This window comes from Ornithodoros turicata, unplaced genomic scaffold (genome assembly GCF_037126465.1).
Source record: "Ornithodoros turicata isolate Travis unplaced genomic scaffold, ASM3712646v1 Chromosome15, whole genome shotgun sequence".
Lineage (NCBI taxonomy): Eukaryota > Metazoa > Arthropoda > Arachnida > Ixodida > Argasidae > Ornithodoros > Ornithodoros turicata.
In genome coordinates this window covers 572,153-860,510 of record NW_026999318.1, presented here as the reverse complement: position 1 = coordinate 860,510, position 288,358 = coordinate 572,153, and the positions used below count along the sequence as shown (strand labels likewise).

General features: G+C 46.1%; 3 protein-coding genes across 6 annotated transcripts; 2 read left to right on the top strand and 1 right to left on the bottom strand.

Annotated features, from left to right (window-relative positions):
• Window positions 1-76,878: 76,878 nt before the first annotated feature.
• Window positions 76,879-149,574, top strand: LOC135372509 (putative ankyrin repeat protein RF_0381). 2 transcript variants are annotated; one of them, XM_064606111.1, is made up of 8 exons: window positions 76,879-78,434; window positions 113,930-114,133; window positions 115,357-115,474; window positions 116,468-116,663; window positions 119,567-119,706; window positions 125,722-125,784; window positions 135,193-135,408; window positions 142,393-149,574. In XM_064606111.1, exons 1-8 carry the CDS (start codon window positions 77,326-77,328, stop codon window positions 142,417-142,419), a joined length of 2,073 nt encoding a protein of 690 aa, XP_064462181.1. In that variant the 5' UTR covers window positions 76,879-77,325; the 3' UTR covers window positions 142,420-149,574. The 2 variants fall into 2 exon arrangements, with proteins under 2 accessions (XP_064462181.1, XP_064462182.1); XM_064606112.1 differs by lacking the exon at window positions 76,879-78,434 and adding an exon at window positions 104,851-105,224.
• A 943-nt stretch (window positions 149,575-150,517) lies between these two features.
• Window positions 150,518-253,579, top strand: LOC135372421 (serine/threonine-protein kinase SIK2-like). Its single transcript, XM_064606036.1, has 10 exons — window positions 150,518-150,770; window positions 195,720-195,836; window positions 230,362-230,425; window positions 233,288-233,407; window positions 234,860-234,901; window positions 235,257-235,381; window positions 240,500-240,623; window positions 241,394-241,620; window positions 242,173-242,373; window positions 246,235-253,579. Exons 1-10 carry the CDS (start codon window positions 150,648-150,650, stop codon window positions 247,615-247,617), a joined length of 2,526 nt encoding a protein of 841 aa, XP_064462106.1. The 5' UTR covers window positions 150,518-150,647; the 3' UTR covers window positions 247,618-253,579.
• Window positions 253,580-256,460: 2,881 nt separating this feature from the next.
• On the bottom strand, window positions 256,461-288,024 carry LOC135372506 (oligoribonuclease, mitochondrial-like). Of its 3 annotated transcripts, none has more exons than XM_064606105.1 (7): window positions 287,926-288,024; window positions 287,325-287,447; window positions 287,182-287,265; window positions 287,040-287,117; window positions 275,272-275,492; window positions 270,152-270,208; window positions 256,461-256,581 (listed from the first exon to the last, which is right to left on the bottom strand). In XM_064606105.1, the coding sequence occupies exons 1-7, from the start codon at window positions 288,016-288,018 to the stop codon at window positions 256,515-256,517; spliced, it is 723 nt and encodes a 240-aa protein (XP_064462175.1). In that variant the 5' UTR covers window positions 288,019-288,024; the 3' UTR covers window positions 256,461-256,514. The 3 variants fall into 3 exon arrangements, with proteins under 3 accessions (XP_064462175.1, XP_064462176.1, XP_064462178.1); XM_064606106.1 differs by having other exon boundaries at window positions 287,336-287,447; window positions 287,926-288,013; XM_064606108.1 differs by lacking the exon at window positions 287,926-288,024 and adding an exon at window positions 287,852-287,890 and having other exon boundaries at window positions 287,336-287,447.
• Window positions 288,025-288,358: the final 334 nt, after the last annotated feature.

Here is a 288,358-nt window from a genome sequence, read left to right as displayed (position 1 = left end):
GAGGAGCGCCGCAAACTCGACGCGCATCGTCTCCACCATGCTCCGGGTGTTCTCTTCCAGAACCGTCCGCAGTTCCTCTCGAGTGACAAGACCAGAGACATTACGCGGGGCGTCTTCCGGGCTAGAAGCCGACCTCCTCCTTCGGCGTCCGGGCATCGTACAATTCGAAATCCCACTTCTGACACCAAATGTTACAAAATCGTAGTCTGTGTCCAGATGCGTTCTCCTTGCCCCAAGTTCGTTCGGACAATGCCCACGCGACGGTTCGAAACCGCCCGTCTTTTTCGTCTTCGCAACAATACTTATAAAAATATCTGCACATCAACGTCGGAAGGGCCATTGGGATTGATGGCGGAGTTTTTGAGCTTTGCCAACGAAGAATTGAAATACACTAGACCAGATGTAATTGTAATCATTGCAGTGGGCATTGCCTACATCAAGAAAGCAGTCGGATCAAATTATCATATACAAGCGGTCTATATCGCACGATTCATTACGGATTTGTTGAAATTACACATATCTGAGATGGAAAGTACATAAAAACTTATCACGTGATCTATTCCACTACCACGGCAACGCAATTATTTTCTTCTACCAGTCTCTGCAACGATGTCGAATCAACAGAAGTTGATTCATTCAGGAATTCATTCTGCTTTCCTGAATCCACCGAATGCGAGTCGATGTGGCCTTTACCGCTCAGTGGCGTTGCCGCTTGAGACAAGTTGACTCTCCCACCTGCTGCCACTGTCGTGCTCTTGAGGATCTGGAGCACATTCTTCTTCATTGCCCCCACTACCAACCTTCCCGAACCGCACTCTCCGAGTCCCTTAGTCAGCTGGACTCTCGCCCCTTCTTCCTATCGAAATTGCTTGGTCCCTCGCCTAATCCAGCCCAGCAACGATATGCGCTCAAAGCTCTTCTGACATTTCTGGACACCATCGAACTTCGATCGTTATTGTGAATGGGCTCATTATTTTATTCTCCACGTCCCCACCAGCAATGGGGTAGAGTATCGCCTCTGGCGATGAACCTCTCCACTCTCCATCTCAAAGTAAAGTTGCTGTTGTAACTTTCACATTTTTTTTCGACTATTTCTGTTGCGATACTGTGCATAGTTTTTGTTAGGTCTGTGGTTATCCATGGAAGACTTCATATTTCTGTAAAAAAAGTGCGGTTCACTTTGCAATTTTCAAAGCTGAATTGAAAAAATAAATTTCTCTCAATTAGAAATTGTCCAAAGCCTTCCTAAACGGCGACAAAAATTTCTAGAAGGTAATTGCCGAAAGTCCCACAATCCTCCGACGAGTACGTCGCCAGTTAGAATTTTTTATCACCTTAGGTGAAACACACTGTACACAGGTTGTCTCAGAAAACGAGGCATTGAATTATAATAAAGAAACTACGACACTTAGAATCATGCAGTCAACGACATTTGTTCTCACTAGGTTTCTGCCAGCTCCTGATGTGAACATCATGTATCGCAAGTATAATTATGTAAATATTTGCGAACTGGACTCGGAAATTTTCCAAGTGAAGGTCACTTTTGTACCCCACCAATATGAAGAGCGGATGCAGAGATCCAGTCTCTCGATCAGCTCCATCCACATTTTCCTTAGACGATCAGTTTTGGTGCTCCACCATGCAGGGTGGTGAGCGATAATATCACCGACCACTGGATAAGGAGACTCTATATTGTCCAACACAGCCGTCAGATCGGTCTTGAACACCTTAGCTGACGGCGGCACGCATAAGTTCACCACAGTGACGACAGTTTTACCCAAGCGAATTTTACACCGGCTACAGTCTAGACAAGCCACTTTCGGGCGGCCGCATTGAAATTACGCTGAACAAGCAGAATCGTCCTTGAGATATCTGCGTCCTCGTGCATGACAAAACTATAACCGCTGAGTCTGAAGTCCTTCTTAACATAAGCTTCACTAATAGCCAACATGGGAATTCGATGCCGAAGCAGAAATTCTTTAAGATCTGGCAGTTGGTTGCGCAGTCTGCGCGCGTTCCACTGCATCAAGACAGCATTGCTATCTATTTGCTCCATGGCCGAGGAAAACGCTGTCAATCTCTAGAAGAGCCTTGACTTCGGGCAACCGCGCAGACACAGTGCAACAAGCAACAATGGCCTTCGTAGCAGCAAGAACTAAAGGAATGATGACACAGAAGTCATTTGAAGACTGGGGGATTGCCACTGCGACCGTCGAGGAGCTGCTGGCAAGGACTCTTCGGTCTTCCTTGGACCTCGCACTGTGGCCGCGAAAATTGCACGGAGCGGGTGCGGGTGCTACATCAAAGGAAGCTGTTCACGCTACATACAGATTGCTGTACAAAGATCGCACTTGTATCTCGATTACTTTTGCACGGAGCTGTCGGACCTTATAGTGTTCGGTTTGGATATGAACCCTGCTTCATTAATGTTTCGTGGCCATTGTCTGTAGTTCGAGATCTCGCAGTACTCTGGGATCCAGCATGGATTATGATGTTGTGACCTATTGTTGTATGACTTAGAGTTGTATCCTGCGGTAACACTTTAGACGACCGGCGCAAGTCAGGGTTTCGTCCAACCTTGCATTGCTTTCAGGACAGATTTTGAGTCGGAGAAAATAACCCATGAAGTCGGGGTTTCGTTTGACGCTATGTGTAGGAGAGCTTCCTCGATGGCGTAGGGCTTTGCAGCTGTTGACGGCTTCCTGTGAGACAGACGGATCGCATGGTGCTCTCCCGAGGACGGAACGACGAATGCGCATGTCGATGACTCTTGTGATGTGGACGTATCTGCAAATATCTGCTGGTGTTCGGAGTACTGAGCAACCACATCCCGTGCCAGCTGCATTAAAACAGGCTCTGGAGTGTCCTTCTTTGACTTGAGGCCCGGAGGCGCTTTCGACACAGCAGGTAGGTTCAGCGTCCAGTAGGGAATGAGAGCTGGAGGCAGTGGCTTGAACCGATATGTTTCGTGGAAGTAGGGCGGCAGAGCTTGGTGAATGCTCGACCTTGACTGTGTACGAAGCCAGCGGTCCAACAGGTGTTTGACATGTCGAGGCACCAAACATGCACAATGCCTGGGGTACTCAGGTAACACTTTTCGCTAGTGCACGCTGTAGGGCAGTCTCCGAAGCTGGATATACGCCATGAGGACGGGTACGTGGCAGTGCAAGCATTTGCCGCACCAGAGAGGAATGAAGACCAAACATGGAGTGGCATGTCGTGACCCATCGGCGCCCGGTACATGAGTCGACCCGTTCTTTAAGCTGCGTCACTTCGGGGTTCCAGGACAGAGAACGAGTACAACCCCCAGAAAGCGGTGGTGGGAAACTCCAGCTAAGGCCTCCCTGTTTACGTTCAGAATCAAACGGGGCAGAAGCTTACGGGTGAAATGTAGGGAGACAGTCTTTTCTCTGGAGGCGTCCATACCTCGTTGCGTTAGGTACTTGAAAAGCTTTTCGATAGCACCCTGCAGTCTTCGATGGAGTGCTGGCCGCTGCTTACCGGAGGAGCAAATGCAAATATTGTCTGCGTATATGCTCGATCGTACTGCCCTCGGTAAAATGGCAGGGAGACCAACCATTACAACGTTGAAAAAGAGAGGACTAAGAACACCTCCCTGGAGGACACCGGTTGTTAAACCGTGACAGTCTGTGTCACCGCTAGATGTTCATATGAAAAGTATCCTGTTCTGCATGAACTCAGAGAGCCAACGCAAGCATCGCCGCGAATTTCGATTACACACAAGTCATGCAACATACACCTGTGGCATACACTCTTAGAAATGAACTTCACCGCATAGCACGCTCCTAGCCAACCATCATCTCGAATGATATCGTTATCTGCCCTGATTTGCTGAAAACGGGAGGCGTACGCCATTTTTGTGACAATTATGAACAGCATAAGTGTCACAAAAAAGGCGTACGCCTACCGTTTTGAACAAATCAGGGCACACAGCGATATCATTCGAGTAGTTGGTTGGCTAGGAGCGTGCTTTGCGGTGAAGTTCATTTTTAAGAGTGTACGGTATCATAGGCCCGCTTTATGTCCAGAAATACGGCACACACACACACACATCCATATATGTATGCACATCAAGGTGATTAAATATATGTGTAAACATGCACAGCCGACAAACAGACAACCATGTATGGCATGGCAGCTGTGCATAGCAATGAAGCATGGCAGCTGTATATAGCTTTTCGTGAAATTGTAGACCTTCTCATGAGCAGGTACCTCCCCCATATGCATGTTCATTACTTAGAACGTTGCATTTATTCGTTTCTTCAAGGCTTTGCAGTGTTGTACCACAAATATCTAACCCCTGTAAAATGCATTACATTGTTCATTATCCGCGACTCATCAGGGTGTTTGGTCCTCTCCTGGCTGTATGGTGTATGCGTTTCGAAGGGAAACACTAGCATTTTAAAGATGTTACTAGAAAAACTCGAAATTTTAAGAACATAACCCTTTCATTAGCAAGAAGACATGAATTTTATCAAATGTATGTGTGGTCGCAGCCCTTCATCAGAAATGCCACATCTACTGATGGTTCCGAGGAGATACTACTTCAACATGCCCCAGAAGCAATTCAGAGTTACATTCATAACCGTGACATTCACGCAGAATCTATAGTCTATGTGAAAAGTGCAGTTGATAATGATCACACATTTGCTGTTGGCTGTGTTGTTGCCAAAGAATCATCCTAGGAGGACTTACCCGTGTTCGTTGAGATTGCAGGCATATATGTTATTAACTCTGATACCATTTTTCTCATACAAACATTAACTGCAGTTTAGTATGATGAGCACTGTCATGTATTTGTTCTGTCTTGCAATGAGGAGCAACGTGTTTTAAGAAATTTAAGCACTATCTCAACAAATCTTCTAAATATGCATACATTACCAGATGGTAGACGTGTTGTAAATCCACGCCATGCACTTTTGTAATGTAACTTCCCGTTCCCTGTTGTTGCATATATTTACTTTTGTTCATGTGAGCGAAAATAAACATACTCCCTTTATGCACCCAGGCGACACACCTATCACCATAGTTCACCTGAGGGTGTAGTACACCATTGTTACACCCTCAGGAACTTCCGAAACAAAGTTGTAGGGTGTGAAAGGGGTGTGATCTTTGTTAATACACCTATTTTACACCTTTAAAGGTGTGAAACGATTTAGAGTGTACCGTGACACCGAGGAAACGATAAAAAGATGCACACCTCAGCTGTACACCAGCAACTGAAAGAGGGAAGGGGTGAATGTTCCTTCTCGTAAACGGGAGTACCAAGGACTTTTCTGTTGAGATGCCATACCGGCCATCGTGAGGGAGGCGCCGCTGGATGGTCGGACGGGATTTACCGCTGGTCCAAATGCAGATGTCATCCGCGTAGATCGCAATTGACAGTTTCTTTCCAATGGAGCCCCGAAGACCCACCATGGCCGTGTTAAACAGAATTGGGCTCAACACGCTCCTCTGTAGTACTGTATGAGTGATCGAGACATGCTCCCTATCCCCCTGACGGGTGCGAACAAATAGTTGCATGCCATGGAATAAGTTCTTAATCCATGAGAGTGCTCTGGAGGGTAGGCATGCTTGGGTGAGGGGATGCAGAACGGAGGCGTGGTTCACGGTGTGGTAAGCGCGTTTAACATCAAGGAATGCAGCCACCACTGCCTTCTTACACGCCTTTGTTTTTTCCACCAAGGTAATGATGTCAAGAACAGAGTCCAAGCTGGAACGCGAGCTGGTTGAAGCATACCCTAGTCTGTGTCTGAACTGCGGGGTGAAAGTCACATTGAGGCGAAGTTGACGCAGAAGGGAGGACAGACAGCGGGGCAAACGGCCTGGGAGGAAAAAACGACAAAGTTGGATTTACGGCGTGCAACAAGGATTTGTCTGTGTCCGACGATGACCCGACGATATTGTTGCGCCCCCATTCGTTGTACCGTCGCCGACAAGACTGCCCTCCTGTCACCACAGGCCAACATATTCGGTATGAGAGCCTGGCATTTTCTGTCAGCAGCAGCCACTCTGTCTTCTACATTTTCGCTTAGTCCCCAGTGAGCTGGGGTCCACTGAAAAGTGATGGAGTGACCTACGACGCACAGACGCTGAATGTCGCTGAGGATGTCCGTGACAATTGGAGCTAATGTACCTCGCGCACCCATGCTCTCCATGCACTGCAGGGCTGCCATGGAGTCCGTGCATACCATCCACATTCGCGGAGCTTCGCGCAGAGCAGCAACGACAAGATGCGGTAAAGCTCTGTGGACGTAGAGGAAGTGCAGTGTGCCAGGCGATACCCGTGAGACACCTGGACTAATGCAATAACCAACTCGGCCGCTCAACTTACAGGTGTAGAGGACCCATCAGTGTAGACGGCAGTGTGCTCAGCGTATACGCTTAACATCATGACCACTGACATCTGGCGAAAGACTGGTGCTGGCACTTGCTTGTTGTTTTTTAACGCTGAGTCCCGGAATGCTGGGGGAGATCGAGGGCAGTGAGAGAGACCACGGGGAAACGAATGCACTGTTGGCTTTACTACAAACGAGAAAAACTTATGCTTTGCTTCCGCAATGATTTTGTAGAGGTTGCTCTGCTTGCGCCAATGAAGTTTTGCTACCAATTGGTGTCGGCGGTGTTGAGCTGTAAGCCTTAAATAGTGACGTACAGTCTCCCTCGTCGTGAGGACTTCAATTGGTATTTCATGAGCTTAGACTATGACCAGCCGCGTTTCTGCAGCTCTGGGGACGCCACGACAGATCCTCAGACTGCGTGCAAGGAAGCACCGAAGCCACTGAAGTTATGTTTCAGAAATGCCGTGGAGAATAGGAAGGCTAAACACAAGTGCACCACGAAGAACAGCCTTATGAACAGCCAGAAGTTATCGCTCATCCATACCCCACTTGGCGCCAACAAAATAACGAAGGACGGAGGTCCACCGTTGGACCTTTTTGTCAAGGTGGTCAATGTGTTTTTCCAGGACAAGTTGCAGTCGAGGAATACACCCAGAGACCTGTAATGTCTCACCTGCTTGATCGGCGGGCCGGCATGGGCCGTCCTAAGGGCCGTCCTCGTCTTCAATCTCGTACGCCACTGGTGACAACCGGGAGACGACTCTAAATGGCCCGCTGAACGTCTTTGGAACCTTGATGCCGATCGGTGGCGACTTCAGAAGCACAAGCTGTCCCTTCTCGAAGCAGATGTCCCTGCGTTCCCTGTCGAAGCAGAACTTCTGCTTCTCTTGGGCCACTCTGATATTCTCAGCTGCCAACTGCCGTGCACGGCTCAGTCGTTCATGAACCAGAGTGGTGCACGTGGACGAGTCTTGAAGTTCTTCGAGTTCCTGGCGATTGAACACCACGTCAAGAGGCAAGACGGGATCACGGCCATATACGAGGAAGAACGGTGTCCGCTGCACCGACTCTTGGTAGCCGGTATTGAAGACGAAAACAACGTATGGCAGAACATCGGCCCACTTCTCCCCTTCGGCGATCATCATGTTCATCATTTGTTTGATGGTCTTGTTCGCTCGCTCGCATTGTCCGTTCGCCGTTGGGTGGTAGACTGTTGTAGGCGAGGGCTTAATCCCGCAATGCTGAAGGAAGAGTTGTGTGAACTTTGACATCATTTGCGTACCACGGTCCGTAATGAGCACTGCCGGACACCCATGCTTCAGAATGAGGCCTCTCTCAATGAAATTCTGGTCGGTGACAGCCTCGATATTTCTCACCGGCTTGGCTACAACGAATTTCGTCAAATAGTCGATTGCGACAATGATGTACTTGTGGCGTCTCGACGTCTTGAAAGGCCCAATAATGTCCAACCCTACCGTGTGGAACGGAGAATGCACCGGTATGCGTTGTAATAGACCAGATGAAAACGAAGAGTGCTTATACCTCTGGCACAAGTCGCAATGCTTGACGTATCTGTTGACGTCGCTCAACATCCTGGGCCAGTAGTATTTTGTCCGAGTTGCTTCATAGGTTCAGCGAACTCCCATGTGGGCGCCGTACTTCCCCCTGTGGAGTTCGTGGAGTACGTGATCAACCTTCACCCGTGGCATCAGGAAACGATGGTGGACAGGGCCTTGTACAGGACGGAACGGTGAATGACAAACTTGCGTTGAGTTCTTCGCTGCCGTTTGCGTGTGGCACGGACTCCATTCAGTAGACCAATTATATGCTGGCAGAAGGTGTCGCTTTGCTGCTCAGTTGACATTACATCATCCGGCATAGAGGAATGCGTGATGGCATGGTACTGGGCATGATGTATCAATCAGCGGAACTCTAAAAAGGCAGTCGGGGGCATAATGTAGGCGCCCCGTCTGGTATATGACGTCAAAGTCAAACTCTTGTATGGAGAGAGACCAGCGCAAGGGAAGTTGGTTGCCTTCTTTGTACTTCAGCAGCCAGCATTATGCATAATGGTCCGTCACGATTTGGAATTTCCAGCCGAGGGAGTATGGGCGGGGCTGTTCGAGTGATCATTTTACCGCCAGAGCCTCCAGTTGCGTAGAGCTATAGTTAGCTTCGGCGCTTTCAGAGCACGGCTTAGGTACACAACGGGACGGAAGTGCCGGCTGGAACGTCCGGCTGGCTTGATGGTTCGGAGACCTGTGGGCTTAATTGGGCATCCGGTGGGGCATCGAGGGAGACCTTTATAGCTGTAAGCTGGTCCTGCAGCTCCTTGACCTGCTGGCTCAGGCCGTCCACCTCAGTTAGTGCACAGCGGAACGCTTCCTCTTTGGCAGAGTCATCCATCGTTGCGAAGGCACTGATGGAACATTCGGCCATGTTGGGGAGAGTCCGACGCCGACGTCCAGGCGAGAACAGGTCACAGTAATGCAGGTGCCTGGGAATGCCGCCCGTGCATCCACCTTCTGTAGAAGAAAATCGTTCGAGTTGTTCGGGCGCCAAGTTGTAACGTTATTGCGTAACTCGATGCAAAAAGCGACTCAACACTTCAGCTGTGTTGTCAGAAAAAAGCCCCGACGATTGCACGCCGTCTTCTTTTATTCCCTCAGACGCACGTGAACGTCGTCTGCGTCACAACCTGCATGATCGTCGAGCCAGCAAGAAAAAGCTGATGTGCTTCCTTGTGAAGGTGAGAGCTGCAGATTTGTCCCCCGATATATCCATGCAGACTTTGGTGAAGGACTGCATAATTTTGTCGAGTGGACTCTGCAGACGACGCCGAATTGCAGGTCTTTATTTTCCAACTGTTCAGATGCAAAAATCATCAGCGTAGATCGAGACCTTGACCTTGGAGGTTATACTGGACTTCAGACCCATCATGTCGAGGTTAAATAATATAGGGCTTAACAGGCTACCTTGTGGTACCCCGTGCGTTACCAGGACTTCCGATGTGGCTCCATCACGTGTGCGTACCGATACAAATCTCTGCTGTAGGAACTCAGCAAGCCACCGGAAAAGTTTAGTGGGAACACTAGCTTATAATAGTTAACGCAGCGCAACAGAATGACTGATGGTGTCGTACGCTCTCTTTACGCGAAAAAAAAAAAAGACGTCATTACGATTTTCTTATAGAACTTTGCTTGTTCGACACTAGTGACAAGGTCAAGGACGGAGTCCGTCGAGCTCTGGTGCCGATGAAAGCCAGGCATCTTGTTCGGAGATACACGATGCCGTTCCAGCCTTCATTCTAGTCGATGAAGCACCATGCGCTCCAGCACTTTGTCGAGGCAACTTATCAGGCTGACAGGGCGAAACGATGCAATGTCTGAGGGATGCTCCCCTGGCTTTAGCAAAGGAACAACCAAGGCTTCTTTCCAGTCCCTGGGCACCACGCTGTTGTTCCACGACGCATTATACACATGAAGAAGGCAAGACATAGGAACAGCACTATGGTTGCGGATGACTCTATAAGTGATACTATCATGGCATGGTGATGATCGGGCTTGAGATGAACATAGTGCAGCTTTGAGCTCAGCCAAAGAAATATCCAGGTCCATTTCTCGGTGGGTGGCCAGGTCCGCCTGTGCAATTGCCATCAGAAGACGAGAGGGATGTGTTTGATAGTCCTCACTACCGGCAGCCCGAGCACTGGCTGTGGTGACTGCTCAAAACTAGGAAGCAACATCATGCTCAGACTTATTTAGCGAAAGGGCCAGCACACGCACATGGAATTCTTTGGGGTGGAGGCCCCTTCAGACAGCGAGCCACACTCCAAACTCTCGTGGCAGAGTGAAAGAGCGAGAGGGTTCAGCAAAGACGACGCCATCGCTGACGATCTGCTGCCTTAAGTGCCCTCTATACAGATCTGGCGATACGCCGTGCTGCTGCAATGTCTTCGAGCAATCCCGACCGTCTTGCCTTCCGTTCAGCCCTTCTCCTACGTGCTCGAAGTTGTTCAATACGAGGATTTGTACCCATGTGACCTGGTGTGACCTTCACATGTCGAGAGGATGACCGAAGAGAAGATGCCAGTAGTTAACTGGTCTGCTGACATGCCCTGGTGCACATGACTGATGACCGCCGCACGAAATGTGTTCCAGTTAGTCAATCTAGCCGTTTTGCATCGAGGTTGTGAGACAGATCTATTACACGAGATATAGATAGGTAGGTGATCACTGCCTCGTCGATCAACGTCAGTAGCCCATGATAAAAACCTAGAAATGTCCTTGGAACAAACTGAAACGTCTAGGGCATCTGTCGTGAAGTCCCTGCGCAAGAAAGTGAGTGGACCATCGTTGAGGAGACACCGATTCAGACCTTCGATGGCATCACTCCAGATTCTTCCTATTCTGTCTGTCGCTCCACTTCCCCACACCGGATTGGGGGCGTTGATGTCGCCAACAACCAAAAAAAGGTGATTCGAGCCCCATAAATGTATTTAAACGTCATGCGGCGACAGGGTTGAAGATGGTGGGACATACAAACTGACGACTGAAAGCGATAGATTAACCAAACGAATTTTACACCTTACAAGGTCGATGGTCGAAGCAATCTGGGGGTCCTGCAAAAGGGCAGCCGTCAAATCTGCCCTTACATGCACATAATATAGTCCTCTATGGCACACTTGAGTTCCCGGACGTAAAAATATTATAGCCCCTAAGTCTGAAATCATCCTTGACGTACGCTTCGCTGAAAGCCAGAATCGGAATGGGATTCTTAAGCTAAAAACAGCTTGAGTTCAGGGAGCTTGCTGCGCAGACCTCTTGCATTCCACTGCATCACTGTATCCCTCTTATAGGGGCTGTCCATGATGGAACGATGCGAGCAGGCCACCCACAGCGAAAGGCTGCTGAACCTGAGGTAACAATGCGGCTGCAGGAAACGCAGAAACTATCTCTTTGAGAACAGCAATCAAAAGAGGAAGCAGCGCAGGCATTACAGCGCCAGCGCTCGATGCTGGGTTACAGGACCGCTTCAAAAGACTCGAGGTCACTGGTCGGTGAGCTGATGCTCGGTGTACCGTTTACTGCAGCAGCATAGGTGACCGGTGCCTTGGAGACACATGTTACAGACTTGCTAGATTGCCGCGAGGGCAGAGAACTCTGTCTGCTTGCAACTGTCAGATACTTACCTGGTTCTCCAGGACGTATTACATACCTCGAGTAGGCACTTTTGACACCGCTCATCCAGGTTACGCATAGACCGATAGGTGATATTGTCCGTTCCTTGAGAGGAACACGTGACAGGAGGAATGCGTTCTTTAACTCGGAGGGCGAAAGGTCACTATACATGTCCAGGTCAGTGATGGCTGGACTAACTTCAATTTCTTCCGTCAAATAGGCTAGCTCGATAGGAGGATAGCTCGCAGGGCAGCAAACAGTAGAGGTACAACGCAGGTCAACGACGTCGTTGCGTGATCAGTAAGGGAGATGCTACGGTACGAGTATGTTTCCGCTTCGGTTGCGATTCAGCTCCTAGTTTAGGGTTCCGCTTGGACTTCTCTGCGTTTACGACATCGCTATTCTTACGACTAGTAAGTATACTTGCATATAATGTATACTTGCAGGCAAGTATACTTGCACATCAACCCTGTTTGCTGTTAGGGTGTTGTTCCAACGAAGAACGGCGACACCCCATTGTTCTACAAACATTTGTCCCCCAAGCTGTACATAGTCACTTACAGGGTGTCGAGTAAAGCCTAAGGCTACTGTTGTCCCCTCTTGAAGGTAGGGACAACGCTCGATTTGACTATGGGCCTCGATGACCCATCTTCTTCTCTGGAGAACGCTACAACATTTTGACATCTGCCTGCCCCCTCTGCCCGTAAGTAATCGAGAAGATCTGCTTCAGAATGTCTCCTGCGAACGTCGAAGATCTTACCCATAGTCGTAAGATAAGAGTCTGGGATAAACTTCTGCACTGCTATTCAGGCTATAGACTTCACAGCAAGTAGGTCTCTCGCCGATTTAATCGGTAGCCGCATTGATTGCAAGTGACCCGTCTCGTGTTATGGGATCCAATAGCTCCTTCTCTTGGATTACAGTGACGATGTCTTTAGCTGTACAGTGTTAAGATTTACTTTTCAGAAGGAGGCCTCCGAATCCATCGGATTGAACACTATGGGTATGCCAGATTTCTTATGTTTCTTGTATGATACAATCGTAAAATCGCCGTCATTTTCTACCATCTGCAGCGGAAGCTCCTCTGTCTTCTTGTTGTATGCATCTTGAGAAATTTAAGCGCTGATTGAAAGTACTTCTATGCTGTCATCCGGCTCCTGTCTCTTGAGCGGGAGGGAGCCAGAAGCCTGGCTGGATGCTGAACAGGACTGCGGCGAGTCCATCCGAGCCGTCGGTGGCTGGATTTTCATTGATTCAGTCTCCCGCGCCCTGTAGTGTAACTGAATTAGCTGGGTTAACGAGGTGATAAGATTAAAGTGATAAGATGGTAGCGAAGAATTTCCGGGAAGTGTCTTCTGTTCTGTCGGTGCAAGGACGATAAGAAGGATGGACAGGTAGGACAAGGAAGCAGCTCGTGCAGAGCCATTCGGTTCCGGGCATTAGTCCAGGACAGTTGTTTCTGATGTCAATAAAGGCATAACAGTTTGGCGCAATCGACAGAAGTCTGTCTTTGCCGCCCGTGATCGAGTTACAGTTTCTTGGACATTCTTGATCGCCTGATGGGTTGAGTCCGCTTCAGGACACATTGGAAGCCATTTGTGACGCGCCACCCCTGCTGGACGTTGCATCCTTGCGATCATTCCTTGGCCTTCCTTCGTGCCACCTCAAGTTCGTCCCGCGCTTCGCCACAATGGTTGAACCGCTTCGGCGACTGCTTCGGACGCGAGTAGACGCGATTTCTATGGGCGGAAGAGCAACCAACTGCCTTCAGCAGAGTCAAATCACTTATGAAAGAGTGTGTACCTGTGGCTCTTTTTGACGCTTTTGCTTTCTACAATTGTCACAGCGGATGCATCAGATTTCGGTCTTGGAGCTGTAGTGCAGCAGGACAATCCCGACGGTCTCCGTACTGTTTGCTTCGCCTCGAGAGCTGTGACGGCGACGGGATACCGATACTCAACTGGGGAGAAGGAAGCTCTGGTGTGTTTGTGGGCGTGCGGGAAGTGTCGCTATTGCTTTTTGGGCGCAAACATACGCTTTGCACGGGCCCCCAAGCCTTGGTCACGCTCTTGTCCACCCAAGGTACGGGATGTCAACCAATGCGCATTGCAAGATGGGCTACGCGTCTTCTGCAGTACAATTACACCATCGAATCCAAGAAAGGAGAACATAACAGAATCGCGTAACTGCAGGCTAGCTGGTGGATAAATTCCATGATAGACACGTAAACAAACACGAAGACACGTAAACAAACACAAACACGAAGGCTCAAGCCTTTGAGCCTTCGTGTTTGTGTCAGCGTGTCATGCCCATCGCTCAGGCTTGCCTATCAAGGAGAACATAACTTCTTCGCTGACGCTCTATCACGACTTCCTCTACCTTACACAGTGGATGCTTCAACCGGGGGTACAGATGAGGACGAGTTAGTGTGCTATGTTCAGCAGGCACTATCCTGCATCACTATACAAGAGCTGCTGCAAGCCATGGACGATGATGTCATACATCGTCAAGTTTTAAGTAGCCTGGAGCCTGACCCTCAACTTGACAAACTGCAGCAGGGACAACTTTCGCCATATCTCAAACTTCGCGACGAGATCGCTTCGGTAGGAGGTATCCTGCTCAGTGTGTCATGGATAATCCCTCCCTCTTCGCTGAGGAAGCGAACTGTGGACATCGCTCATCACGTCAGTCATATTAGGGGATCGTCCGGACGAAGCAACGTACACGCGAGCGTTATTGGCGGCCTCCTATGAACGTTGAAATTGAGACGCATGTACGACACTGTCATATACGTCTTGAAGCGGATAAGACGGCAGCACACACACGGCACCTCTACAACCAGTACCTTACCCTTGCGATCCATGGAAGCAGTTGGGGATAGATATCGTCGGTCCATTCCTGCACGCTGCCGTTTTTCCATCACAGCTGTGGATTACTTCAGCAAGTTGCCTGAGAGCTTTTTTTTTCTTTTTTTTTTGCGTGTCACTACTGACGTTATTCTGGAGTTTTAGATGGACATTTTCGTTCGTGAGGGATATCCTGAAATTGTGGTTTCGGACGACGGGCCTCAGTTCGAAGCTCTTCACTTCAAGGATTTCCTTGCCGGGTAAGGTGTACTTAACCGACAGTCGGTAATATACCATAAGTGATGATATCATCAGTGCCTCGCAGAAGCTCGAAATTCCACGTTTTATCGCATACTGGGAACGTTTTCGAATGTTCGACAGTTTCGTGCTTATTATTCTCCGAGCTTGATTACCGTCGCCGGGAACACTTTGGATTACAACCGCATCGACACCATCCTGCCATCAATACCAGTGCTACCAGTACCTTTAAATGCTTGTGGATTCTGCAAAGTCGTCACTGGAGAGGCCTGTGCCACCAACATGCTGCTCTCTAACCGCTTCGTATTATTCACGCAGGTGAGGAATAACTGTTCTCTGTACACGCGTAGAACGAGTAGTCGTTGTCTGTTGGTGGTACACTCTAAACCCGCTGGCGGATAAATAAGCGCTATTTTTTTGCAAATTTATAGCGCTTACTCTGAGGCCGGATATATCCGCCACAGGGGTTAACCGTCACGGCTTCTATGCGCCTCCACTTTACACGCCGCGTGCTCTATGCGCCGCGGCTCCTATACACGCCTCCGCTGTTATGCGTTGCGCGTTTTATTCGCTTCAACCGGTATGCACTACTTCAACTATATGATATGTTTCCAATCACCACACTTCACACACCTGTGTGGAAAACGAATTCAATCTTTATTGGCACACAACACACAAAGACCATGTACAGCACCACTACTTCGGTATCTATCAGGCGTGCGGGTGTATTTCTAACAAGACAGTTGTTTTAAGCTACTGGATTTTCAGAAAAAGAGCTATATTAGAGCAATGCGAGCGTGATCCTGTTGAAAACATGTGCAATGCAGAAGAACATTACTCTTTTTTTATTATTGCTTCAATCAAAATGCATTGCCCACATGGCGAATTAGATACGACACCAACAGAAATTTAGCTGAACAATTTCGTTCCTCAACATGCTGTTCCCTTGCTAATACAACAAATCAGTTTTAGAGCAGGTTCTGTACCAGGAGCACGAATGTCTGATGAACTTGAAGGGAATACTGTAAGGGTCGTCGTCGGTTATATGATCGAGGAAGGACGGATGAAGTGTAGTGGATGAAGTATACTTCAACACATAAGGACTTCTTCAATTGAGGTTGAGGGACCAGGGTCACTATGATAAATGTAATCTGAGTATGATGTCTGTCCATTCTCACTTCGGTAGGATGCGTTGAATATGATATCTCTGAGTAGATTATAATCAACAGAACTAAAATAAGAGTGCAGTTATGAACGCTGCTATACACACTTAGGATGGTAAGGGATTAAGTAGGCGCCCATGAAGTCAGGCAAGGCAAAACTGTTTGTCCTGCATTACAATGCAAGTCCGCAGGTGAATCCACATTAATCGCGATCCCAATAAGACGCATGTTTACTCTGCATAGGAGTGTCTCTGCACCCAGGTTTGTAAAAAAAGAAAAGAAAAAAGAAGAGTGCAGACATTTAAGCGTTTCTACAATTAACCGAATAATTTGTGACACATATTCACATGCTCACACTCTTCTACATTCAAGTATAGTGTTTGTTCTCATCGTGTTCATATGCCTCTCTTTCCAATTTATTATCGAGAATTAAATAGTGCGGCATAGACAAGAGTTGATAAGGGCTTACCTTTAACCTATCTAGTAAACGAACACCAGCTGTTACGAATAATTCGAAATGTATTTACCCGAAATGTTCAGATCACAGTGTTCCCCCCAGTGTAGGATGGAGGACGGAGTGTCACCAGTTAAGTCTGAAAGGAAGAAGAGTTTCACAGGGAGGAAAACTAAACGCAAGTGCAACAGGACGTAGAAACGTAATCACGGAAAAGTGAATCACCGGTATAGACGCGCAGAACATCATTTTCTTCGTCTGCGGCAACTACGAGAGGTGGTTGGGCTGCAAATACGGACAATATTTCGTAAACGTGCTCGAAAAGGTACACAATGCGCAGGCTGTTGCTTACCGGCATTTTCATGGCTGACCGGCGGACACCAACTGTGCACGGAGGCACGGCTGACAAAGTTGTACTGACAAAGTTGTTGTTTCTTGCGAAAGTTCTACGATGTCAACGATGCGTTCGTGCTGTCCATCAGTATAGACACTGGCTTTCTACAACGCCAGCGATGTCACAATGTATCACCGCCAAGGAGACGCACCGACAAACTGCTTGGAAAATAAGCGGCGTCCGCCTAACCAACCACCACCAAGACGCCGACCGTTGCACAACATGATGCAACCTGCAGCAATGACACAGCTGCGAATTTGGGAACATTGATAACCGCCACGATTCTATCCGACACACAGTTTCGCGAGGCGGTCAACAAACAAAACAAGGAAATGCGTCCACTTTTCTTTCAGTGAACACGTGCGGGAAGCTTGTTTTCTTTGTCTTGTTATTACGTTCTTTTTGTTGCTGTTAACGTTTCGTTGGTGTGGTGTGGTGTGGCAGACAATTAACAACAGCAACAAAATATGCGCCTCTTATCCGTCCTTTATCCGCGACCGGTCTTAGAGTGTACCCTGACCAGGGACACTGGTCTGCATTGCTTACGATTGTGTACATGTTACTACCCAGCTGTTGTCACGGTCCGGCGACGTTGAGTCTAACCCAGGTCCGCGTACGCGCAACGACGATGACCTATCATCTGTCAAACGACTCTTCAATAAAATTGAGGCTAGTATCGCTGCTATGCACGAAGAGCTGCTTTGTGAAATCAAAGCCATTCACTCGAAGCTGGCTGAAACCAAATCCAGACTGCATAACCTTACAACCAAATCTGGTAATGTTGTCAAAGATGTACCTTCTCTACCCGGTTTGCAGTCTGATGTTACAAACCTTCAGGAAAATGTCCAGAAAACTGACAGTACCGTAGCCAATTTCACTCGTCGTCTAGGCGACCTCGAAAACAGATCGAGGCGCGAGAACCTCTTCTTCTATGGTCTTGAGGACGATGCCAACGAATCTTGGTCCCAGGCAGAAAGTAAAGTCATCAACTTCTGTTCCACCACCATTGGCGTCACAGTTACTGCCAATGAGATTGAACGGGCACACCGAGTGGGACACTTCCACGATGCAAGGAAACGACCGATTATAGTTAAATTTGTCAGTTTTAAGACGAAACAGAGCATATTATCGTGCGGGAACAAACTAAAATCAACGCCGTTCTCTGTGAGTGAAGATTTCTGTCTCAACGTCCGTACCGCCCATAAACACTTACTGTCATTTGCCAAGACATTGTCACGTCCTTTCAAACTAAAATACGATAAATTACTTGCCGATGGAAAGTGTTGTCGTTATGACAGTGATCGCTGTGTAGTCGTCGAACATCAACAATGACATCCTCGTGCCCTCTGTCACTCCTATTTACAAACATTTGAAGTGTACTGCCCAAATCCGATGCGCTGTGCGACTTCGTCATAACGGGGAACTTCGATGTTACTGTCCTTACCGAAACCTGGTTACACGAAGGTATTACCAATGCTGAAATCTTTCCTAGTCTTGCATATTTTGACACATTTCGTTCCGACAGAGCTGATCGTCGTGGTGGTGGCGTACTCGTCGCGTCAAGATGTAGCCTCAGTTTTTTTTAGTATATCCATCGACACTCATCTAGAACTGTGTGCTGTTGCGACATATCAGGTGCCAAGCTTATTCTCATCTTCTGTTGTCGTCCCCCCGACCTGAAAGGATTTGTGCCTCTACTTCACGATGTTCTTGCAACCGTTTTCCACCGGTTCCCGAACTGTACCTTTGCTTTGTTGGGCGATTTCAACTTTCCGCATATCGACTGGTCACAGCCCATCGCTAACTCGACCTCTGCGTCCGAGACATTCCATGAGCTATGTAACACTTTCAACTTAGGCCAAATTGTCTCGCATCCAACCCGAGTAGCGTCTGGAGCGTCTCATTTCTTGGACCTTGTCTTGGTGAACAATCCGAATACTTTCTCACAACCAGTTACTTGCGATGGACTAGAGTGATCACAAATTCATCTCCCTAAACAATGTTATATAAGCCTTCCTAATCGTAAAGTAATTAAGCTCTACAACAGGGCCAATTTTGAAGCCATTAATAGGGAGCTGGAGACATTTTATCCTAATTTTGTAGCAGCCTTTCATTCCCGGTCTACAGAGAAAAACTGGTTAATTTTCAAGAATAAGCTACTGTCCTTGATGGACCAATTTATACCAACCGTTCGGCTCAAGGTGAACGAATGTGCTACCTGGTTTAACAATAGACTAGAAATCCTTCTGAACAAAAAGAAGAAACTCTTCAGAAGGGCCAGGCTCACAAACAATCCTAACGATTGGAAAACTTATGACACACATGCCAGTCTTTACAAAAAAAAAAAAAAGCTGTACAATCTCGTAAAGCTGATTTTTTTTTTTTTTCTGCCGACCTTCCTGCTGCTCTTACCTGTAATCCAAGCAAGTTCTGGCGCCTCATTAAGCCAACTCAACGTGAACAAATAATGCTTAACGACGGTGATAATTTACCCACCCACGAGTGCTGCGACTTATTTAAAATCGCTTTTTGCGGTGTGCACTTGGACGTCGAGCCTCCCAATATTTCCCACCTAACTCCCCTTGGGTACGCCGACATGCCTCAGTTCTCTGTTTCGCCTAGTGGCATATGTCACCTCATTGATTCCCTCAAGCTCTCCTCCTCTTCTGGATTTGACGACATCAACTCTAAAGTCTTCAAGAGCACCAAGCACGCTTCTAGCCACTTCCTAACTGACATTTTCAACCAATCACTCTCCACTGGCAATGTACCTAGCGACTGGCAGATAGGTAAAGTCATACCAATACACAAAGGCGGCTCGATGTTACGCCCTCTTAACTATCGCCCCATAACTCTCGTTAGCACCCCATGCAAACTACTTGAACACGTCATATTCTCAAATCTAATGGACTTCCTCGAAGCTCGTTCATTCTTCTTTCCGCTTCAACATGGATTTCGTCGCGGTCTCTCCTGTACTACCCAACTAACGATTGGCATACCTCACCTTCATCGGGTCCAAGTTGGAATTTGCAAGCTGTATTTGGGACCTTCATCAAATCTTTCCTTTCAAATGCCATCCAATAAGTACAAAATCGCGCTAGTAGTTTCATCTTATCCGATTATTCTCGCACCACTAGCGTCAGCGCTCTAAAGTCAGTTCTCGACCTTGAGCCATTAGATCACCGCAGTAAACTCCAAACACTCCATCTGTTTCATAAACATTTGCACTCGTCGCCCCTTACTCTTCACTCTAAAAACAGAACTTCACTGCAAAGCACGCTGTGCACCGACCATTGCCTCGTCGTCGGACAGTCGTCAGCGGACCCTGCCCCTTCATATCTTGAGTCAACAAGGTGTCCCTCTCCTGGGCCGTAACTGGGTTCGTGAGCTGCGACTAGATTGGGCCGGACTGAACACCATGTCGCTCGACGTCAACGCAATTACTGGACAGTTGACCGAGAAGTACAAGCCTCTTTTCACCGAAGAACTCGTAAAGATTAAGGGTGAGCAAGCATGTCTCAGGTTAAAGGAAGGCAGTACGCCACGTTTCTTGAAAGCTCGAAGCTTACCGTTTTCTCTGAGAAATGCTGTGGAGAATGAGATAAATAAATTGGAGAAGATGGGAGTAATATCGCCAATAAGCTGCAGGGCATATGGCACGCCAGTAGTTCCGGTCGTCAAGAAGGACGGCTCCGTCCGATTATGTGGTGACTACCGAACAACGTTAAACCAAGTCCTGGAGGTCGAAAAGTATCCCCTTCCGAGGTTGGATGAGATTTTTGCGGCGCTTGCTGGTGGAAAGTATTTTTCGAAAATAGATCTTAATCGTGAATATCTTCAAGTAGAAGTCGACGAGCAATCAAGTCAGTATTTAACGCTGAATACCCGCAAAGGACTGTATAAGGTAAACCGTCTTGCCTTTGGTATTACTTCAGCCCCTGCAATATTCCAGAAAATCATGGATAATATGCTGAAAGACCTGGATGGTGTCATCGTCTACTTGGACGATATTCTTGTTATGAGGAGGTCAGAACAAGAGCATATTCGGAATCTGGAAAGGGTTTTGCAGCGCCTAATGGAACGGGCGGTCCGAATAAAAAGGGAAAAATGCGAGTTTTCGAAGACGGACATGTCATTAACGCTGAAGGCGTGAAGCCGTCGCAAGAGAAAGTTGAAGCGGTACTGCGTGCCCCCTCGCCGACAAACAAGCAACAGCTTCGCTCGCTGCTGGGAGTAATCAATTTTTACGGGAAATTCCTGCCAGACCTATCAAGTGTCCTGTATCCCCTGCACAGGCTTTTGAGACTAAACGTGACATGGTCGTGGAACCAGCAGTGTCAGATGGCCTTCAATAGGGTAAAGGAATTACTCGCATCACAGCCGGTCTTGGTGAACTACGACCCGGACGCCCCGTTGCAGGTTGAATGCCACGCCTCGGCTTTTGGAGTAGGTGCGGCGCACAGAAGACGGAAGTGTGAAACCCATAGCCTACGCGTCACGAACACTAAGTACAGCGTAGCAAATTATAGTCACTTGGAGAGAAAAGCACTTGCCTTAATATTTGGCGTTAAAAAGTTTCATACCTTCTTGTATGGACGAGGATTTGTGCCACTGACTGACCACAAGCCACTTCAGACCATATTCGGTGAAAAGTCAAGCACACCTACTATTGCTGCTGCACGTCTGCAGAGGTGGTCCCTTATTCTAGCAGCATATCGCTAAGAGCTTCGCTACAGGGCCGAAAAGGCCAACGTCGTCGCGGATTGTTTTTCTCGTCTGCCGTTGCAAAGGATTCACGAGGACAATGACGACGAAGTCAGTGCGATCTACTCTTTGGGACTGGGAAGTTTCCCTGTGAACTGTGCAGAAATAGCTAAAGAAACTGCTCGCGATCGAGTACTCAGTGTGATAGCGGAAGTTATTGCCAAGGGGTGGCCTGCAACTATAAATGATGAGGCACTGAAACCTTATTTCTCTCACCGGACAGAGCTAACAATGCACCAAGGATGCATCCTGTGGGGAATGAGGGTCCTGATGCCTTCAAAGCTGCGCATGAGGGTTCTCGACGAACACCACCGCGGACATCCAGGAATCGTCAGGATGAAAGAAATTGCAAGAAGTTACACATGGTGGCCACGAATCGATGACGAGCTGGAACAGATGGTAAAAAGATGCGACGACTGCCAGGAACAACGCCCTCAACCACCGAAGGCTCCGCTGCATCCTTGGTCCTGGCCGTCTCGACCATGGGACGGTGTGCACCTGGATTTCGCGGGTCCCTTCTTGAGTAAGAACTTTTTAGTCGCGGTAGACGCGCACTCCAAGTGGCCGGAGATGTTTGTGCTCCAGTCAACGACCGCAGCAGCTACTGTACAGTGTGTGCGTGAGCTGTTTACGCGATGGGGTATCGCGGGTAAAATTGTCACAGACAATGGACCTCAGTTTTGTGCGGAGTCTTTTCAGATGTTTCTCAAGCAAAATGGCGTGAAACATATAACATCGGCGCCCTACCACCCATCAAGTAACGGGTTGGCAGAGAGGTTCATCCGGACGTTGAAAGAAGGCCTGAAGAAAGATCAAAGTCACGCTCTGGAGGTGAGACTTGCTAACCTGCTTTTAGTTTACAGAAACACTCCACATGCCACAACGGCACAGTCACTCGCATCGCTCATGTTGGGACGACCATTAAGAACCAGACTGGATCTCATGAAGCCGTCCCTCGACCTCACCGTCCGACAGAAACAAGTAATACAATCCTTTACCCGGAGTCCCAGAGGCCGCGTTTTTCAAGTGGGAGATCCTGAGCGCGTCAGAAACTACCGTGGTGGTGAGAAATGGGTAAGGGGAAATGTTGTTGAGAGAACGGGACCACACTCTTAAAAATGAACTTCACCGCATAGCACGCTCCTAGCCAACCATCATCTCGAATGATATCGTTATCTGCCCTGATTTGTTGAAAACGGGAGGCGTACGCCTTTTCTGTGAGAATTATGAACAGCATAAGTGTAACAGAAAAGGCGTACGCCTCCCGTTTTCAACAAATCAGGGCAGATAACGATATCATTCGAGATGATGGCTGGCTAGGAGTGTGCTATGCGGTGAAGTTCATTTTTAAGAGTGGGGTGTCATACAGGGTCAAGGTGACTTGCCAGAATGGTACACTTGTCTGGAGGAGGCACGCTGACCAAATGATAACAGCTGACGTTCCTGCCAAGAAGACAGCCCAAGAAGAATCGTCAGACCTTTTCCCGTCGGTTCCAAGTGGATCAGCTACCGTTACCGAGAACGCCACCCTACAGTGGAAACACCACCGTCACCACAGATGGAACGAAGATACCCTTCTCGTGTACGCAAACCTCCTGACCGCTATCAGGCTACTTGAATGGTTCCATGTACAAGCTGCACATGAGAATACGCAATGAAAAATTTTGCATGACAATTAGTATTGTACAAATATTGTTTTAGCCTCGGATGGGCGAAGATGTGATATCTGTATCGTTTACGCGATAGCGTGTTGACGGTTCAAGGCCTTCCGCCGTCTCAGCGTTCCTGATAAAAGGGCGCAGCTTTCTTGTGTACCGTCTTTTTACGTCTGCGACACCAACCTGTCAGTATGCAGCCAGTGGTGCTGCCTGTCGTTTTCGAGCAATAAACATTGCTGTTAAGTACCCAAGCAGCACAATGTACTGAAAGTCGAGTGCAATAGGGGTGGACGGCTAGGTGGAAGACCTTGAACGAACTGGTGAAACTAAATAACATTGATAAGACACATACCATCCACCCCTATTGCACTCGACTTTCGGTACATTGCGCTGCTTGGGTACGCTTTTGCTGGCCCTCTGCGAATAGAAAGACGCTACACGAATGATAGGGTTATCGCTTCTGATTCGAGGAAAGTGGTGGGCGTACGCCTTTTTGTGGCAATTCTGATATATGATAATTGCCACAAAAAGGCGTACGCCCTCCTCTCTCCTCGAATTAGAAGCGATATCCCTATCATTCTTGGCAACGGTTGGCGCACAGCGTGCTATGCGGTGAAGTTCTGTTTTTAGAGTGTTCCTTACATCCGACCAGCGCATTCCACAAGCCAACGCTTGGACAACGCTCAGAAATGCGAAGCGTTCTTCTCCCATAGCTACTCTTTTTTTTTTCCTTCTTTCCTCGTACCATTAGGCTATGAAATTGTTTACGCTCATCCACCACCTCAGTTGTAAATCATACATCATTCACAACCGCTCTCCGCTCCTTTTTCCCTTTGTAGTATTACTAATCAATGCTATTGTTGTTACGCAACTAGTTGTTAGTGACATTGTATTTCTTTTCTAGTGTTATAGTTATTCCATTCCCTGTATTTTTATTTTTTTGTTACTGTTCTGTAATCATTGCTGTTATGCATTCTCCATGTAATGCCGAAAGGCCCTTGGAGCACCACAATAAATAAATACCACCCTGAAGCAAATGTACAGGTGGAACGCCACAGCAGAATCCTGAAGAGTTTCTTCCAAACTGGGACGATTGTTTCTCAAGACGTGAACGCGTTCCTGGGGATCTACAGGGCTAAGCCTCACGCAGCAACGGGGTTATCGCTTTCAGAACTGCTACATCAGAGGCGCATGAAATCCAAACTCGACGTAGTCGGGTTCCCGAACCTGACAAAGATACTGAGACGGAAATGACCTCAGTACGTGAGCGTATCAAGATGTACCAGGCGCAGTCAATAGCTTATTTCGACGAACGCGATCGTGTGAGGACTCCCATGTTCCAGGCCATCCGTGTCCGTTTATCCGGTCACTGTCCTAAAGGATGCCGGGTGTATGGACGGCCCATGGTCATCCAAGTGAAAGTGGGACCCAGCACGTTCGTCTTGGCGGATGGGGCAGTGCGAAATGCGTCCAGGCTAGCTGCCTCCGCGGTTGGACAACAGCCATGCATGCCACTTCAGCGCAATATATACCTACCCAAACAAACGTCACCCATAGGCGTTCGGAAAGAACACGGAGGACACCTGATAGTTTCCAACCATGATGCCCCTTTTCAGAAGGGGAGTGTTGTGTCGATGCAAGGACGAGAAGGAAGACGGACAGGTGGGACAAGGAAGTAACTCGAGCAGAGCGGATCGGAATATTCTGATAGTTCGGTTTGCGGTATTTGTTGTTTATGATGTCAATAAAGTCATAACATCCTCCACGGTAGCACAGTGTGTACTGTTCGCTGAATCAGCCTTGCCAATTTCATGGAGGAAAACAACAACAACTTTATTTCAGGAGAATGGGTGGGGAGTTTCATCGCCGGGGGCGATACTCTGCCCCATTGCTGGAGATGAAGCGGGGAAGGAAGTAATGGGTCCCGTTACAATGAGGACCGAAGTCCTGTGGCGTCCAAAAAGGCGAAGAGAGCCTTGAGGGCAGAGCGTTGGTGAGCTGGATGCGGCCAGGGGACAAGCAATTTTGTGAGGGAGAGAGGGCGGGAGTCTAGCTCGTTGAGGGAGGCGGAGAGTACTGAGCGGGAAGGGTGGTAGTGTGGGCAATGAAGAAGAATGTGCTCGAGATCTTCAACAGCACCGCAGTGACTGCAGTGGGGAGAGTTAACTTGTCTCAAGCGGTAGCGCCACTGTGCTGTGAAGGCCACGTCGAGGCGCATTCGATGAACTAATGCGGCGTCTTGACGAGAGATATGTGCTGGCATGCGGAAAGCGAGCGCTGGGTCAAGTCTGCTCAGCATGGCGGGGGGTAGTATGTCAGCGGTCCGTTGGCGGGTAGCTAGAGGAGTCACACGGCTTCGAAGTATGGACCGCCGATCGCTTCTCACCAGTGCAATACGCGTCGGTGTCCGAGACGAGAGAGCTGCTTCGGCGGTGCTGTCCGCCAGTTCATTGCCTTCGACACCGCAATGGCGGGAACCCATTGGAGAGCGAGCCTATGACCTGCTTCGTACACAAGTTTGTAAGCGGTTGACTCTATGGAGGAATTGGCGCCCGCACGGGACGTTCAAACGGAACCTGTGCAAGAACATCTGAACAGATCTTGGTAACGTGGACGGAACACTGAATTATTGCATAGCACATACATCCTCTCTGCAGATATACATGCAATCTTACAATTCCTCAGAAATGTTCTATCCACTCATCGCTGTAGCTGGTTGGTATACTGCGATTCTAAAGTTTACCTGCAATGTATCGCACATATTTATTTGTTTCGCATGCTGCTGGCGCTTCTTGGAGTCTCTCCAGGAGCGAGAATAACATACACGTATCGTAGTCAATTTACCTGAACACAATAGCACTCACAAACCTTACGCAAACTGATATATAATGTACGTCACACTGTAACATAGGCACTGCTCAAAAGGCCACATAGGTATATACGTAGATGCATGGTGCGTATGCAAAGAAAATTAGGGTACGTCCCGTTTAAGGGCATCTGGGTTTTCGTGTTTAGCGGTGTAAGAATTGAGTTTCTTTAGAAAATGTGGATATGACCCTGAATTGCAGATTATTTTAGATAAATCGTTCCAAGATTACATTGTTTTTGGTAGAAAAGAGTTTTATAAGTATCCGTTTTACAATAAAGGCTGTTTATTTCCATCCTTCCCAGATTTTTTGTAAAAAGCTATTAGAGCAACACAGATGTCATTTTTGCAATTGAATTATACGGCCAGGGGGCATTCCCTCGAAGGAAGTATGTAAGTGCAAGATGAGTAATTCTAAAATTTGTTAATCAGCTCCTTAATTAGGGGATTTTGGGCAAAAGCGAGATAGCAGAATGAGGGTCTATCCTTGTTGAAAGCCATTCCACGTTTAACAAATCCTGAAACACGCACGTGCGTTAAAATATCCACCCCCAATTTTGATACTCAAATAAGCCGAAACCGCGGCGAGCGGGAACGCAGAGAGCACGGCGACCATTTCACGTCCGAGGGCCACGTGATTTGGAGAGACGGAGATGATTGGAGTAGGTACCGATCTGCTAGCCAGATAATCCGCTTTCCGGCCCACCGGCCTAGATAAGCATCCGTTGGCGTAGGTGATGCGTTCTTGAGGCGCTCTTTTTCGGTTTCGGCTCATTTGCATTCCGAAATTCAGCGACGCATATTTCACGGCACGCGCTCTCTTGTGGACTTTTAAAAGATGGAATGGTTTTCAACGAAGACTGTCTCCCGTTCTGCTATTTTGCTTTTACCCAAAATTCCTTAATTCAAGAGTAAATTAATCAATTTTAGGTAATTAGTCATCTTGTAGTTACATACTTTCTCCCAGATGATGTTCGCCTGGCCGTAGAACTCAACTGCAAAAACGAGAATAGAATAGAATAGAAATAGAAAGAAAAAATGGAAACGTAGGTCGCACTGCAAAAACGACATCTGTGCTGCTCTCATAGCTTCTTATACAAAAAATCTGCAAATGATAAAAATAAACGCCCTGTATATTTCTTTTATTGACAAGGCACGCCGATCACGTATTGGTAAGTGCTTCTTAAAGTGAATAACTTGGCTGAAACTACCATTCGTCTATGCAGTACTAAGTAGAAAAATTGTCGTGGATCTCTGGGTCCAGTTAGTTACATATATCCTCTAGGAAATGAGCCGTCTACGGGTGAGTAGTGGTCACAAAGTATCCTTAAAGTGCATTCCTGGACATCGTGGCATCCACGGCAATGCAGAAGGACCAGGGCTGTGGCAGCTGTTCCCGATCAACAAATTTCAATTATCGTCTCTAAAAAGGATAGAAGAAGCTGCCCTGCCGATATTGGTAAAGCCTGAAGCCTGTCCCATTTATATTGATGGCATGGTGTCCAGTCGGGGACCCCCATGAGAGAATTCTATCGCAATTTATCCTTCGACTTGCCCAATCGGATGCATCGCAACTTTTCGTTCGTTATACACAGGCTTTGCCGCACCCACAGTCCTCACAGGTCTCCGTCTTCGCCAGTCGCATATTGTACCTTCTTCCTTCCACACACATCATGTTCCTGTACACGCTGTATTTTTCTCTCTCTCTCTCTCTTCAGAGTTTATGTCATTTGTTCAATAAATCTTCCCTATTTTATCTTTATTTAATATCACAGCGCACTTTGGAGTTAGCTTTAGGGAAAAAAAGAACAGCTCTAGCCGTTGTTGCGCCCTTTACTGAGAAGTCGCTGCAGGGCTACTTTGCACCTCCACAACGTAACTTAGCCCATCCCTGAAGCAACTTTTCCTTTGATGTGCTATTTGGGTAGTCATGAACAACGTTTGTGAGAAATATAAACGATGTCACGAGTGGGAATGAGAGGCACGCTGTTGAACTTACCCATTTTCGGTAGACCCCTCCTCAAAAAACGGCCGTTTGACTATAGTTGCCCCAAATCAGAAAACGACGTGCCTGCTGCGAGAAGAAAGGGCATTTCGAGGTGAACACAATGATATAAATGGTATCACAATTGGAAGAAAGATCAGTGAGGTGTCCAAAAATTGCCAAATGAGGAAACTTTGCGATTTTTTAACTGTACAAAGGCATACGTTAAAACCTTCAGAACCTAGGATGCAATGTGACCCACCACTAGCAGTACATGAAAATAAATTCAGCTGAATATTTTGAATAGTTAGGAAAATACGTGGCGTCAAACTTCATAGAAAGCGCTTTAGTCGAAACGTGCTCATCTGAACGATAAAAGGTTCCTGGTTCTCGGTGCTTAATTTTTCGGACATTCGGTGGGAGAACTTCGGTGGGAGAAGACGGCTTTCGGAGGTAATATTTTGAAATGTGAAGACACCCGGTGGAAACCAGCTAGAAACGATACAGGAGTTCCCCATGCACTTCAACCAACACTTTATTTCCATTTGTTTTTCATTAAAACGACACCGGAACTCGCTAGAAAAACTGTGAGGCACATGTTAAGCGATGCAGGTGACAAGCACACCGGTCTTTTCGCTGTAGGAACCTTAAAGTAGCACAGAAGTAATTTTAACAGGCGGTTTTGTTCCTAAAAAACTGTTAAGTAGGCCAGTAAGATGCACCGTGCGAAGTAATTTACACCACAGAGTCATAATTATCGCAGAAATTGAATTTAAAATACCCCGCAAAAAGCGACCGTGCGCAACGGTGGCAAAGAGCAGTACCAGCCTTTGATCTGTCTGGAACCTCGCGCTGACGCTATAAGGAGAATGCTCGCAGATTGGCCTAGAGAAATGTTGTCACCAGCTCCGGTGGCGCACGGTAACGCGTGCGCTTGGAGACTGGGAGGTCCGCGGTTCGAATCCGCGGGCCGGCTGTGCCGTCTGGGGTTTTTCCTGGGTTTCCCTCAGATGTGTAATAGGCGTATGCCGGCACAGTTCCCCTGAAGTCAGCCCATGGACGCAGCTATCCTCCCCCCGAGCGGATTCCGCTCGGTCTTCCACTTCACCCTTTCCTCTCCTCCTCTCCAGCACCCTTCCCTTCCCGAGAAACATGCCGCCTAATCAGGCAGGCAGACCTCTCGGTTCCTCCCAACGACACTCCTCCTCCTCCTCCTCCAGAAATGTTGTCTGCCCGCTACTCCGCTGTCGTCTGCTACTCGGCTGTTCGGGGTTCTGAAAAAGGCTTTCTCCTGGCACGGTAATGCTTCGGCCGCTCCTTCTATCTCCATTTCTCCGGGAGAACTGGCAAAACTGGTTTGCTGCGGCAAAGGGACAAGGCGCTGACCCCCACTGACCAGCGAACCAGAACGAGTTCTCCTTATAGCGTCATCGGTGACGTGCCATCATACCTCGTTATAGCTGGAGTGGCGAGTTCAGGGTGAACGTTAAGAGTGAACGTTGGTGGTAGCCAAGGTCCTGATGAAGACTTGGGAGGTGGTGGGTTCGAATCCTTCCACCGGCTGTGCTGTCCGAAGTCTTCCTTGGGTTTTCCGAAGACTTTCCAGACGAATGTCGGCACAGTTCCCCTTGAAGTCTGCCCAGGACGCATAGTAACCCCCCTGTCCCCCTTTCCTTCCTGCTGTCCTCTCTTCATCTGTCAACATCTGAACGCCGCTCACAGCCACAGTTGCTTCGCTGTGCTAACACAGAATCTTAAAAAAAATCACCCTGCATACCAGCATGGTTTACACCGCGTATGTCGGAATACGAAGTCTAGACCCCGTCCGAGATGCAGGATGCATATGTCGGAATTGTTTTTACTGGGTTTTCCTCACACGCTTTCAGACATATGTCGGCTCGGTTCCCTTAGAAGTCGGCCCAGGACGCACATTCCCCAGGGCTTCAGTCGTGACGTTGCCCATCTCTGTAAGGCCGACAACGGCGAGCCCTATCACCATCACCACCACCCCGTATGTCGGAATATGTGCGGAAAAATAGAGGGAGGAGAGCGAGGTTAGTTTCAGAGGTATACAGGGTGTTTGCTCTAACGTGTCCAGAAATTATATTTAAAGCGAGCGATAAAAGAAAAGCAAGTGACACTTTTCATCTACTTGGCTAAGAAACAGGTGGTACTAGTGAAGCCGTACCTGTTTCTTACTCAAGTAGCAGAAAAGTGTCACTTGCTTTTCTTTTATCGCTCGCTTTAAATATAATTTCTGGACACGTTAGAGCAAACGTCCTGTATAGGTTAGCGAGCCTCATATTAAAAAATGCCATCAATGAGAAAATTCCCATCTGTTACGTCTCATAGCGAAAATCGTTTTTGAGAATCACGTTTTTAGCTAAATATAGATGGCTTTTTTGTGTGTGTGTCAGTGGCTACTTTCAGTTGATAATGCTTTGCAGCAGTTTGGAAGCACGTTACAAAAGCACTTTTACGGTGAAGGAAGTTGTCAAATCGAGGTTCAGCCACGTGGTGTCTGCCGCTTCATAAGAATAGCTCTTTTTTCGATGAGAATACGCACTAACGAAAACCAAGTGTCACTATGGAAGCTTCTCTCCATCCTGGCAAATTCTGGCGCATGTTGTCCAAGATGATTGATTGATCGATTGATTGAAATATAAAAAATATGGAGATGTGGGGCCCGACAAAGTCGAGTTATGCAAATCCAGAACTCGTGAATGGAAAGCAAAGTACGTATGGAGAAACCAACCTCAAGATGATCAAGAAGCATTTGAAAGGAAGAAGAAAGACCACGAAAACAAACAGACAGACAAAACAAGCATTGTCGACCTGAGGAATGAGCTGATCCATGATAACCAGTTACATTGGCTTATAATATACAGGGTGTTTCCTTTTATCTGCAACAAATTTTCATACAAAGGGGAGTTAATTACCTTAGGACGCTCTTACTTTTACTCGACGGGGCTGCTACTAGGAAGCCGTATTTATTCTCAATTAGGGGACTAATGAACAGAGATATTTTCATCAACTTTTTAATTATTGACTTTCGGGAGCACATTGCAATTGCAATATTAAGGCCTGATCACAAAATGATCCCCTCGAACCACTGATGAAGCAGCGCGTAATCTCAGCGCGTTCTATAGGCCTAAGTATTTCACCTCGGCCGTCCGCTGGAAACAGAAAGTAAGAAATGATGGTACCGTGGTGTTACATTTAAGTGTTTGTCTGCGCAGTGTGGCGACGTGTTGCACGTGCCGTAGGGTAGGACTGCGGAAATTTGGACCAGTGCGCCGGAAATCTGCGGCACACGATACTGGCAGCAATGTTTACCTCCCCCACATTGCTACCGCCCTCGGCCAGGATCGAACCCACGATCTTGAGCTTAGTAAGCCAGCACGTTACCGACAGAGCTACCGAGGAGATCACAGAATGTGATCGCCAAAGGAGCGACGGTGACGTCGATATTTCCGCCCTCACTTAACGTCAGAAAAAAAAAAAAAAAGGCATACGCAATGTTGGCAAACCTTTATCGCGACATGTTTCACGATCTTCGTTTTGTTTTTCTTTTTCCTTCCTTTCGCTCCTTCATGTGTTCGCAAGCCGCTTGCCGTATCAGTCATCCTGCCGGACACAGCTCTTGCCGCTCCCCTGTATGATAAGCGCTGATGTATATAATGGTGATGCGCAAAGCTCTTTCCAAGCAAAAAAGAGAAACAGCACAAAACGAAGATCGTGAAACATTACGTTTTTCTGTGACGCTAAGTGAGGGCGGAGATATTGACGCCACTGTCGCTCTTTTGCCGACGACTTCAGGGGCGCCAGACGGCAGAGCTGCAATAATTAGGTCTGTGACGCGCGCTGCGGTTACTTTCGTGCTTCGTCAGTCGTTCGAGTGCATCGTGTGAAGATCAGGCTTTCATGTTCTAATTGCAATGTACTCCCCAGAGCCAATAACTAAAAACTTGATGAAAATATATCTGCTAAGTAGTCGCCTAATTGAGAATAAATACGGTTTCCTAGTAGAGCCCCGTCGAATAGTCCAATGGCGGAAGTAAAAGCGTCCTAAGGCAGCTACCCTTTTTATTAAAATTTGTTGCAGATAAAAGGAAAGTCCCTGTATATTACACCTATGTATGTGCAACTGCTCATACCGCGCCTTCGAGTACATATACTTTATCATTTTATATCCAAATAGACAATTACACTCACTGTGTAAATTCCGTCTTTCTTGTAATTGCAACATCAGTATCCCTGTTATCTGCATTTGCCAACGTTTTTGAAATCACTTTGTGTAACCGACCAAACGGAAAATCGTACCACAGCAGCATGGTTTTATGAGAGGCGGGTCCTCTGAATCTAGCTTGGTTTCCTTTTTGAATTATGTATGTCCTGTATTTGAAGAAGGAGGTCAGGTTGACTGTGCCTATTTCGATTGTTCAAGGGCTTTCAATCTAGTTTTGCACCATGCCCTTGTGTCAGCCATTATCCCGAAACAATGCCGTGAACACGGAAGGGTAGGGGAAAAATCTCATTTGCGCGGCAGAAAAGGCCGAGAGAAGAGCCGTTTAATGAGGGCATGCGTGTGGTTGCAACTCGCGCTAAGGTGCAGTGATGATCATGGCGTTAATTCTGCCTCACATCTTCCCCGTGGCGAAGGGGAAGCCGTCCTGGCTTCACACTGTTCTGAGAGATGACGTTCCTTGTAGGGTTTTAGGCGGCAAACGTGCGCGTTCTCGCGGGAACGACAGCGGCGGTCAGAAGGTGGTTGAAGAGGCTCGATGGCATAGTTGGCGGCAGAGTTCCTAGCTAGGACACGGTAGGACCCGACGTATCAGCAAATCAGCTTCTCGCAGAGGCCAGGTTTGCGAATTGGGACCAACAGCCAAACCAGGTCGCCCACTTCGTAATGTACTTGCTTGTGGTGTTCGTCATAACGGTGCTTTGCCGTGGCCTGCTGCCCGATTGTGCGACACCGGCCAAGTTGGCGGCATTCCTCGGTTCGGGATGTTGTATCGCCCAAAGTGAAATTGTGGTCGGTGGAACTCGACCGTAGACCAGACGAAACGGGGGGAACTGAGTTGTGGACTGAATGGCGGTATTATAGGCGAATGTGAGGTAGGGCAACAGGGTGTCCCAGTTTGTTTGGTCGGACGACACATAAAGGGACAGCATGTCACCGAGTGTATGATTGAACCGCTCAGTAAGACCGTTCGTTTGCGGATGGTATGCGGAGGCTAGATGATGGACGACGGAACATGCCTCGAGAATATCTTGAAGGAGGCGAGCAAGAAATGGACGGCCACGATCACTGAGGAGGACTCGGGGAGCGCCGTGGCGGACCAGGAGACAGTGTATGAAGAAGGTGGTAATCTCATCGGAGGAACCTGTTTGAAGCGGAGCGGTCTCGACGTAGCGTGTGAGGTGGTCGATGGCTACGACAACCCACGTGTAGCCAGATGGCGTGGTATAGGAAGGGGGCCGAGCAAGTCGATGCCGACGCGATCGAAGGGCGCATGGGAGGGGTTGGAGAGGCTGCAGGAGACCGGCTTAGGGGGATGGATGCGGCTTCCGGCGTTGGCAGAGAAGACAGGAAGAAACGTATTTGTAGACGCTGGAGTACATCCTGGGCCAGAAATAGCGCTTTCGAACACGGTCGTAGGTTTTATAGAATCCCACGTGACCAGCGGTAGGGTCGTCGTGCAAGCTGTTCAGGATTTGTTGACGGAGCTGCCGCACAGCTAGTAAGAGTCGTTGATCTTCAGGATCGTAGTTACGCTTGTACAAAGTGGCATCCAGCAGCGTGAAGTTCTTACATTTACACTGCAATTTGCGGTCGGAGGAAGGGGCTGTGCCGTCGAGGTGGCGAATGATCTGTGTGAAGTCGGGATCGTGACGTTGGTATTCCCGGAGGAGGGGAGGGTCGACAAGTTGCAAAGACAGAGCATTGATTGTTGCGTCACTTTCTTTTGCGGAAGGAGTCAAGGCTGGCACGAAGTCCTGCCTGGGCGTTACTGAGACCACGCAGAGCGCGGCGGACACTTCCTGTTGCACAAGCGCATGTAGACTATCAGGAGAGGGTGAAGACACTTGGCACGTTGAGCTCAGCCGGGCTAGTTCTTCCCTTACAATCTGTGGAACAAGTGCCCGTACAGCTTCATTATCCGATGTGTCTAAAGTAATGGCTGAAGCAAACGGCATGCGACTGGGAAGGAATTCTCAAATTTTTTGCATCGTGAAGTAGCTGGCATGCAGCAACAACATCCTGAACAGTTGAGGGTGACCTTAGTACAAGCAGATGAAATGCATCCGGCGCGATCCCTTTCAGAATGTGCTTGATCTTGGCCTCTTCTGACATCGTCGGCAGTGGCGTAGCCAGACCTACAAGGTAGGGGGGCTCGATACGAATACCAGCCCCAGTTCCGACCCCCCTCCCCCGCTGATACTGGGTGCGCCACCACACACATACTTGGGCATACCGCAAGATAGGAGATGCAACTCTAGCATAATTGATTTGAACGTTCACAATGCGATTACGTTTAGGCTGTCATGAGGCCGTGTCACCAGATTCCAGAATGGAAGTATTTTGAAAGGCTCATACTTTGAAAATCATTTAAAAATGTAGATAGACGCCAGGAACTGCAAGAACTTTCGCGATCGTCACACTGGTCCCCCCCCCCCCCCCCCGCCCGTATAGCATTTTCCCATCGGATTTGCACGGTTTGCGTGGGTCGGCCCGTGGCAAGTAAGGGGGCTCGAGCTCCCCCTAGCCCCCCCCCCCCCCCCGTGGCGACGCCACTGATAGTCGGATCTGCACGGTTGCACAGGGACAGGATGTCTTCAATGTAAGAAGCAAAGGTCTCGTCGGCCAATTGTGTCCTCTGGGTCAGCCTGTGTTCAGCGTCGGTTTTTCGGAGTGCAGCAGGTCGCCCAAAAAAATCAACAGCACGCGAGCGAAATACTGACCAGGAGTTGATTTCCGTTTCATGATTGATGAACCAAGTTTTCGCAAGGTCCGTCAGGTAAAACGCCACATTGTTGAGCTTGCAGCTGTCATCCCAGGCATTGAATTTGCTTACCCTTCCGTAGTCAGCCAACCAGTCGTCAATATCGAACGTACCGATGCCGGAAAATATGGGCGGGTCTTGTTGGCGTGCTGCTGGAGGTTGAGGCAGTCTCACAGGCGCCGTTTCGGCGTCGCCGGTTGCTACGTTGGCGGAGCCGTAGACGAAAGGGAACGTCCGGAGCGCAGCTCCAGCGTACAGGTAGAAAAAGGCAATGGGAATTGGGGAATGCGTAGTCAGGAGAGGCGGGATCTCCAAGTTGCACCTCCACCAAATGTGGGATAGCGAAAAGGCCGAGAGAAGGTCCGTTTAATGAGGGCAGGAAGAATGAATGCGGGTTGTTGCAACTCGCGCTAAGGTGCAGTGATGATCATGGCGATGATTCTGCCTCACAATACTCCGGCTTTTCCACTGATCTCTATGTATAAATCGAGATCAGTGAAATCGAGATAAATAATAAATAAATAGTAAATAAATAAATAAATAATAAATCGAAATAAATAAATCGAGATCAGAAACCTTTTACGATCGAGATCAGTGGGCTTTGCCGAACTGAAGCGCGAGACGTCTATTCCCTTGTAATTTTGTTTTGTTATTTGCTGGTTACTTCTACTTCTTCTACTACGGGTGCCTCAGTGGGCTCACATCAATATCTTGCTCTGATATGCTCCTGTTCACAGTCTGCACAATTTCGGTGGGGTCACTGAAGTCAGCGTCGTCAGGGCTTGAAGCCGGTAGATCTTGTTCACCTGAAGGCCCTGCCTCAGCGACCTGCAGTCGAAACGTGTTGTAGCAGTTCACACATATTTCGTCGGTGTCGTGGACATGGATTGCCTCCGAGGTGCTAAAGATGGTCTTCAAAAGCCCTGATCCTATCAACGACACCGGCCTGAAGTTCTTGTTCCAGGGTATTTTTTAGTGTGTCGTTGACTGTAGTCCGGGCAGTATAGTCGACTTCTGGTACGGCTACGGCTGGCCATGGGGAGCGCAGAAGTACACGCTACGCCGACGACAAAACGAAATCCATACGTAACATCGATGAAAGCAAGACCCTTGTCTTAAAATGTGGACAGCGGCGGGAACCCCGTAGACGCCAAAAGACCGTCTTTTCCCACGCAGCGCCCCCACTTACTCACCCATTGGAAGGCTAACTCCTTCAAATAATATTTCTAAAAGGAGTTCACCTTGAAGAAATAAGGGACCGGACATGTCCTATCATTCCCAGGAAGACCAGGCGACCAGTCCTTGGGCGATCTGTTGGCATCGTGGCACGTCACCTGAGTGTTTCAAATTCCGTATTTGTTCACAAGTAGAAGAAACCAGCAAATAACAAAACAAAATTACAAGAGAATAGACGTCTCCCGCTTCGGTTCGGCAAAGCCGGAGTATTTTAACTTTGGAATTTTGAAACTTGACTCGGTCCAAAATAAGGCAGTACGTTTTATATTATCGCGTTACGATACATGGCTTTCACCAACAGCACTTCGTGATCTTGACATTACTCCACTAAAGGTTCGACGGCGTGCTCTTCGCCTTAGAACATTTCATTCTATTATTAATGGTAAAGAAAGAATTCCTTTTAGCAAATATTTATCATACGCTGGAACATCCTCACTCAGAAGCTCTCATCAGCTAAATATTGTCCCATTTGTACCCCTGTCGACGTTTTTAAGTATAGCTTTTTTCCTCGTTGCTTTGAAGACTGGAACGTTCTGGATGGTTCTGTCCGCAAATTCTCCTGTGAATGCTTCTTTGATGCACTCCTGCAATAACCCCTTAAAGGGGTTGCAGTACGTTTAAATAAATAAATCAATTTACAAATACCATGTTCCCACGTCCGATTTCCTTCAAGCACGTAACCTTGAAGGGATTAACCGAGTGGGCAAGCCTAAGCAACGAACTTTTGCTTGTCCGCGCATGACGGTACCCTCACCAAAAGCAAAAAAAAAAAAAGAAGACAGGGGGTGGGATAGAAATCCACTCTTTGTACGTGTGTTTGACCCCTGCAAGCGCTGCCCAATAGGGGTGCGAAAAAAAATTGCGCGCTGTGTGGGACCAAAATAAGCAAACATTTTATTGCATATACTGAAAGAGTTATGTCTCAGCTATGTTAGTACAAAATATCAGAAAATTTGAAGATGTCCATTTTCGGTAAAAACTGCCGCGAAAATGAGAATTTTCCCCTACCCTTCCGTGTTGACGGCATTGTTACAGGATAATGGTTGAAAATAAAACAATGTATTAAAGTCAAATGAAAGAGCAAATAATGATCTTTCTGCTCATGGGAAGAACATCACAGTCGGAGATCCAGGGCCTCGGCCATGACCTTCCAAACGTGCGGTAAAAAGGTTCTCTGTTGCGTTTTCGGGATTTTTCTTTTTCGTATACTTTTCTCTTGACCATATAAATTTAATAGCCCACGGTGGAACGTGCACCATCCACTCTGTCAGAAAAAAAATCGTTCAAGTGGGACATTTCGTTCAAGAGATACAAGGTCACAAAGTTGGAAAAAATTTAAGCCGCGAAATCACGCCGGTTGCTTCGAAGCGCCGTGGACGGAGAAGAAACTATCGCAGAGACCTGCGGTCAGGCACCTTTTGCATCTCTTTGTGGGTGGGATAACATATTTTTTTCGAGAGAAATAAAAAATGTCACCGGCGTCTAGCCGCGCCGTCTTTTTCTTTCTTCTTTGCAGTTTCTCCGGCGTCGCGGCGCCGGCAAGCCGACCGAGCAGGAAGCGTTGTTGTTCATCGGAGATCGTGGAAAGGACAGGTTGTGAACTGAACACTCTTTAGGCGACACGTCTGCTCTTCTTGACGAAACGTTTTATAGAGTTGGAGCCTAAGCTCCGCCAGCTTCGATTTCGCCACACGAATGTACCGGAGGCTGGTAAGTGATACTGCTAAGTGTGAACGAACATTCGGATTGAAATATAGTGCTTCTTTTTGGTTACAAATGCATAGTCATGAGGACGCGGCGCAGTGACCAGTGTTTTCACTTGAAGAGGTCGTCGATCATCATGACTTCTCCGTGTTGTGGTCAACACTACGGGCTCTGAACCGCATGGACACTGGCATCTCTGAGGCGAAAGAGCGGACCGATGAATGCATAGCTGTGTAACATTGCGCTTACCATATCTTACTGATACCAGGAACGCAACGTCTCCACAAGCACAACAACATGGATACCAAAATAATTGAAGGAACGAATAACCGAGAGACACGGGACACGAAGACAAGCACAAGAGTTCTCAGACACAGTAATGATTTAATAACACACACACCTCCTAAATACCTAACAACTCCCGGAGGGGAGGGAGAGGGATAAAGGATGGCATATTTGCACTGTTCCCACGTTGCGTTATCGCCAATGTCTCTTTCAAAAGTCTTTTCCACCAAAATAAAGTCAGCAGAGTTCATCTGCTAGTGATCTGTGGGAAACCCCCAAACACATGGCCAAATAAGCATTTTCTTTTTTGAATGGTCATGCGCAGCATACAACAATGGCACATGGAATAAATCTCCAACTGACAGGAATGTATTTAGTCGTATCATATACAGGGTGTCTCAGAAAACGTGTCATTGAATTATAATAAAAAAACTACACCACCTAGAGTCATGCGGTCAATGGCATTTGTTCTTACTGGGTTTTTGCTACCTCCTCATGTGAATGTCGTGTAACGTAAGTTTAATTATGTAAATTTTTGCGAGCTTAAGTCGGAAATTTGCCTAGTAAAGGTCACTTTTTTAACCCACCAATGTGAAGAGCGAGTCTAATTTACTCAAACTAATGATAATTGACAGGGATATTCAGGAGCTATCCCATCAGAAAAAATAGCCGAACATCATGCTCTATGGAGGTCGCACAGAATAGTGCACGATGAATTTTTCAGCGCAATCTTTGTCGACTAGTCCGACGAAAGGAGGTTTGAAACCCAGCCCTCCCCGACATCGCATAAAGAGATAAAACACGCACGGCTTATCACGTCCGACTTTCGCTGGGATAACGCTTTCCCTCTCCCAATTTTAGGAACTGTTACTTTTTCTAATAATCACTCTGTGGGCTGGCTTCGGAACCTCCTTTCGTCGCACTGAGAGCGATTGCGCTCAAAAAGTCATCGAGCGCTATGGTGCTCCGAAAAGCATGATATTCGACTATTTTTTTCCGATGGGATAGCTCGTGAATATCACCGTGAATTATCATGAATTTGAGTGAATTCGGCACGCTCTTCATATTGGTAGGGTAAAAACGGACCTTTACTTGGCAAATTTCCGAGTTCAGTTCGCAAATATTTACATAATTAAACTTGGAGTACATGACATTCACATTAGGAGGTGGCAAAAACCTAATAAGAACAAATGCTGTTGACCGCATGATTCTAGGTGGCGTAGTTTTTTTTAAATTATAATTCAATGACACGTTTTCTGGGACACCGTGTATATGCTGCACACACAAGTACAATACTGTTCACTAATTAACGACACCTCAGCACAATCGGAACAGAAACCACAACCGCGTACGATTCACCTCAACACGGGCCGTCACGGCAACACAGAGGCCAAGCCACACCTTTTACGCTGCCCGCAGTCTTGTTTTATGCAAAACGTACGAGACAAATCATGTAAGAACGCAAGTGAATGTCAAACGCAAATAAACAGCAACAACCCCCCCGTCTCAGTCGGTAAGTCGCCACGATTCCGGAGCTAGCAGACGATTCTGGTGGGGAGCGGACGCTTCCGGCAGCCAATGAGTGGTCGGCCGCCTGACGTCACCACACGCCAGTCTCGGCTTGGGGGAGAGTGTCGCCGCGGAACGCATTCTTGCAAACTAATTTTCTCAGGAAATTGGCGCTTTTCGAAGGAAATATTTTGCGTGACAGTTTATGAAAGTAGTATGTTCATATCAAGCGGTGAAAAAATATATGTTCCAAATGATTTCCATGCTCCTTTAAAGGAGCAGTCTAAGACCGAGGAAAAAAATAGTTTTTGATCGTGATGGAATGTCCGACCACTAAATAACGTTTTCGCGCAAGAAATATGAGCGTAGTAGAAAAATATCGCGCGCAGCAGTCGATTGATTCTCACGAGTGCGGAGAGCTCTCTCCTACTCTTGTGGAAGACACGTGAGAAACGACGGGCACCTCCGTCACGATGTGACGTTGTACGTTGCGTCCACTCCTAGGGCTCGCAAGTGACCTCGGCTGCGATCTGACACCGACAATTGTCAAGGTGACGGCGGGCTCCTTTCGCGCGCGTTGTTCGGCCGAGAGACGCATGCGCATCAGAAACGGCTGCCTTTCTTTTTTCTTTCCTTTTTTTTTTCTTTTTTACAGAACATGGCGTCGGAAACATTGGTCGTCTGATCAGTCTGCCGCCAGTGAACTTTCTTCGATACTTTTCGGTTGTACAGCGAAGACATGCAGTGCAACGAAATCGGGAACCCGCGTGTGGATTGAGGTCAGCACTCCTCCAAAAGGGAATGGGGACGTGCAGGTGCAGTGCGAGTGGAAGTTGCGATCGTTGAACTAGTTCAATAAGTTGCAAACAGAAAGAACGCACGTTGTTTGTCTTGTTTTCCAGGAACGAATACGAAGTGAGCCGCGTTACGTTGCATCGCTTCGCGAACAGCACGAACCGCCACCCTGCGTATTGCCTCATGTGAGACGCTGGCACTTTTCGTTAGTTGGAGACGTATATAATAAACAAAAACAATGACTATAAGACACAAGATCGCGTTACCATTATGAGGGTAATGTTTTATTGTTCGTCTGCACCTCTGTTTTATGCCTCAAACCGACAGAACATAATGAACCGCTGTCAACAAGGAGCATGCCGTGTCCGAAGCAGACGAATTTTCGGTAGCGAATGAGAGCACTTTTAACGTTTGACGTCACAGTCAATGGGGAGTGGCTTGTGGCTGGAGCGCGCGAGCCTCCCGCCACGGAAGCGATTTTATAATTCGAATTGCGCTGTAACAAAACATTGTTCAGCCGAAATATTTTACGACAACGATTTTTACACACTGCTTGACAAATTAAAAACGGTTTTCAGCCATTCAAATTTCCTTTCCATGCTCCTGTAAGAGGACATACCAGCTCTCCGTCCCAATGTATTTCCTATGGCACATGTCTCATGCCTTTTCTCGGTAACCACCGCGCAGATTTTAACGCGGGTGGTTTCACTATAAAGAGGAAGACGAGATGAATTAAACGGGACAAAATTCTGGAACATGTCGCATGTATTTTACGGCGACGTCACAAATGTGAAAAATACACATTTTTCTCGTCCCTTTTTGAACAGGTTTTCCTTAAACCTCTATAGCCGTTTCCAAAAAAAACCTTCTGATTTAATTTCACTCGAAATATTTCAGGAATCGATAGAGACCAAATTTATATGTCTACCACTTTTCATTTTTATAAAAACGCATGAAATATGAGTACACATACACGCCGACTGAAAGCCCAGTGAACCATGCCACTCTGTGTCGCCATCTGCTGGCGCACAGGAAAAACCGCACGGACCTTATCCATCTGCCGAGCAAGCGATGCGCATGCGCAGCATAGTGCTGGCTCGTATGGGTGATGTGGGGGTGAGGATGACATCATGCTGGTTCCTGCATCCTCTTTCTCTCTCTCATTACTTTCATGGCCCACTGACTTAGGGCATGGCCTTGGAGACCGGTACAAAAGGTTGCTTAGCTGCTCGTAAAGGGATTATCCTCTGAGCCTGCATAGTCGTGGCCCTTTCTTTTCGCTAAGAGTGCTTCCGTGTCACCTCATCCACCGTGAAAGGTCGTTCACCATGCCAACTGATACACTGGTGGATGAGATGGCACGTTGGATGACACAGCTCTGTGGGTGAGATAGAACGGTAGATGAGGATACTGTCGCGACCCACTTTAACTCTCCAGCTGACCCCGTAAGCGACCGCTCTCAAGGTATTCTGTCGAGTATGGTGTACGCACATCTCCCCACTTTCCACGGTTCGATAAGTAGAAATGTGAAATGTTTTTTTAATTGGCAATATATTCCTGTGTTATTCCGCGCTCAAAGCTATTTTGACCTTTCTGGACACAATCGGACTTGGATCGTTATTGTGAAGGGGCTCATTATTTCATTCCCCACGTCACCACTAGCAATGGGGTAGAGTATCGCCTCTGGCGATGAAACTCCCCGTTTATCGTCTTAAAGTAAAGTTGCTGTCTTGTTTGTGAAAAGGACTTGATTGGCAGATGTTTTTGTGCGGGAAAGGGGGGGGGGACAAAGCATTAAAAGCATAACCACAGCGCTCATTTCGAACTCGTTCTAGCTCTCGAGAACAAAGGGCCGTGACACGAATGACGAGATTTTCGTTACGTACACAAATGTGCATGTGTTGTGAGTTAGTGTTGTCCGTGTCCGTTTAACACTACACTGAATTCGTGCAGCGAGGCTTTTTTTACCATCCTGTCAGGGATCTCTTTCTACCAGAGTGAAAATATGTGACAAATTTTCATAACTACAGAACAAACTCAACACTGCAATTGTAATGTTTGCGATAGAAATGTTTCGACATGTGGCCGCTGATCGAATAATTGAACATAAAAGCTCCTCTGCAGCGGTGGGGTCAGGCAAATTTGAACGGAAGACAGCAAAAATTGTATTGTAGCTGAATTGGGTAAATTTAAATTTGGTGAAAAGTAAAATTGCCAGCAGTGTTTGGATAGCTAAGGATGATAGGGTGCACAGTGTTGAACCAGACATTTATGAGGACGTAGATGAAACACCCTGCTCCACCTGGAGGATCGCCAACAGCACTTCGACTGCTTCCGTTCGTTGGCACTGGGTCCTCAGGACGTCATCACCAGACCGCGGATTTATATGCAGAAATTGTTTTTATGTTAATGTGCAGATTGCGAATTTGCATGTTTTGCATATTTCGTTCCTGGATATGTACGGCCTCATTCACTAACACTAACATCCGAAATACGCATTTTCACGCACTATAAAGCTCACACTACCCTGTTCATACAGTCCCACAACGTGCACAAGCACTTCATTTCAGGCCGTGCGTATCCGGGAACGAAATATGCAAAACATGCAAATCCGCTTTCTGGTCGTCACCTTTTGGAAATATAGTAGAAAAATGCAAAGGAAGAGGCACACGTCCCCTAAGCAATAACATACACTGAAATTTGGCTTATGTTGTTGACAATAAAAATCATTTATTGCTCCATTTATTGCTCCACATCTGTGCATGGATACGCAAACAGCGAACCAACATAGGACAAAGGCAGACCCCGACCATTTGAACCCTGTCAATATAATTTGTGATGTCCTGAAAATTAACAGCATTGTAGGTATAATGGGCGCACTGACTAGGTCACGAGCGTAGTGGAGCCTGATTCATCTGGCACGAACAAAAGCTTCCGTAGCCGTGAGAACCACAACAATCATGTATCCTCTAAGCGATGAGTAAAATCTTGCAGCCAAAGAGAGGACGAAGACACAACGGTAGAAACACACAACAGCGGAACTGCAGACTCTCAACTAAAGGATTTATTGACAATACGTCATTTAAAAGGCGCAAGAAAGTAGGACACAACCAACCCCAAATTTGGGGTACCAACTACCCCAAATTTCTACCTTGGTGTCCTCTAAGCGGTGGTTTATTAGATAATTTTTTTTTTACTTTCGTGTTAGCGCCGTGAAGCAACTGTGGCTATGAGCGGCGTACAGATGAGGGCAGATGGAGAGAGGACAACAGGAAGGAGTGGGGGACAGGGGGTTAGTATGCATCCTGGGCCGACTTCAAGGGGAACTGTGCCGACATTCGTCTGGAAAGCTTTCGGAAAACCCAGGGAAAACCTCAGACAGCACAGCCGGTGGTAGGATTCGAACCCACCACCTCCCAGGCAGCATGACACCAACGAGCGAGACGCCTTAACCCACGCGGCCATACGGCTGGTTTAGATACAATTTCAGATGGATTAAAAAAATGATGAATCGCCGTGTTCAATGCTATATTTTTAATGTAAAGTGCTTGTTTGCTAGATAAGACGATTTATTGCTGACATGTCTTATATCCTCTCACTCCAATCGCGAGCTCGGGCATTTAAAATTTCGGATGGATTAAAAATGATGACGACAGCACAAACGCCGCCAGGCGCCGGTCGACTGGCCATCGCTTACGGAGATCGCGGATCCGATAGCCATGAATGAGGACGACAATGAAGCCAATCCCTTTACTCTGATAACCTACAAGGAGGACCGCTCAGATGGCATACCGGTTGTCTTCACTCCCAAGCTGCCGGGGGTTTCCTTCTGGCGTATCAATGCAAATGCCGTAGTGTCAGCACGGCGGCAAGTCCGGCATGTTTCCAGAGAAGACGGTCAGAATGTGTCTATCCCACTCAAATCCGTTATCGTGACCTTCAAGTCCAACGTAAAGCTCCCGGACACTGTGTCGTTGGGTTTTTCGCAGTATACGGTGCGAGAATACCTTGGGGCTCCCGTTCAGTGCTTTAACTGTCAACGTTTTGGACACATCGCCCGCAACTGCCGAGGCTCAACAAGATATGCGCCGGTCCACACACGGCAGTGGAGTGCACCGTCACGCGGCGGCCTCGATGCGCGAACTGCGGGGGTCCTCATGCGGCCTCTGATTCGCGCTGTATCCAAAAGAAGGTGGCCACTCAACGGCATCAAGCAGCGGTCCCGCCCAGTGTCCATGGCTCGGACAGGAATGCCCACGGGAGAGACCGGTGTGTGGCTACTACCCCTACCCCTGCTGTACGACGCAAGCAGCGGGCTAAGGAAGCATCCTCCTCTTCTGTAAAGCTCCCTTCTGTGGTGCCTCAGATATCTGACGGCTGCAATGCAGTACCACCAGTCACTAGCACCACGGTTCACCCCAGTACACCAGTCTCTGCCCCACCAAAGGTTTCTTACGCGGATGTCACTAGTCATCGGAGCAGGCTTCCTCATCGACAACCGACGGCGTTTAACCAGTTGCGATATACACACACTCCTGCTAAGGGCAGGGGTGATACGATCAGTGCACTCTTGCCGTTGATTTTTCTGGCACTGAAAGCTGTCGTCGCCGCCTTCCCGGGAGCGGCTCAACTGCCTGAAGTTAAAGTTCTTCTGGCGGCGGATGATCTTTTCTCTCCCAAGAATGGAGCGACTATATAAGTCGGCAACCATACTGCAGTGGAACGCAGGAGGTCTGCGGAACAAGATGCCTGATTTGAAGGCGTTTGTTCTACAGTTTCAGACACCTGTCTTATGCATCTGCGAAGCCTGCGTCCATCAAGATTTTCGCCTCAGCGGTTACAAAGCTTACACATTGTATAGCCTATCCCAGCCTCGAACTATTGTGTGCGTTAGGAGTGACTTAACGTCAGTGGTGACGTGCTCTTACCGTGATTCTTTCGACTACATAGAGTGCAAGGTATGGATGGGGCGAACAGCTCTGACCGTTGTGAGCTTGTACATTCCCCCGTTGGCTACAATTACGTCCCGCGGCGTCAGAGATGTGTTCGCCGGCCTCCCTGCTCCTTTTATGCTTGTCGGCGAGATAAATGCACACTATTCACTGTGGGGAAACAGAAAGATGAACAGTCGTGGGAAAATTTGGGCGAACGTCATAGAAGACATGGGGCTCCACCTTCTGAATGATGGTTAACCCCACCTTCATGGGTCAGTGCTTTCAGACCGACTGCTTGGACGTATCGTTATGCTCAAGCGACCTTTCCAGACACATCACATGGGCGGTGGGTTTGGACGGTAGGGGAAGCGATCATCTCCCGATCTTCATCACGTATAACAAGTTTTCACGTACACTTCGGCACAAAGTTGTGACCCTTACGAATTGGTCGGCCTTTTGCGCGCTATGCGCAGAAAGCACATGTCTGCAAATCAGATGACTGAATAAGGCATTGAGAAAGCGCTCCGTTCCTCTAGCAAGCTTGTGAAGGTGGTCCCTGGTCATCTTGGCTCAAACCTGCGGGTTAAGCTCCGCTCGCTTGACGCTTGAGCAATAATCGTGGAGCAGCTGCGAGCATGCCGTCGGCGAGCTGAGCGCATAGCGCGTCGCACTGGGCTGTTGGAGGATGTGGTGGAGGCTCGCTGTATGAACAAGTTGGTGACTAAGGAACTGGCATTCGTTGACCGAAAACGTTGGAGGCGGTTCTGCGAAATGCTGTCGCCTTTTCATACTCCTGCGAAATTATGGCGGATCGCTAGAAGTCTAAGAGAGCCGACACCTGACCGCAACCCGCTAGGTGCTCTAGCGTTGTTCTCTTCTAAGCCAGAAGGTGAAGTGGCTCTGGCTTTCTGCCAAACCATTGGCACTCATTCCGTGGCAGCGTGTTTACCGGCTTTCATGAGCCACATGACCTATTTGACAGAACAGATTGAAGCTAGTCCAGTCATCACCGATTCGGACATGGATAGTGACTTTTCGCTCTCGAAGTTAAAGAACGCACTCCTCCTGTCACATGTACGATCTTCCCCCGGCCCGGACAATATCACGTACCGAGCTATTTGTAATCTGGATGAGCGATGTCAGAAGTGCCTGCTCGAGGTATTTAACACGTTCTGGAGAACCGGGAAAGTACCTGACAGTTGGAAACAAGTGCGCGTTTTCCCAATACTGAAGCCGGGAAAATCGCCCTCTCAGCTCTCTTCTTTCAGGCCAGTGAGCTAGACTAGCTGCTTTGGCAAGTTGTTGGAGCGCATGATCCTCCACATAAATCGAGTGGTGGTTCGAGAGGCACTCCTTCTTCCCGCAAGAAATGTCAGGATTCCGCCAGCACAAGTCTTCCATGGACTCGGTTCTTGACTTCATTATGGCGGTGGAAGAAGAAAAGGCGCGTAAGCAGAAGCGTAACAGAATTGGGCTCAATACGCTCTCCTGTGGAACTCCATGGGTCATCGATACATGCTCGGTATCCCCTTGACGGGTGCGAACAAATACGTAGTTGCCTGCCATGGAGGAAGTCCTTAATCCATGAGTGAGCTCTGGAGGGTAGGCCAGCTTGGGTGAGGGGATGGAGAACGGAGGCGTGACTCACGGTGTCGTAAGCGCGTTTAACATCAAGAAACGCAGTCACCACTCTGCGTTTCTTGATGTTAAACGCGCTTACGACACCGTGAGTCACGCCTCCGTTCTCCATCCCCTCACCCAAGCTGGCCTACCCTCCAGAGCTCACTCATGGATTAAGGACTTCCTCCATGGCAGGCAACTATTTGTTCGCACCCGTCAAGGGGATACCGAGCATGTATCGATGACCAATGGAGTTCCACAGGGGAGCGTATTGAGCCCAATTCTGTTGTCTGTCGGGGCTGCATTAGAAAGAAACTGTCAATTTCGATCTAGGCGGATGACATCTGCATTTGGACCAGCGGTAAATCCCGTCCGGCCATCCAGCGGCGCCCGCAGCACGCTTTGAACACTATTGAGCACTACCTCACAACGGCCGGCATGGACATCTCGACTGAAAAGTCCGTGGTACTCCCGTTTACGAGAAGGACCATGCATCCCTTCCCTCTTTCAGTTGCTGGTGCACAGCTGAGGAGTGCATCTTTTCATCGCTTCCTAGGTGTTACAGTAGACGCCAGGCTGTCGTGGGTGAACCACATAGCGAGCTTGCAAGCCAAGGTCTACCGTTGGATTGCGGTGATCCGGCATCTGGCAGGCATGAAGTGAGGCAGTGCCATGGCGTCGCTTTTGGCCGTCCACCGAGCTTTGGTTCGCGGGTTACTTCAGCTTGCCTGTGTTGAATGGTCTTCCACTTTCCTCGGTTCATAAGCTTCAGTGCCACCTGGCGTGCAGTCTCCGAGTGTGCTTGGGAGTCACTCGGGCGGCAGAGACCCATATGGTCATTGCTGAGGCTAAGGAAGCTCCGCTTGAAGTGCTTCGCTACGGGGAGACCTGTCTGCAGTACCTCCGCCTTCTAGCTCACCATCGGCGGCATCCGCTAGTTAGGAAGCTGCGGAGACGCAAGCACAGCAGCGTACACCCATGTGTTTCTCAACTGAAGGCTAGCATATACCTGACCTTGTGGTCGCACCCACAGCTCCCAGCTCGTCTTTACATTGCTTACATTTCCGATGCCTTGCAGTTCTCTGTCGGTGCCAGGGCTAACAGGGAAGAAAGGCAGCGTCGCTGCATTCGTGACGAAGCAGCTCACTCTCGATATGATGAGCTCGTGTTATGAAACTTCCACCGCAGTTTTCACGGACGGCTCAACCACGAGGGGAAGTTCGTCGTCTGCCTTTGTCGTTCCCTCCGAGTCAATTTCAGTTGGCCATCATCTCTCATATAAAACAAAAGTCAACATGCGCTGAGCTTTATGCTATTCTTTTCGCATTGCGGAAAATTACTGACAGCCCCGTTCGCTCCTGGGTCGTTTTTACAGATTCCAGGGGTCGGATTCACAAACGCGATCGTAAGTTACGCTAAGATGCGCTAAGACGTCGTAGGCTGCGACGAGCGTTCGACGGCGTCGTAAGCGCGATTCACAAAGCTATCGTAGTGGAGAAGGTACCCCCCTTGACGAGGAAGAGGAAGTTGCTCGCTTCCTGTCACGTGCAGCTCGGAGAGAAACAGCCAAAGGGTGCGAGACTATATGTTTTCTCTATGGTAACGATGACGAAAATTTGTAATCGCACCAATAGGAGTCGTCCGTAGAAGAAGACGAAGCTGTTCGTCCCCAAATGTTTTGTTACTGCACGTGCTCTCGGTCTTTCGGTAGCCATAATGGATGCCATGCAATCACAGGCGAAACGCGTTCGATGACACAGCAAATATATTCCCAATATGTTCGTCTCGGGGAGGGGGTGGGTGAGGGTGTTTTGTAAACGGTGTGTGGCACTCAGTTTTGCAGCTTTTATGGCTTCTTTTGCCTTTCTTGCAGACAATTTGGAGGGGTGTTGGGGGTGTTTTAGCGGGGTGTACTGGATGCTTGAAAAATCCCTGCGACCCGATTTTACGGAGCACAAAGTTGAAGCATTTGTTGAAGGTTACCAAGCAAAAAAGTGCATCAATGTCTCTTCGGGGATGGTCTCGAAGGTTCTGTGGCAAAGTGCAATGCGTTCGCGCGTATTACGGAGTCTTTGTTTCCCGTCTCCAAGTCCACCGCTGCCAAATAACGCCGCCATCTTTCTTCGTAAGACTGCTCGGGAGCTCTCGCAAGATTCCGCCGTAAGCTGCGAAGATTTTGCGACGCGCGCCCTTCGTGAATCTACACTTCGTCGTAACTTTCCCGTACGACGGAGTTACGAAAGATTCCGTCGCACGAGTTGTTTGTGAATCCGGCCCCAGATCTGCACTGCATTGTGTGGCAACTATGGGACTTCGCGGCTTCCTCAGTCCTGTGCTCATTGAAATTTTATAAGTATACAAGGAAGCAAGCGCACAGGGCCACTCTATCGTCTTCCAGTGGATCCCGGGTCATGTGGGCATCAGCGGAAACGAGGACGCAGATCGAACAGCCGCAGGTGCGCACCAGTACACCCGGTGTGTCCCCATCATCTTGTCTCGGGGGGGATCGCCGTTAACTCGTCTCAAGCCTCACTGGCCCCATGATGCAGACTCAATGGCAACGTGACATCACCACCCACTCTCTGCACTCCGTTGACCCCAGCTTGTCCCTTACTCTTCCCCGCCGAATGCCGCGTTCCTTTACCACAGTCTTCCACCGCATGAGACTTAATGTGGCGTTTACACCTGTCTTCAAACAGCTCCTCGGTGTCGGCGCGTCCAGCCTCTGTTCCACGTGTGGTGTGCCTGGTGACCTCCATCATGTCCTCCTGGTCTGCGGAGAGTACGATCGCGAGCGCGCCCTCATGGAAACTGCTCTCCAACACGTCGATCAACGCCAGTTCGACGCCAAGCCAAGATTCTCGGGCCATGCAACAGGCCCCATGTCGGACCCCTCACATCTGATGCAAGGCGTACGAGCTGTTGCTGAGTTCTCTCCAGCACAGAACTAATGGACGAACTCTAACCGGACGCCTTTCCATCATCATCTCTTTCTCATCCCTTCCACAAGCGCAATGTGCGCAGTGTACCGCCATAACGGCGGAGAATGACCCACCACATCATCATCCCATCTATGTGTGTGTGTTTGTGGGATGCAGTTTGTGGGATGTGTTTGTGGGATGGTGAGGGGACCTTTTCTCCTATGCCCGCTTGGCTTGGTCTTCAGTGACGGAAAATCGAAACTGACGGCACAGTGTCTGGCGCAGACGAACACACGTAGGGTAAGGTGAGGCAAAATGTGACAGAAATTTGCACTTGAATATGAAATTTTTAATTTTTCGGTGTAATATCGACATACACCACGTCTTATCCAATGTGGATCATTAAGGGTGTAAAGTGGGGTGTTGAAACAGGTGTTTTCCGTCGAATTCACCTTTTTTACACCCATTTGAATTGGGAGTATGGTGTTAAAAATTGTGTTTTATTTCGTGAGAGAAAAATTATGCTGGTTTCACAGCTCCGCTCACCAAGCAGTCACATTATAGACGATAACCTGAGTTAAAAACACAGTATTTGACAGGGAGGGATGTTAGAAATCTAGCTTATACCTTTGACTCGTTGCAAACGTGGGTGTTAATTGCAAAAACACATTCCCGCCACCGTTACAAACGTTTCCCGCCCCACCACATGTAACGAACGTGCCCCAACAAATTTTATTTCAGTATATGATGCATCCGACACGCCAATATAGGCTACTGAGGGTGCCCCAGGTCTCTTTATGCCTCTGCAGTCTGCACTCACGTTGGTCCCACAGTGTTAACAAGCTAACGAGGCGTGCCTGCGACGCATTGCACACCGGCTTAGGTTCTACGATGGAACCACGGCTGGAAGTCTACCGCGTTCGCGGTGCTGCTTGCAATAGAAGCAAGAACGTCGAACTGTATGTCTCGGCCAGTGGTGTCGGTATGCTGCCGCGGAAGCTCCTATTACACTATTTTTGCGAGGGAATATTTGCTAGCAAATAATTCCATCATAAAAGGTGTTTTCAATAGAATACTCCCATTTTAAGGGTGTTTTTGTTTTTAAACACCCATTATAACAGTGTTTTATTAGGAATACACTTAACTAAAGGGTGCATTAGAAAACACCCATCATTTGAGTGTAAAGGCAACACCAAAAAGGTGTGCGCCATGGGACAAACCATTTACACCAAAAAAGTCTAAAAAAGTTTACTGTGTAGCCATAGGAATTCACAGGGATCTAGAGCTTCTAACCTATAAACGCAGAACGGATTTAGGCGGTCTAGAATAACAGAACAAGAAGTTAAAAAATGCAGGTTGTCTCACCTTGCCCAACCCTCGCGGCAAGACGTCACATCGAGTGGGGAAATATGAGACACGCCGTGGTAATTAACTATACAAATTAGTTTTTTGCAATCCAATAAGACAATGTAAAGCCCGTAGGCTCCTACGCAACCCCCTTGAGCCCATCGCTCACATAACGTGCAATAAAACCACACATAACCCGGTACTATTATGCTCCGCCGTTCTTTGCAAATACGGCACCGCCAGTCTGACATGTGACTGGTCGCTCGTTTGCGTGCGCTTCTGCTTTGCTCGAAACATCCTTGGAAACAGGAAAATTTGCTGCCAAATCCTAGGCAATATAAAAAAAAGAAGAAGAAATCTCTTAGGAACAAGCATAAGACCACCTAATAGTTGATTTACCAGTTTCTAAATTACATTAAATTTAAACTACATTAAATTTAAATTACATTAAACGAAAAGGGAAAGCATCAAACTTTATGGCAGGTTGCTTTCCCTTGACGGGAGCCCTGTTGTTGTGGCAGCTTACTACGCAGCAATAGCCGCCGTTCTTCCGTTTTCGCCCAGAACCCATTCACAAAACGTGAAGGTAAATGTCTCTCGAGCCGTCTGACTGTTGTTGTATCACGGTCTCGGTGTCGTAACCAGGTTTAGCTAACTTCAACCCTTCCGAACGGCGATCGAAATGGATGCGGTTGTACGGCACTGCGCGGCAGGTACCAGGACGTTACCCACATTTCGCCTAGTGGCGGCCGAAAACTTGAGCGTGCGGTCCCTTCTTTCCCGGGGAGCCAAACGGGTCGCGTAGTAAAAAAACAAAACGAAAAGAAAGACAGACAGAAAGGAAAACATTGTGCTGGATGACGCAACAGGTAATTTATGCTAGAATAAATTACTTGTTGTGTGACGCTTGTCTAGATGACTCTAAAACATCCAGCGCAATGTTTTTCGTCCTTCCTTTCTCGTTTTTTTCTTCTGCGTATGTTACCGCATTTTTTTCTGAGTATGTTACCGCATTTAAAGTGATGATTTTCGCCATTCATTGGAGTCCTGCATTCCGCGTCCGTCGATCTAAGGAAGCTATAAAAAAAAGTGCGTTATTTTGTTGTGTCTCAAGCGAGATTTTTTCGCCTTTCGTAGGCGTATAAAGCTAACACGTTTTTTTTTTCCTTGTGTGTGTGTGTGAGCACGTACATCCGATATTTGATTATCATTGTCATGGCCATACTAGCAGGCGTCGTCACATGTTCCAGGAAAACAGGACCAAAGAGGAAAAAGCCCAGGTGACGCCAAATATCTCTAAAAATCCTGAAAGTGCTATGTAGGCATGAGGGTTTCCTGTATACTGCATTTGCCGAAACAATCGAAAAAACACCTGCCGAATGTTTTTACAAAATCCGCATATTACGGAAAAATCCAGAACTGCGCCGCGAAGTGTCGCGGCGAATATATCAGTATCGTCGTATCCCAACATTTTCCACCGATAGTGCTATATGAGTTGAAAGTGTCGGGAAGTGCTTCCGCGTCCATACTGCACGCTAAAGTCTTTAAAAGCCTCAGTGCCGGGAACACGGAAGCGGTGGAATCTGTGCCAGCAGCTGTGGGGACGAGGAGATGTGAATTGTGAACACGTGAATAGAAATCTATTTCAAATTATAGGGGGAAAAGATTTCTGTGCTGGGCTTTCTATCCCATTCCGTTCATACAAGTCATAGGAAGTAGTATAGTTCATACAGTCAAGGAATACGGTAAACTGTTCGGTTGAATGCTGCGAGAACCATGCGCGCAGCAAGGAAGCTGGTATCACATCCCAACAGTAAATTCTGAGAAGACTATCTCACAGACGCTTGTTTACATACTTGTTGGCCACACACCAGACTTCGCTAGGGATCGCTTGATACGTCTTATCTGAGCCGTTGCGTGTCAAGTGTGTCAAAGCTCGTCTCCATCACTGCAGAGCGCTGTCACAAAGCCTTCACAAGAAATAAGTGCGACAAATGTTGACAAAACGTGTGCAATTCTTACAGTGAGCTAAACGCATGTGGAATATATGTATGTTACGCACGAGTGCAACTATAAACTGATAACTGAAATAATTTACCTGTTTATCGTACATAACCATTACAATATGTAAACGCGGTGCCCTGTAGCACGGGGTGTCTACTACTTTCTTCTGGAGAGTGCGAAGAAATGTACGCAAGGTCACAAGCACGAAAGCGGGGGTGAGTAAATTCGCACCCGCAACCTGCACCGCACCCCAATGCGCCAGGTGCGGAGATGTCCCACCCGCACCCGCAACCCACGACGTCTGCTGAGGCAGGTATTCCGGCACTATACGCCAGCGGATGACCCCGCTGGTGCATCCGCAATTCCCTGTATCCTGCAGCGGCACTGAATTTCTACTCGCAAATAATTAAACAGGAAAACAGATCAGAAAAGATGAAGGCATTTCCACGAACCTGTGCTGTTTTGCTGTGTTGCCTTTCTGCAGAACATCAGCTTCTTATTCCTTTTGTTAGTATGTCGTTTTGCAGGCAGTCACAGAATTTTGGATATTAACTCTGCTGTAAAAAATAAACGACAAAAATCTCCTAATATTATATAATAATAGACAAGAAATACCCTTAAAAAAACAACCTTGACAAACCCTGAACCACAACAGTGAGTCTGTTTGCCATACCAGTGTCACGTGTAAATGTATACAGCACGCATTATCGAGACTGCGTGCTGTGAAAGCTCGTGCTTTTCTTTTCTTTTCGATTTCTTTTATTCTTCTTTCATTTCCTTTTCTTTTTCTTTGTGGAATAGCAAGCCGACGTCCAGTTTGGCTGACCTTCTCCCCCCTTTTTTTCCCCTTTGGTCTAATAAATATATCCCCCCCTCCCCAGTGCTGACGTGTTCGGATGACAACGTGACGATGTATACGCCTGTGTACTACAACAAGTTCTAACAGCACAAAACTCTTGAGTTTCCGGACTCCACACTGTAAATAAGTTGCGTAACGTTCCCCTTCGTAACCCCAAAAAGGTGAACGCGTGACTTTTTAGACGTATCTAGTATTATTATTGTGTGTATGAAGTGCGTGTAACGGTACGATCTGAATTCTGGAACATCTTTTCTTTTCTAAATATTACTGCCGAAACTATCCAATTTTTTCAGACTGCCCACGAACACTCGCTGTGTTTCCGTAGAAATACAGATCTGTGTAAAGTGCCGTGGTTTGAGTGGCCACAAGTTTATCCGCATTTAATGTACCCGACAATAGTTACCGATTACTCCGACTGATTATGATTGAATCAACGATCTCGAACAACTTTCCCCTCCTTTGGCAGCTGCATCTCAGTTGTCTTTATAACTGAAAACATCTGGTCAGTGCTGATGCATTCCGAGGAAGTCCGCGCTTGTCTAGCGACAGCGCTTCGCTTTACAGCGCTAGAAAATAGCGCTTAAAATCTGGCGCTGTTTTTCCGGTTGCTGTTCTCACATACTACCGTGCGCAGAGCGCTATTTTGCTGCAGTCACGGGATATCTCGTTGCGACGTCATGCACCGGTACCACCGTGATTGTTTACTGTACGCGCCGGATGTCCGTATAGGATGAACGCGGATGACACCATCGATGCTGTGATCACGATACCGAGCTGTAGTAACCACTGATCTCGATTGTAAAAGGCTGGATCGCGGATTGGGAGCGCGAGCGTGAAGAAACCGGCCGCCATCTTACTGTACCCACAACAGTTGCCGCAGCGATCATGGCAACTTCTTGCAATTACGGTCGTACCAACCGTACTGGCAAGGTTACAGGGCCTAAATTTATACAGGTGAGTCACTCTTCATCAAGGAATAAATAGGCGTCCATTCTGTATATTTAGTTGACGATTGTGAAGTGTTTTTTTGCCCAAAACGAGCACTGGATGCAGGTTGCTTGATCGCTCTTCCGACGTTCAATCGAGCACACTTGCATTTTACCCGGCGGCAAATACAGTTTGAGTGCATAATATGCTTGAAAGAACATGTTACATTACACAGGTAGTGTTGTCATCAATATATGTGCAAGCACTCGAGCGCTTTTTTGCATGCATTGCTAGCATGGTACACGGTGTTCTCTGCGGAAGCAAGTGCCACATTCATTTCTTTGAATTACCTTCGCGCACAAGACCACGATTGTCACCTTTTTTCATGTATTGGTATTGTTTTGTGCCTTGGTTTGATTTGTGACAAAGAATCCTACGTAACGGTGGTGTGGCGCGACTTGAATAACGTTTGTGTGTGAGCTGTATCGTCAGCTTGTTACGATAGTAATAATTTGTAGCGTGTCGTGCTATTTGTAGCAGTTTTTAGGGCAAAAGTGGTCTCTCAATACAGGTTTCGTCATGAGGGCTACCCAGTGAATAATCTGTGCAGTGTGATACGGCTGGGTGTACAGGTAAGTATCACGTTCCTCATCCACTGGTTTCTACTTTACAGGAAGGAACAACCTCAGTGCACATACTGTGGTTAGCCTCTCTCAGTTTTGCATATTTTCTTACATGTTCACATCAGAAACACACCTTACACTTTAGGCTCCTTCACCCAGCAATATAATAATTAGATATTATAATTCTTTTTAGAAGAGTTCCCCATATTCTTTTTAGAATAGTTTTTCATCTTTTTAATTTTTAGAAGATACAGGGATTGTAAACCATGTTTTAAACTGATGTTTTAACATTTGTCCAATGCATTTATTAAACAACATATTCATTTTTAACTGGTTGCACCCAAACCAATGTTCTGATGTATTATTTCCTTTGTTGTCGATGCACCATAAAAATTGGAATAATCATCATCAATGCAGGATACTTCACAGCTGCCTCGACATACTCAAGGAATGGGTGCAGAACCTGCGTAATGCCCACAAACTTTGATTACCACAGCACCTCCAGAAAGTATGTGTCACATAGGGATTTTTAAATGTATTCACAGTATATAATACCTTGTATTAACTGTTGTAGATCTAAGCCGTCTCTACAGTACACTCTCAGAAATTAAAACCGTGAGAACCGTGATAATTGTTTCAGTTAATAGGCATGCACATATATGCTATAAGAAGAAAATTATTTCTTGAGAATGCACTTCTCTGGCTACTGGTGTTGTTTACATCTACTGTTCATCACATTCATTTATCACATATTATATTCCTATATATATTATTATATTAACACATATTTGATCAGATTAAATTCAAAATTCATCATATATAAGAAAATACCAGGAGGGAAGTTGCTATCCATTGCTCATTCTAACCTAAAATTGAGTGCTACAAATTTAGAGAGAGTACCTGTCCATTGTCATTCCTAAAATATATATTGTCATTGTAGCGAGGTCATAAAACAATAAATGTAGTCTTTTGTGACCTCCCTGCACGTTCATTGTATCCTGAAACGCATAAGTGCAAGAAATAACTTCAATAAACTTGATGTTGTATAAACTTGATATAAAATGTTGAATAATATAATGTATGATATAAAATGTTGAATAAACTTGAACTTGTATATTCTCTTTACTCACCATCAGTGACCTTCTTTACAAAAGCATATTGTGTTAGATTTTTTTTGTTTACGTTTCACAGACGGGGTACACGAGGGCCAAAATCACAACTGTTTCAAGCTCCAAATCGTCCTGCTGCAATTATCCTGTTGCAGACCATACGTGTGTAGTGCAAGAAGGCCCTTGCACATCAAAATGTAAGATGGGAGTCACAGTTAATGCAAAGTGGTTCCTATGAGAGACTTCGATGCTGAACAAAATTGTGCAAACTGCGGAAGGTGCCATAGAAGATATTCAGAAAGCGTGTCCGGTCTCACAACGGTGCTACGATGCTCTCTTTTAGATGACGATGATACTCATTGGAGTTTCAGATGTGCAGCGGCATTTTTTCGAACGTGCTCCACATAACAAGCATGACAAAGTCAGCACTGGATAGCAGGCCCCCGTTCCTAAGCAGCTTTGCTCACGCTGCAGTTGTATTCAGCAAAAGCATGTGAGTACTCGAGAAGGACATTCAGTTTGGCACAACCGCGCCTGCAAATAATCAGAACAAATGAAGGAAGAAACAAACAAACATAGAAGGGCTGTACTTCAAAAAGAGGTAAATCTTGTGTCTCAAGGAGGTGTTACCACTTTTAAGTAACTTAATTGATTAAGCTTACATCACTACCTGATTAACTGTCCTAACGAGCGTGTTCTAATTGCGTGAAGCAATGAAATCAAGCTCACAACGTATTTGGGCTGCTTCGGTGTGTCCATATTTGCGAGGCAAAGCACCGCAGTCGTTCACTAAAAGACACTTTCTGCGGCGGTGCTTGATATAAATCATACGAAACCGATACACGGCTAAAACAACGGCTGTGATTCTACAGAACGATCTCTTTCTGCCATGCGAGTATATCCTTTCCCGGACCGTTCTTTATGGAACAATTTTTGTCCAGAACGCAGCACGGGATATTACATACATGGTGGTTGTTAACCTCACATCGTTTCTTGTTGAAATATTGGCTGGGAAACGTACTGTAGTACAATCCCCAGCGCTGCACTGCTGTGACGGTCTAGTTTCGGAATGCAAAACATAACGTAATTAAGAATCGAACGGCAGGACACCTGTGAAACACTGTTAGGATACATCAGTATACTGGCACCTTACAAAATTGTGTGATGACAAGCAACGGTCAACGCCTGCAGCGCTATAAATACTCACAACCTCCGTTGCCTCCCATTGTTTTCTATGGGCGCACACTGCGCTTTAGGGCCTCCCAACATGGCGGCCCGAATGCACGCCTCTTCCCCGCGAGCCCATCTCCCATGCGCCATCCAGCCTTTATAGATAGAGATCAGTGGTAGTAACCAAACAGCCATGAATTGGAAGATGTATGGCGGGCTAGAAGATGCACGGGCAGATGAAACTCGTGGCCATTTTCACGTCGTCGTCGTTGTCGCGTACGTAAGGGATAGCGATGGTGGTTCTGCGCACCGCGCGAAGCTCTCTTTCTGTCATGGGCGTGCGCAGAACTCTCAACGCTATCCCTTGCGTACGCAAAGGCGATAGTGTACGATGGACTAAAACTCTCTATTGAAAAACCACATTACCGTACCTATTGCTATGGGAGCCAGAAGTTGCAGTCGTTAGCACAGGGGGGTATCGTCTATCTAAAGAAATAAAAAAAATAAGAAAGAGGGGCCGTTAGCACAGGTCGGGGAACAAAAGAGGATGATCCTTAATGCACTGTAACAATGTGCGAGTGCAGAGTGTCGCTACGGGGCCCACTGCACAGCAATACAATACACGTCCGGCACCTCTGACTGCAAAACCCGCAGAGGCAGCTGTTGGTCTGTCGGTTTTGAAGTGTGCGTGTGTCAATCACTGAATTGAGAAGCTGCTCGTAACCAGGGTTGCGTAGTTGCTCCTCCGGAGTTGGAATGATTCCGGAATCATTCCAGATTTAGCAGAGCCCGGGATGGAATTGGAATGGAATGGCGGAAACTGTCCTAGGAATGGGAATGGAATGGTCTTGGTGCCCCGGTGGCAGTTTTGGTTTCAACGTGCTGGATTTCTGCTCTCGCACCCTTTGCACCGCACCTGCACACGATCAAGAGTGAAATAACCTTGTCTTTGTGCTTCTTTCTGTGCTTGGTAATGTCAATCTCCTCTAGCACTGCTGGACTTGCCAGTATGGTTATCGGTCCTTTTCTTTTTTATTGAGGGAATTAACGGAATGGAATTGGGTTTCCAAGCCATTCCAGGAGTGGGAACTGACCATAGCTTTTCATCCTGAGGAATCTAAAGGAATGGAATTATCGCAAATCTCCATTCCTCGGAATGGAATTGGAACGGAATGGGAAACACCATTCCGCAACCCTGCTCGTAACTGACGAACGGCGTGATCGTCGCGACCAGTTACGTCTCTGTATCTCTAAAGGCTGATTCACACTGTTGCGTTTACGATTGCGCTTACGTGTTACGTCCGCTGGCAGCCAACCATTGCAACGGAACATCCTTCCGGATGCAACAAAGGTACGCGTAAGACGCTGTACACAGTCGTAAACGCAATAATGTGAATCAGCCTTTAGTGTCCTTTGCAACGGATCCGAAGAATAGGGATCATTTTCCTCTATTACTGCATCACTGCTGTCCAGAGGTGGGGAGTAATGCATTACAAAGTAATGCATTACCGGTAATGCATTACTTTTGAGTAATGAGTAATGGTAATGAATTACATTTTGCCAGCAAGTAATGAGTAATGGTAATGCATTACATTTTGACTGAGTAATGCAGGGTGGCATTACTCATTACTTTTGTCGAACGTTCATAGCGCCACGTGAAGGTTGGGAACATCGAGGTTTTCTTCAACCCGCCTTTAACAATGAGCACAGGACAACAAGGAAAGAGAAAGGCGCAGCCTGGGGAATTCTGCAAGAGTTCAACAGTCGGCGGTGTGTGTCACAAGTGTCTACATGATGATATCACCGATTTAGCTTGTGCGCATTTGGAGTAAAGGAAAATCAATGAAATAGAAACATAGCCTCTATGAGGGTAATACGTAACAATTGCTGTAGGGGTTCACTGTTTTGGTATGGTACCGTGTTAGCTTCTCTTGTGCTGTCAGAGGTAGTTTTTCTGCCAGGACAGAACTGTAGGCTGGGCCTCATCCGCCGGCTCCATAATGCCAGAAAAGGCATCATCTGCAATAAATCTTATCTATAGCTTTTGCCTATCAGACTCGCTCCTGCGGGGATTTAGTGGCACCGATTTGGAGATACTCGGGTGGCTATTGCCTATAGCAAAAAAAGCAAGGAAAAAACTTATGCATAGCACCTTTGAGGCTTATGCCCTAAAACGTAAATGTAATGCCAGAGTAATGCCATTACTTCGTTAAAGTAATTGCATTACTAATGCATTACTAATATCCAAAAAGTAATGAGTAATGTAATGCATTAGTTTGTTATACAAGTAATGAGTAATGGTAATGCATTACAAAATAAAAGTAATTTCCCCACCTCTGCTGCTGTCCTCTGGATAGCAACGGCAGTAAACTTCCGCTTTCGTCGGACATGTTGACATCCCAATGCCTTGCGGAGCTTGCAGGAGACGGCGGATCAAAGCATCCCGGTCCGGATTCTTGAGGCCGCGGCCAGATTGGCTCTTAGATAAATACGTTTTCACGCTTTTTCAGAGAGGAGTTTCCCGAATACTCTCAACATCCGGCGTCTGGTCTTGTCATGTACCCCATCGAATAACAGCCGAACAACGCCACTATTTCGTGTCGGGTCTTCGATGGCGTGTTCAACAGTCCATAAGGAATAAAATGACTCTCTAGTTTCGAAATCGCCCGAAACGGATGCGACTGTCATGAGGGAGACTTCGGAACCAAATTGATTTCAAGATTGCGGTATTCCCACAATTATTTACACGAACTGAACACAGTTGTGAAATATCTCGCTTGAAAACGAAGGTGGAATCATAAAAGCGACTTTCGAAATTTGAAAAAGTCTGGCTCCCACCGAACATCGATGCAAGTACTTCTTCCTTTCTCTGTTCGGCAAACGTCACCGTCATCGTCAACGTAAAGTCATGCCATTCCTACGCTGTTTTCTGACTCTCAGGGAAGCCGATGACCATTGTTTCTTTCCATCTGTGTCTGAGTGATCTGATCCCCAATCTTCGTCCATTATTTTGTTCCGGGGATGTAACGCAGCGGCTACGACCGGCGTAGCATACTACTTGTCCGCTCCATGCAGGGTGACGTAACGCGTTCGCCTTTGGAAGGGAAAGGTTTTGAGACTCCTCTCCACATTCCTGTTTCGGTTTGGTTGTTCGATTATTTGAGGTATAATTAGTCACACGAGAAAGAAACAAAGTTGATGGCAGGTATACTATGAATGTGCAGCAATTTTTTCACCGGTCATTCCGAAGTATCCCTTTAAGCGATCTGGTTTTGGTAGTAGTGTCTGTTGTAGTCTTTTGGGGTACTTTTTGGGTGTTCTACTTCCCTAGTTTCCAGCCTGCCCAGGACGCCATATTCGCCTCCTTGGGGGTTGGCAGTGCATCTATGACTGAGAGCTTATCAGAACCTCTCCCAGGAAAAGCCGGGTACTGCCACTGCAGACGTGGCAGGACGCATTGACGGTGCCTTTTCGACACCTCCCCTTCTTTCCAGTCGTGTCTTCCCACTTCGCCTATTCCCGTTTCGCCTAATGCTTTTTAGCAGATTATCTCGCAATCCCTTAGGAAGTTTACTAACTTCCAACTCAAGGGGGTCCCATTTGGCCTAATATATGCTGCAGACACTCCCACTTCGCCTATTGATCCGTGTCACGTGATGAAAGTCCCGGTTCGCCTAATGAGATTGCACTGTAGTCCGATTTCGCCTAACGCAAGTCACCCCACCCGTCTCTTCAATCCGATAATCCGGATCAGCCGAAATGGGAATAGGCAAAATGAGATGTAACCCCTTCCAGTACGGGTTCCCCTCTGGCGCACAGCAGTGAGGCAGAACTAGCTGTAAGGACGCAAATTCTGAACTCGCGTCCCACGTGCCAGTTGCTCGCTTACTTCGCTCGAGGCCTTCCCTTCCTGTGAGGGCTCGGAGCCTTCGCTTTTTTTCTTGGCGACTTGCTCGCAGTACTTGAGTGCCCGCCGGCGCCGTCATCATATAGCGGGAGTTGCGACCGATGACAGCGAATAGACGCGGCTGCATGCGCACTTGCAATTAACCAAGTGGTGATCTATGTGCCTTTTGCAAGGCGCGACTGTTTTAATCTTTTGTGTTCGCACGACAGTTTCTAACGCAGACAGGCGCGGATCTAGTGGGGGGGGGGGCTCAATTCCATGCTGGGACCAATCCCAGCATACACGTGGCACTTGTCCACAGCGCCCCCCCCCCCCCCCTCGAGAAAATCCTAGATCCGCCCCTGAACGCAGGCGTGTACTCTGATAGTCACCACGAAGGGCGGTGGAACAAGCCCCCAGTTGGCATCCCCCTCTCCCCCGCCCCAATGTCCCAACCCAGATGTACTGCGGTAGATTTGTTAGAGACACTACAGCTGACATACGTGATGTAGACACGCCGGCGAAGGTGCTCTCTTTGGTTCGCTTTTTCGAAGAACTGCGTAAATGCTTTTGACTGCAGCGCTCGCTCTTCTTCTGCCTTTCCTCAGCCGCTATCTGAGCCAGAAAGCTTGCGCTTTTTTTTTAACTCATCTTGCTGTTGTCACTCAGCTGTAATAACACTGCGGATTGCTCGCTCTGGGGCATACGCTACAGCATGCTATTTCTCCCACAGCAGCACGAACCGCCGTTTCTCTGATGCAAGACGCTGTGTCTATACGCGCCCAACTACCCGGTGCCACGCACTTCATGTGACGCGCGAATATGGACGCGCAGCTCCCTGTGCAGCTAGGAGCTAGCGTCACTTGATTCAGGAATCTGAAACGCAAAGAAAGGTGCGGCTATTGCACACGAATACTTTTTCAGTTTGACTACAGATTTCACAAGGTGCATGATCACAGGATTGTTTGCCCCTGGGATATTTTGAATTAGCCCACTTGAGCCCTTTTCCGCCTGGTGATAATGACGATTTTGCGCCCCTCCCCCCAGAAATATCAGGGGGGCAATGTACCCTTGCCCCCCCCCCGTTCCGCCGCCCCTGGTCAGCACTGACCCATCCTCCACCTGAGGTCGTGATATGCAGTATTCTTCCGAGCCAGCTTCAGGGGACGAAGCGGCTTACCGCCGTTTACTGTGCGGGCGTATGGCACTCGTCCTTGATCGAAACGGCCCAAGCAGCACAATGTACTGAAAGTCGAGTGCAATAGGGGTGGACGGGTAGGTGGAAGTCCTTGAACAGACTTGTGAAACTAAAGAACATTGATAAGACACATACCGGGCACCCCTATCGCACTCGACTCTCGGTACATTGTGCTGCCTTGGGGGGAGTTTTCCCCTCTTATCGGCGAGCGTATTGCAGACAGGAGCTCTCGCTTGTCTTATCGAGCGTGTCTACAGGTTGTCGCGGTAACCACGTGTTTTACCTTCAAGGCAGCATACCCTTTCCATCGCCACGCTGTTATGAGAAAGGGGGCTTTTTCCGGCTTGTCGGCTAGGCACACCGCCTAGCCGAACGAGGAGCCTTCCGGAACGGGGAATTCTTTTCGTATGTAATAAACTCTTGTTTGCATTTTATTTCTTGCGTTGCCCCTCTTTGGCCTCGAAACCGGCGATGGTCCTGATGAGTGGTTCTCGCCTTCCCTTGGAGTGCAGTAGGATTCCCACACCCCTATGCCACGGGAGCGGGTATAGAACTGATTCCCTAAGCGCGTGTAAGTGCAAATTCTATCGGCTCACATTAATGAGTCGGCTGTAAAGTAACAGATGTAACGTCGAAAACAGGTAACCGTCCTCACTGGTGGACGGAGCAAATGATGCAGGTGACATCAGGCCTGGAGTTGTCGGGCGGAGGAATCATTAAACCGTCTTTTCGCTCGGCTGTCTCCACTCTGGAACAGAGCTGGGTAGTTTCATTTTAAATCGAACAACGTGTGAAAGTCGTATTTTTTAATTCGACCAGGAAAAATATATGTTAGAGGAGAGTTCAAACGACGCAAATCGCGCCACGTGCGACGCTCGTGCGTGAAGTAGTTTCCGCGTAGGAGAGGGGGAAAGTCGGAGGCTGCTTGGACGCGCTTTCTTCTGGACCGACTTTGACGGGATCTAGCACCGCTGACGTTATGTCTTGGAACTGGAGGATTTTTGTGATTATAGGCTGCACCATAGACACTGTCCACAGCTACCCGCAGAACTCTGAGAGCCACAGATTTTCTGTTAAAAAATGCCAAACTTGGCGTAAACGTTCAAAAAGGCCAAACTTTGTTACCAATTTTCGTCATGACGGAACGTCTGAGAACATCGAGCTTAGTGCCATTCGATAGGACGTTGAAAGAGCTTTCGTGCTGTATAGAATTCATTTTTCTCAGCCCAGTTGTTTCTGTGTTATTAACTTGAGAATCACACATGGTAGACTAAAATTGCCAATGTTGCATTTCAATTTTCTCAAAAATGCCATCTTCGATTTCTTTGATTATTTTTCAAAAGGTGGCGTCATGTCTGTACTTTAGACGTCAAGTGAGACAATCTTTTATTTTTGGCTGAGAGACGCGCAGCGATTTGTTTTGTCAGGCAGGGTGCACGAGGCTGCGGCCTTGCGCGCCCCACCCACGACCACGCCAGACTTGTACGTATCTTGAGTACGTACTCAAAATACAGTATTTTAAATACTTTTTCCGGTATTTTGGTACTCTACTCAATACTTTTTGCGACAAGTATTTTTAATGTATTTGAAATACCTTTTTCGGTATTTGCTACTCAGTATTCAAAATACTTTCCTTCCTCGTCAAGCCATATCCAACACGCTCCCCGCCGTGCCGAGATTTTCAGCTCACTGGAATTTAACCCCATTTTTCTTTGTTTTCTTTTTTTCGGGAATTCGCGAATCTGTCATTTATCCTCTTGTACAATAGGCTGGTCCCAAGCCTGGCCTTGCTTCTCAATAGCCAGCTTCGTCAGAAAACCGTTCCTATTCATATTGCCAGGTGAATCACCAGGGGATTAGGTACAAGATAATCCCGGCATTTATTTCCTTGGTCATCAAAGCAATAAACACGTGTCAGATGTTGAAAGACCCGAACCGACATACAGGAGGGATTACGAAGTTTTGGGTCAGAACATATCAACAAAGTTTACTTGGGTTCACCAAAGTTCAAACATAACTTGACACCAAGACGTTGCAAATGAAAGATATGCATGGCTGATGAAGTTTATTCCTTTCATTTGTAAGGCCACGTTCAGAATACGCGTTTCACTTACTGCTAATACTAAAGTACTTTAAACAGTATCTTAAATACTTCTTAGGGTATTTAGTACTCTACTCAAATTACTTTCAGTTTTGAGTATTTTGTACTCTATTTTAAATACTTTTTCCGTAGAGTATTTAGTATCTTATTTTAAATACTTTTGCGCAGTATTTTGTACAAGTCTGGTCACCACGCGACCTTCAACCTCTTCTTTGCTATATGTGTCTCGTTGACGGAGAAATCAATGACCACACTGTGTGAGCTTGTTGTAGTGTCCCCGGAGCATCACTTTACGTTTACCCAATGGTCTCTCAGTTCCGTCAGGCTCATTCAAACCGTGGGAGAGTACATGAGTTGCCTGTTCGCCCTTGACAAGAAGCCCCAGTTCGACGAACATACCGACAAAGCAGTGAGAAGAAACGAAGCACTTCGTAGAGATCTTTATCCACTGGTAACATCTTAGCTTTTGTTTCAGGTTGCCACTCCCTCAGGCAGTGTGAAAGGCACATCCTTTTCATTGGTAAAAGAACGAAAACCGAAAGTTTCGAAAAACGTAAAATGTGCCCATTACGAGACCCCTGCAGGTGGTGGCTGCCACCATTGGATTAGCATCATCCGACAGCTTTAGACATGACCTTTCACATGATATAAAGTGACTGGTTTCAAGCACATTCTTTGTCCGCCTAGTATCGCAAAACCACGAGTGGTACGTTCTTCGTTCTTTTACCAATGAAAAGGATGTGACTTTCACACTTCCTGGGGGACTGGTGGCAACCTGAAACAAAAGCTAAGATGTTACCAGTGGATAAAGATCTCTACGAAGCGCTTCGTTTCTTCTCACTGCTTTGTCGGTATGTTCGTCGAACTGGGGCTTCTCGTCAAGGGCGCACAGGAAACTCATGTACTCTCCCACGGTTTGAATGAGCCTGACGGAACTGAGAGACCATTGGGTAAACGTAAAGTGATGCTCCGGGGACACTACAACAAGCTCACGCAGTGTGGTCATTGATTTCTCCGTCAACGGGACACATATAGCAAAGAAGAGGTTGAAGGTCGCGTGCTCGTGGGTGGGGCGCGCAAGGCCGCAGCCTCGTGCACCCTGCCTGACAAAAAAAATCGCTGCGCGTCTCTCAGGCAAAAATAAAAGATCCTCTCACTTGACGTCTAAAGTACAGACGTGACGCCACCTTTCGAAAAATAATCAAAGAAATCGAAGATGGCATTTTTGAGAATATTGAGATGCAACATTGGCAGTTTTCGCCTACCATGTGTGATTCTCAAATTAATAACACAGAAACAACTGGGCTGAGAAAAATGAATTCTATACAGCACGAAAGCTCTTTCAACGTCCTATCGAACGGCACTAAGCTCGATGTTCTCAGACGTTCCGTCATGAAGAAAATTGGTAACAAAGTTTGGCCTTTTTGAACGTTTACGCCAAGTTTGGCATTTTTTAACAGAAAATCTGTGGCTCTCAGAGTTCTGTGGGTATCTGTCGACAGTGTCTATGGTGCAGCCTATAATCATAAAAAACCTCCAGTTCCTAGACATAAAATTAGCGGTGCTAGATCCCGTCAAAGTCGGTCCAAAAGAAAGCGTGCTCAAGGAGCCTCAGGCTTTCCCCCTCTCCTACGCGGAAACTACTACACGCACGAGCGTCGCACGTGGCGCGATTTGCGTCGTTTGAACTGTCCTCTAACATATATTTTTTTCTGGGCGAATTAAAAAATACACGACTTTCACACGTTGTTCGATTTAAAATGAAACTACCCAGCTGTTTGTAAACGTTATAGCCGTAATAGGCCTTTTATAGCCCTCTTTAGAAGCACGGCGCGCTCAGTGTTGTGAACGTTACTCTTAAAAAGTATCTCACTTACAGTTACAGGAATAATTGAAAATTTTCTAAATATTCTTCACGCATCTCAGTGACGAATCATGGCAATCCTTTTATCGACCAAAGGATTATTACGTAAACAATTAACGGCTAAAATAGACAACGTCAGGAAAAACGCACTAGCTTACCTTCACGACATTTAGGCACCCATGAACTTCACCTGACACCACACCCAACCTCAATTGGTTAGTATAATAGGTCGGCTTCCAAACCATGTTAGTTTTGCTTACCATCAGTGTGCACAGCCTATGCGTATGACCTTCGCGCTCACCTGCCAGGTTGGTAATTCAGTTCATCCGATCTGTCATCGGAGGATACCGGCAACGCGGGTTGGTGACGACATGGTGGCATTTGGCTCGCGAGGGATTGTGCGTCCTGGGCCGGCTCCATAGGGCACTATGCCGACGTTTGGCTCAAAGAATATGATGGAAAGTGGAATTCTGAGACTGGAACATACAAAGGGACAAACACAACACAAGCCCCAAGTTGCCCGGAAACATGAACTGTTTAAATACGGCAGTCATCATCGGAAAAGCCAGACAGCGGTGGGATGTGTAGCACGCATAGATGCGCGGTTCAAATCCCGCTGCTGTGTGACTTTTTCGATGACGGCCATATTTCAACTGTTCAAAGAGTCCGAGGAGAATCCAGAAAAAACACCAAGACATAGAGAGGCGTTGCTGGGATTTGAACCCAGTTTACTTCACAGCGGCGATTTGTCCCGAATACCGTCCGTTTATCGAGCCTATAGTTTTAGAGACTTTCTAGAAAATGAAGACGCGCTGCACTTTAGAGAAGGTCGGTTTAGAGAATTTTTTGCGTTTTTAGCGAAGTGGCCTAAACTTCGCGATGGCATCGATTTCGTTTTTGCTTCTCTCCTCTGTTGAGATAAGCAAGAACGTATTCTCGTTGACGCGATCCTTAAAAGTCGTATGCAGAGCCTCTGAGGAAGCGAGGTCGTAGAAGCTGGTAGCGTCTAGAGTCATTAAATAAGCTTCGCTTCAGAGTATCGACACTGAGGTCCAAGGGAGAGCAGGAGCCCCATCTTGTTTCCGCACCACACCGGTATGCCATCCCCAGTTGAGGTCGTGATATGCGGTATTCTTCCGAGCTAGTTTCAGGTGACGAAGCCGCTTATCGCTGTTTTCTGTGCGGGCGTATGACACTCGTCCTTGGTATAGAAACGGGAGTTTTCCTATCGGCGAGCGTATTGCAGACAGGAGCTCTCGCTTGTCTTATCGAGCGTGTCTACAAGTTATCGCGGTTACGACGTGCTTTGATTTCAAGGCAATGTAGGGCAGTGTAGGCAGTGTAGTATAGGGTTTATTCACTGACGTCACCTCGCCGCCATACTGTAGGTCCCTCGAAGTTATGTTCCCGCATTCGTACGCTGTCCTTTTTGTATGACTATTAACGTCGAAAACATACAAATTACTTGGATATGCTACAAATGACACAGCACAATAATTTTGAAACGCCAAATATACGGTGACTGCGATATGGGTAATCACGATGGGACCTACAATATGGCGGCCAATGGCAGCACATCTGCTTGCTTGCGACAGTGGCGGTCTCCTACGGATGACGTCATGCGAATAAACCCTATACCTAGGCTTCCGACTTTTCGGATTTATCCGATATACTCCCTCCGAAGTTTTCTTGCAAGACATCGGATTTATCCGATAAACTCCGATTTTTTCAACGCCCACGTGGAGGCCTTTCCCGTTTCCTTCTTCATTTGTCCCCCTTCTTCCACCTAATTTTCGACTTCAAACTGATTCACCACAAAAAAAAAAAAAGGTCAGAAGTGGTAGGCTCCTTCAGGGTCGCTGGACGCATGAATGGCATAAAAGAAAGATACTACACACACTTGTCCCACCTGTTCTATGTATGCTCGACCCTAGTCACTCTACTTGACCTCGGGTACTGGGCTAGTTTGGCACCGAACAGTTCTGTGTTCGTCACAGCTGCTACTCATTTTGAGTCGGGGCACCATTCAGAATTTGTGCAAATACGCTCGTTTGTACTTCCATAGCTCTGGGTATTAAAACATCCGTGCGTTACATCGTGTGGTCCCGGTCACTTTTGCGCATCTTTCCTCGCATTGTCTCTGCGATGACTGCTCGGCAATGCTCCGAAATCGGCGCCGTTCATTTTTCAGACTTTTTAATCCTCCGAGAAACTCCGAATTTCCGAAAAGTTGAAAACTCCGATAAACCCTCCGAATTTTCCAAAACGAAAACTCGGTACCCTACACCCTTTCCGTCGCCACGCTGTTATGAGAAAGGGGGCTTTTTCCTGCTCGCCGACGAGGCGGTGCGGAACGGGGAATGGACCATTTCCCAGTGATGGCCACTAACTACTTCTATAGTAGTTTAACTATTACTACTAACTACATCGCAATGGAGTATTTTAACTTGTAGTTAGACTACTTTTCGGGGAAGTAATTAAAACTACATCTTCAACTACTGCAATGAATTTTAACTACATCTATAACTACTTAACTTTGTCCATCAACACCAATTCTTTGTAGTGTACTTGGACACCTAAATATGAATCACAAGCAACGATAAACTTTGGCTCAAGTCATTGCTACGATTGTCAAATACAAAGCTTGCGGCGGGATTCTTTCTGTACCTACGCGATAAACTAAGTTGCAGAATTACTTCACAGCAAATGAAGCTCCACTAGACAAGCATTAAAAGTGATGATTTAGTACACATGCACGACACAATTGCTCTGCACCTCCGTTCTCATCAAACAAGTAGCTCAAGGCGAAATTCGGAAGCACAATCGTCGTAATGCCGTAAAGCTTGCGGCAAAGTCAACAACAACTTTATTTCTGGCTTTGGACAGTGGGGAGGTTCATCGCCACAGGCGATACTCTACCCCATTGGCGGCAAAATCAGAAGTAGTTGGCGCCTGCGGTAACCTAACTAATGTAGTTAACTACTCAAAATAGTAGTTTAACTAGTAGTTGCCATTACATTTCTGCAAGTAGTTGATAACTACTTTTTACCTCCAATCAGGTAGCTTAACTACATGTAGTTCACTACTGGCTATCACTGCCATTTCCATATTCACGTCGCCCCTGGCAGCGGAATCTCGAACATCATGTCTTTCCCCCCAATACGCTGTGCAAGTGCGTCTCTGCTCATGAGAGGAGGCAGTGAGAGGGAAGAGGGAGGGTGCCGCCGTAGCCAATGGGGCTTCCCGAGTGGAGTAACCGGGAGAGGAGATATGCGCAGAACGCTCGGTTACTTGCAGAGCGTTATGCAACTGCGTTATGACAGAGCGTTATGACGCTTTTCGGACTGGCACGTTGCGTGGGAAAGTAGATTGGAAGAAGAATGCGGAAAGACTGAAAGCGCATTGTACTCATTACCAGTACAAAGGGCTGTCAAATGTAGACCTCGAACGTCCGCGTAACCTGGAAACCGATTATCTCCCCAATGAACATGACAGTCGCCCGCAGGTGGCTGCGCGTAGAGTCACTAACTGCGCGCTGGCTGGTGTTGTGAAAATTACTATTTGAGTATTTGAGTTACAGTTACAGGAATAACTGAAAAAAAATCTAAATATTCTTCACGCATATCAGTGACGAATTATGGCAATCCTTTTATCGACCAAAGGATTACTAGGTAAATAAATTAAGACTAAAATAAACAACGACAGAAACAACACACTAGCTTCCCTTCACATGACATTTAGGCACCCACGAACCTCAGCTGACACCACACACAACCTCAATGGACCATTTCTGACAATGCGTATGCGCATACCCAGCCCTTGCGTCCACCATCTTTGAGTGGAAACATCACTGTGGACACACCTGCGGGCGAGTGTCATGTCCATTGGGGGAAGATAATCGCTTTCAAGGTTACGCGGACATTTGAGGTCTACATTTGACAACCCTTTGTACTGGTAATGAGTACAATGCGCTTTCACTCTTTCCGTATTCTTCTTCCAAATCTACTCTTTCTACTTTCCCTTGCAACACGCCAGTCCAAAAGGCGTCACCATGTTTATTGGAGGGACACACACGACGTTCGACATTCCGCCGCCAGGGGCGACGCGAATATGAAAATGGTCCATTGGTTAGTATAATAGTTGGTCGGCTTCCAAACCATGTAATACCCCTGTCACATGGCAAACTGAATGTCATTCCCAGCGAATGATATTCGCACTGAATGACATTCGTTTCGTGTCACACGGTGAAATCAAATGGCAATACATGCGAATGATATTCGCACAGCGAATGTGTTCGGGGAACTCATTCGCTTTTCCCTCTCGCACCGACAACGTACCATTGCAGTAGAGTGGTATCAAAAACAACAACGATAAACCGTTCTAACAAATGAAAGACGAATGAAAAGTTGCACTCCAATATTTTATCACGAATTTGACAACTTTCGACGCGAAGGAAGGAAGGCTCAACACTGTTTTTCGGAGAACGACCCTCGTTCCCAGTCGCCACGTTGCCAAGTAGTAGGCTTCTTAGTTGTCTTTGCTTGTAGTACTTAGCCAATTAGGTGTCTTTGAAAATGCAACGATTCTGCGAAATAATTTAACGTTTCGCTAGTTTCGACCAAAACAAATGAAAATATAACTAATGTACCTGTATAATGCTTCAGATGTTAGGCCCCGGTGTCTTAATTATCGACACTGACATCATTTGCGAATGACATTCTGTTTCTTCGTGTAGCTCGATGTAAGACAAACGATTGACATTCGGTGCGATTGTCATTCGCTGGGAATGACATTCGGTTTGCCGTGTGACAGGGGTATTAGTTTTGCCTACCATCAGTGTGCACAGCCTACGTATGACCCTCGCACTCACCTGCCAGGTTGGTAATTCAGTTCATCCGATCTGTCATCGGAGGATACCGGCATTCGACTCGCGAGAGACCGTGCGTCCTGGGCCGGCTTCATAGGGCACTATCCCGACATTTGGCTCAAAGGATATGATGGAAAGTAATTCTGAGACTGGAACATAAAAAGTGACAAGCACAACACAAGCCCCAAGTTGCCCGGGAACATGAACTGTTTAAATACGGCAGTCATCATCGAAAAAACCAGACAGTGGTGGGATGTGTAGCACGCAAATCCCGCTGCTATGTAACTTTTTCGATGACTGCCATATTTCAACTGTTCAAAGAGTCCGAGGAGAATACAGAAAAAATACCACGACATAGAGAGGCGTTGCTGAGATTTGAACCCAGTTTACGTCACAGCGGCGATTTGTCCCGAAGACCGTCCGTTTATCCAGCCTTTCTTTTCATCCCGTTTATCGAGCCTTTCAGAGACGCGACTTTCTAGCTTTCTAGAGAGAGGGAGAGGCTTTCTAGAAAATGAAGACATGCTACACTTTAGCGAAGATCGGTTTAGATGATTTTTTTGCGTTTTTAGAAAAGTGTCCTAAACTTCGCGATGGCGTCGATTTCGTTTTTGCTTCTCCCCTCTGTTGAGATACGCGAGAACGTATTCTCGTTGACGCGATCCTTAAAAGTCGTATGCAGAGCCTCTGAGGAAGCGAGGTCGTAGAAGCTGGTAGCGTCTAGAGTCATTAAATAAGCTTCGCTTCAGAGTATTGACACCGAGGTCCAAGGGAGAGCAGGAGCCCCATCTTGTTTCCGCACCACACCGGTACCATCCCCAGTTGAGGATCAAAGACTGCTGACACAATGCTCGCAATGGGATAGAAAAGCGTGCATGATTGTTGTGAGATAATCCATGTATTGGCCACCAAAGCGTCCCGAGGATGTCAAGGTCTCTGGTCAAGGTGAGCTTAAGGCCGTCAACCTTGGTGAGCTGCTTGCAAGAGGAAGGAACATTTAACCTACGCACGATAGATGGCATTGTCCGCCGAAGTGTGCGTGCGCGTGGCTACCGTGGCGCGGAAACAAGATGGCGCATGCTCGCTCTTAGAACTCAGTGTCCATACTCTGAAGCGAAGCTTATTTAGTGACTCTAGTAGCGTCTCCTTAACAAAGGTGTGTCAAAGCTGTGTTAAAGGTGTGTTAAATATGTTAATGGCTTACACATGGGATTTGGAATTCCAAAGCAGAGGGGATCATGCATAGAGGTGAGCGTGCATAGAGCGTGCATAGAGCGTGCATGCATAGAGGTGAGCAACTCGTACGCGCAACCGCAACCAGCGGCCTGTGATGCCGGTATACTCGCGCTACCCGTGAATGGTGTGCGGGTACACTCACATTTCACCCACAGCCTGCAGCGTAACTGAATTTTTACTGGCAAGTAGGAGAACTGCGAAAGGAATAAGAAAAGAGAACGTTCTCTTTCGTTCTCACGCCCAGGGTGATTCCTCCTCGATATACGTAGACGCGATACATTTTCCCTCGCGCCACTAGTGTATCTGTATTCCGAGCTAGAGCACTGCACGGGCCGCATTGTTAGGCCCAGGCCCGGCCTTTCTTTGGTTTACTCTCCCGAGCCCAGCACAAGCCAAGATAATTTATAGCTTTATTCCCGGCCCAGGCAGCGTCCGATCCCGACGAATTTATTTGATACGAAGCCCGGCCCAATGTAGCGGGCTGTAAAAGTTGACCGTGGCTAAATCACAGTGGCTCAACGCAGGCTTGAGCCCTGCGTAGGCCCCGCAATGTACGGGCCCGGGCTCAGGCTTTCGGGTAAGCCCGAGCCCCTGTAGCACTCTATTCCGAGTTGAGGGGCCTACAATATGAGCCCAAAACTAAGCTTCCGGATGGAAGCCTTAGTCAGAAAGGCGAACCGCACAAGCAGAACCAAAAAAAGAAGAACAAGAGTGAGTAAAGTTGGGAAATTTTTCGCGCACTTTCTGAGAGGTTTGACATCATCAACCAAGTATGATGTCACAATACATGTCTGTTTTCATTAAAGGGGCCGTGAACAGGTATACAGGTGCGCATTTCCCTGCGTTATATAATTGCAACTTAGGTAGTGAAAGCTCTTTGCAATTACTAGCTATCAAAGCCATAAGGCGCTTTCATACCCATGAAATATTCACTGCACTCTTTCCCTTTATAGCTCAGCCCTGACAACACCACCTAGATAGCGAAAGCCTGCTTACTCGTCTACGTGATGTAACAACTAATAGTCAGCCCATCAGAATCGTGTTTTCAACAACGGTAGCCTATCACGAACGAGCTTTCAGCGGTCGTAGCCATGGAGACGAACCAGTGTCGTCTGCGAGCAGTGATGGAACGTCCCCGCGTATACTAAACGGGAAAACTTTACAATAAAGCTCAAAACGGTCCCATATCTTTCTCATGACTGCTTTCTGGAAAGCGTGTTGCACTTTTTGTCTACACATTCATATTTACAGGTTCCAAGCTCTTTTCTGAGTTCTTGTATTCGCAGAACGGCGAATCACAATAGCAGACGAATTCTGACTATGTCCACGTAGCGAAGGAGGAAGAGGAGGCAATAAGCAGGCCTGCTGTATCTAGATGGCGTTGGCCCTGCGCCCTAACTTTACATAATTTTGACGTGGCGCTTTCCTCGCCAATTACGATCAAGGGTTCCACTTATGATTCTATGTCGCTTGTGGAAATAGACTAGATGAATGTGAGTCTCATTCTATTCAAACTCGAAACAGTTACAACCTGAAACTGGAAAATAAATGCGTTCAATTTAGATATCACACGCGCACTACTTTTTCCGGGCAGTAGCACGCAGTACACCGCGAGCGCGAATGAATATCCGGCGTTACAGTTCCGGGATCTTTTAGGTATAGGTGCGCGATGGGTCATCTTCATCTACGACGAGTGGGCTGCCGTACTTGGCATCGCGTCACCAGCTCGCGTGGCACAGAGGTTAGAGTGCTGGTCATGTCACGTCGTGACTGGAAGGTACCTGGATTCGAATCGCGTCATATGATAGCAGCCCAATTGCTGACGTTTGCGCCAGCCGAAGATATGTTGGAGATGTCATGACGCTGAATTTCGGAACAACAAATTTCGGAATGGCGCAAAATCTAGTTCCACGCCAACAAACGGAGCACTCCGCCTCACAGCTGATAATGAAGCCTGTTTATTGACTAGTAATTTGAAACGTCATGTTCGGAGCTCGGCCCCCCGATTGGACGGCAAAAAAACTACATAGCCATGTGACGTATGCGTGGTGGAGAGATGAGGGTAGAAGCTGGGGACCGTGGTTTTCCTCAGACGCTTTCAGACATATGTTGCCACAGTTCCCTTAGAAATCGGCCCAGGACGCACATTTCCTCAGGGCGTCAGTTGTGGCGTCGCCCACTTACGTGAGGCCGACAACGGCGTGTCCTTTCACCAGCACCACCAACCACCAGTGGCGTATCTAGGGTGTGGCAGGTGTGGACAGGTGCCATGGGCGCCAGGTGAACAGGGGCGCTATTATGTGGTCGGGTGTGAATGTGCCTGATCGGGCACTCAACCTGGCACATTCATAAATGATCTAAAGCACCCGCCAGTAGAGAGGTTGTAGCGTGAAACCTAGTGCGGACCACACGAAAACGCATCCCCAAGTACAACCTGTTAACCATGTTGCCATGGGCGCAGGCAGCTCTAGATACGCCACTGCCAACCACCACCACCGAGAGAGGCGCGCTGGTTATTCATCTTTGAAAGCATTTTTATGTGCGCGACACGAGCGAAATGTATATTTGGGTACCATTATTTGTGAAACGTTTGGCGGCCTGTTTACGGCCCCTTTAATTAAGGAAAATAGAAGAAGCGCTACATCGTTTATTTAGTAATTGAAGCAAAATTAGTACGAGCGAGTATCCGCGCGCCGTTGCACACGATTTGAAATAAATGCTTTCGAAAGCAACTTGTCGCAAAATCTTTGGATTCTAACATAAAGCACGCATTCTGTACGAAATATCTGTACTCTTCTTCCAGGGATAATGAAATCAAAAACGCTAAAACTCCATTTAATTGCACATCCATCATACGTCTCATCAAGGCTTGATCATCGCCAGAAACTTGGTGTCCCATCCTGCACTACTAAAACGTGTTTTGACTCATTTTTACCTAAAACCTCACTGGAATGGAATCATCTCGCGGGTCACCTTACCTCCATCACTGACGGTAGACGGTTCAGAAAACTGCTTCACGACCACTTGAATGCAGCGTAAGGTTATTTGAGCTTTACATATACTAATCTGATTGTCCACCAGTGATACTATCTATGCTCGTGTTTTTGGTTCGTTGTGTTTTTATTATTATTATTTTTTTTTTTTTTGTATTCCACATTGTTCCTGCTTTGTTTCAAGCCCCTCCCCTCTTTAATGCTGTAGCCCTGAGGGTAAATAAATAAATAAAAGACAGTCGCTCAAACAGACTACTTGGTGGTTCGATCATTGAATGTTGAAACCGAAATCAAAACTTCATTCGGAGAACAGTGTTCTCCAAAGCGTAATTCGATAAAGCCAGCTTTCCTTTCGTTGAAACGTAATTCCCTCAAGTGTAACTTCTTCTCAAAGCCAGGCTCGCTAAAGTACAGGGAAACCGATCTATCCAACCTCCCCTCACCCTTCCCCAAAATTTTTTGCCACCCCCCCGCCCTCCTCAGAACGCGGTGTGCCCGGCCTCCATGGCATTCGTTCAGGTTGGTGTTAACCCTGCGTGTCACATGTATCTTAACAGCTCCAAAGCACAAAGGATACAAAGTGCAGGGAAAAGTTTCTGGTTACGGTTACATAATACACATACAAAAATGTATGTATCTAACATTTTCCTAAAAAAACACCAAAAATATCTGGTGTAATGCTTTTGTTCTTTGCGTCTCGGTTTTTCACACGGCACGAATCACGTCCGCCGTCCACGCCCTCCACTTGACGATTACGACGCGCAACGTACATGCAACCATACGTACGTTCATCCGGCCTCCTCGTTACGTGCCATTTCTGCCCTTTCATCGCGACGCGCAGGGCGCAGCAGCATACGGCAAATCTGACATGTGACCTGTGACATCATAATCGCTGGCAGTTGGAGTATGTAGATGGGAGCGGTGGTGGTTGCTGTTCTCGCTGTAGCTGTAGTTCGTATTTCTCAGTATTAACTTACGGCAATATTACGCAAGTGACCCTGCAGCGTTTTTCTGAGAGCTGCTTACATCCGTGAAGTATCTGTCAATTTACATCGTTCCACGGCGTCGGTAGCTGGTGAGTCACTATGCGCATGTTTGTTTACAAGGCCGTCAACATAAACAATTTGTCTGGCGTTCTCGTGTTCCAACTGTAGTGTTGTTTACCCCCGATCTGTTTGCGACGGGAACTGTGAAAGTCATGTCCGAAGACAGTGTGATTGAATGCCTGCGGTGCCTCTTCGAGAATGTTGCACTCGGACCGTCGGACGAGTCGGTTCATAAACCACGAGAGGGAGCCCGTTTATCGATAGACGATGGTTACGCATCATCGTCGTCGCAGGAGTTTGATAGCAACGACAGGAATGCGGGACTTTCGCCAGACGAGAAGAATGAGCCAAATATTGAACAAGTTGTTTGCCGTGGCCCAGTGCGTGTGAGAGACGAGAAAATTCGCGCATCTCCATACGGTGACGCTTTTCACCTGGGCTATGAATTTGACCAGGATGCTGTGCAAATTTTCGCCTTCGATAACACCTCTTACACTCGGGTGCCCCATGAGACCCCGGGACCGTCGCCTAATGCAACCTCCAGACCGAACACAACCAATTATCAAACACCGAGTCCAAGCTTCGACAGCACGAGTCCCTACGGTACGTCCGTCGACTCGCCGTTTTCGAACAGCTCCTCGGGATCTCCTCTCAATACCAATAACTTAAGTTACCCGCATTACGCCGAAACTCAAAGGAATGAGTTGGAAGCGAGGCTGGACACAGCATCCAGCGTGCTGCTGTCTCCGGAGCAGTCCAACACGTGTGACGGGCAGCTGGGAAAGGCTGATTCTGAGCTCGCTCATGCCTTACAGAACACAACCCAACTGACTTCTGATATACCTTGTCTGGATGCAGACGTTGATCTAAGTCAACTGTGTTACAGCGATGGCAGCAATTTACTTGCTTCGTATGGGCAAGACTTGCAAGATGCTCTCCTGCCCGAAGATTTGATGAACCCAGAATTTTTTACTCTCATTGATAACATAATGAAAAGTGATGCCGTCCAGGGCAGCACCGACCCTCTCACAAATGCGAGTGACGGCCAACGTAGCAGTTCTAGCCCAGGTTCAGTCCCGACTGTGCAGGACGCTCCCGACCTGTCGCTAGGGGCCGCAATCAACACATCCCTTCTTTCAGAAGTTAACCTTCCCTTGGATTCACCCACAGTGTTCCTTCCTGAGCCTATTCAAGAGCTGAATAATGCAAGTAGGCCCGTGCCCATTTTGCCTAAGCCGGCTGCTGTCACTGTGGCATCTAGGTAAGTTACCTGCCCACTGTTTTAGTCAAAATGATGAGCACACAAATATGCGAGAAAGGGGAATGTGTGTCGTCTCTGGGACTGAACAAGCCTGAACCATGATTGAACAAAGTCCCCACATAGCAAGCGACACACAGAACCTATTTTGTGCAGACTTCTCTAACGAACAGCATTCCTTGTGTTGATTTCAAAATAGGAAGCTCATAATCCTTATCAATAGGGAACATGCCGCATGCCACAAACACAATTGAATGATGGCAGTTTTATTTAATTTGATTTTATTGAAAATAGAGTTTGAACAATGCACATCACAGCTGGAACAACGAGGAACACCCATGGGTCCCGTGGATGTATTTATAAACGAGCAATGCAAGTTTTACCTTGAGGACGTCGAAAGCATTGAGAACCGATAGCAAGGTAAAGGGAAAGGTTGCAGCTGTCTGTGCACAAAAGATAGTAGTTATCTAAGTACTATTGTATCTAAGTGCGTAATGTATTTAGACATGTTCTACCTGTGAGGCCATAGACCTGAAAAGGCGTAGCTTATATGAGATTGGACTAAGGCATGATATACAAGCAAACCAGTTGAAGAAAGTGAGGCAGCTGGAAGTTGAGAAAATATATAACTGGTTGTTGTGAGGCTTATGTTGTGTTTGTCCTTCAATGTTGGATTGCCTCGTCTGCTATAACATTTGAAATGCACAATTTGTTCGCATAGCTGTAGCAGGACAATCAACATCACCGACTGCTCCATGCTCTTCACTGCAGTCATGCATGTCGCCACAGAAAAAAACACACACACACATACACACACAAAAAAAGGGAACATCGTCATTGGTCATTCACAAATACTGCACTGAAAGAAAATGACAGGTAATATTTAACAGTGTCTCTCTCTGCATGAGAAAGTAAGACAGGGCTTTCCGACGTTTCTGTGACCATAAGTAATGCTCTTGCTTTGAGGCAAAGCATTTCGGAAATTACTATAAGCAGTAAAAGCTGTACCAGTAATGATTAGGAATGCACAAATATTCAAAGTTTTGGAATCCAGAAGCAAGTAACCCCACGTTCGATTCAATTTTCGAATCGGACAGGGAATCCTATATTTGAATCGAATACTGTATAAATAGTCATTTTCGTGTGGAACTAATATTCGCGAAATTCACGAGCGCAGTTTTCTTTGCGAATTTCAAGCTCCACGAAATATTCAAGCCAGTGGCTGAAAAGTACGAGAAAGAAATATCCGAGGAATAAGGCCCAAGACACTTAGTTAGCTTACATATGGGGTTTATTGCACTGTTAGAGTGCATTGCCTCATAAAGTGTTCAGTCCTCCGTTGCAAATGGAGACAGTATGGTTCAGCGCTCAGCCCACAAAAATCCAGTGCAGATTTCCGCATCCTGTGATTCCGGTTCTTTGTAAGCCTGGACCATCCAGCCATCATATACGAGTTTGAGCACGCTGGCACGCAAATCAGCCTTTGCAGAAGTTAGATTCACTATCGTAATGCCAATCGTACCTGCTCCGCGCACCAGATACCAGACGAGTAAGGAGATCACAGCTGTCAGAGTCAGAAGGGCTCTAAAGTGCCCAGTTGTGGTATGTTTTTTTTTTACTTTGTTTCTTCCCAGAAGTTCCTGGTGGAAGGCTCTTGAGACTCCTGGTGCAGGGTCAAAAGTCGTGGTGCCGTGAATTTAAGGTTCAGCGAATTATTGCCCGATCCTGACCCCTCAGAAATCCGCGAATTATTGAGCCCGCGAATTTAACCACTTATACTAAACTGAATATATTCCACCACCTACGCCAGAATCCATTCAATGCGTGGCTTAAAACCATCACGTGATACGGCTGACCGAAATGTTGCTTGTGTTCGTTCTTGAGGCAAATACAGAACAGAAACTCAGTTCTACATCGCTCTTAATGAACAGAGTATCAAAAACCTGTATGTTCAGTACAAGTCATTTATTGTGTCTTAAGCACAGGGGGGGCAGTAATACTCATATTTTGTATTATAGCAGTAATACATAATACTTTGATTCTGAGGTATTATAATACCTAATACAAATACTTGTGTGTATTACACGAGTAATACTAGTAATACGTTGATGCGAAACTTGGTGAGGAAATGAAAAGCAGAAATATATACAATTTGGGCATTACTTATCAAGACATGCAGTCATTCTCCACTCTTGTTTTATTTCAGGTGCTTTCATTTTTAGCATCTTGTCAAGGGTTGTGTCCTTGTTCGTGTCCGAATGCTTATGCAACCCCAAAAACTACTGATAAAATGCACCAGTGACACTCAGCATGACAGACTTATGACCCCTGAGAAAGTATTACACCTTTAAAAGTATTACAATAAATGTAATGCCTCGATTTTGTGTATTATAATGCAGATACAAATACATTTCAAAAATGAGTATTATAATACATAATACAAATATTCAAAAGTATTACAGTAATAGTATCATAATACGAGGTATTACTACTACTGCCCACCCCTGCTTAGGCACAATGGAGCCCGTCCCTAACCCTAGACTGGCTCGTGCGTGCCATGTCACCCTCAGTCAAGAACAATGGCGCTGCAGATAAAGGTCACTATCTATCCAGTGTCCTTTTTATTGTGTGATGTCAACCCCCCTCGTAATTCCCTAAGAGATTGCCGCATTGGAACCCGTTATGATTATGGCTGTGATTGTTGGGTTCACAGGTCGCGTGTGGGGTTCACAGGTTCTGCAGTGTATTACAGCCGCGCAATCATATTTACACGAACCGCCGGGGAAAACAGCTGCCCTCGTGTGATGTTAGGGATCTTCCAGTGCCATTTTTATTGTTTGTTTCTTCTCAGCTCACGCGGCGCTTAAACCTGCTCGAGCTGTGCCCCCCTACGTCACGAGTCGCATGCCCGGGGACCACGTTGCAGCGCGACTTTCCCTATGGCTCCAATGTGCTCATTTCACGAGGAGAGGATTTTTTGAAGGTGTGCGGAACAGAGGCCTCGTGCACGCTCTATAGGTCACTTGTACTCGTCGTTCTTTCGCAGGAAATAGTGTTATTTGTTGCAGAATATGCTGCGGCAAAAAAACAAAGTTTGGGGGGGGGTTACCTCAGTGCTCCTTTAAGATAACCATTGAGAGAGATACGATTTTTGACAACTTATTATGCAACAGTGTGGCATCTCGGTTGTCCAGAAGATGCTACGAAGGAGGCGTAAAAAAGTAGAGAATGCAGCAAACTGATGAGGAAATGAATTAATATAGAAGGGAGTCGCTGAAGAGGTTAGCCAGCTGTAGGACCCTAACCCACATCTTCTGGATTGCCGGTCCAGAGCTCTACCAGTTGAGCTAAGCTAACATGCCTTTCCAAGGACTTCCAAGGTCGTGTCAGTCCGGCAATCCAGAATATATGGGTTCGAGTCCTGCAGCTGGACCTTTTCAATGACTTCCTTATTTCGTCATTCATTGTTCTAAGGCACTTGAGGCTTGGTGTGTTTGTCGTTTCTTCTGTGTTCCAACATCAGAACTTAGGTGAGGAAATGTGAGGAAGGAAGGTGAGGAAATGTTAAGGGAAGGGCCTCGGGACAAGGGACGCCGATATTTTGAACAGACTGTTAGACCAACTAGTCTCTCTTGGAAAAGCTTGAGACGGAAGTTCCTGTTTTCTAAAAAGTCCTAAGCATATTAGGTAGAAACATAGAAAATCTATCGAATCCAGGAAACGTGAAGGGAAGTGCCTCAGGATGAGAGCTGCTGATACTTCGAACTGGGACACGTCCTCCTTCTGAACAAAACATTGGTGGCTCTAGCCCAGAGGCACTTCGCTTCACGTAAGCGTAGTAGGGGCTGTTGTTTTCTTCGTTGGTAGGAGGAATAATGTGTCATTCGGTGTTAAATTATCAGGTTATGCTTAATTTAGTTATGGAAATTTAATGGAATAATGCATCATGGAACTTCATGGCATCATGAACTGGCTCTTCGATGATGTATTTGCTCCAAGGCTGATTACTATCAATTTTGGTTGATCTTTGTTAGTGGCATCATGCGACTTGTGAAAGCTCTGGAGATGGCATCGGTTTCCGGCAAAATTCAAGCGTGTGTAAATGTGATGCGAGAATAGTAAAGAGGTTTTCTAAATTTTTTGGGAGTTCACCACGATGTATGTTTCTCAACAGCCAAGAACACACAGTTGCCGTTGGCAGATGTGCAGTATGTGGATAGGTATGTAGGAGGATACCTTTCTCTCATTAAGATATGAGCAACGTAAGAAGATAGCTTGGAGGGTGGGAAGTGAGTCCGTGCATTTGATCAATATCTCTATAACACTTCAATATGCGGTGTCCAAATTTTTGCTCGGACCTCTCCCTTTGGTAGTCACAAAATGGGATATCAAAATATTGCAAATGTGTTTGTTCATCATGTGTAATAGTTCCCTATTAACTGTAACTCGTACGAACATTTCATCCTGCTGAGTTGTGGCAGAACATACTTGTTGGTGTTGTGGCAGTTGTGTAGGTTACGTCTCTTGTTTTACAGTGAGCTATAATCACAGCTTGTTCAGCCATTTTCAGTGACGCAGTAAAATAATTTTTGTGTATCTGCATAAGTGTTGTATTATCAGTATCTACTGTCTACTCTAGTCCACCAGTGGTATACTGTCTGTGCTGCCTGTACCAGGGGCCTCAAACTCAAATCAAGTTGTGGGTTGCATTGACCTTAGACCACGTCTTTGAAGGCCACACAGAAGCAAAATGACCGTAATTGCAAAAAATATCGTGAAAAAACACAGAATAAAAATATACTTATAAGTGCAATTCATTGCTGACACTTGACACAAACAGAGGAATAAATAAGCTGACTTTCCAGATGGGATATATTGAAATATGAAAAACGATTTGAGAAAAAGACATAGCTCTTCACAAACGATTATGTATGACAGTGTTCCTGGGCACTGAAGTTATATCCCGTTTACTGTATTGATGCCTTTTGCTTAAAGATTGAACTAGGAAAACGAACTAGAAAAATTGGAAAAACAGCAAGCTGACTTTGTTGGCACTGGGTGATTTCAGGTTTACTACTGTAATTTACCTCCTAAAAATTAGACTACACACTGGCATTTACTTTTTTTTTCTACCTCTTTATGTTCCTTTCTAATTTTCTGTGGGTGACATCTGGAGAGGCTGCTGCTAGACTTAGTGACAGGATTAACATGAGCTGATTTTAATCCTCACAATAGTTACAGTGGTAGTTTACAAACTTGCGCATGTATGCATTAGAAATCGTCCAGGTAGGAAGCCACATCGGGAAAAAGAACATGCAATTGCATGAAAATCCACACTCTATTCATGATCCACAAGAAATGCATACATGTGTGCTGGTTGGACAGGGGCAGGCCAATGTCATGCTAGGATAAAAGCAGTGCCTGAAAATCTAGTTCCATTCCTAATTCTTCATTGATTGACTTTTTTTTTTTTTTGTATGAGGGCAGCATTCTTCTGTTTGCTGGTCAAGGGCCCTTGGGCCACAGAATAGTCCATGCAGCTCGCAGGCTGTGTGTTTGACGTATAGACACATGATTGTTTGCAGGAGCATGGGGGGGGGGGGCGCATCAAACATATATATGTGACAAAGGAGACAACAGAGTCACTGGGAGAATACGTGTTTATTCTCTCGCACTCAGGAAGCAACTGCTCTTCCCATCCATTCTTAGGATCCCCGAACTTCAGTTTATGACCCTGTCCCCCTTCGGGGTTAGACGGGGTGCAGGAGGGGCCATCCAGTCAGCCAGCACATCTGGACGGGAGCCTCAGGCATTATATATATATATATATATATATATATATCTTGAAAAGTTGGAGTTGGATCGGACGGCTACGTAATTATAGTTGAAATAAATGGGAGACAGAAGACGAAAGTAGGGGAAGTAACAAAAAAGGGGTTTATTAAAACTTAAAAATCATAAAAGTTAGGGAGGATGTCTACGTTACGGCGGAAGCTCCGCCTTCATCGGGACAAAAGAGCTAAATGTGGCCACGAGGCTGATGAGGGGCTTGAGAATGACGTGGTCGGTTGGGGGAAATTCCCGCCACCTGGCGGTTGTCAATTGGGGAAATTCCAGAGCGTTTTTGTATCAGGTCCAGGAGTGGGGTCATCGTCCTTGTGGGTCAGTGGGGATTTTGATCTGGCTGAAACGAGAAAAGGCAACAAGGTCTTATCTAGGTTGTTAGACTTCTTATGGTTGACAGCATGCCAGGGTCCTCGTTGATGGCCGATCGGAATTTGTAAATTAGGTAAGATTCCCGTTGTTCCCGGGAGCGGTCGGAGGTAAAGTTCGACTGGAGAATTAAAACTGAGGCTTTGTTGATTGAATGTTCTGGTTGTTTGAAATGGCGTGAGACTGGAAGATTAGGTTTCTTGGTAACATCCGATCGGTGATTGTTGAATCTAATTCGGAAAGAAGTTTTTGTCTGACCCACGTATTGGGCCCGGCATGTGTTGCATTGGATTAGATAGATAACGTTGCATGAGTTACAGTCTACGTCTGCGTTGATCTTGACGGTAAAGTTGGAATTCGTACTTCTGACCGTTTGTGCGGTCTGACCTGATACAAAAACGCTCTGGAATTTCCCCCCCGACAACCGCCACCGCAATTGACAACCGCCAGGTGGCGGGAATTTCCCCCAACCGACCACGTCATTCTCAAGCCCCTTATCAGCCTCGTGGCCACATTTAGCTCTTTTGTCCCGAAGAAGGCGGAGCTTCCGCCGTAACGTAGACATCCTCCCTAACTTTTATGATTTTTAAGTTTTAATAAACCCCTTTTTTGTTACTTCCCCTACTTTCGTCTTCTGTCTCCCATTTATTTCAACTATATATATATATATAGGTACTAACAAAATATGAGGCAGACAACGAAGATGTAGGAAGTAGAAAAAGGGGGAGTTATTTATTTACTAGTGGAAAGTTAAGGGGGAAGTCAACGTTGCGGCGGAAGCTCCGCCTTTGTCAGGACGCAGGCGTCCTGACGAAGGCGGAGCTTCCGCCGCAACGTTGACTTCCCCCTTAACTTTCCACTAGTAAATAAATAACTCCCCCTTTTTCTACTTCCTACATCTTCGTTGTCTGCCTCATATTTTGTTAGTACCTATTTAATTTCGCGGTCGCCCGAACCCCTTTCTTCCAGTATATATATATATATATATATATTTCTTTAATGGCTTTTTTTCCTGCCTTATATATATATATATATATATATATATATATATATATATATATATATACACTATATAGATTAGAAGCTTCGGAGGGCGGTTGACCACGAGAATGAAATAAGCAGGAAAAATCAGAAGACGACAAAGAGCTTACAGGAAAACACAAAGGGGAGTTTATTAACACATATGGGGATAGGGGACGACGTTTCGGCAGTCAGCGCTGCCTTCGACGGGACTGGCAGCGTCGAAGGCAGCGCTGACTGCCGAAACGTCGTCCCCTATCCCCATATGTGTTAATAAACTCCCCTTTGTGTTTTCCTGTAAGCTCTTTGTCGTCTTCTGATTTTTCCTGCTTATATATATATATATATATATATATATTGCGACTTACAAACATATACATATATATATATATATATACATAGGTCGAGGGAAGTACAAAAAATCAAACGTCCATGAAGTTTTACAGTTGTGGAAGGAAAAAGACGCTGACACCAGATTTTAGAGGAGTTAGAAACACTAGTTCATTTAATGGGCAGAAATTAAAAGTTAAATGAAAAAAAGGGTTGACATCCTGACGAAGACAGTGCCACTGTCGAAACATCAACCCTTTTTTCATTTAACTTCTAATTTCTGCCCATTAAATGAACTAGTGTTTCTAGCTTCCCTAAAATCTGTTGTCCGTGTCTTTTTCCTTCCATATATAGGGTGACTGAGCACTCCTCAATGCCACAGTGCAAGCCAGTGAATTATAATGAAGGATAAACAGCCATTAAAGAAACAAGTACATGACACCAGACATGCTTGAAACACGTCTGGTGTCATGTACTTGTTTCTTTCCTTTGGGAAACACGCATTTCCTGTGAAAAACAGTCTATAAGAGTGTGTGCAGTGACGACGAACTCTCCTAGCTCTTTCAGGTGTGTCGTGATGTCAGATCAGCTGGACACCTTTAGCGGCTATACATGAATCTGTTGCTATGTCGCGAGAGTAAAGGCCAACCTCCATGATGCAGATTTTTTGCAACCAAGTTCGTGCAGCAGACTGCCACGCATGTTCCGCCACCAGTTGATCACCAGCACCAGTTCCATGGGACGTAAAAGTAGCAGACAGCGTCGGAAAGTCTTGCTCTGGTGTCACTGTTGCCAGAGTACAAAGTGAAAGCTTAGTGAAATCAGTTGCTCGAAAAATGTACTTATTATCAGTGATGGCCACTAACTACTTCTACAGTAGTTTAACTATAACTACGAACTACTTTGCAATTGAGTAGTTTAACTAGTAGTTCAGCTACTTTTCAGGGGAATAGTTAAAACTACTTCTTTAACTACTGCAATGTAGTTTAACTACGTCAATAACTACTTAACGCTGCCCATCAACACCAATCACTTGTAGTGTTCTTGGACACCTAAATATGAATCATAAGCAATGATAAACTTTGGCTCAAGCCATTGCTACGATCGTCAAATACAAAGCTTGTAGCGGGATTCTTTCTGTGCCTACGTGATAAACTCAGTTGCAGAATTATTTCACAGCAAAATTAGGCTTCATTAGACAAGCATTAAAAGTAAAGATTTTAGTACACATGCACGACACAATTGCTCTGCATCTCCGTTCTCATCAAACAAGTAGCACGAGGCAAAAGTTGGAAGCACAATCGTGCCGTAAAGCTTGCGGCAAAATCGGAAGTAGTTGGCGTCTTCCAGTAACCTAACTACTGTAGTGAACTACTTAAAATAGTAGTTCAACTAGCAGTTGCCACTACATTTCTGCAAGTAGTTGATAACTACTTTTTAACTACAATCAGGTAGTTTAACTAGCAGTTTAACTACATGTAGTTAACTACTGGCCATCACTGCTTATTGTCACAAATTTTGCAAGTAAATCGAACAACTGTGTAAAAAAGTGTGTCCAGTAATGTATCGAAAGGTATATTCAGTACTGAGAAAGGAAAACATGTTTCTTGGCAGAGAATGCTTGGTGTTCTAACGGTGCAGTAGGCGAGACAGCGAGCAGACAACAGCACCCCGCAGTAAGAAGACGACGAGGACAACCACTCACGAGAGCAGACGACCACATGCAGATGACAAAGCAGTGTAACGGGTCCTGGACAAAGACGAAGGTGACCACGCACCTGGAGCACCGACCTCAGTTCCACCGGCGTGACCATGGAGATAGGCCACCGTCGTCGCCTCTCCATGGCATACCATCATCGCCGCTCTTGACGCACGTCTCGACGCTCATCCGCTGCCGGCCGTGACCCCAGAGTAACGTGGTCGCCTGCCAGTTTCAGCAGTCGCGGTAGCCGACGCCACGGCACGTTTTCAGCCAGCTTCTTGGCAGCCAACACAGCTGATGCAGCCTCGGTGTTTCTGGGATTGACCCCACGAGCTCTCACTCCCGTGCTGGTTGCGCCACCCCATGCCACGGCTCCAACGTCTGACAACTTCACCCATCATCCCCAGCAAGCCTCATCTCTTCAGCTTCCTCCCCGCTCATGAACCGTTTCACGCAATGTGTGATATCTGTGGCCATGGACATGTCCAGCAGTGCGCATCATCCGATCGCTCTTGCTCTCGTTGCTCCGCGTCTGTGGGGGAGCACTGTAGCGAGCCGTGGAAGATGGCCACGTGCCTGGAGCACCGGCCTCAGTTCCACCGTAGCAGCAATGGAGATAGGCCACCATTATCACCGGTCGGAGCTCATGTAAAGGAACAACACCTCCTCTGTATCAGTGTAGCTGGCGCAGACTCGTAGTGGAAGAGCGCTTTGATTGTTCAACCTTATGTTCATCTGCAGTTGACTCTTCAGGAATCACATACGTTGGGTGAAAATATCTGGCATGGGCAGATCACCGGTGGGTGTTCACATATTTGACGCTGAGCAAAGTTTGCAGCTTTTTCGCTGTACATGGCTTCATGGTGGTTGGCCTGAGGGCGACGAGCCGACTTCTGCTTAGGAAGAGGAACGGGCAGCACCACAACTTGCCCTCACCGCCCCAAAACAAGGTGTGCTCCACACTGTTGGGCAGATTGTGCAAGGGAAGGAGCTTTTCTCACCCACAAGGGTGACAGCTGTCTTGTGCACCAGGATTGTACGCTGCACTCTTGCTTTTTTGCTGTTACGAGGCGTGTTCAGGTGAAACCGGGACTTTCTGTATCCTGAGTGAACAAATGGCTTGCGCTACTTCTTTTGCGCCGTTTTCACACGCGACAGGCCTCCGCGTTCACCACGTGGTGGTCCAAAGTTTGTGCAAAACAGAAGACACGTGCTGGACAAGATGGCTGACATCGAGGTGAGCGCGCACATGGAACAGCGAATTGTCATGCAGTTTCTTGTGAATGAAGGCGTAAAGTCATCTGAAATTCGCAGAATACTTCAGGCTCAGTATGGCCACGATACACTTAGCCGCAGCAAATAAGTTTGAGTGGTGCAAACGGTTCCGAGACGGCCATACATCGGTGCAGGACGATCCCGGCCGGGGCGGCTCAGGGCCCAGTCTCAGAGTTCCTGAGAACATCCAACTTGTGGAGCGCCTGATCCTCAAAGACCGACGGGAAACATGTCTCGAACTGGCTCGAAAGACTGACCTTTCTGTGGGAACATTGAACACTATCATTCATGAACGCCTCCAGTTTCGGAAAGGCAGGCCTCCTTACCAAAGGAGTCCTCCTCCTACAGGACAATGCACGCACGCATACCGCGCATCTCACGACACACACCTTACAGGAACATGGCCGTGAATTGCTGTCACATCCTCCTTACAGTCCAGACCTCGCCCCCAGCGATTTCCGCTTCTTCCGGCCACTGAAGGCGTTCCTTGGGGGCCGCCACTTCAGCTGCGACGACGAAGTCAAGAATGCGGTCCGATCATGGCTGCTACGCGCCGGTAAGGATTTCTACGCTGCTGTCATCCAAGCTCTCGTTAAATGCTGGGACATGTACATTAGTGCAGCTGGAGATTACGTTGGAAAAATAAAACTAATTTCTCGCCTCTAAGTTCATTTTACTTTTGCGAAAAATGAAGAGTCCCGGTTTGACTTGAACGCCCCTCGTAAAATATGTAGCCCGGGGCTTGTATCCTGATTGCCTGATGATTTTTTGTTTTGTTTTTCAGCCCTTCCATGCTCCTTACACCTAGAGCAGCATGCCGTTCATTAAATTGTAAGGTTGAGTGTTACCCGACAAGCACCATGAACTCCCTGGTCACCTTGGCAGACCAGATCTAGCGCTCTGCTAACCAGAAACATTTACAGACTATGCAAAATATGGTAGTCACGTGTAAGCACATTGGCTAGCCCTAGCTAAAGTAGCCTGCATTGCTCAACCTGCAGTCTAAAAGACTTCGCAGTTATAAAAATTTCAACAATTTGTTCATGTTGAGTCCAGATATCACTTTCTGAATCGAAACATTTCAATCTCAATCAATCAAATCATTTGCATGCAGCATTTGCTGTGATGATCTGTTTTCCTCCTGCTTTCTAACACAAAAGGGAAATATCTGTTTTGAAACATGATCAGGCAACCCCTTAGCGACAAGGACAGAGGACATATACGGACAGCGTTACACTAGCTACAGTCCCTAGTGTAACGCTGTCTGTGTATGTCCCTGTCTGCGTCGCATTGCCTGATCATGTTTCAATGTACAAACCAACACGCTTTGCACCTTCTCCCCTTCAACTTACCATGCTTAATACCGAGCCAGCCACCACATTAACAACCTTTGCATTCCAGCGGGCTCAGATACCCAGATGCATGTATTTCTAGCCTTCATTTTGTCAGCTCTGCAAACATTTACATCGATCAGAGCCGTCGTTAGAGCAGTCGTATGTGTCGGCGGTTTTCCATAATGTGTATCACATAAAGGCAACTACGAGCAGGTCTCCCAAGTGTGGCCAATGTCAGTGATGAACTGTGCTTTAGAACAAAAATGGAGAAGGTCCCAAGTGGAGAAGATGCGTATGTTCCCTGTGCTTTCTGCCAAAGAATAGCTACGTGTAGAATTTTTAGAAGATAACAGGTCCTTGCTGGACTTACAAATGTATCTTTGCCGCACAAGATTCTTTTTTCTTTGGACTTTGCACATGCATTTCTTCTTTTTTACACCATATAACTGACAGTTAGGCTGACAAGTCCTCATGCAAGCACCCTTTCATCACCAGGTGACAGAAATTGGCAGGATAATTCCTGTCTGCCCTGATGCAGTCAAGACATAAAAAGATCACCATCAGAGGCTCTGACATGCAAGATCATATTGATATTCTTATCGATATTACCAATATTTTATGCCTGTGATGTTATCAATACTTTTAAAATAGCGATATTTAGCTATAAAAATATCAGTGTTCACATCAGTACTAATATTTCATCGATACAGATATCGATATGCACGCTGACAGAAATAACAGTAATTCGGCAGCTACTGCGCACAGACAAGTATATGGAAAACGGAGTGGATCAACGAGTTTATTAGCCAAACTCGATGGCTTGTTTCGCCATCTCCCTCTTGATTTGGTTTTGCGACACGATGCCGATATTTCCTGTAAAGATGTGATGTGCATTGGGGGAAAATTATGTTAGTTCCTAAAGTTAGTGGATCGTCCAGGGCTGCATTTCATGTCGAACTAGGCATTGGAATCTGCAGAACGAGTTCACCAAGCTCGCAACGCACACAGCAGACGAAACTGATGATTTTGTATTGCTGGCGTGTCCCCGTATGCGCAAACATATACTCCTCGAGGAAGAAAGAGGAGGAGGCAGGCAAGATGGTGCAGATCAGAAGAGGGTGGCATCCTCTGCACACACCTAAATTCTTGCACTAATTATTCCTGAATCTTTCTGATGCAATAATCGAGGACTTATTGGTCCTCGTAATGCACTCTGTTCGTCGGTGTCTTGATCACGTGCCTCAGCGGTAATACGCATACAAGATAATAAAACAGGGGCAACATTTTTTCAGTTGTTCAAGTAAGGAGGGGGGCGGGGGGGGGGAATATACATTTATTAAAACTAATGGCATGCTGGCTTTTCGAATATCGAGATGTCCATATTTCTTTTTAAAATACCGATATATGGATAGATATATGAATATTAAAATATGTGCATATATATTCTAATCGATTTTATAGATTATTTTTTCACAACTTTGATATTTATTGATATTGAAAATTTCGATATTTTTGCATCACTATCTCCTGGCCCAGATTTCTCAGGCGACGATGCTGCAAACAGTGTTTCTTCGTAAACAACAAAGAGAGTGATGAAAGTACGAATAATCGAGAGACACGGGACATGCAGACAAACACTTTTTCGTGTTTTTTTGCGTGTCCTGTGTCTCTCTGTCATTCGTTATTTCATCATCATGCACAAGTTTGTTTGCACCCTTTCCCTTTTGTCAAACAAAGGGAGTAGCTGATTGTGCGTCCCCCTTGTACTTGAGGCACTCAAAATAACTCAGGGAGTGTGTGTGTGTGTGTGGGGGGGGGGGGGGGGGGGAGTCCTGCTGTGGTGGTGTAACTGTAGCATCCCTGATGGGAAATCAGGAAGGTCCAGGTTAGTTTCCCGGCATCAGCACCCTTTTCCTGAGTTATTTCATTTCATTGATTTCAGTGTTTCTTCTTTCACTCCTCCAAATTTCCAGGCAATGAGTCTCCACTTGGATGAGCTTGACAATGATACAGTTTTAATTTAAGACAAATGTCCATCGGAAGTTTTACATACTTTGCTTATTAAAGCAAGCATTTACTCATTTATTTGTGAACATAACTGCAAATATTTGCACAATTATATTAAAGGGTGCCTCGAGACCTACCGGAAGGCATTTGTGATTAGCCTTTGTGGCATTATAGTCGAACCTGTTGCTATGATTCCTGCAATTTTTCTTTTGAGTACGCTGACATGTAACACTTCACATGGCCATCAACATTGCATTTTGCAGGAGGTAAATAACCACCTGCCTTAATTATATGCTGTCCCCTTTCATTATCAAGCAATGATATGCATTCCTCTTGTGCAGTGTTACCAAAAACAGCATTCACGATGCCACACCAGCAGCTATGTAGTTGTAAAAGTGTTGTTAGGGGCATTGTGCAACATGTGCCTGCTCATATCAGCCCAGTCAATATGCTGGATGTACACAAAAAAATATGCTGCATGCAGTTCTCATTACATGAGGAATCTGCTTGGTTCCTTTTCTACTATTTTCCTCTTTGGAGACGACTCACAAGTAAGGATCGCTGGTGGCCTCACATGTGTATCAGTGATTGATGCATATGGCGAAAGTTTACAAAATCAAGACTCGCAAAAGTCCAAAGTTTGCTCTCAAAGCTCCTTCATTCTGGACAAAAGTTAAAGGAGCACTGAGGTGACCCCCCCATTTTTCTTTTTCATTTTTTTTTTTCGGTGGAGAGTGTTCTCCAACGAATAAATTGAGTTCCTGCAAAAGAACGACGAGCGCAGGTGACCTACAGAGCGAGCGTGAGGGCTCTGTTTCGCACACGTTTGAAAAATTCTTCTCGTGAAAAGAGCACATCGCAGAACGAGAGGACGTCTTGACGTATACTACTTCTGTCACGTGACGAGTGACTTACAGTGGCACAGCTCGAGCGTGCATGAGCAGCGCGTGAGCAGCTAAGAAAAAGCAAAGAAACAGGGCAAAGTGTCTCCAATACATCACGCGAGAATCGTGACGTATTGGAGTGAATCTGAGAGATTCACAGTGAGAGAATGGAGAACAGTGAATCTGACATTCACTTCGTGTCGGCCGTCCGCGGCTGCTTTCTCAGACTGGTTTTTTGTAAATTCCATTGCACAGCCATAACGCACCGGAGAGTGAAAATAGTTTGCATGGTGACTCCTGGTGGACAGCTTGACAGATGAGGCAGGATCTTGAGCGACGTTAAGTGTCACCTCGTTGCTCCCTTAAGGGTTCCTTAACTTCATGACTCATGGAAATGATGGAAATGACACTTTGTTTGCATGATACGCTTCATTTGTGAGATAACATCCTTACGTATAAAGGGTACTGCTGTACATGGCAGCACAGACTACTACCGTGCAAATGTGCGACCTTTATTCAATATGGCAGTGGGAAATGAACACTTAAGGACTACGTAAACAATGACAAATTTGCCAAGGCAGGCTACAAACATGGACCACGCAAACACGTAAGCCTCAGTGCCCAGAATGGATTCAGTCAAGGACTGTTTGTTTTATAGCTTGTTAGCATGCATTATGAGCCTAACCAATGTGAATATTAAGGGGGCGCAACATCCTTTCAACTCTATAGGATTCCCTCGTGCCAAGGCCCTCCCTAGCACAGGGTAAATATGAAACCTCTGTTCATGTTCTCGTCCCTCTATGGTCCTCAAACTCAAGGAGATCCATCACTTAAAAAAAAAACCTTTTGGGGACAAAAAACGACTGCACCGGCAAGGTCTCAATCTGTACCACCAGCTCACTTGCTACCTCTCTATCCTCTCCAGGGGATGTTGCCTTCTTCATGAAACTTCCCCTGCAGAAGCATTACGTAAGAAAGATTGCACGACAATAGCCAGAACAAGGCTTTAGGAGTAGAATTTACATGTTTACTCTTCCTGTTCAGCTACACATATATGGTCAGGGTGCCTATCAATCTGGAAAACCAGGAATTGTTGGGGAATTTTGCTGCGACTGGAAAAGCCAGAAAATTGTCAGGGAATTTGCAAGAAAGCAGCTAATGTCAGGGCATATCGCGAGCAAGTGCAGTGGCGATGCACGGTGAATCGCGAATCATGACCTGTGGTTCAGAGGCCGCCCCCACAGCAACGTTGCCACGATTGTAGCAATTCACCAATGGACAAGCTCGGAGGCAGAAAAATAGGGCAGCCTCATTATACTCAGTATAGCAAAGCAAAGTATTATATATATAGCATGTATAGTTTCAGTTTCAGTTTATTTATTTAGCAGTGCACAATACACATTTGAGGTTGACCCTGTAATGCAGTCCCGTTTACAAACACTTGTTCTAGCACAGTAACAATGGTCATGTGGAGCATGCACAGTCAAGGACACATGGATAATATTTCTTAAACAACAAAGAACAATTAACTTTTGCGTCACAACGGAAGAGATAAGGTAACAGCTACACGCCATTTACACGCACACCTTTTACAAACACTTGTCCCAGCACAGTAACATTGGTCGTGCACAGTCAAGGACGCATGGATAATATTTCTTAAACAACAAAGAACAATTAACTTTAAGTTACAACAGAATTGATAAGGAAGCGGCTATACGAATGAGGTGTAAAAGCAGCATGCCGACTGTATCGCGATATGCAAAGTAACAAAATAATGTAATCGGTGCCTATGATAAGGCGCACAAGTGTGCTTTCAGACGTTTACTAAATTAACTTAAATTTGTGGAAGCCCGTATGTCGTAAGGAATTCCATACTTTTGGCCCCTGGCAAGCAATAGAGTACAACAAATAGTTTGTTCTTGGAGTGGGAATAGTAAGGGTATATGGATCTTTTCGCAATAAATAGGGTGAGGTATATAAAGAAACCTGCACGTGCTGAATGTTCATGCCATGAAATATCTTAAATATCAAAATGCACAATCTTTGCTCTGCCAACTTATATGCATCAAACAAAGACAATGCATTGAACGCGAATGTGACGCTGTCATTAAAATGTAAGGAAAGAATTACACGTAATGCACGTTTTTGCAGAATGTAGATTGGCCGCAATATAGTCTTATACGCAAGTCCATAAACTTCTATTGCATATCTGATATGAGATTCAATTAATGATTTATATGTTAACAGCAAAAGTTGAACATGAAAAAAGAGACCTTAGCATCGATAAGGCATAGATCCCTGATGCAATTTTTTGTCTCACGTGGGAGACACGATCCCGCCAAGATAGGTGCTGATGGAGTACAACTCCAAGGAACTTTATCGAAGTAATGCAGGGTACGATGTGGTTTGATAGCTTGAGACAGTGGTACTGTGTGTCAATGGGTTTTGACGTTGCAGAAAAGAGAATGTAATTTGTTTTATATATTGGGAACAAGTTTATTTGAAGATAACCACTGTACACATCTTTCAAGTGTTGTATTAGCTTCGATAAAGAGGGCATTTATTGACTTACCTTCAACAGATATATTGGTGTCGTCTGCGTAGAGTATTGATGTCGACGTACCGGCTAAATAATCGGGGAGATCATTTATAAATAAAAGAAAAAGGAAAGAGCCCAGAACTGAACCCTGGGGGACACCAAGTGAAATCGAGGACATGTATGAGTGGTTGCTGTCCAGGCTAACGTATTGGAGTCGGTTACTTGAAATAACTTTCTATAAGCTGCAAGGGGGTACCACGTACGCCATACCGGTCAAGTTTTCTGAGTAAGAGCTGATGGTTAATTAAATCAAACGCCTTACTGAGATATACAAATATTCCCATCGTATATATCTTCGAGTCAATATTCATCCTAGTTTTTTCTGTAATAGTAGCGAGTGCAGTGGTAGTGGATCTCCCTCTTCGAAATCCGTATTGGATGCAGGAGAAGTCTGTTGGCGATGAAGCTTCTAGTCTATTTAGTGTGATCCTTTCCATAACCTTGCTTAAAGCAGGGAGGACCGCGATCGGTCTGTAATTATTAGCCATTTGTCGATTACCTTTCTTGTAGACAGGTACAACTTTCGCGATTTTCAGCTCGTGCGGGAATATTCCTTCTTGAAACAGGCCGTTCATTACTTCCGCCAATGGCGTTGATATCCAATAAGAAATGCGCTTTAGTAGTGAGATTGGAATATTATCGTGTCCGATTGATTCTGTTTGTTCAGGCTTCTAATAACAGTGTCCACTTCTGTGGGATCTGTCGGAGTCAGAAAGAAGGTCACGGGATTGCGACAAGGAAACTGGGGGCTGTTATGATCACGTGGTAGAAATGATATCTTATCAGTGATGTGTGTAAAATGTTGATTAGAAGCATCTGGCCGGGATCCGTAGCCAAGTCGCCTTTCTCGTCAATTAGGGAGTTGATCTGAGTTCCTGCATGCCCTCTGTGTAAGGCAAGGTGGATTGCACTCAAAATTTTTTTGCCATCATTTCCTGCATCTTGCAAAGTTCTTTCAAAGTACCTTTCCTTAGCTTCCTTTAAAAGTTTCTTTAAAATGTTGCTACACACTGCGTGTCTATGTCGCAAGGATGAGTTCAGTGGGTAGCAACGACATTTTTTGTAAAGGTTACTTTTATGTTTAATACTTCTCAACAGTGCACACGAGATCCATGGATGTCGAGTAGAGTTGCTTTTCGAGCTAACGGCATTTCTCAAGGAGCTAGTTATAATGCCCTGTAACGTATTGTAAAAATATGTGAATTTCTGAGAGCCCCTCTCCCACTCCGAGAATGACCACTGAAAACGAGATAATTTCTCCTCAACTAGTTTATAGTTGATATGAGGCTTGGTGACGGTTGGGGCATAAGTCAGGCATGGACAGTTGTTATTGCTTGTTAAAAAAATAATCTCATGATCAGATATATCACACGCTACAATGCCGCTAGATATTGGATTTTCTGCCAAGTTAGTTAAAATATGGTCCAACGCATGTGCCGTTCACGAAGTTTCCAAATCGCGTGTATGACGTTATGAGCTGTTTGTACCCATATGCACTGTAAATCTCATTGTATCTTTGTGTAATCGTATCACTTTTCAAGATGTCAATATTCAGGTCGCCAATAACAAGTACATTCCTTTTGGTTTGCCAACACTGATACAGGAATCTATCAAGCTCGTCTAGGAATTGTGACAAGGAACCTGACGAGGAACGATAAAATACGCCGATAAGAAGTGGCGTGTTACGGTGTAAACAAGCAGGCATGAATGCATGGGAAGTCTCAACAAAAAGCGTGTCACAAAGCGGAATGGAAAACATAATGTCCTGCCTCACAGTATATTGGATACCTTCTCGAATATAAAGTGCGACACACCTCCATGTTGTCCTATTTTCCTGTGAGAACTTTCGAAGTTAAAGCCGGGCATAGAATACTAATAGGAGTGGTTTGCATCATGTAACCACGTTTCAGAAAGAGCAAAAAATGACATTCCAGGATTTAGCGCGTTAATAACAGACTGTAGCTCGACGTAGTGCTTCGGAAGACTGCGAATATTTAAATGCATGATAGAGTGGGATGATTTTGTTAGAACATGTTGAAACTCATCTAATGCTATGTATACCATCCTAAACCTTAAGAAGGAAAAAAGGAAGAAAGGACAATATAGTAGAAAGTGACACGACCGCTATGGGGACTGCATCACAGCCCGTTGAGGTCAGATTTATTCGAGATCCGCTTTGCTTTAGAGCCCTCTTTTTCCCTTACATATGTGTGGCCATTTCTGACCCAAACATAAGAGTAATTTGTTTTCCTTTGCAAACTGTCTAGTTTCCCAGAGCAGTGCTTTGTTGGAGGCAGTTAGGTTTTCGCGAATAAAGGGACGGTTGCAGTCGGCGTTCTCACTATCGGGCTCTCTCTGTTTTAGTTTTGATCGATTTTCCAGCCACGTATCTCTGATCTGCCTATCTTTAAATCCTATAAGAATAGGTGCTGAACGACCCTCCTTTGCTGGTAGTCGGTGCGCAGCCTCTATATCCTGTTTTGGTAGCGGGGGTACCTGTAGTATGGAAGCGACACTGTCTATGATGAGAAGAATGTCTTCATTTTGTTTCTCTGGGAGGTCACGAATTTCTAGATTTAGACGGCACTCATACTGTTCGAGATCTGCCACAGTTCTTCTTAGCGTAGATATTTCACCGTTGGCCTTATCAAGCTCTTGTCGTAGTGTTCCTATGTTTTCCTCCGGGGTGGTAAGCGCAGTACTATTGCAGTTTACGCGGCTTTCTAGCTCATGATGACTAGCAGAGAGAGCCTCAAATTTAGACTCGAGCGTCACCATGTTCTCTAGTACTTCTGATGTCTTATTCCCGTTACGTTTGATTTCGATCAGAATGTCGGACAAAGACGGCTCGCTGGACTGCTTGGATAGCGTCTTCGTATGAATAGTGCATGTCGGGCATATCCATAGCTCGCGCTCTTTTGCCGAGAGAGATTTCGAGGAAGTCTTGGTCAAGTTCGAACATTTCCCCACATGGTAATAGTTCAAGCAACTTGAACACTGGATACTATTAGTGTCCGGAACAACGGCTTGCATACACGATAAACAAGTAACTTGATCATGAGTATTCATGTCTAAGCACTTCAAGAACGGTCTTGTGGGTGAAATAACGGCATGAACAAGACGTAGGCTTATTGTTTGGGCTCACCTAAAAAGTGCGAACAGGAATTTCGTCAGGACCACAAGACCGTCTTGATCGTTAAGCCTGCCTACAGTTCCTTGACCTACGCTATCTCCCTATCATGCATGCTGGACATACTGTCCCAGGTCTAAAAAGGCAGTTCTGCCCTTCGACTCCTGCCACTCAAAAGTTGTAAAAAGGGCCATCGCCTCAGCGTCCCTTGGGGCTGCTTTGGACAGGTCATGCGAACCCCATGTAGATGGCAGTTTTGCAGCACAAGTGATGGAGCTATGCGAAGGGGGTTACCCAGTAGGAATGCTGTATGAGATTTCTGAAACACTCTTGGCTAAGGTAAAAGCTGTGGCCAAGAAGGAGCACGATAGGTTACCTGGTCGACCGGTGTCCATACCGTACGTACACAGTATGTCACACAACTTGAATAAAGTGGGAGAGAGACATAGCGTACCTGTGGCCCTCTCAGCGCCAGTTAAGTTAATAACTCTTTGTGGTAAGGTGAATGGTTCTCCTACAAAAAGGGGCTGCCAGATTTCGCACAAGAATGCCTCGGTTGAATGCAGGCAGAATGTGGTATATCGCATTCCGTTAACATGAGGGAGGGTTTACATAGGCCAGACTGCGCGCTGCATTAACAGTAGACTGAATGAACATAGGGCGTTGGTCCGGAGCACCACTCCATCAGGACACGTGGCTCTTCACTGCAAGACCTGTGGGTGCTCCCCGCTATTGAATAATACCACAATAGATCCGTATATCATTATGTACAGTTACCAACTACCCCGCATTTCTACGCTCGTTCAGTATACTAGGTAATTTCTTTTATTGCACCCAGAAAACCAGAGACATTGGTGAAATGTGCAACAGAAAATTTTGGTTTTAAAGTCTCGAGAGAAAAATTTTCTCGACTCTTACTATTGCCTTTTCCTGTAAGCTTCTGGGACCTGTTGCCCAGCGGCCAGCGCGACTGCCTTTCTCGCCTCCAGCAGTACAGGAATGTATTGCAATGTACTGTAATGTACTGCTATGAGATATGCGCAGTGGGGACACTGCATTACGTTAGCCAGTAGATATGGTTCTAGCTCCTTGAAACCTTTGAATGCCCTGGTATTTGAAAATGCCATTTTGCAGTGTCTGGAAAACCCTGGAATTTTTCACAGTCCTTGAAAATTCATGATTTTGCATCCTCTTCTTGTTCTGGTGGTGCTGTTCCGCTTGTCCGCAGTCAGAACTGTAGTCTCAAATCCACACGAGTTAGCGCTGTTTGCAGCTGGAGTCAGCAGCAACCAGTTAACGGTGCCTTTTGTTATATTAATCAGTTTAATCTGCTTTATCTGTAATATTAATCTGTCCTACGATCTTTGATTCGGGAGTCGTGGTCATGTTTATGAACAGAAAACTACTGTACAGTCCCCCATGTATTCCCCCGTGTGATACTCGTAGCTTATTAGTATTTTTTGTGAATTAATGAAGCCTATGTATATAAAGTGTGTTCTACATCCCAAAGAAAATGCTGGCTCATCCTTCAAAGTTCCTTGAAAGACACCGGAATTTTTGTTTTAAAATTCAGTGGGAACCATGAATAGAGCTGAAGAGAGCCATTTACTGCTGTGTGTTTCATTTCTAAAGATAACTCTCCTGTTAGAACAATGTCACTACAACATAAAAAATGGTCATGCACGGGGATATATAAAAGTACACATCAAAAGTCCAAAGTACTGGAATACTCTTCCGCAAATTTAATCGCTTCAGAAGAACAGCACATACTTAGCACATCCTGGGTGTTCCACCTAACATGTCACAAAAATATGTTTAAAAATCTGCTCGCCTGAAAAATTGTGAGGCCAGCGGTGTTTATCTTCCGCAAACTTTTGCCATGACAGAAAAGCGCATGCACTTTTCACCCGCGAGAAATTGAATTTTCTGGATTCAACTCTGAAATCTGCCAAGCTAATGCCATGTTTTTTTTTTTGCTGGAAACAGAAAGTGCATATCCGATTTGCCCCCTTCTATCATAAAATAGACTATGTACTAAAGTGGTAATACCTGAGAAAACACCTGCAAAAACCATCATTTAGAGAGGTGCAGATTGTCAGGCCATTCTCGATTCTCCGTCAAGTTAATGCAACAAAGAGACGGCGGAAGAAAAAAAGAAAGAATGTGACCCTCCCCTTCCTGTTTCCTTCTCACTGTTTTTTCAGATAACCATTGTGTTTCGACGTTGTTGCCGTTATTAGCAAATGCATGGAAGAGGAAACTGAAGTGTCGCGGTAACGGAACTGAGTGTGGCCGAAAAAATGGCGTCTCTCGAAATGATGGCTTTCGGATTTCCTTTGCTTTTTTTTTTTTTTCTTCTCCTCATTTACCATCATTGTAAAAGGGAACTTAGTTTGTGATGGAATGGGGTAAATCCGACATGCACTTTCTATTTCTGGCACAAAAACTTGGCATTGGCTTGGCAAATTTCGGGGTTGAATTTAGAAAATTCAGTTTCCACGAGACTGAAGACCGATCAAAGTGCAGTTGCGTCATGACAAAAGTTTGTGGAAGACAAACACCATCCACCTCATACTTTCATTTCGGACGAGTGGATTTTTAAATATGTTTTTGTTCCACGTACGGTGAAACACCCTGTAGGATGTTCGTAACAAAAAACAAACTAAGTGTCCGGTTGGACATCCAAAGTAACTCATCACGTACCTTGTAGAGCAAATATTGCTCCTGTGATGCATAGTATTGCATATAGATAGTGCAACCACCGATACACTCATGTCTAGTGCTGTCAATGGCTTTCTAGAATGGCGCGGTGGGATAATCAGTAGGAAGATAACGAATGTCTCTGTTTGATCTGTGGAGCCGACAATACTGAGCGTAAAATGCGAGTGAGCAAAAGCAAAATGCTGGTAAAATACAAGTTTAACTGCAGGTTTAAAATGCAGACCGAACTATGTCCACATGTCCCTCGACTAAAATTTGGCAAAGTGCAAAATACCTGTATAGGCCTGGAATATTAAGGGGACTGTAAAGTGAAATACAGCCGGGTGATTTCATTTCGGTTCAGGCAAGGTGGTCCCCTTCTGTTGTTAAGGTTCTTGTGATTATTTGTTACGTGAAAGCACCAGTGACCACCCCTGTGATGAGCAATAGCACGGGCCTCGGACTTCCGAAAGCAGCGGTTGTTGAGGAAAAAAATTTAACGTGCACTGCGTGAGCGTCAGCGATTAGCCGAGCTGCGCTGCTGTTTCACAGTCCTAGCACATTCAGGGCGCCTCATTCGCTCTACGTAGAAGTGAGAGATGTGAGGCTCTTTTTGTGCACTGTACTCATACAGGACTGAAACATTATTGCTAAAATGATTGTGTGCTCTGTGCCACAATATTTGTATAAAAAAAAATATGGCATAGTGCAATTTTGCTCAAGCGTCCCTGCCTTGAGAGAACTGATGTTCTGAGGCTGGAACAAGGCGTGGAACTCGCTGAGGAGGCGTGTTAGCTTAGCTCAATTGGTAGAGCCCTGGACCGGCAATCCAGAAGATGTGGGTTCGAGTCCTACACCCGGCTAACCTTTTCAGTGACTTTCATCTTTCGTCGTCCCTGCCTTGTTGCAAGAAAATACACATCTGAAGTTAATAAGTTTTACATTGAACGAAACACCAGCTCCTGTGGCATAGTGGTTAAGATGGTCACTTCCCACGCCGAGAATGGGAGGTGACACGGGTTCGAATCCTGTCACTGGCTGTGCTGTATGAGGTTTTCTCTGGGTTTTCTGAAAACTTTCCAGACGAATGTCGGCACAATTCCCCCTGAAGTCGGCCCAGGAAGCATACTAACCTCCCCCTGTCCCCCACTCCTTCCTGCTGTCCTCTCTTCATCTGTCCACGTCTGTACGCTGCTCATAGCCACGATTGCTTTGCGGCGCTAACACAGAATCAAAAACAAAAAAACATGGAACGAAAGCATATTAATAACACTTTCAAATGATACATTTAGTGGACAGATATCTTGTGATATTGAAGTACTATGTAACGCATTTGAAACAGGCTACTAATTACTATTAAACCTGTTTTGAAGGACACCAGAAATCATGGAGAAGTTTGGTTTAAGCTGCTCTAATGGTTGTAACCTGTGAGAAATATCTCTGTGATGCGCGCCATCTGTTGGCCTTTCTCTCTCTCCACATCTTTGAGGCATCCGCGCCTCCGCCATTACCCACAGTCCCGTGGGACCTGCGGCAGTATAGTGACTAGAAGATGAAAGCTATGAAAGCGCCCTTAATACTTGAAAACTGTGTACAAAACCTCACGTCCGTGCAATTTCTACGGGTGTCTGATTAATGTTCTAATGTTCTGGGATGTACCAACCGTTCGCCTTTGACGACGAAAGGCACACTGCTTCCTGCCGACCACCACAACCTACGAGACGACTAACCCAGTTGCTCGTGTTTTCAATAGATGGCGCGCGAGTCGCCCCAGGGTCGGCGCGTCTTGAAGCGCTGCGAGTTTTGATGAAAGAACGGATAACCGAGAGGCACGGGACACGCAGACAAACACGAAAAGTTCTCAAACACAGTAAATGGTTTAATAACAAGAAGCCTCCTAAATACCCAACAACTCACGGAGGGGAAGGAGAGGGAGAAAGGACGGCCTATTTACACAGTTCCCGCGCTGTGTTATCTCCACTGTCTCTTTCAAAAGTCTTTTCCACTTATCCCTTTCCTTGGACAAAACCACAGCTAAGTGTTACGGTTACGTCGAGTATCTCGCAGCATGTCAACAGACTTGTTCAAGCAGGGTATGACGTGCAGTTCATTGCCTCCAGGGCTCTTATTCTCTTACGCAAGCTTGATGTACGGCTGGACAGCAGCCATGAGAACGTCGAGACAACATAGTTGTCATACAGTATTATCATTCCATCTCCCACAACATTTTATCTGTTGCGAGGGATTTCGGCTTGAAAGTGTTTTTTTTCTAATGTCTTCAAGTTGAGTAGATTGACTCCATTCACTGTCGTACCAAAAGGATGCACTGTAGATTGTACTTCTGTAATGGTATCATGCATGTGTGCTATGGCTTATTCTATTCCTTTAAGTTGTGGTTTTTGTTATGCGAGGCAGACTGGACATTGCTTGACCAGCTGAACTTACAAAAAAGCCATGTAGTCTCTAGTGAGCTCATTGAGCATCTTCGGCAATGCAACCACTGTGAGCCTATTTTCAACGTACCAGTGGCTTTGTCAAAGGAAAAGGATAAATGGAAAAGTCTTTTGAAAGAGACGGTGGAGATAACGCAACGCGGGAGCTGGATAAATAGGCCATCCTTTCTCCCTCTCCTTCCTCTCTGGGAGTTGTTGGATATTTAAGAGGCTTCTTGTTATTAAACCATTTACTGTGTTTGAGAACTTTTCATGTTTGTCTGCGTGTCCCGTGTCTCTCGGTTATCCGTTCTGACATCACTATGCACCAGTTAGTCTGTGCCCTCTCCCATTTGTTGGCCTGCAAGTTTTGCCTGGCTCAGCAATCTTTGAAATTTGATTGCTCAAAGAATGCTCGATGCCCAAGTTATGAGCTTTCAGAAAAGCGCACGGTTTCAACACATTTGCTATTCACTTTCCAGTCACTTTAACGTGGATGACTGGGGGAATGTTTAAGAAAAAAACAAACAAAAAAAACTCAGTGTTTTTTTTGTTTTTTTTTGCCTTCCCTGTCTATGCCAGCATTATAGGAAAGCGTTTTGTGACTTGAAATTCATATTACACCACAAAGCAGCAAGGGTGAACGAGATAACTGTGGAAAGGAACAAAACGTGAAGCTCACAGCAGATGCCGTATCGTATATCCGTGTACCTTCGCAACACACCACGTCCCCCTTATCTGCGGCCAGAACATTTGAGTGCCTTATCTAGTGCGATTTCGCTTAGGAAAGGCCAGATGTGTAAAGAGGGGGGAAGTCTTCTCAATGCTGTCTGCTGGGTCGGGTAGTTGCCACAAAAGAATTGCTTCTTCGATGTAGGAAATGAGTTCAACTTTGTGTCCGGGCTGGGCTCCTCTTTACGGTGTCGTCACTGAAGGCCTGCATTGTTGCTGAAGCTGTCGTGGTGCCATCTGTGTTGCAAGAGGAAGCCAGTAGGATTTTGACAGCATGTCTAAACGGTACATGAAGAACAGACTGCTGTTTGAACGCCGTATCAAGCAGGAAATCGATGGTGGCTATGGTGATATGCAAACGGAATGTGGGGCACAGTATGTGTGTCGTGGTCCTCAGCCGAGTAAAGCGAATGAGAGTGTTGACGTGAAACGGAGGTGAGTTGAATGAAGCATTGTGTAGGCGTCTTCTCTTTGATATATTCAATGCATCTTACGGGGGCTGACATCATTGAATGACAATGTTGTAATGTTCCAACTAGATAGAGACATGCTCTACACATATAATGTTTCCTGGTGAAGTTTTACTGCGTGTATATATGGAGCTGTATGTGTTTCTGGGTTTCACACAAGATCACTGGCAACAGTTCCTGTCTTGCTTAGAAATGCCACATTTTATTTCAGCTACATTATTTATGAAAAATTTTGCTTTCACAATCTCTGTCCACTGCACGTAAAGCCATTCTAACAGAAGAGTCCCCAGTAGCATCTCTTGGGGTACTAGGTCGGTAATTGCTCTCAGATGGGGGAAGCCTTTACTTTCGGTATATCATTAGTAAGCCATAAAGCATGTAAGCCGTTGCTCAATAACTCACTGTCTCCCTTGCTTCTGCTTGCACTTTCAAGAAGGGTATAATAAAGAAAATAAAAGTAGGGGAAATAAAATGAAGGAAACAAAATAAAATAACACGACAAAAAGGACAAAGTTGAGGCTGTGCAGGGCACTAAATAACTTCATGCTTGGCGGATAAAGAAGTGTGTGTGTGTGTGTGGGGGGGGGGGGGGGGGGGGTAAGATCACAAGACAAAGAAATTGTCATGTACAGGATCACTTGAGCAAAATTTATATAAGTATACAAAATGATGGAGGATTCTGCAATGCAGTCCTAGGTGTAAAATTTAGATGGCTTAATGAATATGAGGAACTTATCCTTGTTTCTGCAGAAAAATGTTCTCTTATCTCACATTGCACTTTTCTTCAAACATATTTTGTGCAACATTCCTTCTGTGCAGGGCCCTATTAAAATAAAATTACTTGCTTCCATTGTCACGCTCACGTTCTTTTCCAAATCATTCTTCTGCTGCACTGCGCTGGACTGATCTGTCTTTGCGATTAACTTCACCAGAATAACAAACCCTCATGATTTTCATTGTAGCATCTCTATTTTGTAATTGTTTCATATCTCTGTTTATATTCTTCTAACGTGTACTTAGATACACCTCGTCATTCATGTCAAGACCTTTTGTCATGACACATTTTGTTATGTTACTTTGATATATAACATGTTTTGATTCTTCTTGCTAGTTGTACCCCCCCCCCCCTCCCCCTCATCTAAATAGCCTTGTACCCTTGGAGGTATATTGAAATAAGTAAATAAATAAATTTACTTGAGCACTCCCTAGATACTGGAGGTTAGAAAGGGATTAGTTGGGGGCTAGACAGGGTTTATATTCCTCTGGGTCCTCCATCTCATATGTATATTGATGTTCGTTATCTTAATCTCAACATAAACTTCAACTGCAATGACCAGAATTTATGAAGTTCTCCTCTAGTCTCAGCACGCACACAGTTTGTACGATTTTCTCCTTTCTGACTGTTATGTTTATTCTGGTTGCCTTGTATATGTGCACTGCTTACAAATGATGCTCGAGGTATGATGATATGTTGCTATGAATCATACAATTAACATTTTTTGGTAAAACTTGTTAATTGAGGAAAGGAACACTCTGCATTCAGGGAATTTCTCTGAGGATCTAATTTAGGCAGTTTTCTATGTTGTCGTTTCCAGTGAATTATTGCTAACAGTGTATTGCTAACAGAATAAAAAAGTATGGATTTTAGAATTTGCAATGTTTTCAAGAATTTCAAATAAATTTGTTTGACAGAGTCAGTGTGGCCTAATAGAGAAACAATTACTTGTAGTAAGTAGAAAAAGTTCTTGAAATATGAGTACGATCAGCCCTAAGTTTCTTTTCTTGTTTTTTCATGATAGCTTTTCAAAAGGATCGTTCAGCATATTACATTAAACATCACGTATATAAGGTATTTAGTGTGAGACTTTTTTAGATTATATGCCCTTCACAAACTCAGAAGTTAAAAGATGCAGTATATGTTGTCATCACTCCCTATGCATAAAATTGGATGCTGCACATCTCTTCAGTTGCTAGAAGACAAAACAGAAAATGAAAAGTAGTTACTAAACCAACATTCCTCTTGACTGTGCCTATGTGACGCTTATGTGGGAAAATATGCCTAGGTGCTAAATTCGGATTCAATTTTAGAACAGGCCAGTAGTTTGATTTGTTTTAAATACAGTCAAACGAATTTATAACAAACAGGAGACTGCAGAAAATCTTCGTTTTAAAGGTAACTGTGTTAAAAAGGATGTTTCGAAGAAAAGAATGCCTTAAATGGTAGCAATGTTGTTGATTGGTAGAACTTCATTGCTGTGATCAAGATGCATATATGATCCACTTGCTCTATGTAGTGTCTTCTTTAACCATTCATATGATTACCCTAGATTGTGCTTGGACCTCCCAAACATCACATACACATCCACCGGTGCATCAAACAAGATTTTCTTATCCTTTTTTCATACAGAGGGCACCTCCGCCCTTACTACTTGACTGCACGCACAACAGGTGGCACCTTGCCACAACAATACACTACATTTCCTTCCTATTTTCCTTAAAATAGGATTACAACAACATATATTCAAAAAATCGCAATGCCCATATACCATATGTCACACCTCGTTAACTAACTAGTGCTTGAACACCCAAACCAAACTAAACAAACCAAAATAATCCCTTTAACTGTCCCTGGACCCACATTAGTTCACAAAATAAAGTTCATAATCTTCAAATCTTCTCAGCATGCGACTCTGTCGCCTCGGCTTCTGCTCTCGCTCTTCTGGTTGTTGGACTTCCTGCTATATTGGTTGCTCCACTGGAATACTGTGTGTGTTGCCATTTCTTGACGTTCTTTCCACATCATACGGACAAAATACATCGTGTTCTTTGTCCTCTCCTTTTGCATTGACTGCCTCTTCTTTCTCCAAGAACCTCTTCAAGTGAGCTATATTCCGCTTCTTCACAACTCCCTCATTGTTCTGAACCATCACCAATGTCCCTCATTTTTCTATCACTTTCCATTTTTCTGGCAGGTAATCTGTGCTCAGCTTGTGGGGCTTTATCATTCTTCGTATCAGCTCAGAGTCTCCCACTTCCACCACTTTATCTTGCTCTCCTTCTTTGATTTGCATACTTCGCTTCATATTCTTTTCTCTTCTTGTCCTTTTTTGTCACCACGTTGTTGATGGTTACATTACTTGTCATTTGAGGAAGCTACGTCTTTATTGATCTTCCAAAAAGAAGTTCGGTTGCTGCTTTCCCTGTGATGCAGTGTGGTGTGCTTCGATATGCTTGAAGAAAAGTCACGAGCACATCTTCAAGACTCCGATGTTCCAGTCGACTAATTTTCAAGGCCTTCGTGATTGATCTGTTCAATCGTTCCACTTCTCCATTGGCTTGAGGCCAATATGGCGTGATCTTGACATGCTTGATACCACAGCACCTCATGTAGTCTCGAAACTCTTCTGAAATGAACTGAGGTCCATTATCAGTTTTCAGACTTCGTGGGTACCCAAATCTAGCAAAAGTACTTTTTAGCCATTTGACGATAGTCTGGGTCGTCGTCTTTCTTAGAATGGAAGCTTTGGGCCACCTCGAATGATAGTCTACTAAGACTACAATATAGTCATTGGTGGGCAACGGGCCACATATGTCAAGTGCTAACTCTTCCCACACTGTTCTTGGCAATGGTGTCGAGATCACTGGAGGTGGTTGATAATCAACTGTCACAAGTTGGCATCCAGCACACCTTTTTATCATGTCTTCGACATGGCTTTCCATATTTGGCCACCATACTTTCATTCTCAATAGTTATTTCGTTCGAACCATTCCTTGATGAGCTTTATGCGCGATGTCTAGAATTCTTGTTTGTAGCCCCTTGCTACACAGCTTGCAGCACAGCTCGTGTTGTATACGCTTGTAAACATTGTCTTTGTGGCTTTCTTCCCACGCTCCAATCTTGAGGTTCTGGATAACTTGTTGTAGCATCTCGTCTTCCTTGGTAGCTCTGATTAATTCTTCTTTTGAGGCTGCTCTTGGAATGGCTTCCTTCAACACAAACTGGACATAATTTTCTGTTACGTTTCTTACTGTCACGCCGTGGTCCTCGATTAGTCTTGATAACGGGTCTGCGATGTTTTTCTTGCCTGGCTGGTACACCACTTTATACTTGAATGGCGTAAGTCGCAGCAGCCACCTTTCAATTCTTGCTGAAGGTTTTGACTTGAGGCCATAAATCACTTCTAATGCCTTATGGTCAGTTACGAAGTAGGAATGTAGATGAATGGATGATGATGATGATGATGAAGTTGTTCGTAGTGCTGTGATCCTACGATGGTGGGTGGATCCAGATGATGTCTGCACTAGTTCCGGACGGGTTCGGATGTGGACGTGGTCAGGCGAAGAGTCAGAGGTGGATCGATGAAGACAGCATGTCTCATAGAGACCAGAGTTCAAGTTGAGATCCAGAATCCTTTCACAAAGCCAAGTTTCTTCTTTTAAAGGGACCATGGCATCATGTCCCGCCCACATAGTGACATCACACTAATGACCAATAAACACATCATAAATTGGGGACAACTCACTTTCCCAAATTTAATATCAATCACATCGCCAGAAACTAACGTGTGAAGATTCCATCCAATCATGGGTTGTACAACTCCCGCAAACCACAAGCAAGTACAAAATTTCAGTGATGGTAGTGAAAGTGTTACGGTTCGCAGGAAAGCGGGGAGGATTAACAGACACGGAGGTTGGCCACGCTTTTCTTTGGCTGGGAAGTAGGCCGCTTGTTTCCTGCTTCGTGAGTCCAGTCCCTAATCCACCAGCTCCGTAACTGTACGGCAAAAGTGACTCCCTATTGACGTCCGCAACTCAATGGGTATTGTGTGTTAACTCTGGCTTTCTTACATTGGGTATTCGCGGAACCTGGCCTTGGCTAAGTGGTGGCATACAGCAACACGTGGAATCGTTTACATGTTCGGGGAAGTGACAAAATTAAAATAATCACAATGTGACATACCAGTTCAAAAGTAGTACCATACAAATATAGCCGGCACCTTTCCACAGCCCATACTACGGCTAATGCCTCCTTCTCTGTCTGAGAATACCTTTTCTCAACTTCTGTCAATGCTCTGCTTAGGTATAAAACAGGCTTGAACTCTCCTCTTTGCTTTGCTTGAAGTAACACTGCTCCCAATCCTACTCCACTTGCATCTGTGACCAACCTTGTTTGAGCATTCTTGTCATAGAATGTCAGAACTGTGTCACTGGTCAAACAGTTCTTTAGACCACGAAAATCTCTTTCGTGTTGTGATGTCTATTCCTACTTTGCTCCTTTCTTTGTGAGCTCTCTCAATCTTGCAGTCTGTGTCGCTAGTTGAGGTATGTACCTAGCACAGAAATTAAGCAATCCCAGAAAACTTCGTAGTTCCGTTGCACTTTTTGGAGTTGTGACTTCTTCAATTGCTTCGATTTCCTCTGCACTTGGTTCGATACCATCTCCTGAAATTGCATGGCCCATGCGTCGCCCATTTGTCGAGTCCAAAATTGCATTTGTTTCTATTTAGTGTCAAGTTATACTCCTTGAACCGTCGGAGTACTCTAGTGAGTCTTTCGTCATGCTCCTCTTGGGATCTGCCAAACACAATTGTGTTGTCCGAAATATTTCTAACACCCTCACAGCAGTTCACGTCTTTTATCAGCTTTTGAAAAAGTTCAGGGGCACATGAAATGCCGTATATCAATCTTTTAAAGCGAAAGTTTCCAACATCTGTTGAAAATGATGTGATATCTCGCGAGGCTTCATCCAACTCTATTTGGTGATAACCTTCCCGGTGGTCCAACCCCGAAAGTACCTTTGCTCCATCCATTTGCTCCAGAACTTCATCAACAGTAGGTATAACATACCTTTCACGTTTCACTGCCTCGGTGGGAATTCTCATGTCCACGCAAAGGTGTATCTCGCCATTTGCCTTTGGCACTACTACAATGGGTGATAGCCATGTAGTGGACCCATTGATCGGTTCATTGATATCTTCTTCCGACAGTCTTTGTAACTCCTCTTCAACTCTCTTCCTTAGTTAGACGGGGATTCGCCTGTACGGCTGCGCTACTGGGGCCACGGAGTGCCTTCTCATGACGTAGAAATCTGCCTCTACTTCTTTTTGTCCTCTCGACACTCGAGTTGCGAATCTTCCTAGTAGTGGAAGGGGCTGGTCAGAACCATACGGGTACACTTTGAGATGTGATTCTTCTAAATCAAACCCATAGTTATGAAGTTTTCTCCAGTCGTTTTCATGGATGACATTCAATGAAGCTCCAGTGTCTGGAACTGCCGAAATGTTGACATCACGAAGCTTGACTTTCACAGTGTCTTGACGATCCACATGCAGTTTAAAAATTTGTCGCTCCTCTTCGTCAGACGTGTCCTGTCGGATTCCATTTTCCTGTTGACTCAGACTATGGATATGCTTAAATTCTTGTGGCTTATGCAAACCTCTTGTTGCTGCAGACCACGGACAAATGACCTTTCAAACCGCATTTTGCACATGTTTTTCCTTTTGCTCGTTGACACCACTTTGCAAAATGTCCACTTTGTCCACAGCGTGAACATTGTGTAGATGACCTCTGGTTTAAAAATGTTGATCCCAGCTTGTGTTGCATAGTCTGGTACTGCCCAGTCTGTGTTCTCTTCTTTGTGACAGCCCGTACATCCTCCTGTCAATTTGTATGGTGTGCTTCCATCATGTTTGCTTGCTTGTTGCTTTGTTCCAGTATCTTAGCTAAATGTACGGCTCGTTCCAAGATCAAGTTTTCTTCTTGTTGAAGACGTCATCTCAAATTCTTGCTGTTGCACCCGTGAATTAACATATCCCTTATGGCGTTTTCTTTGTCCACGCTGAATTCACATTCTTGAGCTGCTACCTTCAGTCTCTGTACGAATTGATCAATCGTCTCGTCAGAGCCTTGTTGAATTTGATGAAACAGGTAGCGCTCATAAGGCACATTCTTTTTACCTTTGAAGTGGGCGTCCAGCGTTTGTATGGCAGTTGCAAGGGTGTTTCCCGCTGGGGCTTCTGCTCTCGGGGTCAAAATTATCTAGGAGTCCCAGAAATATTGGAGTTTCCAGACTTACTGGGTCCTCATTCTCGTCGCCAGATTGTAGTGTCTTCTTTAACCATTCATATGATTACCCTAGATTGTGCTTGGACCTCCCAGACAGCACATACACGTCCACCGGTGCATCAAACAAGATTTTCTTATCCTTTTTTCGTACAGAGGGCGCCTCCGCCCTTTACTACTTGACTGAAGGCACAACAGGTGTCGCATTGCCACTACAATACACTACACTCTATAAAAATACTGCACCCTTACTTCATGTTGTCATGAAGATTGCATCTGTACTACGAACTTCTTTAGTATAGAAAATGTAGTATGCTGCTGAGTTTAGTGGCGTTTTTTTTTGTGTGTGTGTGCGTATGTTGGGACTTGAGGAGGTTGTAGACTCCCATCAGGAATCATTACAACTTGCTAATGACTGTGATCAGCTGTCTTTATAAGGAAACAGCAGGGACGTCTCGATGTAATATTTTCAAGCTCAATAATATGTACATGATGCTAAAAAAATGCTGGTAAAATACAACATTACATGCGAAACCTTCACATTATACTAACATACAGATAGCTATTGGAGGTACTATAGTCCCACAAGTAAAGCATGCATGACATCCTTGTGACTGCATTTTGTGTTGTCATTCAATTTCACTTTCACACACAACAATTCAACAACACAACTATTTCGTGTAATGTTTCAGCATTATGGTTTGGTATAGGGCTCAATTAATTAAATCACAGCAATTAACTCAATTTAATGAATACAGAATTTTATTAAAACAATGCATTTAAAATGTTTCAATGATAAATTGACCACTAATAACTGATTATGAAAGACATGTTCATTACATGGCGATAAGCATACCACATTAAGTTCATTACATTGTTTTAATAAAATTGACAAATTTTGTTTTATTTATTAATAAAATGCTACAAATAAATAGAATGAAAGGTCATAAAAGTTCTATGGCCCAAACCCCGTGGACCTCTCCAACAAAGAGAGCTCCCCCTAAATGTCAGCTCTTTATCTTGAGCTTCGTCTTTGTCTTTTTTTCTTCGTGCTGAGATTGACCCACCCTCTTAGCAACCCTGCTGTTTATTGGCAGTCAACACCATACCCTCTGACCTTCTGTGCTTTATCGTACACATAAATGTGCGCATCTCTTGTGGCTGTTTGTGATACAGAGAATAGGGATGTTGTCTCGAATATTGGCGAGAGCAGATCCGTGATATTCCTGGGGCGTTGCCCGCTGTATGACAGTATGGTACATACATTACGAAAGGTGAATTGAAGCACTCAATGACGAGAGAAATTGAGTGAGAGATGCGCGTCCGGATCTCTTCCTGGCTTTCAATACAGTGTTGAAGAAGCCCAATCACAGAACCTCTCCTGAGTCTTGTTTCATCATTGGTTGTGTAGTACCGGTGAAGTGGGCTAAAACAGCTTTATTACCACTTCCAGGAGGATTTTTGAAAGTGTTCCTCCGAAGAAGCATCTGCCTCTCTGTACTTCCAAAGTGGTTTTGTTGTGTACAAATTTTTCATGCAGTCCTCTTGACTGGCACATGTTTGAAAGGAGTAAGTTACTGATTTCCCGCACATTTTTCTATTTTCCAGTCCAAGTACTTCTCCTGGGCCTTTGCCACCCCTTATCCCAGTCAGAAGAAGTACACACCTGAGTGGGGGTGCTAGGGTGCTGCCTCCTGAGGAACGTGCCCTACATGATTCCTGCCTCCTCGATGAGCTTAATAGGGCCCAGGCTTCCGTGGCTTATCTCGTGTCCAAGAAGAAGCTTCACACAAGAGACGACTTTGGCAAAACGTTAGTGATCTTTCATTCTCTGAGTGTCTCGAAATTGCTGCTCTGTCATCACTAGGGCTCCTAGCTCCCTGCGGTAAAAAATATCTGGATTCTGCGCAAAAAAAAAAAAAAACTGCAGGAAAAACAGCACATAATAATGGCCGCACACCAGAGCAGTCACGAGGCAAGTTTGCGCCCGAGACAGGGTAAACGTGAAGCGCCTCCTCCCCCTCCCTCTCACTCTCTCTCTCACTGCTGTCAGGAGCGCTGTAAGCAAAGAAAAGAAAACGCTCGTTCTCACTGCTGAGGTCGTAAATTCAAATTCTCTTCATTCCCGCTTAATACAGCACAAACAACCTGCCAGGCCTGCTGTTTGGCGGCCTCTCAGGCGAAGGCGCCTGGGGAGGTTCCCCCTGTCACCCCCCCCCCCCTTCCCATCGCTCTGCCGCAGAATATGGACTCTGAAATGTTTATTGGATGTCCGTTGCAAGAAAATCTGGTTCCAGCCTGGCTAGATCACATGTTTTCAGGCTTCCCATATCCTGTTACAGTTGCACCAGTGCCCCAAAGTGATGCACGTCGCTACGCAGCATAAAAATGTTGGGTGTGAAACTTTATTAATTTTCTTTTTTTTTTTATCTTCTACTTTTTTTTCTTTTCTGTAATGCAGCACTCTAAAAATAGTAAAGATAGTGCTTTAGCAATTTGGCAAGATTTTCCTCCTTGAGGCGCTGACATTAGGAGCAGACCAAAATTTTAAATTTGAGCCAAAAACTGAATTTTGGCGCCTGGGTATTCTGGCTTGAAAGTGTACCGGAGTTTGTTGAATGAGGACCCTGGAAAGAAAGCACAGGGTGGTTTGTTTTTGTAAAGGGCTCCTACGAGCAGTGATTCCACTCCTGCACCAAATATTCCAAGCTGTATTTTTTTGCACCATCCTGATAAAAATATCGAACTTTAAGCCAAAGTGCTCCAAACGGAGCGTGCCATTTTCTCTCACCTGGCCACGGGTGGCTGGAACACTGACTGGGGATAGGGTGAGATATCCCCTTTCAGCAAGACACCTTTCAGCATCCAAAGTGCATCCATCAATGCATGCATCCATCGTTGTAGTTCAGTTATGGGTAGTTCGGTCCTCGTTGAAGTGGGAGAGGCAAAGTTAGAGTGCCACATCAGCCCTATGGCGAGTATGTGTGTGTGCGTGTCAAGTGCTGATTACTGTCCTGTTTCTTCTGCACCTGCAGATATCTTCACAATGTAGTTGCAACGGGTGAACGGGCAGTAGTGTACTGGTTGGTGAAAAAATACCTGAAGAACCCTGAAAAATGGATCTCCATCAATGTGCAGGACAACCTGAAATCTGTAAGCACTGCTCTTCCATTGAATTGTAGCAGTTACGGCCCCTGGTTTATGGTGGTCACATATCTTGAAAGGTGGCGAAAGGAATACCCTTTCTCTTTGCGCTTTGAAAGGTATTGCTTTCTGTTTTGTTTATTTTCATTTTTCTCATCCATGTTTCGGGCATTGTCACTAGCCAACTTTCAAACTGCAGAGACTAGAGCAACACGTGTATACACATGTAGTTACTGTTTCATTACATTTTGGGGACAAATAATGCTCGGTGGACACTGTTACAGTTGCTCCTACATGAGCCACAGAAAGGTAGTCTGTATCTGCTTATTTTCTCGAAGGAACATTATTGAACGAAGATGTCACACATTTGAAAATTGAAGGAAGACACACACACTAATAACAGACGTAACCGTGCGGCGAAAGATAAAACAAAGGCTGCGTCTGTGTACCAATTTTGCTTAAATGGGGTAGTTTACGGGAATGCTTGTTGCACCTGCAAACTGGGAATTCTAACTTGGTGTAACTACAGTTGCGAAGAGTAAGTAAGTTGTGAACTACATGTGAAGCATAGCTTGATATTGTGATCCTGTAGCAATTTTTAGTTGCTGAATGTTGCGCACGTTGATACACATGGCGAAACGAAATAACAAAACAAAACGGCTGCAGAGGTGCGTATCAACGTTGTGAAAAGTGGATTGCTGTTAGCAATCATCCGCAATCAAATCTTGTCCACTTAGCGCTTGCAGATTTAATGAAAGTATGTGATTGAAATGAAGTAATTGAGCATGCACACATACTAAGTTCCACCTTTGTGCAAATATAGGCTTCTGCACACACGCTACATTGGCACAAGAGCCTCGCAATGTAAGGCTGAGACGTGCTTGTGTTCCATAACGTCGGTTGATAAACTAGGACTTCTAGCTGGCTCATTCTTGGTAGCTTTTCTGTTTTGGCAATTTGATTCTTGGCATCACATTCTGCTGTTCTGTTTGGACTTCCTAGACACCACTTCACTACGCATGCATGGTGGGGAACTCCTTGGTGGTGGGCTACCTCTGTGAGGCTGGAGCTGCTGTCAACATGGCCACTGAAGAGGGTAACACTCCTCTGCACTTGGCTGCCGAGAGGGGCTTCACGGAAGTCGTTGAGAAGTTGCTCAAGGTGCCCGGCATCGACATTAACTTGGGCGACAGAAAGCGTACGTCGTATTCTGTGTATGGCCTTGCATGTTGTCATCGGACAGGTGGTGTTGCATTCTATGGCCCGGTTTCACCAACGCCAATTAACACTTGAACCGAGATCAGCGGTCCCTTAACTTGAGTTTAACGCTTAACTGTGCTTCACAAAAGGGGGTTATTGTTACTGAAACATTCAGCACGTCACCAACTAACATTTACAAAAAGAAATTGAGCGTTAACTTCAAGTTTAAACAGCGCTTGATCTCGGTTCAAAGTTAACCAGTGTCGGTGAAACCGTGCCTAGGGGCTATGGTTATCTCGTTATTTGAGCCGAAATGGAGTCCCTAATTTTGAGGCATGCTTGGAATCATCCCAACAGGCTGCCGTTTTCATCAAGTTAAGTGAATTTGAAGGTTTCACTAAGCTATATAAGTTCAGTGTCTTTCACAGGCATAATATTCAGAAAAAGAAAAATAGACGTGGTCCAAAACATTAGACAAACCATATTTTGTAACAGCATGCACGACACTGTCATCAGGCACATTGCACCAAGCGTCTCAAATCCAGTGCGCTGGCACAATTCTTCATCTCTCTGTTTATTTAGCCATCTTGTAGGATTTGCTTCCGATACTTGAAACCGCCTTGCCACCGCTAAATTGTTGCTGTAATCACGAAAGTGTTCACTTTTCATCCAAACGCAGCAGACCAACGCCATGACAGTGAATGAATGCTGGGTGATTTCACGCCGGATCAGGCAGGGTGGTCCGGTCGACCTCTTCAATTTTTCTCTTTCAAACATATATTAAAGGGGTCGTAAACAGGCCACCAAACATTTCTGAAATAATGATACCCCATGAAAGAACGAAGATCATAATGCCCAAATATACATTTCGTTCGGCTCGTGCCAGCTCATTGACCCCATATAACTGCTTTCAAAGATGAGTAACCAGCGAGCCTCTCTCCACCATGCATACGTCACATGGCTACGTAGCGTTTTGCCGTCCAGTCGGGTGGGGGGGGCCAAGCTGCGCACATGACATTTCAAATTACCAACCAATAAACATACTTCGTTATCAGCTGTGAGTCGGAGCGCTGAGTTTGTTTGTGTGAAACGAGGTTTTGTGCTTCGTGGTTCCGAAATTCAACGTCATGACATCTTCAACATCTCCGGCTGGCGCAAACGTCAACAGTTGGGCTGCTATCACATAACGCGATTCGAACCCGAGTTCCTTCCAGTCATGACGTGACATGGCTAGCACGCTATCCACTGTACCATGCGAGCTGGTGACGCGATGCTCAAACCAAAGTACGGCAGCCCAATTGTGGGAACCATTCGAAGATGACGAAGATGTTCCATCGCGCACCTACCTAAGATTCTGGAACTGTAGTCCTGGATATTCATTCACACTCGTGGTGTGCTGCGTGCTACTGCCCAGAAAACGTAGTGCGCATATGATACCTAAGTTAAACGCATTTCTTTTTCAGTTTGAGGCTGTAACTGTTTAGATTTTGAATAGAAGAGGATTCACGTTCATCTAGTCCAATTCCGCATTTGAAATAAAATCATACGTGGAACACTCGATCGTAATTGGTGAGGAAAGCGCTACGTCAAAATGACGTAAAGTTAGAGCGCAGGGCGGAGCTAAAATGCGAAAGAGTGCAGTGGATATTTCATCCATATGCAAGCGCCTTTTGTTTTTGAGCGTTAGTAATTGCAAGGAGTTTTCACTGCATAAGTTTCAATAATATAACACAAGGAAACGTGCACCTTTTGTACCTGTTTATGGCCCCTTTAAAGGAGTACAGAGGGCCATCCAAGAAAATTTCAGATTAAGACATCTGATGAAAGTGTATGTGTCATTATACCAAATAGCGCAAAAGGTCTTGATGTGTGCAATTTGTTTCCCAGAAAAAAACTGACATAAACATAACTCCGCGCCTTCACCCTTAACTCGCCACTCCAGCTATAACGAGGATGAGGAGGTATGATGGCATGTCACCGATGACGGCATAAGGAGACTCGTTCTGGTTCGCCGGTCAGTGGGGGTCAGCGCCTTGTCCCTTTGCCGCCGTAAACCTGTTTTTCCCGTTTTTCCCGGAGAATTGGGGATAGAAGGAGCGGCCGAAGCATTACCGAGCAAGGAGAAATGCTTTATCAGAACCCCGAACAGCTGAGTAGCAGACGACAGCTGAGTAGCAGACAACATTTCTCTAGGCCAATCAGCGAGCGTTCTCCTTATAGCGTCAGCGCGAGGTTCCAGGCAGATCACAGGCTGGTACTGCTCTTTACCACTGTTGCGCACGGTCGCTTTTTGCGGCGTATTTTAAATTCAATTTCCGCGATAATTATGACTCTGTGGTGTAAATTACTTCGCATTGTGCATCTTACTGGCAAACTTAACAGTTTTATAGGAAGAAAACTGGGTGTTAAAAATGACTTCTGTGCTACTTTAACGCCTTCTCCCTCGGCGGCATATTGGAGCTGAAAGTAGTTGAAAATAATTGGTAAAAAATTGGTAATTGGCAAAATCTGGTACATAAACATGCGCTCGAAATTCATGCGGATTCGGGTAAAAAAAACTTCCAGCACGCTAAATTATGGGAGAAATCTGACTCAGTTACTCAAACTAACTGTACCAGTTTGGCACAAACTGTGATGTAATTGCATTTGCTGCCAAACAAGTTAATGCGCATTTGTATAGACATCTCAGTGAGGGCGATTTGGCGGGTAAAAATTGGGTTTCACCCTAACGAGACAACCTTCAATTCGGGCTGCACGTTCGGGAAAGAATCGGGTTAAACCCTGAAACTTCAGGCTCTAATAATGCGAAAGCTTTTTGTGTGCACGATAATTCTTGCACTATTTTCAGTGTTCATATTAATGTCCTACTCTGATAGTTTTGATGATTCAACCACTCCTCAGGACGCACTCCGTTACATGCTGCTGTCATGAGCCACAATAGGATTATGGTTAACCAAAGTGATCGCTCTAAGAAGACTCAGCTTGACTGCAGAGATGTCATCATAAAGCTGCTACATCATGAAGCCAGCATTTGTGAGCAGGTAGGAAACGTTCAGACATTCCTAAGGCCCCAGGTTTTCCGTTATTCCGCGAAAATATTGCAGAATCCTTCATTTGGCACAGAATTTCATGGAATCTCTTATTCTTAGGGGTGCGCGGATATTCGAGTAAAATGTCAATCACTCAAAGTATTTCATACACATATCAAATACCCAATATATCAGGGTGTCGAACCGCAAAAAATACAGGTTTGGTTCAGGTTCGGGTTCGCGCTGCTTTGATTTCGTTCCAGTTTAGTTCCGGTTCAGCATCGCCAAAAATCACACCGGTTTCCTAAACCAGTTCAACACTTCCATTTTATATGTTTCATAACACTGCTTTTATCAGGAAATGCGTGGCTAATAGCTTGCTGTTGTCTGCATTGTCATTTTTAGCGGTCAGATACTCCCTTTAGCGAGAGAAAGTCGAAATGGCTGAACACTTATTGCAAATAGATTCCATGCTGATGAAGCGGTGTAGTCCTGCTACTTTCTGTTCCCAAAATCTCTTATTTTCACACGCACGGTGCCAGCAAGATACACTTAAAGGAAGCCTAATAAGATGGACAGTGTTACATAGACGACAGTACTTGCCAGCACACTGCATTTGCAGCTTGAATCGATTTGAAACCGTACAGAAGCATGTCGAAAATAAGCCTGCCAGCCTTACACTGTCCGAGCTCACAGCAGTGTACTTAATCCACAACACTAAGGCAATGTGTCGTGACACAATTGCACTACCAATAAGCATCGTTTATTTGTGCATTTACAATGCTGTTTCCAAAGTTATATGCTAGCTGTGATGGTTCTGGATCCCCTGGAGCTCTGGATCCAGCAATTTTTGGTTAAATATCAGATTGAACATTGCATTTGCTGATTTGAATCGAGGGGAGGTGGGTGGGGTGTGGGAGGGGGGTAATGGTTGGGCATAACCGGGTATAACCCTAAAAAGTCAGGCCCTAAATATACGGTGCTTTTTTTATTCAACACCAATTTTGTTGCGGAACATTATTAGAGCTGCATAAATTTGTGGGTGGGTTACACAGCCATGTGGACATCATGTGGTACAGCGTATGCGACTACTGGACGTCTAATTAGCTAAACTTCATGAATTAACTTATTAATGAGATGTTTTTTGGGAGATGTGAGATAACAGAATTAGAGCAAGTCATCATTTAAATCCATCATCCTTATTAAAAGCCCTGTGCAGCAAACGTACCTTGAGATATAAATTCCTGAATTTTGCTACGCAAATGAGCCGAAACCACTACTATGCATTACTGGAGCACAGAAATAGTGAGAGACATTCCACATGAGAGGGCCACAGAGGGCAATGGAGCTGATTGAAGAAGACTCTATTCTGTTGGCCATATAGACCGCTCTCTCGCTAAGATAAGACCAAGGCCGTGTCGTTTCTGCCCTAGAGAGGTGCGTTGTTCTGGTTTCGGCTCATTTGCATAGCAAAATTTGGGGCTTTATATCACTGATTATCTATATCTGACACTATCTATGTCAATTATATATCAAAGGGTCCAACGTGCTGAAGTATCCCACGAGCAGAAGGATCCAACCGTGGATCCTTCTGCTCGTTGGATGCTGCAGTTCGTTGGAACCTTCCTCACGGTCGATTATATGTCGAAGTGAGTGCGTAACGTGCTGAAGCATCCAACGAGTCGAAGGATGCACGGCCGGACATTATTCACTGGATGGTCATGCATTAACCATTAACACCGCATCCGAAATGAGTAAGTGGATTAAATGCCCCCTGCGCATACTGTCCAGAAGTTTTTCTTGGCATTTTGGTGGCTGTTTGCCATCACGAGAGCCCCTATGTGTTATTATTAGGGGAATTACCGAACGAAGTCTTATTGTGGCGAACTTCTTAAGTGAGGATGTGTGTGTCGCGCCACGCGTTATTTCCTCTCATCCTCTCAATGTTCACCTGGTCACTAAGCTCAGTTTTTAGTGACCGCTCAGTTTTTTTAACTCGGTTTTTTAAAACTTGCCCTTTTTTCTTATGTGCATCTGTAGCGCCAGCGTAGTTCGGAGACAAAAGTCAGTGGAGCCATGTTCGTGGATTTTTTTATACAAAAAGAATAACATGAATACAGATTGCATTAAATATGGGACGCCAAAATTCCGATGTCGGCCACACTATCCAGATTTATTACAATGTTGCTGAATGTCGCTTGGTTGCTCTCCAGCCATGATTCAAACATCGCCATTTCCGGGGCCAGCTGCGTGTTCCTCCGCAGTACTTTCTGAGACTGTTGCCTTGCCACGGCCATGGGGTCATGAAGAAGACCCTGGATACAGTTCTGCGTGGCATGCTGCGACACCTGTAACCATTGGTTCAGTTCTGCAAGGGTTGGGTGGCGATTTGGCAGGTGACTGTGTAGGCTGTTGTGCCGCCCTTCTACGTAGTTGGTCGTTCTGGGCCCTGTATTTCCATACTGGCCCCAAGTATCACCAATGCTGGCATTTTCCAGCCAGTATGACTGGAAGTGCCTCGCGAAGCTGCTCAACTTGGCTTCTTCGAAGGGCGTCGAAAATGGTCTTGCTTCGAGGAGGTCTCTGGCAAAGGTCAAACGAAGGGAATAAAGGGCAAAGGGTAGATGTCGAATTCAGCGGAACCATTCGTTCACAGCATTGTTTTTTTAAATGACCTTCAGTCCCAATTGGTCTCGCTTTTGGTTGACGGCCTTTGCAAAGTGGAAGGCACATCCTCGAATCGCGAAATATGAGAAAACGTTATGATGTGGGGGCATAGCACACTTGTACTATTCGTTGGACCGAACTTGGCAATGGTGCCCACCTTCAGGGAACTGTGCTCGCTTCAAAACACAATGTTGGCGGCTTGAAATGCAGCGCATTCGAAATCGAACAGCCAAGTTGCCGTCTGGAGTCCGCCCGTACTTCCATACCTTTGCTCAAGAGCACGCTTCAATGTCGTAAACATCTTTTTGTACGCCACAGTGTTGCATGTTTGCATTAGAGCGTAGAGGACAGGATGGGCCTCACCCTTTACGAGGACAGGAATCGTGTGAAGCTGGCCAGGGTTGTGGAACTCGGGTGTGCTGTATTTAAAATTTCTGTCGCCGAGTACTAACTCCACGCGAAACACAGCTTCCGAGTCCTTCTCGGCGAAGAAAACTAGCATCTTTCTTCCGTCCACCTGATCCTCGGCTGCAAGAATACTTCACCGTCTGCAGTTAGCCACAGCTGGGGCAATAGAGCTTCCACAGAGTTTCCTCGGAAGTCGGTGAAGTGATGGTTGGATGACAGTGCTATCCGTTTTGAACCAAAACCGTAACCCGTTGTCATGGTGTCCTTGATGTCCTGCCGGACATTCGCATCCTAATTCGAAAATCTGCCGTCAGTGGTTGATAGTGCTTCGTCGAATGCCTGGCAGGGTCGCTTGCGGCTTCGTCGAATCTCTGTGCACACTTCATACATGTATCTTTTGCTCAGAACCTGCGAAGTTGTAGCGTCCTCTTGTGGCGTACAGCTCTGCAGAGTTCTGGAATGGTCGGGGTCCGTAACCAACACGCCGTTCTTAACAGTAACGTGCAACTGGGCAGCACTCACATTCATACATGGCAGACTTGCTGGCCTTGTAGCACGCAGTACACCGATAATAACTCCCCGAAGGGTCCCATGGGTGCTTGGACTTGAGGGAAAATTCGAACACTGCATTTGCCCACCTCCTGCTACAGTATTGGATGATGTCGTGAGTCCTGTTGTGGGAGGGTACGTAGATTGGAGTACCGTAGTTAGACTCCATCATCGGCCGGACACGTCCGCTGTGCTCTGTCATCACAGCCAAACTGTACAAAAGTACAGTCGAAGTGAGGAACTTAGTTAATGAATCATCTTTTGGAAGAAATGCGGTTTTCTTCTTTTGTATTCCCTTCCATTCTTTACCATGGACACGGGAATAAAAAGGGGGACGTCGCCCCCGCTGGAGAAGGAGGACATCGCCCTCCTAGACAAAATATATTATGTCATTCTTAAAACCATGTTGGATCCTCCGTCTCGCATTGGACCCTTCTTCACGTTGAATACTTTTTCATGCTGTCACGTGACCCTGTTGGATCCTCCTTCTCGTTGAACCCTCCAGCTTGCACGTGCATGGCGTGGCAGCTTGTCTTAGCTTGGTTTTTGCGGGTCGGGGCCACATTTTTCGGGTGGTTGACAGTTTCATCATCTGAAATAACTTAAAGGAGCAGGGATGTGACATTAACATGGCTCAGAACCCCTGTCTCATCTGTCAAGCTGTCCCTGTGTGCCACCAACAGTAGGTTTGGCAGTGCCCTGAATTCCCTTGGTACCATCAACGATAGCTTTTGCAGTGCTTTACACACAAGCAGCATTGAGGACTGTAGTGCTTGTCCGAAGCACGATTGAAGCTACTGAGGAACCTCGTCAATGTCTGTGTGAGCGGACCTGGAACTCCTTGAAATGCTAAAACTTAATAGCACCTATTACTCATTACACAATATAGTTAAGGTCTGATTTTTTCGGGTTTAATGCCTTTTCCAAATTCAGGAGGGAAATACCGGGTGTTATTTTTAAATCAATAACTCGAGGTGAAATCGGGTGCTACTGGTACATTTGGGAGTTACTGGGTTATTCATGATGTAAAACCTCGAGACTAGGGAACACGAAGGGACAGACACAAACACGAAGTCTCCTTATGGGTTATTATGTTTTCCTTTCTGTCCAGCAGGCCATGGTTGTTCTTGTTGCACTCAAATACTATTTACATCAGATATGCATACAAATTGCTATCAAATAATGGATGCGACACATGATTGGAATGCAGGGAAACCTTGGGTTTAACTTGAATTACTCCTGAACAGATTTGGGGAGGAATAATTTGAAGAGACGGACATAACCTGAGCATGTTAGACCCTAGATATAGTGTGTTACAGTATGCAGCCAATTGCCTCACTGAGGCGAACCACATATTCTTAAGGGGGCACTAAAATGCAAAAACAAGTTCATTTCAAATTACGTTACACGCTACGTTAATTTCGTACTTGTTATCATAATTCAAAACCTTGATCCCGTTTCCAAGCCACAATAATAATTATACCGGACTCTTTCTTGCTTCGGCGCTAAGCAGTGAACAACGCTTCAGCTCGTGCATCGGTGTTTTTAGTCGAACATGCGCGTGCCACGCCATGGAGCAGTCCCAGTTAAAAACATAGTGCGCGTTGCAAAGCGGACTGGTGTGGCTGTCCGAAGGACGTTAAGATAAATGTTGTCAGTGGAACATTTGCGAGAACTGTTGTGGGCTACGATTCAGTGAATCAGTATTGAAAAATTCAGCAGTGTGCATCATGGCGTGCATATACGGAACACTATGGCTGTACCCGTTCCAAATCTACACGCACTCGATAGGTATGCATGCGCTTCTTCTGCTGTCTCATTGGATGCCGCCAATCTTTTCATGGCGTTTTCATGGCATTTTTCTTCTAAACGGTACCATTATGTGAACTAATTTTGTTTGACTTGTACTAATTGAAACACTGACTTTCATTTGAGTGCAAGTTGTTTTTTCATTTTAGTGCCCCTTTAAGTTTGAGGATGGGAGAAGGCACTGCGTTGTTCGCCTTGACTACACACCAGCTCGCTTGCTGTCTTATTTTCTGTTCTTCCGTTACTTTGTGTAATTTTGCTGCCAGCACCCTCTCTTGAATAACACTGTACCTTCCTCTCTCTTTTTTTACGAAGCGTCAGAGCCACAGATACCAAAAAGAAGTTTCTGACTGAGTTCTTGGGTCTGTGTCTATTGGATGTGAGCGCAGAAAGTAAAATGTATATTGCCTGTCAGTGTGCTATCAGATGGTAGTATTTTGTATGGTATTGCCTGTTTTACAAAGGGGCAGTTTAGGCATCTTGGCCAATGGCTGGGGTAATAGTGTATTGCCTATGAAGCCCATGTTGACCATGCATACTCCTTTACACTGTCCTTATATGTTTGCTCATCTCTCTCTTATGTCTTCTTTCCAGGACATTGTCGGTGAGACGGTCATCCACTATGCGGTCCACACACAGAAGTTTGACTTGCTGAAGGTAAATAGATAATTTACCAGAAGTCTGCCCTGAAAAGTGTATTTTAAGAAGTATGGAAAACCAGATGCCTTTAGTTCCTTTGCAGAATAGGTTACCATGCTGTGAATGTATTAGCAAATGAGCACGAGCACAGTTTTGAACAGCCAAAGGGATCAAAATTATGATGGTTTGTGTTGAGACTGTAGACTAGCCTGTTACTAGTGGTTGTTTTAACGTTTCATGGTAGAACCCGAGATGTGGTTCGGAAGACTGCAAACTGTTCAGTCTGTATCAGTCAGTCAGTATCTGTACATGCCCTTGCTAGTATAACACTTTAAGGTACAAATAGCAACATGTCATCGCATATTTACCCAATTCTAACATGCCCCCAAATCTAACGTGAAACCAAAGTTTAGCGATGCCCGGACGGAAAAGTATCAAAAAGACCACCACGTGGTAAACAGACAATGAACAAATGTTTATTCCTCATCAGTGTCATTGTCTCATGTTTCTTTGTCGTTATCGACTGCCCACATGCGACCGTCTTAGGTCCCATCGTGCACATATTTATATCCCACACTTTTTGAATGCGTTGCGGCCCTTGGCTTTCACCCTTATGATCTCCAATGTCAAGGACAAGTGTCATGCTCGCAAGTCCTTTATGAAAACTACAAGAAGGTCCTCGACTTGGTGAAACCTGCCCCACATAGGTCAAATAAATCCTTTGCACGTCGACTTCAAAGCCAGGATTCACACTTTCTGTTCCTACCATTCCCGCTTGTTTGTCTCTGGCACGGAAAACCTTCTAGGTGCTGCATGGTTTTCCTCTCTCTCGGCGTAGACAATAATTTATCCTATGAAGGGAAAAATCATGGGAAGGGAAAAACCCTAATGGGAAAAACTTTTCCTTCATTGTGCTCCAAAACTTGCAACGATCACCAAAGCATATTCAGTAGAACCCTGTTAGATCGTAACTCCGCATTTAGTAAGAACCCAGCTATTGTAAACACTAGTGCCGGTCCTAACTGAATTATTACGCCTTCTATGGCTTAATGTTCTGATATAGTAAACACCAACTACTCACTGTTCTAGTTTTAGTAAAACTTATTTGGCATGGTTGCTGGCGTAAGAAGTGTGGGGGACAGAGAAATAGACTGAACAGGTGTGGGGAGAACTCTGTTCAGTGGTGGCGCTGCATGTGCCACCATTGCCGTTGCCTTCATTCGCTTCAGTGATGCCTCTGTATGTTTGTGTTCTTTGTGACTTGTCTTGTGTGGTTTGTACGCATTTTAGCCAGCAACAGTGTCAGTTCTAACCAGAAACAGAATCAATGGCAATATGCCCAGATGACCAACATCAAGAACTTTTTTTTCCAAGATACCGTTGTGCTATGAAGCAGACTTCTAAAACCAGCTTTTATAAGCCCATATTCTTTGGTCTGAGCCCAATAAACATTTCATTTTCACTGCCATTTTGTACCCTGTTATGGAGATTTTAAAGGATTTTTAAGATGCTCCTGATGTAATAAAACTCCTGATATAGTAAATCTATGGCATGGTCCTGACCAGTTTACTATAAAGCGTTCTACTGTACTTGCACGTGGCACTGTCGTAGTTAGCAAGTTTTGTACCGCAACTAACAACCATGTGGTTTAGGATAGACTTCAAGCAGTGCCGTGTATGCCAAATGGAGTTTGGCCATTAATGGGACCTGCCTATACCTGAGGCTCCACCCACTTTTTGAGGGATCTAGCCAATCACAGGTCGAAATACAGTTGTCTATTATTACATCCATCCAGTTACCATCCATTACATACCTCAACGTTATTTGCTGTGCCACCGTGCCACCATTTTGGAGAAACTCGATTGATTCGGATTGAAACGGATATCACTGGTGACAGACCAAAACGATGAATTTTGTGCCCACTTTTATCAACGCCATCTGCATGGAGAGAGGCATGTTGGGAAGGCTCAGAATTGCAGAAATGGTTGCTGGCAGAAGTGATTGGCCAGGAGTGCTGTACAACCGCGTCTTCGTAGCAGACGACTGCCAGTATGAAGTTTTAAATCACGTAATGTAAGTAGATCGAATCAAAAATGAGCAAAGATGTATGTATAAACAAAATGCAATTATATAATACAAAATCCTACGTATAAGGGTCGTCGTCCTTGCTATTTTCTTGGTACCACGGTCTTAACTAGGCGCTAACGTTAGTGATGAAACATACCATTTTCTCGTAAATAATGATGGCGGAGCAAAATTTGGAAGCTGATTTTGCAGATGCGTACATGAGGATATATACTCACAGTACGAAACTAAAGTAGTCTGTGAAAATTTTTTGTCACGAAATCTCTGCTTCGCCATTCCAAGCACCATCCTCCATCTTGGAGAAAATTTGGTGTCATGGCAGCTCCCATTGAAAACGGTAACCAATGAAATGCGCCTAAGTTTGATTGACAGGTCGAGCCTCTTCTTTAGGCTCCTCCTAATGGCCAGACCCCCTTTGGCATACACGGCACTGACTTCAAGACGCTTGCGGCTGCCCCTCCAGCCGTCTGCATGTGTCATGTTTTGGAAGAGTGAGGAGTGGGCCGCATGGATCGCTTGTACTCGATGTTTAGGCACAATTTTTCTCAAAACAATGTGCGCCTAAGAATCTGGTAAATATGGTAGTTGGTTACCGCACAGAGATCCTATTAAGCTAGTTTTTGCTCTACCCATATCAAACAGATGAACAACAATACAGTCAAACCTCGTTATAGCGAAGTCTCACGGGAACCGCGAATTTGTTCGTTGTATCCGAAATTCGTACTAAAAGAATACCTCCAGAAATTGTAGGAGATTGCCACTAAGCTGCTAACAAGTGTGTACACCACGTTGTGGTATAATACAGTGAGGCTACAACACAAAATAAGCACTCAAAAAAGCATATTTATTTGAAAAAATCTGTAGTCACTTGTTGCCTCGTCGCGATAGCATTGCGCATGACGATGTCGCTCACCTTATCAAGACAACGAAGTCCGTTGCAAACATGTGCTTCTGACGCCGTCGGATGTTACAAGAGGAAGTCCTTTATTGTTCGCACCATGCTAAGCGCCTTTGCACTGGTGACGCGAGAGTTTTCCGTGCCTTCGTTTTCGCTGTCACAGCAGTTGTCATCACTGATTGCGTCAGCTCCAACCTATCATGCTTTGCGCGGTGACGGCAGCGATTATGTCACTGTCTGATAGCTCAGCTGCCACCACGAGCTCGTCGTCGGCCGACACAAAATCGCACCTGCTTCACCATTTGCAGACGCTTCCACTTGGTGCCTGCCTCGTTTGTTACCGATGTCGCCTCCGTGTCAACTTCCTCCGCGATGGCCGCGAACCCTCCCTTCGCAAAGCAGTTTCGGATTGTGGTGTGCGCGACGTCGTTCCACGCCTCAATCAATCAAACAACGTCTCAATCGCATTTTCATTTCTAAAGACAACACTTTCCGTTTGCGAGATATGGCGTACCAGCCGAAAGTGCACCCACGTTGTCCACACTGCCAGAAGGGAATGAATCACGTTACGCGTGGTCACGTGGGTGGAGGAGGACTAGGCGCGGAGGTGGAGATGTGGCGAGGAGGAAGCGAGAGAATGCTGGCGGACCGCCAGGCCAGGACGCGATCGCTCATTGAGATCATTCGTCTCATTGGTGACACGTACGCGGCGTCGCTAATCTCCGTGGATAAGTCATTCCGCGATAAGAAATTCGGGGGCAAAAACTTCGCAATAACCGAAGATGCGGTGAAAATAGAGGAGATTACTTCGTTGTAGAAAAAAAATCCCCATAGAACCAAAGCATGGCCAACCAAGTAAAGAAAAAAATTCGTAATAACCGAAAATTCGCTGTAACCGACTTCGTTTTAACGAGGTTCGACTGTACATGTGTTCACTCTAATGAGGCTTGTGCAGTGACGTCATGTTTGTTCACGTGACATTGGAAAACTTATTGCCGTACTGAAGTCACAGTAGGAGGGCATCCCGTGAGTTGTTGCGGTATGCGTGCAGTTACGAGAGAAAATTGTAAAAAGACCGGCCGCAGCCGCAGAAAGACGCCTCTGACGCATCCCCATGTTTTCCCATGTCATGTGGCTACAAGGCGCGCAAAGGCTGCGTGTGACGTCACGTGCACAAGCCTCATTCAATCCAATGTGTTGTTGACACTTTTTACCACGTTACTTTGACACAGCTTAGCGAGAAGCAGTGTCGCTAAACAGTTTCCATGTACAACTCATAATTTATTTAGCGTTCTTATTAGAGCTGTGTGAATAATTATGTGTGTTCTAGAGCTGTGTGAATAGCAAAATTCAGAAGTCAAATTGAATACGAATATCTTACAGGCTCTGCAAATCGAATTTGAATTGTTTATTTCATCTTTGAATCAAACCTTAACATGTTTCCAAAAAGCCCAATTAGAATATTCTGAATATCTCACCTTGGAAAATTTTGTAACTTTGGGCCCATTGCGGAACAGCTGCTCCTACTGGTGGAGCCAACAGCTTATCAGTCAGAATAAAACATCATAAGAAAAAGAAGATTTCTGGCATTGGAACACACAGTACTGTGCAGGGTGTGCACTGGAACTATGGCACTGCTAACCATGCAGACATCTAAAAGAACTCTTCACTAGGGACCACATGTTTCATTTCTCATGATTTTTATGCTTCCAATACCACGACAGCACTAGACTCGCAGTGCACAGCACTTGTGACACATGTTCGGCCATTGTATGTATGCACAACATGAACAAATATATTCTATTTCTCTTGTTCTAGTTTCAATGAAACTGAATGAGAACCTGCAAAATGATAGATGACTTACAGTTGCCGCTTTCCTGATGGGGAAACACCACTGAATACTGCATCACCGTCGATGCACCGACCAAACAACAACTTTATTTGGAGAGATAATGATTGGGGTGTTTCATCGCCAGAGGTGATATTGCTCCTGGTAATTTCGTTGATGAGTCTTCTCAGTGAGAACAGAACTTCTATGTTGTCCAAAAAGTTTAGTACAGTCGAACCTCTCAATAACGAACGTCGATTTAACGAAATCTTCTGTTTAACGAAGAATTTCTGTCGCTCTTATGCATCCCCATAGACGCCACTGTATTTTTGAGCTCGATTTAACGAAATATATTCGTTTGGTTGGCTCTATTTAACGAAGTCTCTGGGCAACGAAAGCCTTCTGCATGTGTCTTTTCCTTTCACCACGAAGAAGAGGAGGAGAAACCTTCCACTCTTCGTACGTTTTCATTGGTTACTGCGGTTGTCATGTGCTGTAAGCAGGCCGTAAAGGAGCGTGTAGACATGTGCACCATCGGTAATTTTTGGTACAGTGATGCCATTGCAAAACCTGCGCACTGAGGGTCTCTTCGCACCTGTTTTCGGATGCGAAAACTCGCATTGCATGCCCCTTGCGATGTCAAATTTACTTTTGTTGATGCAGATGACAGCAGGTTGCAGTTTTGCGCTGTTTTTTACTTGTTTTTGTTTGCGCCGCTGACGCCGACGCCACTGACGGTGGTGGTAAAATGGGCATGAAGCCGCCGGCGGTCAAAGTTCCATCGGCGCAAATGTCTACATGATACCCATTTCTCGTTCTTTTCAGTATTCAGTGGCGGTGTACTCTCTTTCTTTTCGAAATTTTCTCCTTGCACGTTTGTCAGCCGTCATGAGTGCAAGTAACCAACCATAAACATCGATATGTGAACGCACAGGAGAACCAGGAGAAAGCAGTAGAGGCCACCCAGAGTTACGAACGTTTCAAGCGATATTGCGCATAAATTACGTATTAGTAAGCGTTATGTGATGAATAACAGTTTATATTTTGTGCCCTTCATAGCTTGGTATCTGTTTTATGACAAATGCAGTTTTGCCGTATGCGCGGCGCAGGTGGTGGTGGGTGCCATCTTTTTTTCGCGGTGTGTCCCATTTAATGAATTCCTCTATTTAATGAGAAAAAGAGCCGCATTTACAAATTCGCTACAGTCGAACCTCGTTATAGCGAAGTCTCACGGGAACCGCGAATTTGTTCGTTGTATCCGAAATTCGTACTAAAAGAATACCTCCAGAAATTGTAGGAGATTGCCACTAAGCTGCTAACAAGTGCGTGCACCACGTTGTGGTATGATACAGTCAGGCTACAACACAAAATGATCACTCAAAAAAGCATATTTATTTGAAAAAATCTGTAATCACTTGTCGCCTCGTCGCGATAGCATTGCGCACGACGATGTCGCTCACCTTATCGAGACAACGAAATCCGTTGCAAACATCTGCTTCTGACGCCGTCTGATGTTCCAAGAGGAAGTCCTTTAATGTTCGCACCATGCTAATCGCCTCGGCGCTGGTTATGCGAGAGTTCTCCGTGCCTTTGTTTCGCTGTCACCGCTGTCGTCATCACTGATTGCGTCAGCTCCAACCATCGTGTTCTGCGCGGTGACGGCAGCGATTATGTCACTGTCTGATAGCTCAGCTGCCACCACGAGCTCGTCGTCGGCCGACACAAAATCGCACCTGCTTCACCATTTGCAGATGCTTCCACACGCTGGCTTCCACTTGGTGCCTAGCCTCGTTTGTTACCGATGTCGCCTCCGTGTCAACTTCCTCCGCGATGGCCGCGAACCCTCCCTTCGCAAAGCAGTTTCGGATTGTGGTGTGCGTGACGTCGTTCCACGCCCCGAACAACATCTCAATCGCATTTTCATTTCCAAAGACAACGCTTTCCGTTTGCGAGATATGGCGTACCAGCCGAAGGTGTACCCACGTTGTCCACACTGCCAGAAGGGAATGAATCACGTCACGCGTGGTCACGTGGGTGGAGGAGGACTGGACGCGGAGGTGGAGATGTGGCGAGGAGGAAGGCGAGAGAATGCTGGCGGAGCGCCAGGCCAGGACACGATCGCTCATTGATGTCATTCGTCTCATCGGTGACACGTAGGCGGCGGCGGTAATCTCCGTGGATAAGTCATTCCGCGATAAGAAATTCGGGGCAAAAACTTCGCAATAACCGAGGATGCGATGAAAATAGAGGAGATTACTTCGTTGTAGAAAAAAATTTCCCACTGAACCAAAGCATGACCAACCAAGTAAAGAAAAAATTTTGTAATAACCGAAAATTCGCTATAACCGAAAATTCGCTATAACCGACTTCGTTTTAACGAGGTTCGACTGTATATGGAGGTTCAACCTTGTATTTACGCACAGACCATTTCACAACCACCGTGCCGCAAGCCCCCACGGTGGTAGTCGAGCTAAAAACTCCTATATATAATTTCTTCTTTGAGGATCTCTTTAGTGCTATTGTTCCTGAAGATATCGGAAAAACTGCAGCACAAGCTCAGACATTATGTTGTGACCACGCATCTTTATCTGTATGGATAAAACGGACGCACAATACAGATTTCAGTGATGAAGCTATGTGCTCAGTGATGTGCCAAAAGCACGAAAAGGAATACGAGACTCAGTCAAAAACATGTTGTCACAAGCGGCTGGACTCAGAAACCTAGTCTTTGCTAGCAAGCTAGGATTCTGTGAGACGTCAAATAACCACCCTCTCGACGTATCACTTATAGGTGTTTTGACACAGACAGACGCGAGTGGCTGTATCTCCTTCTGCACTGTTATACCCGTGTCACACGGTAAACTGAATATCATTCCCAGCAAATGACATTCGCAGTGAATGACATTAGTTTCGTGTCACACGGTGAAATCAGATGGCAATACACATAGGTATCAAAAACAACAACGATAAACCGTTTGAAGAAATGAAAGACGAATGAAAAGTTGTACTCCAATATTTTATTACAAATTTGAGAACTTTTGACGCCAAGGAAGGAAGGCCAAAGACTGTTTTTCGGGGGACCACCCTCGTTCCCAGTCACCACGTTGCCAAGTGCGGTGCAGATAGGCTTCTTGGTTGTCTTTGCTTGTGGTACTTAGCCTGCTAGGTGTCTTTGAAACAGCAACGATTTTATGAAATAATCTATTGTTTCCTTACTTTCGAGCAAAAGAAATAAAAACACAACTAATAGGGCTGTATAATGCTTCATACGGTCACCCCTGGTGTCTTAATTGTCGACATTGACATAATTTGCGAATGACATTCTCTTTCTTCATGTAGCCCGATGCAAGACAAACGAATGACATACTGTCATTTGCTGGGAATGCCATTTGGTTTGCCCTGTGACAGGGGTATTAGATACATTGTAAATATGGGGGTTGCTTCTGTGCAGTTTGTCTCCCTTCTCTTTGTTAGCGCCCCTGAAAGGTTCCACATTCTTCGCACTTCGAAAATCAGCCGTCCTAATTACGGGAATCACCACACAAATGTACAGTTCCACTTGAGGAATGCATACAATGGGCGGTGTGGTAACGCGTTGGATACTCCCAAGACCGCCGCTGGCGTGATGGAGCAGTGCACCCCTTTTAAGTGTCGCATGGTCCCTATAGGAACATACTGTATAAGTGGTGAATTTTGCTGTCCTACTAATTCACAAATTTGGACGAAGGCACATTTGGTGAATGTTTTGTGGGACCTTAATTTCGCTGTACCTTGATCCTGCACCACTTAGTTCTTAGGGGAGTCACTTACTTTGCGGGACTTTAATTTAACAAAAAGATAGCTTTCACGAAAGTCGCGAAGATTAACTCCCCGTGAAATCACTACTTGTTCAATAACGTCTTACTTTTTCAGGTTAAACGTCCTTCCTAGTTTCATGGGGAGGGAGTGGGTGAAATCAGGTGCTATTGATACAGTCGGGTTTTATCAGATTACTTTATTCTTTCTGTTCAGCAAGCGGCCTGTAGTTAAAGGTGCACGTATTACACAAACATGCATTCCTGGAGATTTATAATCACAAACGCTGCATGACGTAACATTAAATGTGCTTAGCATAGTTTATCATTGCATTCAGATTATTAATATGTTCTAGTTGCGGCGGCATCAATAAAACATGAATCATCACCACCACCACCATCACACCGACTCCTCCTCTTCCTCCTCGAAGTTGCCTAATAGCATTTCTCCTAAATGTCATCTGGCATACGTTCGTACAAAAGCATGCACTACGCTCATCTGCATATGCTCAGTTCACTCAAATATTAAGTGGCACATCAACCACTTTGCTTGTATCTTCACATTCACCACAAAACTAGGGCTCACCCCATCGGGAAACACTGACAAAAGACGACATCTCCCCTTTTTAATCTTTTTTTTTTCTTTTTCTTTGCAAAGTAGCAGCAGCAGTGTAATTCTGTTACAGCACTTTTGGTGTTGGAAGACACAACGTTGCTTTCCTAAAAATCTTATGAAATTAAATACGCAGCATCTAATGTTGGAGCCTTGTTATGAACTTTGTGCAATCACGCTTTCAGATAACCTTGTGGTTTCCTTGCAGGTGTTCACCAGCTATGGAAACATGAATGCTCTGGTGAAGAAGAACAAGGCTGGCAACACAGCCCTTCACATGGCCTGTATGATGTCAGAGACTGGGTGCAGCGAAGAAGTGCAAGAAGTGTTTGTGAAACACCTAGTGAGCAGTTCTGCACCTTTGAACATCGTCAATGGCTCTGGAAAGCTGCCCAGGGACTTAGTACCACCCAATAGGACCTCAGTAAGTTTGGCTCATATTTTGCGAGAGTGAAGTAGTACAAAATAGTACAGAATGACATGGGTCAGTATTTTACAGTACAAGAAGTTTTTCACATTGTTCCATCACAAATAGAGCCTGCATCTTTTTTTAGAGGGGTGGTTTAGTGAAAAATCATGTATTGATTTTTTTCCCCTCAAAGAAATTTATGTATTTTCTTTCATTGTATCTACACACAAATGTCAAAGGGCAACGTTGGCTTACGTTACCCTTAGTCCAGAAGTACGTGCAGGGACCTGTCGGACTATTCAGAAGTGTGATTGAAATACAGTCGAGCCTGTTCATAACAATGGTGTCGATGACACGGAAATTCAATTGTTATATCGGAGTATTGTCAAATGCGAGCTCCGCGAAATTGTAACGTGATATCCGGTAAAAACTGAATATGAACGAGAAAAACAATAGTTCAGATGAACATACCTGTTTTATTAAAAAAAACGAAAGTAATCACGCTCGCTTGAGCTTGGGACAGCTGTTCGTGACAGCTTTCTCGAATATGTCTAGAGACAAAAAGAAGTCTTCGTCGAGACGACAGGAAGCCACGAGCTTTCGCAGGTCACAGATCGCTTCCATCGTGCGCTACTCTGTGACGGGGTGACTGTCCTCACATTCGTCGTCACTCTCACTTGGGTCACTCAGTTTCGGTTGGACCATCGAACACACTTCCTGGAGAAGGGAGGCGTCTGTCACTTCTTCGCACGTCGGTTCGGAGCTGTCCGCGTCCAGGAAGTCCTGAAGACCCGCGTTGTCCGTTGGCGGCGCAAGTCGCTCCCACGCTGCTTCGGCTTCTGCTCGGGAAGAAGCAATCACTGCATCGTCTGCCAGCAGTCTTGCGTTCTCATCAGGGATGAATATTCCGGCTTTTACAAAGCAGTTCCATATCGTCTGACGAGTCACTTCGTACCACACCGCGTACATCATCTGCACGGCCATGCCCAGGCCGATCTTCATCAGTGGCGCGCTCGATGCTGAGGGGTGGGGACCGAGGTCGCGAAGAACCCTTTCAATCACCCGGCGTTTGTAGCACACCTTAAAGTTGTTGGCGATTATTCCCATGTCCAGGGGCTGAGTCTTACAGGTGCTGTTCGGGGGCAAAAAAAACAGCTCCACGTTCGTCAGTCGCGGATTGATGCGGTGCGCGCTGCAGTTGTCCAGCAGTAGGAGGATCTTCTTTTGGAAATCTCGTGGATTCGTTGCCTTGCCAATCACAAACAGCTTTTGGCGATCACTACCATCCATGTTGCAGCACAGCAAGACGGTCACCCGTGCTTTGCTCGTCTTGCCGCCGGCACACTCTTCGTTGTTCAGCGCATGAGTGTGTGACGGCAGAAGCTGGAAAAACAGAGCAGTTTCATCTGCGTTGAAGACTTCACGTTCGTCATACGACGCGATTTTTGCGCCATGCAAGTCCAACCACTCCTCGATCTCCGAGATGTCAGCGGATGCCTCCTCTCCCACGACTTCCTTGAACTTGATGCCGTGTTCCTCCTTGAAGCGATGCAGCCAGCCATTGCCAGGACTGAACTCCTCATGTCCCAACAAAAACGCTAGCTGCTTCGCCTTTGCGGTAAGAACGGCGCCACTTACGGGAATGTTTCGGCCACGGACCTCCACAAACCACTTGTACAGAGCGTCCTCGACGTCCGTCAGTGCCGCTCCCCGCATTCGCTTTTGTTTTCCGGACGCACAATCCATTGTCGTGGAAGAACGAATCTTCTCCCGGTTTCTGATGATGGTAGAGATGGTTGGCTGTGACAGACCATATTTTGCAAACAACGTCTTGACAGGAACCCCGGAACGATAGTCATCGCGGATGCTGAACTTTGTCTCGGCTGATTGCTTTCCTCTTCAGTGCATTTCCGGAAGAGGCGGACGCCATGGCTGCTGCGAAAGTGTGTGCACGATGGGCGACGTTGACCAACTGTCCCGAACTGTCGAAGTGGAGGGGGAAAAGGGGAGGAGAAAACAGCCTCTTCTGCGCCAGAGCATACGGCTCTGTCCCGCGCTTGTTAGCTACGCAGCCGCATCTCGTGACTCGCTAATCCTTCCGTTCCGTGTGACCTTGGTCCAACGACCTTTGAAGAATTCCAAGGAAGCGTACATGCGTTATTGGGTGAAAATAGGAGCCTAGTTCCAAAACGTTTTACATCTTTTGTCCGCGCCAGGGACAAAATCCCATTGTTGTACGCGAGCAATGCATTCCACTGACGATTGTACAAATGGAGCTTTCTTTACACGTGTTTCGATGGGAGAGTTGACGGGTGCTGACAATTTGATTGTACTATCAGAGTTATTGTTATATTGAAGATTGTAATAAACGGATGTAACGGATGTCTGGCTTGTGTCAAAGAAGCCAGAAATGCACAGTGCTGGACAAAAGTTTATGGAACACGTTCCTCAGAATGACGCGGTAGCAGCGAATGGTTCCGTACAGACTTGCAAATAGGTGACTGGGTTTGCTGGGCACATGCCTTTAAGCCTGCACGGTCCCATTCGCCGCTAGCGTGTCACTCTGAGGAAGGAATGTGCAGGAGTGTGTTCGTTAAACGTTTGTCCAGCACTGTACCATTAGAGCCTGACGTTCTTAAATTTAGTTTTCGTCAAAATTCAGCAGTCCGAGTGCAAATTTTGGCGTGCAGGCGCAACGCTATGTGCTACAAAAAATGGCGAACGTACTCTCTCTCGCAGGTTTGTTCCAACTTGGGACGTGTGATTCCTCTGGCTGTAGATGTCCTTCATTACCATACTTGGTGTCAGTTCACTCAGCTTTTAATGCTCTTTCATTTGATTTAATTATCGTGCGTATACATAGTACTGGTATCTGCTGAGACAGGTAAATGTTTAGGCATATCTTGAAGAAACAAGGATTTTGTGCATCCGTTTCTCGAGAAGGCTCCTTTTGAGGTCATTTATATTTTATCAGGACATAGCTCGATGTTAGACCTTTTATCTGACGTAAAAAAATTCGGCTTCGAAAGGCGTACACTAGCGATTAGCGCATTAAAATCCGGCCCTACTCTGCGTGGGTACATGTCGGAGCCTGACTGGAGGGATGGCGGGCCTCCTGTCGATGTGTCCTTTGTTTGGGCAAGTATGTCTGGCCTTAGCCCTACCTGAGCTATTCGTCGGCAAACTTTTGACATACTGCTGAAGAAAGAATCCACGCCTCGGAGTTTGTTACTTCCCACAAAGCATCTGAATGAAATCCTACGTTGCCGTAAAGCCGTATTTCAACGGCTAAATGGCCAGCAAAGGTAAAACCTCTCTCTTGCAAGCTGCCTACACGGTGACACGCATATCGTACAAATAAATATCGAGTTAAGAGTTGCTTTTTCCATTGTCCCCGCAAGTTCCTACAAAGCTTGCTTTACTTCATTTTACGATATCTTTAAGTTATGCAGAGGGCTTTCATCACAAAACACGTGTTCTGTGCTGAAGTTGTAGCAGTACATTTCCTCACAGAACCAAGGAAGTGGCCGGGTTCTCATATTTGTCATAATTACATTAGTGACGTTCAGAGCAAAGCCATATGGGAGATAAATACTAATCCACCTTCCAAGATGCACATAATGCACTGCTGAAAATTGGACAGTAGCTATGCCTAGCGAAATACGAGCGTGCCACTGGGGAAAAACAGATTTCCGTATTCACATGTGTGGTAACAGCTGGCACGGAAACGTACAGTTTTGGTGTGGTGAACGAAGACTTGTGTCACGATTTAGCACACTTGCTGTTAGTTTTCATTGCTATTGAAGAGTTCGCATGCGTGGCAAAGCAAGACATAGGAAAGTGGAGGCCGAGGAACATTCATAGCTCATACTGTGAGGGAATGCAGAAGAGTGACATTTTCATAGAAACTGAATTTGTCGCTGTCATTGCAAAATACTGCTTCCACAGTCTTCGAAATACGTCGACATAAACTACCACTTTTGATTACACAAGGTTGTCCCTTTGCTTGTATGACATCGACAGAGATTCGTCATCCCACGGTACCGCCAGCCGGGCTCCGACACGTATACATGCGGAGTAGGGCCGAGTCTTAACGCGCTAATCGCCAGTGTCCGCCTTTTAAAGTAGAATTTTTTTCATCAGATGAAAGGGCCATGTCCTGCCAAAATATAAATGAAATCAAAAGGGGCCTTCTCGAGAAATGGATCCACAAAATCCTTGTTTTTTCTAAATGTGCCTAAACATATGCCTGTTTCAGCTGATGCCTGTAGGAGGGATACACACAATAGATATGTACATGAAAGAGCATTAAAAGCTGAGTGAACTGATACCAAGTATGGTAATGAGGGACATCTACAGCCAGAGAAATCACGCATCGAAGTTGGAACAAAACTGCGCGAGAGAGCATGTTCGCCATTTTTCACTGCGCGCCAAAATTTGCGCTCTGACTGCTCGCCTGTACGCATACTAAAGCATAAAAAAATTCACTACAATATCTTTTAAAACTCAGGAGATATACACATGCATACACGTCAAAGCTGACACACTCGAGTTCAGGGCCAGATTTTCTCAATTTTTTTTGCACGAAAACTATTTGGTAGAAATTATTTGTTTTACCGCTGTTAATCATCATGTTCGATGAGCTTCTGAATATAAAAAAAATAATGAAAATCCAGGAGGGCGATGGGACCTCCATGCCTGAACTGATGTGAAACCGGCCAGATGTCAATAATGCATAGCGCGCACAAAAATCACATCCAAAATTTGACGTTTTGTGAAAGATGAAAGTCATTGAAAAGGTTAGCCAGCTGTAGGACTCTAACCCACATCTTCTGGATTACTGACGTCCTAGATTGTGACGTTCTAGATTGCTTCCTTCTCCCTTCTGCACAGTTGTCAGTAGCCTACTCCACCATTTTTTGTAGCTGCCTGCAAATGAGAGTCACTTTGAAATGACCTCTTTATACAGTGCAGTCCTGTGAATTCACACGCGAAGGGGACCAAAGATTCATTAGAATAAAGGTGGAGTTGGAACTATTGGGAGCTCAGGGTGTCTACCAGCCTGGAAAACTGTGAATTGTCGAGGAATTTTCATGTGATTGGAAAAGTCTTGGGTCTGTCCGGCAATTTGCAAAAAAAAGCAGCAGAAATCAGGGAAAATTGCAGACAACTGCTGTGGCGATGCACAGCGAACTGCGAGTGCCGATCAGTGGTTGAGTGGCCACACAGGAGCAACATTGTCGTCGTCATTTCAATTCGCCAATGCGACAAGCTCAGAAAAGTAGGGCAGCCTCATTAATACTCAACATATGATCTGTTTTATGAGAGATCCAGGGGGTATCAAAATGTAGCAACAGGCACACAGTTCCCTTTTGTCTTGGTCAGGGGATTCACTTTAAATAGTCAGTGAAAACCTGGAAAAGTCAGGGAAGTTCAAGGTTGCAACTTGGTATACAACCTGGAGCTGTCTTAATGAGGGGCTTGATGCATTGACATCGCATACTAGCATCATCAGAGATGTGTCATGACTTGCTAGGCCTTGCTGCATGTTCACGCGGCCATGCGATGCAGGAATTATGAGAGACTTATTCATTCCAAAATCTTTTCTTAGGCAAGTACCAATAACTCACAGCAGAAAATAATCTTACGCGAGCTTGCATTAATTTTGTTCAGCCGGAACTCAAGGGTCATGAACCCCACAAACGCGAATATCACCAACCCGATTCGAGAAAATCCTGGCTGTCATCCACACCTTTCTGTTAGCTGTGTTCTCAACAGGAAGGTTCTTGATCGCCTTAAAACAGTGAGGCTTACTTGCTTTGCCCACTACGAGTAAGTGGCATCGTTCCGTGCATTTGCACATACCATTATGGTGATTCGCTCTTTGTTTTTCTTTCCTCTGGTACAAGTATCTCTTCCGTAAGTAAGGACCTTATGATTACTGATTTAACGGAACAACAGCCGCGAGGTTGTTTGGATTCGTATTTATGCGATGCAAAAGTTTTCTCATGAAACGGAACAAAAATGTTTACACCACTTGGTAAACTGAACCGATAACAGAACTGACTGAACATTTCAAAGCATCATCGCAACGCGCATCGCAGCTTGAGCTCTCTTCCTCCGGTACGGCCATGATTAGGATTAGTACATTTACAGTAGTAAGTGTAATTTTTCCAACGGCATCACAGAAGTGCGCACATTGTGCTCTTGATCTTCAAAGTAGGATCGAAGTTATCAACAATTTTGAGAGTGGTTGCTACAGAAAAACTGCGCTTGAGCTGAAGTAAGGCATGCGAAAAACTACGCTAACAAGAATTCTTAGCAAAAAGGGCAAGCGACATGATGTCTTTAGTGCTTCATGATTTGGACAGCAAAGAAAAAGACTTGGACTCAGTGACTACGAAGAGCTTGAAAAATGCTTGCTACTGTGGATAAAGCGTGCCCAAAGTCAGAATATCCCAATAAATGGGCCAGTTGTTTGTGTGAAGGTGGAACACCTCAATGAGGACTAGAATAAATAAAAATAAATGTAAATAAATAAAGTTGAAAGTTGTGTGTGTATTCCTTGTCTTTGATGCAGCAATGTGCATAAAGACTGCTTACAGCTTCTGCACTCCTGGAAATTACACCATTTAAGATCTCACGCATAACTCAGTAAATGGAACTCCCCATAAACGGGACATATTTTCCAGATCCCTCGAGGTTCCGTTTAGAGAGATTCCACTGACACTTAACGAGTAAATATCTACTCGACACTGCAGCTGCACACAGGGCTGCGCACGGCCGGGCAACTCTGAACAGAGTCGGGCAATCTTGTTCGGATAAACACCAGTTCAAATTATCTGAAAGAATTAATGGGATTGCAGTGTACTACAAGTGAAGCTACAAAAGCGCATGTTTTATTCGACTTTAGCTTGAATAACCCATATAGTACTACGTCAAATGTGCTGTCTTTGCTTGCAGCAACCAGTTTTGTGATCGTGGCTTCATTCATTGTAGGTGCTTCGGTGGCTGCCTGCTCTGTAAGCTCAATTTCTGCCTCATGACCATGACCATGAAGGGATTTCTTCGGCCACCGAAGAGCAAGTCAGAAAGAAATGGCATACAATGTCAACATCTCTTCGGTATCCACAGCTAGGACCACACTTCTTCACGAGAGAGAATATATGTTGATTCCCTTCCATTCCTTTTGGATTTGAGAAAGAATGTTTGAAGTTGTGTCACGCTGTGTGAAGCTAGTTTGACCTGAACGTGGTGTGTCATTTCAAGACTGTTTCTATGGCGCCGGAGTGACATCATCATCCTGAACGTGCTGGGAGATGCGACTTGTAAAGTAGAAATCCAGGATATGAGATTTAGCGTCCACAGTCTGAAATTATGTTAAAGAATGTTCTGCTTATCTTTAGCATAACATTATCATGTGATGTCCATTGTAACATGGACATAACATGTATGTAATGTCCATTAGGACACTTGGGGTACTATGAAATACATAAATAAATAATTGAATCCCCCTAGCTTTTCATGATTCCGCGGAATGTACCGTGTCTCCCATAAGCTGCTGTTTCCCTGCGAACTGCGTTTTTATTTGTTTTAATTTTTTTTTCTGAATATTGAGTATATTACAGAATTATGTAAGGATTACAATCAGTCTCCAACATCTTTGCGGGGTAAACCCTATCAGATGCCGCTGTAATACTGCTGGCACTTGCATGGCTGAACGTGCTGTGACAGAAGAAAGTTTAATGACAGGAACACCCAGAGGGAAATTGTCACTGAACTTGTCTTTGCGTGCTGAAAAGTTGCAGAAGGCTAGAAAATCGTGCAGGACAAGCCGGTAAGCAGTGTTGGGAGAATGCTGTAGCATTCTTTTGCTTGTTTTCTCTTCCCCACGGAATCCCGCGGATTTGTAAGAATCCCGCAGATTTGTAAATATCACTTTGCATAAATGTTAATTGTCCACCGCTGAAATGCTTGGGGCTTAAATTGTCACGTTTAATGCCCAGGTTTGAACCATTGCTATGCTCGTAGTCAATGCTCCAAGAAGAAAGTGCAAAGCATCAAACCATGATTGTGTATTGTATGAGGCTTGTGAGAATGCAGAGAAATTCTTAGGAAGTTTATCACACTGTATTGCCCTGAAAAAAATAAGATCCACACAGAACACACCGGGTATCCAGCTGCTCCCGAGGTTTCAGAAACGGGCCCACTCAGTAATTGTGGTGTCTAGCATTGCCTAGTGGGCGTGACATAGTAGAAACAGCATACGCTGTCCAATAAGTGTAAATTTCATTATTCGTTTCTCCTAGAAGTTGTTAGGCTTTCATTAAATCCCTAAAAGCTGTGAAACCTCTATACCCTGAACGCAGGAAAGCGCAACTGTTCAATGCGTTATGCTGCATTGTCTTTACTTAAGCCAAGTCCATGTTTGCATAACATGACTGAAGAGCATGTAGAAGGCTGTGAAGGTTGCGCAGACCTCGAAAAAATATGCATCTTACATTCCTGAACAATCATTATACTGTACTACTAGGTGGCAAAAAGAATCTGTGACAGGACACATCTTGTGTATATTCTACAAAGACCAAAAGCTTTCTCTCCCCAAAAGAAAAAGCAAATGTCCTACCGGTCGGAGAAACCAACAGTGAAACATAAGCCTTAGTGTATTCATCATGTGGTATTTTATAATAGGCTTTGGAATATGTACCAAACTTGAACAAGTCCTGGAGGCAGTACAGTGGCAGCACTGTGTGGTTTGATGCTTTTGAATCTTTGGAAAAAAAAAATACTCTGAAAGTGAAAAGTGGCATTGAAGTTAATTTTTGGAAAAAGTTCGGTCCACATCTGGACATGTTTTCCTGTTAGAATACATTTATGGAGGTGCTCAAGCATAGTCCACAAGCAGAACAGTATGATACATATGCTTATGTCACCGTTGCTGCTTCACCGTGGTGTGTATGCGTGCCAAAGTGCAAATTCAGCCTCTAATACAAGCACTGCGCATTCAACACATCCACTTAGCATCTTGTGTTCATCTGAAACACAGGAAGCACACTTTTTTTTTTTTTTTCTGCCTGCAGGAGGGATAGGCATCAGTGTTTTAACTGGCTGTGCAAAGAATTTTCGAAGAAATGCTTAATTTTTGGTAAGCTCGTCATACGAACGGCGAACAAGACACAGACAATGACAAGCACTCAATGGCCGTTGTCGTCATTGTCATTGTCAGACATCCGTAGACTGTTAGAAAAGGGAAGGGATGCAGACGAGCTGGTGCATACTGAAATCAGGATTCAGAGACGTAGAGCAATAAGGACGATACAAGAGACAATTTGTTCTGTGTTGGCCTTATTGTTCCGTGTCTCTGGGTTCCTATTTCAGTACAGCTTGCTGTAGTTAAATTTTTGGACTGCTTTACGCTTGATTTTGTGAGCAACAGAAGTGAGAAAGATGGGTGTTTAGTGTTGTGCCTTGTGCACATGCAAGGACATGGACTCAAGTGCCCCCCAAAAATTCAGCGAACTTCATGGTTTGTTCCAAACTGATCTTCAGGATATCATATTCATTTCTACATATGCTCAAAGTCTGATCTGGTGCCTTATCTACACCACCGTCAGTATTCGTGTACCTGGCATTTGCTCACGTGGGACCTGATTTAAAAAAAAAAATGACGTGAGCGTTGAGGTTGACAAACATCGCGCAATCTGATACCATTCAGAAAAGTCTCAAGCACACCTTCCTTACAGTTACAGAAAGACGTAAAGTACATGTCAAAAGATAAAGTTTTAGTGGAAATATTTTTTTTCATTCTTTCGAGTCAATGTGTGCACATTCGTCACATGTATGTGTGGGTGCGGCTCACCCTGAAGGTCAGGATCAAGGAGGGATTACCGATGGGCGACGGACGAGGGTGGGGTTTCGTGTTTCTGAGATTGTCACTCTACATTAGGATGCGACTTTCGTTGGATTTGCAAACTTTGCACGTTATGCTTAGAGCCTGGAGTTTTAGGGTTTTTCCCGATTCTTCCCCGAATTTGCACCCCGAATTGAAGGTTGCCTATTTAGGTGAAACCCGATTTTTACCTGGCAAACTGCCCTCACTGGGACATCTATAGGAAGGCACTAACTTAATTGTTTGGCAGCAAATGCAGTTACATCACCGTTTGTACCAAACCACTACAGTTAGTTTGAGTAGCTGAGCCCGATTTCTCCCCAAATTTAGCATACTGGAAGTTTTTCCACCCGAATTCGCATGAATTTAGTGCACACCTTTATTTACCCGATTTTAACCCCCCGAATTTCGAAAAAAATATTTCCCGAAAACTTCAGGCTCTAGTTATGCTCTTGCCACTGTTGTCTGTACAGATGACATTCCTACCAACCCTCCCCCTGTAACTTGAGTTGATAAAACTTGCGCGAGATTGTCACGTGTCCATTAGTAATGTATCACGCACACTTTTATCTTTGTTTCGTGACATTGCTTTACTAGCTGTATTTAGGGTGCATTTTGTGACTACATGTGTTGAAGTGTCATATGTCTGTTATTTTTGTCTTTGCGATATGTGTTAGTGCATAGAAAAGACACTTTGCGTTACCACATAAACAGGATTATAGGTCAATTCTGTGAAGTAGAAAAGAAGAGCAAACGAAAAAAGAAAAAGCATTGCCTATTGACCGACTCGTGGACAGTTTTTTTTAAACAACAAAACAGGACAATTTTCCATGCCTAAATTTTTTGGGAAAAAGAATGTCGACCTATAGTCTGGTTTATGTAGCAGATTTATGAGCTGTTTTGTTAATATGGAGTAATATGTTTGCATTTGTTGTGATGGCCTCAGATTTTCTTTTGCGAGGCGGAGATTTTTAAAGTTTTACAGGACTAGCCATCTAGTATTGTTATGTTTGTGAGATTTTTATAATTGTGATGCAGTAGGTATGTGTCAGCATACAGTAACGTAAGATGACAGTACACGCTTCGATGTCTGCAGTGAATTTGCGCCATCTTATGCGCCACATTTGTTTCTGTGTGTGCTGAGGTATCTTATTTCGACTAAGAAAAAGTAATACATGGCATATACTATATATTACATATATTTCTTAAATAGTTAGCTGCTATCGGGTGATATAATTGTTACTTAAAAAGGGAACCACTGTTCCCATTCACTCTGCATGTAATAGCTTTTAGGCATTTTGCCTGATCTTGCATCAGCATTGTTGTGACATGAACATTAAGTTACACAGCACATATGAAGATTACTGCATCCACACATGCTGCCATAGGGATCGGAACCTAGCGACTGTTCTTGTGTCGCTAGGTTCTATAGCGCTGGTTGTGTGCTAGTAACCAGTACTCTTGAATTGATATTTTCTTTTGTGGTATACCTGAGGAATCCTAGTGTGAACACACTTAAATATGTTGTAGACAAGGCTTTAAACACACAAGGAAGTGTTAAGGGAAGAACCGCAGGACACAAGCCGCCAATATTTTAACAGAAACTGCTCTTCTTTGCGGCTTTATAAAATGTGTGCTTCATGCAAAAGCATGGTGCTCTTGCCAGCCATGTGCAAATACGAATAGCAAGTAAATTTTGAAGAATACAGATGTCTATTGACAGGGAAAGAAGACAGATATCTGGTATGTCTGAGTATTGCATACCTGATTGTGTAAAAATGAAAACCAGCAGAGCACTTAGTGTGAATCATAATTTCATTATTCACTTTTTTTTCATGAAATTTCAAAACTACCACTTTTTTTTTTTCAGGGGAAGGGTAGCATTTGTATTTATTACCATAGTAGTGTGCAAACAACCATGTGCCACAAAATTATGTTCCAAACATCGTCAAAACTCTGAATGCTATAAAAAAATTAAAGCTGAATATTTTTTTTTGTACTGTCAATTACTCTCTGAGGGTTCATCCCACACCACAGTGGGAAGGTGTATAAAGCAGAACGTAGTTGAGATCCACATTGTAGAATTTTTGCAAGAAAATCAGGCAGGAGGGTGGGTGGAGTTCGGAGGCCTACCTGGGATGTTGCGGTTGTCCTTTCCATGAAACATTAGATGCACTCTTTCCACCCTACAGCTATTGGCTTTTGCCTGAAATATGCACGTTGTTGCTTGGGGTACAGTTCATATCGCTTATTTTGTATATTGATTCGACAAAACACAGCACATTCCATAAACATCTATAAAATGTATATTCTCCAGCTGTAGCTAGTACAAATATGTACCCTCGAAAGAAATTAGTTTTGTTTGTTGTCATTTTAGCTCATGTCAACTCAACAAAAGAAGGATCCGTACAGAGAAACGTGCAGATTTTATCGAAAATGTGGCCATCTCAGGGAGAACAATGTCGGCTCAATTGCATTTCAGGGAGACATTTCACTCTTATTTCTATTCTAATTTTGTACCACACAAAGTTCTTGTATACTTGCCTGCTGCTGTTCGATTCGTGAACGTTTATTGTTGTGTAATATCACGTAATTTTGCAGTGTGTCCATGGAACTGTAATGGCACGCAAGGGATGTACATTCTATATTTTATAGCATTTTACATTCGCAACTTAAAAATAGGGTCTGACTTTTTTTGGGTGAAACCCGATACTTCCCTCCTGAATTCGTTTCAGACAAATTTGGGTTAAACCCTATTCCTTCCCGAATTCCGATCACGTATTGTGTTGTGTCGTGTATCACGTACATGATTGGTAGCAATCTGCGAACACATCTGATGAAAATACCATCTGAGTGCAACAATAAACTATGCGAAGCACATTTAATGTTACGTCATGTGGTGTTTGTGACTACAAGTCACTATGAACGCACATTCGACCAACATGTGCACCTCTAACTAGATGTCGCATGCTGGACAGAAAAAGAGTACCCAACAACACCAGATTGTATTAATAGCACCCGATTTTACCCCGAATTTCAGGTTTCAAAATAGCACCTGATTCCCCCCAGAATCCGAGAAAGACATTGAACCCAAACAAGTCACACCATGGGGTCTTGCTTTTTGTGGGTAAAACCCAGATTTCCCCGGATTTATTCACTCCTGAATTGGTTTAGGATCGGCCGAGGTTAAACCCGATTTCACCCCAAATTCCAGTCATGTATCAGGTTTTACCACCTATCATGCGCACTATTTACTAGAGCGATTAATACGAATGTGTGTACGTGATTGCAACAAGTATGCGGAACACATTTTGTGTTTGTTTGTTTGTTTGTAACGGAAAAAAAATGGAGAAATTGAACTGGTCTTCTGACTTGTTCTGCTACTCCTAACATAAATTCTCACCCCGACCCCACCCCCCCACTCCCAAAAAATGCTTCCATGTGTTCTACTCGCAAGTTCGCTATTCACTAGGCACATGTTCGCTATTCAGAACTCCACTATTCACATGTTCACTAGCAGTCTGCTATTCACAATTATTCACTATTCACATGTTCACTAGAAGTCCACTATTCACAATTATCACAAGATCGTGCACAGACGATCCTAAAAGGTGGTGTCCATCCTACTACTCTGAACAAATTTCACAAGTGCCGCCAAGGCAGCATCCCTCGTGTTCGGTGCCCAAAGTCCCAACACCTTCGCTATACTAAAGGCACTGCTGTCTAGTCGAGCAAGTGTAGCTTTCAGGGTAGCTCTTTGAGATGCATACCTAGTGCAGTGCATTATAATATGCTCACTATTCTCCACCGTTGCACAAACCGAACAATTCGATGAGTTGGGTTTTCTAACTTTATGAAGAAAATGACGGCCATAAGCCACATTCAACCGACAGCGGCGTAAAAACACACACACATTTTGTGTTACAACATGCACGTGGTGCTGGCTCCTATGAATCACAAGGTATGTATGTTTGACGAGGCATAGGATGGGATATGCACATTAACCGCAGGCGGCTTGCTGGACAGAAAGCAAAAAAAAAAGACTATAGAACCCAAAATGTATCAGTAGCACCTGATTTCACCACAAATTACATATTAAAAAAAAAAAAAAAAACGCTTTCTTTTTCGAACCAGTAAAGGTGTTTACCTGAAAAAGTCATACCCTACCTATAAAGTGTTACCCCTTTCGGTGATGTGTGTGCCTTGTTTTGCTGTCTGCTGGGGAAATGTCCACCATTGATGAATGTTTGCACATACTTTGTTTCACTATGCATAAAGGTTTTTAAAATATACTCAGTACGTCACTATGATCTTGTCATGTCTGCCTTTGGTACGTGTTTCTCGGGATTTCTTCTTTCTTTTTTTTTTTCTTTTACACGTACCGCACGGAAAGAAGATGCACGCACGTTAAATGAAAGTGTTAGCAAAGATAAAGTACATCCGCAATGGATTATCGGATTCAATTTCGTGTCGAATTATAACTTTTCACGGCTCCTAAATTATTCTCGAAAGTTTCATGTAGTGAGGTACGCCACTGGCACTCATGTTCTCTAAAGGCCGTCTGTGCTGCTAGGAGCCTTTTTTTTTTTAAATGCAAGTTATCCTTCACGCTGTCCATGAATGAAACAGACGATCGATGAACACGCGTGTTCCAAGTTCCCTAGACAATGCGTAAAAAGTCCCTAGTTCGACGAGAAACGGTCTCGGGGAGATCTACGAGGTTTCTTGGCAGTCATCTTCGCACCACAGCTGATTCCACCCGCGCATCTCAACGTCACTTTGTCACGATGACCTTTTCACGTGCTCGGGGAGTACGAATTATAGGGACGTATGCGGCAAAGGAACGAATGAATATCAAATCAAACTCATTTTGGTGCACAGTTTATGGCAGAATAATTCTTCCGCGGATAGCTATAACTTACGGGCCGTACTTGAAGGCGCATACATCCTACTCGAGTTCCTTTTTTGTGGCACCACAGGTTACCATCGGATGCATCCTCGCTCGCATGTTGAATGAATCTTTGTTTTATACAGATTAACAAGGAGCCACAAATCTCCGGTGAGTGTATCTCGAATGAGCTCAATCCTCGATCTGGGCGAAAAAACGAGCAACTCGTTCCCTAGCTAGGGATGTTTTGGCGTTTTGGCGCTTGCCAGCTTTGCGTAGGGGAAGTGCGTCACCCAAGTGATGAGAGCGATGCTGACGTCATTCCCGTGATGTTTGTTTGTATGTTTTCTGTTTTCCCGTCGTGCCGTGGATGAAGCTGTTGGGCATGTCGGTGGCCACCGACGAGCGAGTGTGTGTGTGGAGGCAGACTTGGCCCCACTGGGCCATTTCTTTGCCTTTGCGGATCACAATTTGACCATGGGCATGGCTGTGAAAGTGAAAGGCCCGATTCGGGTTGGATTGTATGACATCGAAAGGACAATCGGCAAGGGAAACTTTGCCGTCGTCAAGTTGGCCAGACATCGAATTACAAAAACAGAGGTAAGGGTGCCCGTCTGCCGGTTTGTTGTGGGAAGTAGATACACGTCCTCGCTCAAAAAATTGCATGCGCCGTTGCGAAGAATGCTATGCGATTTCGCGGCTCTACACAACATCGAAATTGCACGCCGACGCGGCCGTCAGTCAGGTATACCAATCAATCCGGTGCTTGCTTGCTTGAAACACTCCGATCTATTTTGGTTTGTGCTGTATTATGAACGACGAAAGTATTAATATATTTTCGTGCATCGATTCGTGCATTGTGCGTAATATTGACGTTCAGATGAAAGGCCGCGGGCATATAAACTCGGGGCAGCACACACTCGTAAACACAAGTGTGCGTCCGGCGAGATTCAAGTGATGGTGGTCTCCTCCTGCTTACACGAAAGCGTAACGTTTGGGAATAGGGTTTCAATACTGCGTGGCTTCATGTTTAAGAAAACTGTCAGTGTCTTGTGTTTATCCTCATCTGTCAACATAACCTGCGTCATGAGTGGAGGGAATCCTCGGTTCACGTCAGCCGGGTGCTTTGAACGACCCTCGCCGGCATTCGGTCGTGTTTGTGTTTATTTCTCTCTCATACCACTTCGTGCGTTGAATTTAGACGCTACATGGTCACTTCATTCTCTGTGGAGATGCTGGTCGCAAGCAAGCACACTTTACAACCGTGGGATGTTATGCAGCGCTTGTCGCATCCAGTGTGTGAGCTGCGAGCGAATGCACTGTAATACCAAAAAAATATTTAATCTTGCGTGGGGCATGTTGGCAGTACGTTCATCTTCATACATTTGGAAATTATGATGTGACACGGCGCATGTGTATGGGCTTCGAACAAGCAGTAATTACCTCTGGGGGTAACCGAGCTTCCGGGGGGGGGGGGTATATTTATGTTTATGGATACATGTGTCTATGGGTATATTTACTGATAGCCCAGCTGTGTTGGGCAATTTCGGAACTTTCAGGGGGGAGTGTACACCTCCTCGGAAAGTCTCAGTTACACCGTGCCGCTGACGCAACGTGTAACGAGGTAACAATAGTATTAAGTACGACAGGTGTCAGCGCTCCACATACGAGGTACTATTTTGTTCGTCACAATATCATCTGTACATCAGGTCTGATAACTCTGGTTGAGAATCTGCACCTTCGGACCTCACTGTGAGCATATACTGGACTCGTTGGCGTAGCCAGAGGGAGCCTTGAGGGGATTCAACCCCCCCCCCCTCGAAACTAGCTTTGGTAGTGCATTCGGGAGTGGGAACACGAGGGTGAAGTCATCTCCCCCCAATGAATGTTCCCCTTCCCGATTTTTTTTTTTTTTTTGGCCACGCCGCGCGGTAACGTCACAGATTTGTGTTGCCAGATTGGCGAGCTTGTCTTATTATTTTTATTTCGTTTCATCGTGCCTCGCGGCCATTGACGTAGTCCTGGGGTGGAAGGGGGTTGAATCCCCAAACTCGTACCTTTGGTAGCGCATTTGGGAAAAGGGGAAGTGAAATCCGCTCCCCATATATAGTTCCCGTGGAACCGCTCCCAAACTGTTTTTTTTTTTTTTTTGTACACTACTGCTTGTCGGTATACAACCGATATTAGGGAAAGAGCATCGCCTGATGAAGAGGGACTTCGTTGTGTCCCGCCACCCCTCAATTTATTTCGTTACCGAGTGCTTCGATTGATGCCAGTGCATGTACTAGTATGCTGTCCAAAACCGACCCCCCCCCCCCCCGGAGCGATCCGCTCCAGTCTCTATTGTTTCACAACTACGAAGGCCACCCTGAAGATAATAAAATTAGGATCTCAGTGACTGATACCTAAACACTGACTCTGAAGAAAAAAAAAAGCTATTTCATATTTCTGAACTGAGTGAGGAGACTCCTTTTTGAGAGTAATTGTACTCTCCAAAGGTGCAGTGATATACTGTAAATGTATTTTTATTCGCGATGTGTTAATTTTCGCGACCGCTAAAAAATCGCGAAAAATTGTACTCGCGAACTCAGCTTGACGGTTTATCCCGCGAAAGGAAACAGACCAGGAATCGCGAAATTAAATACTCGCGAATAACTTCCCAAATGCGATTCGCGAAAATTAATACATCGCGAATAAAAATACGTTTACAGTATGTGGCAAAGAAATGAGTTGAAGTACACCTTTCTTTCTTTTTTTTTTAAGCAGTGTAGACTAGTCGGGGGGAAATGCCTATGGGCACTGTTGTGGGCACAAGTTCGTCAACTTTTTTGTATTTATTACGTGCCTGAACACCACGATTCTCTCAAACAGCCGTGACTCCGCAATAGGTCTTTCGAGCTACCAGTCGAGACGGATCATCTCGAAACGCTCAATTGAAGGAAATTGAAGGTAATTTTCTTCGACGAAACAATTTAAAAGAAAAGGCACTTTAACGTTTGACCCAGGCTTCGTTACACGAATAAAAACAATTTAAGAGTTGAGGAGGCTCATCTGGGTTCATAAAAGAGTGAACTGAATTTATTTTCATCCACTCGTCTCATTGGGCGAGTGGTCGGTTCCGGATTCTTTTACCAGACACTTTGGTGATTTCGTGCTTTGTTTCCGTTCCCGTACTCGAGGTAAGCTTAGATTCATGAACCCACCCGTGACAGAAAATAGGGCCATTCTCTGATGCAGTCATGGGCAAAGTAACCCAAAATTATATTTCAAGTAAAGTTCAGAGTACCATATCGTAAATGTACTTACAACGTACTAAGTACAGGGAAAAGTTCTGTAAAGCACCGTCAAGCGCATTTCCAACGTTTGCATAGCATAGCACCATATGCCACCGTTTGACGGCGGCAAAATTTAATAAAGTGGTTACGTTTTTATTGACTAGAAGGCAATTTTTTGCATATGTTAGTTCTGAAGCCCTAACAGTTAGTGCTTACCTATGAATATCAACTGTAAAAGGTGCAAAAATTTTTCCATTTACGTCTGCACAGGCAATCGGCTGTGGTAGTGGAAAATAGTTATTTCCGGATTTATGGGTGTGTGAGGGTGTAATCCGTGTATTCCTTGTTACACTATAAAAACGGCAGCCCCCAATCCACTTTCTTGTTTAAAAAACAGACTACTTCTAGGCGCAAAACCTCCAAGGTAGGGGGGTACTCGGTACGAAACCCCCCTCCCCAGCTGATCCTGGGTGTGACAACACACAATACTTCTGCACACCGCAAAATACAGTAAAAAAAAAAACGAAAATAATCGATTTCGACGTTCACAATACGGTTACATGTATAGGCTGTCATGTCCAGTTAGGTGGTGTCACGAGATTGGAAGGATTTTGAAAAGCTCATACTTTGAAAACCATTCAAGAGTGCTGCTTAGATAGACGCCATGAACTGTAAGAACTTTCGCGATCGTCACACTGGTTCCCCCTCCTCATATATTATTTTCTCCTCGGATTTGCACAATTTGCGTGGGTCGGTCCGTGGAAGGTAGGGGGGCTCGCCCCCCCCCCCCCCCCCCAAGCCCCCCCGTGGCTACGCCACTGAGTACTTGATACTTCAAATACTGCCCATCACTGCTCCGATGTAACAAGTATAATCTGCCGTCCATGGCACCGGCCTGACGATGGTGACGTATAACGTTATGAGCGACGTAGCGTGGGTGCTTAGGGTCTGCACTCGAACAACAAGGGAAACCTTACACGACTTGCCCTCTATATATGGCTTGAACGATAAATAATGCGATAAAGAAAGCAGAAAGGAACGGCTTCATTGACCTTTAAAACCCGGCAACATTGTTTGGCTTCTATTGCGCTGTTTTCTTACGATGTATGTTGCAACGTCGAAAAAGGCATTCGTTCAATACAGGGTGCATCGTGCGCTAGGATTTCGCGCGGGTGAGCTCAGCTAGTGGGTACGATTGTAAAACACGGGTGAACCACCGCGGTCCCGTGATCGCAGTTCATAAAAAAAACGCGAAATTTTAACATTATTAATAGAGAGTCTTAGTGCATCGTATGCTATTGCCTTTGCGTACGATATACCAAAACCCACTATTATTACCTGCGAGAACCACGAATGCACTGTAAAACGTTTAATGTGCGCGCGCCCCTGTAATTTTCGCGAATTTTAAAGGCACACGCTGTCAGTCGCTAACTTTATTTTCGCAGCTTGTTTCCAAGGTCGTCGCTTAAAACTACTACGCAGCACAAGCATATACCTAATGTCGCTTTCGCAAAATGCGGTGCTTGTAATCTCCAACTTATATGGCGTAGCAAAACCGATGAAACCGCGATTATTTAGCATCAAGAATTTGCGAAGTTTACTGGGCGTGCCGTGGCGAAAAATGTGCCCTATGCCGGATCCACGAAGGAAACTGAAGTGTTTTTACAGTATTCGCGCGGTCCCACGCATAATTTTAGTAACTTAAACGTAGTTGAACAGCATTTTTTGGGATACATTTACTGATGTCGAACGTTAGTCACATGACGCTGCATTGACATGGGCCGAGAAGCCCCCCGACATGGTGCAAAATTGTTTTCGTAGTTCGCACGTATGATATCTTGGACATTGCGCCGTTACGAGAATGTTATCTCGAATAAGCGTACCTGAAAAGTTGAAATAAATAATATATAGGGCCGTTGCAGCGAAGTTTGCAGGGCGCCGTTTCGTGCCCAACTGGCCACGGATCCAATGGTAGTTAGTTTCGTCAACGGGTTCTGCATGGTATTTCAAGCGGCAAGGCGCCGAGGAAGGCTACAAAACCTGTAGGAAACCCACAGAAAAAGCAGTGCATCTTGCCATGTGCGAACAACTCGAGACCATGTATTCGAAAGTGCCGCGCCGTCTGCTAAACTACCGCGCGTAGCATAGTTTGGGGCGTTGACGTTGCTGCTCACTCGAGCCACCTGGCCCGCAGGAACAGGTCTGTGTCAGAAGGCCGACTTGACATTGACAGTGTGCAGGTTATCTGCGGGAATGTATTTCGGGCATAATGATTTTTTTTTAAAATAAAGATGTCACTCCCCGATAGCGTGTGAATGGTATCATCGCGTGTCACCCATTCATGGTGCCGGAAAACACGATGCTGCTCAGAAACAACATGCTCAGACTGCTGGGAAGTGACGCGGGTTCGAATCCTGTGCTCTCTGGGGTTTTTCCTGGGTTTTCTGTCAGACTTCCCAGACGAATGTCGGCACAGTTCCTCTTGAAGTCTGCAAAGGACGCATACTAACCCCCTTGTCCCCCACTCCTTCCTGCTGTCTTCTCTCCATCTGTCCACGTCTGTACTCCGCTCAAGCCACAGTTGTTCGCGGCGCTAACGCGGAATAATAATAATAATGAAAAACATATCCTCCTCCCTCAAGAGGTCGATTTCTGCACAGCTGCACGCATGGCATGGGACTTCCCTCGCACATTCATTACATTACGGCGCAAATTGATGATGATGATGATTATGGCTAAAAGGGGCTTTATAGCCGCTTTTCGGCCAACTTCCCCTCGTTCTTTTCTTTTCTGTGCTGCAATTGACAATCAATGAAATGGTTAGGTTTTACCGGCGCATAAGCCGTACACTATTGAGCCATTTTCACGAAAACATTTCGCGTATGACAGCCTCGTTTTCCATTAAATACTTTAATCGAAATATGCGAGTGGTCCTTGTGAGGCCTCGGCCTTGCTTCAACATTAGGGTCCTTCACTGGGGTCATTGCATTCTTCAATGCTTCATTGCTCCAATAACAACGAATAAATGGAGTGCCGACGACTGAGGAAATTCACTCAATTTGCTACGTTCCCTGTTTCCAGAGCGGTAGGTTGATGACATTTTCTCCCTCTCTTTTTGAACGCTGCGCAAACGATACATTACGAGGGGGATATGAAGGCTAAAAGCGGCAGAAACTGGACACTATATTCCTGCTTCGAAACACGTATCGTACTCGCAACATTACACGTAAAAGGAGCGCGACATGCCGTCTCGCTCTATATCAAACGAAATAAACTAAGAAAATGAAGTGTCGTCTCGCTTTCGCGTCGCCCTATAACCTTTACGACATAAACGCTCCAATCATCATCATCATCGGTTTTAGGGTCGCCCTCATTCAAAAAAAAAAAAAAAAATAGTTTGTCTCGTAAGTGGTACACGACCTTGACGTGAAAGAGCCGCCTGGATTTCCTAAACGTGAGATATATAGGAAGATTCACTCATCTTGCACGCCGTTGTGCTTCCTAAAGAATGAAGAAATATTAGCACAGACCGGAGGGGGGGGCTCTACACTCAGTTTTAAATACAAAATCTACGTTGTTCACTAAAAAAAGAAAAGAAAGAAAAAGGAAATTTCCGAAAAGGCGTTACAATGCTTGACGTCATGCCACTTCGTCACGGGGGCTGTTGCGCGTGAGGTGCTTATAATTTGGAGTTGTTTTACACGTAAGGGAAGTCAGACTAGAGCACTGCACGGGCTCGGGCTTACCCGAAAACCCGAGCCCGGCCCCGCCCGTGGGCCGGGCAACAGTTGCGAGCCTGGGATGGGCTTGGGTTTGACCATTATCTGCCCCGGTCGAGCCCGGGGCCGTACATTGCAGGGCCTAGGTCGGTCTCGAGCCTACGTTAACCCTCTGATATATCAAATTTTATAGCCTGATACACTGTGCCGAGCCGGGTATCCTATAAATTTCTTGGGCTCAGGTCGGACTTTGGCCGGGAAACTTGGGATCCTTCGGGCTGGGCCCGGGCAAGTTATGCAGCCGTCGGACCGGGACCGGGCGGGTAAATCAAGGGAAGACCGGGCCGGGTCTGGGCCTAAAAATGCGGCCCGTACAGTGCTCTAAGTCAGACTATATCTGTGTGACGACAATGCGGCACGTTCCACAGGGTAGGGCTTAGGATAATTTCGACCACTTGGAGTTCTTTAACGTGCATCGGAAATCTCCGACACGCGGTGCAGAGAGCGACGCTTAGCTCTCCCACATTGCTGCCGGGTTCCACGTGAGTTGCTTGTTCTGTGCTTCGCGGCCTCGCTGTGCGCTGCACTCTTTGTATTCAGCAATTCGTTGTACCCTAGTTATGTGGCGGACGTTGCTTATAAATGTGGGTGTGGTTATGGATGCTCGAGTCGTATAAACCACCACGGAAGCGTTAGCTGCAAATTTTCTGCGGTAAATACTGCATTTCTCGAAAAAAAAGAAAGAAAACGAAACAGTTTAAGACGGTGCTGGCAGCGGGTCAACTTTCCAGGAGGGAGTCATTTTGAGCGCGGTTTCGGAATCGTGCCCGTCGAAATAGTGCCGTATAGCTTCGTTGGAACCTCGTTGCACGCACGTTGACGTTAAACCTTTTTCACTTTCCCCGTGCCTCGATGATGAAATCTGGCACGTTTGCAAAATCCGGTTTAAAAAAATGGTTAAATCGCTTAAAACTCAAGATTGCGCGACATTGACGCACGTAAGCCGCGACATGTATAGCGTCCACGGGAACAGCATGAAATGGGACGTGCGCTTTTGTGTCAGCTATATTTAAAAGAAAAAGATAGTATGCAGAGAATAGCGTATTACACATATGAGCCTTCGTAAGGCATTCGCAATGTATAAAGAAAGACGGGGTGTTCCACGCAACTTAGCCGTACTTTGAAAAAAAAAAAAAAGATAAATAAGGTGCATACCAGTGAAACCAACAAAATTTGGTTGGTGGTCGCCTCGTGCGGGTGGGTATATTTTTTTATTGCCCCTAAAAGATTAGTGAGTTGAAATTGATTACATAATTTTTAAATACGGAGATTAGAGACGAGGCCTGCTCCCCAAGCACCAGCTAAGTCATGAAGAAAAAAATGTGTCCGCCCACAGGGAAAACAATTCGCGTAAAATTAGAATACATTGAACACGTGGCTAAATTATGAAACTGTCTCAGGAAGCGGAGAGTGAGCCAGACACATAGGTCCGGTTTCACCAGCGCCAGTTAACGCTTGAACCGAGATTAGGCTTTCCTAAACTTTGTGTTAGTCAGTAACCCCGTGTTGCCAACGGCGGTATGTGACCTTGTTTGGTGGGAACTCCCGCTGTTCCGAGTTGGTCAAACAGGGATCGACGATTAACAACAACTTTATGGAAGTCTGATCTCGGTTCAAGTGTGAACCCGCCTTGGTGAAACCGTGCCCTATAGAAGAACATTTCTTTTTTCCTTCATACTGTGACAGCACCCAAAAAAGTAGACAGCTTTTTACATCTATTAAAGGTACTGGCTTTCGCGCGATGGACCTGAATTGTTTCCGTCCGTGCTGTACTACATCCACTTGCGATACAATGGCCGCATGATGCAATACGTAAACCGCACCCCTCGAAGTGCGCCACTATATTCCTTTTAAAGCTTTATATCTGGCACCGTTTCAGTCATTTCGAGCTCAAAGGCCAGGTGCTCACGCTCTAGGCGGCAGCTTTCTGTATTTCCATTATATTAGAAAAGTAGACACGTCCGAAGGTAGACTCTACAGTGACTGTAGTAGACACGTGGCAACAGACGTCCCAGGATGCTGCTTGGCGTCCTTCGACGTAGCTAACTCCATGGTTTCATAATCCGACGTATTATGTTAATTTCGTAACCGTCCGGTAGCCGCCAGACGGAACGTGACAACACCGAGAGGTCTTGACAGTGGCAGCTGACCGGGTGTGCGCGGAATTTCCCGTTGACCAGGGTATTAACGGAGTCACATCCGCGCCACACGAGGAGAGACCCCGTGGCGCAATGCCCTTCCTTTCGCACGTCGCGTTAAACCACTCAAAACTCGAATCTGTGCATACTGCAACAGGGGTATAAAAGTACTTTGAAAGCGCTCTTGTTGACACAGTGCATACTAACCAGCTCATGCAGGGAAGCACCGTGTGAGGAGTTCGCATCCGGAATTCGAACGGAGCTCCCGCCATTCGTGTTTGTGACGACTTTTCTGTGGTTCCTTTTCGTTTGCGCGGTTGAGTCTTTCTGCGGAGGCCCGTGAACTATTGTCAATTTTGCTGCCGATTGCTGCCTATTGCTGATAGTTGTCCTTTTGCTATTCGTGACGAAATTGATTTTAGTGCGGTGAAACTGGAGATTCACACAAAAAAAGAAAAAAGAAGATAACGGCGTCTGGTGACGTAATAGCTGCCCTTAAAAGGACGTTAAAATATAAAAATTACCTCCTCGCGCAATGAACGGTATCGTTATCCTGATACCAACACAAATTGAGCGGGAGTCGTCCGTTGCGTCGTTTGTGATTTATGAGCGAAAGAACCTGCAATTGACCTCTCCCTGTTTGTAAACAAACGACGTCATATTATTCGACAGCGCCACGAATTTGGTAGAGTTGAACTACGCTCGAAGCTGAAGTCGAACAAGGTCGCGCCCGAAAGCCACGGTCTTGGGGGGATTACGATGGTGAAAGATGAAAGTCACAGCTGGCTAACCTTTTCAGTAACTTTCATCTTTCATCGTTAATTTCTTAGGCAAATTGAGGCTTTGTATGTATTTATTCCTTCTATGTTGTTCCAGCCTCAGAACATCAGTTCTCTCATGTTCAACAGTTGCCGCCTGCGTCGATCCCGTCGTATGAATGTGTCTATGAGTGAGCAAAAATGTAAGAGTGAAAGGAGGATGGGTGAGAGAGAGTGGCTGATTTGTCCCTTCAGATGACGCACCCTGGAAGTCGCTGAGAAGGCGTGTTAGCTTAGGGACATCTACTTAAATTCCCGTGCTATACGCTTCCTTCCTGTCAGGCCTGGATGCGATTTGCCTCTGGACATCCTACTCCTGTTGGGGTTGTACGCACTGTGGGTAGCTCGACGAATATATGACGCAAATGAGCCACCGGTCGGCTCCTGGTCCATATTCCGTCGCATGGTGTTTTCGTTAGCGCACTTTTTAGTGTTCACATCCTCTGACGAAACTGCGCACACCTGGCTGAACGTCATTAATCTCTTACGAACGGGCCCCGTAGACTACTAATTTTTTTCTTACCAGTCAGTCCTTCATGTCTTCGTGCTCCTACTTCTTCTACGTGTCCTTATTATACTAAGCTTACCTTTCCTTGTTCATGCGAGGTTTTGTGTTTGTAACGTTTCGCGACGTTTGGGTTGTTGTGGAGTTTGCTTTTGTATTGCCGTATTATGTTAATGTGCAGCAGTTTTCAATGAGTTGTACATAATGTAAATATTGTTATTCATTCACTCATGTCATTCTTGTACGTAGCGCCATGAACCATAATAAACGGTGAAAAAAAGTGTTAGCTTAGCTCAATTGGTAGAGCCCTGGACCGGCAATCCAGAAGATGTGGGTTCGACTCCTACAGCTGGCTAACTTTTTCAGTGATTTTCATCTTTCATCTTTCATCGTTAATTTCTTAGGGAAATTGAGGTTTTGTATGTATTTGTCCCTTCTATGTTGTTCCAACCTCAGAACATCAGTTCTCTCATATTACGATGGTCTCTCAAAGGGACGCGACCTTCGGACAAGTGTCCATTCGTGGAACCCAGCCCTCCCCTTCCGATTTGTTTCGGTTTCAGTCTGTCTACCAACGTCATGATGACATTTCTCGGGTAGAGGTCTATTCACGCTTTCCCTTTCCTCCTGAAGCGGGCCGACAATGCGGAGCGGGCTCTCATTGGTATCCGCAAACGATTTTGTCCAATTACCACGGGAGATCGTTTAAAGAGGCCAATCCGAAGCCTCTCCGCATTGTCGGGCATCTTGAGTAGGAGAGAATGCAGTTTCTTTCGCTCATAAATCACAAACGGCGCAAGGGATGACTTTCGTTCCTTTTGTGTCGGCGTCAACTGTCGAGGCAACGGCATCTTTTATTCCGCGAGCAGAAATTTGTCCCGCTATATCCTTTAACCGTGTAACTAACTGATGTGTCAGAGAATAACGGGGAAAGGTTCTCAATGAATGGTAGAAATAATTAGCGTTAAAACGAAAGGTGGTATATATGACGGGGTTTCCCGGACTTGTGTTTTCCTCGTACGTGTGGGAAGAGGGGTGTCCACACGGCCGCAAAGACAAGGGATAAGTTTGTCTTGCGGACGAAAGTTTACGGAATAATATAGGACATCAGTAACTCACGTGAATGTGCTGGGGGCATAAAGCTCAAATTGTGTGTCCGGGCGCATTGACCTTATAGGCAACATCATGGAGGACCACACCGAGAAATAATCACCGTAAATAGTCGTAAAGCTCCCCAAAAATATACCATAAAATGAAAATATCTACCAAGAACGGAGGTGGTATATCTATTGCGTGGACGGATGGTGTGCATACAATTCATGCAAAATTCCTCGTGATCCTGAAAAGGAAATAAGCAGATGCCCTTTCCAAATGAGATACTAAAAAAATACAGAAAAAAATATTATCCCAATTTTTTTGCAACGCCCACCGTTCTTGCGATTCTGGATAGACCACTCTGGTTGGCCCTGTGAAGTCACGGCCGGCGCCGCAAAGCTGTCACCTTAAAAATAACGACCGTAGCACCAAATCCAGTCGCCGGGCTGCCACGAGTTCAACTGGACGCCGAATACTTTGGTAAGGAGGGAGACGACCCCGCCAAGTATTCAGGCGGCCATGAAGGGCAACCGGGTTGGTAGTCATCAGTCTGTGCTCCGATACTGGGATGATGACATCACATTAAACTAACAACCGCGCCAAGAGATATAAAAGTGCGTCCCGAGAAGTCTTCTACGGGCCTCACGAAACTCCATTTCTCAACGCGAGGCGCCATTTACAAACCCTAATGGCGTAGGGCACGGTGTTCTTTCCCCCTCGGGCTACTTCCGAACCTAAAATTTTGTACTGATACGGCTACTTCCTTCCGCTTTTCCTTCCTTTTTATTATTTTTAGTATAACATTCGTCAGTCGGGACAATCGTTCAGTCAAGATGGACACACGTTCAGTTGTGCGGATTGGTGGTTTCGCTGTGAAGGTGGCGCTTGATATCTGTCGTCTGCATTCCTTTTCCATCGTGCTGCGATGAGGCTCCCAATAAAAGTATGCTTCTCTCTACTTAATGTACCTAATAACGTGGCTTGTTTGTCGATGTTCCCTCCGCCACCTTCTTTCTTAGACGGCGTAGTTGCATCCGCCACATTCTTGGTCAAAGTAGTAGGATAAGGCGACCGAGCCGGTGTAATGCAACGCTCTGAAAACGAGCGATTTTGATACACGAGAGCGTGAAAATATCGCACTTCTCGCTTCTCCTCGAGTATTCCGATGCGGCGCTAGCGAGCCGCTCACCGAGAGCGTGAAAAGTCGACAGTGCACCCCACATGCGAGAAATCACCGTCTCGCTGATGTTTGCGATACCTTGATATCCTCGCTCGTGCGCGCATGGTGGTACATGGGTATAGTAATACAACAAACAAACAACTGCGATAATTTTGGCTGTACGTACACTATGAAGCACAAGAATTGAGGCTGTATTTTGCATGCGTCGGACTATTTCAAACAAACAGTTGCGTGTAGATGTGTAAATAAATTCACTCCAGAATCCGCTAGGGGGACCCGATGTCGTAGCACATAGTCACAGAACTGGCCGCATCCTGGTGGTTACTGCAAGGTCGTGCAGTAGACTGGGAGGTGGGTGGGTTCGAATCCTACCATAGACTGTGCTGTCTGATGTTTTCCTTGTGGATTAGCAGACCTTCCAGGTGGATGTCGGCACAGTTCCCCGTGAAGTCGACCCAGGACGCATACTAAACCGCGCTGTCTCCCACTCCCCCTTCCTGTTGTCTTCTCTACCCGTCCACGTCTGCACACCGCTCATGGACACATTTGCTGGCGCTAATACCCAATGAAAAAAAAAAAAGAAGATTTGTCAAGATGGCGTCGCTTCCGTTGGCATGGGGGCATTACCAAGATCTTTTCCAGGCGAGTGCATAGAGCTTCCAGGGGAAGGCAAAGCATGCAACCAACTGACACAATAGGCAGTAGAACCTCTGATACGCAGAGGATCAAGCGGATAAGATTCAGTGGTCTGATCACGACATGAGCCCTTTCACCAGCACCACCGCCTAAGCACAAGCCATGAGCGAGAGCGGAATTCCAACAAGTGATCTTGGAGTGCCAGGGCGGTGAACCCATGCGGTGAACCCGAATAGCTAGTGATTTACTCATATACCCCCTACACACCGTTAATACCCCCCAAATGTTCAGCAATACCCCTCACTTTTTTACCTGTCTACCACAGGGGGTTCCCTTGCTATTTCAACATTAGTCACATGTCGTTATTGGTATGTTAAAAGGATAATTGGCTCTCCAAGCATCGATTCGTTGATCTCTGTTGCGGACGGTATAGTGTTTCCAACTTTATCAGGTCCGTGCATTGGTTTCCGACTGCTTGAGCGGTATGATTTATTGTAGGCATCTGAAAGGCAACGAGATCCACGCAAGTAGGCTTTCCCGCGGAGAATGACGTAGCGCGACGTCACTCTGACAACAATGTGACGACAAGAGGGCGTTCCCGTTTCCCTGGCAGAGATGCGGCTTCCTGTCGCCAGCCCGTGCGCCAGCCCTAGAGAAACATCACGTCACACGAGCCGATCGCAGGCTATACCGTGATATGCTCCTCCCCCGGCGCACAGCCGCCCCGCCGGAGCTCACAGAATACTGCAAACTCGGAAAATCCCGTGCTTGCGATTCTGGATACACCACTGCGAATAGCGATAGAGGCAAAATCTTGGCACAGCGCTTTTACATCGTGAATGAAGCACGTAGTGGTGTTTTGAGATATGGGAATGGGACCTGAACGCTGTTCGCTGATGTCGCCACTTCCTTCGCACAACCCCTTTCTACTTTCATTATACTCTAAATCCGCTATTCGGAGGACGGCGTAAATTATGTTCTTTTGTGGCCGATAGAGAGGAACGCGGCCCTCCGGTAGGCCTAAACCGTGGCCACTCGTCGCGTGGTGGAGTTGTCTTCCAGGCACGGAAATTTCCGGGGATGACTGATTCCGTGCCTGTTTAAAAAGTTATCTGTACGCGTTAACGATAGCTACGCGATCCGTCGAGGGACCGTCTCATGAATTAACTATGTAATCTACGGACACAGTTCTGTACCGCCGAAGTCGTGTAGGGCGATCCTTCATTATTCACTCGCTCATTAATACTGACAGCATGCCCTCGTTGCTGTCATTGCTTTGTTCCACGCAGTATCGCGTAAATATAGCGCGATTTTTCGCAATTTTTATCCGGGAACATTGGGAGTTTCATTTTTTTTCCCCGGAAAACCCCGGAAGAGAGTTTTTCTTTTTCTTTTTCTTGTTTTTTTAACGTGTGCTAGCTAGGCGTCGCGAGCCTGGTCGCCTGGAAACCCAAATTGGGTCACGGCATCACAGCTCAGTCATCCCGTGTATTGCTGGCACCTTCGGGGCTTATACTGTTTGTGGTCGGACTTAGAAGAGCTAATTGCGCTGAGCTACCGGAAAGTAATTTAGTTGCTTGAAAAGTAACCGAAACCAAAAGGCAGTCCAGTTTCCCGTCGAACGTAGTTGAGTGGTATCTTTCGGTGGTGTCCGTTAAAAATTTATAGGTATTAGAGCACCCTCCACGACGTATTTAAGAATGATTTTTGATGGGAGAAGTGCACAATTTCCACAACCAGCTGTACGGCGCAAATATTTATTTGAACAACGCAGCAGAACACCCGAACAAAAACGAGAAACGTGTGTGCTACCGACGTAGCTCAGTCGCTTTATGGCGATTTTGAAGTGGCACTCATCACTAAAGCGGTGCATACATCGCACCATAAACCAAATTTATGAAATCAAAAGAATCAGCGTCATTGGATGGGCGTGAGGAGTGTCCACACGAACAGTTAAAGCATTCAGTTGAATAATATGTGTCCCCTGGTGGATACGATGATGGCATTCCACACCGAGAGGGGGGTTGACCCGATTTCGATTCCCTGCGCCGGCTGTGCTGTCTGGTGTTTTCTCTGGGTTTTCCTCGGACGTTTTAGGACAAATGTCGACTCCCTGTGAAGTCGGCCCAGGACGCACGATTTGCCCCACGATAATCGTGACGTTGCCATCCTGAGCGTGGCCGACTACAGCAAGCAGTCCCACCGTCACCACCACCGTGAATAATGGCAGTTAGCAGTGTGTGGGCGTTGCGAGGCTTGTGTTGTTGATTGATTGATTGATTATTTAAAAGAAAACCAGGGAGAAAGCATGTGTTGTGTTCGTCCTTCTTTAATTGCCTCATCTGTTACTACGTTACTTGAGCTAAAGCTTCGTCTGAGCACGCGTTTTACATGAATGCTAAAACCTTAGCAAGACCGGTAACTATAAAAAAAGGAAAACCTAATAGCAGTAGAGGAACCTCGCAATAATTCGGAAAGCGACAGTACTGTGCACATGATTTGACAACGGGATCGTTTGAACCATAGGAGACAGTAATCGTCCTTTGAGTCTATACGGTACAGATGAAATGGCATTACAGTTACCCGTTTTACAAAGTATTTCGGTCCGGTAATTAATTGCGCGTAATTAATTACTTCGCAGCTCAGTTTATGACCACCTGGAAATAGGTAGATTGCTGCAGATAATCAGCATGTCTCCAGAAGGCTTACCCAGCCAAGGAGCTTGACACATCGATGACGTAAGTAATCTGACTATCCTTTGAATCAGAAGGAGTTCAATAAACGTGTATCGTTTTACTCGTTACACATAAAACTTTCATCTATTTCACGACTGCTGCTGTTCTTTCACCGATTTTATTTTCACGGGAAGGGCCCGCGACGCCTTTGATGTACATCTGGTTCATTCCATCATGCATGCCAGAGGAATGAGGCAAAAAAAAAAAAAGTTATTCTTCAACACGTCGTAGTTAGCGGGATGCAAACCCTGGAATAAACTTTGGCTTCGAGCTTCGACCTCAACGGAACTATAGAATCACGGTCATTCCTGTTTGCTGCGATAAGCACGTAACTTCTCCCGCGGTCGCCTCACACTGGCGGATATGCCTGTCGTACATCGTGGAAGTGAGTCACAGAAATGTCAGAAGAATCACCATGAGTATCACCTACACAAAAATGCACCACGTCCGGCGAGCCAGCGTGGTCATGGTAGCGGTCCACAGATGTCGCTGTATGCTCCCATTGTTATTGGCAGGCTTATGTTCGCCGCCCGACATGGCGAGCACTGCGAAGTTCGTGTCGCGTCTTATACACATGGTTGCCCGTAACATTAAATCTGAATTTAAAAAAAAAACAAAAAACGACGAGGTGGATTTGAACGAAATTTTGTATACTGAGCACCCAGGCTGTCAAGTGATCCAGCAGTATAAAATTGTACGCCTCCTGCTTTACGGTACCTTTAATGCTCGCTCGGTTAATGATGAGAAGATCTTGAGCCACTGAGGTACGTTGTTTGAAGACGCATTATTCGCATAGAGTAAAAGCTCCGTTGTTTGCCTTCTTCCGGTACTCCTCTTTGTTTTGACAACGCCTGCACGGAGCTGCCATTGTTTCGTTCGCTAACTTTTCACTGAACACCTCCGCAATTGGCCGGTGTAAAGTTGTTCCAGTCCACACTGCATGTTTCAGCTTCATTTGCGCGTTCCTATTTCACAATGTAATGTGATCTGGAGCGCGGATAAATATGCACTAAACACTCACGAAATATGCGTGCAACTATGCACTGAAAATCTGCAGTAAAATTGCTCGATTACATACAGTGTTTTTCATTGTTCTTGATACAAAAACAATGCACCAAATGAACATTTAAAAAAAAGAGTATTATATTAGAGATAACACGGTAAAATAAGGGCACATTCGTTTTGCAGTACACAACAAAACCTGCTTGCGCCGCAGATAGAAATCGTTGTGCTGAAGGCTTTGCGTTCGTGAGTAATGAAATAGCGTAAACGCAGGCTAGCTTGTGGACGAAAGCAATGACGAAACAAGCCTGAGCATGGGCAACATGAAAAACACCAACACACACGTATGTCCGCGTTTTTCGTGTTACCCATGCTCAGGCTTATTTCGTCATGGCTTTCCGCTCGGCACTGGATCACAGCCATTAAAATGCGAACGCCGCACGTCTTCGTAACGGTAATGTAGTGAAGGTGAAGTCCGGCCCATCGGCCATGCACGCGGTGGAGGATATAGTATAGCGAGGGCACGGGCTGAACACTGCACCTCATCCTCACCCTACCGAAACATAGAAAATACTCGATTCCATCCATAATTTTCGCGAAATACGACTAAACGCTCCCCCGAAACCAGTAAAACCATCCATGAAAAATGATGTACGCTCTCGCACCTGAAAATATGGCGAAATATGCACTTTCCATGCACTTTCATGCAAAGTATGCCGCAACGTGCGAAATATGCATTTATATGCACTAAAACCCTTCTGATGGTTCCAAACCAAGACCAAAATAAAAGTGTTTTTTCATCGTCCAGATACGAAACCATATGGAGAGAGAGAGAGAAAAAAAACATTTGCATGAGAATTCAGTGATGACGTATAGCCCATCTTTAATCCATAATCTGAGGCCACGGTAGAACGTCTTTAATCTGTAAGACTGCCAGGAGTAGCATGGATCGTGCCTTCGACCGTCTCGTCATTCAATAACACCAGACGGGTCTATACATTTCAACAGTACGGACAAGCGGCGCCTACTGCTCATTATAAATGAGGGGCAGGACATGCTCTACAGATACGTGAAACATATCGGGAGAGAATACTGGGAAGAAAGCCAATCTGAATGGTTGCCTTCCGGACGGGACATGCATCAATTTCCCGACAAATGAGATAGCACTTGCTTCGACGTAATGCATAAGATGTGTTAGTTATATATACACACGAAATAATCATCCGTTCACAGGGGTCTGTTGATGATTTCCAATTGATGCGGGAGTGCAGTGTTAGTTAGAATATTGCGGGGAGTACGATGCCTATCTCACCTTCTTCTCCGCAGGCTTTTTTGGACAATATGTATTTTGCATTTAATTGACCAGAAAAGGCGTACACCTCGTGCGATAGGACGATGCAATTCTGAATTAGGGTTGGCTGCAGGTGGTGCATCGTAATGAAGTTCTCTTTTAACCGTGTACTAGTGTGTGTTTGCCATGCAGGTTGTTCTTTTAGCCTTTACAGAATTTTTATAAGAAAGCTATGAGAGCAGCATAGATGTTGTTTTTTAGTTGAGTTCTACGGCCAGGCGGACGTCTTCTGGAAGAGTGTCGACTTTACCTACAAGATGTCTTAATTACCTGAAATTCATTAATTAACTCTTTAATCAGGGGATTTTGGGCAAAAGCCATAAATAGCAGATTGAGATACTATCCTCGTCGAACGCCATTCCAAGTTTTAAAAAATCCTGAAACCCGCACGTGCGTTAAAATATCCATCCGAGAATTTTGATATGCAAATGAGTCGAAACCGAAAAAGCGCGCCTGAGGAGCGTGTCACCCTCGGTGACGGAAGGCTGTCCCGCATGGAGCAATTTTTGCACGTGAAAACGCGAGCGCCGATGCCGACGCAAGCCAAGATTTCCCCACGCAGGTGCACGTCGTTCTTGTATACGAAATACGAAACTACATGCCCAATATACGAGTTCAGAAAATCCCAGAGAGCTTAGCGCCGCTTTGAACTGTGGGAGTTTACTAATACGAAAGAAACGGGTGGGCCTCCAAACTGTTCCGATTTCTTCACTACCGGTCCATTGTCCACGACGCGTCAAGGTCAGCGAAACCGAAATGTAAAAGATTATTCTGCGTTCCCTCACTCAGTAAGCGCCCAGGATGCAATGCGTGCGCAAAGAGCACTGGGACTTTCTGAACTCGTCTATTGGTCTGCTCGCTCGCTTCATGGCCGCAGAAGAAAACGGAAGCCTTCTCTGTCGCGTCAAATCGCGTCCCGCTTCCATTGGCCGAAGTTCCTTCCCACTTCCGGCGGCGTCCCGACGCCAAGCGTTGTTTTCTACCCGGCCGATACCTGTTCGTCGGCGAAAATGTGTTCGCGCACGTCAGAATTTGACGGTGTTTACGCCGACGCGGGCGAATCGCGAGCAAAATCGCTCCATGCGGGTCCGAATGGAGGCAGTGCCACTCCGGACTCAGAAAACACCGTTTATTTTATTTAGTTCATGAAAAGAAGGCGACTTAAGGATTCTATACGCGAAATTTCAATCCTGTTTACGAACGCTGTGCATTTCTGTCAATTTTTTAAAAATCTGCTGAGCCTCCACAAGTTTCGATGACGCGAGGAGCGGGTGACGTAATCATAAGCCCACAAATTGCAATGATGTCATATTCATTGAGAGGGCACTCGTCTCCTAGAAGCGACGCCGGCGTCCGCGGAGGGTCACGTGGTGGAGAAGTCAGGTGAGACTGACCGAAAGAGGGGAAAATTGGAGAGATGTCTTCTCCCTCTTTTGTGTTTTCTCGAAGGTCCGAGCGGTCGGATGATATGTCACGTGGGGCGCCGCTAACGGAGTGCAAAAAATCAGCCCCCCCCCCCCCGGCAGATGCAAAGGGCAACAACGTTGCCAGATGAGAGCCGGGCGCACCGTCGGAGCCTAACATGACGTCACAGTTCTCAAAAATAAAAATTAATTTGCTCTATCTTTCGCGTGACGTAGAGCCAAAGTATTTTGCAGGAATGTAAAGTGAGACAAGAAGATTTCAGTAACATAACTTTGGTAGTATTCTGAAGACACGAGATTTAGTGGAGCGTTTTCCCGACGTTAACAGGGCGCTCTCGCGCTCGGCGTGTGTGTGACTTCGGAAAAACTAGTTTTTTCAACGCGCGGGGAAGGTGTACGCCAGAATCTTCGCGCGCGTCTGGGCGCGTTTTCCGAGGAGTGAACAGAACAATGGCTGCCATGCGGTAGACAAGGTTGCGTTATAGACTCATGAGTAGCTCGCGTACATTTTTGGGACATAATTCACCACACTAAATTTACTTCTATATTTCGACGATATCTGGAGTGAATGAACGCAGTAACCGTAGGAAAGTAGAGCACCGGCACATTCTAACAGACATTTGTGGTCAATGAATATAGTAACATTGGCTTCGCGTCACTCGCTCTGTACGCGTCCCATGCGTTTCCGGTGGTCGTCTGGAGGGCGTTTCGACGTCGCGTGTGCAAGGCCATGGCGTCCGCGCGACGTTTTGACGCTGGGAAAAGTCCCATGCGTTTCGTGCTTTAGCTGGGCCGGGAAGTGGTTGGTCTGGGTGTACGAGCGGCACCTACTCCAATCATCTCCATCGCCCTAAACCACGTGGCCCTCTGACGTGAAATGTACTCCCCGGGTTCTGCGGTGTCGGCAAATTCGGAGATGGATATTTTAACGCAGGTGCGTGTTTCAGGATTTGCTAAACGTGAAATTACTTGCAAGTAGGATAGTCTCTCAGTCTATTATCTCGCTTTTGCCCAAAATCCCATAATTAGAAAGTTTAACGAACCTTAGGTAATTAGTAGTTGCACACTTTCTTCAAGAGGATGTCCACCGGGCCGTGTAACTTAAATACGAAAACGATATCTATGCTGCACTCGTAGCTTTTTATAAAGATTCTGTAAAGGCTCAAAGAAAAAAGAAAACCCTGTATATGTATTCAGATTGTGTTCGTGTCAGCTTTTTTTTTTGTATTATTTCAAGGGGTTGTTGTTTAGGGGTTCGTCAATTGCCATCTTCATATCATTATACTTGGGCGTTGGTGCGTCTTAATTGTTCGTCCAGCCTGTACAATTGACGTGTTGTTGCAAGTTTGTGATTGTGACAGGGAGTGGGACTAACGCTGGGAAAATCGTTGCTCCGTCACAGTGAGCGCATAGCAGTATGGTACAGTTCTCTGTACTACACTCCTTTTTCTGTTTCTTTCTACATATTTCCCTGGCAAGGTACGTATTATGACGAATTGCAAAAGAAAGAGTGGTGCCAAATATTGCCAGTACACGGCCACTTGCGCGCGTCGCTTCGCTCCTCGAGTGGAGCGACGCGCGCAAGTGGCCGTGGCCAGTGTTTTCCAGTCCCCTCGTAACGTCCTGTTGTGAGCTCCACAGTCAGGAGCTCCTTCCCTCTGTATTAATTGGTACCAGCTTAAAGGGTTGGCGACCGACCAGACGAAACGAACGACCCACTTGCCGCTCCAGGCGGATCCGTGTGCCCACAGAGATAGACGACCATTCGAAAAACCTGCAGTGACGAGTGTTGCGATTTATGAGAATGCTTCTTTGGGGATCAGTGAGAAACAAAAGGGTCGTCACACGAATGTTCAATCTACATCGTTCACGCATTTCTTTTTCTTTTTTTTTCTTTTTTCAACCTTTCTGTACTGCACCGGGCCTATCGTGAAAATGTGTCTGTCCGCGCAGTGCGTGCCTGTTTTCCTGTTAAAAACGATCAGGACGTTGAAACTGCGCAACAGCACGAAGACAGATTACGCGCGCAAAGTGTCAAAACACGTACGTCGATGTAGCAGCTACAAGAGTCGCGTGTGTTCACCGGTTCTATAGTTGCGGATCATTATTTCGAGCGTCATTGACTCTGGGTTCGCCAACTCATTCCCAGCCTCATCAGTGCTACATTCATTGCGAAAGTCAAAAGAAGGAACAGTAGAAACGTGAGCACTTCAACGGTCTATTGCGAGCGTCACTCGAGCAGAGCATGTTGTCATCTGTAGTTAGCGTGCTGGCCATGTCGCGTCAATACATGGGAGGTATACGTACCCTGGTTCGAATCCCGGTGCAGGCTGTGCTGTCTGGGTTTTTTCCTGGGTATTCCTCAGACGCTGTCAAACACATGGCACAGTTCCCTTAGAAGTCGGCCCAAGACGCACATTCCCCCAGAGCGTTAGTCGTGACGTTGCCCACCTCTGTGAGACCGACAAAGGCGGATCCTTTCACCACCACCACCAGATGACTGGAAAACTATTTCAAACGAAAGGTCTTACAAAAGGAGAGTTGTTTGTTGGCCAAATTATCCTGCCACGAATACGTTTCTTTTAGTGAGCTCAGGGAGCTAACTATCCCTTTATCTGAAAGCGTGTATAGGAGATCGATACAGTGATGTTTGGCACCGCTTCACAATCTACTTGGCCAAATTTCTCTTACGAAAATAGCTTACACATTGCATAAACTGCACTTGCCTCTAAGATGATAACATCACGGTGACGTACATCACGTGCACCAATAGGACCGCAGCGCAGGCGATTGTCTCAGAGTTCGTCTGCTTCGCGTTCGCACCGCGTAGCATTAATGGCGAATTTGTGGGGTCACACGAGATGTTTTTTTTTTTTTGTTTTTTGCCATGTTCCGAGCAACTGCGTTCGCTTGGTCATCACGTAGCAATCTTGTGTGTTCTCGAGGCGCTTTTCGAGCACCAGGAATTTGCCAGCTAGCACTTTTCCCGCTCGGCCTGGCAGCGACCGGGCAGCGGATTGCGCAGCTATATCCGGTGTCGTCACATCGGCACCGCGAAGGTGGCGAGGGCCCTCATTGGCCCGCACGTCGAAGTATCACGTGTGTTAGCAGATGGTGGCCCGAAGGCGATCGACCGCGATTCCTCTAGCGTGCCCCTAGGGTGGTCGCGTGATCCAGCGCGGGCGCCGACCTTCCGATTTCTGGGCGCTAGGCCGTGTTGCCACGAAATGACCACCTGAATTCGCCATAAGTGAAAAGGCGTCGATGGATGCGGTCGACTTTCGGTTATCAGTGTGAGCTCTGACGCAACCATGTCTCGTGGAACACGGTGTTCCGTTCCTGGCTGTGCGAACACGTCCGATCACATACCTCTCGCGACTTGCTGACGCCTGCCCGCCCGCCAGCTGCGGTCGCCAAAGGGCGCTCCCTGATTGGACTTGTCCGTGTGACGCTTCATCCGATTTCCCAAGCGGATATTCCGGCATACTATCAACACCCGGCGTCTGCTCTTGCCAAGCATTACATCAGATTGCACAGAAACTCCTTCATTAATGTGCGTCGGATTTTCGGCGTTTTTGTCGGTGATGAGCGAAGAGTAAAACGGAGCTATATAGTTTAGGAATCGAGTGGGACGGATTGTCCCGTACTTATCCCCGATAAATGTGAAATACAATTATTTGCATCAGTATCAACCTGCATTCAAAGTTTTACAGCAGACGATGTAGTGGACGCCTAGAACGTCGCCAATCATTCGGCCATGATACCACAGCATGCGTCTCCGCAAACGAGACACACGGAGTGACGTGCTGACGTGTACCAATGGGGACGGCCGTAGCTATCGTTTCACTGACGTTAAAGCTCGACGCAGTCGTGTGCTCACGGGGTTGAATGTATATCATTACGGCCAAAAGTCTCACTGCGCCCAATAATCCCTTAATCCCCGGGTGTCTCATTACGTTCAAAACCACAGTTCGATTAAAAGTGTCTCATTATATACTCAAAAAGCCTTCTCATTTCGGTTAAAAAAAGGTACGATCATCGATGACATAGCTCACGGTGGACTGCCTTTTCTTTTTCTTTCTTTACCGGAATGAGGCTTTTGAACATAATGAGACACTTGGGGATTAAGCGATTGTTGGGCGTAATGAGACCTCGTCCGCAATGAGACCTTGTCCGACCTGAAATGCTACCCGAGGGATTATATCTCACCAATTACGATGGGTAGGAAAATACTTCTTGTTTCTCTCAGCACTCTGTCGGCCAGTAGAACGCGTGGCGTAGTGGACCACAGTTATCAAAGAGCCATAACCCCATCGTTGACAGGAAAGCACAAGGAACTTTATTGTAGCTTTATCTTATTCTCGAGAAACTGTGGTGCCTGTGCGCTGTTCTACGATCGTCGAAACTGTTGAGAAATATTCGCAGTAGGAATCCAAATTTGTAGCGAACTAAAGACGCAGTGCCAGTTGTGCCCGTCGACTCCCATCACCGTGTTGACAATGTCCATTGACGTCACTGGATTGTTCGGTATCGCCAAGAGCACTTCAGTCGGTGGGTATTCTGACCTTATCGTCCACGTAGGCCGTTTCATGAGAGGCCGTTTCATGCTTATATAGATACATTTTCCTGAAGGAACCATCACTGATGCAGCAAGGACAGGTCGGTTCCCATACTTTGTGGTCGAACAAAGAAAACTTTCAGAAACATGAAATGTGTCGAGCTTTTCGAATGCTTTTAGCCGCGTGATGAACAGTCTCGCACTCCAATCGTCGTTTGTCGCTGCTAAAAAAAGAAAAAAAAAAGAAAATTATTTGCGGCCCCCTATAACCAGCAACGTGCAAAGGCACGGTCGGCGGAAACCGAGACTGTCCATCTGCTATATTGAGCTTCAGGTCAATTTATCCTGTTTTCAGCATATTTTTTAGGGTGTCTCGCCATTGCGTCTCCTTCGTGCGGTGGTAGTAATCTTGTTACAAACCAATAACGTCAACGTATATGTTGCGCATAGTGCTGCGCTGTGTGTACGGTCTTTCCATGCTTCTTTGCAGCGCTACAGCTGTTAAAAAATAAATGAAAGGAACAACACTAATAATGATAAGCACAAAAGTCACGTTTAATCCGATTCATAGCCAAATCCATTCCGGAGTGAGACTTCGCCTTGGAATCTGGTTTCACCCGAAAGAAGTCGGGAGCAACACCACGGTGGTCGGCCTGTAGGAACTCGTACTCCGGTGTCCTCGGCAGGGATCGAACCTGCAACCTTGGGATCAGTAGAGGAACGCAAAATACTCCAGCAAGTTGTACTGTACTACACGATCGTTGACGTATACTCGGTTAGGGGCGAAACCTGAGTTTTTCATCGAGTAGTGTTTCAATAGTATCGGTATTTCACGGCACACGTGCACGTGACCTCGATATTTCGCAGTTAGAGAACGTTCATCGCGTCATTGCTTTACAGGCGAGGCAACAACTGTCTTGTTACGTGGAAACAAAGGGGAACAAAAAATCGCTGAGTGCCGTCGTCTGCTGCGATGATTGAAGACATAATGCCGACGGGCCTTCGGAAATTACCTCGAATGGATGTTTGGCCGCTGTTCCGCTAGCCGCTCAAAGGCCGCCGGTAATTGATCGTCAGTGTTGATTTATAAAGAGCTATCAGTTCTGCCTCCAAACTTTCGTGATTGGCGTTTCGTGACTCGCGGAGGATTCCACTCACGGTATCTTTATTAATGAGGCTAGATGACTTCGAAGCCACGACAGAAAATAAAATAAAATAAAAATAAATAAACAAATAAAAAGGGAAACCGCGTTTTTTTGCGTGTGTGTGACGCACGCGCATGGTTCTTCTACAGGTGGAGGACTTTTGACGGTTTATTTTGATGGTGCTTCGTAGATGGGGGCTTATGGTTAGAATGCAGTCGAATTGATATTTAGGAACAGAGAGAGAACACAAGAAAACAAGCTTCACATTGCAGAAACAGACGACCAGTAATAAATGACGTTACTTCAAATGCGTAATGTGGGAGCAATCTGCTCACAATGATTGCGATATTGCGGAGTTATAATAGACCGGAGACGCTCGCTCGACGCTCTACGATGACGTTAAGATAACAGAATCAAAGATCAGCAGAGTGAACCAGTTCAGAGGAATAAGGAGATCGGCTTATCGTGTTTTGGGAACGGTTGTTATGAACATCTTCCGATCTACTAAAATCTCGGTTGCGAGGATCTATCTTCTATTCACGCTGGAAAAGGTTAACCGTCATATAAAACACCTTCTTGAAAACAAAACAACGCAAAGGATCCAGTACAAAGGATCATCTTGCTCATAACGGAAACTTTGAAGCATGGACGTAGAAAATCGTAAAGGTGCGAATACGAATGTTGTTCTGAAAGTAATGCCTGTTGGGTAGTAACTCCTGTATTAAAAACACAACGCACGTGGAACATCATTCCTTTCATAGAGTAACTCTTCCTCTACAAGCTGCTCCTATACTCACTAAAGTGTCCATTAGCGGCGATGCATTTGCGTCACCTCTCAATCCACTGCTCAAAGCCACGTTGGAAAAAAGTATTTGGGACACTCCTTCACCCAGGTTCGGATTGCCGCTTTCACCTCCTCTCTATATCCGAGAACCAAGCAAATCAAACAAAATTACACCCTTGTCATCTCAGTAGGCATTCAGCAAAACCTTCTATACGTAACTTTCTTTTTCTCGAAAACTCTCTTTTTCTCGAAAGAAAAGTTTTCTTTTCTTTTTCTTTTTTTGTATCTAGGGGAGATGCGATGTCGACAATCCATTGACCGATTCTTCGTCTAAAGTTCATAAGCCCAGGTCTCACTACCAGTGTAGACATTTTTCAAAAAGGCGTCCTTGTGGGCTTCCAGGAGGTATGAAGACACCTCCAGTCTCCTTGCTTTCAAATCAGCTGTTAATTGATGAGCGGTTTCTGAGAAAATGGCAAACAGGCATTACTTTGAAGACAACTCTCGTATCAACGACCTCGTATCATCATCCGAAGAAGTTGATAAAGTCACCAGCATCTTTGTTTCTTCCTTAAAAAAGAAAAGAGACGCGGCATTGGACAGCTAGTCCACGTTTTTTGAGCCTGGGTTTTTCACTTATGAAAGTGCCAATCTTGGGGAAGGGATTCAACTGTATTCGCCGTAATGATGGAATCCGACATAGAGGTGACCAGGGTCAAGTCCCACGCCAGTTGTGGTTCCCCCTTCGTTCTCCCACAGCTTTTCCGCGCAGATGACGTCACGCTTCCCCGTAAAGTCGGCCCACTCGTTTCTCCCCGTTCCTTCCTCTCTCCATCTATTCAAATTGGGTTGGATGGAGCAGATTAATGATGTGGCGATCGTGGATCCGCGAATGCGATCCACCTATACTCCAGAACACGCCTCAGTTGACTGCGTAACAAGGACTAAGCGGTGAGTGGGGTTCGTGATGAAGTAACAGGAATTAAAAGGAACGAGCTAAAGAGATAGACAAGACAACAACAACAACAACATAGATGAATGGATGATGATGATGATGGTGGTGTGGGTTGTTTCCCTGCGTTGAGTGCAGGATCCTACCCCTCTCTAAAAAGGTTCACATGAAAGGATGAAGGGGGAAGGAAAACAAAAGAAACCCCTAACAGGAGCGGGATATGTGCCTGTGCAATGTCTGTACACTGCTCATTGTCACATTTGTTTCGCTGTGTAACTATACGGCAGTTGAAACTATACGCGTTTCCTAGAGGGGACACTTGTTAATGCGCAGCTTTCGACCCATGTCGGCAGTGACAGATGAAGCTGTTACGCCGTACCTGTTATAATGAACCTCCCCCTTCCCTTTTTTATTATTATTATTATTATTTTTTTTTTTTTGCGGGGGTGTCCGTGCTTCCGATTTTGGATAAACCACTGCTCCGCCATGTGCTGTGCGTTGTTCCCCCGATCATCTCGGCATACACGATCCGATCCATTGTTTCCGCAACGTTGAAAGGAACCCGCTATCCGTGGCGTGCATCGGATGAAACGTGGAAAGTAAGTTCGTGCAGAGCGCATCTCCTCCGTGACGTAACCACATCCATGGAGCTTTTTTTTTAGCTCGCGCATTATCTAAGGTTCACTGTGTGAGGCTCGTTTTTGCGTCATTCGATGTGCGTCAGTGCTCTATGCGAGGTATACGGCACATTGCAGCCAAGGTATGCGTGTAATGGATATATCCATTGATAGTCCGCCGTATTAATGCATCGACGCGCATGTTGTGCAAGACCTTTTTTTGTTTTTTGTTAATCCTTTCTCTTCCTCGAGGTTCCTTTCATTCGTGGCACATTGAAGTGAACCTTTGTTTACTTTTAACGATGCCTTGGGCTTCACGTTTCTTTTCTTCTCGACCTTGTGGAAGTTCATACTAAGGCTGTACTAAACTCGATTTTTCTGTTAAGTTTGCCGTTTATTTCGCTCCTCATGTGTTCGCCACTTCGACACCGCATTGTCTGAGCTGAATTCAGTTCATGTCAGCTTGACTGCAGCTATAGACGCGGACAAAGGCAAGTTAGAAGATAAATGGGACAAACCACCTGCGGTGAGTCAGCCGAACGCCGTCAGTTGAATTCAGTCACAGATAAAACTGCGCCTGAGGAGGAATTACGTATAATAGTATACTCCATCATATGTGCATCTCACTCACCTCACTGAACTCACCTTACGTGTAAATCTATACTCCCAATTATTGTTATCATGCGGGGATAAAACAGTGCGAAAAATACCGAATAATACCCGAAGGATACGCAAGGTCAAATGGGATGGGAATGCCATACCGACGGTTACTGTCGGTACAGTTTTTAGGCACCTGGCAGGGACCACTCATCACCATTTTAAGTAAAGTAGTTGTTCCAGACGTGTGTAGCGAAAGTATCATCACCATCGATTTTCTGTTTCTATTACAATATTTGCATTGGTATGATCCGTATTTTTATGATATATGACTTCGTTCGGAGGAGGAGTGTAGTCACCTATTCCCGAACAATTTTTGGCACAACACTCTTTTTCAAATTCAATTGTTAATCGATACTTCGTTAATTAATCACTCGTTAATTGTGCTTTGTGAATTAAACGTTCCCGTTCTCGGTCTTTCGAGTGCCTTATAGAAGGGGTGGATGAATCGTCCCTAGCGGGCCTCTTTGCAACGAGGGTTCAGCATATGACAAGCGGACATATGACGGGGTTACCAGAATTGGCTAAAGTAGCCACCTTCTAGTACTTTCGGTTTTGACTGGCACCCTATTGGGTTGATTGTTCAGCTATTTTTGGCTACCACTCCGAGGCGATTAAAAAAAAAAGAAAGACATGCACAATGGACCATTTCCGACAACGCGTATGCGCATGCCCAGCCCTTGAGTCCGCCATGTTTGAGTGGAAAACATCGCTATGGACCCACCTGCGGGAGACTGTCATGTTCATTGTGGGAGATAATTAATCGGTTTCAAGGTTACGCGGACGTTTGAGGTCTGGTAACGAGTACAATGCGCTTTCACTCTTTTCGCATTCTTCTTCCAATCGTCTCTTGCTACAATACCACGCAACGTGCCAGTCGGAAAAGCGCGTCACCATTATTGTGGGGAAAGACACGACGTTCGACATTCCGTCGCCAGGGGCGACGCGAATATGGAAATGGTACTTTTGCCTTTTGCCTTCGTCCTTTTGCCAACTATGTTCGTTTCCTGTCCTGTGTGTTTCCAGCGTTGTAGCTAGCGTGCGTGATATTTTCCCGCGTGGTGTCACGGTTTTTGTGTTACGGCGAGACAAAGTTTCTTCGTTCATTGCATATCGATAGCGTTACTGAGATGCAAGTGTTGACACCTCACAAACGTATTTCCTGTCAGGAACAGCTATTTACTTTAAGGATGGTGAGTGGTTCTTGCCAGGACACACATAAATGGGATGATGATGTGGTGGGTCATTCATTGCCAGGAGTTATGCAAACAGGTGCCTAAAAACAGTACTGACAAAACCGGTTAGTATTCGGTACTTCGTTCTAATCACTTTTGGCCTTGTGCATCATTCGAAAGTAATTTTAGAGCTTGGTAAGTAAAGTAGAAGAGATGATAAGGAAAAAAACAGTATGAGATGGACATTTCCCTGAGTCTGAACACAGCACGCACACACATTTAAAAAAAACGCGAAACAGGAGCACGACATAGGACTGAATATCTTCTTGGCTACAGTGAATGTGGCTTAGTTAACTAAATCTTGGCCACGTGGGTTTACGAGGTTGGCCCTGTGCAGCTTTTGCCATCTGGCAACCCTGTTAGTAATGTGATGGTGTCCTTCCCGCTTAGTTTTGTGGTCGGAATACGCTCGAAGAGACGGTCTTTCCAAGGTGCGTCAGCCCCCAGGGTGTTAGTCCTCGTTTAACATTCCGGTTTGCATAGCCACCGACCTCGGAGGTGCGTTGGATCGCGTGCGGCAGAAAACCTACACGTGATCATAAAGTAGGGACAAGGACGAGACCTTGTCCACTCCGATCGCGGTGATTGACAGCGCTGAATTAAACCAGACGGCAGTCGTGCTGGCCCAAGGTTATACCCGGCCCTGAGGAAGAGTGGAGCAGACAGGAGATATGGGCCGGGTGTGGATAGGTGGTGTTTAGGCACCGGGAACACTGGTGACGACGTGAAGGAGCAGGGGGACGGAGGTGCCTGTGGTTGAAATGTGCGCAGCGAGCTTACGTGAGGTGTTTAGGTGCCTCGGAGATTTATGGTGTCTAGGGTTGCCATCGGCCACCAGAAATACCGGTCGAATGATTGAGTGATTACAGGAGGAAGATTAGAGGAATGGGATACGGAAATTGAGTAATACATAAGAGAGAGAGAGAGAGAATAGGGGGGTTAAACTAGAAGAGCGTCAGGAGAGAAAGCGTTCATTCAACAGCGCGGAAAACAAAAATCGTACGCTTTGTTCTGCTTGTATTCTAGGTATTACAATATAGATAGAAAACAAGACTTGGAAACAATGAGATGTACACTGTACTAGGTACTACCACTAGAACAACGGAGTTGGGCCCGTTCCAAATTTCATGGATAGTCTCACAGAATTTTCCGAAAATCCTTCTGCGGAATGCGTTCCGTGTAGTAAGATAGTTATAAAATAAATAGTAAATAAAGTTATAAGATAACACGAAAGTTTCTGCCATTCAGCCAGCACGAGCATCAAATAACCGTCTCTTATGAGTTCGTGTCCCCAAATTCATTTAGACAATCTTTTCGTACGTCGATTCCTGGATAAGGATGATTATGAGCACTATGTGGTCTCTGTCTGATATAACGCAATAATCTATTTCCTTACCCTTGCGAGGGATTGTATATGCATTCAATATGTACGCCCGAAAAGCCGTTTCACTCGGCATGATAGCGGCTCCACCTGGTTCCCGATGCCTGCAACACAGTTGAGTTGCCTTGTCCAGCAACGTCGCGGTACTGAGGTACAAGAATTAGTACTGTCTTTCCGCGCGATAAAGAAGTCCCCGGATTGATGGAAATGCCTTCTCGCACCTGTAGCGGCTATATTTGTGCGACTGCGATCGTGTAACATTTCCGAAATTAATGTTGGTCAGCTTCGTAATTGCAAAAGCTACCATGCTAATGCTAAGGCAGCCTTTAATTAATACCGGCCATGCGAAGAAAACAACCTTGATCTAGCCATATATCCCTATGCACTCGCTCTTTCGGTACATCGTGCTGCTTGGACACTGTGGGATGCACACCACGAGCGGCAGACAACTACTCTTGCCTATAGATCTGTTTGTCGCGCCAGGGATGCCCTGGCCATGGTATCCTCTGGTATGCGCCGACTTTAAACCGACCCGGGCTCCTAGGGCGGAAATGAAGTACGGCGCAATCGCTTGCGTAACTTGTCCGTGAAGGAAGAAAGCGCAAAATTCGGAAGCTCGTGATAAGCGAACCCCGGGCGAGACGGGACCGTGATTACCAGCAAACTCCGTGACGTAGTCACTTATTGAGTGCACTCCGACGCTGTAATTAATGCACTGGACGCTGTCAGTAATGCACTCAGTTTGCAGTTGTGCAGTCTGCAGTGCACTCAAACACGTGCCAATAAATTGATGTCGCAATGGTGCTCTGTTTTTTCTGCGAACCCTCCCCCGCCCTACTGGAGTAGGGCAGCCTCGCTACCCGATGTGCGAGAATGCACGTGACACCTGTACTCAAAGCTGTGACGCACGCAATGGAAGACATCGTCAGGGTCAAGAACCGTTATTCGCGATAATCGTTGGGTATCTCCGAGTAAATAACGCTGTGTCTATTGTTACGGCGGCGACGTTCACTGGAAAGACCGCGGTTGTACCTGTATTCTACTGCGTGTGTTCCGGGTTGCGTCCGCGTCTCGTAGAAAGCGCATTGAGTGTCGCATCCACCAAGTGCTTCCGGGAACGAAGCGTCGCTGTCTAGCAGCACAGTGTACTGAAGGCACTAATGCATAAATGTGAATTGCACTCGGGCTTTCGCTTTCGGGCTTGTGTTAACAACAATGTTTCTACACTCTATGGCAGAAAAAAACCGCTGCGCTTGTATGTAACGAACCTTATATCGAAACGCTGTTATTCTGTGAGCTGATGCTCTGCAGCACATCGTTGTCCTTAGGACAGCGGAACCTCTCTCGAACTGTCAATGGGCAAGATGGGGGAGGGGGGGATATGTTTATTGAAAAAAAAAAAAAGCGAGGAAAGGTTAGTCAGGCATAGGCCGACTTGCTATGCCTTCCATAAAAAGAAAACTAGAAAAGAAAGAAAGAAAAGAAACACACACACACAGACAGACACACAAAAGGGCTGGTCGAGAGGCCGGTGGCACGGAGAAAGCTCAAGACGGTAGTCGTAACTGCCCCCTGGTCGTGCAGTGCCGGGCCGAGCAGTATGGCCAAAGTGACGTTAGGGTAGCCAAGTTGTCGCAAGTGGCGTTGGAGGTTGAGTCTTTGTGAGAGGTACCGGTTGCAGGATAGAAGGCAGTGCTAAATGTCGGCTTCCACAAGATGGCGCACCCACATTCCTACACGAACAACACCGTGTATCGAAATATGACCGTCCTCGTAAAGCACAGACGCAGTGAAATATGGCAATCAAAAATCGCGGGGTCGAATGCTTCATTCGACCCCGCGATTTTTGATTGCCATATTTCAATATTTCCACGATTTTATGCATGTGTTGTGCTCAGTGTCTGTTTATGCTTTCATTATGCCACTGCCTCGTCGTGTGTCGTAATGTGTTCACCCTTTCACTGTTTACAAACAGAAGGCACAACCGGAAGTTGTCTAGGGTTCCCAGCGTCAGCGTCTGCATGTGGCGGCACGCCCTGTTACTCATTTGAGCTAAACCCTTTCGCTATTTGTAAACAGTGAAAGGGTCTAACTGAAATGAGTGCTACGGCGTGGCGCCACATGTAGCCGTTGACGCTGGGAACCCTAGACAACTTCCGGTTGTACCTTCTGTTTGAAACAGTGAAAGGGACGACACAGGACGAGGTAGTGGCAGTGTTTGAGATAATATGTAAGAGAGAGTGTAGCACGTTGTTCGGTCCGTCTGAATGAGAGAGGCTCAAGGAAAGTAGGAAAGTCGCCCGGAGCGTCGTACACGAGTGGTGTAATTGGTAGCGCACTTGACCGCTTTTCAAGATATCCGTCGCTATGTGGCTCCTTCGACGGCTGCCATATTTGTATTCCAACTATATCGGAAACTTTGTTTGTCTTTGACTGTTCCCGTCTCATATCGGGTACTTTCCCGAGTACTTGAAGGAAAAGCGAACAGAAAGACATAGTGCCAGAAAAAGACGTAGACATAGAAATTCATCTCTTTAAATAAACGACGCGTGCTCGCGTTTCAACTCTTGGCGACCCTTTCCCCTTGCATTTTCGCTGCAACACCCGCTTATGTGTCGCACGCTACTCGAAACGTGTTTCGTTCTTATCAGTTCCACAAGATGCATGACGACTGCGTGCATTTACATCTCTGGCGCAACTGGCAACCCACATTTCGCGCTCCTCGGCTTCCCATTTGACGCAAGTTTAGCAGTGACCTTACGCGTGTGCCTACATACAGCTGCGCGCACAGAGATTACACGTTGGAACAGCTTTGCATGCGCGCTTCGTCGCTACAGACGCAGGAATGTACTGACATTTCTGGCAGGTGCATGTTTCAACCAGACCGGTCGAGCTTGCAGTGTGATAGCGTAAAACGGTTTCTTTTAGGTCATGGGCGAAAGGGGGGAAAAAATACTGGCGGGCGTAAAAAAAGTAACAGCTACTACAGATCAAGAGAAAATAGAATAACAAAATAAACACCTGACACTTTGACACCTGAGCGAAATCACACCTAGAAGGAAAGGAAAGCGTAGGACCAGCGAAGGGTCTTGTATTGCAAACTGTTAGGAGGGGACACAAATAGAAGGTGCCCATCTTTCCTACACTACATCTGCACCGTACAGTCTTTCAGCGCGAACTGGTAGGCGCGTGTACAGGTATGCCACAGAAACGTATCGTATCCAAGTCGCATTTTAAATGAAGTCGATGCGTCTTTGTTTACATGATTGCGCATCGAGTCCGGCGCGAAGGCGGTGCCACGCGGAGTCATATTTCAAAATTAGGCATCCACCGCTGTTTACGGTGTTCAGCCGCCTTCGTGCGGAACGTAAAAGCAGCCTGGTTCCGTCCACTGCTTTCTTGATGACAAAAAGTCGAAAGGGAAAATAATACTAGAAATAATGTGGTACAGCTTGGGACAAAAGTTTACGAAACACGGCGCTGACGTATTTCTTGATCGGAGCGTCCCTCTGCTAGCTATCAGGAAGATATCGAATAAGAAACGGGTGACCGGCTATTCTATTCGTCACTCAGCATGTGTGTCCGCTCCTGTTTGCTGCTAGGGTGCGTCGCTGTAATGGAGAAATGCGACACCCTTGTGTTCCTTAAGCTTTCGTCCCAAGCTTTGGGACAAAAGTTTACGGAACACGTCTGCGGCGTGTTTCTTCATCGGAGCGGCCCTCTGCTATAGCCACCAGGAAGAGATCAAATAAGAAACGGGTGGCCGGCTACTCTATCCATTTCTCAGTATGTGTATCCGCTCCTGTTTGCTGCTAGGGTGTCGCTCCATTGGAGAAATGTGACATCCCGGTGTTCCTTGAACTTTTGTCCTAAGCCGTACTTTGCTATACATGGACTAAAAATGTTCTTCCTATGTTGTACCCAGCGGGTGCCGTATCCAGTGACAACGAAATACCGAAATTTTTGAAAGTTCGCTCAATTTTTCTGACACCTGAAGATGAGGAACTCACCGATATTTCCTGACAACAGCACGTGACTGTGAACTTCCCATACCATTTTCCAAGCTCTGCTGGCAGCAGATGAACAGAGGTGATGTCAACGGAATTACCATCAGCAAGAGAGAGAGAGAGGGGGGGGGGTATTGTTGGCCACACAGAAGTGGGCGTCGTCACGGCTATAGCCAAAGAAAGAAAGACGGATGGAGGATAGAGGATGAAGGGTGGAGATGCGTAGAGGGTGCATGACTTCGTCGGGGAGAGCAAAGTGTTAGATGCGTCGTTGAGCAAGGCCTGCGAGAATAAGGTTTCTTGCTTTAGCGGAACGTTCCGCAGAAGAACCACCGGGGTAGAGGATGTCCGCTAGCAGTGGGGGATATCGCCCCCTGACGATGAAACTCTTCAATCATAATCACAAAATAAAGTTCGCCGTATCAAAGTACGCCTGTTTAAGGGATTGGACACGATGCGCTTTCCTGGCGAATGGACCAGTTTACACGAGAGGATTCCATTCAACAAATGGATTTGGTGGCGCTTCTGTGACATGTACATAAACAGCATGGCGTATTGACCACGTCTCGAGCATTGATGCCGGTCCATCGTTTTTTCTTCCATTCTCTTTAATTTTTTCTGCTCCATTTCTTTGCTTATGGAAGTTGAATCAACAAGAAAAAGCGTCATTACCAGAGTAAGCGCGAAAGGGGTCATGGACGGAATGAATCACGAAAGGGTTGCATTAGTGCAACTGTGTTGAGAGGTCTCCTCTACAAAACAACAAAACTTTGCCTCGTTCTCCTTCTTTGCCGTTTTTCTTGAGTGGCATTGAGAATGGACTGGACACGATGAATGCTTTAGATTCATTGTTTGCCTAATTAACAACTTTATTTTCGACCTTGGAATAGGCAATAGGTTGGAGGGCAATAGGTTGTTTGCCTAATGACGCGTTATAAAGTAAGGATAATCGTAGTTCGGAACTCTTTTTCATTCAGGAGGAGTGGGCATGAGGATTACAAGCCCCGTGATACATATTCACACGTGTTCGAGTGCTGCATGCAATCCTGGCAAGCAGACCTCGCAAGCAGACGATTCTTTGCAGCCAATAAAAGGTGCTCCTCTGAGCCGACGTCACCACACGCGAGGAGTGTCGCAGTCGAGATCGCCGTCGCTGCACTGCAAAACGGCCTGAGTTTGGGCACAAAAAAGAGAGTCGGACGACACAGGAGGACTCAAAACTAAGTTGCTATAGTTTTGAGTCCTACTGTGTCGTCCGTTTCTTTCTTTCTTCTTTTCTATTTTATGTTTTGTTTTTGTGTACTCAAACTCAGGCTTTTTTGCAGCATGGAGTTCCTCCACCAGCTCGCCTGCGTTTCTGCTATTTTATCAACTAATGGCGAATTCGAGTGCTCAGAATTTTGCAACACGACCTAGCGCTCGGAAATTGCTAGCCTGGGGCCCGTGCGAGATCACGTGACAGCTGTCACCCGAACTAGAGTGTACTAGAAAGGGAGTACACTCTTTCCAGTACACCCTTTCTAGTACACTCTACCCGAACACGAGTGCTCAGGAGCTGGCGATTTTAGTCGCTTGGATCACGCTAGGAGGCATATCGCAGTTGCTCGCGTTCCGGTTCCTTCGTCTGCTAGCACATGTTATATATAGATATATATATATACAGGGTGCGGCAAGATCTTCGGACACATTTCGAAAACTCGTTAAAATTCGTATGCACGCCTAATAACAACGAAATTTGGTACACTACCTTAGTTTTGTGAGAAATTATCAGAAAGTACAAACTTTAATGCATACGACCACCACGTTCCGAGAAACGAGTCGAAGAATATCGGAGTCCGTGCATTCTGAATGCCGTATACCGCTGTCGCTAGGCTTAGTGCGGAAGCAGCTCTCCGTTCCACGCCGTATCGGGTGCTATGCACTGTGCGCAAAAACGAAACTTATCTTGCGTCACAGACACAGCGACGAACAGGCGAGCTGGTGGTGAGCATAATCCACTAGTGATACCCTGATATTGGGGGGGGGGGGGGGGGACGGGAAAGTTAACAGAGCACAGTACAAAATCTCACGCAGTCCACCGCATGCACGTGAGTTAGATCGCTGCATTTTCAACGCTGTACGAGCGTAGTGGTTATGCTCAAGGTGATGAGCCGACTTCGACGCTGACGTCATGGTGCTTGCCTCCAGTTGGGTATTGCACAATACAAGAGCAATAATATGAGAAACAATAAGAGCAGCAGGTCGGAAGCCCGAACTATCAGAGAAGGTGAAGCGAGCCTGCAAAGCAGACGACAGTGTCATCGGGATCACTTCATCTGCTCTGATAGTTCGGGCTTCCGACCTAAGGAGGAGCAACGAGGAGCGAACGATATCCGAAATTTACGACATTCTGCTTCCTTGCGTTGAGGGCCGTGACGATGTCTTTCATGTGCTATTGTTAACAGTTTCATGTCACTTGACAACATGTGCAACTTAGTTTCGTTTTTCGGGCAGAGCGCCAAAAGACCCGGTACGGCATGGAGAGAACTGCTCCCGCGCTAAGCCTAGCGATTGCTATATACAGCATTCAAAATGCATGGGCTCCGGCATTCTTCGACTCGTATCCCAGAACATGTTGGCTGTATAAATATGAGCTTTAGTTTTTTGAAAACTTCTCACAAAACTACGGTAGCGTACCAAATTTCGTTGTTATTAGACATGCATACGATTTTTAACGATTTTTCGAAATGTATCCGTAGATCTTGCCGCACCCTGTATTTAAATTCAGTGTTAGCGCCGCGAAGCAACTGTGGCTCTGAGCGGCATTCATATGTGGACAAATGGAGAGGGGACAGCAGGAAGGAGTGGGGGACAAAGGGGGATGTTATATGCTCTGCTGTTAGCATATATGTTATGCAGCTGAATGCATGTTACATGTTATGCGATATGCTCTGGTCTTCCCTCAAATCCGCGTACGCGGTAGAGGGAGGCAAAGGCGAAGCGGGCCTTCATATATTGGAGAAGCGCCTCTTGATAACGGGGTCCGCCCCCAGGTGGGCCGTGTCTTAATTTCATTGCGTGGCCTATAAAACGGTCGTTGGGGCAGTACTTTTTGCGGTGTTGTTCCTGGAAAAACGTTCCCTCTAAAATCACATGTTAACTTCAGCGGTGCCGATGTGACGACACCGGATATAGTTGGGCAACCCGCTGCCCGGCCAGATAGGGACGGGGCGAAAAAAAAAAAAAGTGCCGGCTGGCAGATTCTTGCCGCTAGAAAAACGTCACGCGAACACGGGAGATTGCTACGTTTTTGGACCGAACGTACATAAGTGCTCAGAATCCGGCAAAGGAATCTGATCAGCAAATCTGATTTGACAAAGAAGATGATCAGTCGCGGAGCTCACAGGTGACGTGATGTAGACAATAAAACTCACGATTGTCTAGATCGAAACCGCACGTCTGGTCGGGAGCATCTTTATTGTCCGACTGGTTCTCCTCTTTCGAGGATGTACATGGTATCCGTTTACATAAACATCATTCAGGTGTTGGGGGGCCTCTGGCACCGTCTGAATCAAGTGGCGGATTGGCGCCGTGCTTTTGTTTTGTCTTCGGGTCGAAGTGCTCGAGTTCGCACGTTTACATTCGGTCATCCTGCCATGCTCTCGTCCCGAGAGCACAATACAAAACTCAACTCCATTACAGTTTCATGAGTATGTGAATGAACGCAAAATCAATTCACTAAGAAAAACATCGTAAAATACGAAACAAAATCAAGTCAATCAATCGCAAAACACGAGATATGAAACTAAACTTCACTGTCGCTGAGGACGTCATCGCGGTCCTCCTTAGCGAGCTTAAACAATTTCATCTGACTTGCATGAGCAGTCGTTGTATAAGTCGGGCGTGTCGACTTTGCCGGCACACGAAGATTAGTTACACGATAGGTGTCCGCTGTGAGGACTTCTATAACAATGAATGGTCCGCGGTATTTTGGTTGTGTCTTCGTCGGTTGTCCCTGTGTGTTGGGAGTCGCGTGATTACTACGACGTCACCGACCTTATAGCTCGGTGCAGTGGAGCGATGTTTGTCGTACCTCTCCTTACTCTTTTCCTTCTGCGCCTTCATGGCTTCGATGGCCTCTGCTCTTAGTTCAGCTGGCGACACGTACTGCGGGTCGGGCAGAACGTTGTTCAGGTTTCCGCCATGAAACACAGGGGAGTATCCGTACAACAGTTCAAATGGTGATTTTCCCGTTGATCGGCTTTGCGCAGCATTGATGTTTCGTTCGACTTTGTCAAGGTGCGCATCCCAGTCTCGATGAGTGAGATTCTCCATTGATGTTACGATAGCTGCAATTAGAACGCGGTGAATTCTCTCAGCCTGTCCGTTCGCTTGTGGGTGTTGCGTAGACGTAAGACAATGCTTGATGCCGCGAGATTCGCAATAGTTCTCAAAGCTTCTGGACGTGAAGCATGTGCCTCTGTCCGTTATCACCGTCTTTGGTTGCCCGTGGCGGTTGATGAACTCGTCCATGAACCGCAAAACAAACCTGACTTTGGTGCTCGGGTACGCACGTATCTAGACGAACTTGGTGTGGTTGTCAACCAACACGAGGAGCACTGTGTTTCGGCGACTACTCCTTACAAATGGTCCCGGGTGGCCCATGTGCACAACCTCGATTGGGCACGTTCCCGGAGGTATAGAGTGCAACTTACCCGGCTGTTTCCCTCCTGGCTGCTTGTGGAAAAGACATCCAATGCAGCCCTTGATGTAACGCTTTGTGTAACTTTGCATCTGAGGGAACCGGTAAGTACGGCGAAGGTGGTCCACAGTTTTGTCTGCGGCGAAGTGACCCGCGAGGTCATGGTGCTGAATCAAAACTAACTTTCTCATCGACCTAGGGACGACGAACAGGTCCCTTTTACGGTTTCCGTCCTCATGTACTCGGTACAGGGTGCCCTTTGACAGCTTATATCCCTGTATCTTGGAGTTCTCCAACGGGCTTCTCTCCTGTTTTGGCTTGCTCAAAGCTCCGGCTCTTGGAACTTGGAATGATAATGGGCCCATTATCATTCCAAGTTCCTCATCTTGCGCCTGTATCATGGATATCTTGTCTTCGACGGGGACCGTGTAGTACACGTTCCCTTTGCATAGCTCCGTCAATCTCTCAGAGTTATATTCGCGGTTTGGCACGTAATCACGTTCATCCAGAGGTGCACGACTCAAGGCGTCTACGTGTGCCATCCGTTCTCCAGGTCTATATGCTGAAATGTGTAGGTGTACTCGCTCAGCTGGTCTAACCATCGTGCTACTTGAGGTCTGATGGATGTTGTTTCCCTCATGTGGGCCACAGCGGTACAGTCTGTCATGATTGTGAAATCAATACCAAGGAGGAACGGGCGCAGTCTCCCTACGGACCACACAACGGCCAAGAGTTCCAGATGAGTAGAGTGGTATTTCTCCTCTGGCACGTTGGTGCGCCGGCTGACGCAGTACACGAGATGCCATTTGCCTTCCGTATCTCTTTGTAGAAGGAGGCCCGCGAGGCCTTGTTGGCTGGCGTCTGTGTGCAATTCTGTCTCTGCTGTTGGGTCATACAGCCGTAAGACCGGCTTTTGCACCAGGAGTTCTCGGAGCCTCTCGAAGGCCTCGTTGGCTGTCGCTATCCACTCAAAGTCGCTACCAGAGTTCTGAAGTCTGTGTAGCGGAGCTGCAATGCTTGCATAACGCGGTATGAACTTTCTGAAGAATCCCGTCAGTCCAAGGAATCGCCTCACCTCCAAGGCTGTCTCTGGTCTTGAACTTTGCAATCGCAGATAACTTGTTTGTACCAGGACGTATCCCTTCTGGTGTCAGCACAAATCCCAGGTACTCCACGCGGTCAGCCGCAAAAACGTACTTTTGCAGGCGCAACGTCAGGTTTGCTTTTCTTATGGCTTCAAGAACATTCTCTAGTTTTTGAAGCATCTCAGTCCAGTCGCGCGCGGCCACAATAATGTCATCCAAGTAGCAAGACGCAGTGGTCCAGATCAGTGGTCCAAGTGCTTGCGTGATCATTCTCTGATACACTGGTGGTCCGTTGGCCAGACCGAAAACCATGCGCGTTGGTTCGAAATGGCCATCTGGTGTGGTGAATGCTGCCTTTCCCCGCGATTCCTCTGCCAAAGGAATCTGGAAATACCCGTTTGCCATGTCGAGCACAGTGAACATGGTGTGTCCGGAAAGGCGTTCCAATATGTCATCTATAACTGGGAGGGGATCGATCTTTCACTGTCTGCTTATTCAAACGGCGATAGTCAATGACCATTCGGTAGTCTCCATTCTTTTTCTTCACAAGCAGTACAGGGCTACTGTACTCGGACGCACAAGGCCACATGCCTTCAATTCGTCAACGATATCGCGTATAATTGCTCGCTCATGATGGGAGGCGCGGTAGGGAGGACGGGAAACAGGCTTACTTCCAGGTATCTCCGTTATGGTCATCTCCGCGACAGTGGTACACCCGAGCTCTTGCATGCTCAAAGCAAAGCAGTCTCGATAGTGATTGAGAACGCTGCAGAGTTCTTCCTTCTCGCCGGGATTAATGTTTGGTCCCACGTTAACGTCTTTTGCGTAAATGGGTTCTTTGTGAGCACCTTCGTTGACGATGCACACATCAGCATGGGGAGACACTTCTTCCACTTCCGGTTTACGCAAAAATACCTGTCCCGCCTTTACGGCTAGCGTTGAGTGCCCGTGGTTTGTCACTGGTATAAGCTGTTCTTCCGTATGCCCAGTAGATACAGCTGACACGAACTGCACCGTCAGGGGCGGTATCTCAACTGATTCTTGAGCACACATGATGCCTCGACGTATGGTCAAGTCTTCCAAAACTTTCCCGAATTCTGGGGAGTGTGTCTTGTTGATTAGGAGCGAGTCTCCTCCGTCTCGGATTAGCACTAGATTTAGGGAGTCGATAACGTCTGTGTCCACGATCACGTCGGGGCCAGGCAAGCAGCTGTCTTCCACGATGAAGAAGCGAACTTCAGGAATGTCTATGTTGTCTACGCAAAGATCCGCAATGATCTCACCGAGGGAAGTCTGGCTTCCACCCACACCACGTATGGGGGCGCCTGGTTGAGCAATGAGCTGTTTGCTCAACTTGGCAGCAAAACTAAGCTTAATGAGACTGATGTCAGCCCCGGTATCCAAGAGTGCGATGACTTCTCGGCCGCACACTATGGCGTTCTTGTATAATATTTTGCACCTCTCGTTCTCTGTTGCCTATATAACTGTCTTGGGGGCAGTCTGGGAACTGCTGTTCCTCGATCCGTGACCCTCTTGGTTACATTTCGAACAGCGTTGTGGTCTCTTAGGTTCTGGACGAGCGCTCGCACAATGCCCATATCCTTGACAGTTGTAGCACTTCGTCTTGGACTGATCGTTGCCCTTTTTGCGTGTACTGGGTGCAGAGTCGTTCGACGACGTTTTCACCATAGTCCCAGCAGTTACGGTCGTTTTTGCTGGCGTACTTATACGGCGAGTTGTGCTCGCTGGAAACTGACTTTCCCGTGCCTTTCGGAAAGCCTCATACCCTCTGATGGCGCGAAGCAGATCATCGACGGTTCCATATTCCTTGTCTTTCAAGGAGTAGCTCATTTTTGTTGAGTGGAGAGTTCGAATTACATATCTCATTAATTGTGTCACTCACGCTCAGCTTCAACTTGACGCAAAGTCTCTCTTTCTCGCGGACATATGTTAGTATGTCCTCGCCGTCATGTTGCACTCGTTTCGACATTCGGCGCCAAAGGCCTGATTGACTCTCGATGTGCACAAACGCAGATTCAAACGCAGTCTCAAACGCATCCCCCGTTGTGCATCTATTGGCAAATGAGCCTAACCAAGTTCTCGCAGTGCCTTTCATTTTCAGTCGAGTCACATTCAGCTTCTGCTCTTCGCTCCACCCCGCATGTCCCGCCGTTTGTTGGAATTCGGTTAACCATTTCTTTGCTCCAATAACATCGTCCGTACCGCAAAAATCTTGAATGGCACTAGATGGATCGAGGTGAACATACATCGCTCGAGATACCCCGTCCGACGGTGTCTGTGCAGGAAAGCGTTGTAGCAGTTGCGCGAAGGTGTCCATCATACGCAGCAGAGTAACTTCAGTGACATTTGAAGAAGAAGTGGTCCCACCTGTGTTGGCAAATCCTTCTTGTGTCTCAGTTGAATGCGATGCAGGAGGCACTGCAGCAGCTCCCTCAGTGATGCCTGATTGTCCACTCATTTGGCCAATCCCTCGTTGCAGTTGTTGCCGTTTGTGCAACCTTTCCCTCAAGTGCTCGGATGACTGGTCCTCGTGACCACCCATGTCCTGACTCTCGTCGACCCAGTCATCCGCGGTGATGGACGGGGTGATATCAGAATCGGTGCTGAGCGCTGGCACGGCACTCTTCTTGTCCTCGACGGATGTGCTTGACGGTACTGAAGTCTTCGGTGCGACCCGCTTTCGAAGCATTATACTGTACACCGTTGTCAAGTCTCACCACCAACTCACAGTAAAACTCAAAGCGCAAGAATCCGTCGTACCCCACTTCTGAGTGTAGACAGTAAAACTCACGATTGTCTAGATCGAAACCGCACGTCTGGTCGGGAGCATCTTTATTGTCGGACTGGTTCTCCTCTTTCGAGGATGTACATGGTATCCGTTCACATAAACATCAGTCAGGTGTTGGGGGACCTCTGGCCTCGTCTGAATCAAGTGGCGGATTGGCGCCGTGCTTTTGTTTGATCTTCGGGTCGAAGTGCGCGAGTTCGCACGTTTACAGTGAGATTTGACTGCCAGTCAGTGCTGCCAATGATGAGCGCTGTGGCTGAACTGAAGTAGATAACTGTGCGGCGCTCGTGCTATACCCGGTAAATTTGGGATCCTCGATCACAGTACAGTGGAGAAAACAGAACTTCCCCGCCTAGCAGACTCATATGGCCAACGCACAATGATGTCGTTCTACCTTCTGACTGTTGCAAACGCGCCTTTCCTGTAACACTTTACATGCCACACGAGCAGTCTCCAGTGATAATGGAAGACTGGCCACGTGACAGGGGTGTTACATGAAGTGCTACACAAATGGCGTGCGCCCCCTCGTCGATATACATCGATACACGAATACGGATCGCAAGAAGGCGTCAGTTCTGACTGCATCCTGCAGGAAGAGTCTGCACTATCCGTACAGAAGCGATGGATTCAGGTCGTAAGACAACCACTAGAGTAAAAAGGGAAAGAAAGATAACAGGCCCGTGTGATTGTGCCCTCATCCTCATCCTCAGCGCACGCGCGTTTCCTTCCTTTCTGTATGATGTTTTTTTTTTATATATCTAATCCTTTGTTTTGTCTGCAGCGCTTTACGTCATCAACGGTGTTGCTCGAAACTGTTTGACGTACAAGTCATTACCGTTACTGCTCCCTTGTGTTAAAGCGTTTATTCTTGAGACTGCCGGGGACTTGTCTTTCGTGTGGCGTCACGCATAAATAAAGTAACTCGCTATATCTCGCACTTACGACTGGAACAAAAAGTGACGCGAAAAAAGCTAGAGTGGTCTGCAGTGATTATATCTGCAATGTTTTGTAGCCTGAATAAACGGACTAGTGGCAGGCAACATAATCAGAGCTTGTCTTGGACGACGTTTGTAAGGCAAGGTCAACGATCATCCAGGAAACTGTGATCCTAAAGCGTCTTCCCGTGGTCAGCTCGACCGTGGTATGATTGTGACGGATGTAAAAGACGTTCGTCGAGATTCGAACCTTGTCTCGTAACAGATTAGCAATCCGCCTGCATTGACGTTGGAAAGGCCCGCAGAATTTTAATCCTGGGATAAAGAAATTCCTCTCCTCCACGACCAATAGTTCGGGTTCCTCTTTCGTTGCAGACCCGACAGAACCGACACCTAATGTAAAATACTGTAACCACAAGGAAATGAGGCAAACTTCTCTACCTAAAGAAAAAAAAAAAGATCTGTCTCCAGCAAGCTTCTTTAGTTGCTCGAAGCCCGCGCAAACTAGGTAGTATTCGATTTCGAGAAGGCGTTATTTCGCTTTTGGGGAAGCAGTGGCTGTGATAACATGTGGTGTCGACGGAATGAAGAAAATGTTTTATTATTGCCTGAAAGGATACTCTCGATCGCGTTTTGCTGTGACTTGTGTTGCGCAGTGAGAACTTCCAAGTGACAAAGTTGGCTACTGAGTTGTTCATTGTGGTCTCGGAGTAGCCCGAATGTTGCTTTGCATTGTATAAAACAGCGTTACGTTGTGTTCTTCAGGTGGCGATCAAGATCATCGACAAAACACAGCTGGATCCGGCCAACTTAGACAAAGTGTACAGAGAAGTTCAAGTCATGAAATTGCTCAGTCATCCACATATCATTAAGCTCTACCAGGTAACGTGTTCCTTTGGTATTGAACTTTCCGGATCGAAATTACGTGGGTAGTGTGTGTCTGATACTGTCCGTGTTACATGTGGGCATTCATTGGGATATTCTGGGCTGTACGTACTATACACGTCGAGTCCCCGCCGTTACATTCAATCTGGCAGATATCGTCCTTGCTGCGTTTCCGTCCAGCCTGTTAAAGGGTCGTTTTACACGTAACATGCATGTTGTCGTATTTGACATTGTGGCGGACCCTAGTGCCATCGTAATACACTGCGCGCCGAGCTACGGACGGCGCACCCAACGGTTCACGTTGACCCGTTCAAGATGAAGGTTGTGTGTTCTTAGACACCCTTCATATTTCTGACCCGAAGGTGATTTGAATACGCAACCATCCGCGATTATATCTTCCGCAGCCAACCGGCAACCTCCACACACTAAGGCACCGGGACCACTGTTTCGCCGGGAACCCACAGGGAGACCACAGTGGAGCGCCGTCGCCGACTTCCATCTGCTTCGTTATGGTACTCCCCATCACTTCTGTGGTGAAAACCCTCATTCAGCATTTACCCTCACGTACCGGTCGCGGTATTGTTGCCCACTCGCTCTCCACTAGACGCCTTCGCTTCGCTGGGACCCCTTGTACCCATAAAGCACCAGAACACCAAACTCCACTGGGGCCCGCCCTGCGCATTGTCGACGGCACCCCACTGCTGTTGCGGCCGCTGCCACAATCACAAGCCGTGTGCCTAGTCGTCCATCACCCACGTGTCGTCCTCATTCTCATCATTCACGCTATCGACGCGGACCTTAACCGCAGGCACCGCTCTGATTGGGGGGGGGGGGATGTGGTGGCCAGTGGTCGACGATGACGCGCCACTACTACCGCTCATCATGGCACAAGCAAGTTAGTTAGCCGCAAGTTAGTTAGTTAGTTAGCTATCCGCAGTCCTACCCTGCGGCACGTGCAACATGTTGCCACACTGCGCAGACAAACCTTACGTGTAACATCACAGTACCATTACCATTTGCAAGTTAGTTCTATCAGCAACGTCCTGGAGTGATGCCACTCTCCAGCACATCCGGGACATTCTATCTTCACTAATGAGGACTCATGTAAGAGGACACCATCTCCTGTACAACATATTGATGATGGGTCTAACGTGATTGCCCTAATCTTGAAAACAAACTCAGATTGGCTTACATATACGAGACCTCATTGCAACAGAAATAAGAAACAACTAGGACCTTTAAAGAACAAATAAATAATAACAGCTCTCGGTTCCATAACGATTGACTCTCCACCGCGGCGGCCGTCAAAACAAGCTCTTCCTTGAAAATGAAATCCCACAACCATCTGCACAAAAGGATCGGTAATGTGATCAGGCAAGGACGACGGCTTTCGTACCAAACCTCATAAACAACTCCAGAAATAATACGAATTCCTTGTGTATTGTCCTCAAGTACTGAATACTGCGTCGACTATATACCGCAAATTTATTTATGTGTTCTACATATGTGAACGAAAGGATGACGGTATCTACAATGCACAATGGAATGTACAAATATTGAATACGCGTATTTGTCGTCAAGTGGGTAACCTACCCATGCAGGTCCTTATTGGGATCAAATTGGAAGTCAAGTAGGGGAACTACCTATATGGAGGTTGCCTGCTTTACACTGATGTGTGTATTGCCATCAAGCAGGAGAACTACGTACCTATGGATGTAGCCCCCTCTGTACAGAGACAACGTTACCCTACACTCTCGAAACTCGTTAAAAACGCTAAAAAATGGAAGGACGAAACACTCCGGAAGAGTCCGGACAAACTCCGGAAGAGTCGCTACGAGAGGCAATGCAGTCCTAGTCTGCTTACTAGAACTTGATGTGCCGCTCCTCTTGATCATGATCAAAGAGTCGAGTAAGCCACTGGTGAGGGCACTCCACAGGGCCGAACAATGACTGCTCACTGATGATATGTGCACGTAGCCAAGCTCACTGCCTGGAAAATAGACACGCTCCACGTCCGAGCCACCGAAGGCCAGCCGGCCCTGGCGAATCCAAATTTGGAAGTTTATTTCAAAGACCAGCAATGACATCTGCTCCCGCTCTGCGCGCACGACCGGCAGCGGCTCCAGGTACCTTACGGTGTCCCAGTGGACTGCCGAATATTTGAGCCACTCTATACTCCACCGTAAACGCGGAATATGGCACCGCAAAAAACAATGTTTTGCAGTCTCAGACATGCCGCAAGACGGGCAACCGTCCGTACGATATATCTGAAAACAGTGCAAAAGTTCACGGACTGGACGCTCGCCATTGTCAAGCTTCCACTGACGCAATGCTTGCTGACGGGTTGTATTGCCAACTGTACGATGGGACCAGCACAATTCGTGCCCACATCACACTTCGAAAATAGTAGTGCCGTCGCCCTAAAAACGAAGAGCGAGCATGCACTACTTTGTCTTCCTCCGCGGCGATCATTTGAACCGGTTACATTGCCAACTGTAAGATGGGACAAGCGCAAATGTATTGTTGTTGTGTTGTGGAGCTGAAAGGAGGCATCAGCCACAGAAGAGTTTAGGGAAAAAATCTTACCACGAACCGTGTTATTGGCCGCGCGTTCAAGGACACGGCGCACACAGAGGCGGGCCGCGTTATCAAGGGGCCCTTCTCCAATATATGAAGGAGCGGCTCCTGTTTACTTCCCTTCACCGCGTACGCGCAGTTGAAGACAAGAGAGATTTTAGGAAAAATCCTCCCGGGAACAGCACCGCAAGCGATACTGCTCCGACGATCGTTTTATGGGCCGCGCATTCAAAGACACGCTCACCCAGGGGCGGGCCGCGTTATCAAAGGGCCCTTCTCCAATATATGAAGGATCGGCTCCCCTTTGCTTCCCTCCACCGCGTACGCGCAGTTGAAGACAAGAGAGATTTTAGGAAAAATTCTCCCGGGAACAGCACCGCAAGCGATACTGCTCCGACGATCGTTTTATGGGCCGCGCATTCAAAGACACGCTCACCCGGGGGCGGGCCGCGTTATCAAAGGGCCCTTCTCTAATATATGAAGAACCGGCTCCCCTTTGCCTCCCTCCACCGCGTACGCGCAGTTGAAGACAAGAGAGATTTTAGGAAAAATCCTCCCTGGAACAGCACCGCAAGCGATACTGCTCCGACGATCGTTTTATGGGCCGCGCATTCAAAGACACGCTCACCCAGGGGCGGGCCGCGTTATCAAAGGGCCCTTCTCCAATATATGAAGGATCGGCTCCCCTTTGCTTCCCTCCACCGCGTACGCGCAGTTGAAGACAAGAGAGATTTTAGGAAAAATTCTCCCGGGAACAGCACCGCAAGCGATACTGCTCCGACGATCGTTTTATGGGCCGCGCATTCAAAGACACGCTCACCCGGGGGCGGGCCGCGTTATCAAAGGGCCCTTCTCTAATATATGAAGGATCGGCTCCCCTTTGCTTCCCTCCACCGCGTACGCGCAGTTGAAGACAAGAGAGATTTTAGGAAAAATCCTCCCTGGAACAGCACCGCAAGCGATACTGCTCCGACGATCGTTTTATGGGCCGCGCATTCAAAGACACGCTCACCCAGGGGCGGGCCGCGTTATCAAAGGGCCCTTCTCCAATATATGAAGGATCGGCTCCCCTTTGCCTCCCTCCACCGCGTACGCGCAGTTGAAGACAAGAGAGATTTTAGGAAAAATCCTCCCTGGAACAGCACCGCAAGCGATACTGCTCCGACGATCGTTTTATGGGCCGCGCATTCAAAGACACGCTCACCCAGGGGCGGGCCGCGTTATCAAAGGGCCCTTCTCCAATATATGAAGGATCGGCTCCCCTTTGCCTCCCTCCACCGCGTACGCGCAGTTGAAGACAAGAGAGATTTTAGGAAAAATCCTCCCTGGAACAGCACCGCAAGCGATACTGCTCCGACGATCGTTTTATGGGCCGCGCATTCAAAGACACGCTCACCCAGGGGCGGGCCGCGTTATCAAAGGGCCCTTCTCCAATATATGAAGGATCGGCTCCCCTTTGCTTCCCTCCACCGCGTACGCGCAGTTGAAGACAAGAGAGATTTTAGGAAAAATTCTCCCGGGAACAGCACCGCAAGCGATACTGCTCCGACGATCGTTTTATGGGCCGCGCATTCAAAGACACGCTCACCCGGGGGCGGGCCGCGTTATCAAAGGGCCCTTCTCTAATATATGAAGAACCGGCTCCCCTTTGCCTCCCTCCACCGCGTACGCGCAGTTGAAGACAAGAGAGATTTTAGGAAAAATCCTCCCTGGAACAGCACCGCAAGCGATACTGCTCCGACGATCGTTTTATGGGCCGCGCATTCAAAGACACGCTCACCCAGGGGCGGGCCGCGTTATCAAAGGGCCCTTCTCCAATATATGAAGGATCGGCTCCCCTTTGCTTCCCTCCACCGCGTACGCGCAGTTGAAGACAAGAGAGATTTTAGGAAAAATTCTCCCGGGAACAGCACCGCAAGCGATACTGCTCCGACGATCGTTTTATGGGCCGCGCATTCAAAGACACGCTCACCCGGGGGCGGGCCGCGTTATCAAAGGGCCCTTCTCTAATATATGAAGGATCGGCTCCCCTTTGCTTCCCTCCACCGCGTACGCGCAGTTGAAGACAAGAGAGATTTTAGGAAAAATCCTCCCTGGAACAGCACCGCAAGCGATACTGCTCCGACGATCGTTTTATGGGCCGCGCATTCAAAGACACGCTCACCCAGGGGCGGGCCGCGTTATCAAAGGGCCCTTCTCCAATATATGAAGGATCGGCTCCCCTTTGCCTCCCTCCACCGCGTACGCGCAGTTGAAGACAAGAGAGATTTTAGGAAAAATCCTCCCTGGAACAGCACCGCAAGCGATACTGCTCCGACGATCGTTTTATGGGCCGCGCATTCAAAGACACGCTCACCCAGGGGCGGGCCGCGTTATCAAAGGGCCCTTCTCCAATATATGAAGGATCGGCTCCCCTTTGCCTCCCTCCACCGCGTACGCGCAGTTGAAGACAAGAGAGATTTTAGGAAAAATCCTCCCTGGAACAGCACCGCAAGCGATACTGCTCCGACGATCGTTTTATGGGCCGCGCATTCAAAGACACGCTCACCCAGGGGCGGGCCGCGTTATCAAAGGGCCCTTCTCCAATATATGAAGGATCGGCTCCCCTTTGCTTCCCTCCACCGCGTACGCGCAGTTGAAGACAAGAGAGATTTTAGGAAAAATTCTCCCGGGAACAGCACCGCAAGCGATACTGCTCCGACGATCGTTTTATGGGCCGCGCATTCAAAGACACGCTCACCCGGGGGCGGGCCGCGTTATCAAAGGGCCCTTCTCTAATATATGAAGAACCGGCTCCCCTTTGCCTCCCTCCACCGCGTACGCGCAGTTGAAGACAAGAGAGATTTTAGGAAAAATCCTCCCTGGAACAGCACCGCAAGCGATACTGCTCCGACGATCGTTTTATGGGCCGCGCATTCAAAGACACGCTCACCCGGGGGCGGGCCGCGTTATCAAAGGGCCCTTCTCCAATATATGAAGGATCGGCTCCCCTTTGCTTCCCTCCACCGCGTACGCGCAGTTGAAGACAAGAGAGATTTTAGGAAAAATCCTCCCTGGAACAGCACCGCAAGCGATACTGCTCCGACGATCGTTTTATGGGCCGCGCATTCAAAGACACGCTCACCCAGGGGCGGGCCGCGTTATCAAAGGGCCCTTCTCCAATATATGAAGGATCGGCTCCCCTTTGCTTCCCTCCACCGCGTACGCGCAGTTGAAGACAAGAGAGATTTTAGGAAAAATTCTCCCGGGAACAGCACCGCAAGCGATACTGCTCCGACGATCGTTTTATGGGCCGCGCATTCAAAGACACGCTCACCCGGGGGCGGGCCGCGTTATCAAAGGGCCCTTCTCTAATATATGAAGAACCGGCTCCCCTTTGCCTCCCTCCACCGCGTACGCGCAGTTGAAGACAAGAGAGATTTTAGGAAAAATCCTCCCTGGAACAGCACCGCAAGCGATACTGCTCCGACGATCGTTTTATGGGCCGCGCATTCAAAGACACGCTCACCCGGGGGCGGGCCGCGTTATCAAAGGGCCCTTCTCCAATATATGAAGGATCGGCTCCCCTTTGCCTCCCTCCACCGCGTACGCGCAGTTGAAGACAAGAGAGATTTTAGGAAAAATTCTCCCGGGAACAGCACCGCAAGCGATACTGCTCCGACGATCGTTTTATGGGCCGCGCATTCAAAGACACGCTCACCCGGGGGCGGGCCGCGTTATCAAAGGGCCCTTCTCTAATATATGAAGAACCGGCTCCCCTTTGCCTCCCTCCACCGCGTACGCGCAGTTGAAGACAAGAGAGATTTTAGGAAAAATCCTCCCTGGAACAGCACCGCAAGCGATACTGCTCCGACGATCGTTTTATGGGCCGCGCATTCAAAGACACGCTCACCCGGGGGCGGGCCGCGTTATCAAAGGGCCCTTCTCCAATATATGAAGGATCGGCTCCCCTTTGCTTCCCTCCACCGCGTACGCGCAGTTGAAGACAAGAGAGATTTTAGGAAAAATCCTCCCTGGAACAGCACCGCAAGCGATACTGCTCCGACGATCGTTTTATGGGCCGCGCATTCAAAGACACGCTCACCCAGGGGCGGGCCGCGTTATCAAAGGGCCCTTCTCCAATATATGAAGGATCGGCTCCCCTTTGCTTCCCTCCACCGCGTACGCGCAGTTGAAGACAAGAGAGATTTTAGGAAAAATTCTCCCGGGAACAGCACCGCAAGCGATACTGCTCCGACGATCGTTTTATGGGCCGCGCATTCAAAGACACGCTCACCCGGGGGCGGGCCGCGTTATCAAAGGGCCCTTCTCTAATATATGAAGAACCGGCTCCCCTTTGCCTCCCTCCACCGCGTACGCGCAGTTGAAGACAAGAGAGATTTTAGGAAAAATCCTCCCTGGAACAGCACCGCAAGCGATACTGCTCCGACGATCGTTTTATGGGCCGCGCATTCAAAGACACGCTCACCCGGGGGCGGGCCGCGTTATCAAAGGGCCCTTCTCCAATATATGAAGGATCGGCTCCCCTTTGCTTCCCTCCACCGCGTACGCGCAGTTGAAGACAAGAGAGATTTTAGGAAAAATCCTCCCTGGAACAGCACCGCAAGCGATACTGCTCCGACGATCGTTTTATGGGCCGCGCATTCAAAGACACGCTCACCCGGGGGCGGGCCGCGTTATCAAAGGGCCCTTCTCTAATATGTGAAGAACCGGCTCCCCTTTGCCTCCCTCCACCGCGTACGCGCAGTTGAAGACAAGAGAGATTTTAGGAAAAATCTTCCCTGGAACAGCACCGCAAGCGATACTGCTCCGACGATCGTTTTATGGGCCGCGCATTCAAAGACACGCTCACCCGGGGGCGGGCCGCGTTATCAAAGGGCCCTTCTCTAATATATGAAGAACCGGCTCCCCTTTGCCTCCCTCCACCGCGTACGCGCAGTTGAAGACAAGAGAGATTTTAGGAAAAATCTTCCCTGGAACAGCACCGCAAGCGATACTGCTCCGACGATCGTTTTATGGGCCGCGCATTCAAAGACACGCTCACCCGGGGGCGGGCCGCGTTATCAAAGGGCCCTTCTCTAATATGTGAAGAACCGGCTCCCCTTTGCCTCCCTCCACCGCGTACGCGCAGTTGAAGACAAGAGAGATTTTAGGAAAAATCCTCCCTGGAACAGCACCGCAAGCGATACTGCTCCGACGATCGTTTTATGGGCCGCGCATTCAAAGACACGCTCACCCGGGGGCGGGCCGCGTTATCAAAGGGCCCTTCTCTAATATGTGAAGAACCGGCTCCCCTTTGCCTCCCTCCACCGCGTACGCGCAGTTGAAGACAAGAGAGATTTTAGGAAAAATCTTCCCGGGAACAGCACCGCAAGCGATACTGCTCCGACGATCGTTTTATGGGCCGCGCATTCAAAGACACGCTCACCCAGGGGCGGGCCGCGTTATTAAAGGGCCCTTCTCCAATATATGAAGGATCGGCTCCCCTTTGCTTCCCTCCACCGCGTACGCGCAGTTGAAGACAAGAGAGATTTTAGGAAAAATCCTCCCGGGAACAGCACCGCAAGCGATACTGCTCCGACGATCGTTTTATGGGCCGCGCATTCAAAGACACGCTCACCCGGGGGCGGGCCGCGTTATCAAAGGGCCCTTCTCCAATATATGAAGGATCGGCTCCCCTTTGCTTCCCTCCACCGCGTACGCGCAGTTGAAGACAAGAGAGATTTTAGGAAAAATCCTCCCGGGAACAGCACCGGAAGCGATACTGCTCCGACGATCGTTTTATGGGCCGCGCATTCAAAGACACGCTCACCCGGGGGCGGGCCGCGTTATCAAAGGGCCCTTCTCTAATATATGAAGGATCGGCTCCCCTTTGCTTCCCTCCACCGCGTACGCGCAGTTGAAGACAAGAGAGATTTTAGGAAAAATCCTCCCGGGAACAGCACCGCAAGCGATACTGCTCCGACGATCGTTTTATGGGCCGCGCATTCAAAGACACGCTCACCCGGGGGCGGGCCGCGTTATCAAAGGGCCCTTCTCCAATATATGAAGGATCGGCTCCCCTTTGCTTCCCTCCACCGCGTACGCGCAGTTGAAGACAAGAGAGATTTTAGGAAAAATCTTCCCGGAAACAGCACCGCAAGCGATACTGCTCCGACGATCGTTTTATGGGCCGCGCATTCAAAGACACGCTCACCCAGGGGCGGGCCGCGTTATTAAAGGGCCCTTCTCCAATATATGAAGGATCGGCTCCCCTTTGCTTCCCTCCACCGCGTACGCGCAGTTGAAGACAAGAGAGATTTTAGGAAAAATCCTCCCGGGAACAGCACCGCAAGCGATACTGCTCCGACGATCGTTTTATGGGCCGCGCATTCAAAGACACGCTCACCCGGGGGCGGGCCGCGTTATCAAAGGGCCCTTCTCCAATATATGAAGGATCGGCTCCCCTTTGCTTCCCTCCACCGCGTACGCGCAGTTGAAGACAAGAGAGATTTTAGGAAAAATCCTCCCGGGAACAGCACCGGAAGCGATACTGCTCCGACGATCGTTTTATGGGCCGCGCATTCAAAGACACGCTCACCCGGGGGCGGGCCGCGTTATCAAAGGGCCCTTCTCTAATATATGAAGGATCGGCTCCCCTTTGCTTCCCTCCACCGCGTACGCGCAGTTGAAGACAAGAGAGATTTTAGGAAAAATCCTCCCGGGAACAGCACCGCAAGCGATACTGCTCCGACGATCGTTTTATGGGCCGCGCATTCAAAGACACGCTCACCCGGGGGCGGGCCGCGTTATCAAAGGGCCCTTCTCCAATATATGAAGGATCGGCTCCCCTTTGCTTCCCTCCACCGCGTACGCGCAGTTGAAGACAAGAGAGATTTTAGGAAAAATCCTCCCGGGAACAGCACCGGAAGCGATACTGCTCCGACGATCGTTTTATGGGCCGCGTTATCAAAGGGCCCTTCGCTAATATATGAAGAACCGGCTCCCCTTTGCCTCCCTCCACCGCGTACGCGCAGTTGAAGAGAGACCAGAGCTCTCCACGTGGAGATTTTAGAAAAAATCTTCCCGGGAACAACGCAAGCGATACTGCTCCGACGACCGTTTTATGGGCCGCGCATTCAAAGACACGCTCGCCCGGGGGCGGGCCGCGTTATCAAAGGGCCCTTCTCCAATATATGAAGGACCGGCTCCCCTTTGCTTCCCTCCACCGCGTACGCGCAGTTGAAGACAAGAGAGATTTTAGGAAAAATCCTCCCGGGAACAGCACCGGAAGCGATACTGCTCCGACGATCGTTTTATGGGCCGCGTTATCAAAGGGCCCTTCGCTAATATATGAAGAACCGGCTCCCCTTTGCCTCCCTCCACCGCGTACGCGCAGTTGAAGACAAGAGAGATTTTAGGAAAAATCTTCCCGGAAACAGCACCGCAAGCGATACTGCTCCGACGATCGTTTTATGGGCCGCGCATTCAAAGACACGCTCACCCAGGGGCGGGCCGCGTTATCAAAGGGCCCTTCTCTAATATGTGAAGAACCGGCTCCCCTTTGCCTCCCTCCACCGCGTACGCGCAGTTGAAGACAAGAGAGATTTTAGGAAAAATCTTCCCGGGAACAGCACCGCAGGCGATACTGCTCCGACGATCGTTTTATGGGCCGCGCATTCAAAGACACGCTCACCCAGGGGCGGGCCGCGTTATCAAAGGGCCCTTCTCCAATATATGAAGGATCGGCTCCCCTTTGCTTCCCTCCACCGCGTACGCGCAGTTGAAGACAAGAGAGATTTTAGGAAAAATCCTCCCGGGAACAGCACCGGAAGCGATACTGCTCCGACGATCGTTTTATGGGCCGCGTTATCAAAGGGCCCTTCGCTAATATATGAAGAACCGGCTCCCCTTTGCCTCCCTCCACCGCGTACGCGCAGTTGAAGAGAGACCAGAGCTCTCCACGTGGAGATTTTAGAAAAAATCTTCCCGGGAACAACGCAAGCGATACTGCTCCGACGACCGTTTTATGGGCCGCGCATTCAAAGACACGCTCGCCCGGGGGCGGGCCGCGTTATCAAAGGGCCCTTCTCCAATATATGAAGGACCGGCTCCCTTTTGCCTCCCTCCACCGCGTACGCGCAGTTGTATTGCCAACTGTAGGATGGGACAAGCGCAACTCTTGTATGCGATGATTATTGCATATATGCGGTATTATCGCATTATTATATTATCGTTATTATTATATTAGTATGGCAATATTATATTACATCGCACGCATTATTCTTATGCGATTGCATGCGATATTATCTGCATCCGATGATCATTGACGAAGACGATGTATTGCTGACTCTGTGAGATCAGCCACAGGAGATTGTGTACTCATCTTGCCCTAATCATTTAGCCCGCTTGTTAACCCTGACTGAGGCCTTGTATCGCTAACTGTAGGATGGGACAGGCGTCAGCTTGCCCACATCGAGGCAACACCACTGGTTACTTCTATGTTGCTTCCGAATGTTCAATAAATATGCGTCGCTTTACACCTACACGTAGTAACCCGTAACCATACATATTTAGTGGTGAGTGAACTAACGTTATTGTGCTGGGGGGGGGGGGGGGGGCGCTTGGCATCTATCTTGTCGATCGCGCCGATCTGTCTTCGCTGTTACTGTGCCGTGCTATCGCAAAAAAGGCCGTTTTCGGGTCAAGAGCAGCTCCCCATAAAGATGCGGAGCAGCAGTAGCGATCTTGACACATCTATTTCTGGGGCATTCCTCCTCCCAGATGCAAGGTCTGCAGCTTCGCAAAACTTTCAGTGTCCTCGCACTGTCGGTAGACCTCAACGTTGACAAACCGTTTCTTGCCCTGCGTGCCGTCTATTTTCACTCGCAACACGCAGTGAAAGCAGAATGGGTGAGAAAACCTGTTTCTGCACGAAAAGGACTCAGTGATGGTGTTCGAAACGAAGCCTACAAATACTGCTCCCTCTTTTCATAAAATGAATTTCCGGAACTATTCATGCGGGGAGAGTAGGCTCTGTCTTTTCGGTTTAAATGCCTCCTAAATTGAGCTTTAACTTTTAGCCCCGTGCTTTTATTAAATAATTCGAAACGCTGCTTCTGCTTTCAAGTGCTATTGCGTTTAAGTGAAAAAAAAAAGTTCTAGTTAACATCGAAACAGACCTCACTTACTATGCGGACTTAACCAGGACGTAGCGAACAGGGCTACGGGGACTTCGGAAGTGGCGCCACGCATGCAACCCGTCTACTACACCCCCCTTGTTTTTGACGGGTGGTGGGGGGAGGTGGGCATGGTTTGTGTACATTGTTCTTCCTTTAACGTGTAGTTCCACAAATAATCACGTGACAACGCACGTGAGCACCTTGTCAGGTGCTTTTCATATTATTTTCCTTTTTATTTTTTTGCTCGAGGGCTTTCTATTTTTAGGCCAAGAAACCCGACAGCTAACAACAGTCAGTGGTGTCGTTCGCATAGAGCGATCCGCTTCTTTTGTATTTTTATCTTGGTTCATGCTAGTTGAGACATGTGATGATGTACATATATACCGTAACCCTGCGTTCTAGAAGAATCGCAGTTTTCGAATGATCGGCTGACTTGAAGTCTCACGCTCGGCCGAAATGCATACGTTTCGAACCCGATTACTCGAACTATCCTCCCGGCCGAGTCCGCTTAGTGCGAACGTAAGCTGGCGGAAGCCCCTCTTTCAGTATAACATTAAATGCTGCAATGCTGCAAAGGTGGTCACCCCGCAAAGGTTTCTATCTCTTGTGGTGATTCCGCACCCTTCCGGGAATATACTGTCGCTGTATTTCTAGGACTTCTCGTCTATCGAGTTGAGTTTGAGTTTGATTATAGAAAAAAAACGGAAGATATTGAATTCGTCTATCGAATATTTTTCCGGTCCCATTGACTTCGTTGTAACGAGGCTCTTCTGTACATATTTGATTTTGTGTAACGTGATGCTGACCTTTGTCTGTTCCCAAACGTCGAAGGTTTCGTCAGCAACAGTTACCGTACCTTTCTTCTTAAACTAACGGCAAACTAAGAAGAATTCGGTCCCTATACGTTTCGCCTCGTAAATATAAATGGCAACAGCTAATAAGCGGGCAGGTAATTGTCCTCGCGTACGTGTGCGGACGCCGGTGGCGGTTGATGTTTTAAACATTTCGCGCTCTCTCGACACATGGCGGCCGCTGCGAAGAAATGAGCGAACGACGGCATCACACGTGTCTAACTGTGGAACCGCGATAAAGGAGAGGACGCCATTCGAATTTAAATGTGCCCCATAATGACTGCTGCACATGGAAGAATTATGGGTAAGTGACGCTATGTGCACAGGTTCGCGCATTGGACGCAGCCTTTATCCACGGTTCATGCCTGCTCTTTCGCTCGGTGGATGTGACCTTGATGCTTCCGTCATTTTTCCTCTGTTGTCTGGAGGGCATGAGAAACGCAAGAGGCTCTCCCGATCGGCCTTAGCTCCGCAACGGGAAATCCTGATGTGCATCGATAACGGATACAAAGTGTTCGATGCGAAACTTGTACCAAGAGAAATTTGCAGCTGCTCGTGGCCGAAGTGGTATTCAGGTGTCTGACACATGCAGTGGGCACGGAATTCCATGCTGCTCGAAACGTCCTAGAAGTGCAGCCCTGAAGCCTCTTTGGTGAAGCGCTTCATCGTGTCAGGAATGTTGGTTGTATATGGAATATTCACGTTGGTTCGAAGGTTTTTTTTTTTTTTTTTTTTTGCTATAAGGCAGACAAACATGACCATGCAAAGCAGGTCTTAGCGGGTGCTAATAGTAAATTGTGCCGGGTACGGCTGCAAATATAGTTTTGAATGCACCGCGTTGAAAGTATCGTGTCGCTGAACACGAGGGTGTTCACACTGATTCTGTTATTGTTTTTTTTTTCGGCTTTCGGTCGTTTCCCTGACAAAACGAAGTTGTTACTGAGAGGCAACGTAGTCGGGCGTCCCCTGCTGCCACACCTGCAATCTTCAGTGATCTCTGATTACCTATTTTACTTCGATGTATGAATGGTATAGTCGACCAGATCAGTGACAGGTCAAAAGAGTTCAACAGTTCGTAAACGTAGAGTGTCCCTGTCCCAGTGTGAAAGGGCAAAATAACAAAAAAGTGTTTCGCTTATTTGTCACGAAGTATGATCACGGTCAAGCGCCGAACTTTAGCCGGACTTTGAAAACAACAACTTTATTTTGTAAGATGAGGAATGGGGAGTTTCATCGCCAGGGGCGATACTTCGCTGGTGATGATGTGGGGTATGAAATAACGAGCCCCTTCACAATAAGGATCAAAGTACTATTGTGCCCCAAAAAGGTCAGAAGAGCTTTGAGGGCAGATGCTTTTAAATGGATGCATATCGAGGGTGCAATACAGCACTTCCAGGACCTCCAGGACAGGAAGGACGACCCAGGCGTTGCATTACTAACGTCTCTCTTAAGAGGGATTGACGCAGGAGAGGCGATGGTGTAGACCAGTATAAAAACATTTTCTGAAATAGTGGTTCGCTCTATAGTGTTTCTACTCATTGGAAACCTCGTCTTATGAATCCCTCGATTTATGAACGGTGTACCTGTATCGGATTACCGTGAACGGTGGGAATAGCCGGGAAATGGCACCCCTGTTCTCCCCGCGGGTGGTTGAGAACGACCTAGAAGACGAAAAGTGTCGTCTTTCGTCGGAAAACGAGAAAGTCGTTGTTGGAGCGTAAAGAACTGAAGCAGTTCTTTCCGTGCATCCGTGGCAAAAAACGGGAAGCAGTAAATTTGCGGATCTTGAAGCTGTACACGAACTGACGTGTCTGATTATCGCGCACATTTTTTGTCTCGTCTGGTCAGGGGGTGAGTATAGAGTGGGATGAGATGTACATCATGCGACGAGGGAGGATCCTTTTGCGCCCCCTCCCCTCTTCTAAGGGGATAAGCTGCCTACGATATACTTACACCAGCTCGCTCGCATAATCCTTTCATCGTGTGATCGACGAAAGAGTATCGTTGTGGGCTAACAGAGAACGCAAAGACCGGGGAAGTCACGTGAGAGGGCTAACGGACTCCGCAGCAGACAGGCTGCTCGGCGAACGAGCAACTCGACTGTACAGTACAAAGTACTAGTTCTTGTTGGTGGTCGTTGTTGCAAATGAACCTGTTGTCGTATGTCAGATCTTGTCAACTTTGGATGGAAAGTGGAAGACCCAGAGATCCGATCAAGTTCGATTGAAGCAAAAGCCTCACTGGCATCCAGCACTTACAGAGAGAAGAGAGGAATGAACCAACCGTAATTTTGTTCATAATTAGTAATTGTCCATCTCCGGATACACGCCTCAGGCCATGTTGAAGAATGTCAGGGTAAAGGGTTTTGTGGTCTTGGAAGTTGATGCGCCTGTGATGGCGTCAGCCTAAAGTTTGTAAGTGAGGCAGTTCAAGGGGTGTGGGGTTGAGGGAACGTGAGGGGCCTTGTATATGAAGTCGGGTAATATATACGTTTGCCCCCCCTGCCCGCCACTCCTTCCTGCTGTCCTCTCTCCATCTGTCCACATCTGTACGCCCCTCATAACAGTTGCTTCGCGGCGATAACACGGAACAAAAAAATGTTTGAGTGAAGGGAGGGTTTCGTAGTAGCGGTACTGTTGTCGTACCTAGAGTCACTGAGTGAGCTTATTTAGTGACTCTATAGTCGCACCGAAGCGCCCATGTGTAACAGTGTTTTTAGTCTCTTTTTTTTTTTTTTTTTTTTTTTTACATTTCTCTTGAACACATACTAGGTTCGCGTAGCTATATCATGTGACCTCTTCAATAGAAACGTACCTTTTTAGAGATGGGCCAATTGAATCCTCGAATCCTAGGCAGAAATTCGAGCTTCGGGAATTCGAATCCTAGTGCCCAAAACGGCGAATGGAATCTTTCTAATCCACCAACCACGTTTATTTGTTTCTTTTGAAAATTGGCGACTCCGAAGTCCTCCTAAAGCCTGATTGATCGGCGGGTGTTTTCTTGTTTGTTTACATTGCTCTGGACTGAAAGATTTCAGGCCAGAGCTGTACGTAACGCGTTACTGTTTTTGGTGACTAAGTAACAACTTCGTTACTTACTAAACAATGTAACTAATAACACACTTAGCTACAAAAGTTTGTAACGCGTTACTCGTTCCATTTTTTCTCAAAGTCACCGACCACGACCGCCAGTTGTGGTTTTTCGCGTGCACATGGCTGCATTCCACGAGGCTGAAGCACGCGGAAAGCAGGGATGGGCAGTATTTAAATACACTGTAATTAAAGTACTATTTAAATACAGAGTAGAAAAATGTATTTATAATTATATTTAAATATCAGTTTTGGGGTATTTATTCTTGTAAATACTGTATAAATACTCCTAAATATATACTCCTAATGTATACTGACTCATGTCTTAAATATGCCGTGCATTTGACCTTTTGGGAAGAAGGGTGAGTTTAGGGCGCAGTGTTTGAACTAGCGTGCAGGCGAAAAGCGATTTTACATGGCGAGTTTTTCGCTGTTGTTGCAGACAATGGTCGCGGCTGATTACATTGTTGTACGAAGCATCTTCATCAAATTTAATGGAAGCCTTTGTTCGTCGGCACCTGTGGGGATGCTGTTCCCCTTTGCGAATCTGATTGTACGGCCGAACAGAAGACGCCTAAGTGATGCAGTCTTCGAAAAACTTAAATATAAAATATTAAAATTATCATGATAATCTAACAACTAAATGATATTTTTCCTTGCTGATTTGTTGTTATGATCATCGTTATTTCTGTAATTCCAGATTACATCTTCCTCACAGTATTTACGGTAGTAGTTACGGTATTTAAATACTGTATTTATATTTTGTATTTAAATACTCACATCGAAAGTATCTATAAACAGTAGTTAAATACCACTTCAACTAAGTATTTTGTATTTATATTTAAATACTCAAAAAATGTATTTATGGAAAATAGTATTATATTTACGGAAATATCCCGAACGTAGAGAAAATGATACCAAAGAGCAGCGCCTTTCTCATTGCTCTGATGTCCACAGTATTTCAGAATGCACAATGTGTCTTTGTGTTCCTCCATTCAAGGATTTACTGCGATCAGTGCGTTTAGTGCTTTGTCCCTCTGCCCCCTACTGGGAAACCATGTCAGCCAGCATTCAATACCAGTTGCTACTGAAGTGCAATTCATCATGGATGAGCGGGAAAAAATTAAGTAGGCGATGCTTTCGTATTTCTGCTGTCTTGTATGGAAATGTAACTCGTGTAGAAGTAGCTCTTTACATCAAAGTAACGAGAACGCGTTCCTTTTATTTGCTAGTAACGGGAAACGATTTAGTTTTTGTTTTTTCGAAGGAACGAGTAACGTATTTATTCCTTTTTTGAGTAACGTTTGCGTACAGCTCTGGTTCTGGCAGGAACTCTTACATTACAAGTTTAAAAGTAACATGGTTTTGGCTTTGATTGTTTAGTTTTATGGAAAGAATTCAGACTCGACAGTTTATGTATTTCCTGTAGTCAATGAACAACACTTTAAATAAATTACTTTTATGAAGTATATGGGTATGGTTTCTCCCAAAATTGAACTGTTTATTTCATTAAACAAAGATATCAAATTCTGCTTGAAAACACTTTTCAGTACAAGTGATTTCTCCCCCGCTGGCTTTTTAAACTCCTTTTCTTTTTTTTAAAGAAATCATTCGAGATTCGTATGGTTCGTGGATTCGAAGAACCTTCTTTGGATTCGGAAAACTCTGGATTCGTACCATCTCCAGTATTCTTCCGTTCCGGTTGCTTCCTGCACAAGCTGTCGCGTGGAATCCAAAAACTATATCTTACAAAAGTGGCCAAAAATTTTCATACTCGCCAAGGAAAGCACATGTAGAGAAACCCCTATCGTGGGGAGAGCTTGCAACTTCGTCCGAAGTTCCCCACAAGATGGCGTACCAGAGCAGTCGCTTCCGTTCTCCGCTGCACCGGCGCGCGTCGCTGCGATCGATGGCCACACGATGAGAGATGGACAATGCTCTCTGCACGAGAAGCAGCAGTTCCGAAGCGAACTTAGCGTGGCTCTGTTTCCGAGCGTGCATCGCCTGCCTTCGAATCACGTGATGACTGTGACGCACGTGCTGCTGCAATCAATGAGAGGAAGAGGGGAATGCAGGAAAAATGACCAAAGAGTGACGTCATTGCCTGGCCAATCGATAGGACCCTCTAGCGTTGCACCGAAATGTGACGGGGGGCTATCCCGTGCTCTCCTCACACGGGCCGAAGCACCCGCGAAGCCCGGGCTCTCGTATATTCGCCGTTGGTGGCTGGATCTGTCGCGCACCGAGAAAACGTGTTTTCCGATAGGCACTAACCCGCGTAACGACGAGTACCAACGCAGCGGGCTTACGATATGATACGAAGGCGCGGTGGACAGCTTGTACATTTTCATTCAATTTTTGTTGCGTGATTTTCGCCGATGAAATTTGTCAATTGACAAAAGGTGTCTGTAACATTCATCTCAAACAACGTTTTAAATAACATACCCAAATGGTGTTTCCTGTAGAATACGTACTTTGAAACATACGCAATCTGGAGGGTGTTTTTCAAGATATCATTCTGTACGGTTTGTAATTTCCTCTACTAAGATACTTTCCCCGAAATATCTTGCAAAAAATATTGTGTCGGTGTAACCTATTTCAGGAAGTGGATATCGCCTTATAAGAAAAAAAAATAAATACATAAAAATACTAAAAAAATAAAGAAACCTGTTAGCCCTCTCTACAAAAAATGTTTCGTACGCTTGTTTCCCACTTCGAGCGCATTGTACAAACGCGCATATGTTAACTCCGCGTAAAGACGGTGGTTGTACTGTGTCCTCCCGAGACTCATAAATTATAATGAAGAGCTACAGAACAAATTACGCCGGCGTGCACACATAAATTATGTTTCCTGCCTCGTGGCTGCTAATACGAAATAAATTATGCGTGCGTTAAACGACATAGGACAGAGTAACTGGTTTGCAATATGGGAAGGCGGGTGACATCTGATTGTTCGCTATATTTAATATCTGCGCGTATGCCGCACATAAATATAGGAACTCGTTGCAAACATCCCTCGCTTCATAGAGCTAGAGGAACCTGATATCTCGCATTATAATGTATACCGTGTGTATGAACAGGTAGTTAGTGTGCATGGGCGTTTATGGAAGCTCTTTCGTCGCAATAATGGGCTTGATTTTGGAGCATGATAATGATGTTAGAGCGTCCATGTCATATTTTGTTTGCGCTTTTCCAGCGTAGAAGTTCTACCAGTCTGGATAATGAATGAACCCTTTTGTGATGCATATGTTGATATCACTGCATTATACGCGAGTGTCGTGCAGTAAATAGCGTCTGGATGCTGTCTGGGTCTTTTTCCTGGGTTTTCCGCAGAGGCTTTAAAGGGGCAATAAACAGGCATACGAGGCGCACTTTTTTTAAATACATTGTGATACGTTGCCGACGGTGAACGTTTTCAACAAAATCTTGTCGCAAAAAAGTAAATAATGGCTCCAAACCGATTGAATATTCACTGCACTCTTTCGCCCTCATGCCCCGCCCTGCGATGTCCTTGCGCACAATAGCGGCACGTCATTTTGACGTCGCGCATCTTCCACCATTTAGAATGCGGGACGCTTATACATTTTTTTTTTTTAATATCGAGAAGTGAGGTCAACTCTAAACATATTCCCACTTGTCCAATCTAAGGTAGCCAGTTCAAACTGTACCAAAAACCCCCAATATTCTATTTCACGTGCGCACTATGTTTTCTGTGCTGTATTGCTCCGCGAGGTCACCGCGATGTTCCCGTAACCGGTTCCCTCGCGAGTTGCAGCTTGTCTCGGTGGGGTCCGTCATTGGCTACGAGAGCGAAATCTCCCCCACCTCCAGCGCCTAGGTTACAGCAGCCAGTTGCTTCGGGCGCTAGTAGATGGCGCCACAGTAGCGACGCCATTGCTTGCCTTCTGCGAGAGCCTGTGTACCTTTGCCTATGTGAGTGTTTATGACCTTTTTTGCCGCTGTGCTACACTTCTGTGCAAAATCTGGAAAAGCAGAGGGAAGACTTGTTCCGTGATTGAGTGTAGAAACTGTGACAGAGATGTGACCGTGTGGGACGAAGCTGTTTGTTAAATTCACGAGCCGTCGATATACAAAGACTGCCCCCGTTCGAGGCCTTTTGCAATGCACGGGTTTCCACAAAGAGAGAAAAACAAGCTGATTCGACAACGGTAGGTATCGAATCTTCAGAGGAAGGATTTCAAACCGGGAGAATCAGCGAGGGTAAGTAATGCAGCCCTCAAAGTGACGCAGCATTTCTGTGTGAGCCCCAAACTCCGCTGTAGGCGTTGGCTGCTGCTTGTGAGAATAAACTTTCCCCATAGTTGCAGGGGTCACGTTTCTTGCAGTTGAACCGCTCCGTGTACACGCCTTGTCAGTGCACGAAGCACTCGATCGTGAGCCCCTTGTTTGTCGCTTCTACAACCTCGATGAGCGGTGTACAAATATGACTGCACCTGCTGCTCAAACCCGCTTTACATGTGCATGTTGCCGGCAAAGTGGGCCCGAAGCTAGTCTCTGTACTACACGTTCTTCTCACTGTTTGTGTCGACCTGATGTCGGCCTTTAAAATTCATACACCAGCGTTGCACTGGCACAGTACTACCGACATGGCCGCTGTCAAACAGCTTCGTTCCCTTTGCAAATTCTCTGTAGCTCAGCGCAGGCTTTCCGTCTCCCTCTAGCTCGTTGATCATGTGGTTGTATACATCTGAAATCAAAAATAAAAGTATATGCTACTTCATAACGACAACATAACAGCCCTTACATGCATATCTTTCTCAGGCAGTTGTACCGCAACTCTTGCGATAAAAAGCAAGAAATCACGATCTTACTATATTACATTATCAACGTACCCACAACTTAACGTATGCGCAACAAAAGAAGAGGGAAAAAAAAACCCGCCGAAATATGTAGTAACTTGAGCATAGTGGGGCCGATCATCTGGGACGCACGAGGGCAGAAATATCACTCTAAATCAAGCAAATGCACTCGCCTGACCGTTGAAGCTTCGGCCAAAGCCTCGTGTCATCCTTCCATCCGGAATAGGCGATTTCAGATATTGCCCTTGTGCTCCGCACGGGGGCCCTCCGTCGCCCAAGTCACGCGCAATGCGTCGTGGGAAATGGTTTACATTCGTGCTCGTCTGCCTGTTGCTCGAAGGTGCAGGAGGTGAAGGAGAGAAAAAACCGAAACCGTTTGCGCTCTTCTTCTTCTCTCTGACTCATGAAAACTAAATCCCAAGGTGCAGCGGGGCTTTCGCAACACGGCGCTCTCTGGTGGGCATTCATGCAATTTCTGAAATCGTCTATTCATTGCAAAAAATTTAAAATCGGAGAAAGCGTCTCTGGGTTGCACCGCCGTACTACGTGCGCCGTGCCAATCGGCAGCCGAAAGAGAAGGCAAGCAGTGGCGGGCAAGGTCACGTGCGCTAAGATGGCGGCGCCCAGATAACTCTGCTGTAAACGGTCTATACGCTGGAATATAGTGACGTGGCCTGGTTCCAAGGATAAGGAGAGGCTCGCGCGGATTATGCTCTTCGAGTGGCATTGTTTCGCGTTAAAGACGCTCGCTGGAAGCAAAAGAATTTCATATTTGGATATCATGAGCTACATTCTTTCATTAGGCGTAATAATTGGAGAATGTTCGTCGACCTGTTTTGTGCCCCTTTAAGGCAAGTGTCGGACCAGTTCCCCACGAAGTCGGCCCGCGGACACAGGTAACCCTCGCAACATGCCAACTATATCGACAGACAGATAGCTCGGCAAGAAAGAAGCCACCATTGATATTGGGAGCGATATTGATATTGAAAGATAAATTGGTATTGGGCGGGAAATTATTCATTTTTGTTCAAAAACTGACTAGCTGTGTAACCGACGGTCTGGCTGTGTAACTGGCATGATCGCTGGGCTAGCAATCATGCCAGTTGCATAGTCAGTATACCAATGTCCTCGCACGCTCAAAGTGAAATCAGCAACTTCAGTTCATGACATTCGCACATTAAGTGAATCCACACAAAATTATCTTAGAACGTACCTAGTTCGCGCATCGTAGCTTTTTCGCAATCCTCGATAAACAGCAAAAAATGTCCAAAAGTTTCGAGAAGCACGTGGGAACTTGCTGGTATCTTATTCCTGCCGTTTTATCTAGAGGGACATTGGTTTTTCATCGGTTACCCTACCAACCCCTAGTAGTCGTCACGCAGTCATCTCTAAGCGTTCTGAAGAACACAAATTCGTGGAATTCAATATTATTTTTCTTTTCAACCAAATCCCATCCACCCTAGTCTTGTTGGCAACATAACTAATTTAGGCTGCCAAAGGGACGACGGACAAACAAGGCGACACACAACAGAAACAGCTTACTCTTAACTGACGAAATTTAATCGAAGGAAACAAAAACAACCTGACCTATAAGATATGATGACGTCAACAGCAACGACGGCAGGTTTAGCACACTCAAACGACAATATCAACTATCTGTTCAACTCTCAAGAACTCTTTCCCCTTGGCAGCCTAAATTAGTTATGTTACACCAACTACCCCAACTTTAAACTTTGGTTGTTAGCAACATACTGCGACTGTGCACTCTTGGAAATGAACTTAGTGCTCTCCTAACCAAACATCGTCCAGAGTGACATCGTTTCCTTCCCTGATTTGCTGAAACGCTGTACGCTATTTTTGTGGCATTATGCAGTTCATAATTGCCGCATAAATGGCGTACGCCCCCGTTTTCATGAAATCAAGGGAGAGAACGTTGTCATTCGGGATGATGGTTGGAGCATGCTATACGGTGAAGCTGTGTTCTTAACGGCAAGCCGGTTTACGCCACCACCACCCGTGTTCTTAAAGCGTGGGAGATAATTGCGAAATAAACGACCCCGGCTCCGTTGTTCTGATTTCCGAGTGTTTCCGAGATTTAAGACACGAGATGGAATAGCATCGTAAGGTTGCTCTTGGTGTCCTTGCGACATGGGCCTAACGAGTTACGGATCGATTTCGAGCGTTCGAAAGAGCAAAGCACTATAAACGTAGCATCCACCCCCACACGCAGTTGTTAGGGAAAGGTATCTGCTCTGAGGGTCATCAGTGACGTTAGCTGTAGACGTCAGTGCACGCTACAGCGAATGCAGCAACGGCGGAAAGACAGAAAAAGCAGGGGTAGGAAAAGGAATGACATTAATTATTGCCCCCTTCCGTGCGTCACGTACACTCACCGATGGTGTTACTATGTGTAACGGCGACGTGCTTCCCTCGGTTCAAGGATTGGAGCTGTTGCAAGGGGGGGGGGGGGACATTGATTCCATCGCTTTATACAGTCAGTGCACTGCTCTTTTCGTTTATACCGTAGAGAACGCATTTGAAGTTTCTTGAGTGACTTCCTATATATGTAGATAAAAAAGGTCATTTTGGAGATACCTATCGGCTACAGAACGTGAAAGTTACGTCTGCAGGTGTTCTCCACACCTTTTCCTGTTATTTATCTGGAATAAATATGAACAAATTAAATAATAACCGTAATTCGGGCGTTTCATAGCAAGAAGTTGTTGCCATAGTCATAGCGCGTATTTGTTGTTATCCTGTCCGCTTGGTCCGGTAACGCCTGGACACATAAGTAACCGTATATCCCGAAGTATAGGCAATAAAAAAATGCACCGGAAAACGTCGACCCTCGTTTCATATAGGGTGTTCCACGAGAGGATGTTACCAAATTCCTAAAGATAGGTTTTACTCCAGAAAATGATACAACTAGTTGGAATACACTCATACAGACTTTTGCCACGGATTGAGGCTGAATGGCATTCGCGTGACGAATTAATTAAGTTAATTTGCATAATTAAACTCCAAAAATTGTCACGCAAAGGCAGCATTTTTCCTGAATTCGGAAGCCTATGACTATTCATGCAAAATCATGTGTTCTTTTTTAGAGTATGTCTACAAAAATTTTACAACCGAAAATCAATCGCCTGCTATGCTATGCTTGAAAGCTATGCTCTGTTTGCTTGAAAGCATTAGGGAATAGCAAGCCCACGCCGTGGCTAACCTTTCCCTGTCCTTTTTTCTTACTTTGCATTAAACATATGCCCCCCCTTTTTTTGCCACATTCTAAATCGTATTTATTGCTGTGTTCGCCTTTGTGGGGTTTCCAAAAGTTTCGTTTTCTAACGGTTTTCAAATTAGGGTCTGACCCGTATTGCAGCTTATACGCATTATTATCGTCTAAGCCAATTTGTCAGACCTCAATACACTTGATCCATCCCGAAACAGCGGGACGTCGGCAAGCCCTTACAGGCAGTGTATGTCCGGGTACGTGACTTGGCTCGACGAGCGAGATCGACTTGTCCAAGGGCTTCCGCTTTCATCTGTGTCGGCATACTGAATGCCATGGGTTCTTCTCCCATCTGAAAAAGAACGACTGCGCCGAACGAAAGGACGACGTGACGTCGACCCGCGACATTGTGGCGTTTGTGGCGGTAGAGACGAATGAAGCGCGCAAATACCTGCCCAAGGATTTGGCACAGTGCACCGCGGGCGGCTCCTGCCGTTTTCTGCTCATCGGGCTGGAAAAAGAAACCCATTTGCCTGCGCTCCCACGATCCGCTTCACAGGAGAATAACAAGAAGGAAAACCTGACCTTAGTATACTGCACGAGGGAAGATGACCAGGGATATTTATGAGCAATACGCTCGCTTATTTATATGTAAAGTAAGTTCAGACGGTCGCGGACTAATGCAATACACTATAATCAATAAGGTGAGTCTGATGCGGAACTTTGCAGCAGAGTTCCAGAAACTACTTTTATTTGGTTATGCGTTACCATTACTACTTCGTGCTTAGTAATAAACTAAATAAATGCCATTACTTTGAAGCAATGACATCACTTTTGGCATTACATTTTCCCAGAAGTTTCTAACACAGTTCTATGCCGTGTTTGAACTACTCACTATAAAGAGATTCGATTAGTTTTTCTTTGTTTCGTTACACGTTACCGGTGATAGGAATTAGATAGTTGCTGCAAAATCGCTATGTATCGCTATTTCGTCGAGAGATAAGAGCACTATGTATAATTTAAATGAGGAGTATCATACATGTAAGAATAATTGCAGCGTTAATGGCGATTGGATCCTCGAAAATAGTAATAAAGAGCGAGATTAAGGGAAGCTGGCGGGCCGACAACTTTATTTTGGTAACCATGAATGGTGCGTTATAACCAGCAAAACATTCTGCAACATGCGTGCACCTCCTATACTGTCCAAATCCTATACTTTCATTGTTCAACGCTATAATCCGCAAAATTGTGCCTGCACACACACACACACACACACACACACACACACACACACACACACACAAAAGAAAAAAGACAATCTTTTGCACACTATATGATTACTGTGTGGTTCCAATGTGGTTACGTTCAACGGAAGCTTCTTCCTGGACAGGAATACGGTGATGTCCGAATGCACACATATGACATCCGGTTTTGCACCCAATTATACAGGGTGTGTGCAGATAAAACTAACTGGTATTTGCGCACTTAGCTTGTTGCCTACATAACGGACGACCGGGGCGCGTTTATGCGTGCGAAATCTACAGACAAATTGTGGAAGCCATACTCAGAGTAAAAAATTGCAGAGCGACGAAAATGTCGACTTCTAAGCATTTGCATAGGGCAGTATGGCGGTCTCGGGAGAGTTGTGTCCAGGCGCCGCTAGGGGCACTACCGATGAGCATCCATGTGGGACATCGTTTTGGTTTCTGCTCCGATAGCGCCCCTAGCGGTACCTGAACAGAAATCTCCTGCATCCGCCATGTTGCCCTATTCTGATGCACGGAGGCCGACGTTTTCGTTGCTCTGTTTATTTTTTTACGCTGAGTATGGCTTCCACGATTTTTTTCGAAGATTACGCACTCATAAATGCGCCATCGTGCACCACCGGACGTTCGTCAGTTAAGTAGCCAACAAGTTAAGTGCGCAAATGCCGGTTAGGTTTACCTGCGCACACCCTGTAGATTAAAAGACAACACCAAAGTTTTACCAATTCAGAACTCTTTCGCGTGGAACGTCGTGATGTGAAAGTGACGACCTGTTCGACCTGGCAGGACGAAAAACCCACCCAACGCGGCAGAAAAGGGGAAAATAAAAATGACCACTTTCGTCCTAAAACGCTGCCAAAACAAGAAATAGGCGATGCACGTCTACCCGTTGAGCACTACTCCACTCATGCCAATCTCATCTCTGACATCATCCATGACGTCGTCGCTGCTGCTCTAATTTCAGTTGGCCGTGAAACGTGCGTTGTCAGACAATCTGCTCCGGAAATAGCCCCAGTATACATAATGGCCCTCTCTTTTTTTGTTTGCTTTCTTTTTTATCCCGGCCCCTGGAGAGGACTCATTCAGAAGCATCCATTCACCCGAATTAGTATGCGCCTGCCGAATGGAGGCCGAGGTTGTTTAGATAGTGTCCCACGGGAGTCGATCGGTTGAAACGTAAATGCGGGAGTAAAGGTTGTAAAGCGATCCTTCGAGTGGGAGACGTGTATTTGCGGAAGGTTGCGAAGTGTAGGCGTAAACTTTCGTTCTCAGGCCAGCGCCGACAGCGTGCGGCATGGCACGCTTTCCAATGGGTTCGCAAACGTTTGAATGTGTCGTTGCTGCGGAGCATTGATGTCCCCCGTCGTAGGTGTTTGTCAAGTCGCTGTACGAAAAACAACACCTGAATTGTGAAAGACGTGGGTCAACCGCGTTTGGTATTTGGTTGAAAAAGGTGATTTACGTACATGATAATACCCACATGAATCGCAGTATGGGAGAGAAAGAGAAGGGTCTGGCACACAGTGGCGAATGTTTTCTTTTTACTCTCATTTCTCATTTTACTTCTTTTTCCTGTTTCCACGCTCCTAGTGAAACCTGCAACCGCTGCTGTCTATGTTGACTCGGGTCAGAAGTCCACGATGAATCGCCGTGTTCTCGAAAACTATATGTCGTAAGTTATCTCACAGAATGACACGTACCCCGCAGAGTTTGTTTCGAAGGTTTCCAATGCATCTGCTCTTTGTGATACAAGAGAGAGAAAAAAAGTAAAAACCTTCAGGCTGCTCCAGTGTAGCTTTATTATCGCGTCATTGTTTCTCTGTGAGAGCTCGCGGTAATAGTTGAAGCTACTTATCCTGGTTTCTACTGCGAGCTTTTCTCCCTTTTTCCTGCTGTTGTGAGACAACGAGCCCGTTAAATCGCGGATGACGGTTGCCATGGGAATTGTCCCCGCTTCCGGAGTTTTGCCCGAGTGCCTTCGTAATGCTACACAAATAAGCCACCCTCCGGCGTGCTTGAAAAGGATTTGTGTGTTTACGAAAGGAAAACATGCAGTGACCAAGCAATACGCTTTTATGGCCACCTGTTAAGCTGCGCAGCGAGAAATCAAACGACAATGACAAAAAGGTTAAATGAAGAGTGCACTAAGATTGTTGCCAACTGTGGATCTTGCTCAAGTTACTTAAGAAACGAAACGAAATTACAGTTACAGCTATCACGTGAAAATAGTGACTGAGCTAGAGCTGCAGTAACCTCTTGTCGAAACGCGACTAGTTACAGCTACTGTAACTTACCTTTTAAGGAACGAAAGGCGAGTAAATGTAACTCTCGAAACCTTGTTTTAGCGCATGTACTGTTCAACCGCAATTACATCACTTGCTCGTTACACTTAAAAGAGCACTGAGGGGATCCCTCATGTTCTTTTCCGTTTCTAGTAGTTTCTAGCTGTGGCATGTTCTGCAACAAATAAAATGCGAGCTCCTGCGAAAGAAGAGGAGCGCGGGAGGCATCTGTTCTACATACCTCGAAAAAATCCTACACTCTTGGGAAGAGCTCCTTGCAAAACGAAGGACGGAGGAGGGTACGTCGTGACGTCACCCATTCTCCTGGCAAGGAACCCATCGCGTGACTGGTGACGTCACGCGAGCCGATCGTGACGGCCGTCCATGGCTGCTTTCTTCGAGCGTTTTTGTGAATGAACAGTGAATAGATCGTGAACTGCAGTGACAGCACGCTGCACAGCAAAAATATTTTGCATACGGGTTGGGACACTTTCATAGATGTGCACTTTTAAAAATGAACTTCACCGCATAGCACGCTCCTAGCCAACCATCATCAGTTCATCACGAACGATATCGTTATCTGCCCCGATTTGTTGAAAACGGGAGGCGTACGCCTTTTTTGTGACACTTATGCTGTTCATAATTGTCACAAAAAAGACTGAAGGGAGTGACACCGCGCCTGTATCGGTCCACATAGCAACTGAAAGAGTCCAGGTCGTCTTTAGTCCAGGAGGTGTTGTCTATCGTGTGATCCTCGATTTAGGGTACAACCGTAGTTAGGCTGCTCAACGTAACACGCCAGCACGTAGCCTCCGCACACGACAGCGCCGCGGAGCGTTCAGACTGTGTCGTTGAATTGCAGAAAAGAATACACTGGCCGTTGCAGTGCAACGTCCCTTGCGTTCCATTTGTCGTTTTGTTCGCTCCTGGTTCGTTGCACGAAAACGGCGAGCGGAATTCGCCATTTGTTTCTGAGGTTGCCTCATAATCCACCTCACACTCACACCACTGCAGTTGCTTGGCATAGTTGGACAGTTATCGCACCAACAATCAGTCGCCACCGGCTGCGCTGCATGCGCGTTGCGAGCCCAGCGCCGAACGCTCCAGGCTAGGCGCCTGCGCAGACCGTACGCGCGTGCGTTACGGTTCAGCATGACAGCAGCTGGAGTAGCTTTCGTCGACCTGACAGGCTGGCTTGCTGATCTCCCGAGAGGGTAACTGAAAGGGCAGCGTGTCGTAATCTTCATTCTGGGCACGTCCTTGCAGAAGCTAAGACAGCGTAGACACGGAACACCCTCGCGAAATTCCACCACGCGCAAGCCTTACTTTGCGCTAGCATAGGAGGCTGTATTAGGTTGAACCGCGTTGAAAGCGAGAGGTCCATTGTATTGTCCGCCGTGTTCAATGTGTGTAACTCCTGTGGCACAGAGGGAGTCCGCATTTTTATTTTCGCCATACTGCATCCTGCAACACATAGGCGTGACGTGGGATTGAAACAGTGGTCGGTCATCTTTATTCGCAGCTCCCACATGCTTTTACGTAGGTGTCGTTAGCCAGTTTTGTATGACCGAGCAATATGTCACGAGAGAAAGAGAAGAAAAAAAAAAATGTTCTGTGCAGGTAGGTTCACCAAACCGGAGAAAATTACGCAGGAGACAGCGTAAGAACCACTTTGTGTTTAGTTCTCAACCAGGGCTCTTGATCCCAAGTTAGAGGGTTACATCTCGGCCATATATGGACGTCAGCAACTTGGTGGCGGGGTACTACAAGTACGTATGCTACAGTGGTCGCTTCAATCCAACGTGCATCGCGTTCATTGGTCGTTCCCTTCGCTTTTCGTTCGTTTATACACTCGACCCACCGCGGCTCCCTACACTGCGCTGCATGAAAATCAGGAGGGCGACTATACCTCCTTGACCCCACCTTTCGACACCCCTGTCATCCGCACTTCACTTCCGCATCCATTTTCACGAAGAACCTTTACAACGCATAGAATAACTCGTTTCTTTTCTCTTTCGTTTTAAATCGAATTGACCAAAGAGCATTTCAGCGGACGTTAATAACAAAATATACAGGGTGTTTCACCTAAAGTACGAAAAATTATAAGTTGCGACGTGCTCACCGGAGGATTGTGGAACTTTCGGCAATAACCTTCTGCAAACTTTTGCCACCATTGAGGAAGGTTTTGGACAATTTTTAATTGCGGGAAATTTATTTTTGTCAATTGAACTTTGAAAATTGCCAAGCTAACCTCACTTTTTTTACAGAAATATGCAGCAGAAATAGTAAAAAAAAAATTAGTAAAAACTACGCTTCAGCCCCGCCTGCTCGATTTTCGCAAAGAAGCGCACTCGAATTGTGCGTCTAGAAGAGGAAGTATCCCCGCCTTCATTTGTGTTGCCTTCTTTGTGATACGACGGTTGCTTCGTTTTCTTCGTGATAGGACGGTTGTCCCCAGCATCAATCTCAAAGCGGGGGAAACAAAGGTAAAACAAGGGGCGGGAACACTTCCTCCTCTCCCCGCATCTCCAGTGCGCCCTTCTTTGCGACAATCTAGCAGGCTGGGCTAAAGCGTAATTTTTACTATTTTTTTCCCGACAATTTCTGTTGCGATACTGTGCATAGTTTTTGTTGGGTCTGTGGTTATCCATGGAGGCCTTCATATTTCTGTAAAAAAAGGGGTTCGCTTGGCAGTTTTCAAAGTTTAATTGAAAAATAAATTCCCCAATTGATTGCCCAAAGCCTTTCTGAGTGGTGGCAAAAGTTTCCAGAAGGTAATTGCCGAAAGTCCCACAATCCTCGGTCGAGTACGTCGCCAGTTAGAATTTTTCATCACGTTAGGTGAAGCACCCTGCATATTTTGCGATACGTCTCGATGACCCACAACGCAATAGACCTCTCCCTGTTTGTAAACAAATTAAGTCATAGTGTTGGAAAGCGCCACCAGTTTAGTAGAGTTGAACTACGCCCGAAGCTAGGGGGCGAACAAGGTCGCGCCCGAATCCACGGTCTTCGAGGGGTTATCGATGGTCCATGAAAGGGACGCGACTTTCGGTCCTACTTTTCTTTCTCTAGGAGTCAGCGAACAAGTGCCCATGCGTGGAACCCAGCCTTCCCCTTCCGATTTGTTTCGGTTTCAGTCTGTGTACCAACGTCATGATGACGCTTCTCGGGTAGAGGTCTATTGACGCCGTCTGGCCAACCGTTCCGTGATCAAGTGTTGTCCGGGAGGTCAGAAAAGTGGGGAACCTCTGCCCTATCTAGCCAAAACACAGTCTGTTCTGGGCTAAATCCTTTTGGGGGACATCGCGTAACGGGACGTATCTTGAAAAGTGTGTCATTCTGTTTACAATATCTTGTGTGATGCAGGCTGTAAGAGGAAATAAGATTTTTTTGCGGAAAGAAAACGGGAAAGAAACCGCTGAATGCATAAGAAGGCGCACTGTGACCAAACGTGTCGAGCACGTCAAGAAACGACAACGAAACGAATAACTGGTTCTGCAATCGGTTCCATAAGCTCTTGCCCTCGCATTGAGATTTTGCTTGGGACTGATGACAATCCATCAACATTGCCCGGGTGAATGACGTCAGAGCCGTCGGAAAGGGTGAGCGTCGCGCAAGCCAAGTTCTCAGCCGAATAGACAGCCGGCTATTCCTGGTGGAAGGCTCACGCAAAGTAACGCGCGTCTGACGTCAAGACGGACGTCCTCCGTAGACGTTGGCGCGTGAATGCGTTATAGCACACGCGCGCACAATGGCTTCGCGCAGTCATCTTTCATTTGGAAAGGTCAGGTCGCAGTGACGTAAGGGCCGTTCGTTACGCCCAAACGCCCGATATGTGGGATGATGTGACAGACCAATTCCCGCAGTGACGTAGCTGTACTTTTCTGCGGGCGAGCGGCGGAGAATTTTAAATTAGACGACGCTGTTGGAGAACGATCTTTCTTCACGCTAGTGGTAGTGGAGTTCTGAAACCTTCTTGAGCCGGTAAATGGACGTATCATGTAACGAATTACAGTTGTCTCAAAAGTGTGAAGCGGAGCATTAGACTTTCCGGGGGCGGCACAGCTCACTTGGTGCTTTCTCAGGGCAGGGAATTTGGAAGGCCTGCCTGTAATTTCTGGCCCTAGACGCATTTGGTCTTGGAGCATAACACTACTCACGTGTCCAGTTTCTCTATGGGAGTTGCATTAAATAAAAGAAAGAAGAAGAAAAAGAACTGTGTATCTGGGGTACGGGTAATTTTTCTTTTGTGGGAAATGTTGTTTTTCTGTATTATTCAGTGTTTGCGTAAACGTTTTATAGTGAAATTCAATTCCTACCTAAAGCCACGTGAATCCAGAGATTCAATATTCTATACTTCTACTATATATTCTATAGATAGAATCTATGTGTTCGAATATACTTTACAGCTCTTTTAGCGTAGCTGTCAGACAACTTTGACGAGGGTACGATTGATTTCATTGTCCGTGGTACTCGCATGTGCTCCTGAATGTTTGTTGACAGCCCTTTCCGCAAGCTATGTGATCCTGGACTCGTTAGCCTCCACAATACCGTCACTGCTGTAGGCCTCAGCGTCAGACTACAGAGTCTTACACACTTTCGTTTTGCGGCCACTGTCCGCACCTTCACAGATGTGGTAACACTCCTGCACCGAAATGATGTGCAAGGAAACTCCTCGAACCTTTCCTGTAACACGCAACGAACTACGCATAGCTGGCGTTCGGAAGAAAAGCGAACTTCCTGACGCGGTCGTTCAACGCCTCGCTGTGGACTATCTTCACAGCAACCATAATCATGACACGTACGTTCATACAGGCATCAACGCGGATAAAAACACCGCAGACCCGAGGGATGCAACACTACCGCGTACCGTATCCCCTTGCTCAACTTCTACTGGGATAGATCACTGGTAGACGGAAAGTAATCAGGGTTCCGAATCGGCGATATTCGTTCTCTTCTGTAAAAATCAGAGGTGCAGGGCCGAATCGAGGTCGCGTTGGCCAGTGTGCGGCATGTATGGGCTGGTCACATCTCATTCCCTATACCATCATGTTGAACTATTACCTGTATATAGGGTATCGTATCAAGCTACAGTCTCTTGAACCAATTTCTATGCACGGTGTGCTATAATAATATTCCTGACGGGACACCACACCTCCGTGCTCGCACCTCTCTCGACACATGGAGTACCTGGATGACTGCAAATACATATGTAAGGTGGAGCTCAACAGCAGGACAGCGCTATTAACTCGAAGCCAGGTAAACTTTTAAGGGAATTTCAAGAACGGTTCAGTAGAGAGCAAGTCAGCCGTGATTGGCTACTTTGCATACGTGACTAATTACCGAGCTTGTTTCAAGATTCTCTTTTCCCGTAGTCCTCGAATCGCTCTTCAGTGACTGCGCGCACTCGTCAGTCGGTGCCCTTTTTTACTCAGGAAGCGGCGTGCGAAGGAAAAGAGTCACTTGTCGTCTTGCCGGTGTCGTGGCACTCTCGTAGTCTCGTGGTACGGAGGGATGTGCCTCCGGTGTCTCTGCAATCGATAACCTTCTCCTGGAGTCGATCGATTTCCCTTTATCGATTGACCTTGGACGGCCAGCGATTGGTCCACGTTCTCTCTGACGTCCTCCTGCGTGGTGGTTCCGCTCGATGGTCTCAGCCGCTGGCTCATTACTCCGCTATGGAACGGGCTGCTTTCGACGCGTATTATTGATAGGTGACGAGAGCTATTGAAAATCCGGCACAGAATTGAAGCGGTGGTCGACCGTTCAGCTAGTGCCTCGTCGCAGCTTTTCTATGACACTACATGGACCGTCGGCGATGTGTGGAAGAGCCACGGGCTACTGTAAGCGTGATGTACATTGCTGTCATCAACTTTTTTTTTTTTTTCATTGGCAGAATCACTCAGGCTCTTACACACAACAAATAAAGCACTCCAGCAGCCCATCGTTATAGCGAAGTCACCAGTACCGGAAAAAATTCGGTGAAAGCAGAGGTTCACAGAGGTAGTGCCAGTAGCCTCGTGAGCGCTAGAAAGCACGACAGCAACCTTAAACAAGTATTGGAGCGATCAGAACAATTGGTGAGCATCTTAACAACTTTTTTTAAAATGAAGGTGAACACCGAAAGAAAGAAAAACACGTAAGCTGGGTTTGCCGTGCAGGTTTTCGTCAGCTTACCGTTCGCTCTGAGCTGGCAGGAGACATCGGATAATCGAGTTCGGGACGCACGCTTCTCGGTCGGGACAGCGTGAGACTTCGAATAAAGCCACAATTCGAAAAAAAAATGGGTTTAGTTATAACTATTGCTTTCAGTGCTTAATTTCTCAGGGATTCGGTGGGAGAAATTGGTGGCTATTTCGCTCACCAGGAATCGGTGTTTTCCGGTGGAAATATTTTGAAACGTGAAGACAACCGGTGGAAACCGGCGAGGAACGTGACGGGAGCTTCCCATGCATACAGTGAAACAACACTTGATGCCCTCGTGTTTTCTTTTTAATTACAATGCAAACTGTTAAAATCAGGGATTGATAAGTTTGTGAGGGACATGTTAGCGATGCAGGTGACATCGTACGCCGCTCTTTTCACTGCAAGCAATTAGCATCGAAACTTTCTTGTGGAAGGCAAATCTTTCAGTCGGTCCGTGTCCTAGTTTTCAGTGTTTGTGGAAGAGGCGAATAGTTTGCACTGGTATACCCCATGGTCTCTAGGTTCTCTAACTGGGGTACTTCCTGACAGGGAACTGAGAGGGGCACTTCTCTATTCTCATTATGCAGATTTATTTGTAAGTGGCTTGTGTCCACCGAACTTGTAAAAAATTTAGCGGCGTACGTTTATCGGTGCTTTTCAGTAAATACCGAAGACCGGCAACCCTAGTTATAACGAAGGTTTACTATATCGAAGTTTGCTACGACGCAAAGAACCGCGACCGGAACTGTCGCAGGTGTATGCTTTTGCACATCACAGTCATTTGTACTACTATATATCTTGAAGGAGTATACTATAGCTTGAACTCGACCTACCGGTGAAGCATTATATAGTGCCCTCGGCTGTTAAAATCCCAAAGCGCGTGATACAACATGTAGGGTACAAAAGCATCGTAAGAGTCGTTTTCTGTGGCAGTTTCGTTTCGTTTCGTAGCTGGAGATATGTATTCAGTAGCCTTTGAGCTGATGACACGAAGCCCGCGTTAGTTGTTTTCCATGTGTGTCTCGCACTTTTCTAAAACATCTGTCCATGTATTCCTTGCAGGTAATGGAGACGGAAAACATGCTTTACTTAGTTTCGGAATACGCTAGCCAAGGAGAAATTTTCGGTGAGTACCAGTTTTAGCATGATCTTCTTTTTAGCAGTGCCAAAAGGTTAACGGCAAATAACAACAACTTTATTGTGAGATGATGAATGGGGAGTTTCATCGCCAGGGCCGATATTCTACCCCACTGCAACCAGATCTCGAACATGTATACAAACATCCGTGACTCCACAGTTATAAATATTTCAGCACAATACGTCCGATTAAGTGTCGAGCGTTCATAATTCACCTACGGAGTGATGCAGACGTGTGATGGACTTGTCATCGTGCTCGCTCTTTGACGCACTTCGAACGGAGTTGTTTGAACGACGCAACAAAGCCTGATATAGACCTATGTCAGGCTTTGTTGTGCCGATTATGACGGGGTCTGTGAGACGGCGATGGCATAGAAGAATTAAGGATAGGATCCTTGACACCGTCTGTTTCCGTAAGTTGATCTAGCCGCCCTGCGACTCGCATGATGTGTTCGCTGAAAAATATGGACTGTAGGCAGGCGTCTTGTGTGGTGGAGGCGCACACCAATAGTATGAACCAACTACGAGATTAAGGCCAGTATTGCCATGCGCTTCACGCGGCATTGCTCCGGTTGTGAAAAGCCCAAGCGTTCGGACGTTCTCAAGGATGTTGAATGTTCTGTTTCTAACCAAGTGCTATAGTTTTCTGGAACATCGACCGCCTCCTCAGTCATGGGTGATCGGTATATTGATCGGTGTTTATCATAGTTGTCTCGCGACGTGATGCCGCAAATTATCACACTTGCAGAGGTAACCGGACGCGACATTTCTCTTATGGCGGCCCAATGTACCGTGCGCCTTGATTGATTGATTGTTTCTATGTTAGCGACGCGAAGCAACATGTGCATCTTCGTGGATCAGTTCGACAGGCACTTGGGGAGCTTGGGCCCGGAAATTCCATCCATCGGATGTAAATTCCGAAATGGGAGGAAGGGTCTCCGGTGGCGGAGGGGTTGGCGGGAGTCATTCGTGCTGCTTCCAGAGGCTCTGCCACGTCAGCATAGGTGCGACGAGGTTGCGCTTTTGAAGTGGACATAGTGGTAGACAGCTCTTCTCGTGTCACGGTTTAGAATGAAGTCAAGGTCGAAGAGGTACCAGCTATTTCTGAGAAATAGGTCTACCGAATGGTTTACCTCTTTGTTCCGGGAATTCGTCTGGCGGGTAAGAAGAGAGCTAGTGTGATAGTGATAATCTTGGTAAATTTGGAGAAACTCAGTGGTTCCGTCAGTATAGACGGATCCACAGTTGCGAAACCACCATCTCCATATTTTTCTTCTCATATCCATTCCATTTGATTCCAAGGACTGGCCGAACTTGTACGAACGAAAGCAAAACTTTTAAATCTTCAGTAACCATCTACAGTCATGAATCACGGTCTGAAATTGTGCCTTCTCTATTTTCCTGTCAGAAGACTATGTGTTTATGTCGTCCCTAAATGGAACTTGTCTCGGCTCTATATTTCTTTCTTTGCCTGTTAAGAGTCCAGCATACAAATGGAGACAAAAGTTCCACGGGGACCTTTGGATTCGACAGGGCGTCGATGTATACGTTGTGCTGGTAACGAATAGCGGCAGTAAGCCTTTCTTGGAGTGCGTCGTCATCGACTTCATTTTGATAAGTGCATCGGGTTCCTCCAACCGGCGGCGTCAACAACTTCGTCTGCTGTTGAGCCACCAACGCGCGCAATGGTTTCCAATTCTTAGACTACACTTGTGGTCAGGGCCGGCGAGGGGGGGGGGGGGGGACAGTCGGGGATGGAGCCACGTTGCCTGGGCCTCTTCATGGGCCCGCTTGACCGAAGGCCCGACGGCTGCTAGAGACGTGAGGATGGGGGCCCGGGCAGGACTCATCCGGACTGTCATATCCCAGGGCCCGTAATTTCTCTCGTCGGCCCTGCTTGTGATTGCGTGCGGGACATCGAGGGATCCCCCAGGTTATGTGGCGCCTCAACCTCTGTAGTTCAACAAAGTGTGTGTTGTAGGGACGCCTCCTTCCTTACTTGATTGCAAAAATTGGCAGTTGGACCAATTCGTGTGTTTCGCCGCTCGTTTCAGGTCAACTCGCTCCATCACAGTGTGCTCTTTCTTGTTCCGTCTAGAAACCTCGACGGATTCGGGCGGAGCCCCTACGGAGCACCGTCGTCATTTCCGCACCCTGCAAGGCCGTCTCTATTCGCGAATTCGACTGGTCAGTTTGGAGCGGCATTTTCTGCTCCGCGGCGGAGAAAGCGTGTTTTACTGGTCGGTCCTGATCGGATTCGCGTGTTCCACTGCCCGTTTCCGATCAACTCGCTCCGCGACAGAGTGCTCCTTCTTGCCCCGCCGAGAAAGCTCGGACTCGGCCGGAACACCAACGAACCATTCTCGTAACTTCCGCATCTTCAAGACCGAGCAGCAGCAAGTGTTGGGCAGACTCCCTGGTTTGCCGGATGTTACGACAACTTCCGTCTGGCTCTTGGCTGAAGTCCGATTGTGTTTCGGTGATAGATCTGGATCTTGTCTCTCCGTATCGGATCTTGCTGCTCTGTATCCGACTTGGATGCGTGCTTCTGTTCGACCAAGGAATTTGCCAGAACTTTTGTTGATACACATTTCATTCCACGTACTCACGGGAACCAGAGATTCCATTCGTAATATTAGGATTGTTGCTCTAAACGAAGTTCGTTATGAACAAGCTCGACTCTATAGTTTGTTACCCATGGTTTTATCTGGTTAATTTTTTCGTTAGTTTTCTGTCATGTCCCGTGTCTTATAACCTTATATAAGTACTTTACAAGAGTAGTAGGAGAACGAAAAAAATGTAGCCGTACAAAATCAAGAGCTTCTCATAAGTCATGTCCTTTTACATTCAGATTTCATCTCAACGCACGGCCGCATGCCAGAGCCCATGGCAAGGCGCAAGTTCTGGCAGGTGTTGTCAGCCATAGAATACTGTCACAACCACAAAGTAGTTCACAGGGACCTGAAGGCAAGTACACCCTCAAATTTCTCGCCTGTAATGAAAGATGCGTTGAGGAACAAACTTAAAGGGGCCTCAAAACTATTGCCTTGTATCGTGTCCCATAATAGTATTTTCTTTTATTTATCCACTCAGTTCCCTCTTAGTGAAAACTGCCACATTCCATTTTACTTTTTGTATTGTTTGCGTATGAAAAAATCAGAGAGCCAGGAAATATAGAACTTTCACAGTGTTTTTTTCTTTTTTTTTTTACTTTTGCTGCTTTTGAGGACCACAGAGGCTCTAGGAGGCTGGAAGAAAAAGCAATCGTTAGCCACAGTTTGTGTTACTATTTTTTTTTTTGAGTAAATTGATAGTCAGTGCTGACTTGCAGTAGAAAATTGTCCTTGAACAGTTTTTGGCTCTGGCTCCATTTCATATTATGGCTTTGTTTTTTCCTAGTTATTTATTTTACTAGTTATTTTCCTACCTATTATCCTTCATCCACATACCATATCATTTTCATCTGTTGTCCAGCGAGTTATCTGATGTCTGCCCACGACCTCACGAACCTGATTGAGATAAACAGATGCTTGCATGTGAATGTAATGAGTCCAACCTCGTTACAGCGAACGAAACGGAATAATTGACATTCCCCGTAAGACTGCCATGGCATTTTAAGTCATGATTTTAACACCCGCTAGAACGAGAGTTTTTCACGCGCGTGGTACTTTGTGCGATGCTTCTGTTCTGTCTCTCTCCTCAACCACCTGATGTAGGCAAGGCAAAAGATAGTCGCCTGCAGTGATTGGGCTTGCGTTGCGCGCGCCGCTGGTTGTCTGCTAGCCGGCGATGGTGTACCCGGAGAGGTAGATGAAGGAGTGGGAGGCGGCCGATTCACGGAGTGTAGTTTCCGTCGCAGGTACGAGTGATGCGCACGCGATACGCGTTCATAGCGGCACGGAAAAGTGTTCATACTATGTACCCTGAAATGTAACACGTTATTTATACTGCGTTCCGGCGCAGACTTAAAAAAAATTCCGTGATCGTATATAATCGCGATGTTACTGCATATGCACGTTTATGTTGCTTGTGCCTTTAATTCGCGGAATAAATCTATTCAAATTTCATCAATTTCGATACAACAAAATATTCGATACAACGAAAGAAATCCCCGCGAATTTCGTTATACCGAGGTTCGACTCCATATAGCCTCGCATAGTGCGCGAATTTCGTTATACCGAGGTTCGACTCTATATAGCCTCGCATAGTGCGCTAATTTGTGCGTAATACGCTAGTTTTCTCACTTATTGTTGTGACTCCATAATACATTTATACGCTGTGCGGGACAAAATTTTGTTTGGACAAGGAAGCTGGACAGATATTTGCTTTTAGTTACTACATTGTAGTCCATATGAAGTTTATAATGTGGACTAATATTTTGTGTACATGTAAACAGGTATATACTTTTCCACATTTCAGGCAGAAAATTTGTTGCTGGACACCAACATGAACGTAAAACTTGCAGGTATGTCCCACATCAGATTAAAATTGTAACTCCTCTTGGAAACATTCTGCAATGAATAACTTGTGTGAGAGCTGCATATGGGTCATGGTTTAAGGGTGCTTGCCAGGACACCACAGCACTTGTAATGACCGCCCTGTGCGAACAAAACTTAAGGTTATTGGAGTCAATAGATGATGTGTTCAGGGTATTTTATGAAGCATTTCTTTATCCGATACTCCACAGACCTTTCCTCCAAAAGTGCCAAAAATTACAAAAGTACACGTACAAGCCTGTTCCCTACTTTTTGTCATTGTTGAGGAATTATGCACCAACCTGTTCACTTGCTTCTTCCATTGATTTGAATGCCTTTATGCAGACTTTGGATTCAGCAACTTCTTTTCTGCCAACAACCACTTAACCACATGGTGTGGAAGCCCTCCCTATGCAGCCCCTGAAGTCTTTGAAGGAAAAAGATACATAGGCCCAGAGATAGATGTATGGGTATGTGTGCAACTTCTGTCTCATTTCTTCTCGTGCTACATATACTTTTGTCACTGTTGAATACACCCTAGCTCTCTGGTAGTGTTTTGAGCAGTACTTGAGAAAGGACACATCAGGCACCATTATATTGGTTTAGAGTCTGAGATTTGGTTTACAGTCGCAGTCTATAGGAATTATATATTTAATCAAATAAATAAACAAAGAAAATAATGGACAGGGTTGCAGTTCTTTTTTTTTTTTTTCGGTTATACAATTCAAGTTTCAATTTGATATTCAATTTTAGGATTTTCAAGTATAGGCATGAGCTACTGAAGCTTGGCAGACATCACAAGGGTGTTGAGATTGATTGAGGACTGTTTTTTAATGTTTTTCAACATAATCAGCAAGTTGTGTCCGGCTTTGGTGGCTCGATTGTTTTGCAGAACAAAAACCAGGAGCTACAGTGACATCAACCCAGCAAAAGTACTGCCCAGAAAAATTTCATTATTAATAATTGGAATTTTGAAATACTTGCACGGTAACCGTGATCATCATAAGAAAGCACATGACAGCATTATTTGTCTTTGTTTTGGGTCCAGGCTGTCGCCACAGTCCCTTGCTGTTGCTTTAAAGGGAGATCGACCAAGTTTAAAGTTTACTTCAGTTGCCATAGAAAATATGGCAATGAAAAACCTCTGTAGATTGCTGTCAGCAATGAGAGAGAGAGAGAGGAAAAACAAGTAAAGTGAAGAAAACTCTAGCGACATTGAAGCAGTTTTTGCCAACAATCAGAGTTAGCCCAAGGTAAAATGGCATATATACAGGCTGGTTGAGAAACTCCCTGCTAATAAGAGCCTGAGCGTGGACACATAGAAAGCACGACACAGCTAAATCCAGTCGGTCGAGCTTGTGTTGTGTCACGCTTTCTGTGTGCCCACGATCAGGCTTTTATTAGCCTCTCAGAGCACAGCAGTTACCTCCATAGCTAATAAAGTTTGTTTTTATGTGCAAAGAGCCTTTAAAAAAGTATTTCCTAGGATCCAAGGACCCCATGAAACACAGCTCAAAGTGAAACATGAACCAAAAAACTGTACAAGGTTCGCCAAGATCAACTTCAGGGTTTGTAACGGAGATAAAACAAATAGAAAAAGTGTAGGGAAGCTAAAGTAGGTGTTAGAGGACGTATTATGCCCCCAAAATTTATGTCGGTACTGCCACTTGGTCTGTTTCTCTACAGACAAATTGTGAAAATTAAAAAAACGCCACTGCCTAACATTTGCAATCAGCTATACCTGTGTTTCAGCTCCTTCTGTGAGATGGCAAAACGGTCGAACGCGGTTTCGCAGACGATATCAGACCAAGTGAACAAACGGAACTGAATGCAGACGACTACTGTGCAAAGTCGTCTACAATGCCGCGTTCGACCATTTCTCCGTCTGGCGGAAGGAGCTGAAACACAGGTACAGCCGATTGGAAATGTTAGGCAGCGGCATTTTTTTTAATTTTCACAATTTATCCGCAGAGAAATGGACCAAGTGGCAGTACTGACATACATAAAATTCTGGGGCATAATACGTCCTCTAAATCTACTTAAGCTTCCCGACACTGTTTCTATTTGTTTTATCTCAGTTACAAACCCTGAAGTTTATCTTGGCGAACCCTGTATTTATTTTACTTTGTACTAAATATTGACGTCGCTGAAAAACTGTGTACTCAAAATATAAATGCCGTTAGTGAACATTCCACATTTCCACCTTTGAAAGGACTGGCAAGGCATCATATACCGTATTTACTCACGTATTGAACGCACCCAAACTGGAGCGCTCAGACTTCAGTAGCACAGCCGGATCGTATCGCGCCCAGATCGTGCAGTCAACGAGAAGGAGCGCCTGGCACCAGAGTGATGAACAACGAATGCGACGGACATTGTGGAGTATTGTGTCTATGCTTGATAAAAGCACGTGATAGAACAGAGGACGATTTGATCTGGGAGAAACGCGATGTTCGATTCTGGAGCGATAGCCCCGGATATCTCCGAATAAAATGGGAGTTACGTGTAGGGTTCCAATTTTCCCCCGTGTATTGAAGGCACCCCCTCAATGATGCGATGTTTTTGGGTAAAAAATGTGCGTCTTATATGCAAACAAATACAGTATTTGGTTTCTGCCATCATTCACGCAAGTTCTTGTCTTCTAGCAAGGGTGCAAGTACCTCACCAGTCCATGCCTCTAGCTGCAGTTACATGAATGCGGCAGAAGTGCATTGTATTGAGTTATCGCTCCTTCTCGTACACATTCTGACCAGTGCATTGATTGATGTGACCCAGTTGGAGACAATCTGTTGCGATAAGTCGGTTCAATATGTTTTTTTGAATGGTGGCCAGCACTTCTGGCCGGGAGACCTTGGAGGAACAGTGTTGCTAAGCATGCGGCAGGTTATCTGCATCTTTACGTCATTCTCAAAATTACTTTCTCGCCAAGATGAGGAACGTTATATTGTGAAAATACAATGTGAGACTATTACATTGCAGTGACATAAGTTTGGTAGGATTCTGATGGCACAAGATTCAGTCCAGAGTGGCACATTAAGCATTTACTGTGTGGCAGAAATTTTGTGCTTTGAAACAGTCCCATGGGCCTGGGTAACTTCTGTCCTTTGGAAGTTTTAACTACATGATAAGAAATGCCCTAAGGTTGGGCTTTGCTCATTTGTGTCCTCCCTCCTGCAGAGGTGGGCAAATGCCCTCACCTCAATTTTCGTCACAGATGTTTTTCCTCACCTCACCTCATTTTTTGGGGGACTTTGTTCCTCACCTCACCTCAACCTCCTTTTAAAATTATTTTCCTCACCTCACCCCATGTTGTTTCTGAAAATTTTTTCTCACCTCACCTCAACATTTCCCAGAACACTTTTTCCTCACCTCACCTCATTTTTTTCTGAAAAATTTTCCTCACCTCACCTCAACCTTCTTTCTAAAATATATTCATATTTGTTATGATTTGTGCCTCGTCGAGCTCACCTTAACCAGTTTCTGTAAAATGTTTTCACTTCACAATTAAATTACTAATTAAATTACTTTATGTAGACACAGACCTCTTGTGCATTTTCACCTAACTTGATTGCCGTACTAAAAGCTCAATATTTCAACTTGTGGCAATACGAAATATATGCCATTATTTGCGCTTATTGCACTTAAAGCGCGTGTTGTTGCCTCCATTTGTTACATCAGTCTCTGATAAGGCCATTGGTTGTCATGTACTATCATTCCAAATAATACTTGAAAGACATCTGCTTACAGACTGACTAGTTTGGCTTTGTTGAAATCTATACACTCAAAGCACACGGAACTATACTGAGTTGTTCATGTGTCTCACATCATGTATGTGACTCAACTGACTAGTTTGATTGTGTTGAAATCTGAGCTAAATACATATAAAACACACATAAGCTATATTCACTTGTACGTGTATCTGATCTGACACGTCTATCATGTATCTGACTCAACTGAAAGTCTGGAACTAACGTGCTTACAGCGAACACATTTTAGTGTAGAGAGCCTATGCTCACAGTAACATTTCTGCTACATTGGTAATACAAAAAGCTGGCTCTCGGTGCCCTTTTAAGAGATCGCGCAATTGAAAATAGCCGCTCCACATTTCCTCAACCTCCCTCTCAAAAATTTTTCCACCTCACCTCACCTCAATCTCAATTTCGGAAATTTTTTCTCACTCACCTCACCTCAAAATCCTTGTCAAAAAATTTTCCTCACCTCACCTCAACCTCCTTCTCGAAAAATTTCCTCACCTCACCTCAACCTCCCTCTCGAAACATTTTCCTCACGTCACCTCAATCTCTCTTTTGAGAATTTTTCCTCACCTCACCTCACCTCAATTTCCCTTTTAGAAATTTTTCCTCACCTCACCTCACCTCAATGTGCATGAGGTGAGGTTGATGTGAGGGTGAGGTCACCCTCATTTGCCCTCGTGAGAATGCCCACCTCTGCCCTCCTGTTGTTTGCAGGCGCTAGATGTGCATAGAGTGAGTACAAAGAAATATTATGAAGCAACATCATCATTCATGTAGTGAGCATGTTGCAACATCAGGTGCTGTATGTTTACAAACGAAAGGAAGCCTCTCATCCTGTGCTATCTGGAAACACGTCCGCTCTTCCCAAAAATAGAACACTTTGTTGTGTTATTGGACGCATGCAAGTTTATAATTTTTTGTACCTCTGGGTCTCATTTATTTGCATTATATCTTTTGCAATAAATACTCTGTCACTCAAGTTATTTGTGAATCTTCCTAAAATCTGTGGCTGGATATGTTAAGAACATTGGTAATCCCCCGCGACTGTGTGTTTCCATTGCTTGTCTGTCACTTTGTGGTGATTGTCAGTAATTTGAGGCAGCATCTACACCTTAGGCACACAGAAATGCCTTGAATGCCCAAAATCCTGTTGTATGTGCCACTGCAAGGGATCAAGTTAGGACCCTGCTGCTCTCTTAAAGTGATGGGTCTTTATCGGGTCTTTAATGCTGAAGCACACAATTTTTGTGCGTGAAGCTTGCTGTTGATAAGCACATCAAAGTGTGTTTCTTAATATACCCTTACTCTCAAGAAGGATGTGAAGGGCATTTGAATCACTATAATAACGATCACTACAATAACTGGCATACACGCGTGGGAAGACAGTCTATTCTGTTATTCTCTTAAATGCACAGGGAACCCTTTGACACTGCAAGAACAAGCTTGACAAGCTACGGACGAGACATGACACATGACAGTGGCGTAGCCAGAACATGTTGAGAGGGGTTCTATGGGGCTTCACATGGGAGAGGATTTCACCCTCGTTTCTCTCTCCCAAATGCACTACCACAGGTACAATTTGGGGGGGAGGTTGAGCCCCCCTCTGGCTACGTCACTGACACAAGACATGATAAGACACAAGCTACGAAAGTTCAGTATACCTTGACACAAACATCAGACCCAGAATCCCTATCTACGTACTTCACTGCTACAGGAACACTCTGTTTCCAAGCCGAAAACAAGGATGGTCTCACATATGTCATTTCACAAGCAGTTCGACGACTATAATTTCTGCTGCGAAAATTTGTCTAATCAGTGGCCATTTCTTTTCAGAGTCTCGGAGTGGTACTCTATGTCCTAGTGTGTGGAGCCCTTCCGTTTGATGGCAGCAACCTCCAAGTCCTTAGAAGTCGTGTCTTGTCTGGCAGGTTTAGAATCCCCTATTTCATGTCATCAGGTAGGGCATCCTGTCTTTGCCATCTGCATAGGAAAAACTCTATTGTGTGTCACCATGGTTTGCGGGGAAGCCAGTTCTTGTACTGCACTGCTTTGCTTTGCTCGCACATTTCACTTCTCTCTCTTTTTGGTTACAAGTGTAATTTAATTATTGTGATCAAAAGGAGCCAATAACTTTGTTGGAAAGTGTGTTTTCCCTATATCCTAATCACCATAAAATTGTTTTACGTTAACCACTACAAAGGGGGCACGATGTAGCATGCTGCACAATACACTATATTTCTCACGGATCTTGGCAGGTACATGTCACGGGCAGTTACAATTTTAATGCACTGCACTGCACTTTTCTCCTGCAGAACACAGCTGTCAAGAAGCATTTTCTTTGACACACATACGTGCCATTGCAAAGTTTGGTTTCAGTAGAACTTCCTTTAAAGGTGACCGAAAGCAAACGCTTGCCATGCCACACTTGTTTTTTGTGATTTTCTAATGCAAGAAAACTACACATCGTTATTGCATATTCTGCTTGCACTACTTAACATTTTTAATGCATGCACATAATCTTGTGTCTGCTTGACCTTCAGCTTCACCCTTTTTCAGTGAGAAAACATGTCACCGACAAAAGTCTGGTCAAGTTTTGTTGGTGAAGTGTTCTCTCTGAACTGTATCAAAGTTCCGACAGCGAGCATAACCTTGCGATCTTTTCTCAAAAACAGGGTATCTAACAAACTTTTCACATACTTTTCCTCAATTACTTTTTCCTCTCTGCAGACTGTGAGAACCTGATTCGCAAGATGCTGGTACTTGAGCCCAGCAAGCGACTGAGCATAGAGCAGATCAAGCGCCATCGGTGGGTGCAACCTGAGGGGGTTCCTGCGCCCTCAGTAACCATCAGCAGTGGGGCTTCGGACCGAGAAGCTGCCCGGATGGGGGACTTCAATGAGCATATTGTACGCCTCATGCAGAGTCTGGGCATTGACCCCAAGAAAACCAAAGAGGTACCCGTGTCCGTCCCCTCTTGATTGACATTGCTGTGCAACAGTTCAGTAGGATACACATGAATTTTGAAGCTTCCGAGATGCTTTGTTGTTAGGACACAATGTGGGTTGTTATGGTCAGGAAAGAAATTAATTAACATGTTTGTCCATAATGCACCTTCCACACACATGGTCATTTATGTTATTTATTTTTATTTATTTTCCCCATTTATTTTCTTGCTCATCAACAGCCTAAGCGATGACACACATAGTCAAGCGATGACAACTGATCAAAATTGACAGAATCAGGACACAGATATCGGTGTAAAATCGCATTAGAAACGTAAGTCTAAAAAAACCCTAAAAGAATGAAATCTATTAATGTCCAACAAACTGTCATTGTAGAAGGCCTGAATACGTGCAGGGGCCCTGTCGTTGAGCGTAGGATAAAATAACTGTCGTGTGAACATATTGTAGAAAAGAGACACTGCATAGTGGAAGAGGTTGTGAGTGTAAGAGGCAGTGACAGTATGTAACGTGATTTGTGATCTCATTCTTCTCCGTGTGTTGCAGTCTCTGATGAAGGAGTGTTACGACCACCACACGGCAATCTACTTCCTGCTGTTGGAGCGGTGGAGGGCCCATCGGCCCTCGCTGCCCGTAGCAGTGCGGGCAGCACTGGACCCGCCTCCCACCCGCCGGCCCAGCTCGGTGGCAGAGCAGGCCCTACGCCGCAATGAACCCGCAAATCCCCAGGCCGCCTATGCTGTGCATGTGAGTGTACTGTCCTTGTTGCTTGCTGTAATCCATTCAGGTGGAATAAAGTGTCAGAGTTGTAGGTACAGTCACCAACCCATTTTCCAGATTTCTGGGGGCCATAGAATTGGTCTGAATTATCGAGTCAGGAGTACCGAAAATTCACTTGTATTAGCCAGGGGCTTATGCGCAAATTTATTCTTTCGCCTGCGCTCTGCGGCTTATCTGACGACTACTTTTCTGGGGTATTTTCCCTATACCCCGGTTTTACCGAAAGGGCCCACAGTGTCTCCGGAACAGCATCTCCCTGCCAATACACGAAAAATGCATAAAAGGGGGGGGGGGTTAATACTGGGTTATATTTTGCTTCAGTAATTTGGGTGTAATCGGGTTGAACTGAATCGGACTCAAGTGAACTCTGGTTGCATCGTGTGGAAGCAGGTGTAAACCTTCAGTTTACTCAGCATAATACATGGTGCACCAGTAGCCATAGAGTATCAATATTTAGTCCATGCATCTAAGAGGCAGCAGGGTCTCTGTTTTGACACCTTGAATGGGCATATTTATGCACTTACAGCACAGTTTACAAAGTCCTACGTTAGCTGTGATGACTTCGAGTCCAGCTGTTTTCGGGGAAATATCGGGTTAAACCCCACCTGTGCCGATTTGAATTGGGGGTAAATATCGTGCGTAATCAGGTATAACCTTAAAAAGTCAGGCCCTAGTTATTTTGGCACTTTTCAGATGCGTTTCCAACTTTTCTTCTTTTTCATGATGGAGCTCCAGGTTCAACTTTTGCAACGGTGCGCAGTGCAAAATGCATGTGTCGAATTACACCATGCGGCGAGCCTTCTTGTTTGAATAAGCATGTCCCCCTTTTTTGTCTATAGACGAGAATCTTCGCGGTATCTAGTGCATGGCCACTTTGTAGCGACTGTGGCACCATGATGCAGGCATTTGCTGTGGAGAATATGGGTGCTTCGGCTCAATCAAGGTGTGAGCTCGGGATATAGCTTGTCCTTCGAACGCCCTGTTGGACTAAAAACGATGCATAAGTGTATGTTTTTCTGTGTGACTGCATTTCATAAGATGTAGGAATAAAACAGCACAAAAAGCTAAGTCAGCAAAGAATGTGCTATTTAATAAACTTCCACGATGCTATAAGTGCTATATGTGGTTCCCAGTTTGTCGAACATAGTGTATTGCTTGTAGTGTGGTGTAGTCTCCACGCAAAGAAAGTTTTTGCAGTGTGGAACGAGAGAGTTTTACATTGCAACTCATGCTCAATGGATAGTTTCTGCCATGTCGGCACAGTTTCCCCTGAAGTCGTTCCGGGACCCATACTAACCCCCCCTGTCCCCCACTCCTTCCTGCTGCCCTCTCTCCATCTGCCCACATCTGTACACCGCTCAGAGCCACCATTGCTACGCGGCACTAACACGGAAGTAAAAAAAAAAAAGTTTCTGCCATGATATGTTTTACAACTCTCATGTTTCTTCACCTGTCAAGCTCACTGTTCCTCGTATTCACTGTTCTCATTTCCAGTTGAGTATCACTGTTCTTGAAGAATATATACCAGAATATGCCTGTCACATATTACGTAGTTGTGAACATTGAAATTTGTAATGAAGAAAGGAATATGAGGCAAGCCAGCTGGTGTGCTGAATGTACAAACATGTCCCTGAGTTTGGGGAAGAAAAGAAAATGAACCACACACACAGAACTCAACACAAGAACTTGAGTTATGTGAGTTACTTACAAGTTACAAGTTACAAGAACTTGAGTTACTTGTGTGTGGTTCGTTTTCTTTTCTTCCCCAAACTCAGGGACATGTTTCTACATATGTTTGTCTTTAGTGTTGCAGTGAACAAAACAATGATTGCTTTACGGAATTAAATGATAAGTATGTGTGTTAGGCAAGGATCCCACGCTCTACCAGTAATCTCCACAGCGTAATAAATTCTGATTGTTTAGTTCATGGTAGAATGAGTTGTTAGCTCATAAGGCCTATACTTCCATTTTTTATCATGCTCTTTGATACAACAACAGTTCACCAACTGACTGGCATAGCACGGCAAAGTTACACGAACCAAAGTGCTCAGCGGAACCAATTGGAACTGTGTTATCACGAATCTGTGATGGGGACTTTAAAATGCTCGAGAACCCTGCTACGTTGCATAAACAAGGTTTTCATAATTTTATTTTCAGCGTTGCTTACTCAAACTTGTTCACGCTGTGCCCAACAGGAATTTCGTAGTTTCCGAAGAACACTTGGGCAGTTAGCTGTGGATCCTGAGCTAAAATTTGCTTGAAATTTGAATAATGACAGATGATTATGAAGAGCTTAATTGGTCAAACCATTGGCTGCTGTGTACACATTTTCTCTTAAAATGGCTGTTGAAAGAATCTTCAGACTTAATATAACAATGTGTGCTGGATGCGGGCAAAATTAATGCATTATCAACTACTGCACCACAGCTTCATTAGGGGAGATATGTTTAATGATGAAAAAAATAAAATAAAATTTGGGTGAACGGTCTACATTAACATGAGAGCATTAGTTGTCCGTAGAGTCAACTACTGTGCAGTCCTGCACAGATAAATACATATCTGTTGTGTCATTGAGAGCGATAACTGCACGAATATACTACAAACCAATACCGTGCCTGCAGGTGGTACATTGTGCAGAGAGTAATGGTGGAATCTCGTTTGCGCTGGTTCGTAGCTAAAATTCTGGACAATGGAGTATGGGTGGTCACCGGTACCATTGAACACAACTGAATTGAGTGAAAAGATGAATTAACCAAAGTCAAATTAACAGTTGTCTACTGTATCACACCAAATGGATGCATGTTTTGCACATTTGCATGGCGTGACCATACAGCTTCATGTTGTTTTTAATGTTAACAAACTGCAGAGTCTACTTCTGCCTTCACTTTTACCAGGCATATTCATGCAGATGAATAGCAAGTGCCCTAAAGGACATGTTTTCCTGCAGCTTGGTATTCAGATACCTAGCTCTATGCCTTGCAAACTGTACTCTGCACTAATATGAATGCTTCATGGTGAAAAAGAGCTTAAATAAAACACGAAAATGAAGTGTTGCGCTATTTTAGATCCGCTATGTACCGTAATTTCACGCGTATAAGCCGCACCGCAGATAAGCCGCAGGACCCGTTTTTAGGAACGTTTTGGAAATTTTCTGACAGATAAGCCGCACTGGCAGATAATATGACGCCACTGATTTGTGCGCCAACGGAGACTGAAAGAAGGCCATAAACCCTGTGGTACATATGCCAAGGCCGGCATAGTGTATAACAAAGGAGGTCAGTTCTAGTGTTCTACCAAGATCGGATTGTGCCCTTGTTGCGTGTTTTTCATGGATCGAGGGGTCAGTGGTCTTCCAGAAGACATGAATTACTGTCACCACTTTCGTTAAAGGTGCTTGGGGGAAGACACTAGGAAGGTCTGTCTACTCGAATGTGGACGTGCCCCTGTTTCGCATTCTTCATGCACTGGCAGGGTGGTGCTGTTACGGAGACACTGTCGTGGTCGGCCCTTTCGTTAAAATTGGTGTATGGAGAAAATACCAGGGAAAAATAGCTATGAGATAAGCCGCATAGGTGGATACGCTGCAGAGCACCCGCGAGAAAAAAAAAATCGCGCATAAGCCGCGGCTAATACGCGTGAAATTACGGTAGTTACATATAACATATATGTTCACCTCTTCTTGACCCTTCATGCCCATCACACTAGTGTGAGTCTCTGAGCAAAGTTTCTTTTTTTTTTTACTTCCTTGGTGAGATCTATAAGAGGCTCAATAAAACTTTCTGCACTGGGTGTTTGGATAACATCTAATGTTGCACATTACATTTGCAGGCCCACCCAAGCATAAGCTCGGTCCGAAACCACAAGTTTAGCCAGACTACTGATGGTAACATCACCACGTGCCGCGTGCCCGTAGTGGCTGTGAAAGGCCAGCCAAGCATTCAGCTGCATGGCATGCCACGCAGCCAGGGACCCCTCAACCGCACCACCATCTCTATCGATGAGGGCCTCGAAGAAGACATTGGGGAAAACCCAGACTCCCGCACCTCCTCGCCCGTGCAGTCCGTCTGCACATACCCAGAAATCCCTGAAGCCCATCGTGATAGCCCTCCCCTGTGCAATCTGACACAGCTCCTCAGCCTATCAGACTCTGGCCCTCCGGCCAGCTCCTCCAGCTTTGAGAGCTTCGACTCACAAATCGAGACAGATATCGCAGGGTTTGCATCACAAGACCAGAGCTTTTCTGACACATCAGACCTTCTCGGCATACTGCCCCCTACAGACATCCTTCCTCAGACACGGCTCGGTGGGGAGGGTCCCACCTCGAAGCTCTTCACAACTTATCAGGAGTCGGGTCAACCACTAGTCGACTACAGGGAGGGACGTCGTGCTTCAGACGGTCTTGTGAGCATTCCCCGGAGCTGCTTTCAGAGGCCACTCAGTGAGATGGAGAGAGCCAAGGGATTTCTGCAACTCCACCAGCTGCAAAGCAAAGAAGCTGCAAAACACCCCTGCTACGACTGCCAGACAGTAAAAGAGGAAGCCTATCTGCCAGCACCAAAGTTCTGTCCACCAGCACCCGAGAGTTGCATCACAGCCAAACAGAAACACGTGCCCGGTCCCGAGGATGTAGTTCCGCTGACAATGTGGAGTGGTGACAGTGGGGGAAGAGGGATGTTACTCAGTCAATGCAAGCCCCTCCAACAGCAAGTGCTGTACCAAAGGCTACAGCAGAAACGGTCAGTGTTTCAGCAAGCACTCCATCGAAGGCAGCTCTCGTTCAAGCAGTCCCTGCCTCCTATCTCTGGGGAGTTGAGTCCGTCGCAGCCCGATCAGCAGTTCTCCTTCCAGCCCATCACAGAAGACAACTTGTCGTCTACCGTCCCGCAGCAAACAGACTGGCCCTCAGCTGCGGACCCCCCTCCACGTTACTCGCCGCAGCCCCCTTCGCTGTCCAAGCCAGAGCCACTGTCTTCAGGTTCGCTTGGGCAACTTCCATGTGAGGACGACAGCGGTTGTGCAGGACGCTACTCAAATTATTCAGACTCAGAGGTGGGGAGTACCCCAGGACTGTCAGCGTGCTTGCACTTGAGCCGAGCAGCCAACCCTTCTAGTCACCTGTACAGTGAGAGGCTGTCTTGGACTCAGGCTGGCTGGGAACACACTGGCAGCAGCAGGGCCTATGAGGGCTCTGAGCAGATGGATACTTTATGACTGCACACCATTCACAAGTAGCATGGTGCAGTCTGGGAGTATCCTAAAGGTTGTTTCCTTGTTTTCTGGGCACAGTACGTGTAGAGCAAAAAGGTTCTAGTCTAGACAGGCCCCACTCCTGTATTAGGTTAAATAGCAGTCCACGGTAAGGCTGTTGCAACGAAGTAATGTTTGTTTAACCTTCATGACATCAAGCAGTGCAGATTTTGACAGGCCTCTGAATTCGCTAACATTTCCAACCTGACTAATCGGTTATGTATGGGGCTGCTACCTTGGATATATCCTGCAGTTTTTAGGTCCTTCACAATCAACCATAATTTGCACCGGCATATGCAAGTAGTGTAGGAACGTTATGTAGTTTCATGAGACCACGCGTGCACAACACTGCGCATGCGAGAGTACGTGAACACAAGGTGTATGTGTCCCTGCATGTGGCAGCAGTGGGCCAGTATGCCACCATGCAGGTTCAGCACTGCTCCTGGTCATCAGATACCTACATGTTTACAGTGTAGATGGTCACTGCAAGAGGCAGCAATGGAGTACAGCCTAGAGCACTGCACGGGCTCAGGCTTACCCAAAAGCCCGAGCCCGGCCGGGTAAAGCCTTCTTTTTTGTGGGCCTGGGCTGGGCTCAGGTTTGACCGGCCCTGGCTGAACCCGGGCCCGTACATTGCAGGGTCTAGGTTGGGCTCGAGCCTGTGTTACCCCGCTGTTAGTTAGCCACCCTGGGCTGGGCTGGGCTGAACCAGGCCGGGAAACCTAGAAATGTTTCGGGCTTCGACGAGTAAATCAAAGGAAGGCTGGGCTCGGGCCGAGCCTGGGCCTAAGAATGCGACCCGTGCAGTGCTCTACTACAGCCGCTGTCAGACTTAATCACAACATGGCGTTCTCAGCCGCCAGTGCCACAGAGCATTGGCAACTGGATTTGAGACTAGTTCACAATGTGCATGTAGCACAGCCATGAGTGTGAAGCAGAGACTGATTGTAGGTGCAATCACTGCTCAACTGAGCCGCTGTTGCGAGGCGGTGTACTATGTCTCAACCCAGTCTCATACTTGTATTGGATTCAATCTCAAACCAAGAGGTTAACCTTCTGTGGGGCTGGCATCTGCACAGGCCATGTGCTCACGCATTATGCTTAGGTCTGATGGTGGCTGTACATTACCTCATATCAGTGTTACCATGAAAAAAGTTCAAAACAACAATAACTGTGAATTGTGCCCAGTGTAGTATGCATAGTGTGCGCATAATGTTGCTTTCAGAAACTACCGGTTTGAAAGTTAAAAGAGGGAATATGAGCCTCTAACTCTTACTGCTGTTTAACTGTTTGCCACTGATCATACTGCCTACTGCTCAGTTACATGGTACAAATGAATTAGGCATGATCTGTACCACAGTATACCATGTTGAAACCTACTATACAGAGAGCATATACATAAAAAGACGCAATGCAAACATATACAGCAAAGCAGGCATTAGACGACACAACTTCTAGGTGATCCACTGACAATTTCTGGATATTCATGTCATAGGCCATGTCTTCTATCTGTGCTCAGAAGTACAGTACCGTCCACAAGTTCTTTGACAGCCAAAAAATGCTTTTTTTGCCTAGCACTGCCTTTGAGAGTGCTCAGAGATTCGCTAACTGTAATGACACCTCAATCTTAAGGACAAGTATTGCAAAAAAAAATGCACGTTTGCCTCATATCTGCGTAACACAATACTTCTGGTTAACATCCACACACAACTAGGACTGAGGTGGGATTTGGGACATCTCTTGTAGCACTGGAGTTTGATTACAGAAAAAAATAAAAGGGAAAGAAGGGGGGGGGGGGGGGGGAAGGACACGAAACATTTCACAAAATGTCACTGGAAGAAACTTACTGGGTGTGTATACCCAGCAATGATTTGTTGCAGAACACATTCTGTCTAGGTGTTATCGCATCAGCAAAGTTGGCATTCAAGGCACTGCGAAGAAATCTCGAAGGATTTCAGCGAACTGTCTGGAGCTCGTGAATGGTACTGTACGTTATAAAGGAAAAATCTTTAGGAATCCACCCTTGTACATAGAGTATTGCCAGCTGAAGCATGAAACCACTAGGCTAACCGTAGCAGTGCTAGTTGTGTCTGTACCTCGGTGTTAGATTGTGGATATGCACTCCAGAGATAGAGGCATAGATGACTGGTTCCTTGCTTCATCTGTATGAAATAGTATGAAATATGTTTTGAAACACAAACCTTGTTGTCAGCAGCTTAGAAGACGACTACAATTCTGTGCTGTTTGTGTGTGTGTGGACTAGGCAGTGTTAGAATAGTGTACGGAACCTACCAGGCTGATGCACATATGTGATATTTAAGAGCAGCTGTGTGGGCACCCAATTAGTGAGACGTTCCGAGATGGGCCTTTGGACATGCTCGTATGTTCGGTCCTTTTTTTATATAAATGATAATGTGAATGTTTTGTCAGTGTAAATCATATGTTGAAAGTCTTAAGTGGTGTATTTCAAAGATGAGCAAATTATTGTAAGCCAGAACTGTTCTGGGGCCAACTGCAAATGGTACACAAGTGTTTTATTATTATTATTTATTTAAAAAAAATTTTCTTATTGTGCACTTCCACAGTGTCCCCTTGAAAATGGTGTTGTCGTTAGTATCATCGGCTTCTTCTGATAAAATTCATAGGCTGTGGTAACGCACCTGCTATGTGACAGCAACATTGCAGGTGCAGTTAGCATGCTTCTGTCTCATGATGAGTATTATACGAATGTATGAGAAAATAAGAAAGTCAAAAGAAAAAAAATTGCTTGTAGAAATTCAAACATTACACTTTGCCTGTTCCTGTGACACATACTTTCCGTCAAGGCTACTTCGAATACCATTTATGAATGGTGTAGTAACGACTGGAAACTAACATCTGCATTAGTACGCTGTGGGGTTTGTGCACATGGACACTGGTATCACCTGTCTCCTGTCAGGGTGTGACGGGCACAGAATAAAGAAGGAATAGGTGACAAACCACTGAGCACTGTTAGTTGTCATTATACTACTTCTTCTTTCGTGTCAAGAATACTGCAAACGAACGTCAAACAAAAATTTTCTGATACTTTCCGATTGCATTGCAATGTGAATTGAAAAATGTGGCGCACTCAGCAGGCTTTTGTACCAGCATGAGAAGCGTAGTAGGTTTTCATGCTACAGAATGCTCTAGATTTACGTGCAACTTCGATTTACACTGAGGAAACATTGTACATTAAACAGTGCTCTAGATGCTCTCAGTGTTTGGAGATACAGATTCTGCGAGGGAGTACGGGAGGTCTGCATCAATAGTGACACAAACTATATTTTCCCATTGTATGTCCATAGCATGTCGACGCTGGTGGTTGACCTTCAAAATTATGTGGCAGAGTGAAATGTACCATGACTATTTATACTGAGAGAGGCTGTACACTTAAGCCGAAGGCACATTTGCCCATCTGTTCTGTTCCAATATTTGCTGGTGACTGATGAATCTTCAAGCAGACTTGCCTGTGTGATTTACATGCCATATTTATAAACTAAGTCATTCGCCTGCTGTGAGAAAAAAGAAAAAAAAGAACACTCACCTCTTTTGAAATGCACTTGGCCTGAACTGCTAGGGTTTTAAATGAAGTGGCGAGAGTTCCACAGTTCTCTTACTTTGCGCTTTACTGCAATGCCAGATTGAATGCTACAAAGTACAGGGCAAAGAGGGGGAGGCGTACCTTCTGCTAAAAACTGGCTTTCCCTGATCTGGAAGAGTGTTTGCTTTTGGTATTGGGATGTTTTGCTTCACCAGTATTGCAATTCTTTGGCACGACACGAAAAAAGGTAGACGCAGCAAAATGCAGGGAGCTAGGCAAAAAATAGCTGCGCAGAAGCGCATCCCGCAGTCAGCTGATCTGCTACTCGCCTCACGCTCAGTGTCGCAGAAGGGGGCGCGATGCTGGTGTCTTCGTCCGTCGCCTGTGATCTTTGACTGTTACTACAAGTTTCAAATGAAAAAGGCACGGACGAGAGAGACAGAACGTAATTTTGTGTGTCATGTTTCGTGGCTGGAAGAATTGGAAGGCTTTAATCTTTCAGTTGATGCACATTGTGTTCACAAAAAACGTTCCAATACTACAACGACACTGGCTGTGAATCTCTGTCAAATAACATCGCCTGTGACGACCTGGAAGACACCGTGTCTGCTTCCATGAGCGAGCTGTGCAGGCATAGACTCATTTTTCTGTTTTTAAGTTCTGTCTCGTTTTACACAAAAATGTTAGAACATAGAATAAATACAGAATTTTATGGTTAAGGGCTTGCGACACCATGATATGTGCGGTTCATTAAATCGTGCACATATGGTACTGCATACCAGAGAATTGAGGTAAAAAAAAACACCTTCTAGGATTCGCAGTTGGTGAGATACAAGCTCCAATGTCAGGGTTGAAAGAGCCTCCGTTATTCCTATTTGTTCTTATAAGCATTGGCCTCTTTCGTGGCCAGTTTTGTACGCGTCTTAGACTGCCTTTGCAGTAACACTCGAAAGGCAGGTCCGCACCGATGCAGATAGGCATTTTTTTACATTTATCAGGGATAACAGTAGTGTTGCAATCCCTCTAACTGGCATCATTGCGATGCTAAACAATGACCATTCACAGGCTCCTTCTTCACGTCTGTCGGCATTGCTGTAGAGATGACTGTGTCGTGCTGGTGGAGAAATGGGCAGTGCAGTGAAGTCTGAGAGAACTGTTGCACTCTAAATTGGCTTCTGATGATGTGTGCGGTGATAATGTTGTGAGGAGAAAGCCAAAGTACATGACAGTGCCATTCCCTGAAGCCCCCTATGACACCACTTCACTCTGTAGTCTCCAGAGTAGCTCGTATTTTTAGAACTCTCTGCCGTTGCTGTAGACCGTAATGGGTGGACGTTCTGATTGTCAACATACCAAAGGTCTCAAAATTACATGCTACGATAAAATTAAAGTAAACTTTTCTAGTTGACAAGCTTGCTCTTCCCGGAGTTCATGCTCATGGGGCTGGATGATGGAATTTGCATTTGCTGACCCTTTAAATTTCATGCCTACCTCATTTGTGTAAAAAATTATTTCAGAATTTTTAGTAGCTTCATTTTGGAGGTGCAGAATATGGGCGATCTGCATTGAGTGTATCAACCATAAAATATTCCTTGCTGGATAGCTATTCCTTGAAATCAGAAATCATTCTCACAAAGCAAATTGTGCAAAGGCATGTTCCGCAAAAAGAATGTGAAACCACGAAGAAAAATTCTATTTGTACAGCTCGCGTAAAAGTTAACCTGAACGCCGTTCCAGCCTGCAAAGCAGAAAGAGAGCCACCCTGGCAGCGCCCAGTAGAAGACGGCACCTTCATAACGATGGTCACCCCTCTAACCGGAATGAGGTGACCTAAACACCCTCCACCGTTATTTCTTCTAAGCAGCAACAGGGACTGCAGGCCAGAATGGCATTCACGTTAACTCTGATGCGAGCTGTACATTCTGAGAACTCTGGTTCTGACTGTGAAGAGGGAATGATGAACCTGGTTAGCTTGGTTAACATGTTCACAAAATGCAGCATGCTGCTCACATGCTTACAAAAACCATTAACTGTGTGAAATGATAAATGCTCACATGCATCGACATTGGGGTGTGAGCGATAATATGATGGAGCTGCCTACGTAGAAATCCACAGGGATCTCACCGTCACTCCAGGGCCCCCAACATATTATCTTGTGCTTACACCCCTCCCGCCCCATTCTGTCAATTTCCGTGCGAGCTGCGCATCGTGAAAATGGTCCACCCATTATGGAAGACGATGTCTCTACCAATGGCAGATGTCAACTTTGGATATGGAGCCAAGTAGAATGTGTCGTACTCTGTCAGACGAGTTCGGACTAGTAGGGCTTTCCAGGACAAGTAGCTAATAAAAGTGTACAAATGTGACTCCCGTCTGTGCTTTGTTCTTGTACTGGTCGTGAATTACCTGACTAATTGTGGCATCTCGTATCTACTGCAAAATTTTTGCAAGTTACACTGATTAGCCTGAAGGTTCATGCCGTTTGCAACTGCTGTAACTTCAGTTACAACACCGTAGTCGTTTGTATTACAAATGCAACACCAAAATGGAAGAACATCTCTCCATGTTGCATCACTGGCTGCCCTCTGTAAAGCATGTGCTTTCGTCATTTTTTTATGTGTCTGCAAATAACACAGACAGACACGTTGTGCAACAAGGGATAACACTAGCTGGAATAAATTAACATGCAATCTGTCTATGTTGCCGTTGAAGTGGCAGGCAAATCTTGCTAGAAGGCGAAATAATCACACAAATGATTGATTTTTTTAAATTCCGTGTTATGAGTGGCATACTGACGTGGACAGAGGAATGACTGTAGAACTGCATTATACATAGCACATATGGTACAAACAAGTACATGACAGTGCATGCAAACATGCATGAAGAAGAGCCCAAGGACAGCACATCCTTAGAAGCAGAGGTGAAGGAAAAATAAAAACATGATTAAATATCCGAGGCTATCAATCAGTCGATGAAGCCTTTTATTAAATAAGGAGGAGACGTCCATAAGGGTGGAGTGCCTAGCGTTTAATGACAAGGAAAGCCCAATGGCGGCAGAATTCCTACACCGCGAGCCCATGAGATGCGGGCCAGAACCCTTAACTTCTTCTACACCTTTATTTTTATCTAAGGTGCCTAACATAGCGTTCAATTGTAACACCAAACAGAGATCCGCAGGCCTATCGAAAACCCTTACTGTGAACGGTGAGAAAGCAAGAAATAAAAAAAGGCAAGGGAAGGAGGTTGCCTTTCAAAGTGGCCGGTGAAGTGCACAGAAACTTTGTTTCAGGCATAGCTTTGGTGACTTTCAATTAAATTTAATTATTTTTAGAATTATGGAAATAAAGCCAACAAATGAAATTAGTTTTGTTAGCCTAATTAATATAGCATAGCTCATAGCATAACGCTAATTAGCATAGAATCGATAATTAGAAATTTAACTAATACATTGATTTTGTGTTTGAGTGTGTTTGTCGCGTCCTGTGTTTTACCTCAAACTCTAGGCAATCTGAACATCATCAAGCCAACACCTAGCTTGCCTACTCCTGTTATGTTCATAGATATTCAATGTTCCCTGGCAGGACGCAGGATGTAGTGCTAGGAAATCTCACATTACTGCAGAGGCGGAGAGTTTTCGTTTTCCCGGAAGGGCGCACCGCGAAGTAAGTACTCTGGCGGGGGGGATATGTTTATTAAGAAAAAAAGAAAGGTAAGCCAGATGGATGTCGGCTTGTTATTCCAAGAAAAAAGTGAAAGGGGGAAGACAAAAAAGGCAAAGAAAAGAAGAACGCAAAAGAAAACAAAAAGAAGGAAAGAAAAGGAAAAGAAAAATGAAGAACACAAAATATAAAGCTGAAGAATCACACACTCTGGCGTGATCCTATGATGTATGCGGAAACTGGTATAGAAATAAGAGGAAGGAAGAACAGAAAAAAAAAAAAAACAGAGAACGTAAACAGTGAACATGTGCACAACTGAAGGTGTTGCGCCTTTGAAAACTGAGTGCAATAGGAACAAAATGCATTGAATCCTCGGTGTTTGACCCGAAATGCGCGCAATATAATGAATATGGTCAATGAAATGGAGCAGCGGGAGTTGAACCCACTCCCAACGGATATATGTTCCGAAGATCCTACTGTTACACCTCACTGGCAGCTGCTGGTACAGGTCCCAACAAAAGTTTACGGAACACGCGAGCGGTGTATTTTCTCCTCGGTACGACACCCTAGCGGCAAGCGGAAGCTGGCGAAATCAGGCCAGTTCACTGCCTCAGAGGGGTGGACGACTGCGCTCTTAGCGACACACAGCGGTAGTTTCGGTATGATTACTGTTGTATGTGCCGGCGAAGTGAGTTGGATTTAACTGTTGTGCTCGTCAACAACTCGTGACTCACTTCAGTTGTTTATCAATCAATCAATTATCAATGTCAGCGTCAATTGTTTATCAGCTCGTCACGCGTCGTCCATAATAAAGCTGTTTACAAGATACCTTTCTTTCTCTTGTCTACGTATCATGGCTTTCCAATAAAAGCGATACACCGTAAAGTGTTGCCACCATGATTCATCCTTGTTATCACGATGATAGCGGCGTGCTCCCTGTCTCAACAATCGTTGAATCACGTGTTGTTGGTGAGCACAACAGTAAAATCCAACTCACTTTGCGGGCAGATACAACAGTAATCATGCCGAAACTACCGCTGTATGTCGCTAAGAGCGCAGTCGTCCACCCCTCTGAGGCAGTGAACTGGCCCGATTTCGCCAGCTTCCGCTTGCCGCTAGGGTGTCGTACCGAGGAGAAAATACACCGCTCGCGTGTTCCGTAAACTTTTGTCGGGACCTGTACCTTTTCGACTGCTTCGTTTCATTGATCTGATTGCTTTGGGCAAAATTCAGGCTATGTGTTGTGTCATCCTCTGTGTTTCTTCGCCTCACCTTCTAGTGATAATTAGTATGGTGGGCGGATACATATTTTACAAATTGCAAGATGCATTTTTGGGGTTGGTGCCTCTTTGCTCTTTTGACCGGGGCGCGCCGAGCCCCAAAGGCTGGTGTCAGTCTCTTAGCGGGACTTCCCAGGGGAGGCGGCGATAGATTGCTTTGCAAACTGCATCTCGTTGCACAACACTTGAAATGTATTGGAAATATTTTCAAATCTCAATCTTCACAATTCTTACTGCATAATGCATTCACGGAACAAATATTCAATACTATGTCAAAATATTGTGCACGCTTGAGGGTAGCAGGAGTGTACATCAAAAACTTTATTGCATTCTACAAAAACTAGACAAGAAGATAATTTATTATCTAAAAATATGATCTTGGTAGAACTTGAGTTCTGCTATACTCTCTTTGATGTCTGCAAGGGCCCTGTAAAGAAAGGTGGACAAGGCTTATTAAAAATGCAAGTGCAACTTTAACGCAAGGGTTTGAAAAAGTTGGTCATGGGGTCAGGCAGTAAAGGCACATAATTGCATAAATCCAGGTATGCCTTCATAATCACAGAACCCTCTGTCTAGGCAAACACATAAGCAGCACAACTATCTCTAGCCACAAGAGACTTTTTACAATCAAACTTACAAGAATAGATAGAGGAATTTGGTTTTAAAAAAATGATGAGTATAATGAATTGAATAAAATGTCAGCAATAAAACCCCCCCCAAAAAAAAAACAGGCAGTAGAGAGAGAGAGAGAGACAGAGACACGCTGGATTACCAACATAAGTTAGTAAGTACAAAGAATTGTCGCCAGGAGGGGACATCCCTGAGTGTATATGACAATCAGAAAAACAAAAAGTAGGCCACGGGCAAAGGCACCGAGCGAAATAAGGGTGGTGTTATTCACCCCAAACTAAGTAGCAGCTCCTGCTGTAGTCTTCGCATTCGAAGCTAGTCAAGCGGGGTATTGCCACCATGTGCATTAACAATACTCTCAAGAGGAGCTGTTTCCATCTAACTCAACGGAGCTTTGAGCAGCAGATCTTCGTCTCAGTGCGGCCGGTGACTCGTGACACAGAGTGGTACTATAGCTCAAGCAGGTATAAGCGCTGCGTGAGTTGAGAAGAAACAAACAAAGGCACACGAACTTCCCTACGTCACGCGAGGATCATGTTGGCAATCACGACTGCTTTACCAGACTATTTTTGTGAATTTGATTGCGCAGTTATAACACTCCCCAGAGCAGAAATATTTTGCATGACAGCTCCTGAGGGACGGCTTGACGAATGAGACAGGGTCTCGAGTCATGTTAAACGTCACCTCATTGCTCCTTTAAAGTGAGACTCTGCTCCAAAATCACCACAAAGGTTGTGGTATATCCGTAATATTTGGGATGTCAGGAACATGTGTACAAAATATCTCAGTCAAAAACTGCACAAATTTTACTCAAACAAATTATTACGAAGTGAGCCCTTTGCCTCTGTGAATCGAGAGGGCGCAAAAGCAACACACTGCTGGCATCAACTGGCATCCGGCAAGGGAGAAAGAATGCAGGATTGGGAGCAGACGACAATGCTGGGTGATGTCACAGAATTCTCCTCCGGACAAGCTGCAGTAGTACGGAGCTCTGTTTTCTGCACTTCACATTTCGGTTTCGGTTTGCTATTGTCATCATTTACGAATTAATTACTCGTGCAAAATGAATGCGAATGTTGTATTTGGTATCAAAAGGGTGGTTCGTGCTCGGTATGATGCTCACCTAATTTTTTTCGAATCCTTGCGAAGTCTCCCTAAAATATAAGCCTTGCTATTGCAAACTAGATTAGACTGGATGAAATGCAAGAAAAGCTAGTTTGTTTCTCAAGCAGATATCCTTTCATAGTAAATAAGCAGCTGTGGGGAAAGCCATGCTGCCTATCATTATGAGCTACCCTTTCTGAAGTTGCAACATCTTTGACACCACAAGGTTTTTCACACTGTGAGGTGCACATTATACATGCAAATGTTTGTGGAGACCGCTGCTGTTGCGTCTTTATTCGTGGTGTGCCACAGGCACTACATGGTACACAGAGCTAGCCGCTTGCTAGCTTGGAGCCGAAAGGCGGGATCACGTGGCGGTCCGGCCTTTTATAACAGTCACCCTAGCGGCGGACATAACAAGTAGGGCCCCCTAACGAGCATAACGTTCAATAACAGTTACATACATAACAGCTGCAGTATTTACAACAAGGCATACACCCACAAGATACCACTTACAAAGCTTGAGGCGTCTTTTCCCATTGAACTATAAGCTCTGACCCCACATTGGCACACATGGTATCTACACTACACAGGTTGTATAATATGCAAGCAAACTATAAGCAAAGGTGTTCTGGATGCCAGAGCGCTGCTTGAAAGTAGTCAAATTATGGACACATGTAGTCCTGCCTGCAGAAACGTCGAATACGAGTCTCATGCTTATTATATCAATTACCTTATTATTATATTTTAAAATTATTATATCAATAAATTATATAAATAAATATAAAATATAATAATATATATAATAAATTACATAAAAAATATAAATATATTATAAATTATTATATAAATAACCTTGACAGAAGTATCAATAACACTGAGAAGTGCACAGCTCTGGTTTCAGCTCATTTGCATATCAAAATTTGACTATCTATATCTCAAAGTATGTACTCGTTTCAGGATTTTTTAAAAGCATAGTGGATTCAAATAATAGGAGTAACAACCGGGACTGGTGTACTGGTGGGGGAAACTATACTTAATGTTTCGAGTGGACGCTCCTCATCAGAAAAAAGGAAGAGCAGGAAACTCGTGCTGGAGGATGTTAAACATACTGCCCAGCCTGCTAGGGGGCTGCACGTGAACGTGTTAACTAGGGCAGCATGTGTAACACCGGTCGACAATGACCGGTCGGATTCAAATAATGACTGCCTCCAATTCTGCTATCTCACATTTCTCTGAAAGCATATACAGTAATTAAGAAGTTAAAATGCACAAGGTACCTTATTCCTAATGGCCGCCAAGCAATGTAAGCTAATGACAAAAGTAAGTGTCCTAACGTTATATTCCCTTGGGCATCTAAGGTGGGGGCATTTAATAGGATAAAGAGTTTACAGCCCCGTACATGAAATGTTGTATTTGAATCTATTTGCATACCTACCGTGTGTATATGCTGGAATAAACACAGGGAGATCTAATGTAACTGTGTAGTAGAAACCTTTGAACATTGAACTGCATCTAAAGTAGATGTTAAGCTGTAGATGCACGTACCAATTGAGCAGCAGGGTGAAGAAGCAGCCACCCACAATTTCACATGTTGCTCTCACAAATTACTTAGTACTTTCTTGGTTACATTTGACAACATATAGCTGCTCTGCAAAATGATACGTACGAACATTTATTTCCCTTTGGAATAGAGTGCATTGTCATGAATACTAAGTGAAGTTGGTTTGCAAGTCAAGCCGTGTAAACAAATTTGAGATATGCTGTCGCATGTTGCACTAGGATATGTAAATACATCAAAATACATAAACTGGTAGGTTTGTTTGAAGCTCAAATTTTTGACTCACTACATGTTTACACTGCACTGAGAGACACAATGTTAAGTCAAGGGCACGCCTGTGAGAAAATCAGTGGAGTGTTTTGTGTTGCATTATTACCGTATCTGTAATACACAAAACGCACTGTCGCACACAATCTGGATCGGTCCGCAATCCTGGTCGGCGTAATCCCGCTGGGCACGCCGTACCGTCCGCACTTCACGTTCGTGATCTTGGTTTTTATTTGGAGCCGTCTGGTGGGAGCTTTACACAATATCCCCAGAAGTTGAAAATTAAAAGAAAACACTGGTCCAGGGTGTCTACTTTAAAGAAATTCACATTAATACAAATGCAATTTCATCTGTTTCGGCGTTTGTCGATGTTGTTCTCTTCATGCGGGCCGCTGTCATCGCCGCCATCTTGCCAACCCGGAACCGGCAGTGCGAGTAGCGAGGAGGCGAGGGTGAAAGGAAGCCACTGTGCCACTGCACCTGCGCCAACCTTCCTTGATGTGTGTAATCATGTTTGCGAACGGGGGACAAGTGTCTGCATTGTTGATCTCTGTCAGCGAGACTTGCTCTGTCTGCACCTGAGGGCGATCACAATCGCTGCCTAATCACGATTGCGCGCGATGCGGATCCTGCATTGGTGCGTTTTGGGTACAAGTCTGATACCACGGTCCCTTGATAGCTTCCTGGTCACGCAGCTTCTCCGTAACTCTATGGAGAAGCTTTGCCCAGGGACCGGAGCGCCCGCGTGGAGGCGCTGCCATCGGAACCCGGGAGGGAAGTGCCTGCGTCAGCCGCCAGCTCTAAAGCGAAACGCACCGCCTCCAAAATATAGTCGCCACCGGCGCGCGTACGCGGAAGATCTCTGATTGGCTGCGCAATATATGTATAAATATTTGGATGCTCATTGGTCTAAAAATCTGGCGTCAGTTTCCTTCGCGCTGATTGGGCGAGAGTCATTTGACTGAGGAGTGAGCATCCGAACGCGCAAACCGCTCAACGGAAGCAGTCAAACGGAGGAGAAAGAAAAACGACAGAGGAGACATCCAGTGTTGCCACACCTACAGATTTATCATGAGATCTACCTACTTTCTGAAAAATCTACAGATCTACAGAGATTTATATAAATCTCATGATTTTTGGTGCAATGAATGGATCACTCGACGCAGTACGTGTTTCGTATCAGTGCACAAAACGACAACGATGAAAAACGTCAGCAGAACGCGGGAATGAGTGTTTGACCGACTATTTTTTAGAATATTTTCTGCAGTTAATTTGATGAAAACGAATCAAAGAAACAGCCTCTCAACGACCACCACAACTGGCCTCCTGCACACAAAACGCATGCTGTTGGGTCAAGCTGCTTTGCCTTCGCCATTGACAAGGATTTGATCCGTCGATCACGAAACTGGCGGGACTCGCCGGAGGAGGACGTCTTCAGCGAACAAACCATTGGCGAGCCTCAACGCTAAATCAGTTTTCTTGAATATTTGGCGAGCTCTTTCACCAGCAGCACCAGCACCACCTCTTGAGTATGTGCGCGTTACCAGTTTGCCTCACAGACTTGACTTGGCTGGCTTTGAAGTGAAACCAAACGCTTATAATTCACGTCACGCATGTACGCTTTCATTATGTCTGTGCAAATAATATATAGACCTTTATTGTTTTTGTGGTGCATTGTGATCCTCGCTCATCACTGCGATGGTGGAACGAGTGAGAGAAATGTTCCTACTACACGCGATAGGTTATTCTTGCATTGGAGCGCCACAGCTGATGTGAACACACATGTCAAAGTATTAAAATCTACGTGCAGTGACACTTTTTTTTGTGATTGTAGCAGACACTTAAGTCCGCTGCAGTCACAAAAAACGCGACATCGCAAACCGAAACCGAAAGTTCCAACGGCAGTGCGCCGCAGCAAGAAATTCCAGCTGTGGTCTTCAGCAGTGGAACGAAATAAGCCCTTGCTCTTCCACTAATTTAGAGACGCAGGCAGACATTCCAGATTCGAAGGCACTGAGTTTTCAGTGGCTACAGATTTTTAGCTCGATCTACAGATTTTTCGGACTCAGATCTACAGATAAATATTTTTTGCGTGTGGCAACACTGGAGACATCGCGTCCGTCCGGCCACGCGTGTTCTCTCGGACTGCAACCGTTGTGCACGCAGACGCTAGGGGGTAGTTTGAGAGTTTTTAATGCTTTAGATTTAGATTGTGGCGAACTGCTAATGTGAGAACGGAATGGCACATCCACCTCATCATCACAACAGCAGGAAGACGAACATGACATGGAATCCCTGCACCTCCAAAGGACGCAGAAATCGTCAGAGAGGAAGTCTGCACTCTTTCCGACGTACTGCAGGTGAACGGTAAGACAAGTTTGATTACTTTTTTGTGACTGAAGGAAGTAATGCAGGTTTATCACGTTAAGTGTATTACGTACAACATTTACGAGTCACTCAGTACGTTAGCGGCGTTTCATTGTGCAGTGCATTGCCGTAGCATGCGCGTCTCAGCCGTTCATTCACTGTGATCTACGAACATTCGTGACGAATGCCTTGGTGTTCAAATACGAAATCAAGATCGATTGCCTATCATAGCAGTGATTTTCGTGCAGAGTTACGGATCATCAATATATTTTTTTGTTTTGTTTTAGTTCTCCCGCAGCCATCGGCAACAACGACGCACATAGCTCAGCATTGGCTTTTGAACTGCCCTTCGATGTCGAAGCACCTAAAGCTCCAGTGAAGCCTGTTACAAGACGTAAAAAGATATGTACTGTAGCTTTTTCGAGGCAGTTCCCGAGGACAAATAAAGTTTGTTTGTCATACACCATCGCTTTTTGATTGTTTGCTTTGGGACAGCATGATCGTTGCTCTACAGCAAGACAGCAAGCGCAGAAGACAAACCACCACAAACGGACGTGGGGGGGGTAGGTGGGACGAGAGGAGCGACGAAAAACCCGAGGAGAGAAGGGGAAGGAGGTGGGGAAAGGAGGTCGGTCTGCGCATGCGCACTGGGACCCAGCTTTTTTCCCGCACTGGCCAGCGGAGTCGCTGGCAGTGGCTCCTGGGGATCACGTGGTTTGGGCACCTGCCATTTTCCCTGGACCGTTGCGTAAACAGCAGCTTCCGGCGGATGCCTGCGTCTCCCATTGCAGTACACGTGTTTCGGCGGTTGTCGCATGATAACTGTGTGCTAACAGCATGCCAGAAACATGCTGTGTTACGAAATGTCGCTCTGGGTATCCGGGAGTGGCAAGGTATCCATGTTTGCGTTTCCTGCTGATCCTAACAAGCGTGCCGTTCCTCGCATTGAAGGTGGACGCTTCAGTTTTGACTCTCTTCACGCACGTGTCTGCGAGAAGCACTTTGACCACAGCGTCGTCGTATGGCACGACAAACTCGTCGTCAACGGCGATAAAGTGCTACACAAGCGTGGAAAGCCAAAGCTTCGAGAAGATGCAGTGCAGCGCATATTCGACGGCTGCCGTCGTATCTGAGCACGCCGAAACCGCGAAGCTGTTCCATCAGACAACGAGCCCAGGAAAACGGCCCCGTAAAAAAAAGTGTGCACCGTAGACACCAACAACGAACTTGGTGCTTTTATGGATAGAATCTTAAAGAAAATTGCTCAAGCATCTGGGGATTTTGAACTGATTTGGCTCCCAAGGATGTTAACTGGTACAATAATCGTGTAATCGCAGTCGACCAATCGCGTCAAATACTAAGCGGTCATGTAACTATCTGCGATTAACTGGAGAAAGTCCTCTACGTGCTAAATAAAGTACGCATTATTAAAGTTGTTTATCATGGCAAGATAAAAATGCTGCTCGAAATTGATTCACGGAAGCATGTCGAACATATGGTGGTTCCTTTCAGTCTCGGAAAAGAAATTAGGTCGACACGAGATGAATAAAACAAGAGATGAACGACAAGGACACAGCGGCTAAATTTCGTGACATGTCTGAGTCAGTCGAGATCCTTTTAGAAAGTATACTTTTGTCTCACTGAGCTTCGTCGCAACAACTGAGAGTAAGTAATCTGGTACCACTTGAAAGAGACTGGTGTGACTCGATCGGCGCGTCAATTAGTACGCACTCATGGGCGCAGTAACTGTCTGCGATTAACTGTACAGGGTCCTCTACGCACTAAATAAAGTACGTATCACCTTACCACCGTCCCCTATGCACATAAACGGCGCTAGAATCTCCGGTTGTGCAGAGCCGTATATTAAAAGGGAGTCTGGCCATTGGGAGGAGTCACAAAAAGAGGCTCGCCCTGTCAATCACAATTTCGCTCCTCTGATTGGTTTGCTTTTTACCAAGGGGGTCGCCATGACACCATACTGCCACCCAAAAATGGCGACGAAGACAAACGCAGTGAAGCGGGGATTTCGTGACAAAAAATTTTCACAGGCTAACCTGATTTTACGCTGCAAATGTACATCCTAATATAAGTTTCTCGGAAATCAGTTTCAACTTATGCTCATCCATCGATATCTAACTGAAAATAATACGTTTTGTCGCCGGTGTTAGGCCTAGTGAACACGGCGATCACAACGACATCATAACAAAAACGGCGCTGTGCTGTACAATCTTATATTTAATTGCTGAATTTCATGGATATAAACATTCTTGCCTCTTATATTCCAACTATTCATGTAGATTTGTTTAAAAGTCATCCCGACAACAGAATGTGTCCCAGCAGGTGGTTCTGCCGGCAGCGGTACGACGACGGAAGCAGACGACAATTCCCGACGTGCCTTACCCTCCCTAGGTGGTGCTCATCAAATTTGCACCAACAATCCACTACTTTTGCAGACTGCGAGAGGTATCCATTTCAATCCCATCCAATCCACTTGCCACCCAAAATGGCGCTGCCCATGTCGGATAAGGGGGCAAATAGTAAGGATAGGCTGATTGATAGCGCCCCATATTTCAAGACTTCATTGGTCGGAAAGCTGAAAAAGTGGGTGGAGCTTCAAGTATAGGTATGACCCATTAATGGCCAGACTCCCTTTTAATATACGGCTCTGCGGTTGTGGGATTGAAGATAGGAGACTCGTGACAATACATCCGTGCCACTGGAAGTGATCGGCAGCAGCTTTCCGCATAAAGTTGAACAGAAAACAATTATTCTCATTATAGCTGCTGCAACGTAGCAGGAAGCCATCGCAACAAATAATTTTCTTGTAGGATGTTTGGAAAAGCGCAAAAACAACACTGCATCTGCTGTTCCCATGACTGGCCCGAGCTGGAGATTCTACGGGGTTCCGATCGCGGCGCCGCCATGCAGCTTCCGTTGTCCCTAGGCCAACTTTTTGACGGAGCTGCATGACCAGAAAGCTATCAAGGGACCGTGCTGACACTTACGCATTCTGTTCTCGACACTGCTGTCAAACTTTTGGGGACGAAACAGCTTTCCTTTTTCCATAAAAGGAATCATAGGAAAAGGCTTTTGGGAAATAAAGGCCTCTCCAGGACAAATCCAGTTACCATCCAGATGTGCTCCCACACATAGGTTTGTAGTGAAATTTTGTCGGTGAGTACTGACATGCCCAAGCAAATTGTAAAAACGTTGCTGTATCCTTGCACTTTTTACATGTGTGATATGTAGGGCCCAGATTTTTAGGCGCTAAAAGACTGACAGAAATAGGCAGGCGTCCAAGCTCCAAAAAGCACCAAACTAGGGAATGGAAAGATAAAACAGGCACGTTCTCCTGAGGACTTATAGTGACTTTCTTGTAAAGCTTTTCGTGATATGTGGTCCTGGTCTCCTCGTATAAGAACACTTCTATGCATGGGGCCGATTCCAGGATCGCACCACTACTTTTACACTGATATTTTTGCCGCTCACTGTCCCGAAAGTACACTATAATGAATCATGTCTTCAGTATACCCAGCCAGACTTGAAGGTTCGGAAGCGCCATGAAGGGCTGCATGTCTCAATCACTTCTTCTATGTGAAAATCTTCTAACTAACCAAAATGCAGAACAAAATGAGAGTGCATAGCTCCAGTTAACGGAAGGAAAGCGACCCACAGTCGTGAATAAAAAAAAAGGAAGCAAATACATAATTGTGCATGAACCTACTATGGTGCACTTGCACAACACTTCTACCGTGCTCTACCATGATAGTCGGAGGCCAAAATCATGCCTTGGTACATGAGCAGCGTAGAGTGTCACTCAAAAAGTGGAACATAGCTAGCACAGTCGTTCAAAGTTTTTGTATGCAAATATACATTGCAAGCGCAAGTAAGTGGACGAAGATGGCCTAGCGAGGATCAGCAACAAATCCAGGATTTTCAAGATGGGGGTCCTGCCTTGGACAGCATACCATTACATTACCTAAGGTCAACTGAAACTCTACGTAATGGCAGAAAATGAGGTGGGGTTAGGACATCCCTGTCTCCCGCCCCCCCAGATCCACGCTTGGGCAAGGTTGAAAGAAGGCAATTATGGAATGAGATCGAGAAAAAAGGGAAAAAGGCAGGCAAGCTGGAAAATGCGAGATGCAATTCAAGCACCTTTTGCCATTTATAGGCAAATGCTTAAAGATCCGGCACCTAGTGATATGAGACACGGATGAAGATTTTAGCTGCCAACTTTGTGTTAGGTGCAAAGTGTGTGTGTTGCAAGTCCAAAGCATAAATTCGCACCAATTTCATTTTCAAATATACCACATTCTTGTCACAAACCATGGTTTCAATGCTTAGGGCTACAAACAAAACCTTTCCTTCTAGCAAGAATATGGATCATGTCCATAATGACACTGCAGCAACAGATAACGACAAGGGTTAAGACGAAGTAGACAGGACACCTGCGGACTCTCAACTGGTGAATTTAAATCAACACACAATCTTTATAAACAGTCCCAGGCAGGTTACGCCCGCTAGAATAATAACACCCGCTAACAAGAACCAAAATACTAATCGAAGATCAGGGTGTCTACTAAACTGCAACCTTCAAATTCCCTGACTTTTCCAGGTTTTCACCGACTATAGCAAGCCAATTCCCTGACCAAAACGAAAGAGAACTAGGTGACTGCTGCTACATTTTGATACAGATCATTCATAAAACAGATCATTTATTGAGCAATTAGTAAGACTGCCCTACTTTTCTGCCTCTGAGCTTGTCGTATTGGCGATTGCTACTCGCGGCAACGCTTGCTGCGGCGTGACTGCTCAACCACTCATCAGCACTCGCAATTCACTGCACTTCGTGACGGCACTTGTCCGCGATTTTTCCTGACTTCAGCTGCGTTTTTGGCAAATTCCCTGACAATCCCCTGACTTTTCCAGTCGCATCAAACTTCCCTGACAATTCCCTGTTTTCCAGGTTGGTAGACACCCTTGAAGATGAACTAATGGAAAGCTCTCTCAGCACAAGAATGTTATGGGCTTTGATAATTTCCCGCACAGGTTGCTGCCTGTGTTGGGCAATGATAGTTGTTATATCGTGCATGGGCACGTATAGAACATAATCCCATAATTCTTGTGCTGGGAGACCTTTGCATTAGTTCACCTTCAATTTCTCTGACAAAGTTCGAAGCGGGCTATCTTGCTGTGGCACAATAATGGAAAAACTGCTCCCAATTACTCATTGTGTTTGTTATCTCTCGCTAAATTTCGGGACACGCACGTTTTCCCCAGGTGATAGCATCCTGGTTTCGTGTTTATTCAGGCGGTGGTAACCTGCCTGGAATGAACGATGAAAGATGGAAGTCACTGAAAAGGTTAGCCAGCTGTAGGACTCGAACCCACATCTTCTGGATTACAGGTGGATTGCCAGTAATCCAGAAGATGTGGGTTCGAGTCCTACAGCTGGCTAACCTTTTCAGTGACTTCCATCTTTCATCGTTCATTTCTTAGGCAATTTGAGGCTTTGTATGTATTTGTCCTTTCTATGTTGTTCCAGCCTCAGAACATCTGTTCTCTCTGCCTGGAATGTTTATAAAGATTGTGTGTTGATTAAATTTCACCAGTTCAGAGTCTGCAGGTGTCCTGTCCACTTTTACTTAACCCCTTGTCATTGTCTATTGCTGCAGTTTCATTATGAACAAACATGTACCAACTCCCCCTATACAGTCCATTGATGGATCATGTCACCTGGTCCTGAAAGGAGCAGTCTAGAGGCCCACAACTTTTTTTCTGTTTTTGGTCAGTATGGAATGCTAGGCGGCCGAAAACAGTTTTCCCACAATTAGTGCAACCATAGCTAAATTGGGACGCCTGCAATAGCTCCCCGAACCTCCCGCGCGCGAAACACCCTCCTTCGCCTTCACGATAGGCACGTGATGAGCGCCACCACACACGTCACTATGTGACGCAAGTGGTGAGGACGCTCCTCATTGGACTTGGGATCACATGATCGAGGTGAGCAACATCGCCCAGGCCGGAGCGTCTGCTACCGCTTGGGAGACGCCATGCGTTCTCCGGCTTCGTGATGTCCGAAACGGAGGGTTTGAAGGCTGTCAACGACACAACCACGATTTTTTGGGACCGCAGGCACCACGGGAAGAACGAGTGGTGCAGCCCGAAATTAACTGCGTTTGTACAGCAAAAACCCCGTGCTTCTCGACAGTGTGCAGCCTGTCCGACAGTTTTCACCGCGCAGTTGGTTCAGTGGCTAACAGGTGGCGCCACAATACCGATTCGCAATAGCTTCCTGCTGCTGTGAATTCTGAGATTGCACAGAAGCCACGGATATATTACGCTTTTGATCGTAATCTTATTTTCTCAGGCTGCGTATATGCTTCTTCTTTTAAAGAAAACGTGATATAAATCATATAAATAATAGAAGTCAACAAGAAGCAGCTAGCAATGTTCGTAGCAGACGGTTTTTCCTACGAACGAATGAGGGGCTCTCTACCACGAACGTCACACTAGAGTGGGTGTGGTCTGCAGTTGGAGCGCTCCGGCCTGTCACCGCGGGCAGCGATTTTCCAAATTAATTGCACCGTGGTGATACAACTTTGGACAGAAATATTTTGTGGGAATGCTTTTCACATACTGCTTTACAAGATGACAGCAGTTTTGGGCCATGTTAGATACCACTTTAATGCTCCTTTAACTCATGTATGACACATTTTGGCGTAGTCAAATATAGGCACTTAACCTGTGGTACGCATTTCATGATTTTCTCATTAATGCATGCTCCCATTCTACGTAAAATGAGCTTGCTCAGTAGATGTGTGTGCCTGAGGTGCTAGAATTTCTCCAAATCTTGAAGAAACATGTGTGCAAGAACTTTCATTTCTCTGATCGGATGGTATGGTTCCCAGTGAATTTTTGAAAAAAAATTCGAGGGTTGTTCAAGGACCTTTTAAGGTTCAGACAGCATTTTGTCTGGGATGTCAGACACAGTTTTTGACCAGGGCTTCAACATTTTGCAGAAATATTTATAATCCACAGGTATCACATGAGAGAATACATGAGGTTGCACGCTATCAGTTCACAGATGTGACTGACAACTACTGAATTTTGAAGATCATGGTACAGAAAGAACAATTAATATATTGAGGGTGCTGTTCATTTCTTGCTGCTGATTCCTATTGCAAATAGTGCTAACTCCTGTGGTTTCGAAGCTACAGTTCTGACACTGGAAAAGCGTAATTTGCACGAGCAGCTTCACGAGAACAAGAAAAACATGCAAACTCAAGTGTCTTCGAGGACACCAAAAAGAGCGCTCCAGGTTTTCCAGACCTTGCAAATGGCACATTCAAATTCTAGGGTATTTAAGGGTTTCAAGCAGCTGTGGGAACCATGAATGAAATATTGGGATAATGTTCAACGTAAAATATCGATTACTGCGTCTAATGTGCTCTAAACCATCATTAGTTACAAATAGCGTGACAGACATATCAATGGCAAATCACAACAGTTACTGAATTAGGGACACCGGGCACAATTTCTATTTTCTGTGTTAGCATTGCGAAGCAACTGTGGCCACAAGCAACATACAGATGTGGACAGATGGAGAGAGGACAGCAGGAAGGAGTGGGGCACAGGGGTTTAGTATGTGTCCTGGGCTGACTTCAGGGGGAATTGTGCAGACATTTGTGTGGAAAGTCTTCGGAAAACTTCAGACAGCACAGCCAGTGTTAGGATTTGAACCCACTACCTCTCAGTCTTCAGCATGACCTTAACTACCACCAACAAGCGGACGCTTTAACCTGCTCCGCCGTGCCACTGGTCCAGGCACAATTAGCTATGAAGGTTGTATGGCTGACAGGGTTGCATTTAAAGCACTGACAGCATATGCTGAATATGCTTTGGAAGAAATTACTGTTGCAGATTATCTTGAACTTATAGTGTGGATCAGCTAGCACTGGTAACTGTAGTGGAATTTTTAAGCATGCAGCAGTGCAATAGAGTATGTGGTATTGCTGCAGAGCAACAGGCGTGCGGTACCAAGAATGTGATACAAAGTGCATACCTGTGAGACCCTGACTTCACCTGAAGTGCATCCCTGTAGGCTTGAGGATACCACCTCCTGAAATGTAAAAAAGAAATGAAAAACATTACAATAAACAGCAAAAGAGGGGTACCTGGAGATAATCAGACCTGTAGAAAGTGATCTTCAGAAGTAATTGGATTATAAGAGTACAGTCAACCCTGGTTTATGAAACCTCGACATACGAATTCCCTCGCTTTACGAACAGTTTGTCACGGAATAAAACATTTCTCATGTATTTCTCCCTCGGTTTACGAACCTTGATTTCCAAGCTGTGAACACATTTTTTAGGCACAAACCTAGAAGAGTCTACCATATTTTACCTCGATTTATGAACGGTGGGAGCATAGGCCTCCAGGTCATTAACACATGAACTGTTGCAGAGGGCGCAAAGCGGTATTACCCTGTGTCCTACTCTGGAAGCCGATAGATAAGAAAATGAATTCTGTCTCGGTGGCATGCCAGTGGCTGTCATTTCAAGTTGAATGTCGCACATGTTGCGAAGGTCGACGTGCAAGAGATCGGCACTGACTGCAGGTGAGATATGGTTATTTGCCTATTTTCAGAAATAAGTAATGAGTACCAGTAACCATAAAGTATACAAATGTTACGAAATGTCAATGCAGTTTCTGTCATTTTAAGACTCTCAGGTTCCCCCACTCACTGTGAAGCCCTTGCCTTGTTAACGATTTTCCGAGGAACGCATCCTGTTCATAAATCGAGGGTTGACTGTCATGAGGGTTGACATGAGGGTTGACAATCATAATTGTAACTGAATTACAATTATGGTTACTCTCAATACTAATACGAGGGTCATCCAGTAAATAAGCTGCCGTATTTTTGTTCTACAAAAGCAATAGCACTAGAAGGAGCTCGATGGTATATGTAATTCGGTGCGATACTCCAGCACCACAGGCACTGGTTAATGCAGCAGCGCCCACTTCTGTGTCAGGACGTGGTGTACGAACATGAACGTAACGTACAAGCACAGCTCCTAGCATGTCCGGCTGTGAAGTAAGAGCTGTTACACGTTTTGTTACAGCAAGAAAACTAAACTGCTGTGAGTATTCATCCACAGTTAACGTTTGCTTATGAAGAAGACTGTATAACCATTCAAATGGTCCACTTTTCACAGATGGTTGTGAAAACGTGCATGATGAACAGCGAAGCGGGGGACGAAGTAGAGCAACGGGAAACAATGTTGTCTCGGCAATTCAGAGAATTGTTAACAAAGATCTCGGAAGCCCCAGAAATTCAAATGGCAAGTTTTCCTATGTCTGCAAAGTGCATAGTGAAATAATGAAAGTGAAAAGTGAAAGCACAGTTCGAGGTAAACTTGTTACTGTAATTAAGTTCCTTTTTTTGGTAAATTGTAACTTAACTCGTTACTTTTGCGCCGTGGTAACTTTCAGAGTAACTCGTTTCTTTTTCAGGTAACTTTGCCAAAGTAACTTAAGCTAAGTTCCAAGTTTCTTTTAATTCGCTTTTCACTCACGTCCACATATTTTCTTGCTTTCTCTCCGGTGATATTCAATCAATGACAGTAGTATTCTATTACGGAAGTAAGAAATGCTGGCATTGAAATGAAGCTGAACCATTGTACGCCCACAGGGAGTAAGATGCAAGGCGTTCGAATCGTTGGACACAAACAAAAACGATCAAAGTGTGTTGCACTCCTCTGCAGGAAACCCAAGGTCGAACTCAACTGCTCATGCGCGCTGCACCTGTGTAGTGCTATTTTGCGTCTGAAGTACCTTGGAAGTAACTTGTTCTTTTTTTGAAGTAACTCCGTAACTGCGAGTTACATTTCAGGCTGAAGAACCTCGTCATTAACTTTGTTACATTTTCCACACGGTAACTTAACTCGTAACGAGTTCTTTTTGACGGGTAACTTCTCGATCTATGAGGGAAAGTGATGCAAAGTGAATACTTCGCAGCGTAAGGCATGGTACAGGCAAGATATAGAAACATTTGTACCACAGTAGCAGAAATGTTCGGAGAATGAAGGTGACTATGTCGAAAAGCAACGTTGAAGCTCCAACCTGTAAACAATTTTTTTCATCATTAGGCTATAGGATTTACTAATTTTTTCAAAGCAGGGAATCTTATTTATTGGATGACCCTCATACTAGAGCTACAACAAGTTACTTTAAAGGGGCACTAAAATGCAAAAACAAGTTCACTTCAAATTACTTTATACACTATCTTAATTTCGTACTTGTTATCATAATTCAAAAGTTTCATTCCGTTACGAATCAAAATTTTACAAGACTCTTTCTTGCTTCGGCGCTAAGCAGTGAACGACGCTTCAGCTCGTGCATCGGTGTTTTTAGTCCATGCTGCACGTCATGGAGCAAACCCGGTGAAAAACAGTGTGCGTTGAGAAGCGGGCTTGCGTCGCTGTCCGAAGGACATGAAGACAAATGTTGTCAGTGGAACATTCACGAGAACGGTTGTGGGCTACAATTTAGTGAATCGTTATTGAAAAATGCAGCAGTGCCACATCATGCCGCGCATATACGATCGGACCCATTCTAAATCCACAGGCCCACGATAGGCATGTGCGCGCCTCTGCTGCTGCTCTCGTTGGATGCCGCCAATCTTTGCCTCCTGGGGATCCCATTCGTTGCCGTCAAAGACGACCCTGTTTTCATTGCGCTTTTCTTCTAAACGGTAGCGCTGTGTGAACTAATTTTGTTTGAACTGTACTAATGGAAACATGTAGTTTCATTTGAGAGAAAGTTGTTTTTGCATTTGAGTGCCCCTTTAATTTCAATATGTTATTTTAATGTGCAACTATATCCTGCTTCCCTGAGGAACACAGTACCAGTGATGAAAGTGCCTCGAAGGATTCTGGCACAAAAAATATCGAGTTTTGGAGCAGTTTCGCAATCTGCTGTCGAAGGCTTCGCGCGTGTATGATTACTCATTTATCATGTGGAATGAATGCTTTCCCCGTCCAGATTCAGTTTCGTCGTGTCTAGGGCAATTTTCCACTCAATTTCAAGGCATGAGATCGGGAGGCCGCAAGGCTACCTCGCCGCAACTGAGGAATCAGTGCAGAGCGGTCGTGGACTGTCCACATACGCAGTATGTTTGTTGTCTAAGAGCCTAGGTGATCCTCAAAGGTACCATGTTATAGTGGCCGTCAACAACAGTCCTTGACCATATTTTTAATGCAAAGCTACCCTTAGGTATCGAAGAGCGGCCTGAAAGTGTGGAGATCATTCCTCTCAGCTTGGAAAGTGATAAACACAGATGGAAAATGCAAGCGAGTTGGTGTATACTTGACACGCAACATGTCCCTAGGCTTGGAGAAAACATAGAAGATTGCAGAATGCACGCCACAATCATCGCAGCGTCAAAATGATGGTGCTTATATGTGTGTCGCGCAGTCGCAATCCTCGAGACTGCTTGGCTAGGGCTAGGCTCAGCCTAGTTGGCTTCGGCTTCGACTGATTAGCCAGCTAGTAAGTCGCCATGACAGCTCCCTCTCATATTTAAATGCTAGTGCGTCTCGTTATCTTTGGGCTTCCTTTTCTCGTGACCTCTGTGGGCCGTGAAGTATTTGCCTACCCCGCGCATTGGTGCAAATACAGCAAAGACACCCTCTACGGCGCAGCACGTCCATCACTGAAGTACAGATATTGTAATATTTCGGTGTTGTTTCCAAAGCAGCTCTCAATAGATGCATCATCTCCGATGAATGGGAGGATTAGCCATCGTGTCGGGCAATGTCAGCCATTATATAATAATACTATATTATATATAATATTATATACCACTGGCAATTATACCACCCTCTTCTAAGTCGTCTTGAATAACAGCAATATGAGAAATATCTATTTTATTGGCAAAGGAAACCGTTTTCTGCTTTCTGTGTTGTAGCTCACAGCATAAATAAATGCAACTATGCCATCCGTCGATCGCAGCCTTTCTCATGTGAGCAGAAATATGTACCTCGCACAGGAGGGCGCACGTGACCGATCATTACTGCTTGATTTTTTACTTTTCGTCCGTTTCGCTCAGAGTTATAAAGCAGCTAAAAAATCAGCTAAATTCAGCTGCGAACTTTTGTGAACCTGTGCGAAACTGACAAGAAATTCGAAGGTTCGTCGAACCTTCGGGTTGCGAACCGCGGGTTCGCAAAAAGTTTCTGACACCACTAATCCTAACCAAAATGCCATGGAAGCTGGTGTAAAATGGTGAAGGGAAGAAAAACAGTCACCCGCCCCTTCCTGCTTACTTCTCGCTCTTCTTTCATAGTATAACTTTGTGTTGAAGCCATGCTGCCGTTATCAGCACAACAGGGAAAATAAAAGGGCAGGTACATGGCCTCCTCACATTGCTTCTTTCAGAAAGCTGGGCGCGGCCGGCAACTTGTGGGTCTCATAACAACGGTTTTCTGATTTTCCCCCTGCTGTTACCATTGTAGTAGTGAATGTATTTTGCAGCAGAATGGGGTAAATCTGGCACGCACATTCTGTTTCCGCCAAAAAAACGTGAGGTTGGCTTGGCAAATTTTGGATTTATCAGGAAAATAATTTACCAGCAAAATTAAATTCGATGAAACTGCTCAAAAGTAATGGCAAAATCTCCCGAGACAAACAGTGTTGGCCCGGTAGCGTTCAGATAAGTACATTATTCCGTATGATTTTTTGTTGTTGTTATTAACATTAGGTGAAACACCCTGTATAGTGACCCGCACATAGTGAAGATCCAGATATAGCAAAGTGGACCTGCAGTCCCAGTGTGCTGGAACCTCAACCATGAACTAGTAAAGATACTGATATAGTGAAGTTTCTCGTGGGTCCAACCAGTTTCATTACAAAGAGGTTCTACTGTATAGCTAATCAGAGCTATAGAGCTAGTTCTCCTGCTGTCCTGCACCCTGCTATGTTTGCTTGCCTTAATGCTGCGTATTCGTTTTTCTCGTAAAGCTACTACAAGCCATACCAAAAATTTGTTAATGGAGCTGTAGTGAGCTGCCCACATTTGTTAAAGTAATGAGATGCTGATCATGTTAACTGATGTGCTGATCAGATGATGTTAACTGAATATAAAAACCTCGATACTAAATACCAAAACCTTTGACTCCTTACTTGCAAAGTTCTTTGACTGAGCTAACATCTACAATCCTGTAGTGCAGATGTTTCTCAAATTCAGGCATGTGCCTTGCCAGGAACAGTCTGTCCATGAAAACTGTGTTGCCAGCCAGGGGACATTTTCCTGGCGGAGTATACTGGCGCACGAAGTCCAACATGACCTTCTCCGCTTCTTCCATGGTCATCTTGCTCTCCTTGCACGCTTGAGTCAGGCCTGACTGAAAATTATTGGTACAAAGTTAGCCCCTCAAATAAGTGACACTGTAGTTAAAGAATGACAGTCCATGAAAGGCACCAGCAATGGGATACCCCTCTGATTTTCTGTCAGAGTTATCCTCCCATCAATACCGCTGGTATGCCACTCGTATCTCACTGCTGATGGCTTTGCAATCTTTAATGAAATGAAAAACTTTGCAAAATATTGCAGTCAATTATTTATAACCAGTGCCTTCCCTGCAGTGGGGTCAGGCGCTTCCAGTAGCTGTTCTGCCAAGCATCAAAGTCTCAGATTCGAGACGAAGGTTGCCGATTATGTCTTCTCACCCAATCTCAAAACGTTACTCATGCTTACGGCGCAGCGAAACCGGAACCTCTGTTCTGATCTGAACACTCTGTTTATACTTCTTGTTCATCTCGAAGACTACGGAGTGCTGATGGATGAAACTGTGCATTTGGCATCTAGACATCACTTGCAGCCAAATGCAACTCTAATCTCAAAATTAGTCAACAGTTTCAGTTTGTCTCCGTTTCGACAACACGAATTAGTATGTCACGAGAGCCTTCTAAATATATGGGGGAGTTTCCCAACATCTGCAACACTGTACAGAAATTTCCCGGACATCCACGATGTAGCATTTTCGAAAACTTTGGCAAACGTTTCAGTGGAAATCCCGAGCTATGCAGTGCAGTGCTAAGAACTGGAGCAACGTAAATTGCGGCATCAGAGAGCAGAAAAGGAAGCTGTTGGCAGGTTTCAATACCTTCCTTTGCATTTACTGACAATAAGAATATTCCCTCTGGCATTAGTCACTATCCTTGCTATTATGAATTATGCCATTAGTTTCCTTGGCATAAGTGTCCTTAGCATGGTGCCAATATCCTTCAAAGCAGAATTTATTTAGGGCCTTTTCCATTAAATGCCTTTGACAGGTTCAAGGCATAAAAATTGAGTGCTATTGCTTACTTTGTAAATAGCTGTAGAACTCAGTGCTATTTATGTACTGAAGTGATATTAGTCACAAATTCTAGTGGCAGAGCTATTTTTATTTTTTCATTGGCAGAACGAAGTCAGGTACAGATTGTTCCATCAGGAAACCCAAGGAAAAACATTTGCTCCTAGGCGCAATATTTCTTGACCTGCCAATTCACATGAGGCAAAACGGGATGGAAGAGGACATGCATGCACGCAGAAAATCAAGACGTTAAAGGAGCACAGAGGGCCATCCAAAAAATTTTCAGATTAAGACGTCTGATGAAAGTGTGCGTGTCATTTTACCGAATAGCGCGAAAGGTTTTCATGTGTGCAATTAGTTTCCCAGAAAAAACTCACATGAACATGGCTCCGCATGTTCACCCTTAACTCGCCACTCCGGGTATAACGAGGAGGAGAAGGTATGATGCCACGTCACCGATGACGTTACAGGGGGAACTCGTTCTGGTTCACCGGTCAGTGGGGTCAGCGCCCTGTCCCTTTGCCGCCGTAAACCAGTTTTGTGATATCTTCCGGAGAATTAGGGATAGAAGGAGCGGCCAAATCATGACCCAACCAGAAGCAATGCTTTTTCAGAGCTCCAAACAGCCGAGTAGCAGACGACAATCTTCTGGACCAATCATCGAGGTGGACCCTGTAGCGTCAGCGCAAGATCCCAGGCAGATCACAAGCTCGTACTGCTCTCCACCACCGTTGTGCTCGATCGCTTATTGCGGCGTACTTTAAATTCAATTTCTGCGATAATTATGACTCTGTGGTGTGAATTACTTCTCATTCTGCATCTTTGTGGCCTGCTTAACAGTTTTATATGAAGAAAACGGGATGTTGAAAATGACTTCTGTGCTACTTTAATGCTGAACACTTTTTCAATGTTTCTGGCTATCGAAAGATCCAAAAGTATCGCATCTCTAACAAACAAGTACCACAATGTACAGCAGCTCGTGATTTGGACGAATCCTGCGGTGTCTACGAGGCAATGTACACGACGTGGCTTGATCCAATCCACGGCCAATCCAAGAAGAGACTGATTGCAGCACTGTGCCAACGCCACCTAGATACAGAAAGTCTGCTTAATGCCTACTCTTACTCATTCACGCATAGCCATATAAAGTCAGATGATCGCCGAAGATGATTTTGAAACACAGGCTCCCTGCGGCCACCGGTGGTCGATAGCAGCATGTCTCCATAGCTACAGCCATTGAAAGCACCATTGTGATTTGCGGACTCCTAATTGGTACGTCATGTCGCTCAAGTGACCAGGCTTCCTCTCTAGGTGGTGTTGCCTGTGCACTGTGCGAGAAGTGCTTTTCTCCCACCGAGAGCAGGTAGCATTCCATTGAGCAGTCAAATCTGGGATACACCGCCAAGAGCAGGCGTCTGATCTGTACCAGTCGTGGGGCAATATTTGCTCTATCGGCAGAATTCACCATAAGTGAAATGTAGAAAGAGGGTACTGTACAACATCGCGTTGGACGATGCTTGCACTGGAGAAATCTACACACTTACCACAAAAGTGAACTGTGTATGTGTATTGTGTGCAGGTTGAGCACGGCAGGTTACAGTGACATAAGGATTTGCTCTGGGTCGCGACGTTCGTGTATGCTACAGAGAGCGCTGCTGGCCACAGAGCTTGTGTGCTCTCTTGCATGACTAGATTAGTAAATTTAAAAAGAATTTAGGTGAAAAGTAAGGCTTAAACTGGATCCGGCTTGAGTATGTTCTGGGTTTAAATATCGCACAAAATCATAATTGCAAAAAATGTAACATACCAAACTGAAATTAATTTGAATAATCTATTTCGTGGCACAAGAAATCCAAGAAGACCCATACTTATACAGCACCATGAATGGCCAAGCCAGCATTGCAGGTTGCATCCAATTAAACCAATAAGGGGATACATAAAAATACCTCACAACGAGAAAACCTTTAGTAATGTTGTTGCAGCTGGTATTCCTCGAATAACGCAAAAAAAAAAAAAAAAAGTGTAGCATACATGTACGTGTTTACTCTACATGTATGTTGTGTTAGCATCATTCTATGGAGTGTCACTTAAAAGAAAAGGAACAAAATCAAGGAGCATGACCTCCCCTTTTTCAATATAACAGCAGGACAGCAGGAGCATAAAAAAAAGGGCCAAAAACAATTTACGCGAGCCTGACACTGATGAGTTGAACAATAGTGATCCAAGGTTGGATGTAGCCACCTGTGTGGAGTGGAGCAGCTACAAAAAGGCCTACCGTGCTGCACAATGAGCATGCTCTTGTGAATCATGTCCTGTATAACCACCACAGTATGATATAGCGGCATCACAAACCTATTTCTGATTACAACGAACAGTATCCCTGCCAATGCAGTCATGTGGGATAGGAAGAACATGTCCTTTCAGTGAAAGTCGTACTTCATGTCTGCATCGAAGCCACCTTTAAGCTACACAATTTGTGTAAGTGTGTAGAGAAGGGCCTGATGGCACTGTCCATCCCACTGACACGCATGCGTTTCCCATTTCTTACCAACTGCAGGTGCTCGATAAATTAGAACACGGTCCTAGACTTTGGCAAGTACGTATTGGTAGCCACTGTAGCAAACATACTGAAAAGTCTTTTCCCCCCCATTCCGAGTTAGCGTCGCGAAGCAAGTGTTGCAACAAGTGGCATACAGATGTGGACAGATGGAGAGAGGACAGCAGGAAGGAAGGGAAGACAGGGGGGTTAGTATGCGTCCTGGCCAACATCAAGGGGAACTGTGCAGACATTCATCCGGAAAGTCCTCGGAAAACCCCAGAAAGCACAGCTGGTGCGGGGATTTGAACCCGTGTCACCTCCCAGTCTGAGCATGGAAAGTGGTCATTCTAACCACTATACAACGGCAGCTAGTGATGGTAAGTTGACTTACGCCATTATTGCATACAAATGTTCAGTTGTGGACCACTCACATGAGAATTGATAGATAATAAGGGAGGGTTGCGACTCTCACAATCATCAATGGATTTGGGTATTTTTCTGGGTATTCTCGTATTTTTTATGGAAACAGGAAGGTGGGTTCAAGCTGGCCTTGTGACCTCCCTCGTGCCACATGAAGCACGGACGGTGCAGAGTCACGAGTTCAAAAACATGAAATGCTTGCACAGGCATACTGTACCACACTACCCATTCAAATGTGACTGCTTTTGTAACACAAACCTCCATTCCGTACACTTTAACGTGGGGTGTATGGCAATGCCTTATCTAGTCTGCAGGTAGATGCAGTATGTATGAAACGGCAGTCTGATGTGCTGGGCTCATAGCTGGGCGAACTCACTCATGAGGGCCCTCATGAGTGCCCCTCACCCTCACCTCACGCCTTTGAGGTGAGGGTGAGTGAGGGCAAGCCCGCGATGAGGCCATCCGTGAGTGCACTCATGAGGTTTTGCCCCTCATGAGGTCACCTGTGAGTGCACTCATGAGGTTTTGCCCCTCATGAGACCTCCTGAGAGTGCACTCATGATGTCTGAGGGGCGCCAGGTCTGTGTTAGTGAAGTCACTGGAGAGGCCTGAGGGGTGTGAGGTCACTATGAGTGCACTCAGAAATGAGGTCAAATGACCCATACGAGGCTTGCGCAAATTATGAAGGCACTCACACGTGAGGCCTTCAGTAACGCGAAGCCTATTGACCACGCTCAAGCCAAGAGGCCTACGGTGAGTGCACTCATCCTCATATGTGGGATGGACAGGGTATCTATTTATTGATGACGAAAAAACTAGACCGTGGCAGGGACCGCTTTGTTGTATTTCCTGCGCAGCCATCTGAAGGGGTGGTGTGCACGTTTTTAGCAATTTCGTCTACGTCGGCTCAGGCTTGCCTTATCATGGTCGTCTACGTCGCGCTCGGAACACAGCGAAGCGTCCTAAACTGACTGATTGATTACTTGGTGATATGCATGGAGGAAGGAAACACAGTAGCGGCCGTTTCGAGCAGATTTCCGTGGGACCCCTCTGGCGGTCGCTCCTGTCAAAACCGCCATTACTTCCTGTCCACCACGTGATCCTCTCTAAAGTTTCGGTTTGGCAACGCTTTGTTGGTCGCGCTGCTTTTCGTGCTTTTATGCTTTTCCAAAGTCATTTACTCTTAAAATGTGAACACCACTGCAAAGTGTTAACGTGTTCTTACCGCGGTTGCGACTGTGGTTCAACAGAAAACAGCTCTGTCACGGGAATACGTTTCATTCGTAAGCACGTACTTGACCGGTCGTTTCGTACCCCTGTCTGTGAGAGAGTCATCTTGAATCGTTCCTTTGCAAGTTGCCGCTATGATACAGCTGCAGATTCAATTGATTTGCTCCATCGTTGTACAAATTTGATTACTGGCATGCTTTACCACTTCAGCAACAAACACACAAAACGTAGCCACGTCGCCACGCAAACATCGCTGCCACGAATGATGTTTCTAGTCCTACGTGGTTGTCCTGCAGACCCTGACCGGTCTTGTAGTAGGAGGGTAAACCAAGAGTAAACCTCCGAACACACACAAATAAAGCTGGACGTGCGGCGTTCATCACAATGCAGATATCTGAACTGCAAGACAATCACGACTCCCGTCGTCTGCTGTGACAGCTGACCTGCGCATGCTCTTGGGGTCACGTGAGCGGTCACATGGTAGACAGGAGCATCCCAGAATGCATTGCGAAGCTGGCACGCCCGTCCCGATACCAAAAAGTTAGAAGGGCCGCTCCTGTGTTTCCTTCCTCCATGGTGATATGGTTCCAATGACCCAACTATCAGCAGGGTGTACATTAAAGGGCTGGTGTGCACATTTTTAGCAATTTCGTCTACATCGCGCTGGGAACACAGCGAAGCTTTCTAAGCTCACGGATTACTTGGTGATATGGTTCCAATGACCCAACTACCAGCGGGGTGCACATTAAAGGGCTGGTGTGCACATTTTTAGCAATTTCGTCTGTGTATCGCTGGGAATACAGCTAAGCGTCCTGAGCTGACTGGTTACTTGATGATATGGTTCCAATGACCCAACTACCAGCGGGGTGCACATTAAAGGGCTGGTGTGCACATTTTTAGCAATTTCGTCTGTGTCTCGCTGGGAATACAGCTAAGCGTCCTGAGCTGACTGGTTACTTGATGATATGGTTCCAATGACCCAACTACCAGCGGGGTGCACATTAAAGGGCTGGTGTGCACATTTTTTAGAAATTTCGTCTATGTCGCGCTGGGAACACAGCGAAGCGTTCTAAGCTGACTGATTACTTGATGATATGGTTCCAATGACCCAACTACCAGCGGGGTGCACATTAAAGGACTGATGTGCACATTTTTAGCAATTTCGTCTGTGTCTCGCTGGGAACAGAGCTAAGCCTCCTGAGCTGACTGGTTACTTGATGATATGGTTCCAATGACCCAACTACCAGCGGGGTGCACATTAAAGGGCTGGTGTGCACATTTTTAGCAATTTCGTCTGTGTCTCGCTGGGAATACAGCTAAGCGTCCTGAGCTGACTGGTTACTTGATGATATGGTTCCAATGACCCAACTACCAGCGGGGTGCACATTAAAGGGCTGGTGTGCACATTTTTAGCAATTTCGTCTGTGTCTCGCTGGGAATACAGCTAAGCGTCCTGAGCTGACTGGTTACTTGATGATATGGTTCCAATGACCCAACTACCAGCGGGGTGCACATTAAAGGGCTGGTGTGCACATTTTTAGCAATTTCGTCTGTGTCTCGCTGGGAATACAGCTAAGCGTCCTGAGCTGACTGGTTACTTGATGATATGGTTCCAATGACCCAACTACCAGCGGGGTGCACATTAAAGGGCTGGTGTGCACATTTTTAGCAATTTCGTCTGTGTCGCGCTGGGAACACAGTGAAGCGTCCTGAGCTGACTGGTTACTTGATGATATGGTTCCAATGACCCAACTACCAGCGGGGTGCACATTAAAGGGCTGGTGTGCACATTTTTAGCAATTTCGTCTGTGTCTCGCTGGGAACACAGCGAAGCGTTCTAAGCTGACTGATTACTTGATGATATGGTTCCAATTACCCAACTACCAGCGGGATGCACATTAAAGGGCTGGTGTGCACATTTTTAGAAATTTCGTCTATGTATCGCTGGGAATACAGCTAAGCGTCCTGAGCTGACTGGTTACTTGATGATATGGTTCCAATGACCCAACTACCAGCGGGGTGCACATTAAAGGGCTGGTGTGCACATTTTTAGCAATTTCGTCTGTGTCTTGCTGGGAATACAGCTATGCGTCCTGAGCTGACTGGTTACTTGATGATATGGTTCCAATGACCCAACTACCAGCGGGGTGCACATTAAAGGGCTGGTGTGCACATTTTTAGCAATTTCGTCTGTGTCTCGCTGGGAATACAGCTAAGCGTCCTGAGCTGACTGGTTACTTGATGATATGGTTCCAATGACCCAACTACCAGCGGGGTGCACATTAAAGGGCTGGTGTGCACATTTTTAGCAATTTCGTCTGTGTCTCGCTGGGAATACAGCTAAGCGTCCTGAGCTGACTGGTTACTTGATGATATGGTTCCAATGACCCAACTACCAGCGGGGTGCACATTAAAGGGCTGGTGTGCACATTTTTAGCAATTTCGTCTGTGTCGCGCTGGGAACACAGTGAAGCGTCCTGAGCTGACTGGTTACTTGATGATATGGTTCCAATGACCCAACTACCAGCGGGGTGCACATTAAAGGGCTGGTGTGCACATTTTTAGCAATTTCGTCTGTGTCTCGCTGGGAACACAGCGAAGCGTTCTAAGCTGACTGATTACTTGATGATATGGTTCCAATTACCCAACTACCAGCGGGATGCACATTAAAGGGCTGGTGTGCACATTTTTAGAAATTTCGTCTATGTATCGCTGGGAATACAGCTAAGCGTCCTGAGCTGACTGGTTACTTGATGATATGGTTCCAATGACCCAACTACCAGCGGGGTGCACATTAAAGGGCTGGTGTGCACATTTTTAGCAATTTCGTCTGTGTCTTGCTGGGAATACAGCTAAGCGTCCTGAGCTGACTGGTTACTTGATGATATGGTTCCAATGACCCAACTACTAGCGGGGTGCACATTAAAGGGCTGGTGTGCACATTTTTAGCAATTTCGTCTATGTCTCGCTGGGAATACAGCTAAGCGTCCTGAGCTGACTGGTTACTTGATGATATGGTTCCAATGACCCAACTACCAGCGGGGTGCACATTAAAGGGCTGGTGTGCACATTTTTAGCAATTTCGTCTGTGTCGCGCTGGGAACACAGTGAAGCGTCCTGAGCTGACTGGTTACTTGATGATATGGTTCCAATGACCCAACTACCAGCGGGGTGCACATTAAAGGGCTGGTGTGCACATTTTTAGCAATTTCGTCTGTGTCGCGCTGGGAACACAGTGAAGCGTCCTGAGCTGACTGGTTACTTGATGATATGGTTCCAATGACCCAACTACCAGCGGGGTGCACATTAAAGGGCTGGTGTGCACATTTTTAGCAATTTCGTCTATGTATCGCTGGGAATACAGCTAAGCGTCCTGAGCTGACTGGTTACTTGATGATATGGTTCCAATGACCCAACTACCAGCGGGGTGCACATTAAAGGGCTGGTGTGCACATTTTTAGCAATTTCGTCTGTGTCTCGCTGGGAATACAGCTAAGCGTCCTGAGCTGACTGGTTACTTGATGATATGGTTCCAATGACCCAACTACCAGCGGGGTGCACATTAAAGGGCTGGTGTGCACATTTTTAGCAATTTCGTCTGTGTCTCGCTGGGAATACAGCTAAGCGTCCTGAGCTGACTGGTTACTTGATGATATGGTTCCAATGACCCAACTACTAGCGGGGTGCACATTAAAGGGCTGGTGTGCACATTTTTAGCAATTTCGTCTGTGTCTCGCTGGGAATACAGCTAAGCGTCCTGAGCTGACTGGTTACTTGATGATATGGTTCCAATGACCCAACTACCAGCGGGGTGCACATTAAAGGGCTGGTGTGCACATTTTTAGCAATTTCGTCTATGTCTCGCTGGGAATACTGCTAAGTGTCCTTAGCTGACTGATTACTTGATGATATGGTTCCAGTGACCCAACTACCATCGGGGTGCACATGGGCTGGTGTGCACATTTTTAGAAATTTTGTCTATGTCGCGCTGGGAACACAGCGAAGCGTTCTAAGCTGGCTGATTACTTGATGATATGGTTCCAATGACCCAACTACCATCGGGGTGCACATGGGCTGGTGTGCACATTTTTAAAAATTTCGTCTATGTCTCGCTGGGAATACGGCTAAGCGTCCTGAGCTGACTGGTTACTTGATGATATGGTTTCATGGATATGGATTTATGGTTTGATGATATGGTTTTGATGGATAAGTGTTTCTTTAAACTCCCAGGTACAGCACGCGTAGGGTCCTTAACAAGTTCGCCCTCTGCACAGCTCCTCTTCGGACGGCTCATCGTTCACGACCACGTTTGAAATAGCGCTGAAGGTGCACGACACTGGCGCAATAGGTTACTGGCCACAAGAAACACCCGAAATCACAAGGACGCCGTGTTACCACCCGTATACGCGGCAAAATTATATTGCACCCACCGCACTAATCCTTTTTACTTTATGTCATTTATAGCCCCGAGGTGCCTCAAACAAGCGATAACATCAGAAGATTTCTCGCAGCCTCGCTATGCGCAGGCACACCGGCGTCGTCCTTGTGTCGCAGTTCAACGAACTACAACCTTTCATAACTTCGCTACAACCTTCTTAGCATAGCTACAACCTTCAAGGCTTACACTAGGACATATGCAGCGCTCGCCCCTAGTTCCGAAAAACGTGGCCCAGGAACCCTTTAAAGACGTTGAAAAGGCTCCTATCGCGGTGCAAGAGCGATATCTGTAACCATATGGGACACTTTCCCACAGGGACTTCGGTAGTGTTGGCCGCGAACACCCGAAGAACGCGGCATACCGGCCCTTTAAAACGACCGGAAAGGCTCCTATCGCGGTGCAAGAGCGATATCTGTAACCATATGGGACACTTTCCCACAGGGACTTCGGTAGTGTTGACCGCGAACACCCGAAGAACGTTGCACACCAGCCCTTTAAAACGACCGGAAAGGCTCCTATCGCGGTGCAAGAGCGATATCTGTAACCATATGGGACACTTTCCCACAGGGACTTCGGTAGTGTTGACCGCGAACACCCGAAGAACGTGGCACACCAGCCCTTTAAAAGACCGGAAAGGCTCCTATCGTGGTGCAAGAGCGATATCTGTAACCATATGGGACACTTTCCTACAGGGACTTCGGTAGTGTTGACCGCGAACACCCGAAGAACGTGGCACACCAGCCCTTTAAAACGACCGAAAAGGCTCCTATCGCGGTGCAAGAGCGATATCTGTAACCATATGGGACACTTTCCCACGAGGACTTCGGTAGTGTTGACCGCGAACACCCGAAGAACGTGGCACACCAGCCCTTTAAAACGACCGAAAAGGCTCCTATCGCGGTGCAAGAGCGATATCTGTAACCGTATGGGACACTTTCCCACAGGGACTTTGATAGCGTTAGCCCCGAATACCCGAAGGACGCGACACAACAGCCCTTTAAAACAACCGGAAAGGCTCCTATCGCGGTGCCAGAACCATATCTGTAACCATGTGGGACACTTTTCCTTGTGGGGAAAAATTTTCTTTGTGGGACACATTGGCAGTGTTAGCCGCGAATAAGCCGCGGGCCAGTAAAGGCACACATTTGAGGGCCGTGAGGTGAGGGCGAGAGAGGGCGTGTGTCCGTGAGGGTGAGTGAGGGCATGTTGCCCTGAGGGCCGTGAGGGTGTGGGCGAGTGAGGGATTGCGCTTTTGAGGGCCATGAGGGTGAGGGCGAGTGAGGGATTGCGTTTGTGAGGGCAGTGAGGGTGAGGGCGAGTGAGGGCACGCGCCCGTGAGAGTGAAGGCGAGTGAGGTCATGTGCCCGTGAGGGCCCTGAGGGTGAGGGTGAGTGGGGGCTTGCGCTTGTGAGGGCCCTGAGGGTGAGGGCGAGTGAGGGCATGCGCCCGTGAGGGCCGTGAGGGTGAGGGCGAGTGAGGTTCCACCAAAATGCCCACCTATGGCTGGGCTACTCTCCCCAATCTCTGACAAAGCAGACCAGGGCCGTCGCAAGGCAGGTTTGCGCCCAAGGCAGGGCAAATTTGAGGTGCCCCCACCCCTCCAATCTCTTGTTGCCGTCAGAAACCCTGTAAACCCTTATTTGCAAGTCTTTTTTGGAATAGCGAGCAGGCTCTTTGCCAGGCTAACCTTTCCTTCCTTTCTTTTCTTAATAAACATCCCCCCCCCCCCCCCCCTATTTGCACTGTCGAGATCGTGAATTCAAATTCTCTTCATTCCCGCTCTATACTGTCAAACCAACCTGCAAGGGCCTGCCGTTCGGCGCCCTCTCTGGCGAGGGAGCCCGGGGAGACTGCCCGTCTCGCGCCCCCGTCGCCACTGCTGTGAAGCAGACATCACAAGGCACCGAACTGGATATGAATACCTTGTGGATGGCTACGCAGCAGGATGTTATAAAACTAAACGTACCTGTCCATGATTTTCTTTGCACCATTCATTCATGCTTTCCAACACGTCGTCCGGCTGGTGCACTACAACTGTAGGGGCCTAATAGTAAACGAATTCAGCATTCAAACGGGTCTGTCCGAGAATAGATATTTCTAAACCTTACCTCTGCAACAACATTTAGCTTTCCATCGGTTACAACACACGCCATCTCCATTACACGGTCCTTGTCAATGTTCAAGCCTGTCAGCTGAAAATAAATTATTTTTAACGTAAATCCTGTGCCACTGCACCTGATCGATTACATGCCATCACTATACCTCTAGGTCGACCCACACGAGCATATTTGTGTTTCCCGGTATCGGTTGCACATTCACACTTGCCATCCTGGCCGATGAAGCTACCAACCTTCTCAATGACTGCCTGCAGGCACTGAGCATGGATGGAGGTTTGGGAAAGATTTATAAATGCTACAATATTCCTGTCACACGTAAATGGAATGGTTCACTAGAGAACGTATGCAAAAGCTATGCCCGTTGTTGTTTCAGGTCGCGCCGCCATGATGTTCTTATCTTTGCTGCCGCCGAAATCAAGCACTGCGAGGCAATCGGATGATATACGTTTGCATAATGTAAAACCCCGAGACTAGGGAACACGAAAGGACAGACACAAACACGAAGTGAACACTTCGTGTTTGCGTCCGTCCTTTCGTGTTCCCTAGTCTCGGGGTTTTACATTATGCATCATCTTCACCAGCTCGCTTGCTTCTTAGCATTTTTTCATTGATATACGTTTGTTTGGTGGACAGTTTTAGCCGTTCACTATGAAGCAGTTACATTTGCAATGCAGAGCCGTCGAAGGGAACGTAGGTGGGAATTTCCTACATCAACTCACGGAGATCAAACTATACCTGTTTTCCGCCGCCGATACCGTCTCGGCGGCCATGCGCGTTTTGCGTCTGAAGACGCGGGAAATTTAATTCGACTTTGTGCTCTTTTCGCATAGTCTTTTCGTGACGCCGACTTTGGGATTGCCTGTTTGTCAGGTAGAGGCGAGGGGGGGGGGGGGGGGAGCGAAATTGGACTCGCTCAAAAAAGCGTGACCACACGGGAGCTGCCATCCGTTGGTCATGGAAGGCGTTGCCTTCCGTTGGCTGCTTCATTCCGCTAAACTTGACGTGCTCGTTTTCCTAAATTCATCACTTGCTATTTAAATTCGGCGTACTGTGTGCGTATCTCATATGTATTCGTTAAACAAATAAGCAGTGAATATATTTTCCCACTACAACACTTGCTTGTGTGCTGCCGTTCGTTCGTCACTTTATTATCATGAAACTATGGTGG

What these genes read in the sequence shown, in the direction of transcription:
- LOC135372421 (XM_064606036.1), top strand. Translation starts at nt 150,648, where the DNA reads ATGGGCATGGCTGTGAAAGTGAAAGGCCCGATTCGGGTTGGATTGTAT. An exon ending in TAGCCAAGGAGAAATTTTCG is followed by an intron (nt 230,426 to 233,287) that starts GTGAGTACCAGT and finishes TTTTACATTCAG; the next exon opens with ATTTCATCTCAACGCACGGC. An exon ending in ACCCCAAGAAAACCAAAGAG is followed by an intron (nt 241,621 to 242,172) that starts GTACCCGTGTCC and finishes CGTGTGTTGCAG; the next exon opens with TCTCTGATGAAGGAGTGTTA.
- LOC135372506 (XM_064606105.1), bottom strand. Translation starts at nt 288,018, where the DNA reads ATGCGAAAAGAGCACAAAGTCGAATTAAATTTCCCGCGTCTTCAGACG. An exon ending in GTATCGGCGGCGGAAAACAG is followed by an intron (nt 287,448 to 287,925) that starts GTATAGTTTGAT and finishes ATCCATGCTCAG; the next exon opens with TGCCTGCAGGCAGTCATTGA. An exon ending in AGCTAAATGTTGTTGCAGAG is followed by an intron (nt 287,118 to 287,181) that starts GTAAGGTTTAGA and finishes GTTTACTATTAG; the next exon opens with GCCCCTACAGTTGTAGTGCA.
- LOC135372509 (XM_064606111.1), top strand. Translation starts at nt 77,326, where the DNA reads ATGTCCGAAGACAGTGTGATTGAATGCCTGCGGTGCCTCTTCGAGAAT. An exon ending in GCTGTCACTGTGGCATCTAG is followed by an intron (nt 78,435 to 113,929) that starts GTAAGTTACCTG and finishes TCTATTTTCCAG; the next exon opens with TCCAAGTACTTCTCCTGGGC. An exon ending in AGAAGTTTGACTTGCTGAAG is followed by an intron (nt 125,785 to 135,192) that starts GTAAATAGATAA and finishes GTTTCCTTGCAG; the next exon opens with GTGTTCACCAGCTATGGAAA.